This window comes from Sabethes cyaneus, chromosome 1 (assembly GCF_943734655.1).
Source record: "Sabethes cyaneus chromosome 1, idSabCyanKW18_F2, whole genome shotgun sequence".
NCBI lineage: Eukaryota > Metazoa > Arthropoda > Insecta > Diptera > Culicidae > Sabethes > Sabethes cyaneus.
In genome coordinates, this window is record NC_071353.1 from 110461910 (window position 1) to 110750267 (window position 288358).

At 42.5% G+C, this 288358-nt stretch overlaps 1 protein-coding gene across 1 annotated transcript; it reads right to left on the reverse strand.

Annotated features, from left to right (window-relative positions):
• Nucleotides 1–68654: 68654 nt before the first annotated feature.
• On the reverse strand, nt 68655–193858 carry LOC128746098 (serine/threonine-protein kinase 32B). Its single transcript, XM_053843147.1, has 8 exons — nt 193832–193858; nt 193623–193788; nt 169485–169555; nt 169249–169337; nt 110056–110093; nt 79991–80116; nt 79058–79239; nt 68655–69245 (listed from the first exon to the last, which is right to left on the reverse strand). Exons 1-8 carry the CDS (start codon nt 193856–193858, stop codon nt 68655–68657), a joined length of 1290 nt encoding a protein of 429 aa, XP_053699122.1.
• Nucleotides 193859–288358: the final 94500 nt, after the last annotated feature.

Here is a 288358-nt window from a genome sequence, read left to right on the forward strand (position 1 = left end):
GCAACCGTCATTGGCGCGATTTCAGGCATTTCTGAAATATTGAATAGTATAGGCCAAAATTGCAATTTGCTACTCTTGAAGAGTGGAATTCCATCAATGTTTATGTTTATCGAGATGCTTAGGGATTGTTCTGTTTGTCTGAGGATGAAAAATTAAGCAAAGGATTTAAGTAAAAGTTATTTTATTTATTACCTTTTTAATGGGGCTTTCAACCGGTGGTGGGTTCACCCCAAAAAAGGAAAAGTTATAAATGTTTTCTTACCGAAAAAAGTCACTCAAGCATTGCTTGATATCTTTGTACCAGTATTGTCCACCAGCGATTTCGACAATTTCGGTAGTTGCCTGCCGGGATGTCTTTAGCAAAGTTCTTGCAGACCGTGGTAGTTTGGTCCCGTTAGTTTTTCTTCTAATTATTTCCATAATTAGATTTATGGATGCGTATGATTGATTCGTTTTGAGAGCCCAATACGTAATGCATTCGCTCAAATCCATTCGATCCAATACATCATTATGCTGATCGTTTTCAAATGATGAATATACATCTTCGAATGAATCTACGTTGCTCTGGTAAAATCCTTCTTTGTCGCTATCGTCATATTCGGGACTACTTTCTTCAGATAAAGGTGTATCTTCTGCAAAACTTGCTTCAAATTTCCTTTTGATCGGCATGCTTTTAGACGTAGAAAGTTGATCTTCTTAAATGCAACAAATAGGGGTAATGACAAAAGAAAAAAATTACTAATAAATTTATGCTACCTGTGTTCACAGCTCGGTTCGCAGCTATGTTTTCCGTCTCCCATTTAGCCAACAATTTGTTTCTGTGGTAATAAAATAAACCATTCTTTTTTATAATTTTAGAGAAATTCATTTTTTCGTCTTCTACTTTTCTACACACTTCTATTTTGAAACCTGCAAGATGAAAATTTCTATAAATAACCTAGTTTGACGTTTCTATATGATTTACAAGCTACAACGCTGACTAGTAGTCGAATTGAAAATTTGCCGTGAACTTTCACGCTGATGAAAAGGACGGTCGCTGCTTTCATTGAACTTCGTCAAGCAGAGTTCAAAACAAGTTTCTACGCCCTCAATGTGAACTTAAAAGTTGTATTAAAGGGAATTAAAAAATTGTTTTGAACTTTTCAGTTTCTAACAAATATTTAGCGGTACTTAAGTTCGGTTTATACGTATGGTGCCATATTAAGCAGCCATAAAGTTCTACGGAACTAATAGTGAACCAAATGTAAACTTCTGAATTCGTTTTTTAAGTAAAAATCGAACTTTTGGTTGCTTGGGAAGTTCAGGAATTCTCAGAGGTGGCCAACATGTTGTTTCCCGTTTGTTCAGGATGATCAGTGATTCCTCTGTTTAACGTGAATGGCAGATGGCTGGCTGGCTTTGTATTCGATGTCAGCATGTTGGTGTTTGGGTGGACGAGATGTCACATCATCGAGATGTTTCGCATAGGTTGGTTTTTTGGCAGTCAGCGGAGCCCACGATCGTGTGCCCGTAGTGAAGTTAGCTCTTGACAACGTAAAGCAAATAAGCTAAAGGCGCTAGCTAGTGAGACCCGCGGATTGAGCGATTGGGACAGAGAGCATTCGACCGTTTTTTACAAGCGAATTTTATATGCTGTTATATGTTGCAAAATATGAAATTATGAAATGGTATTTTGGGAAAGTAGTCGTTCTATAGTACGAATCGGTTGTAACATAACTAGGGAAGCTCGCACGGACTCCGCGGTAGCTGCTACTGAACTTTTTGCTAAGTTCTTCAAGAGTGTGTTCTCGAACATTCATCCTTCTCATACGCCGAATGAACATCGGGATTGGCTGACCGGCATAGCGCATTACAACATCTATCTGCCACACTTGATCGTGTCCATCGAGGATGTGAAACAAGCACTTTCGTCCGTAGATTCCTCTAAAGGTCCTGGTCCAGACAGTCTGCCACCATCGTTCATTAAACAATTTGCCACATCCCTCGCTACACCCGTGTCAATCATCTTCAATCGTTCACTAGATTGTGGTATTTTTCCAACGATGTGGAAAGTCGCGTCCATCACTCCTATACACAAGACTGGAAATGTCCACGACATTGAGAACTATCGCGGAATTTCAATTCTGAGCTGTCTCCCCAAGGTTCTTGAAAAGATGGTCTACGATGTTGTGTATCATACAGTACACCCAATTATTTCGGAACACCAACACGGTTTTATGAGAAAACGGTCTACAGCCACGAATTTGATGGTATTCGTCAACTCACTGATCACGAGCATTGAAAAAAGAAGACAGGTCGATGCGATATACATCGACTTCAGCAAGGCATTCGACAAAGTTCCACACGCACTGGCAGTAGTAAAAATGCGGTGTATGGGGTTACCAACCTGGGTAACACAGTGAATCCAATCATAACTTACCGAACGCTCTGCTTTTGTCAGCATCAATGGTACTAATTCGGCTTGTTTCGAGGTGCCATCCGGTGTGCCTCAAGGCAGTCATCTAGAACCCTTGATATTTGTACTTTTTGTTAACGAGCTGTGCAGTCGTTTGAGCTGTTCTAAACGTATGTTCGCAGACGACTTAAAGATATTCCGTGTAATTACGTCCGCACTTGATGGGTGCGCTCTTCAAGGCGATATTAATTCTCTCTCACGATGGTGCACTCTGAACGGCATGGAAGTTAACGTCACGAAATGTTGCGTCACATCTTTTAGCCGCCTTCGTGACCCCCTACAAAACGAGTACACTATCGGGCAAAACCATTTACGTCGAGTACAGGCTATTAAGGATTTGGGCGTTACTATTGATTGTAAAGCCAGGTTCAATGATCACATCCCTACAATAACAGCTAAGGCTTTCGCAATTCTAGGTTTCGTGAAAAGAAACACTAAAGCATTCCAGGATATATACGCACTTAAATCGTTGTACTGTGCACTTGTCCGCAGCATTCTGGAATACGCTGTTGTTGTATGGGCTCCATACCATGCTGTGCATATCAATAGATTAGAGGCTATCCAAAAAAAAAATCCTGAGATACGCTCTGCGTTTTCTGCCCTGGGATGATCCTATAAATCTACCAGCCTATGGAGAACGCTGTAAACTGATCGACCTGCATTCGTTAGCTGCGAGACGGAAATTATTGCAAAGATTTTTTGTTTTCGGACTACTAAACGGAGATGTAGATTGCAGCTCTCTTTTAAACCAAGTGAACATCCGTGTCCCCCGAAGGCAACTCCGGAATCATTCCCTTCTGTGGCAGCCTTCTCATCGTACAAACTACGGGTACAACGAACCTTGGGCCATGTGCTGCCGTGTCTTCAATGATACTAGTGAAGTGTACGATTTCGACATTAGCTAAACTATTTATAAGCGTAGGATACAACTATTAGACTAAAACAAATTGTCTGTACAACTCTAAGTTGAAGATAATAATATAAATAAAATCATCTTACAGATGAGGAAGTAAAGGCGGCGCTTGGATTGAAAGCTCCTTCCGAGTTGGAGTCGTTTCTGTGCCTTGTTGGGTTTGTTGGTCTTGCATCGCTGGAGTTCCTCATGGGAGGGTTGCTTCACTGGGATAGTTGTTTCAAATGTGGAAACTTTATGATGCGGAATTGGAAAGACAAGTATCAAGTCATTGGTACACTACGAGCCATGAGATGAGTCGCTGCTCTAGGCAAATGCAAGCCCGTTTGAGACCCTATAACCTATGTGCTATTTGTAATAGGCAAGCCTAGCGAGCTGAACTGGCCACTCTGTAATTACTTAGATAAAAAGAGATAACAACCCCTTGTACATCACTCGAAGCAGTAGGTATTGGGTTCGGCATCAACAGCGGATTATTCTAGTGTAGACAGTCGGACTGTACGGACGGACTCTCGGGGCGTCTAAAGAGATTTTACATCTTACTTACTTTTCATAAAGAAAGAAATGCGGAAAAGATTATCAGAGAGAAGGAAAACCAGCCACGTTCATTAAAAATGCAACGAAGCCATAAACTTGATATGTAAGATGATGTAAATTCAGAGATACGTATGAAGGTTTGTTGTGGTAAATTTGCAGTTCCCAGTATAGTTTTGCTCCAGTTTCCAGTGAAGCGTTATGATCCGTAATCGCTGCAGAGCAACTTTGCAACCTAATTGAAATTCCAACAGCATAAGTAGGAAGCGATGAATATCATGTTAGCGATGAAGCATAGTCTAGCATAGCATTCATTGGTAGACATTTTAAGTTAGGAAAATCTCCGTACCTTGAAAAACGAACGGCGACGATAGTTTTCTGGCAAAATGTTTACTTTCTTTCGTTCGAAACTTGAATACTTCAGACTTTAGCTTTTTAAATGGTTCGTGTAAAAGGAGGTATTTAACCACTCCAAATGTTAAAATGAATTTTTACAAATACTTATGCTAAATTCCTCTTGAAATAACTATGCTTTAAATAAATATTTGGAGCTGTTTTACCAGAAAACTATATTGAGAAAATCTACTGGAGCCTCAGCACTGGAACAGCAGCCAAGCAAAATATTTGCTCTTACAGCTGAGCGTTAGTTTTTTTTCTACAAATACACTTTTTAGTATATATTTGTTACACGTCATATTTTGCTGATTGCAACCGATGCCATCGAAATGAAAGGAATACCGGTTTGACTTTTAGTCAGAAGCGTTGCATATTTTTCATAGAAACCCCGAAGCATGCAAATCGGATCATCTTTTGTCCGAAAAAACCTTGGTTAGATGGTAAACACAATTTTCACAGAACACGTCAGTATGTATGAAACCGTATGTGCGCACGACGTAAGCAGAAAATCCTCAACCGACACGGGTCCACTCTACCGACACCGCCTGGTTGGAAATGCCTCTCTCGTTCGACTTTGATTTGTTCAAACTGAATATTGTATGCAAAGTATTCACACAGCGATTTGCATATGAGCTTATCTGTAAGCTCACGGAGATTTACCCTTTCATACTCCGGCAATGCATTGCGATATGAATTTCAATGAGTCGGTTTTCAGGCGAAACATGGAAATAGAATTGACTCGAGTGTGCTGGTCCAATTCCAACCATTAGTCGGATATTTATTGCGGCACTCCGTTGTCATAAATTGGGCTTTGAACTGCTGTTTTTGATTGAGGAAATTGTGAGTGTCATCACTCCACTGTGGTCACTCCTCTAGACTATCTGACTTATCTGATCGGATTTATCTCATTCTATGATTTCCGAAACTTATCCTGTTGGGCCTCAAATCTGTGCTATGCTATGGTTATGATACGGTAAAGGTAGGAAAATGAGAAAATATACAATACGAAATATTTCTGCCAGAAAAACTCAACTCACCGTCACTCATACCCAAGCTTGTGCTCATCCTCTGATGTAAATATTCTCCGGTGCTTGATTTAGCGATAAACATCGTACTAAAACCGATGTCATCGCTTTTATCACTTCCTATCGGCATGGTGCTTACTAACTTTTATTATTACCTCTCTCGTCGTTCCTCCTCCAGCCCCCACGACGGCATCCAACACAGCAAACATCTAGCTTTTTCCATGCTAAACCACATCGTCGGCCCTAGTTCGAAGAGATATTGACGACATTAATTATCGATAATGCTGAAGGGCTCCTGCTTCACCATAAGCTAGCTAGGAAGTTTACCGGCAGCGGATAAGCAAGCAAACGGAAAAGTTCGAGAAGTATTAAGCCGGTTCGCGTGTTGTAGCCTAACAATACACAGCAGCGCCAGCGCCCATAGAGATGGCAGCTTTAATTCAATGTGTATTACTTTCTGCTAAATGAACTTCTGGGCAGGATAATTATCTGCCTTTCAAAGGGAGGCTTACACTCAACTCCAAACACTAAGAATACAGTCAAAGGGAGGCTTAAGGTGTAAACACTCAAAATACAACCACCTTCCGGTAAATTGACTTTTTACCATGTCTAATTTTCGGTGTCTTAAACTGTGTTCATTGTATTTGGTTCCTTGAACTTATATTTCACCTGTATCAAGTAAACAAATATGCTGATATAGTAAAGATGGTACAATGTGGAAGGCCGTGGTGGGCTGGGCACATGGCCAGAAAGAGTAGCCAAAACTATTTTCAGCAGAGAACCAGGAAGATCTTACAGCTCTCCAAGCTGGCGTGTGGCTCTTGATATCAATGCGGCGTGATGTAAGTGAAAAGAAGAATATCGAGATCTCTTAGGGTACGGAAGGGTATTTTCAGTCCATTAAGCGATGGCATATATTTGACGACGTTTCAGAACTTAATTTTCTTATTTAATATACTAACTGACCCGACAAACTTCGTATTGCCACAAATTAAACTGTGTTGTACATAAATCGTGAATCTCGGATGACCTTTGTCACAATCTTGAATTTTGCAAGTTTCTGGAGAGTTCAAGGGTGTTTTAATATACAAATTTTTCTCACAGTAAAGTAGAAAACAACTCCCCCATTGCTTAGCCTGATAAAATAAAGCGGATGGCATTTGAATATTCGCCATCATTACAAACCATTTCGCCGAATACCATTTTGCGGAACACCAATTTTCGGTTGACCATAACGCGGAATATAGAATTTCGCAGAATACCATTTCGCAAAAAACCTTACGCAGGATGTACCATTTCACGGAAAATCTTTTCGTAGAAAGTACCATTTCGCAGGGGTGACCCAACTTGAGGAAAGTAATAGAGGTCAGTAGATCTTGGAAAATAAATAATCCTAGATAGAGATGATCTCTACGGGGGGCTGCCCCCGCAGTGACCGACGCTTCCGACGGCAGGTCGCCGACAACACTCACGGCCTATGGCCGTCTCGCGCTGAATTATCTAATGTTACTGTTGATAATTTTTGGTGGTCTTGTTATTGATTAATGTTTTATGAAAGAGTATAAATTTCTCGAATTCGATTAGTTTTTGAGTTACGCAAAAATTTCTGTTTTATTTGTATGATAGTCCTTATTCCCCTACCACAGGGGTGAGGGGTCTCAAACAATCATTAAAAAAATTCCTAGCTCCAAAGCCCCCCCCGTGCCAAATTTGGTTCAATTTGCTTGATTACTTTTCAGGTTATTAGGAAATTTGTATTTCATTTGTATGGGAGCCCCTCCTCCTAAAAAGGTAAGGGGTCCTAATTTATCATAGAAAAAATTCATGCCTCCAAAAACACCCACATGCCAAATATGGTTCCATTTGATTAATTAGTTCTCGAGTTATGAGGATATTTGTCCTTCATTTGTATAGGAGCCCCCCCCCCCCTCCTAAAGTGGGGAGGGGTCTCAATTCACCATAGAAAAAATTCTTGTCTCCAAAAACACCCATATGTAAAATTTCGTTCCATATGCTTGATTAATACTCGAGTTATGCAGAAATTTGTGTTTCATTTGTATGGGAGCCCCTCCTCATAGTGGGAGGAGGGGTCTCTAACCATCATAAGAACCTTCCCTGGCCCCAAAAACCTCTATATGCAAATTTTCATGCCGATCGGTACAATAGTTTTCGATTCTATAAGGAACATTCGGGCAGACAGACAGAAATCCATTTTTATAGGTATAAATTTGTAGGGGAGCCCCCCCTCTTAGTGGGGGGAGAGATCTCTAACCATCATAAGAAGCTTCCCTGGCACCAAAAACCCCTACATGCAAATTTTCACTCCGATCGGTACAATAGTTTTCGATTCTATTAGGAACATAGAGCAGACAGAAATCCATTTTTATAGGTATAGATTTGTATGGGAGCCCCCCTTCTTAATGAGGGGAGGAGTCTTTTGCCATCGAGAGAACCTTCCGTAGCCCCAAAAACCCCTACATGCAAATTTTCGCGCCGATCGGTTCAGTAGTTTTCGATTCTAAAAAGAACATAGGGACAGACAGACAGAAATCCTTTTTTATAGGTATAGATTAGTTCTGTGGATGGCTGAATAAAGTAAGCAGAAACGTTAACATTACTAAGTTAATTTATTAATTCACCGAAAAGAGTCAATTTAAATCTGATAAGATTCAGTGCAATCAGAAATATAAAAAAAAACTAGCTGATTGCCAGATCTTACTCGGGCCCACTATGTCTCTCAATCACTTGTACATCTGTTACTGTAACGAAAATTCTAATAATGCAAGAAACGAAACCCTTTTTCGTCATTTGAATGTGTCTAATTCCGTTGTTAGTTCCCCTCCTGTTGCACCAACTACTTGTAAATCTGTCTTCGACCCGGTAATCCCTACAAGTCGACACAAAGCTTTTTCTACGTTTTTGGACCTCCCCCTTGTTAATGGCCACCCTACACCTCCTTTCAAAAATCCAGCCACTTGTTCAACTGCTATCATTTCAAATGTAACAGAAACGCACCTCTTTATCTTTACGTTTACCTTGCTCCTTCATTGTAAGAGACCGTCTCCCTCTTTTGTCAGCCTCCCTGCGCTGATTCTTTTATGTCGAAAAACATGTGTTTGACGACCCAAGTAACAATTCTAAGGCCACTTGGCTTTAGTTGATTTTATAAAGGTTTTATTGCGGTATCAATCAAACCTATTTGGGGCGAATCAACCAAGGGTTGAAAGCCCCATCAAATAATAAATAAATAAATAAATCATTATTTCTGGTTTTATTGTGGTATTGCCCAATACCAAGTGGATCCGAGTTCAAACACATTTATAGCTTGTCAAACCGCAATAAATCTGTTACTTTTATAGAGCTATTAAAACGGTAACACCCTGACCAAACGGATTTTTTGCTGCTATTATGAAGAATACCGAAGTTCAACACCAAAATCATTTTTTTAAGTGAGGCCATATTGCCATATTCCAGTATTTGTTTGTAGCTCGCAAACAAAAATTCATCAAAGCAAAGTGTTTTGCAGGAAGAAAGTGATTATCAATCAATTTTCCTGTCAGAGGATGTAACTAAAATGATTTTGCAAGAAATTTAGATTGACTAACTGAATATATTTATTTTGTTAGAATAACCAGTTTTCGAAAATTGCAAAATTTCAGTGGTGCGTTGATTGTATCCACCATCAATATGCACGATAAACTTTAACGCGCACATGCTGCAAGCGAACTAAGACTGCTCAAAATTCATTATTTACTCTATGGGATACTATATTATGGTCCCTATCAACCAAATCGTTCCGAATTATCTGACAATAAAACTTTAACTTTTCTGCTCACGGATGTATTTTCAAGTTGACAAGGCTGGCGAACTGATTTAGCTTTCACCAGAACGAAAAGCGAAAAACTTTGTTAAATTATGGCGGTGGCTGTCAAGCAGTGAAAGCTTAATCGGTTTTATTGCTGCTTTCAGCAGAGCGCGATACCACTACTTGAGCATGTAACCTGATTCTTATAGAGGTTAAGAAAAAAATTCTTAGGATAGTTATTGACCATTCCAAGGCCTTGCGGACCATTCTCAAATTTGGCGCAGCGAGCACTGCGCGAAATTTCGTAATAAAATTTCAAGGAATCTATGTCAGCAATGAAATTTGCATTTTGATGCGAAATTTAGATGCATTAGAAACAAAACTCGTTCCCTTCTGGTTCTGTACGTTATACACCTGATAGTTCAACAAAAGTGTGTTTGATGATCTTTATACCTAATACATTGTAACACAATAATTTTGTATTGAACAATCAATAGTAACAGTAAATAAAATATGTAAAAACTGTTCGTTCACATTTTCCTGGCGTGTTCCCAAAAACGAATGGTTCCTGCATAACAAAAGAAGACCTAGACGAAGAAAACAAGAAAATCAGAAAATGAAGAAAAGTGGTAAGGAGAAAGCAAAGTGAATGAGAAACAGAAAAAATAAAGAAAACAGGAAAAAGTGAAATGGAACTACAGAGAAAATAGAAAACTGAGATAACAAAAAATAGAAAATTAAAAAGTCAGAAAGCAGGAAACGGAGAAATCCTCAAACAGGAAATTTGATAAATGCATTTTATAGCATTTTGACGTAGGACTACGTCTTTGTTTACTATACTGGGACTGGGTAGCACTTTGTGAAAACGAAAATAGAAGTGTAACGTTTGAATGAAAGATTTTTAATGCTAATAACTACTAAACTAGTGAACGAAACTGAACAATTTATATGTCGTTGGACAGATAAAATGACCAGCAATTTTTTAGGGGGGCAAAAGAGCAATTTTAAGGGGGGTGTAAGAGGGGGGGGGTCCTATACAAATGAGACTCAAAATTCCTCAAAACTCGAGAACTAATCAAGCAAATGCAACCAAATTTGGCATGTGGGGGTTTCAGAAGGCAGGATTATTTTTTTACAGTGTACTGACTCCTCTTCTCCTTCTAAGAGGGGGGGCTCCCGTAGAAATGAAATACAAATTTCCTCAAAACTCAAGAACTAATCAAGTAAATGGAACCAAATTTGGAATGTAGGGATTTCAGAAGTCAAGATTTTTTTCTATAGTAAATTAAGACCCCTCCCCTCTTTAGGAGGCGGGGTCCCCATATAAATAATACACAAATTTCCTCATAACTCGAGAACTATTCGAGCGAAAGGAACCAAATTTGGCGTGTGGAGTTTTTTGGAGGCATGAATTTATTTTGAATTTATTTATTTTATGATGCTTTGACACCCCTCACCCCTGTGGTAGGAGACTAATTCATTACCATTTCAACCTTCATGATGCACACAAGTGATTTGTAAAAGAAATTTCTATGTCTCTAAGGTTGCAGGCATTGTACTTATGAACCCCCGTCCACGTATTTTCAAAGCCACCATAGCATTAAATGAAGAATTGAATCTGAATATTTCGCTCTTCTCTTTTAAACATTCACTTAAACAATGGCACTCACAGATTCTTATAAACAAACATATGCCAGAAATGCAGTTTACATTAGTCTTCGATCTGATGATCTGATATAGTCCTACATCACCCTTTCGTGCAACCCTTAGGGCTGCATACCTTGTAGTTTTTTCTCAGCTTTCCAATGGTAATCTTGAATTGAAAATCGGTTAGGGGCTTATGGCAAAATCTTCAAATTTTTGATAAAATCCAGTATGGCGACCAAATCCAAGATGACCGCCGAAACCATTTTTCCGCTCGAAAACCCTGCCATTTACTTACTTAATTGGCCTAATGTCTTACGACAAGGCGCGGTATAATTTCTCCATCTATTTCGGTCCATGGCAGCTGGTCCCCAGTTTTGCGGGCACCAAATCTCGCTGCACCTGGTCTTGCCACCTCGCTCGCAGTGCCCCTCTTCGTCTTGTTACTACCGGATTTGATGCAAAAACCATTTTCGCAGGATAGTTGTCGGCATTCTAGCAACATGTCCTGCCCAACATATCCGTCCAGCTTTAACCACTTTCTGAATACTTGGTTCGCCGTAGAGACGCGCGAGCTCGTGGTTCCTTCTTCGCCTCCATACACCGTTCTCTTGCACTCCGCCAAAGATGGTTCTTAGCACCCACCGTTCAAAAACTCCGAGTGTTCGTAGGTCCTCTTCTAGCAGTGTCCACGTTTCGTGTCCATAGAGGACAACCGGTCTAATTAGCGTTTTGTACAGTATGCACTTTGTACGGGGGCTCAAATTGTTCGACCGCAAGTGTTTGTGGAGTCCGTAGTAGGCCCGACTTCCGCTGATAATACGTCTTTTAATCTCACGGCTGGTATTGTTGTCCTCTGTTGCCAGTGAGCCAAGGTATACGAACTCGTCGACTACCTCGAACTCATCCCCGTCGATTACCACGGTACTGCCCAAGCGGGCCCTGTCGCGCTCGGTCCCACCCGCCAGCATATACTTCGTTATAGATGTATTTATCTTCAATTCAATCTTCTCTGCTTCGCGTTTTAGTCTGGTGTACTGATCTTCCACCGCCTCAAATGTTCTGCCGACAGCATCCACGTCGTCAGCAAAGCAGATAAATTGACTGGATTTATTGAAAGTCGTGCCCCGCATTTCGATCGCCGCTCGTCTTATAACACTACAAGCGCAATGTTGAATAGCAAGCAGGAAAGACCATCTTCTTGTCGAAGTCCCCTGCGAGATTCGAATGGGTCCGACAATCCACCCGAGATTCTCACACAGCACTGGATCCCATCCATCGTAGCCATGATAAGTCTAGTAAGCTTACCCGGAAAGCCGTTTTCGTCCAAAATTTTCCATAGCTCTTGTCGGTTTATCATATGCGGCTTTGAAATCGATGAACAGGTGGTGCGTGGGGACTCGGAATTCGCGGCACTTCTGGAGGATCTGCAGCAGGGTGAAGATTTGGTCCGTTGTAGACCGATCCTCCATGAAGCCGGCCTAGTAACTTCCCACAAATCTATTGGCTATTGGCGCTAGTCAATGAAAGAGGACTTGGGACAGCACTTTGTAGGCGGCATTCAGGATAGTGATGGCTCGGTAGTTTTCACAATCCAGCTTAACACCTTTCTTGTAGATAGGGCAGATAGCCCCGTCCTTCCACTCTGGTAGTCGCTCCGTATCCCAAATCTTGACAATCAGTTGATGCAGACTGCCCGCCATCTTGTCCGGGCCCATTTTAATAAGTTCCGCTCCAATGCCATCCTTTCCCGCTGCTTTGTTGTTCTTCAGCCGCTGGATGGCTTCTTTAACTTCCCTTATCGATGGGGGTGGCACATCTTCGTTGCTTGCTACACCAATGTGGTCACTTCCTCCGCTATCATGGTCTTCCGCCTGCACGCCATTCAGGTGTTCATCGTAGTGCTGCTTCCACCTTTCGATCACCGCCCGGTCGTCAGTCAAGATATCTCCATCTTTATCTCTGCACATTTCGGCCCGCGGCACGAAGCCTTTGCGAGATCCGTTGAGTTTCTGATAGAACTTCCGTGTATCGTGAAAGCGGTACACTCCTTCTCCTCTTGGTGGCGCTTCTTCTCCTTGAAGAGTCGGGTTTGCTGCCTCCGCTTCTGTTTGTATCGCTCCATATTCTGACGGGTGGCTCTACGCAGCATTTGTACCCGCGCTGCGTTTTCCTCAGCCAATATCTGCTGGCACTCCTCGTCAAACCATTCGTTCCGACGATTCGATGCCACACGGCCTAGGACGTTCTCCGCTACGCTGTTAATGGCTGTTTTCACGGCATTCCAACAGTCCTCAAGAAGGGCTTCACCCAGCTCACCCTCTTCGGCAGCGCGGTTTCGAGAGATAACGCGTAGTTTTGGGCGACCTCCGCTTGCTTCAGTCGCGCTAGATTATATCGTGCCGGGCGCCGGTATCGTATGTTGTTCACAACAGATAGTTTTTGACGTATCCTAACCATCACTTGGTAGTGATCCGAATCAATGTTAGCGCCTGGATAGGTTCTGACGTCGCTAATGTCTGAAAAGTACCGGCCATATATCAGAACGTGATCGATTTGTGATTCTGTCTGGTTGGGAGATCTCCAAGTGTACCGATGGTAGAGGTTATGCTGGAAGAAGGTACTACGTATGGCCATGGTCTTGGAGGCGGTGAAGTCGACAAGTCTTAGGCCGTTTTCGTTCGTTTGCGGGCGAGCGCTGAACCGTCCAATCACCGGTTTGAATTCCTCCTCCTGACCAATCTGAGCATTACAATCCCCGATGATAATTTTGACATCATGTCTTGGGCAGCGGTCGTATTCACGCTCCAACTGCGTGTAGAATTCGTCTTTGTCATTATCGGTACTTCCGAGGTGAGGGCTGTGCGCGTTAATTATGCCTTATATTAAAGAATCGGCCCTTGATTCTTAATCTGCACATTCGGGGGTTGATAGGCCACCACCCGATCACCCGCTTCTGCATCTCATCCATCACTACAAAAGCTGTGCCCAGCTCGTGTGTATTGCCGCAGCTCTGGTAGATGGTATGACCATCTCTATACGTACGTACCATCGTTCCTTTCCAGCATACCTCCTGCATGGCCGGTTAAGGCCCTAACCCAGCGAGGTTAAGGTGCCGAACAAAGTCGCATTCGACTTTGCGCGACGTCGCATAGCCACTAAGATGGGAGCGGGAACTCTTATCCCTACCTCCACGCGGTACCGGCCGGGACGCAACTGGGTCTAGGGTCGACCAAATACCAGTCTTTGGTTGCACCCTCAGTTGTGTGCTAACAGGGAAAGGGGGGCACGTTGTGCTTGTGGGTAGCGTGGCGCAGTGGTGTAAAGAGGCGAGCAGAGCTCAACTCCTATAAGCCAGCTGCGGGCGCCGTAGTGCTTGCGGGTAGCGTTGCGCAGTGGTGTAAAGAAGCGAGCGGGGCTCAATTCCTATAAGCCAGCTGCGGACGCCGTAACGTCCTGTTAGAGCTCAGGACTTTAAGCAAAAAAGCCGGGTCAGGAGTGCCATGGGCACATTAGGATCGGTTCCAGGAAGATCCTAATTACGGTGTACTGGACGGGCGGGAATAAACGTTTGGATTTGGCGCTACAGGGCTGACGGCTGTGCTATTCTACTACCTTATGTAAGGAAGGGTGGTACCTTCCTGAAACGGCGAGTAGGCTAATGGTACAGCTGCCTTCCGTCCCGTTAAAACCGTGGCTGGTCTCTAGGTACGTTCAAAGCTCGTCACTCACGTCAAAGTGCGGTGGTGTAGGCTCAGATGATACATTCCTGACTAACGCTGATCGGATGCTGACATCCCTGCCCCCATGAAGGGTAGGGGGGAGTGTCCCTAGCCATGGCCTCCCTGCTTGCATAGATCACCATGGGATCGTTAAGGCGACTATACAATTACGAGTGGAGATAGCGGCCTAGAGTTGGGACCCTTTCGAATGGACAAATTTCTAAATTTGAATTTAAAAGAGGGATCGAATACGAGTGCTACTAGTGGCAAAGATGATATCTTTGCAAAAAATAGTAAGTTGGCAAGGTCACCAACAGCAAAGACAGGTAGCCCCCCGTTATCGGGGGCGCGACCCAAGAAGGGAAGCCCACCGAAATCGGGGGCACAGCCCATACAGGGAAGCCCCCGGAAAACGGGGGCGATACCGAAGAGGAAGTTGACACCACCTAGGACTAACACCCCAGTTAGAACGCCGGTGGCCATCCAGTAGCAAGCTGGAGGAAGCCAAAAAGTTGGTGGACGAGTTGTACTCGTTCATCAACTCAAGGTCAAATGTCCACCTCGACATTAAAAAGCTGGCGGTGAGCCTCCGCTCTACCGTCATAGCTGCCGAGGTGGAGAGGCAAGAGCTTCTGCAGCGATGCGAAATCGCCGAAGCTCTGGTCATAGCCGCTAAGGCTGTGGCCATGCCTAGTCAGGCGCGTACGCCGCTTGCCAAGCACAAGGCGGCTACGCCCGACCATGGACCAACGCTGGTAGCCAAGAGGCAGCGGACTTCGGCTCGCGCCTCTACCAGCGAACGTGCGGAGGCGGTCCCGAATGGTGCTTCCGGGACCGGGGAGGAGGAATGGCAGGTGGTTAGGCGTAAACCGCCTAAACCGCCGAGGCCGAAACCGTGCGAGGCTGCGGCTGCAAAGCCAAAGCCAAGGCGCGTCCATAAGGGCGACGCCTTAGTAGTGAAGCTGACAGGTGAGCTGTCGTACGCCGAACTACTGCGTAAGGTTCGAGTGGACCCCAAGTTGCAGGAGCTTGGGGCCAACGTAGTAAAGACCCGCCGAACCCAGGCAGGGGATATGCTTTTCGAACTCAAAAAGGACCCAACGGTCCAGAGTTCGAATTACCAGAAACTGGTAGAGCAGTCCCTGGGCGAAGCGGGCCAGGTAAAGGCGCTGTCGCAGCGTGTTCTGGTCGAGTGCAAAAACCTCGACGAGATTACGTCGACAGTGGACCTGAGTGATGCTCTGCGGGATCAGCTTAAGGTTGATGTGGCACCCGCAGACATCCGGTTGAGGAAGGCATACGGTGATATGCAAACTGCGACCTTAAACGTGCCAGAGGCAATCGCCAACAAGATGTTGGCGTCTGGCAAAATTAAGGTAGGATGGTCAGTGTGTACACTGGTGTCGAAACGGCGTATCGAACGCTGTTTCAGGTGTATGGGCTTTGGCCATCGGGCGGCCAAGTGTAAGGCCCCCGATCGGTCCAAGCTGTGCAGGCGGTGCGGCGAAGATGGCCACTTCGCCAGGGGATGTAGCAAACCCCCCAGGTGCATGCTCTGCACAGTCGATGCGGGAAATAAGCATGCCACAGGTGGCCCACTGTGTGCGGCTTATAGGCGGGCATTGCAACGATAAGGGTGCAGGTTATACAGTCATTGGAGGAGACTTCAATGCTTGGGCTGTCGAATGGGGTAGCAGGTGCACTACTCCGAGGGGACAAAGCTTGCTGGAAGCTCTGTCCAAGCTAGATGTAAGTCTGGCTAACGTGGGATCCGTCAGTACCTTTTGTAGGGGGGTACAACAATCGATCATCGACATCACCTTCTGCAGCCCAACGTTGCTTGCCAACATGGGCTGGAGGGTGTCAGATGAGTACACGCATAGCGACCACCAAGCTATACGGTACACGATTGAACGACGGGCGCTACGGCCACGCGGGGTGAAGTCGACAGGGAGGAGGTGGAAAATGAAGGCCTTCGACAAAGACCTGTTCGTTGAAGCACTCAGTGCAGAGAGCACCCGCTCGAACCTGAGTGCTCGGGAGCTGACCAACGTCCTAATACGGGCATGTGATACCACTATGCCTAGGACGGGGCAGCCAATGAACGGTCGTCGCTCGGTATACTGGTGGAGTGATACCATTGCCCAGCTCCGTTCCAGGTGCCACAGAGCGAGAAGGCTAGCGCAGAGGGCCCGGACCGATGCAGATGCTGAAGCTCGGGGAGTTGATCTTAAAGCGGCAAGGTCGGCGCTTAAGAAGGAGGTTAGGCGTAGCAAGAAATCCTGTTTCCAGGAGCTATGTCGCGATGCGGATTCAAACCCCTGGGGAGGTGCATACCAGGTGGTAATGAAAAAGATGAAGGGTACATCTGCGCCGCAGGAAACCTGCCCCCAAAAGCTGAAAGTCATCGTGGAAGGGCTCTTTCCGCAACACGATCCAGTTTGGTGGCCTCCGACCCCGTACGGTCAATCGAATGATGTCCTCAATCCGGTCACGAATGAGGAACTCATCGTAATTGCCAGGGGTCTAAAAACGAAGAAAGCGCCCGGTCCTGACGGGATTCCGAACGAGGCACTCAAAGCGGCGATCCAAGCATATCCCGATATGTTTAGAGAGACGCTTCAGAGTTGCCTAGAGGTATGCGAATTTCCAGACAAATGGAAAGTCCAAAGATTGGTACTGCTGCCAAAGCCGGGGAAACCACCTGGTGAGCCCTCGTCGTACAGGCCAATTTGCCTACTGGACACGCTAGGCAAATTGCTAGAGCGGGTAATCCTAAACAGGCTAACGCCTGTGACGGAAAGTGATGTCGGACTGGCACACACGCAGTTTGGCTTCCGTAAGGGGAAGTCCACTGTAGATGCCATAAAGTCCGTAGTGGAGAGGGCCGAGAAGCCTATGAAACGGAAAAGGCGAGGCGACAGGTATTGTGCCATAGTCACAATCGATGTCAAAAACGCCTTTAACAGCGCTAACTGGGGTGCAATTGCGTTAGCGCTGCATAGGATGAGGGTACCGGATCATCTATGCAGGTTGCTTAAGAGTTACTTCGAGAACCGGACGCTAGTGTACGACACGGCGGACGGGGCGAAGAGGTACAGAGTGACAGCGGGTGTTCCACAGGGTTCGATTCTCGGCCCCACGCTTTGGAATGCCATGTACGATGGGGTGCTGAGGCTCGAACTACCCACTGGGGTCGATATCACTGGTTTCGCCGATGATATCGTCCTTACAGTGGTAGGCGAGTTTCTGGAGGAGGTGGAAATGCTGGCATCAGACGCCATAAGCATAATAGAGGGTTGGATGGCGGGCGTCAATCTGCGATTGGCCCACCATAAGACGGAAGCTGTGATGGTCAGCAACCGAAAGTCGGCCCTAGAGGCAAAAGTAATAGTGGGGGGACAGGTGATTGTCTCCAAACGAAGTGTGAAGTACCTGGGTGTCATGACAGACAACAGGCTGAACTTCACCAGCCATGTGGATTATGCTTGTGGTAAAGCGTCAACGACGGTCACTGCGCTGTCTAAGATCATGCCGAACGGCTACGGTCCTAGCAGCAGTAAGAGACGCCTGATGGCCAGCGTTGCCATGTCGGTGTTACGATACGGTGCACCGGCGTGGGCCCCGGCTCTGGAGAGTAAGCGCAATCAGGCAAGTCTGAACAAGGTGTTCAGGCTGTTAGCATTGCGCGTTGCGTGCGGCTACCGTACCATATCGTTGGATGCGATTGGGGTTATTGCAGCCATGATTCCAATATGCATACTCCTGAGGATATCGAGTGCCACAGGCAAAGGAACGTCAGGGGCGCTAGGGACAGAGTTAGGCTGGACTCTATTAGGCGTTGGCAGGCGGAATGGGATCGCACCGACCATGGTAGGTGGACCCATAGGCTGATCCAGAACATATCGTCCTGGATTGGCAGAGGGCATGGTGAGGTAAACTTTTTCCTTACCCAGTTTCTGTCGGGTCATGGATGCTTCAAGAAGTATCTACATACGCGCGGGCGGGTAGATTCACCCTTTTGCCCCGTTTGTACGGTAGCCGAGGAAACGGCGGAGCATGTGATTTTTCACTGCCCGCGGTTTACGTCCACTCTGCGGGTGATGCTTGCGGTCGTTGGGGAAGACACCAACGCCGACAACATTGTGCAGAGAATGTGTGCTGAGCAGCGCGCATGGGGTGCCGTCGATAGGGCGGCAACGGCGGTGATAACGGAGTTGCAACGGCTAGAATGGTTGCAACGACAGGGCCTGACATAGCTTGCTAGGGTCAGTAATGGGCTGATTGGGCAGCCCAGGCCCTAGGTGAAGGGTAGTGGCGGTATGCAAGGGCAAGGGTGTTGTGTGAACCCACACACGCAACGGACAAGTCGGAGTGCTTCGGCACGTCCTCCCTCCTGAAGTAAAACCTAACGGTAGTTCCGGGAGGGGTTCAGGAACGGGCAGCAGGATAGTTTTTAGTAGGTAGGCGCATGTTGGCACCATGTGAATCCTATTCGGCACCGCGAAGGTGCTGTCTATGAAGATTTTCTCCCTGCATAAACAATACAAAAAAAAGCATACCTCCTGCAGCGCTACGATGTCGAACTTGCGGCTCTTACAGTTCCATGTTCCCAATTTCCAAACGTTAGTCCATTTTCGTCGCCTGGGTCTTTGCCGATTGTTCCGATTAGAGCTATTATTATTACTTACGGAGTTCATTGCTTTGGTTTTTTAGTGGTTCAGGCTTGCAAAGCCCGCTACCAACCCCACAGTATCGCCGGAGGGCCAACGAAGCTCGAAGGAGCCCTCCTCCCCTGTCAGCATACGACCTTGGTTTCCACCGGGGTTGGTTAGCCGATCTCCACCGAGGTTGCTCGTATCCCGGCTGGTACCACGAAGAAGTAGGGGTAGGAGTTGCTGAGTAAGAGGCTGTGGACCACTGTGGGGTCTATTTTATGCCCAGTGCACAAGACACCGATGGTACGCATTACCCAGCCGTTAACCCTGCCATTTGTCAGTTGTTTTTAGTAGTTGCAAATTCAGAAAAAATCACATGAGATTTCAGGGTTTGCTTCAAATTCAACATTTTTAAACCTATCGAGCTCCTTGACGAACGAAGAGGCCAATGTTTCGAGGTATTAAAAGTGTAATTCTCCTTTTTTAACAATTTCTAAACAATCAAGTACAAAAGTTTCAGTTCTTGGAGAGCTCGTGTCAATAGTGGCCTTATTTCAACGAGAATTTCTGCTGTTTTCAGGTTTCCCTGATTTCACATTTTGTTTAGTTTGCTCTATTTTCTGTTTGACTGTTTGCTAGCGAGTGGCCGAAGACAATGTGAGCGCCAAAATTGCAATGGCCACACTGAACAAAATCGACATGTTGTTTTAGAAAAGCTCACACTCGTAACGGTGCCGTAAGACTTAAGTGGATTTAAGATAAGTCCAATTCATGTGCAGTAGACTTAACCACGTGTTTGTTTTTTTCTTGGTTTGTAACTAAGCCAGGCATTTTTTGAATATTTTTTATAACCAAAGTGTTAACAATATGCGAAAGGAAATGGCATTCATGTATGAAAAATCGTTGTTGGACATAGGAGTATTTGAAAAGATTCGCTTTCATTTATTCAAAATTGATACAAATTTCAAAACCCTTGTTAATCAACATGGTCGAACTTCATTAATGTGGATCTCGACAGGTTATTTTTGAAAATAACCTGACATCGACTGCCTCTGCTATTCGCCAATCAATGCGAACAGCGTGATGAAAATAGAATTCAAGTCCGAAAGAAGTCTGTTTTGGATGTCTTCAATTGGAAACTCGTCATCGGTTACATGTTATCATCATTTCTACAAAGCACCGGCCGGCAGCGGTACTTGATTCGATTTTCGACTACGACGACGACGGCTTGCTGTAGGGTTGGTTCGTCGACCTGACAGGAGTTGGGCTACGATAGCAACCGGTTCCAAAAATAGTGCGCTTTCTCTCTAGTCTTTCTTGATCCAAAACATCTAGGCGGGTGGTAACAAATTGGCACTCGTAAACAGAAACCCAGGAGGCAGGAAATATCGCTGGACTTTCAACTCAATCCATCCATCAATCTTGATATCCCGGCTGGATGGATGGATGGCTGAATGGATGGAACCCGAAAATGGGTTGCTAAATCAGCATCGTAATCTGAGGCTCACCTGAACCCGAAATGATTCGCTTACGCTTGGTGTGGGTTTTGCTGCGAGTTTTATCCTTAGGTACACACCAAAAAGACCGGAGAAGGTGAATCAACAGTTGTGCGAATCATCAGATCGTAGATTGTTTGTTATTTACCTTGTTGGCTAAAGGTCCATTTCGTTTTCTTCAGTAATTGTTTTAATTGGACGAAAGGTTGTTTTCATCCACGGTTTACAGGTTTTAGCTCAGAAAAATGTAAATATTGATCTCGCCGACGTTATCATATAATCGTTACCATAAACAGTACTGCAAGCTTCAATTTGTTTTTTACGTGACGTAATTGAGTATGCAGAAGTATAAAAATTGGTAATTGTAAACGATGAAGAAGACTGCTCGTTTAATTAAATGATTATGGTCACTCACCCTCTGATTATTGGTATTAGTTATTCACGGTTTTTATCAAAATAGAGCATTTGACGTGATAAATACGATGGCGCCCAATGTAATTGCTCTCGAGTATAAATGTGATTGAACAAAAAACAATAAATAATTAATCTGAAAGTCCATTGGCGGCACCAACGTCAATTTCTAGGAGGATTATAGCCCCCGGCATTTTTTCGACTATTTTGCCATGTCAGTATGTATGTCAAAATGAAATGTAATTTAATGCCTGGAATCCTACTCAGTCAAAGCTTTAGACTTAGCCCCTTCCTAATCCACTCTGGCTCTGCCAATGTAAACATTCCAGGATTTAACAGCCGAACAGTGTGCTTGACCCATATTAAATTTGACGAACACAGAAACTAATTGATTGCAAAAACCGCACGCGGCCTCTAATTGGATTACAATCGAATTTCCATTGCCTTGTTATGGCTCATCGAATCCCTTCGTTGCTAGTACTGTGCCATGCTGCCACTCTAGAGAACCATTCAATTACGTTTGTTTCGTTTGGCTAAACGTGAATATCACATCGCCATCGAGGACACATCTGTTCAATAAAATAGGTACGTAATACCAATATGATTGAAAGCCGCTCCTGGCAAAGCGCTCAGATACACCTGCATCAAACTAATGAGAATCCTGCTGGACCAGTCGTCGAATTTATGTGTATTACTCTATTGTGCGCTGTCCTTCGCAATAATCTTTAGGATGATAATTGTGTACTAATGAGTTTTCCGCTTGTCATTTTCAGCTTATTATTGATTATTTCTTATGTAAAATTACTCGGTAAATCCAAAACTAGAGTTTAGTTTTTCTACGTAGGAGTTTGTCTTGCAATATAGTGTCTTTACGTGTGTCTGTATACCTTGAATTTGTTTTTCTTTACCATGCTGTGCACGGTCGGTTTTACAATAGCATCACGTTTTCTGTAATAAATAGCCGAATAAAATTCATTCCATATCATTGCGAGAATAGAGTCTGAACGTTACAGTTTTTTTTTCGTCATGCCTCCCTGGGTGGTGGCATTGATTGCCATTAGATGCGATCATAAGAAAGATTGATGTCAGGGATCTAGATCTAGAGAAAAATGATACTAACCATTCTTTTCGGTTCTGACTCCCTACTTTAGCGAGGCCCGATAGAGTACATAGTTGATTGAGATCAAAATATAAGTGGGTGGAAAACGATGGAAAATAATTGATTCAAAGTACTGTTAGCCCTCTGGTAATGCGAGTGAAACTTTATGCAGTTTGAGCGGGTTCATTTTTTATGTTGCAGCGATCAGTAACTATGGGACGCCATGGCCTAGGAGAGATGAGCGAAAATGGGGAGCTGTTTACAGAATTCTGTGGTAATAACAACATGGTCATTGGTGGATCGCTCTTCCCCCATAGACCAGTACACAAGGTCACGTGGGTTTCCCGCGACGGCCGAACAGAGAACCAAATCGACCACATCTGCATCAGCCGGAAATGGAGAAGGAGCCTTCTTGATGTACGCAACAAACGCTGCGCTGATATTGCATCCGACCATCATCTTGTTATCGCTGAGATACGTCTGCGCGTCGCACTTGTCCAACGACGGGAGGAAAAAGTTGGATGCCGCTACGACGTCCGCCGATTGGAGAATTCTGAGGTGAAAAGGTCGAACAACTTGAATCTAGAGCCCCGGAGTTTCCACCTGGTGGAACCGTCGAAAAGCAATGATGAAACCCTCGTCAAAGCGCGCAGCAGGCGGAGGGAGTGGATTTCGGATGAAACCTGAAGGAAGATCGACGAGCGGAGAGAGGCGAAAGCCGGCATTGAGCGAGCGCGGACCAGATCGGCTAAGACTGGACTAAAGGCCGTATCCCACTGACGGTTGCCGTTCCGCTGCCGTTCCATTCCGCTGTTCGTCAACCAATCAGCGCACAGCGGTTCACCGCTACCGGTCTTGTCAGAGAGATAGGATTGTTTCTATTTTTTCGGCTGCCGTTCTCGGTGCGCTGCAGCGGTAGCAGTGTTGCGGTATTTAATTCGATAACTTTTATATTGATAAAATCAAATGAAATGAACTGTCGCGCACGCGTTTCAAATAAAATATTTATATGCAGTGTCTAGTTGTGTTGTTACATTTTGTACAATTAACTGCAGCTTAGTTAATAAGACTCCTAGCATATAAAAGTTATACGTATTGTGCATAAAATATGAAATGATACGAAAATATTATTTGCAATGCACGACGGATGTTTTGGCATTGAAACAGTAAATGAAAATTGCATTGTTTTGGCTTCTATGAAAGATGGGTTTCATTTAGATTTCGTATTTATGCCATTAAAGCAAAGTTTTTTAACTAGGGTTTGAATTAGAAAAAACCGTTTCAAACAAGTAGCTATATTTTCCCTGCCAGGCGAGCCAAAATTAGCAAGCAAAATGAATTTTTTAGACTTCGTTTACAATAAAAAAATAATCTTTTTGAGCTTTTATCATATTTACACATGCAGGTTTAGTTATTTTTTATAGATACAGATGGAAATAATCAATTTGTCAAACAGTCGCATATAATTTATGTTTAAGCGCATCAAAGTCGGATGTAAAATGTAGATGTCTTCAAGTACTTGGTGAAACTGTTACAAAACGAATTCTCGAGCAATTTTTTAAAGAAAATATAAGTAACAATAAGAAATTCGGTTAGCTTCTTTGTTTTTCCGTTCATCACGGCGACGCAATGACTTGAACGTATATGCTTTGCGTGAACCAGTAGCTGGCATTATAAGTTATCTAATCGGAAAGAAAACTCCAACATAGTTAAAAGAATTGTATCGCTTGATTGAGAAACTCCACAAACGCCATTTGAAATAAGGGGCCGTGCAATAATTACGTAAGAGCTTTTTCCTCATTTTTGAACCCCCCCCTCCCCCCTATATAAGATTTTGTAAGATTTTGGCCAATCCCCCCTCCCCCCATAAAACAATCTTAGAAAGATTTTTTAAAACATCAAAACTCAAGTTTTATTTAAAAAGTTCGACATTGAAAGAATTTTGAAACAGTCAACAAAGTTTAAACAAGTTAAAAGTCTGTTGTAAATCCCTTTATGGCCCATTCATGCTCAGAAACTCACTAACGTTCACTTAATTCGCATTGATCCACTCTAAATCGTCTAAACATGTGTCCTCGTCAAGTAGCGCACAAAGAAATTCTTTGCCTCATCTAGATGACACGCGATATGGTCTTATGTTGGAATTGGCACTCCGTTGCGTCTAATGTACAGATCTGTAATGATCACCCGCAGTTTCCTTTGACACAAAATACTGACCCCACTCTGGTCACATGCGGCATTCAAGATTTTTAGGAACAGAAGAACAATACATCCCAAGAAATATTTTTGTTGTATAGTAGCTTAGCACTAGTTCCAATGGTACAGCTATACATTAGTTGAATAAGCTACTTTAAAAAAAAAGTATCTCGTGATATCATAAGTGATTTTGTGGCTGCCTTGCGGGATTGGGATAAGCTATTGCAACGAAATATGTTGGAATAATCCAGCGATCCAGCTGGATTTCCACGAGCGCAATCCAGCTGGATTCCCACGAGCGCAATCCAGCGATTTCCACGAGCGATAATGGCGGCTGATGGGTACAACTTTCTGAAGGGCGCAGAATCGAATTTTTGTGCTTTCTTAGTTATCATTTTGTGAAATAGTCTTTGCATTGGGTCAATGTGACAATATTTCAGCAAAGAATAGTTACAAAACTGCGCTTCCGTATTACTAAATTCCTTTCCGGCTGGTCTGCGAAAACTAAACAATGCTTACATTTTTCCACTCAACCAGCAAACAACCATAGTGGTTTCCATAGTAACCGCTCCTGCATTGAATGTCAAAATCGAGCAGTGCCCTTCAGAAAGTTGAACCCACCAGCCACCGTCATCGCTCGTGGAAAGCTGGATAGTATAAACCAATGACATTAGATGGCTCAAGAATAAGTAGCTCAACTTTTGTTTCCCTGAATGGGCAAGGCTAAAATACTCAGCAGGTTGCTACGCCTTTCCTTGCAGTATGAAGGATTTCGAGACTTCACAACTTATCAATTTGAAATTTTTTGTAACAAGTAATATGAGTTGCTATTAAAAATGTGAATATTTCATAATTTTTTCGTGTGTGAAAATCTTACGTAAGAAATGATTAAACCCCCCTTCCCCCCAAATAAGATTTTGTAAGATTTCGCGGAACACCCCCTCCCCCCATTATGCCTTACGTAATTAGTGAACGACCCCTAAGTCAATTTTCATAATTCAAATGGACAGTTTTAAATCCTCGAGTATTCCTACAATATGTCTCATAATTCTAGACAAAGTTATTTCCACAAACCCATTTTAATTTGGGATTGGTAATATTTTGAGAAAATCAGTTTTTGTTGTTTTCATACAATTGGGTCAAACGCTCATGTAGGATTTCTTAAACAAATAATTCAACTAGGAAATATATAAAATACCGTATGTATATACATTGATGCGCATATCTGTGAATTCTCGACGGGGGCTTGACTGTCAATCTGCAAATGCTAATTTAACTGCGATGTTCCCGTATCAAAATCATGAATCAGAAAGCACACACACACACACACACAACCATGGCAGTGAATATGAATATCAGTTTCAGCACCTTGCACTGAATATTTATATTCTAGTAGATTGGGACGCAACAGATTGCAGTAGGCTTTGTGATGACAACTTACTTTAAAGTTGAGATAACTTTTTGTGCGGTTTGCGTTGAAATCAAACGTTTATGGCGAAAACAACGCTTAGTGAAAATATCAACACCTCGAGATGTAACTGACATTTTTGATACTGAATATCATTTTTCTTTTCGAATTCGTTGATACTGATATTTGATATTCAGTTTTAGAGATGGAATAATGATTATCTGTTGCAATAATATCGTGGCTGGAAATTGAAATTGATTTTCATGCTGATAAATATCAGCTACATAGGGTGCGAGTTGATATTCAATTTTATGAGTATCAACTGATAATTTTAAGCACCGCTTGCAGCAATTTTACAAGTTCATATTCCTTTCATATTTTAATAATAATTATCCTGTACTTACCAAATACATTGAAAATATGCTTTTTAAACAAGGAGGGGTGCGATGGGGAGGCAATAACGAAAAACTGGTGGTTCAAATTGCTAAATTGCAAACATGTGCAGAAAATAACAACGCGAAACATTTTCGCGTGGGAGTCTAAAACGATGAAATCTCCGCAATAATTTACAGATCTCTTTTTCCTTAGGTAATTTTTTTCCCTGTAAACTACTGAAAATTGTTTTCTGCGAGTATACACGACGATTTATCCCAAAAAATCTGTAAAATATAACATACTAGCTGACCCGACAAACTTCGTATTGCCACAAATTAACCTGTGTTGTACATAAATCATGAATCTCGGATGATCTTTGTCACTTCTCGAGTTTTGCAAGCCCCCCAGTGGGCGGCGCTTCCGACGGCGGGTCACCGGCAACACTCGCGACCGGCTCGTCCTGAATGATCTAGTGTTACTATAGATAGTTTTTGTGGTCTTGTTATTGATTAATGTTTTATGGAAGAGTCTCGAATTTCTCGAGTTGGATTAGTTTTTGAGTTTCGCAAAAATTTCTGTTTTATTTGTATGAAAGTCCATATCCCCCTACCACAGGGGTGAGAGGTCTCTAACTATCAAAAAATAAATTCAAGACTCAAAAATCTCCTACATGCTAAATTTGGTTCCATTTGCTTGATTAGTTCTAAAGTTATGAGCAAATTTGTATTTCGTTTGAATGGAAGCCCCCCCCCTCCTAAAAAGGTAAGAAGACCTAATTCATCATGGGAAAAATGGTTGCCTCCAAAAACACCCACATGCCAAATATGGTTCCATTTGCTTAATTAGTTCTCGAATTATGAGGAAATTTGTATTTCATTTGTGTAGAAGCCCCCCCTCTTGAAGTGTGGAAGGATCCTAATTCACCGTAGAAAATATTTTTGCCTCCAAAAACCTCCACATGCCGAATTTGGTTCTATTTCCTTGATTAGTTCTCGAGTTATGGGGAAATTTGTATTTCATTTGTATTGGAGCCCCCCTCCTAATGTGGGAAGAGGTCCTAATTCATCACAGAAAAAATTCTTGCCTCCAAAAACACCTACACGCCAAATTTGGTTCCATTTGCTGGATTAGTTCTCGAGTTATGAGGAAATTTGTATTTCGTTTGTATAGGACCCCCCCTCCTAAAGTGGGGAGGGGTCCCAATTCATCATTGAAAATAAAATTGTCTCCAAAAACACACATATGCCAAATTTGGTTCAATTCGCTTGATTAGTTCTCGAGTTATGAGGAAATTTGTATTTCATTTGTACAGGAGCCCCTCCTCTTAAAGTGGGAAGGGGTCCTAATTCACCATAGAAAATTTTCTTGCTCTCGAAAACCTTCACATGCCAAATTTGGTTGCATTTGCTTGATTAGTTCTCGAGTTATGAGGAAATTTGTATGGAAGTCCCCCCTCTTAAAGGGGAGAGGAGTTATAATTCCTCTTATAAAGAGGGGAGGGGTCTCAATTCACCATAGAATAAATTCTTGTCACTAAAAAAAACACCCACATCCCAAATGTTGTTCTATTTGCTTGATTAGTTCTCGAGTTAGGAGGAACATTGTATTTCATTTGTACAGGAGCCCCCCCTCTTAGAGTGGGGAGGGGTCCTAATTCACCGTAGAAAATTTTCTTGCCCTCGAAAACCTTCACATGCCAAAGTTGGTTCCATTTGCTTGATTAGTTCTCGAGTTATGAGGAAATTTGTATGGAAGCCCCCCCTCTTAAAGGGGAGAGGAGTTACAATTCCCCTTATAAAGAGGGAGGGGTCTCAATTTACCATAGAATAAATTCTTGTCACCGAAAACACCCACATGCCAAATTTGGTTCTATTTGCTTGATTAGTTCTCGAGTTATGAGGAAATTTGTATTTCATTTGTATAGGAGCCCCCCCTCCTAAAGTGGGGAGAGGTTCTTATGCATCATAGAAAACATTCTTGCCACCAAAAACACCTACATGCCAAATTTGGTTCCATTTGCTGGATTAGCTCTCGAGTTATAAGGAAATTTGTATTTCGTTTGTATAGGAGCCCCCCCCCCCCTCTTAAAGTGGGGAGGGGTCCCAATTCATCATAGAAAAAAATTTTGTCTTCAAAAACACACACATGCCAAATTTGGTTCCATTTGCTTGATTAGTTCTCGAGTTATGAGGAAATTGGTATTTCATTTGTACAGGAGCCCCCCCTCTTAAAGTGAGGAGGGGTCCTAATTCAACATAGAAAATTTTGTTGCCCTCGAAAACCTTCACATGCCAAATTTGGTTCCATTTGCTTGATTAGTTCTCGAGTTATGAGGAAATTTAAAGGGGAGAGGAGTTATAATTCCCCTTATAAAGAGGGGAGGGGTCTCAAATTACCCTAGAATCAATTCTTGTCACCGAAAACACCCACATGCCAAATTTGGTTCTATTTGCTTGATTAGTTCTCGAGTTATGCAGAAATTTGTGTTTCATTTGTATGGGAGCCCCCCCTCTTAGTGGGGGGAGGGGTCTCTAGCCATCACTAAAACCTTTCCTGGCCCCAAAAACCTCTACATGCAAATTTTCACGCCGATTGGTTCAGTAGTTTTTGATTCTATAAGGAACACAGGACAGACAGACAGACAGACAGACAGACAGACAGACAGACAGACAGACAGACAGACAGACAGACAGACAGACAGAAATCCTTCTTTATAGGTATAGATTGTGCATAGATATCAGCCAGAACGATTTGAAATTAAATATTCTTCTACATTGACAGGAAAGAACAGTTCAATTCTGATCTATATTAAGTAAACATATTGCCCGTTTCTTTGGTAACAAAACGTGCTACTCACTTTTTTGACAGTTTGAAATCGTCGCAAAAAGAATCTGCTTGGCTGTATGTAAGTTATAAGTATATATTTTGCTTGTCTAGCACGTAAGCTATTGAATTACTTAACAAAATAAACGATGTTTGCCCTCACGACGATTCTGGCGACGGTTTTGTCCGCGACGATTATAATTCACCGCGTACGAAAGGATGTGAAATAAGCAATACATTCTCATCTATTTGTTGCAAAAGAAGCACGGGAATGACACTAGTTATTATCTACAATGTTGCTGAATAAAATTTGCTGTATCTTTTGTATTTACGATGATACAATGCTAGTACCTCATTAGTAACTAGATGAATGTTCACTTATGTTCTAATGAGCTACTAGCATTGTAGCGCGGTAGCTACAAAACATCTAAATTCTAAAAGCTAGCTACAAAAGATCTAAAATTATCTAAAATTTTGATGAAAAAGTTTAGCTGTAATAATCAGTTCTACAAATGCCCCATATATAACTTTGTCAAATTTTGCTCAGCTGAGACGGTATTATCAACTGAATCAAAATTGAGTCAGTGATTGGACCATACCTGCTCAGGCTAACAACCTCGTCGGATAAGCCGAGGTGTTAAATTTGGTTTGTTTGATTTGGTTTGAGCATCACGTAGCCAATACCAGACAGGCAACCAATGCGAAATACCGAAATATACCGTAAACGTGCGAAAGCAAACTTATAATTTCTTAAAAAATGACTAAACAATTCGTTCACCATGCTGATTTATCTTTGATGTTTCTGGATCTCCTAGTTACATCGAATAAATTAACTACAGTCAGCGGTCTGCTTTTAATTTTGATCGAATTTCGCACCGTATCGTTTTTGTTTATGATGAAATCAAAAGCTTGAAGAAAGATGAATTTCCTTTCATATATTCATGTTTTATTGTGAAATTTCCGATCATTGTCGGTTAATCGCGAAATGCGAATGCAGCATTCAATTCGCTTCTTGCTGCAAAATATAGAATTTTCTGTGCATTTGGCTACTCTGGCCATAAGTTCACACAGACAAATGCGCTCTGTCGTCAGTCGCTCTGATCAAACATGCAGCGAACAAAGAATAATGGGTGACAACGGTTGTGCAAATGTGATTGAAAACGGAAAGGAACCGGACCGCTGCAGCGAAGCGGCAACTGCTAGTGGGATACGGCCTTAACTCCCTAGCCGAACAAGGAGAAACCGCCGCCGCCAATGGTGATATCCGTTTGTTGTACGATATATCTTGCCGCCTTAGTGGTGCTAGGATGAATACAAAGATGCCGCTGAAGAACAGACCTGGTCAGCTATTGACTGACCGTACAGAACAGCTTAAGCGATGGATTTGCCAGTCATTTGGCTGGCAAAGGGTGAACATGTGCATTCCATAACCTCTGTTCATTAACTCCTATTCCTACCTCCACGAGGTGCCGGCTGGGGTACGCAACTTCGGTTGTCGTATGCTAACAGGAAAGGGGGCACAGTGGCTCCCGCCCACATTAAGATGGCAGCCCCATCAGCGGGATAAGGACCTTAGGTTAACAGCCTACTGTACCAGAACACACAAAAAGTTAATGAAAATGAAAGAAGAAATCTCTCCGGATTATTGGCAACGACCTTTAGCATGAAAACACGGACACGAATCGGAACATGGAATATACTGACCCTTGCCCAGCAGGGCAAGCTGGCTCAACTTGCAAGGGAAGCTAGCCGCCTGAAGCTTGAAATCCTGGGGGTGAGCGAGGTCCGCTGGCCGGGTACTGGCGAACACAGGACATCATCCGGGCAAGTCTTGCTCTACTCTGGCATACGAGGTGAAAATGCTACTCGAGAAAGAGGAGTTGGATTCCTACTGAGCCCAGGGGCACATGCGGCCCTGATGAAGTGGGAACCAATAAATGAGCGAATAATCGTTGCCAGATTTAGAACACGGGTTAGGAACCTTACGGCAATCCAGTGCTATGCGCCAACAGATGCTGCCGACCTGCAGGAGAAAGAGAGCTTTTACAGCTAGCTGAACAGCGTGGTTGAGAAAATCCCGAAGGGGGACATCCAAATTCACATGGGCAACTTCAACGCGAAGATTGGCTCAAACAACGCGGACCTTGAACGCGTCATGGGACGCCATGGCCTAGGAGAGATGAGCGAAAACGGGGAGCTGTTTACAGAATTCTGTGGTAATAACGACATGGTCATTGGTGGATCGCTCTTCCCCCATAGACCAGTACATAAAGTCACGTGGGTTTCCCGCGACGGCCGAACAGAAAACCAAATCGACCACATCTGCATCAGCCGGAAATGGAGAAGGAGCCTTCTTGATGTACGCAACAAACGCAGCGCTGACATTGCATCCGACCATCATCTTGTTATCGCTGAGATACGTCTGCGCGTCGCACGTGTCCAACGACGGGAGGAGAAAGTTGGGTGCCGCTACGACGTCCGCCGATTGGAGAATCCTGAGGTGAAAAGGGCCTTTGTTGAACAACTTGAATCTCGAGCCTCGGAGTTGCCATCTGGTGGAACCGTCGAAGAGCAATGGACCGGCATCAAGAACGCCTTCATCACGACCAGTGATGAAACCCTCGGCAAAGCGCGCAGTGGGCGGAGGAAGTGGATTTCGGATGAAACTTGGAGGAAGATCGACGAGCGGAGAGAGGCGAAAGCCGGCATTGAGCGAGCGCGGACCAGATCGGCTAAGACAGCTGCCCGTCAACGATACGCCGAACTGGAGAGGGCTGTTAAACGTGCTTGTAGGCGGGACAAGAGAGCCTGGACTAACTCCCTAGCCGAACAAGGAGAAACCGCCGCCGCCAATGGTGATATCCGTTTGTTGTACGATATTTCTCGCCGCCTTAGTGATGCCAGGATGAATACAAAGATGCCGCTAAAGGACAGAGCTGGTCAGCTATTGACTGACCGTACAGAACAGCTTAAGCGATGGACTGAACATTTTGAACAACTCTTCCGAGTTTCAAATGTCAGAGACCAACAAAACCAGCAGCGTACGACGCCTACAGTTCGTCGAATAAATCGCGTGAACTCGGAGGCGCCATCGTTGGATGAAATTGTAGCAGCCATCAAGAGTATGAAATCCAATAGAGCGCCAGGGATAGATCGTATTTCAGCCGAAATGCTCAAAGCTGACCCATCTTTGTCAGCCCAGATGATGCATCAGCTTTTCAGCAATATTTGGGAAACCGCAACTTTTCCGGTGGACTGGTTGCAGGGCATATTGGTCAAAGTCCCTAAGAAAGGAGACCTAACGGAATGCGGTAACTGGCGTGGCATCACGTTGCTCTGTATTACTCTCAAAGTACTCTGTAAGGTAATCCTCAACCGGATCCAGGAGAAGATCGACGCTACTCTCCGGCGGCAGCAAGCTGGATTCCGTGCTGGCCGATCATGTGTAGACCATATCACAACGCTCCGCATTATATTGGAGCAGATCAACGAATTCCAGGACTCTCTTCTGCTGGTGTTCGTTGACTTCGAAAAGGCGTTCGACCGACTCAATCACGAAAACATCTGGGGCGCACTTAGGCGTAGAGGAGTTCCAGATAAGCTAGTCCATCTCATCGAGGCTCAGTACGAGGCGTTCTCGTGCAAGGTTTTGCACGACGGCGTCTTGTCCGACCCCATAAGGGTTACTGCTGGCGTGAGACAGGGCTGCATTTTATCACCGCTTCTGTTTCTCATCGTTATGGATGAGAAATTAGTTGGAGTAATTGACAGTAGACCAAATCGAGGATTGCCTTGGAATCCTCTAACGATGGAGCAGCTAAATGACCTCGACCTAGCCGACGACATTGTCTTGCTCGCACAACGCCGAAACGATATGCAGAGCAAGTTAGACGACCTCGCCGAGAGCTCCCAGGCAGCAGGTCTCACAGTCAATGTAGCGAAAACTAAATCTATGGTAGTTAACACTGACAATTCCACCAACTTTACAGTAGCGGGACAACAAGTTGAGCAGGTAGCCGTCTTTCAATATCTTGGTAGCCAAACAACGCCCGATGGTGGTACCAAGACTGATATAGCCACACGGATTAGGAAGGCCAGGGGTGCCTTTGCAGGTCTGCGAAACATTTGGCGCTCAAACCAGATCACTCTACGTACGAAAACCCGAATCTTTAATTCAAACCTTAAATCCGTACTGCTGTATGCCTGCGAAACGTGGTGCGTCTCAGCGGAGACAACGCAAAAACTGCAGGTATTCATTAACCGGTGCCTGCGATATATTATTCGTGCCTGGTGGCCTGATAATTGGATATCCAATGAGGAACTCCATCGTCGGTGTCATCAACGGCCGATAGCCACAGAAATTCGTGAGCGTAGGTGGAAGTGGATCGGACACACCTTGAGGAAAGGAGCGAACGAGGTTTGCAGAGCAGCACTCGACTGGAATCCACAAGGACAGCGTAGAAGAGGCAGACCCAGAGGCTCATGGAGACGGAGCTTAGCCAACGACATCCGGGCTGTAGACGAGAACCTGTCCTGGCGACAGGTAAAAGCCATGGCGGGTAACCGTCAGCAGTGGAGATCTCTAATGTCATCCCTTTGTTCTGCCGGACCGGCGGACATGGACACATAAGTAAGTAAGTAAGGTGCTCTGGTACCATGCAGGCTCCGTTCGACCTTGGGAAACTTTATTAGACCCCCCCAAGCATTCATCCCTAGGCACGGGTCGCGTTACACCGAGGATTGGGGTCCTCCTCCGCACTTTGCTCAGAATGTAGCATGCTCCTTGACTACTTGCTACATTGAGAGCAAAAGATTTTTACAAGATTTGCCGCGGAAGAGACTCGATGTGCAGTTCCGGATGGATCCACCATAAACATACCATGGAGCCATCCGGAGCTGCACGCCGAGCGACAAATCTCAACACTCCTCCTTTATCCTGGCTTGTGACAGACAGCTCGGGTCCCGATCCAATTTCCCCATCACTTGTTCACTCTTTTTAGGGAGCCACCCGTGGCGGTTCATCAGCGAAGGTCCGTCACTGGCGGAGTTAAAAAGTGCACCTTAAAATTGAAATTGTTACTTGGGATCAAAGTAAATTGATATATACCAGGTATATGACAATGCGAGCTGTCATATACACTTTGCACTAACACATCTACACTAGTTCTGAGATTTCGAGCATTTTGTATGGAAAATTAGTTAATTTTTTAAAAAAATCGTTGGATACGCAAGATTTGTCTTTTTTTTTCTTACAGCTTTTATGTTTATGCTTAGAACATTATTTCTAGTATGTATTTTCATGAATACAATGAAGTGCAACATTCCAAATTGCAAGCGGAAATTTTTTCGTCAGAGCGGTATCAAGATGTCTCAAAGAAATGTCGTTATATCGCTTTCCTACAAGTAGTAAAACAAAAAAGATTTTTTTTAAAATGCTCGGACATGATTGTTCAATAAGCAGCATGAGCAACATTGTAATCCGCCCGCGATATTTTTCGTCTGATTTCTGGTAAGCTTTTAAAGTGTTAATTATCTTCTAAGACCGTTTTGTAGCAATCTAAGATTACTTTTTATGGTTTTCTACGTAGTGTTGAGACGGGTAAATTTATGATAAAAAGGTATCATCTTGGAACAGTGACTTCAACTTAAGGATTATCAAGCAGTAGCACAAGCATCTATTCGAATAAAACTATTTTTTAAAAGAAGACATCAAAGGCAGATATTCAAGAGCATCATGCAAGCAAAATGTTGGATGGAACGTGTTTTAATTCAAGCAACCGTATACCGTATTGATCGTGAAGTATTACATTAACATTAATTCATTTTTCAATTGCGCATCGAAATAGTTAGTCACCCATGTTCTCAAATTTTTAACGCATAATAAAGAAGGCTACAAGTGCAAATGACTTTAAAATATATTCCTTACATTTCATTGTAAATGTTCAAATATTTGTCTGGAATAATATAGCTGCATTCATTAATTACAATTAATTTAGTTTTAATTTTCATGCAAGTTCCACCATATTTCAGAACTATTTCTTCTTCTTTCTACACACACTAATGCAACCCTCGATGGTCACATACCTGGTATATATCAATTTACTTTGACTTGGGATATCAGTTTCTGGGATGTCGCTTACAAGCTTGGTTCACCTTTTCACAAAATTTGCGCGTATCATCACTGGTATCTCAACTTGCGATTAAAATATTGTTAACGATAATTTGTTTTTCCAGCATTTCTTGACCCTCCTTATTATTTATTTTTATCCAGGCTACAGGTAAAACATATATTTAAACAAATTACCAAAAATATTGACAGTGTAAGTAACATTCACTATAGTTTTTTCATGTCCGATGCTGTCACATTTAAGTGTCGAAATTCTTTTTAACCAAAAGATTCCGATTGCCATCATCCACTTTATAACACAACACATGACCCTTCAGATCTCATAAGAAAGGCTTTAGAACGGTTTCGTAACCTTTCTCCAGCGTTAGAAAATACGTTTTGATTAATGTCATTCTTCTCTAAACCTAGATCCCGACATCAATCTTTCTTATGAGCGAATTCTCTAGCAATCAATGATGTCACCCGGCCGGAAGGTATGCTTTTATCAAACGAAAGATGGGACACGTCTCGACGTCTAAAGTTCTATTTTTCGCAAGGATACGGGACAAATTCCATTCAACTATTTATTTCGGTGAGCGTGATTCCACGGCAAGCCGACCGTGCCTATCACGGCATTGCCGGGCTGGTTAGGAAATTGAAATAAATTCCTATAATAAAAAGCACAAATGTGTCGCACTAAAAGAGGTTGTAAAACGTGCCATATAGAAAGCCACGCCATTGCCGCCACGTCAAACTGATATGGGGCATTGCATTGTAAGCATGTTATAGCCTCGTCACAGAGCCACTTAGGACGATCTGATGCGACACGATCCGTGTTGCGGCTTTATCACCTTGAAAGGTTGCACAGACAGTGTGTAGGAAATGATGTCATATATTTTTTACACCTCGTCGAGTACATCTCGGATGTTGTGTGAGATATCCTACAATAGAATGTTTTCCAGAAATTGGCTCTGTCTCGTTATTGTTGACGGTTTTGCTGGTTTTGTTCGTGGTAAATGAAAGAAATATTTTTGCTATTGTCATCAGTCACTTGTTAACAATTTCTTCTGAGTTTTATAATAAAGTGCGAGCACTTTACTTCTGAACTTATTAAGGATACTGCTAAAAACAGAGGTAAACATATGCTTAACTAGCGATTATTCAAACCAGTTTGCATGATAACATACTAAGATGACTTACTATTAGTCCTATTTTACAAAATTACTCCCTAATCAGTGTGACCGCACACGAGAAACTTAAATTTTATAATTTAAAAAAATGGGATGCATGCCGTTTCTTGCTTTCGACTAGAATGTGTCTACAACAATAAAAGTTAAAACAGTAACTAAATTAAACTCATACACTAAGTTGGAAACATCTCAAACGAACCAATACTGATGGATGATTTTCCATCTGCACTGAAAAGCAGAAAAAGATACGAAACTGTCAATCAGACCGGAGCGGAGCAGAATAATTGAATGTAAATCAATTCCGGAGCTGCTGCGAGGTCGGTAGGGATAATAAATCAATCAAATACAGTTAGCATCGCCATTAAATTATTCGATTTTTTTTTCTATTTTCTGTTGCACCATCATGAGGTAGTAAAGAAAAATCTAAACTTTTCCGAAGTCGTACCTTCCGGTTCAGTTCCGTTCCCCTCTCGGCCCGGGGTGAGTAGGGTTCGGCGAGAGCCGTCAGCTTCTGCAGTGTGGTGAGATTAATGCGAACTGAATGTGTTTGTTTGTGGTTTTTATTTGCCCACGCAGGGGGCACTATTTACATAAACATTGCCACTGAAACACAAGCGAAGCAGGAAAAAAGGTGCCGGAATTGGCTCTGCCTCTCACGGCTACTCCATCCAAAGAGAAATGGATGACTTTTGAGTTTCGGGCTCGATCCTTCAGGCTGCAGTTTGAGTTGGGATAGGGAGAATGTTTCTTCGCATCAGCGCACAAAAAGGAAGTCACTCAGAAGATGTGGCTGACCGAGCGCCTGAAGCAAGCAGTGATTGATGAACTATCTCGGCTGAATATAGCTGGGGTAGGAAATCACTGGTCGACTAAAGGGGCGGACTGGGAACCAAAGGGCCCACCGGGCCTTCGAGATTAGGGGCCCCAGTTTGCAATATTCTCATGATCGTAAATTAACACAAAAGGCACTCACTCAGGCACTGTCGAGTTTTGAGTATCGGGAGAACGGGCAGCATAGCGGCTCGATGCTCGAAACAAAACAAACTTAGTCGTTATTAGGACCGAGTTACCAGCTTTTAGCGTGTGCGTCATATTAGCGGTTCACGGTACTTTAGTTTGGACGCATTTGTCTTCAACCCAATCTTCGCTACTTTGAGTTTTAGTTTGTTCAGCCACCACCACAGATGTTCTATCGACAATATCCATTTCGTTGCAGACTAACTAACTAGATTTGCTGAAGATTGTACCTGTGTGTTGCTCCTTTCATAACATCCTGTAACGGCATATTGAACAGCCCACATGAGGGACCATCACGTTGATAAAGTCCCCTGCGAGGTTAGAATGGCCTTGATTTTACGGTCGATGGTATCATACGCAACTTTGAAATCAATGAAATAATTATGCGTTGAATTCTGTATTCATGGACTTTTTGGAGGATCTGCCGCAGGGTGGATATTTGATTCTTTACTGACCGCCCTTCAGCGAACTCGAAAGAGAACTTTCCACATTCTGATGAGTGCCACTGTGCATCTTTGACAGCAATGCAACGTTTTCCTTCATCACCCATTTATATTTCTGCAGATTTTAAGTTATAGGGTTAATGACATGCAAAATTGCAAGTATCAAATAAGTAAGCTGATTTTATAAATGATAGGATGTCAACAGTTCAATATACATGAGTAGCTTACTGCGTCTACACGTCAGAACAGAACAGTTCATAGTACAGGTGATTCCCGTGCCGAGTTATAGCTCCCTGGAATTAAACTCTTGAATTCTCCTATAAGAATCCTGCTTCTATAAGCAAGGTATTCTGTGCGAATCCTCTGCAGAACTTCTTCACACGATTCCAATGTGAGGAGTGCCCGAGACTCTGCGCGAATCTTTTTGGTTCGTCCTGGTAGAGCTGCGGAAAAAGAACCCACCGTCTAAAAACGCCAGCCCAAAGGAGAGGTTCGCCAGCAACGACACACGGAGTTTCTACAAAACGGTCAGGTGCAAGAATTTTGCCATGCCTGTGATGTGTAATGATAGTGCTGGCAACCTGCTAACTGACAAAACGACGGTTTCCAGACGCTGTTGAATAGAGAAGTAAACACGAAGATCAGCAGGTATAGGATAAGAATTTTGAGTGACGGCCAAACTGTGGAGCCACCAATACAGGAAGAGGTCAAAAGAGCAATCAGTGAGCTGAAAAACGGTAAGGTTGCTGTAAAGGATGGTATCCTGGCTGAACTTCTAAAAGCGGAGAGCGAGCAGCTGTACGAAACAATTGTTGACTTGCCTCATTTCCCATAATTTTAGAAACGGACATCGACTTGAGAGTAACTATCGAGGCATTACGTTGCTCAATATTGCCTATAAGGTGCTCTCCTTATCCTGTGTTTTAGACTGAGTCCGTTAGCTGAGTTCTTCGTCAGCGAGTATCAAGCTGATTTTCATGATGGTCGCTTCTCGATGGATCAGATATTTACCCTGCGTCTAGTAAATGACGAGTTCCGGGAGTACAACTTGCAGACTCATCATATTTTTATGGAGTTCAAGGCGGCATACGATTCAGTCAGACGAAATGAGCATTGACAGTTAACGCGAGGACATGGTTTTCCCACAGAACTAGTTACGTTGATTCGTGTAACGCTGAATGAGTAAAAATTATGATTCAGAATAGCAGATGAGACCTCACGTGCTTTTTTAGCCCAGGATTGAGCACTGGAGGACCATAATTCATTCGGCACAAGATCGTTAACAGACCGTCGCCACTGAAGTAAACTAAGTATAGAGCTTAAGCCGACAGTTCAATATTTATAAGCTGTCAAATAACTTCGGATGAAATACTAATTCTACTTTTAAATACTCAGAATTCAAGCTGGTAATATTTTCGGAGCTTGGACCCCAACAGCTCAACTTATATGATTTCATGAATCATGGCGCCCCAGCAATCGAATATTCGTGAGTCGTAGAAAAAGTTTAATTAAAATAGAAATTTTGGTTTAAAGTTCGGGGCCCCAACAGTCCCATTTGAAGCTTAATTTTCAGTCATCAAATCGGTTGATTTCATAAATCATGGGGCCCCAGCAATTGAACATTCGTCAGTCATAGAAAAACTTTAATTGAAATAGAAATTTTGGGTTCAAGTTCGGGGCCCCAAAAGTCCCTTTTGAAACTGAATTTTCAATCATCAAATCGTATGATTTCATAAATCATGGGACCCCAGCAATCAAACATTCGTGAGTCGTAGAAAGAGTTTAGCTGAAATAAAAATTTTGGAAATCTCATTTTGTGTAACGACGAAATTTTTACTGGGGCCCACCGGGCATTTGTCCGGTTGCCCGGTGGGCCAGTCCGCCGCTGGTCGAGTACAGTACACATACATTTTTTTTTGTATATGGAATATATGCCACAAAATCGTTAGGATATCGTTTTATTTTAGTAATAGAATGTACAAAAATGGAGTAAAGCGCAATATTTAACCAATGCTTACCAGTTTCCAGCAAGATTATTTATATTTGTGAAATCTGTTAAATTAATAGCATTTGCAGCTTGAAAAATTTACATTTCGAAATCTTTTTGAAATTTATTCACACAGATTATCATTGATACGGATGGACATAATTTTCTCGTTTTTCTGTTTTCCCGTGTTTTCTGTTTCATTGTTCTGTTTTTCTTCGTTTCCTGTCTCATTTTTTTATGTTTTCCGTCCTGTTTTATCTCTTCTTTTTAACTATTTTTTTATAATTTTCGTTCCCTTTTTTCGTTTCCAGTTTTCATCTTTTTCTAACTCTTCTCCTCCTCGTTTTTGGCCTTCGACTGCTTCATTTGTCCTCTTTCAGTTGCCCCGTTTTTACTTCTTTTCGGTAATGTTCATTCTGTTTGGGCTCCTTTTTTCTTTGATCTCCGATTTTCCTTTCTAACTCCCGTATTTCGTCTAGTTCTCTCCTTTTTTCTGGTCCGTTTTTCGTTTCTTCTTTTTATGACCAACTTTTGCATCGAATTCTCGTTCCAATTTTGAAAGATGAAAGATACTTTTTACACCACGTTCGGCGACCCGTTCGCTATTCTTCTATTTCCTTTTGATTTCTCTTGTTTTCTGTTCCATTTCCCTTTCTTGTTTTGTTTTCCCTCGTTTTCTTTACCGTTTTCTCACCTTTTCTGTCATCTTTTTATCCTTTTCTGTCTCGTGACTCCTCTACTTGCCTTGTTTTCCCTCCTATTATCTCTTTTTGCTTATTTACTACCGGCTTTCCTCTTTGTTTGCTTTTCCTGCCCCGTTTCTCACTGTTTTCATTACTGATTTCTTCTTGTTATTCTCTTTTCTGTTGCATTTTTCGTCTTTTTCCTCCATTTTCAGATCCGTTTTTCTATCGTTCATTTTTTGCTGTGATTTTCTGTCTCTTGTTTTGCTTTTTCGTCTTATTTTTCTCCTTTTTTTCTGGAATTAAATAAAAAGAAAGCTTATCCAACTTAGTTCTACAATGTATATTTATTCTTGACAGATACGTATTTCGCCTAAGACTTGCAGGCTTCCTCAGTGTCTTCTTTCGAACACAGACACTGAGGAAGTTTGCAAGTCGTAGACGAAATACGTATCTGTCAAGAATAAATATACATAGCAGAATTAATTTTACTGTTTGAGTTAGTCACCGTTCACTTTTATAATTTGAGTTTCTAGATTTTTTCCGTGAACCACTGTTCCACCGAAAAAATTAAGAAACTCAAATTATAGTAGAATTAAATTGGATAATTTTTCTTTTTATTTAACTCCTGGTTTCGTAAGGCGCTCCAAAAATTCAGTCCTTTTTTCTGTCCAGTTTTTATACTCCTCGTTTTCGTTATTCTCTTTCCCTCTTTGCTCGCATTTATCATATTTTCTTATCTGTTCTCTCCATTTCTATTCAGTCTCCTCCTTTTATCTCCTGTTTCCTTCTATCCACTTTTTTCTCTTTTACGTTCCGTTTTGCTTTCAATTGTGTCACGGGTTTTCCTTTGTTTTTTATGCAAGTTTTCTTCTTTTTAACTCCCGTTTGTCCAGTTTTTGTCACGTTTTTCCCCATGCTTTTTTCCTTTTTTTTCTCCAGGAGCAGCAAGAGACTGATCACCTCTAGATCCACCGGTAATCCATCTGTGAATGTGCTAAGAAAATTTACCATATGCTGAGAGAATTTTTAAATTAGTTAAATATTGGGCAAAACCAAGTTTTTCAGTCAGAAAAAGTTTACCATTAAAACATTAGAAATTGACAAAAAAGATAAAAAAATTTCATTTGACACAAAATAATTTTTCTACTTTTCTTTTGAGTTTATTTACAATTCGACATAATTTTACTTCACTTTTCGGCGATTATCCGCTTATCAAATTTGGGCCGAATTTAGAAGTTGTCTCCATACTTCTCGGTCTAGGACTGCACAGTGGTCCAAAAGGGCGAAAAGCGGAACTTTTTTCCTAGTATCTTTTGCTTTTATTTTATCATATATGGTCTTTAGCACTTTTGTTCGTATGAAATTTCTATTCTTTTTTCTTTCAACGATGTATAGCAGTCGGCTTACTTTTTTCTGTTGGAGAAGAATAAATGCTTAATGCGAAATTCTTTGAATATTAGTTTTTCATGCTTAGCTTATGTTGGTTGCATTGTTGTTGAAGGACTCAAAATACACATTTTTGCAGAAGATTGCAAATCTCTAGGACCTTTCCTTACAAAGTTATCGCTTTTGGCTTGTGAAGGTAAGGAAAAATAAAGCTTAAATTGATAGCCGCTATCCGCTAAGTTGGATAAGCTTTCTTTTTATTTAATTCCAGAAAAAAAGGAGCCGCTATCATTGTTATATGTCAAATTCATCGATCACTTCAAAATTATCTCCATTTATCACCGCCGTAGTTCCAACACCCAAACGGTTACCACCCTCTCTATCAGCCACCAAATACTTCGTTTTGGTAGAGTTTATGACAAACCTCCTGAAGATGCATGTACGCCTCTTTCACAACTCTGGGGTTAACGCCGATGATATCGATGTCATCCGCGAACCCTAGGAGCATGTGAGATTTCGTGATGATGGTACCGTTTCGCTGCACGCATATCCTTCGAATAGCGCCTTCCAATGCAATGTTGAATAGCAAACCAGACAGTCCGTCACCTTGCATCAAACCAGCTAACGTCACAAACGAGTTCGATGTCTCTGACGCTTGATTTGAGCCATCAAGGGTAGCTCGTTTCAGTCAGTAATCAGTTTTGTTGGAAAACCATGTTCAAGCATAATCCGTCACAGCTCATTTCGTTTAACTGAATCGAACGCTGCCTTAAAACCCATTAATAAACGGTGGGTCTTCAAGTTGAGTTCTCGGAATTTATCGAGGATTAGTCACAAGGTAAGCATTTGGTCCGACGCGGAGGAGAGTAATGCCTCGGTAATTGCTGCATTCGAGTCGGTGGCCCTTTTTGTAAATAGGGCATCTGCGACCTGTCAACCAGTTTGTAAGTAGTTCCTCCCTATTCCATAGTTTTCGTGTAACCTGATGGATTTCATAATACCGCCGTTCGCTCCCGATTTTCCCGATCGAGTGGAGATGCCGTTTTATTCAGCTCTATAGCTGCTTTTTTAACCTCGTCCAAAATTCGATCCACTGCTTGTCATCATCCACAACGGATAACGGTTTCCGTTGACAGCCCCAACTTGTTCACTATTCAAGAGTACATCGAAATGTGGTTTGAAGTCTCTTTTCCGCAGCTGTAGTATCTCGGTATCTCTTTCTGCTCTGGCGTGTCACAGTTGCAGCCAATGAGTGAGTTCTGACGCGGCTCTTCTCGTCAGTCACTCATTGGCACTCTGCGTCGAACCACTCGATAGGAGTGGCTGCAGCAGTAGTCCCCAACATTTCTCGCTCTGTATTACTAATCACATTTTACATCATCGTCGATGTGCTTCCACTGCTCGTTCAGCATCTCTCCAAGTTGTTCACCGATCCGCTCATCAGTTTTCTGAGAGTACTCTGCAGCAACTCCTTTCGCTGATAACCACCGAATGTTCAGTAGTATCTTTCTCGTTCCAACTAGAATACGTTGCACAACCGGGCGTGAATATTGCTTCCTACGAGGTAGTGGTCCAAGTTGATGTTTGGTCCCCGGAAGGATCGCACGTCAGCGGCATCGGCAAAGTGCCGGTCATCAACCAAAACGTGGTCGATCTGAGAGCAGGCCTCTCCATTAGGATGTTTCCAGGTATGCTTCCGAATGTTCCGTCGTGCTAAAGGTACTACAAATAGCCATTTCTCTGGCTGCAGCGAAGTTAATTTGCCTCAGGCCATTGTCGTTTGCGGTAGGATGAAAGCTTTCTCTATCAGTAACGAGGCGAAACTTCTGTTCGCGTCCGACCTGTGCGACGCGGGACAGTTGGAACCCGCGAACTCCCGAAAGAGACCATCCACTTTGTTGGGTTTGCCCAGCTAATTGAGACTACTCCGACGGGCGGGCTCAGTTTGTTTCTGACTTTTGGTTTGAAGACGGTTTGAATTATCAATCCAATTATCAGTTCCAATTATCCTCACAGGGCCTGGTCCTCATCAAACGCTTCACAGACCGACAATTCAGGCTGAAAAAGATTCATACAGGTTTCGCGTTTCGACGGGTTTCGAACCCAGGCCTATATACTACTAGTGGATTACGCGAATCCACTTTGTACTGGTACCGCGTACCGCGATAACTAAAGCGGCCATCCGCTCATCTACACGAAGCGTTCGTTTAGGGCCTATCTAGAGTTACAGCTCGTTCTAACAGGGGCTTGAGTGCGTGAGGCAACGCTTGCTCAGCGATAGCATCGCTGACCTTGGTTTTTGGCATATAAAGTGCTTTTGTTACTAGAGGTGGTGGTTTCGAACTCACGTCTCTCAATTTATGAGTTTAGCAGGAATTTTCCGAGACGATTAGTGCACTGAACCGGCCGTTCTTAGCGACGCCGGGCGAATATATGCGGAGGTGGAAATTTTGTACATGCGCATGACAAAAGAAAATCAAAGTGCACTCACTACCATGGCTTTACGTGATACCTCCTATTGACTGATGCGATCCGCGTGGTTTGCTCGGCGTCCCGCGAAGGCGGGAACGTGCTGACCCGAGCGCGGCTTCCAAGTAACGCGCGTGGTTTTCGGTGTTCGGCGCTCTTCTGATCGTGGTTGACGGATGACAAGGAACTCTGACACTAGACGGCGTGGTATAACGACGGACATTGGCGTAGCTAGAAGGGGTGCCTGAGGGACCAGGCCCCCTCCAAAATTCTGCAGGCCCCCTCCAGAAATTTTTTCCACTGGAATTTGAATACCGGAAAAAAATTCAGTGTATATGTTCCCAGTGCGTAGATGTATTTTTGCAAACATGCAGCTGTTGTCATCGTCAGTAGCCTAGAACCAGAGAGAGTCAGAGTTGGCTCATGCTGTTTCAAGCAGCCGTCTCCATTCAACTTGATTTTGGGCCAGTCGTCGCGAATTTCCCAGTCGTCCCAGAAGTCGTAAAGCACTTTCGACTTAGTCGAGCCATGCCATATTACACGTTGAGAGTCATTGTCATATTTAGCCCAATTCTCCTAGACTCAGCTTCCTGTCTGGCGAGGATTTCTTCCGCCATTGCAAAGTTCTGGGTTATGATATAAAAGTCATCCGCAAAGCCAAGGAATTAGTGAAAATTGTGCCTCTCGCTTCGATGCCTGCACGTCTGATCACTCTTAAGAGCGATGTTGAACAGCATGCAGGATGCGCCTTATCACAGCCCTCGTCGCGTCTCGAAAGGACTCGAGTATCTCCGAGATGCGCACGAAACACATCACTCGATCCAACATAGCTCTGATCAGTCGGGTCAGTTTATCCGGAAAACCGTGTTCGTGCATTATCTTCCTTAGCTTGTATCGATGGACTGTATAGTATGCTGCTTTGAAATCAATAAAACTGTGATGAGGGGGCATGCTGTTCTCCCGACATTTCTGCAAGATCTGTCTGTCGCTATAGGTGATATCGGTAACCTGAGCCGTTGCTAGCATTTCCCGGGCATGTTTATAAAGATCTGCCGGTAGACGGTTTTTACCAGCGGCTTTGTTGGTCTTCAGCAACCCGAGTCTTCGTTTGACTTTTTGGAGATCAGGTCTGGAACATTACTATCTTTGCTACCTAGGTTAACTTCCATTCTTTCTTTCGTTCGTTCTATCTGCAACTTCGCCATTGAGGTGTTACACATGTCAGGTTTCGGTGTGTAGCCCTTGCGAGTTTAGTTCACCTTTTCGTACAACTGCAAACTGAAAAGTTTTCCACTGGAACATTCTTATTACTCTTTACTTCAACGTGCCGACTCGGCAATAGTCAATAAAATAAATAAAATATTCATGCTGAGAAAATTATAGTTGTGTGGTTACTAGTAGATCGATGTTTTCATACACAATGAAAATTTTTTTTTGGAGGGCACCCCTGGGCCCCCTCAAGAGAAAATTCCTAACTACGGCAATGACGACGGATGAACTGAAACTATCGATGTAGCTTAGATCGATGGCGACTGCAGCACTTTTTACCTGCACAAATGATACGGCCGACATCGTAATGTCGGAATCAACCTCACGCACTTGCCCTCTTCCTATTTGAATACTACCTTTGTCAGTAAATCGGGTTGCCCGATATTCAATCTGGACTGAATCCACTAACTTGCACCAAAATTGAACGAGCTAATCTATCTATAGGGAAAACTATATTAAGTATAACTGATTAAACTATCTTGTCCCTTCACGTGATACCTGTAGATCACTACGCGGCACGAACTAGGAAAACTCTTTATATGACTGCCGAACTCTTCCATGGTCTATAACAAAGTGGCAGAGCAACAGTTTGCTGTCCTTCAGATCAGCCAGGCATCGTAAAAATACATCTTAACCGGTACTATGTAATCATTTACGAAAGTCCATTTTTCCGGAGTTATTTGTTAAGGACGTTTGAAAATAACTGTAGGGGGAAGTCCTGTATGGTCGGACAGGCCTATATGTCCGGACATTGGCAATTTCTCAAAAACAAAAAAATGATAAAAATATTTGGAATGACTAGAACAATAGTACCTACTTATATGGGACTATTACCCTATTCTTTCCAAATTATTTTATCATTCTTTGTTTTTGAGAAATCGCTAGTGTCCGGGCATAGAAGCCTGTGCGGCCATGCAGAACTTCCCCTTATAACTGCCAAAAACACTTGCAAGGAACTGAGAACATGTTATGTCGGCGGTAGAATTTAATATTCTCGTTTTTATTGGCTGTCAGTCTATCAAAAGTAGAACAGGTTTTGTAATCTTTCCACCGTTTCGACTGTGTGAAGAAGGCTAAAATACACAACCGAAGCGTTGGAAAGACTACAAAATCTGTTCTACTTGTTGTTAGGAATCAGGCTAACTTCAGTCAGGAACAGAACACGGAATCACGAAACGGGAAATAAAAACTACGGACAACTTTAAAACCGCGTGTTAATTGCTCTGAATTATGAAAGGAAGTAAGTTTGTTCGTATAAAAATGTTGTACAAGAATGCTCATACTGAGTGGAAATGAGTATTCTCGCGAAACTTTTCAAAGGGACCTAAGTAACAATGAGAGATTCTCTTCGGGTTTCTTCTTTTTCGCTTATTACGGTGATGCAAAGGCACTTTAATACATCAGCTTTGTAGGAATCGGTTGCTGGCGTCACAAGCTAGCTGCTCGTTAAGATAACTTTGGTTAAAATGCATTTATGTCGCCGCCATAATCAGAAGAGAGGGACACCAAAGAGAATCTCTCAATGTTACTTAGGTCCTTTTGAGTTTCGCGAGTATTGTTTTTATTGTTGCGTGTCGGATGACAGCAACGAATCGCAGTGCTGCCAAAACTGCTGCTTGGATATTACACTTTTAATAGACTGACAACAAATAAAAACAAATAAATAAAGAGAGTGTTACTAATCATATAAGCGCCATAATTTTTAACATGGTATTCTACATGGTAGTTTCATCACAATTGTACCTCAAAGTTCAAATCAATCTGTCACAATGAAGGATGATTTCTAAGAAATTCACGAATGCCAAACAATCGATAACCTAATTCATTGTTATTTTCAGTTTGTACAGAAGTTATGCATTCAGTGACACACGTTTTATATTTTGAGCTTGTTCCTCAAGCAAGTTTAGCATTTGGAAAATGTGAAGCATTGCCTAATTGTACCTGCATTCGCATGATGCCAGAACTACGGATTTAGGAATTTTCTACGGACCTACGGATCATGTGCTCAAGTCTACGGATTTTCATAAACTTTGCGGAAAAGATTGAAAGTTTCATTTAGTGATAAAAAGTACGCGTACGCTACATGCAATGAATTATATCCCGAAAAGCACAACTTTACTGTTTCTGAGAGAAAGAAGCGAAGTGTTTTTAAAATGGAAGATTTGCTTTATTACTGTTATGCTGTCATTAAAAACTAGCAATTTTCGCTTTGGCGGCAGACATTTATAATAATACTGATATTTTCGCGGTTGGAGTGCGGCAAAATGGCTAAATATTTTCATTTTTAGTTTTTCTCACATTTTGGAAGTTCCGTAATATGATTTCGGTAGTGCGATAGAACTTCAAAATCAAACGAATATGGTTGTTCTTTTTAATCAAGTAGACGCAATCCTTGTTCCATATGCATTAATGTACAATATGCTCTTTTTACGCGACAAATAAAATCTCCGTCGTTTTCTGTTATTTGCCCAAGAGGGCTCAGAAAGCGGTGAAAAGTTGACTAAAATAAATAGAAAAGACAACGAAGAGCCGGCAAAAGACAGCGGAATGTTGACGAAAATGTGAATAGAAGTCAATGGAACTGTCCTGAAAAGATGGTAAAAATGCGATAAAAAGGCAACAAAAAACTGCAACAAAAACACGACAAAAATGGGAAAGAGACATTTAAATACTCTCAAACAGTCGATAAAGCATGCAAAAAAGACTACGAAAAGATTTCGAATATACGTCATCAAAAAGACGCCAAAAGAATAACGAAAAGACAAGAAAATTACAACAATTTTGATGTCTTGGCAACAAACAGGACGAAAGATGATAGAAGGTGACAATGAAAACGAAGAAAAGGCAGTTAATTGCCATAAAACGAAAATACGATGGAAAGATGGCAAAAAGGCAATAAAAAGACGATAAAAATGTAACAGAGAAATGACAATGAGATGACGAATACGGAGAAAGGGCAGTAAAGAGATTACAAAAATACGACTAAATGGTTCCGAAAAAGCAACGATAATATGACGAACAGACGATGCAAGGTAGCGAAAAGACGATGAAAGAATGATCGACGAACAGGCAGTGAAATACTTGCGAATAGATATGACGAAGAAGGGAAGACAGGAAGGCGAAAAGTTGAAAGACGACTAAAATACGGTTAAAAGACGCCGAAAAAACGTAACAAACAGCGACAAAAATGCCAAAAAAGCCATACAAAACGACGAAAAGACTGTAAATAGATGTAGCCTTTGGCTAAAGGTGTTGGAGAAACAAATAAAAGTCAACAAAACAGTGGCAAGCTATGCCACAAAAGACACTAATGACGATGCCATCAAACCAAAAACGCCACAAAAAGCAATAAAAAATGACGACCGAATCACTTAAAAGAGACAAAACGACGATGATGTTCGAATACCAGATGTTCAAAATAACGGAAAACGACCAGCAAACGTTAAAAGGAAACAAACAAAACGAGGGGTTAACAAGGTGTAGTGGTTAGCGTTCACATCTCTCACGTTGAGGACTTGGGCTCAAATTACAATCCCACAGAAACCACGAATGATCCAAGCTGTCACACAGCTCACATTAAAATAAATAAAAAACGACAAGAAGATGACAATAACGGCGGATAAGTTGACGGAGTACACTTACTTACTTACTTATGTGTCCATGTCCGCCGATCCGGCAGAACAAAGGGATGAAATCAGAGATCTCCACTGCTACCCGCCATGGCTTTTACCTGTCGCCAAGGCAGGTTCTCGTCTACAGCCCGGATGTCGTTGGCTAAGCTCCGTCGCCATGAGCTTCTGGGTCTGCCTCTTCTACGCTGTCCTTGTGGATTCCAGTCGAGTGCTGCTCTGCAAACCTCGTTCGCTCCTTTCCTCAAGGCGTGTCCGATCCACTTCCACCTACGCTCACGAATTTCTGTGGCTATCGGCCGTTGATGACAGCGACGATGGAGTTCCTCATTGGATATCCAATTATCAGGCCACCAGGCACGAATAATATATCGCAGGCACCGGTTAATGAATACCTGCAGTTTTTGCGTTGTCTCCGCTGAGACGCACCACGTTTCGCAGGCATACAGCAGTAAGGATTTAACGTTTGAATTAAAGATTCGGGTTTTCGTACGTAGAGTGATCTGGTTTGAGTGCCAAATGTTTCGCAGACCTGCAAAGGCACCCCTGGCCTTCCTGATCCATGTGGCTATATCAGTCTTGGTACCACCATCGGGCGTTGTTTGGCTACCAAGATATTGAAAGGCGTCCACCTGCTCAACTTGTTGTCCCGCTACTGTAAAGTTGGTGGAATTGTCAGTGTTAACTACCATAGACTTAGTTTTCGCTACATTGACTGTGAGACCTGCTGCCTGGGAGCTCTCGGAGCGGTCGTCTAACTTGCTTTGCATATCGTTTCGGCGTTGTGCGAACAAGACAATGTCGTCGGCTAGGTCGAGGTCATTTAGCTGCTCCATCGTTAGAGGATTCCAAGGCAATCCTCGATTTGGTCTACTGTCAATTGCTCCAACTAATATCTCATCCATAACGATGAGAAACAGAAGCGGTGATAAAATGCAGCCCTGTCTCACGCCAGCAGTAACCCTTATGGGGTCGGACAAGACGCCGTCGTGCAAAACCTTGCACAAGAACGCCTCGTACTGAGCCTCGATGAGATGGACTAGCTTATCTGGAACTCCTCTACACCTAAGTGCGCCCCAGATGTTTTCCTGATTGAATCGGTCGAACGCCTTTTCGAAGTCAACGAACACCAGCAGAAGAGAGCCCTGGAATTCGTTGATCTGCTCCAATATAATGCGGAGCGTTGTGATATGGTCTACACATGATCGGCCAGCACGGAATCCAGCTTGCTGCCGCCGGAGAGTAGCGTCGATCTTCTCCTGGATCCGGTTGAGGATTACCTTACAGAGTACTTTGAAAGTAATACAGAGCAACGTGATGCCACGCCAGTTACCGTATTCCGTTAGGTCTCCTTTCTTAGGGACTTTGACCAATATGCCCTGCATCTAGTCCACCGGAAAAGTTGCGGTTTCCCAAATATTGCTGAAAAGCTGATGCATCATCTGGGCTGACAAAGATGGGTCAGCTTTGAGCATTTCGGCTGAAATACGATCTATCCCTGGCGCTCTATTGGATTTCATACTCTTGATGGCTGCTACAATTTCATCCAGCGATGGCGCCTCCGAGTTGACGCGATTGATTCGACGGACTGTAGGCGTCATACGCTGCTGGTTTTGTTGGTCTCTGACATTTGAAACTCGGAAGAGTTGTTCAAAATGTTCAGTCCATCGCTTAAGCTGTTCTGTACGGTCAGTCAATAGCTGACCAGCTCTGTCCTTTAGCGGCATCCTTGTATTCATCCTGGCACCACTAAGGCGGCGAGAAATATCGTTCAACAAATGGATATCACCATTGGCGGCGGCGGTTTCTCCTTGTTCGGCTAGGGAGTTAGTCCAGGCTCTCTTGTCCCGCCTACAAGCATGTTTAACAGCCCTCTCCAGTTCGGCGTATCGTTGACGGGCAGCTGTCTTAGCCGATCTGGTCCGCGCTCGCTCAATGCCGGCTTTCGCCTCTCTCCGCTCGTCGATCTTCCTCCAAGTTTCATCCGAAATCCACTCCCTCCGCCCACTGCGTGCTTTGCCGAGGGTTTCATCACTGGTCGTGATGAAGGCGTTCTTGATGCCGGTCCATTGCTCTTCGACGGTTCCACCAGGTGGCAACTCCGAGGCTCGAGATTCAAGTTGTTCAACAAAGGCCCTTTTTACCTCAGGATTCTCCAATCGGCGGACGTCGTAGCGGCACCCAACTTTCTCCTCCCGTCGTTGGACACGTGCGACGCGCAGCCGTATGTCAGCGATAACAAGATGATGGTCGGATGCAATGTCAGCGCTGCGTTTGGTGCGTACATCAAGAAGGCTCCTTCTCCATTTCCGGCTGATGCAGATGTGGTCGATTTGGTTTTCTGTTCGGCCGTCGCGGGAAACCCACGTGACTTTATGTACTGGTCTATGGGGGAAGAGCGATCCACCAATGACCATGTCGTTATTACCACAGAATTCTGTAAACAGCTCCCCGTTTTCGCTCATCTCTCCTAGGCCATGGCGTCCCATGACGCGTTCAAGGTCCGCGTTGTTTGAGCCAATCTTCGCGTTAAAGTTGCCCATGTGAATTTGGATGTCCCCTTCGGGATTTTCTCAACCACGCTGTTCAGCTGGCTGTAAAAGCTCTCTTTCTCCTGCAGGTCGGCAGCATCTGTTGGCGCATAGCACTGGATTGCCGTAAGGTTCCTAACCCGTGTTCTAAATCTGGCAACGATTATTCGCTCATTTATTGGTTCCCACTTCATCAGGACCGCATGTGCCCCTGGGCTCAGTAGGAATCCAACTCCTCTTTCTCGAATAGCATTTTCACCTCGTATGCCAGAGTAGAGCAAGACTTGCCCGGATGATGTCCTGTGTTCGCCAGTACCCGGCCAGCGGACCTCGCTCACCCCCAGGATTTCAAGCTTCAGGCGGCTAGCTTCCGTTGCAAGTTGAGCCAGCTTGCCCTGCTGGGCAAGGGTCAGTATATTCCATGTTCCGATTCGTGTCCGTGTTTTCATGCTAAAGGTCGTTGCCAATAATCCGGAGAGATTTCTTCTTTCATTTTCGGTAACTTTTTGTGTGTTCTGGTACAGTAGGCTGTTAACCTAAGGTCCTTGTCCCGCTGATGGGGCTGCCATCTTAATGTGGGCGGGAGCCACTGTGCCCCCTTTCCTGTTAGCATACGACAACCGAAGTTGCGTACCCCAGCCGGCACCTCGTGGAGGTAGGAATAGGAGTTAATGAACAGAGGTTATGGAATGCACATGTTCACCCTTTGCCAGCCGGAGTACACTTAGCAAAACAAAAAAAACGAAAAATTGCAGATAAAATACAAAATAACCAAGCGACGAAAAATTTAAGAATTTGGAAAAATAAAGCCTATAGGCGAATGACGAAAGTCAAGTTTATGCGTTCTTGATTAATATAGAGGAAATTTGAAATGTATCATAAACTGATTCGATTCAAAAAAGCATTAGGTAGTTTGTTTCAAATGCAATCAAGAATACCTATGCGATAAAACATGTTACTTTTTAGCAATACTGAGAAACACTTTATATGAAGAACAAATGTCGGCCAAATTCCCATTTAAATCAAAAGTTTGATTTAAAATTTGATTAAGTTTTATAATTTATAACACTTTCCTCTGTAATTAAACACCATGGTAAAACTACGGATTTTTCTTCAGCAAAACCTGGCATCACTGATTACGCAGTTCTTTATACTTTTCGTGTGCAAACTTTTCAACTTTTAAAACAAACTGTTCAAACTGTTCAACAAATGCCGGACAATCTTTGATTGCAGCTACAGCTGAATGAATCGAATGTTCATAATTGATTCGTTTTGCGCGGTCGTCGGTAGCAGTACACCCTCGAAAATGCTCGTTCGTTTCGTTTTTCTCACTCCCGTGATTGAAATTGATTTGATGCCCCCATAATAAAAACAATTTCCGCCATTGACTGTGCTTCGATGACCAATTCAATCTGCGGAATCTGCGATTCATCGTTGGATTGAACTGTCACGTTTTCAATTTTCATCGAGTACACCTCCCTACCTACCTATCTACTACCTTCGCCCGGCACTGTTTGTTTAGTATTCCGTGCGCACGTTTGAACGGTGATGCTTGGTTTGTTGCAGGAAATCAGTTTTCAAACGATTTCACTTCATTGTTGAACATCGTTCAACAGCTGGCTTCAAGCAGAGTGGAATTTAAAAAAAAATCAGACAAAAATTCTAGTTTCTGCAGGTAGGAAACCTGATCGATTGCGGAAAAATGCTAATAGTTTTCACTTGACATCCGAGTAATTTGATTGGCAGTTCAATGAACTGACTTAGTTCATCGATCATGCAGGGGATCCTCTCGTGTCCACACGGATAGGTATCGAAACTATACGTATGTCATTCAATTTTACCACACTGATAAAGTTTTCGTGGCTTGAAATAGAAGCATAATTCTGTTGGTATTTTTCATCATTTATCGTTTCCCGCGTAACCATGAATACTAATGTTTTTTAGCATCTGGAAGCTCTTCAGATTTCTCAGGAAGAAAACTAAATAGCCACAAATCCTTTTTCCCGCCCAGCGTAAGGTCTAATGGCGACTTCATCCTTTGTAGAACTTACGGGCAAACGATTTCCTTTAGAAGATGATTTGCTCACTATTCATCAAAGCAGTTTCGCTTAGTTCTTATTTAATTGTCTTGAGGACGGCGTTTGCCATAAGGCTGGTTCAGTAATAGGTTTGCTGTAGTGTAACCTTATTCTTGAACATCGAATCATCTAAAAGATTCGCAGTAGGTTATTTTAGGTTAGTGTACGCTGGATAATGCGTAATACAGACCCCACAATAATCATAAGCCTCGTATCTACCTCCTCGTGGTTCCAACCGGAATATGAGCAACCTTAGGTTGAAACTAAGGTCGTATACCGACAGGAGCCACAGTGTTGTCTTGGCACTATAAGATCGCAGCCCCATCCCCAGGCTAGGTAGCGTGGTTCTAGTAAGGCAATATATCTAAATCAAACTACCACGAGCATTCAAGCAAACACAGATCAGAATAATCGGCATCGGCATAGGCAACGAAACAAGGACGACGAATGGATATTCGGTACTTAGAACTACAGATCGCTAAACGTCGCTGGTGGCGATCGAGCGCTGCTCAAACAGCTTGAACCCCGTAAACTCGGCTTCGTAGCTCTGCAGGAAAGGAGAGAGTTTGTGAACTGGGAACGGACTTGTAGTGTTGGACAGAATGCAGGATCGTGTAATAGATTGAAAGACGATCAACGAGAGAATGTGTCTATGCAGGATAAGGGGCTGTTTCTTTAATTATACTAGCATCAACGTGCACTGCCCGCACGAAGGTAGACCCGACGATGAGAAGAAAACGTTCTACGCGGGGTTGGAGGGAACGTACGACAACTGTTCGCTACGGAAAACGGAACATCAAGATTGTCATCTGGGATATAAATACTCATGTCGGTAGGGAAGAAATGTATAGACCAGTGATAGGACCACATAGCCTGCACACCGACAAAAACGATAACGGCCAACGATATATAAACTTCGAAGCTTCTCGAAGCCTGGTGATCTGGAGAGCCGTTTTTCCACGCAAAGAAATCCACAAAGTCACCTGGAGATCACCTAACCAACGTACAATGAACCAGATTGACCACGTTCTCAAAGATGGCTGGTTTTCTCTAACATCACGAATATACGTTCCCAACGGAATTGGATATTGACTCTGACCGTCACCTAGTAGCAGTATATGTGCACTCAAAACTGTCAACCATGCCAGACACATCAAAACCACTCTCTTCAGCTAGATTATCCGCAATCTGCCGAGAACCACGCACGAATACTGGATGAGGCACTGCCCAAGCAGCAATGTGAGTTTTATTGTACTCTTATGGCGGTTTTCATGACCAATTTTGGTCTTAAATGCCATTATAGAATGTAATAAAACCCAAATTGTTACTTGGGTACCTTCTTTCGAGCATATTGTTGTTTTAAACCTTGAAGACGGTTGGAGCAGAACACGATCGGCCGTCGGAGAGTTCACTTCCGCGGCGCTAAATTATCTGGGCATTGCCACTATGGAGAACTTGGCCAAATATCGACAAACAGGGAACCAGTTGACCACGGTCCTGAGATCGCCAAAAGAGAACAGAGATCGTGAAGAATTACAACAACGATTCCAATTTAACGTCACATGCAAATTTTAGCGGAAGGTGAATCAAACTCGTAGGAGCTACACACCGAAATTTGACACGTGTAAGTCGAGAGAGGGAATCTAATCATGAATGAGGTGGTCGACAGATGAAAGCAGTTCTTCAATGAACACCTCAATTGTGAAGTTGCAGTAGGAGGCGGAACGCAAGTTAACCTAGAAGCCCCAGCATCTTATCGCCATGAAGTCAAACGAAACATCGGATTTCTGAAGACCAACAACACCGCTGATCAGGACTGTTTACCGACAGAGCTTTATAAACATGGCCGAGAAATGCTGGCAGCGGCTCAACACTGGGCTTTTTCCAACATTTGGGATGATTAGAAGAATGGATGGAAGTAGTGGTTTGTCCCATCTGTAAAAATCGGGTGTTACCGATAACACAGCTAGTAGCAAACTGCAGGAGGCAAAAGGTTGCTGGATGAGTTGTACTAGTTCATCAACTCGAGGTCTAATGTCCACTTCGACATTAAGAAGCAAGCGGTGTGCGTTCACTCTACTGTTATAGCTGCCGAAGCGGAGAGGCAGGAGCTGCCGAAACGGTGCGAAATTGCCAACGCTCTTGCCACTGCCGCTAAGGTTATGGCCATGCCAAGTCGGGTGCGCATACCGCAGGCCAAGCGCAAAGCGGTGACGCCTGATGAACGGCCGACGCTGGTAGTAAAGGGGCAGCGGACCGAGCGTGCCTCTACCAGCAAGCAGACGGAAGAGGTCACGGATGGTGCCACCGGCAATGAAAATGAATGGCGCGTGATGTGAAAATGAAAACCGCCTACCCATAAATTGAAGTAGGCCGCGGCTATAAGGCCAAAACGGAAAAAGGCCCATAAGGGCCTTGCATTACGGATGAAGCTGACAGGTAAACTATCGTTAAGGTAAGGTCGCCCCACGCTGCAAGAGTTTGAGGCCAATGTGGTAAATACCCATCGTATCCAGGCGGGAAAGATGCTATTCGAGCTCAAAAAGGACCCAACGGTGCAGAGCTCGAAGTCAAGGGGCTGCACAATGGACCAATAATTCGAAGCCGCAAGTTTGGAATCTTACAAGATACATATTTTTTGAAAACACGCGGTTAGCTCGGTCGCGTTTATAACTCCAGGGTTGGCTTTCACATTGCTATTTGGGAGGATTCAAAACCGATAACTTATCTGAATGCTATTGAAAACTCAGAGACTCGATGCACATGCAAGACAAAACAGACAAGCCTTAGTAGAAAGCAAGAAGTATACCATGCAAGAATTCATTTTAATACTAATATTTTAACTATATTTTGATGACAATGTTCCGGGGTTTACTGCCGGAAACGATGACTACACTAGGTAACCGGCACATCGGTCGAACGATGACCATCCAGGATTCTCACTATAGATGAATTTCCGATGGGCGCTGGCATGTGGCACTTCAACCGACCTTACAATGTAGACCGGAATAGACCTTACAATGACTATTCCGGGAACTCCCACCCGGTATTCTAGTTGGTCGAGCACTCGCCGTGGACGAAACTCTACGTTGAACGCGTGGACGAAAATCTTCGTTGGTCGTTGCACGAGGAATACCGGGCTCTCGTGGAGGACGTGACTACTCAATCGAGTAGTGGAATTGTCGGTTTTTTGTCCCGGGTCTAACACGTTCCCGACGGAAAACTACGGCTGGCTCACGACCACTTTCTTCAATCGCGGAAACCGGCTACTGCTGGAGATATTCACCGGCTATCGGCGCATCAGGAAAATCGCTGAACGATGACAACTTTTCCTGACACCACGGGAACTACTTTTTACTTAAAATGGCGTATTCTACGGCTTGTTATTTCAATGTAACGGAGCAGACAGCAACACTTTTGTTTCGACGAAAGTCCTCGTTCGGATCTTTGTCGCTGCCCTTTAGTACCTTCTCACTCGTTTCGGTAAACTCTCTCCGCCCGAAGACACAGGATGCAGTCGTATTTACGGCAGACTGTTCGCCTGCCCATTGAACTTAAAACCGAAGAGAGATGTTAGTAGATATTTCAGGGGTGATTAATTTATTGCGGTTCTTTGCCGTCTTTTTATGGTCTGTGCAATATTTAATATTTAATCGACTACGTGCTTAGTCTCCGACAAAGCTTTTTGTTTTGGTTGGTTGACTATTTCCGGGTTGATAAATTAAGGGTTAGTACCTAATTTCTAACTTAAATCCAATAACAAAATATATGAGCCTTTTTGCAAATTTTAAATAGGGTACTGGATGGGTTCGTCTTCGGAGGGTCATCGTCTATTTTCCTCACGTAGGCACGAAAAACCAGCTTTATAACCATTGAATTACATTCAAACTAATACTTAGCATCGTTATTTAAATATCGTCCCTTCGTAATCGACAAAAGATAATGCAAGAAAACTACTATTTTTCATTATTCTTTCAAAAATAAATGTCCTCAGGGTTTTACTATCTGCTTTGAATATGACGAAGAACATCAGCAGCAGATCAGCAGATTACGCGGAGTAAAAACATCGAAATATGAGCTCTGAATCAAACTACATGCACTGTTTTTGAGCCTGTTGAATAACTCGTGCACACGGCATAACGAATACATGCATAGATTTTTGTGTAAACAATTGTGATTGTCCAGTCCAGTTTCCGTGTGACGAACTGCCGCTGAACAAGATAATTTGTTTCTGTCAGAAATGTGAGTTCCGAAGTATTTTATCTGTCCAAATGGGTGTACATGTATAGGCAAGAAGTAAAAGATTCATCTCATGTCAAAAACATCAGCACTTGTGGATATAATTCCTTTAAAAACTAATGTAAAGTGTGACTACGTATGACGAAGTGCCTCCGCAACCCTAAACAAATAATAAGTAAGACAAAACAAAACAAAACAAACTGTATGGCATGCATGAGCAGCTATGGTATTGCTCCAGATATAATCAGTAACAAGCTATCTGCCTGTTTGACATACTAGGGAAGTTGTCAGAGCGTGTAATCCTAAACAGGCTAGCGCTCATTATGGAGTGCGAAACCGGGCTGGCAAAGACACAGTATAGATTCCGCCATCAAGTCAGTCCTAGAGAGGGCGGAAAAGCTTTGGCCTCAAGCTTTTACTTTGTCACGCAATTTTTGTCAGGGTTTTTCATGAAGTAGCTACAAAGGCGTGGAAGGTTAGGTTAACCCTTTTGCTCCCTGTGTACGGTAGTCGAGGAAAGTCTAGAGAACGTGGTATTCCACAGTCCGTGTTTCGATGCCACTCGGCGTGAGATGCTGGCGGTCGTAGGAGTAGACACCAATGCCGACAACATCATGCAGAGGATGTGCATAGAATAGCGTGCGTGGAGCGCTGTTATGGGGCGGTGAGGGACGTGATGGCTGAGTTGCAACGACAGGACTGACATAGAATAGCTAGGGTCAGCTAAAAGGCGGAGCAGGCAGCTAGGCAGTACAGGGCCTTGATGACGGGTGCGTTGGGCATGACAGGTGGTGTTGCTTGAACCTACGCATACAACGACAAACGACGACGACGGAGTGCTTAGACACGTCTTCCCTCCCGAAAAAATACCTAACGATGGATTCAGGAGAGGTTGAGGAAAAGTAGAGCAGGATAGTTTTTAGTAGGTAGGTGTTTCGGGGGCACTCTCGAGTTCGACATCGCTCTAGAGGAAGTGATCCGAGAAGCGAGCACCGAAACGAGAGGCTTTGCCGATAATTTTGATGTCATAGCCAGACATTTTGCGACTGCGGAGTCTAGGAGGATTGGACTATAACACGAATTTGGTCTATTAACTGATTAATTGCGGCAGCCGGTAACTAATATTAAGGAATTCAGGATTATTCAGGAAGGAATAATTGTTTTTGTAAATATTAATTTTTTTTGTTACATACCGCACCACCCCTCTGGCTCGGGGATTTGATCTCGAGTACTCTCTTTCGGTAACCTACACGGATAGAAATTTGATCTCCAAAACGAGCAAAATGACTCATGATTCCAGGTTTCTAGCTTATGATTTATGAAAATATACCATGAATAATGATCATGATATCACGAGCTTCTTGCAGTACAAAACATGATTTTGTGCTGTCTGATATGGTAGTTCAGTCATGATTTGACAGGAATTCACATTTCATAATTTCATGATTTCATTCGTGGCATCGGAATCAAATTTCTTTCCGTGTAGATGCATACCACTGCACTGCTCCGTTGTTGAAATATGCGATCTGCATCGATTTTACTCGATGTGCTAATTTCTCATTTACAACAGTCCCGAAACGAACTTGCACTCAAGAACAACTCATTGGCAAAATTCACGTCACTTTTGGCGTCAGAGATGGCGCAATGCATCAGAATAGACTTGGAACGCGGAACGCTTGGGTTCAAATGCAGCAGCAGGTATTTATATGGTCTATCTCAATCGCTTGAAACGAATTTACAGAAGTTAGGAGGAGGTAGAAGATAGAAAAGTATAAAAATAGAACTGAAGTGCCAAATATTTACATTTTATTAATATTAAAAGATGTGGCTTTTCGGTCTCGAGTTTCTTACGAAAACTTTATTTTACGTTCAGCTGACGTTTCGAAGAACTATGCCTTCATCATCGGAGCAACTATTGTTATAAAACATTACAATTATTTAAACAATCTTCATCATTACACAGAATTACTTACAACGTTGATAAATGTTTTCTTAGTCAAGTTGGAGTCAAGTTTTCTTAGTCAAATGGACGGAAACGGATTTTTTACAAACTAACTATTGTATTGGCTAACTTAAAATTCCAACTTACACTATAACCGTCTACGCGCATCACAACCAGATCGATTATTCCAATATGAACTTTCTAATATGCTGCTGGCATAGTTTTTCGAAACGTCAGCTGAACGTAAAATAAAGTTTTCGTAAGAAACTCGAGACCGAAAAGCCACATCTTTTAATAAAAATTCAACGGTCTATTATAATTATCATTTTATTAATTTTCGACAAAGTTTGTTTAGAAGCTGATTAGTATTCTATGCAGCGAACTCAAGGTAACTTTAACTGCAACCGAACTTTAAGGTTAATTACTTACAAGTGAAGCTGCATGCCATTATCCGAACTCTTGGTTACTTTCAAAGAGCATGCTGAATTTTCAAGTTGCATGCAGAACTTTCAAGTTGCTACAAATATCAACGGTACTTTATTGAGAATGAAGTTCGGTTTATAAATGAAAGGAAGAGGCTCAAAAGGAAACAAACGCATTTCTCCTACGAACGGTAACCGTTGACGACGACGAATTAGAATTGGTTGATGAGTTCTTGTATTTGGGAGATATTTTCATCGTACATCTGGCGATAGTCGGTAGGTTACGGTGGGTCGGACAGGTCGTAGGGATTCCGGACGATAGTGCGACGAAAACAGGGGTGACATTGGGCATCTCGTTTCGAGTGATTTTCGTTCGTTTCGACCACGTTAACCGTTATGTGTTCGACAGGGTACCCGGGTACCTTTTCAGCTTTCAAAGTACGAAATTCTAAAGTTTTCTTTGATCAATGATACTGAAACTCTGTGACATCTAAGAACTAGTTGAATTGCAACTTTTCATAAAATAAGTTTTCATGTAGCACTTAAGGGGGTGGAATGGGGGGGCTTCGATTTTTTTTACCCCTTAAGTGCTCGACAAGGGTACCCGGGTACCCACAAATTGAAACGCTTGTAACTTTGGCAATTTTTGACCGATTTGGACACTTTTACCACCAAAAGATTCAGGAACTTATCCACTTCCAGTGTGGTTATAACAGAGCCGGAAGTGGTTCATCTGGTTCCCGGAAATCCGGCATTCCGAGGATGTGTTCCGGAATTAAAGCACTTTTTATATTTTTCGATGTAATTATAGTAATATGGGTGTCCAAAGTTCTTCCAATTACTCCGAAAGCTCATTCTTCATTGTTTTAAGACAATACAATGATATATCCTCGGAATGGCCATTCTGCGACAAGTTCCCGTGGGACCTCCTATGGCCATAAAACTGTTTGGTTTGCAACACTGGCAATATGGGTGTCTAAATTCATAAAATTACTCCAGAAGGTCATTTTTCATTATTTTGATTCTATCTGATGATTTTGCCACGGCATGGCCATTCCGGAACATATTCCCGTGGGGCTTCACAGTTGTCCAAAACCAAAAATATGTGCGCATTAGAGTTTTGAGTGGGAAAACTTGATTTAAGGTTTATGGAACCTTTGGGAGAGTTTCTTGAAATTAAAAGTTCTATCGTATGGTGAAATTCAAATTTTGAATAATCCCCCTAAAAGTGAAATAAAAAATTTATTTTTCTGCAGCTTCAATATAACACATTGATGAGTTCTACAAAGTTTTAGAGCAAATTATTACAAGAAATTTTGCTGAAGACCGTAACCTTCTATCTCCTCAGCGAAGATAGAAAAGTCCTATTTCTTATATATGAATCTTCAAAATCAGTTTTTCTTTTAGCTTTTTTTGTAGTTGTTGTATGATTTTTTCATGTTCTATAAAGTGGTAAAAATAGTAAAAATAAACAACTTTGCCGAATGTAGTATACCTCTATCTTTGCTTATTTAGGAGCTGTAGAACTTTTGTTATAATAAATACCCTAAATCTGACCCTGAATTACTCAACTATACGCAAACAGATACAAATTACATTACATGAATCTGAAACTAAATAAAAAACTACAAAAAGTCAGGAAGTTTCATTTGTATCCGTCTGCGCATAGTCGCGTAATTGGGGATCAAAATTAGGGTATTTTTTATATCAAAAGTTTTACAGTTTCTAAACAAGCCAAGATAGAGGTATACTACATTTGGCAAAGTTGTGTATCTTTGCTATTTGTACAACTTTATAGAACATGAAAAAATCATACAACAACTATAAAAAAAGCTAAAATAGAAAAACTGATTTTGAAGATTCACATATAAGAAATAGGACTTTTCTATCTTCGCTGAAGAGATAGAAGGTTACGGTCTTCAGCAAAATTTCTTGTAATAATATGCTCTAAAACTTTGCAGAACTCATCAATGTGTTATATTGAAGCTGCAGAAAAATAAATTTTTTATTTCACTTTTAGGGGGATTATTCAAAATTTGAATTTCACCATACGATAGAACTTTTAATTTCAAGAAGCTCTCCGAAAGATTCCATAAACCTAAAATCAAGTTTTCCCACTCAAAACTCTAATGCGCATATATTTTTGGTTTTGGACAACTGTGAAGCCCCACGGGAATATGTTCCGGAATGGCCATGCCGTGGCAAAATCATCAGATAGAATCAAAATAATGAAAAATGACCTTCTGGAGTAATTTCATGAATTTAGACACCCATATTGCCAGTGTTGCAAACCAAACAGTTTTATGGCCATAGGAGGTCCCACGGGAACTTGTCGCAGAATGGCCATTCCGAGGATATATCATTGTATTGTCTTAAAACAATGAAGAATGAGCTTTCGGAGTAATTGGAAGAACTTTGAACACCCATATTACTATAATTACATCGAAAAATATAAAAAGTGCTTTAATTCCGGAACACATCCTCGGAATGCCGGATTTCCGGGAACCAGATGAACCACTTCCGGCTCTGTTATAACCACACTGGAAGTGGATAAGTTCCTGAATCTTTTGGTGGTAAAAGTGTCCGAATCGGTCAAAAATTGCCAAAGTTACAAGTGTTTCAATTTGTGGGTACCCGGGTACCCTTGTCGAGCACTTAAAGGTGTTTTTTTTGTCGAACACATAACGGTTAAACAAATGGGCATCTCGAACGGAAATCACTCGAAACGAGATGCGCAATGTCACCCCAGTTCTCTTCAACCAAAGTTTATTGAAAGGGATGGTTTGATAATAGGCCAAATTTTTATATATTTGACAGTTTTTTTCGTAACTATTCCGTATACGTATACGCATGTTTCGTAACTATTTTGTTACTGTTAGTAAACGTCAATGCCTACGATCATACCTTCAAATATCTCAATACACTTTGCTCTTCAACAACTCCACCGGCATCAGAAACCGGAGGACTTAATGTGCAAGATGGCGCGGCCAGGTTGAAAGTGATTGGCGACTTCTGAGACGACTAGGAGGCTGGTAAACGGCTGAATAATGCGTACCATCGGTGCCTTGTGCATGTGTAGGCATAAAATAGACCCTACAGTGGTTCATAGCCTCTTATACAGCAACTCCTATTCCTACCTCCTCGTGGTACCAGCCGGGATACGAGCAACTTTGGTGACAGATCGGGTAACCAACCCCGGTGGAAGCCAAGGTCGTATGCCGACAGGAAAGGAGGGCTCTTTTGAGCTTCGTTGGCCCTCCGGCGAAACAGGGGGTGGTGTAGCAGGCTTAAGGCTTAGCAAGCCGTCACCACGAAAAATACTAAAGCACGGAACAAAGAACAAAGAAATTCTTACTGGAACAATCGGAATAGACCCACGCGACGAAAACTATGGATTGGAAACTTGGGACGTGAAACTGCCGATCTCTTCCAACACTCGAGTATTGACGACGTATTGAAGAACCGCAACTTCGACGTCGTAGCGCTGCAGGAGGCGTGCTGGAAGAGCTCAACGGTACGTACGTTCAGAGATGGACATACCATCTACCAGAACTGCGGCAACACACACGAGCTGGGTACAGCTTTCATAGTGATGGGCGAGTTGCGGAAACGGGTGATTGGGTGGTGGCCAATCAATCCTCGAATGTGCAGGTTGAGAATCAAGGGCCGATTCTTCAATATAAGCATCATCAACGTGCACAGCCCTCGCCTCAGGAGTACCGGTGACGACAAGGATGAATTCTACGCGCAGTTGGAGAGTGAATACGACCGCTGCGCTGCCCAAAACATGATATCAATATCGTCATCGCGGATGTCAATGCTCAGTTCGGCCAGGAGGAGGAATACAAACCGGTGATTGGAAGGTTCAGCGCACACCAGCGGACCAATGAAATGGGCCTAAGACTTATCGACTTTGCCGCCTCCAAGAACATGGCCGTACGTACTACCTTTTTTCAGCACAGAATCCGTCACAATTACACCTGGCGGTCACCAAATCATACAGAATCACAGATTTCGGACCACTACCTAGTGATGATTAAGATGCGCCCAAGACTCTCCGTTGTGAGCAACATTCGGTACCGACGCCAGCCTCGGTTAGATCTCGCATTCACTCGAAGTTGCGCTGCCGGAAGAGGACGAGCTGGAAGAAGTCCCTCTCGAGGACTGTTGGAACACTCTCAAAACAGCCATCAGCAGTTAACGAAGAGCTCCATCGGGCATGTGGCCCAGAATCAGCGGAACGATTGGTTTGACGATGAATATAGGAGGGTGATGGATGAGGAGAACGCTGCGCGGGCGGCCAAAATGCGCAGTGCCACACGTTAGAACGTGGTAAGACAAAAACAGAAGAAGATGCAGTGAAACCAAATCTTTCGGGATAAAAAGCGCTACCTGGAAGAGCAGGAATATGCACAGTTGGAGCGGCTGCATCGTTCTCAGGAAACGCGAAAGTTCTACCAGAAACTGAACCGATCCCGCAGAGTGTCGGGGTAAGACTGGTAGTATTCTGATGGACGATCGTGAGGTGACCGATAGGTGGAAGCAGCACTTCGACGAACATTTGAATGGCGCACAGGCGGAGAGCCATGTCGGCGGGGAAAGCGATTTCGACGGTGCTACAAACGGAGGAAGTTAAGGAAGCTACAATGCAGCTAAAGAACAACAAGTCTGCTGGGAAAGATGGCATCGAAGCGGAGCTTATTGAAATGGGACCAGAAAAGCTGGCCGTTTACATACACCGACTAATTGTTAGAATTTAGGATATGGATGGGGTTATCTGCCCGATCTATAAAAGGGCGACAAGTTAGACTGTGAAAACTGTCGAGCGATCACCGTTCTCAATGCCGCCTATAAAGTGCTGTCCCAAATCATTTTCCGCCGACTATCACCAATTGCGAATAGATTTGTGGGAACTTATCAAGCCGGCTTCGTTGATGGTCGGTCTACAATGCATCAAATATTTACACTGCGGCAAAGCCTCCAAAAGGGCCGTGAATACAGAGTTCCCACGCATCTTTTATTCGTTGACTTCAAAGCCGCATATGATACCATCGACCGGAAAGAGCTATGGAAAATCATGGACGAGAACAGCTTCCCCAGGAAGCTCATCAAACTGATTAAATCTACGATGGATGGTACACAGTGCTGTGTTCGGATTTCGGGTGGATTGTCAAATTCATTCGAATCACACAGAGGGCTTCGTCAAGGTGATGGTCTTTCATGCCTGCTACAAGGTGATATGAACCGAGCGGATATCAACCAAAACACGGGGCACGATATTCAACAAATCTAGTCAATTCGTCTGCTTTGCCGATGACATAGATATTATCGCAGAACATCTGCGGCGGTGGCTGAACAGTACACCAGACTAAAGCGCGAAGCAGAAAAGATTGGGTTAAAGGTAAATATGTCTAAAACAAAGTACATGCTGGCCAGCGGAACCGAGGCCGACCGACACCGCTTGGGCAGTAGTATATTGATCGACGGCGATGAGTTTGAGGTAGTCGATGAATTTGTCTACCTTGGCTCACTGGTAACGGCGGACAATGATACCAGCCGTGAGATTCGGAGGCGTATTATCAGCGGAAGTCGTGCTTACTATGGGCTTCATAAGCAATTGCGGTCGAGCAGACTAAGTTCCCGTACAAAGTGCACCCTGTACAAGACGCTTATTAGACGCTTATTGTTCTCGACGGGCATGAAACATGGACAATGCTCGAGGAGGTTCTGCGAGTGCTCGGAGTTTTCGAACGACGAGTGCTAAGAACGATCTTCGGCAGCGTACAGGAGAACGGAGTATGGAGGCGGAGGATGAACCATGAACTCGCACAGCTTTATGACGAATCCAGTATCCAAAAGGTGGCTAAAGCTGGACGAATACGTTGGGCAGGGCATGTTGCAAGAATGCAGGACAAATACCCTGCAAAGATGGTGTGCGCCTCAAATCCGGTAGGAACAAGACGACCAGGAGCGCAGCGAGCAAGATGGTTAGACCAGGTGAAGCAAGATCTGACGGAGAGTACTCGGTGTTCGAGGAATTGGAGAGCAGTAGCCCTCAACCGAGTTACATGGTGAAACTTTGTTCAACAGGCTTTGTCTTAGAACGGCAAGCCACCTAAGTAAGTAAGCAAGCAAGTAAGACGACTAAGAATTTGGCAACGAGTGGCCCAAGATCGAGTTGAACAGAGACGACTGTTTGAAACAAAACGAGTCACTCCGGCTCTAGGCAGCGAACGACGACGATGACCTTGCCGTAAGACGAAGTGCTACGTCGAAAAACTATTCGTGTCCCAAGCCTGACAGTGACGCTACGTGAAAAATGATTGGTTTAACGTAGCAACGAGCACAAGGTGATTACCAACAAGCACGAGGTAAACAACAGGTATGTCTTCGATGAACACTGCAAGTACGACACAACAAAATAAGGCGGAATGGAAGATAACCTGAGAGTGTCATCAAACGATAGTAGCGTCCCTATTCCCAATCTCCCGGAGCTCCGGCGAATTTATAACACTAGTTTATAACACTAACATTTCGCACAGATTTGGTTCCCGTAGTGGCACGAAATTTTTATTTAATTAATAATTCGAAAGAGTAATTATTCTGCTGGTCGACCTCATGCATAATTATGATTTTTCCCAAACGCCAGCCTTTTAATAATTCAACCATCTGCATCTCTCTTGACCCCGTTACTGTCAGCCCCGGATCCATCGACTGATGTTTGAATTCTGCTCCATTTGCTACAGTTTGCTGCAGTGTAATGGGGCATGTACTGTCTGCCAGCCTGCCTTTGGCAGGCACCGTTATTTGTCCATTACGATCGTGCAATTAAATTTCAGCCTCAACCGGATTCGTCGACGATGTCGTCGAGGGCTCTCTGGAAACGAACGTTCATGCAGAGCTTTGTTTATCGTTCTCCACTTTTCAACGCCACACTATGCAAATGTCAATATGCAAATCAACCCGATATCCATCCCCGACGCTCAGCAGCCTGTCTATCGTTCAGCCTATCGGTCCGCCCGCTGGCTGTCGAGAGCAGGATTTTGTGCCGAGAGTGAAATGCCGAGAACGCCTGCCGTCCGCCGCCGGCGAGGAAAAGCTTAGGCACCATCGATTTCTATCGAAATCGTTTTCATGCTCCATTTGCGGGCAAAACCTTTGAAGGAGTTAGTTTCGGATGTAGTTAGGAGCGAATCGGAACAGATTGTTCCGAACTGAAAAAAAAAAGAAACGCAGTTTTTTTCTTTCTTTTGGGAAGCTATCTTTTTTTATTGAACAATACCTCATCTTCTGTTGAACCCGAGGACAATTGACAGTTTGATTCTACCGGTATGTTTTTTTTTTGTATTTCGCTAGTTGATTGTTAATTTGAGTTGCTAATAGTTCACCTACACATTGAGTCTCACTGTTTGAACGGCAGTAGGCCGCGATTATGGTGATGCTTTATAGAAATGGCGAAATAATAAAGTATGCCTGTGCGATCTACTAGTTCTATTATAGTGATTTGTAGGGAAAAAGCAACGGTTGCTGAGTTAGGATTTTTACTATTCGAAAACTTGAAATAGAAAAAATGATCAAGGTTAACGGCTTATTTTGATTGTAATTTAATGGAGGAATAATATTATCATGGAGTGACTATGTTGTGGTAAAAATACGATTTTTACTGCGCTATATTCTGTGCGATGTTTGATTAATGTGCAGCGCCCATTCCTACTTTATGATTATTGTATGAATCTAGTGGTTTATGGTGAATTTCAGGTTGTGCTGAATTTTATTTCATGTATATGATTTCTAATTTATCCTTCGGTTATTATTGTTTTACAAAACTTCTGCACCATTTTCCTTTTATGTACTCAGTCTCAATTCTATGTAAATTGCTTGTGCATTTTCTATGTATGTTTCATTCTTTAGCGATGCACTCACAAGATAGATATTTAATATACCTGACAGCCACATGACAGCTGTTAAATAAGTAGAATCTTTACATGAGACATGAGTTTGGCTTGACCTGCTAAAAATCCGATACGTATGCATAGATCTTTCTAATTCAATCCTGTTTTCGTGCAAGCACTTCCATTGATTCGTTAATCGTTAAAGGGCTAAGTAAAACAACGCGATTTTTTTTGAACGTGATTTAATTTCCCACTTAATTTATCTCTAGTCTAGACCGAGACTCTCCAACTTTTAGAATTTAGTATGAAAACTCAAACAAACCAGAATACTGTACATTGCGAAAAAAGCACTTTCACCCTGAAGTTACCCCTGTGTTGGGCTACGTAAACAACCCACTAACACCACTACTAAATGCTGGGCTTCGGAGAAGGCGTTCGATCGATGTAGTCGAGACTGTCGTTGCCCTGCTCCCCCTGCCTCTGCTGCTGCTGTTGCTGCTGTGTTCTGTCCCCATTACTGTCGATTGTCGTTGGTTTCCCGTTCGGTGGTGCCGGCTCGTTGCCACCTTCGTGGATCGTTTCCAGCCGACCATCCACCTCGGAGCAGGCCATCGCCTGATCCAGTTCCTGCTGCCATTCGGATTCCTTCTGCTCCATCACTTTCCGTTTCTGCTCCTTAAAGCGGTTGTACACCAGAAACTGTTTCAGCAGTGCACTGTCCAGTTCACTCAGCTGATCCTGCCCGTTTTGGTTTTGGTTGTCGCGGTTGATCGAACGCTGCTTGGCTAAACGTTTCTTCTTCTTGTGCAACGGCTTCGCTTCGATGATCATTTCCTCTAGCTCGAGGCTCGGGTCGCAGTTCAGGTGATCCTTGGAAGGCTTGAACGGCGGATTGGTGTTCTTTGCTAGAATCTTATCGAAGCAAGTGCCGCGCAGCAGCTTGGTTTGCTGCAGTTCCCGCTGGCTGCTGATGCGCGGTCCTGGCTGGACGGTGAGTAGCTGGAAGGAGACAGCGAATGAGAGTGTCGGTTACTATTTGCTAAGAATCCAAAAACTCGCTAATTATGTCAGTACCCATGGCTGCCTGGTGACTGTGGTGAGCATGACTGGTACAAGTGACAATTGGATTCTGTTCAGAACTAACGAAAACTGTATAAAGGCCCAAACAGAATGCAGCGTTAACGCATCCGTCAGCGTCAATTTGACAGTAAACCCATGGGAAAACTGTCAGAATAACGCTGACGGACGCGTTGACGCAGCATTCTATTTGGGCCTTAAGTCACGTTTACCGCTTACTTTAGTGAATTACTTGAGCCGTTTTTGAGATATTTATGGTACCGACTGCTAAAATTGGGCTCCGACAGAAACGGCGTTGGAGTTTTTATTCGCTGAAACTGGAACGATTGCGCGGTACAAATATCAGTAACTTCGTCAATTTTTAGAATTCAAAATGTTAATCTTTCGAAATAATCTCAGTAATTTTCGTGGAAACGGAGCCACTATTGACACGAGGTCTTCAAACAGCAAAATTTTTAAGCTTGATTGGTTAAAAATGGTTAAAAAATGGGAATTACTCTTTCAATACGAAACAAAGGACTCTTCGTTCGCCAAGGGGCCCGACAATTTTGAAAAAAAAAAGTTGAAATTTCGTAAATTTGCAATGAAACAACTAACAAATGGCATAGTTCTGCAAAGAAGAAAGACAGGTCTTTCAAATTTTTTTGGTAGCCGTCCTGGATTTGGTCGCCATATTGGATTTTACGGCGTAAAATGGAAAATTAAGCGTCTGCTATAATTTAATCACTGAAAAAACTGATTGCCTGTAGCATGTTTTCAATTCTCACATCCAGCTTTCCACGAGCGATAATGGCGGATATTGAGTACAAGTGGGCACAATCTTTTGACTTGCATTGGAGGAGCGTCGAGTTCGCCCTGACGGAGTTACTATGATTCATGATTGTTTGTTGTTCGAGTGTAAAAATGTAAACATTATTTAATTTTGCAGATCAGCTGAAGTGGAACATAACTAAACAGATTCAAACTTTTATAGTGGTTTGGGGCCATAATTTGCTGAAGGCACTGGCTCAGAATACTTTTTCACAATCGTACGAATTAAACATTCGAAACATTACACATTAACGCAAACATTAACTTCATGTTGGTCGAGCCGTTGTCAAGTTTGCTCTCGAACAGCGTCTCGACTTGATAAGAAACTTTCCGTTGCGTATTTGGACATTCTCCCTGAAATTTGCGAAAACTGCAAAGCCACAATCCATAAAACTTCTTATCCGTTCAATTATGTTCCTCTTTAGCTGATCTGCAAAATTGAACAATGTTTACATTTTTACAATCGAACAACAAACAATCATGAATGTATCCAAAGTAACTCCGTCAGGGCGACGCTCCTCCAATGCAAGCCAAAGATTGTGCCCACTTGTGCTCAATATCCGCCATTATCGCTCGTGGAAAGCTGGATAGTGTTAAATCTTGTTAAATCTAAGCGGCCTAAGACTTGACGAATTCGCCGCCTCCAAGAACATGGCCATACGTAGTACCTTCTTCCAGCATAACCTCTACCATTGGTACTCCTGGAGATCACCCAACCAGACAGAATCACAAATCGACCACGTTCTGATAGATGGTCGGCACTTTTCAGACATTATCGACGTCAGAACCTATCAGGGCGCTAACATTGATTCGAATCACTACCTAGTAATGGTAACGATACGCCAAAGACTATCTGTTGTGAACAACATACGATACCGGCACCCGCCACGATATAATCTAGTGCGACTGAAGCAACCGGCGGTCGCCGAAAACTTCGCGTTATCTCTCGTAACCACGTTGCCGGACAAGAGTGTGCTGGATGAAGCCCCTCTTGAGGACTGTTTGAATGCCGTGTAAACAGTCATTAACAGCGTAGCAGAGAACGTCCTAGGCCGTGTGGCACCGAATCGACGTAACGAATGGTTTAACGAATGGTTTACCTGAGAAGAACGCAGCGCGGGTACAAATGCTGCGTAGAGCCACCCGTCAGAATGTGGAGCGATACAAACAGAAGCGGAGGCTGCAAACCCGACTCTTCAAGGAGAAGAAGCGCCACCAAGAGGAGAAGCAGTGCGAAGAACTCGAACAGCTGTACCGCTATCACGACACACGGAATTTCTATCAGAGACTCAACGGATCTCGCATAGGGTTTGTGCCGCGGGCCGAAATGTGCAGAGATAAAGATGGAGGTATCTTAACTGACGACCGTGCGGTAATCGAAAGGTGGAAGCAACACTATGATGAACACCTGAATGGCGCGCAGGCGGAAGACCATGATAGCGGAGGAAGTGACCACATTGGTGCAGCAAGCGACGAAGATGTGCCACCCCCATCGATAAGGGAAGTTAAAGAAGCCATCCAGCGGCTGAAGAACATCAAAGCAGCGGGAAAGGATGACATTGGAGCGGAACTTATTAAAATAGGCCCGGACAAGTTGGCCGGCTGTCTGCATCAACTGATTGTCAAGATTTGGGATACGGAACGACTACCGGAGGAGTGAAAAATCGGGGTTATCTGCCCTATCTACAAGAAAGGTGTTAAGCTGGATTGTGAGAACTACCGAGCAATCACTATCCTGAATGCTGCCCACAAAGTGCTGTCCCAAGTCCTCTTTCATCGACTATTGTCAATAGCCAATAGATTTGTGGGACCAGGCCGGCATCATGGAGGGTCGGTCTACAACGGACCAAATCTTCACCCAGCGGTAGATCCTCCGGAAGTGCCGCGAATTCCGAGTCCCCACGCACCACCTGTTCATCGATTTCAAAGCCGCATATGATAGCTGGATCCAGTGCTGTGTGAGAATCTCGGGTGGATTGTCGGACCCATTCGAATCTCGCAGGGGACTTCGACAAGGAGATGGCCTTTCCTGCCTGCTATTCAACATTGCGCTTGAAGGTGTTATAAGACGCGCGGCGATCGAAATGCGGGGCACGATTTTCAATAAATCCAGTTGATTTATCTGCTTTGCTGACGCCGTGGATGCTGTCGGCAGAACATTTGAGGCGGTGGAAGATCAGTACACCAGACTAAAACGCGAAGCAGAGAAGATTGGATTGAAGATAAATACATCTATAACGAAGTATATGCTGGCAGGCGGGACCGAGCGCGATAGGGCCCGCTTGGGCAATACCGTGGTAATCTACGGGGATAAGTTCGAGGTAGTTGACGAGTTCGTCGTATACCTTGGCTCACTGGCAACAGAGGACAACAATACCAGCCGTGAGATTAAAAGACGTATTATCAGCGGAAGTCGGGCCTACTACGGACTCCACAAACACTTGCGGTCGAACAATTTGAGCCTCCGTACAAAGTGCACACTGTACAAAACGCTAATTAGACCGGTTGTCCTCTACGGGTATGAAACGTGGACACTGCACTGCAATATGGCGGCCAAAGCCAAAGCCAAAGCCAATGACGCAGTGTCGAGGCCAAGTGTCCAACCAATCAAGTGCACTGAAGTCGCTTTTTACGCGGTTTGCTTTTTACGTGAATTTCGGAATTTACACGGTTTTTGACGTAGGACTACGTCTTTCAGGAAGGTAGCTAGTATAGGGGGTCATAAAAAAAAATGAGGGTTTTGAGCGCTAATAGCTCAGCGGTTTTCCGATCGATTTTCAATATTTTTGCACCAATCGATCGGAAAATCTTCTACGCACCCACATAATGAAGAGAACTATTGATGCGAACTATTGAAAAATTGGATATAATGGAGCATTGTCCACCTAGAAATATTTACACCGTTCAATCGGAAAATCGAATTGGGAAATATAGAAAACTATTGATTTGCAATGCACGTCATTGAAAAATTGAAAATAAATCTAGCTCGGTCTAACTAGAAATTGTCGCTTCGTGATTGGTTGAAATAATTTCCAATTATTTTCATACTGCACGTCTTCTTAAGCATGATTCGTGACATAGTTACGTCAATGGTTTTATAGTATTTATTGTACCGTTTCTAGCATAATCTGTTCTATAGTGGTTTAACATAACGATGTTACGTGTTCTTAACAAACGCACCGGTGCATAGAAGTTAAGGTTTTCTAGTATAATTTCGGAATTTATACGTTGTTAATCTGTATCATTTACAAACAGAAACATAACAATCACTCTTCTTTTTTTAAGTGTTTCGATGTTGATGAACATGCAACGAGATTCATACGGTGGAAGAGGAAATGAATTCCAATCCAGCATTCTGGGTGCACATAATAAAAATTGTTTTTGTACAGATTCGATACGACTGGAATGCACTTCTTGATAAGTAGACCATGCGGAAATGCGGAAGAGGACCCCAATCCTCGGTGTAATGCGACCCGTGCCTAGGGATGAATGCTTGGGGGGGGGTCTAATAAAATTTCCCAAGGTCGAACGGAGCCTGCAGACCACCCTGTGCAGTACATTGCTCCCTCTGTTCCAAGCTGGTAAAGGACAGTTGATTTTCTCCCCAGCAGAGTACAACCATCGCCATGGAAAACCTTTCAAAAACAATTGATGGAGCAACCAGCGACTCCCAAGAGTTGGTGATGAACACCGGAGTAGGTGTAGAGGTGGCGCACGCCGGTAGACCGAAAGTGCGCACTCCGATCGGCACTTTCGATACTGGTGGACTCAGGGATGGAAGAGGACTTTAACCTCGACAGCATGTCGCTGGAAGGAGGACTCTAGGCTTCATCCCTGATCCTAAACTCACCAACAGGGAATGCGGAGAGTGACGCGGATAACCTTCCCGATCCAGCGACGCTGCCTGAAGTCAAGGGGCAACCTGAGACTTTCGGAGATGTGGCCAAGCGTCTCTCCAATGCGCAAAGGCGACGGCAGAAGTGGTATCGTAGCAAGGGCTACTCAAAGGAGGAAGCGGAGGAACTCGCCCTTCTGCCGGCCGGCCAGCCTGCCCAGCGGGACCTGGTCGTTACCAAAAGGCAACGATCTGCTGATACGGCGTCCCCGAATATCAGCAACAAAGGTCCCACTAAAAAGAGACCACGCAGCCGAGCCTTCGCGGATCCTTTGGCACCAAAACCACCCTCGAGGTGCACATACAGGAAAATAGTGGATGCTTTCAGCGTAGCCGTTTCCCTGCTCACTACGGATCAGCTTCAGACTGTCCGCGCCATTCTTCTGGATCATATTGCTGACCAGGAGACTCTAGACATTAGGCCAAAGTTCAGGAGCTGCTAGTTCAAGAACGGCTACTTGACACTGGCTTGCTCTGACCAGAACACGGTCAAATGGCTGGATCAAACGGCATCTACTCTCGTCCCGTGGGAAGGGGCACAACTATGGGCCTACGACACGAAGGACCTGCCGAAGGCACTTACCTTCATAGGGTACTTCCAGGACAGTGTCGGCACCACGGACGAGAGAATTTTGAGATTCCTCCAGAATCAGAACGACGGCTTTTCAACACAAGCGTGGCCGATACGCCGTCGCAATGTGTTTGGAAATACCGTCGAACTGTTGATGGAGGTTGACCAAAAATCGGCAAGCCAGACCGCCGAGCAGCGCTTTATGCTAAACTATATGTTTGGCAAAGCACGCATGCGACAGGTTGGCAGAGGTCTGATCAACACAGTCGAGAAAGGTAAGAGCGGAACTCCCTTCTGGGAGCGCCCCGCCACCACCAAGACAATGCAATCCCGCAACGTTAAGGTTGGAAAGTGCGGAGCTTCCCCCCGGGAGTGCCCCGCCACCACCCAAACAATGCACTCCTGCGAAGACTAGACGGGCGCAGCGAAAACCTCGCAAGAGGCGTACGTAGCAACCACCAGTCGATAGCAAACCTCAGAGGTTCAATCCGCCGTTAAGTGCGGGTCGGACATCTCTGGCCTGTCGCCTGCAGCAACAGAAGTCTGCCGGTGTGGGCAACTCGACTCGGTCGCTCAACTCATCGAAAACGCTGCTTGTATCCGTACGCCAAGGCTCGACCCATCATTGGATCAAGCTGAAAACGGTAATCCTGCCACAATATGAGCAGCTTTCGCTGCGTTCAGGTGAACCTTCACCATGCCAAGGGCGCATCTAGTGTCCTAAGCCGGAGGTTCACCAATGAGCAGCTGAGTGCTGCTCTGATCCAGGAGCCATGGATTAACGATACCACAATCCTCGGTCTATCCGGCGCTAATGGTAAGTTGATCTATTGCAATACACAGTCCAAGCCGAGGACTGCCATTCTGTTAAATAAGAAAATAATATTTTCTCCAATTACAGAATTCATCCAACGCGATGTCGTTGCCATAACGGTGGTAGTCCCGACTACTAGAGGGAAGCAGGAGATAGTCGTTGCGTCCGCCTACTTTCCAGGGGACAAGGACGAAATACCACCGCCCGAGGTTGCTGAACTTGTGTGGTACTGCAGGGCAGTCAACAAGCCGTACGTGATAGGCTGCGACGCAAATGCGCAGCACACGATATGGGGAAACTCGGACACAAATAGCAGGGGTGAGTACCTACTTGAATATCTTACTTCTAACGATGTCAATGTAATCAATGTAGGGAATGACCCCACCTTTATAAACGCTATCAGACGAGGTCCTAGACCTTACTCTATGTAGCGCCTCTATAGCTGAGAAAGTCAAAAATTGACATGTCTCTGATGAACCAAGTTTATTAGACCACAGACATATCATTTTCGACATCGAGGTTCTCTAAAGAGAGAACAATTCAGGAACCCGAGGAAAACCAATTGGAGTTCCTTTAGGGATCATCTGATTGCCTCACGTAATTCCTGTCACAATAATATACGAACTCCAGTTGAGCTGGATATCGCCGCTAGTGACCTGCAATGTAGGATCATAGACGCGTATAACACAAACTGTCCCGTAAACACGCGAACAGTTTGCCGTAATGTGCCCTGGTGGAATGAGACGCTTAGCAATCTCCGACGGAAGGCAAGGCGTCTGTTCAACAGGGCCAAAACCACGTCTAAATGGGAAGACTACAGAGCTTCCCTCACAAAATACAACGCTGAGCTGCTACGAAAAGCCAAGAGGAAATCACGAGTTAGATTTTGTGAAAGCATTCAAACTCTGCCAGAGACTACGCGTCTGGAGAAAGCGATGTCCAAGTACCACTACAATGGTCTAGGGTAATTAAAAAGAGAATGGGAATCTCACTGTTACCACCAAGGAAACTCTGGAAGTTCTAATGAACACGCACTTCCCTGGTTCGACAGTGACCACTGGACAAGACATAGGCGGGCAACATCGGAATGGGTCATTACACAATGTGCCTAACGATTCGGTTCTACTTGCACGCCGATTGATTACGGAGGCTTTGATCAATTGGGCACTCAGCTCTTTTGAACCAATGAAATCTCCAGGTTCGGATGGTATTCTACACATTTTCTTACAAAAAACGGACGGTGGAGGATCAGCTCAGCAATTTATTGGTCCTGAACCGTTTCTGAGCACCTCCACATCCGCCGTAAAAGGCGAACTGATGACATGGGAAAAGCTAGAAATAGCATTCCGTTGGAATCAAGCACAGGGTTGTAGACAAGCCAAACAGCCAAACCCTGCAGTAGCTAAAAGACTACTCCATTTAACTCGTAGTGAACTATGCACAATCACGGGACTCCTAACAGGACACAGCCCCGCTCTTTATCATTTAAAGAATATCGGCAAGGTATCATCCGACACCTGCCGCCTTTGTAACTCTGAACCTGAAAGTTCAGCGCATCTGCTCTGCTATTGCGGAGCTCATGCATTATCAAGGCACAACTTCTTAGGAAGTTTCCCTCTTACTCCATATCAGGTATGGAGCCAAAGTCCCAAAACGGTCATTGGCTTTATAAACCATGTAGTACCGAATTGGGGCACAGGATTACAACTATCCCGCTCAACTCCATCAATGGGTATGAGCGGTCCGTAAACTGTGTACAGCAATCGGGGCCTGCCACAAAAGACGATGATTAAGACTGTCGCAGTATACTTTTACCCCAATGCCCTTCCGGCATACAAAAAAAAAAGTAGACCAAACTACACTACAGTATTCTAAAATGGATCTCACATAGGTAACGTATAAATTTTTTATAGTAAAAGGGTCCTTGAAGTGGTAGCTAAATCTTTTAATAAACTAAGCATTACCCAAGCAGCACTTGCAACATCTTCTATGTTGCTATTAATTCTTGCTTAAATTGCAAAAAACTTCATCGGTTATAGTATTCAACCACGCAACAAATAAGCAACTTCATGTTATTAATACGTTGGATTCAAGTTATCCAATACTTATTGGCTGTCACAAATATATTAGTCTGTATCTAGTAACATGGAAGTTGATCGCAACATCGTGTTAATATAATGTCATTGCTAAACAATAATGTCACATGATGTTGCATCATGTTGATTACGGCATATTTTTAAATAAAATGTAACCAAACAAATACAATCAATATAACATCATATTCCGCCATATTTTTATGAAAAAATATTTTTTAACGAAGAAATGTTTTTATTGTAACAATAATTACACGAACATTCATCAGGAATCCATGGCAACTCCGAGGCTCGAGATTCAAGTTGTTCGACAAAGACCCTTTTCACCTCAGGATTCTCCAATCGGACGGCGGACACGTGCGACGCGCAGACGTATCTCAGCGATAACAAGATGATGGTCGGATGCAATATCAGCGCTGCGTTTGATGCGTACATCAAGAAGGCTCCTTCGCCATTTCCGGCTGTTGCAGATGTGGTCGATTTGGTTCTCTGTTCGGCTTGCCATGGCGTAGTACTGATTGTCAGAGGTAAATTTGTCGTATGCAAGGAGCTCCAAATACCACTATTTCGTAGGGGTTACAATTACTCTAAAATTGGAAAAGTGAATGACGACTCATTTTTGCTTAAATTTAATTAAAGTGTAAACACGCGTCATTACTTTGTTCGATTTCAAAAGCAATTTTTATACCCACAATAAAAGTTATATTCATAAAAATATATTAATTGTGTTTTAACGGGCGAGTTGAATGAAGTAAAAACAATTTCCTGAACATAATTTTTATTTCTTTTACTAGGAAAGACTCCCTAGCGATGATATTAAATACAAACATGCTTCAAAAAGACCGGAGAGATTCTAGCGACTGTAATTGTGTCTCGTGAGATGAAAATAAAAACGAAAAACGCAATACAATAAAACACCTGGATAATATCACAATTCATCATACTGTAGACCACGGCAATGATATCCAATTACGAAAAAGACTCATCAAATTTAAAACCGCCCAGAGATCTGCCGAAGGATACATCGCATAGCACCAAAAAAAACAGTCCAAAATGCATCGCCGTAACTTTGCACGCCATTTTGCGCTACCCAGGGGGAAATAGGAAATGGCGTGCAGCAACCGTGAGTCGGTGGTGTCGTGAAATAAATTGTACGAAACAATTCCATCCAATTCCTCAGCGCGAAAACAGCACTAAAGGTATAGAAGCCAGCAAGCCAGAAATGGTAAAATCATTTATTACGAGTAAAATTAAAGATAATTGATGATAATTGCATTTCTGCTGTAGGTGCTTCGCGCAAAAAAGTGCTATTTCGTTCGCGTGGCTTCGCTTTCGTGTACGTCGAGAAATGCACGCTTTCCGTGCAGGCAACTTCAGCTTCCGGTAAAATAATTGTACGCCAACATTGCAGGTCAGGACCAGTCCTTGTTGCTTGGTATCGTTTCCACTCGATACAGAGTTCGGCTCTGAACGGATTCAATCGGTTTTAAAGGGTGCATTTGGACATGGAAAGTAAGCAAACAAAGGATTGACGTAATTCATGGCGCTTACCTTACTGAGCAGATCGATAAAGTTGTCACTCCAGTGGCGGGGAAAATGTGGCTGAGTGTTTAGAATGTTTTTCACCTCGACTAGCGGTGTCGCGGAATGCACCACGAACGGCCGGATGCCGGAGCGCATCTCGTATGCAACGATCCCCAAGGACCACCAGTCAACCGGGTAGCTGTATCCGGCTGTGGAAGGAAGAAATGAGAAACAAACAAACAGTTATACTAAACTAAACGAGTGTGACGGAGGAATTGCAACTATGAGTTGCACCGGAAACTGCACAATTTCAGTGAAACAATTAAAGTTGGAAGACATAATTTTTATATAGAATTTTACGACGTTCCTTAGAATTTACATCAACAATACAAAAATAATGGAATTACACATTATAGAAACATCTAAATTATATAGTTTTCAAAACAATCTGGGTACGAATAGACGCTCATCTTCTAGGCATCACTATGTCTGGTATCCAAACAAATTCTTTCAGATTGCCATCCCAACGTACAAAAATTTAAAATTAAATTGCTTTCTCATCATACTTTTCTCCGAACTTCATCACACGGGCTCAGCTCACTTCCCGTGTGACAAGTCATCATCTTAGGGACCATTTATTTCCCACAAGCTTCTGAGCTGGGTCAGACCAACACCTTCCGTCGTTCGCTTCGGAATACTTGAGCATTCACACAAACGCATAAACACCATTCATGTGCCTCCCGGTGGGATTTTGTGTCATCGCCTTGATCCAACACTCCCGGGTTCTGTGCTACTTTTACTGTGTACTTCCCGACCGCACCACACCACACCAGACTGTGCTCGTTTAATAAAATATGTATATTAATATTTTCTTGCCCCTTCGCGTTGTCACCAGCCTCCTCTCTTCCCTCCTCCTCCTCATCCTCCTCCTTCTCATCCTTCACCATCACGGACACTTACCGATCTCCTCTAAGGCACACATAAAAACTTCCGGAGCCATGTACGGCTTCGTTCCGGACATGCTGCAGGCTAAACCGTCCGGCGGCAAACGGGTTGCAATGTTAAAGTCGGTCAGATGTGCGTGTCCTGTGGGGGAAGAAAAAGAAAACACAATTAAAACTCGGCTGTCTGTCGTACTTTCTTTCGTATGTAGGAAAATCAACACTAATGGAGACTGGGGGAGCAGAAAACCTATCTAGGCTTAATGGGGTTAACGAACAGGCAGATTGTGCATGTTGTTACATTACTTTAAAAAGTTTAAAGAGTTTAAAGTTTCTACAAGCTATGTAGAGCTTATAGATTTTTAAATGGTTTATTAGTAAACTAGCTGACCCGAAAAACTTCGCGTTGCCACAAATTAATCTGTGTTGTACATAAATTATGAATCTCGGATGACCTTTGTCACAATCTTGAGTTTTGCAAGTTTCTGGGGAGTTCATGGGTGTTTTAATATACAAATTTTCCTCACAGTAAAGTAGAAAACAACTCCCACCATTGCTTAGCCTGATAAAATAAAGCGGATGGCATTTAAATATTCGCCATCATTACAAACCATTCCGCCGAATACCATTTTGCGGAATACCAATTCTTGGTTGACCATAACGCGGAATATAGAATTTCGCAGAATACCATTTCGCGAAAAACCTTACGCGGGATGTACCATTTCACGGAAAATCTTTGCGTAGAAAGTTGTAGCTGGCCGGAAGGCCGCTAAGTGTTTCCGTCTTCTAAATGCCTTCAGGACGTGCTAAACGAGTGACTTTAGCGCCACCTCTAATGAGGGACACTCGTCAGATGGAATTTGCCCAGCTTGAAACCTGATCTCAGGGCAGGTTTTGAATAAAGTCCCGAAACGGCGTATAGTGCGAAGAGCTTTTAAAGGCCGAAAGAATTACTCCGTTCGACGTACGATGGAGCCACTGCTCCGCTTAGTGATTATCACAACCGTCTTACCGACGCACGAGAACTCGCAGCGCCTCAAAAGTGTTTTCTCATCACCGGTCGAACGTACTCAACCAATCTAGCTATCTCGCTTCAGCGCAGCAGAGGGGTCATTTACCGGTAACCCTCCGGAGTACAATAACGACAAAAAAGGAAATCTAAACAACGTACGCGGAATGTGAGAAGTTCTTTCGGACAAGATTATCTGATTGGGAAGCGCTTTATCTTATTTAACGGTTACAGCTGCATTTATTGCTTGGTAGGGTTAGTGGTGTACATTGGTTCAGTCACGTGTTATGTTCCTTACTCTCTCTAGTGGTTTGCTTCCCTACTAACTCCTACTGTGCGGTCAGATCAAGCACGCTCACCATTGGTCGAACGACTGAAGCACACTCGGTAAAAGCTCTCGAGTGGCAATAAAGCAAGAAGGTGTGTGGTGTGTGTGTGTGTGTAGTGAGTGATTACGGCCGGCTCAATGAGCTATTTTTACTCACGCAGGTTAAGTAGATCGTTGCGGGCTATTTTTAGATGCCAGCTGCTGCAAAGCTCCGGTATCGTGGATGTCGTCCAGAATGCGATGATGCGCCAATTATGCGCGATGGCTGAATAGGAGTATTGTCAGCAATGGCGTTGCTCGCGCCGACAAAATGGCACCGGAAGCTGACGAACAATGCTCCGGGGGTTGAACAATGGCCGGACAATTAAACAACGGTGATCTCGGCCGCGCAAAAATGGCGTGGCGCTGATCGGCGTCAAATGTAAATTGCCGCAATTACCGACTTTCGGTGGCACAGTCGATACCTTCGAATCCGTCGTGGGTCAGCAGCGTGGGTGCGGGACGTAAAGCTGTGCTAGTATACGGCTGGCGGAGAAAGAGGCAAAAACAAAGCCAAAAAGAGAAGCCGTCTACCGGCTGAATGGCGTTTTCAGCAATTTGTTACACACACAATCAACTCTCACTCTTACCTTCTCGCTAAACAACTTGCACACAAAAAAGCGTCCGTAGACGTAACAATGACCGCACTCTAACACGACCGCACTAGCTTTCAACCTATGGAACATACAATTTTGAATCAAATCTTCAAGCAAATCTCACATTCTAAGCTTACAACAATTCACGCACGCGAACACTCAAATCACACTGCTGCCTGCTTTCACGATCCAGATCGAAATGGTCGAATGGCAGTTCTGTAATCCTCAGAAAAGATTGCGAAGCATATTCGGTAGTCGTGATCGGAAGTACGTTTCGTGAAACGACTCGTAAACGATTGTTTATGGCTAAGCGTGCATGACTTCATCTCCTTCTTCCTTCCGTCCTTTATCCGCGTTTTCGTGTCTCTACCCGCTTCGGCATTTAGTGAGACGGAAACATCGTCAGGAAATGGCTTTGAAATGTGCTGAATTTTGAAAGTAGCTGAGTATTTGTATACAAGTTTCTTGCTTGCGATTATGGTACAATATCGAATAGTGAACGTAAGTGACTGAAATTTGAATTATTAATTTCCTAAAATAGTAGCCATGCTACAAAGTACCATTTCGCAGGGGTGACCCAACTGAAGGAAAGTAATAGAGGTCTGTAGATCTAGGAAAATAAATAAATCAAGATAGAGGTGATCCTTACGGGGGGCTGCCCCCCGCAGTGGCAGGCGCTTCCGATGGCAGGTCGCTGGCAATACTCGCGGCCTGTGGCCGTCTCGCGCTGAATTATATAATGTTACTATTGATAGTTTTTGGTGGTCTTGTTATTGATTGATGTTTTATGAAAGAGTCTAAAATTTCCCGAGTTCGATTAGTTTTTGAGTTACGCAAAAATTTCTGTTTTATTTGTATGATAGTCCTTATCCCCCTACCACAGGGGTGAGGGGTCTCAAACCATCATTAAAAAAATTCCTGCCTCCAAAACCCCCCACATGCCAAATTTGGTTCCATTTGCTTGATTACTTTTCGAGTTATGAGGAAATTTGTATTTCATTTGTATGGGAGCCCCGCCTCCTAAAAAGGTAAGGGGTCCTAATTCATCATAGAAAAATTTCATGCCTCCAAAAACACCCACATGCCAAATATCGTTCCATTTGATTACTTAGTTCTCGAGTTATGAGGATATTTGTATTTCATTTGTTTAGAAGCCCCCACTCCTAAAGTGGGGAGAGGTTTCAATTCACCATAGAAAAAATTCTTGTCTTCAAAAACACCCACATGTAAAATTTTGTTAAATTTGCTTGATTAATTCTCGAGTTATGCAGAAATTTGTGTTTGATTTGTATGGGAGCCCCCCTCTTAGTGGGGGGAGGGGTCTTTTGCCATCGAGAGAACCTTCCGTAGCCCCAAAAACCCCCACATGCAAATTTTCATGCCGATCGGTTCAGTAGTTTTCGATTCTAAAAGGAACATGGGGACAGACAGACAGACAGACAGACAGACAGACAGACAGACAGACAGACAGACAGACAGACAGACAGACAGACAGACAGACAGACAGACAGACAGACAGACAGACAGACAGACAGACAGACAGACAGACAGACAGACAGACAGACAGACAGACAGACAGACAGACAGACAGACAGACAGACAGACAGACAGACAGACAGACAGACAGACAGACAGACAGACAGACAGACAGACAGACAGACAGACAGACAGACAGACAGACAGACAGACAGACAGACAGACAGACAGACAGACAGACAGACAGACAGACAGACAGACAGACAGACAGACAGACAGACAGACAGACAGACAGACAGACAGACAGACAGACAGACAGACAGACAGACAGACAGACAGACAGACAGACAGACAGACAGACAGACAGACAGACAGACAGACAGACAGACAGACAGACAGACAGACAGACAGACAGACAGACAGACAGACAGACAGACAGACAGACAGACAGACAGACAGACAGACAGACAGACAGACAGACAGACAGACAGACAGACAGACAGACAGACAGACAGACAGACAGACAGACAGACAGACAGACAGACAGACAGACAGACAGACAGACAGACAGACAGACAGACAGACAGACAGACAGACAGACAGACAGACAGACAGACAGACAGACAGACAGACAGACAGACAGACAGACAGACAGACAGACAGACAGACAGACAGACAGACAGACAGACAGACAGACAGACAGACAGACAGACAGACAGACAGACAGACAGACAGACAGACAGACAGACAGACAGACAGACAGACAGACAGACAGACAGACAGACAGACAGACAGACAGACAGACAGACAGACAGACAGACAGACAGACAGACAGACAGACAGACAGACAGACAGACAGACAGACAGACAGACAGACAGACAGACAGACAGACAGACAGACAGACAGACAGACAGACAGACAGACAGACAGACAGACAGACAGACAGACAGACAGACAGACAGACAGACAGACAGACAGACAGACAGACAGACAGACAGACAGACAGACAGACAGACAGACAGACAGACAGACAGACAGACAGACAGACAGACAGACAGACAGACAGACAGACAGACAGACAGACAGACAGACAGACAGACAGACAGACAGACAGACAGACAGACAGACAGACAGACAGACAGACAGACAGACAGACAGACAGACAGACAGACAGACAGACAGACAGACAGACAGACAGACAGACAGACAGACAGACAGACAGACAGACAGACAGACAGACAGACAGACAGACAGACAGACAGACAGACAGACAGACAGACAGACAGACAGACAGACAGACAGACAGACAGACAGACAGACAGACAGACAGACAGACAGACAGACAGACAGACAGACAGACAGACAGACAGACAGACAGACAGACAGACAGACAGACAGACAGACAGACAGACAGACAGACAGACAGACAGACAGACAGACAGACAGACAGACAGACAGACAGACAGACAGACAGACAGACAGACAGACAGACAGACAGACAGACAGACAGACAGACAGACAGACAGACAGACAGACAGACAGACAGACAGACAGACAGACAGACAGACAGACAGACAGACAGACAGACAGACAGACAGACAGACAGACAGACAGACAGACAGACAGACAGACAGACAGACAGACAGACAGACAGACAGACAGACAGACAGACAGACAGACAGACAGACAGACAGACAGACAGACAGACAGACAGACAGACAGACAGACAGACAGACAGACAGACAGACAGACAGACAGACAGACAGACAGACAGACAGACAGACAGACAGACAGACAGACAGACAGACAGACAGACAGACAGACAGACAGACAGACAGACAGACAGACAGACAGACAGACAGACAGACAGACAGACAGACAGACAGACAGACAGACAGACAGACAGACAGACAGACAGACAGACAGACAGACAGACAGACAGACAGACAGACAGACAGACAGACAGACAGACAGACAGACAGACAGACAGACAGACAGACAGACAGACAGACAGACAGACAGACAGACAGACAGACAGACAGACAGACAGACAGACAGACAGACAGACAGACAGACAGACAGACAGACAGACAGACAGACAGACAGACAGACAGACAGACAGACAGACAGACAGACAGACAGACAGACAGACAGACAGACAGACAGACAGACAGACAGACAGACAGACAGACAGACAGACAGACAGACAGACAGACAGACAGACAGACAGACAGACAGACAGACAGACAGACAGACAGACAGACAGACAGACAGACAGACAGACAGACAGACAGACAGACAGACAGACAGACAGACAGACAGACAGACAGACAGACAGACAGACAGACAGACAGACAGACAGACAGACAGACAGACAGACAGACAGACAGACAGACAGACAGACAGACAGACAGACAGACAGACAGACAGACAGACAGACAGACAGACAGACAGACAGACAGACAGACAGACAGACAGACAGACAGACAGACAGACAGACAGACAGACAGACAGACAGACAGACAGACAGACAGACAGACAGACAGACAGACAGACAGACAGACAGACAGACAGACAGACAGACAGACAGACAGACAGACAGACAGACAGACAGACAGACAGACAGACAGACAGACAGACAGACAGACAGACAGACAGACAGACAGACAGACAGACAGACAGACAGACAGACAGACAGACAGACAGACAGACAGACAGACAGACAGACAGACAGACAGACAGACAGACAGACAGACAGACAGACAGACAGACAGACAGACAGACAGACAGACAGACAGACAGACAGACAGACAGACAGACAGACAGACAGACAGACAGACAGACAGACAGACAGACAGACAGACAGACAGACAGACAGACAGACAGACAGACAGACAGACAGACAGACAGACAGACAGACAGACAGACAGACAGACAGACAGACAGACAGACAGACAGACAGACAGACAGACAGACAGACAGACAGACAGACAGACAGACAGACAGACAGACAGACAGACAGACAGACAGACAGACAGACAGACAGACAGACAGACAGACAGACAGACAGACAGACAGACAGACAGACAGACAGACAGACAGACAGACAGACAGACAGACAGACAGACAGACAGACAGACAGACAGACAGACAGACAGACAGACAGACAGACAGACAGACAGACAGACAGACAGACAGACAGACAGACAGACAGACAGACAGACAGACAGACAGACAGACAGACAGACAGACAGACAGACAGACAGACAGACAGACAGACAGACAGACAGACAGACAGACAGACAGACAGACAGACAGACAGACAGACAGACAGACAGACAGACAGACAGACAGACAGACAGACAGACAGACAGACAGACAGACAGACAGACAGACAGACAGACAGACAGACAGACAGACAGACAGACAGACAGACAGACAGACAGACAGACAGACAGACAGACAGACAGACAGACAGACAGACAGACAGACAGACAGACAGACAGACAGACAGACAGACAGACAGACAGACAGACAGACAGACAGACAGACAGACAGACAGACAGACAGACAGACAGACAGACAGACAGACAGACAGACAGACAGACAGACAGACAGACAGACAGACAGACAGACAGACAGACAGACAGACAGACAGACAGACAGACAGACAGACAGACAGACAGACAGACAGACAGACAGACAGACAGACAGACAGACAGACAGACAGACAGACAGACAGACAGACAGACAGACAGACAGACAGACAGACAGACAGACAGACAGACAGACAGACAGACAGACAGACAGACAGACAGACAGACAGACAGACAGACAGACAGACAGACAGACAGACAGACAGACAGACAGACAGACAGACAGACAGACAGACAGACAGACAGACAGACAGACAGACAGACAGACAGACAGACAGACAGACAGACAGACAGACAGACAGACAGACAGACAGACAGACAGACAGACAGACAGACAGACAGACAGACAGACAGACAGACAGACAGACAGACAGACAGACAGACAGACAGACAGACAGACAGACAGACAGACAGACAGACAGACAGACAGACAGACAGACAGACAGACAGACAGACAGACAGACAGACAGACAGACAGACAGACAGACAGACAGACAGACAGACAGACAGACAGACAGACAGACAGACAGACAGACAGACAGACAGACAGACAGACAGACAGACAGACAGACAGACAGACAGACAGACAGACAGACAGACAGACAGACAGACAGACAGACAGACAGACAGACAGACAGACAGACAGACAGACAGACAGACAGACAGACAGACAGACAGACAGACAGACAGACAGACAGACAGACAGACAGACAGACAGACAGACAGACAGACAGACAGACAGACAGACAGACAGACAGACAGACAGACAGACAGACAGACAGACAGACAGACAGACAGACAGACAGACAGACAGACAGACAGACAGACAGACAGACAGACAGACAGACAGACAGACAGACAGACAGACAGACAGACAGACAGACAGACAGACAGACAGACAGACAGACAGACAGACAGACAGACAGACAGACAGACAGACAGACAGACAGACAGACAGACAGACAGACAGACAGACAGACAGACAGACAGACAGACAGACAGACAGACAGACAGACAGACAGACAGACAGACAGACAGACAGACAGACAGACAGACAGACAGACAGACAGACAGACAGACAGACAGACAGACAGACAGACAGACAGACAGACAGACAGACAGACAGACAGACAGACAGACAGACAGACAGACAGACAGACAGACAGACAGACAGACAGACAGACAGACAGACAGACAGACAGACAGACAGACAGACAGACAGACAGACAGACAGACAGACAGACAGACAGACAGACAGACAGACAGACAGACAGACAGACAGACAGACAGACAGACAGACAGACAGACAGACAGACAGACAGACAGACAGACAGACAGACAGACAGACAGACAGACAGACAGACAGACAGACAGACAGACAGACAGACAGACAGACAGACAGACAGACAGACAGACAGACAGACAGACAGACAGACAGACAGACAGACAGACAGACAGACAGACAGACAGACAGACAGACAGACAGACAGACAGACAGACAGACAGACAGACAGACAGACAGACAGACAGACAGACACACTCCATAAAATCAGAAGGGTTGTGTACAAGACACGACTGCATATATAGGTGACGCAGGAATGCGTATATGTATACATGTATACATGTATACATGCTATATGCAAAGAGTCGAGAACCAGGAGAGCAGAGAAACCGCGGAGATGTTCCACATAAAGATACTGGGGGAAGAAAAAACTGTAAACCTACAGCGTGAATGTGGAACATTCAACGCAATGTATAACGGTTTGGTCACTAAGCTACGGCAGTGTGAACAGAGCAAGCAGGCAATGGTTACTCGTCGGCAGCGGACGCAGCATTAGCAATGTGCTAAGAAAATAGACTGACGAAAATGTAAGCTTTTTATTTGTTTTTGTAATGTAAATTTGTGAAAAGAAAAATGTGTTTAGAATTTGTATAAATTAGTTGACCAAAAATAAAAATTTTCCAGGCGTCTGACGATGGGCGAAGCATAGTAGCCAGAAACGTTACGCAGATCGAGAAAAGAAGGGTTTTATTTCACCGAAAAAATATCAATGAAACATAATATCAAAATTGTTACGGTGACGGAAAAAAAAGTATATATATATGCTACATGTGTGAATGTAACATTTATCAAAGTAGTAACATTGCATACGTTGAATCCTCAAAAGATTTCAGAGTTATTTCTATGTGCATTTGGAAACAATTTAACAAAATCAAGAGTAGTGATGTCCGTTAATCGTTCGATTAATTCAACTAATCGAATAACACATGAAATATTCGAATAATTTTTAATCGAATACTGCCAGCACGAGTAGTTGAATTAATCGAATAGGTCAATGAGTACGAATAACGCCCGAATAATGCTCGTTAATCGTTCATAATCGTTCGATTAATCGAATTAACCAAAGAAATATTCGAATATTTTTAATCGAACACAACTAACACGAATAGTTGAATTAATCGATTAGTGCTGACAACGCTCACCAATTAATCGGTAATCGAATAATTGAAAATTTCGGACATCACTAACCAATCACAAACTATTGCTTTTCTGCTAGCTTACAGAAATTAAAGATTGTTTTTATTACCCATGGTTCCCCACGTTGAAGGGATTTTACCAATTCAATCCTATTTTATCAACAGCACATCTTTTCAATACACTTCTAATGAAACGGCAAACATGCGTATTCATACATAATCATATTATAACCGAACACTACTGCTGTAGCACATTTTTACAACACAGACATGAAATTGGACTAGGTTTAATCATCTCGCAGTAAAGAATTTGCGATCTGTTGAGACAATGAACTAGTGTCCTTTTTTCTGACACACTTCGTTAGCACAGACATCAAATTGGACTAGGTTTAATCGCGTTCGTAAGAAATCGGTTGGCCCGAGGGGGCTTTATCACTCTTTCTGGCGTACTTCCCTAGCAAGGACATCAAAATGGTCTAGGTTTGATCGCGGTGTTAAGAATTATTGTTGAAATGAGGAAACTTTGTCACTTGTTTTGGCTTACTTCCCAAGCACAGATATCAAATTGGTATAGGTTTAGATCATCGTAAGGAATCTTTCAACCAATCACGAAGCGAGAATTCTGGTAAAACAAAGGTTCATTATTTTCAGTTTTTCAATAGTTCAACATCAAGAATACGTACTTCTCTTCATTTGGGCCAATTCTTAGAAGATTTTTCAATCGACTGGTGTAAGAATATTGAAAATCGATCGGGAAACCACTAAGCTATTAGCGTTCAAAACCTGACCACTTTGCGAGACAGATTTTTTGGAATGAGCCCCTATACCAGCTACCTTCCTGAAAGACGTAGTTTTACGTCAAAATTTTCATATATATACCTGACCGCATTTCAAGGTCAAAGACAAAACACGAGTTTGGTCTATTTCATAGGAACGGAGCCTTTCTCCGAAAAACCCGCGCTGAGAATCGCGGGACTAACACGCTGACGGACGAACAACGTCACACGCAGTACCTCGCAAACATAAATGCTCGCTGGTACCCGTGTACCTATGAACCACAGAGGCGCTGGACAAAAGGAGACTGCAAAACCTACTTATCAAGGTAGCGACGCGTCTGGTTGGGTTTTAGACACAAATTGTGCCTCTTCCTCCGTCTACTGTAGATAACCACCGACCGAGAAGTTTAAATCTAACTTGTTTTTACTTTCAGGACGACGACACTATGCAGGCCGTTACGACTTGCAAGCATAAATGCCATTTCCACAGATTTTTTCACACGCATAAATTTGGGTCCCACCAATTATGTCAGTTCCTGTGAGTTCTGGTTCTACCTATATGTCTGATAATTAAAATACTTTATTGCTTACTATATACTATATTGCGGAGGAAATGATGATCCGAAATTTATGCGTGTGAAGAAATCTGTGGAAATGGCATCTATGCTTGGCTTGCAAGTCGTAAGGGCCTTCATAGTGTCGTCGTCCTGAAAGTAAAAACAAGTTAGATTTAAACTTCTCGGTAGGTGGTTATCTACAGTAGACGGAGGAAGAGGCACAATTTGTGTCTGAAACCCAACCAGACGCGTCGCTACCTTGATAAGTAGGTTTTGCAGTCTCCTTTTGTCCAGCGCATCTGTGGTTCATAGGTACACGGGTACCAGCGAGCCACATGCCCTGGCGGGTGTTGTGGGTTCGAATCCGGTTATATTCTCAAATTATAGCTTGGTTCGACCCATGCACCTTCCAGCATTGGACAAAAGGTAGGACTCACAACGACTACTTGTTAAGCGTAGCTACTAATAACCCCCCCTCTCACCTTTCCGCTCTTTCTCCTTCTCTAAAATTTCTCCATCCATCAATTGTACCAGAACTACCGCTTCAAAAAAATAGTAAGTAGAAAACTGGCATCTCAGGAGACGTTTGAAATGCGACTCATCCCGCAAAATCAGCAACGATCGGCAAACAGTCGAGCATAATAAAGAAGCACAAATTTTAAATTAAACTAAGTGCAACTTTCATTCAAAAGCTGATGTTGAAATAGTTTAAGTTATATTAGCGGTCGCTTGTTGTGAAAACGAAATTCGAGGAGGTGCTTCCAAGCTCCACTTGTTGTTTGCGTTCTGTTCGCCGCAGATTTGAATCTTTTCAAACTTTCCATTAGATTATTAACATTCTTCATTTGATTTTGAAAAAGTCAACACTTACAATCTGGTTGGCAGCTTTGCCTTCCGATCGAGTAAAAGTTTTCGCTGTTTGAATTATTTATTCGCCGAAATGCTCTAACGCAGCTCGTTCAGCAGTGCCTTTCCCGAAGCAGCCGTCTTTGCTTCAAAATTTGAAGTTCAAATCCAATAGCATTAGCGTTGGCGATGAGAGCAAAAGTATTTCACCAATTTCAACAATTTTGTATTCGAAAACTTTTTGTCTTCGCGTACAGCAGGGCTTTCGGTTAATTTACTTCCAGCAGGACGGACTTCCGGCAGGCGGAAAATTCTTTTTATTCAGCGGAAGGTATGGCCGAAGCAAAAAAAAAACAAATAAATAAATAACTTCTGCACGCTGCCATTGAGGATGGTTAGCTGTCCTCAAATATTTGAATTGCACGATAATGAGATGCCAAAATTGAGCTACTTTCGCTCTTCATCCTCGGCCACGCCACGTGGACCAGTTTTGTCTAAAGAGAACTTTCTTTGTGGTGCTGAGCTGGCCGAAAACTTTTTTTTCGATCGCTGCGAAATTTATTTATATACAAAATCGATATATTTTAATTTAATTTTTAAATTAAAAGACATCAAAGAAGGGGAGCAAATCCATCTGCAAATATTCGATGTCCAACTCTGTGGTTGATGATTAAATCGTCATCACGTTTCACACATTGAATTGGTTGACATGCAAACTGGACCAGAGAGCATTGCTGGCGATTCTCTCAGATTTTTGTGATTTCTTCTAGAAAATTATGGTTATAGAAATCAATTAAAAACCTTCTGTACACTGTGGTGTACACAAAATTAAGTTTCTTCCAAACATAATTTAGCGCTCACTTATGTTGCTCCAGTTAGAAAATATTATAACGCCTGATGTGCCCTCTGACAAGCGCACTGTCAGTTCAATTTGGTCCGTTAGATATTCGGGCTCCATGATTCACTGCCTGTCGCCTCCAGCCAACAGTCACGCTCGCTTACGATTCGTTCCCTGTCAGACCAAACGAACGTGTCACAGACTGAAGAAGCAGTTTGATTAAATTATATTGTTGTGGCTCGTCTCGCACCATTTTTCCACAAAATCGCCAGCAAACAACTCCACTTGTGATGACGACGACCGACGACGGTGTCATCGTAATGCGGCGTGACTTTTGCAAAATGCTAACAATGTTTAGCCGTGACTGGAATACCGCCCTTAGACCGGCGGCGCCTATCAATTCGTCCAACAATTGTGCGGCGTACCATTTTTCGTTGGAAAGTTAGACACTAGAATGTATATAACAATTTTTATTCCATTATTGATTGCCCTTGATGCAAGCAGATGCTAGAAATCACAACTTATTTTTATTGCTTTCTCAAGTTTACTTTCTCTGTTGCAATGTCAGCCATTTCGAGCATTATTTCAATAAATTATGGCTATTGACGCCATAACAACGATCAAAATGGGGACATTCTGAAGTGCAAGCAATAAATTTTCTTTCTTCTATTAGGTACTCGCTTCAAACTAACGAGAACAGATTGATCAGCAGCTATGCAGGAGCTATGCGGAAATCTGAAAAGGATAAAAAATTCTGTCGAACGACTGTAAACCTTTTCAGCGAGAAAAATGCTCTGAAATCTAACGAGTGAAGTTTCTGCTTACCCTTGTGGACGGTTCCACAACGAATCGCTTGCCGGCTCTGGAATTCTGATCTTTTCACAAAAAGTACAAAGGATAAACATTTTCTACCGGCAGCCGAGAATCAACCGGCAGCTGAAGTTCACTTCAGATTAGATTATCAACATCTTACAAAATTTCCTCGCACTCCTTGTCCATACTTCATAATCCCATAAACTCATTGTGGCGTAGCGTGGAGGTGAAGTTCCCCCTCCTCCACCTCCTTGTTTTTTCGCATGTAGACATGACTACGAGCTCGAAACAGCTGCGAACGTTAGTAATAGCATGAAGCTAAGTACATATTACACGTAGAGCAAACCGTGATGTTTGACGACAACCGAGATAACAACAGCTGAAGATATGAAATATATTGTATTTGGCAAACATGTGTTGTGATGCAAATCCACTTACCGAAGAGGCCTACAACGAGTTTATGCTGTACAGATATTTCACACAATTCAGAACCACTTGCCGCAGTTCAACCAAACTGTCGTCTTATTGTCGAGAGGATTAAATACCGTCCATATTCAAAATCAAATGTTCTAGTTTAATTCTAGTTTTGTTTCAAACGAATATCTCAGAACTTAGTGCACAGTACTCAGAACTCAGAGTTCAGCGCTTAGAATTCACAACTCAGAACATAGCACTCCGAACTCATAGCTCATAATTCAGGTCATATAACTCTTAACTCAGAAATAAGAACTGATAACACTTTACTACTTGCTTAGTTGGTTTGCCATCCTAAGGCATAGCTTGATGAACAAAGTTTCTCCAATTTACTCGGCTTTGGGCTAGCGTTTTCCAATTCCTAGGACACCATGTACTTTCCGCCAGATCTCGCTTCATCTGGTCTAACCATCTTGCTAGCTACGCCTCTGGCCTCGTCTTGTTCCAACCGGATTTGAAGCAACCACCATCTTTCCAGAGTAGTTTTCCGGCACTCTTGCAACTGGCCCCATCCATCATATCCGTCTAGCTTTAGCCACCGGCTTCTCGGTTAGATTATGTGACTGGCTGAAATCTTATTTGACAAACCGACAACTATATGTAAAGATAGGATCGACTGAATCGACAACATTCACTCCGAAGTGCGGTGTTCCTCAAGGAAGCAATTTAGGACCCCTTCTATTCGCTCTCTTCTTCAATTATGTCTCCCTGATAATACCAAACGGTAGTGTACTGATCTACGCGGATGACTTGAAGCTTTACCTTGCTACCCGCAAGTGACTGTTCCAACTGCAGGATGTGCTCGACAGGTTTACAAGATGGTGCCGACTAAATCGTCTTCTGATTAGTATAGCGAAGTGCTGAGTGATTTCATATTGGCGTGTGAAGAATCCTATTCTTTTCAATTACTCCACCGACGGGACTGTTTTAAATCGAGTCGACCAAATCAAGGATCATGGCGTTCTGTTAGATTACCAACTGACTTTTAAAATGCACTACTCATCTATTGTAGTGAATGCCAACCGCCAACTAAGTTTCATTGCGAAAGTCGCAGCTGACTTCCCCGATGCACTGCTGTTTACTGTTCATTGGTAAGATCGATGACACCCCGTTAGGCATACGGACGTTAGGCATACGGACGCGAGGCATAGTACGCTAGGCATAATGGATATAAGGCATACGGATACAAGGCATATAGACGCGAGGCCGAATGGACACTAGGCCGAATGGACACGAGGCCGAATAGACGCGAGGCCGAATAGACGCAAGGTCGAATAGACACGAGGCCGAATGGATGCGAGGCCGAATGCATGCTAGGCAGAACAGATACGATGACCTAAAGATGTGCAGAGCTAGAGCAAAGCATATAGCATACGACGTGCCAGGCGGTTAATCCAAAATTGATCCAATTACCGATTGGTTCAATGTAATACGTCAACCGTTTGTTTACAAAAACAAAAAAATAATGACTTCTTTGATAAAACATAGTGTCACTAAAAACACTGAAAACAATCAGTGATGCCATTTTCCATTTTCGATTTTTTTGTGTTTAGCGGTGTTGCATATTAATGTTCTAATATCCAAATTTTATTTTTTTACTAAGTAAGAAGAAACCCTCCGCAAAAATAACATGCCATTAGCCCAAATCCCACTAGCCCGAAAGCAACTAGCCCGAATAACAAGTCAGAATCTAACATAAGGGGCTTTGTAACCGCAAGGTTGCAGAATCTACTTGATGAGCGAATCTTAGAAGAAACAAACCCATTTTACTTAAGGATGGGATTATTCTCGGGGGGCTGCCCCCCGCAATGGCCGGCGCTTCCGACGGCGGGTCACCGGCGAACACTTGCCGTTGCCTGCGGCCGGCTCGCCCTGAATCATCTAGGAAACGTGCGATACTAACATGGTAAAAAAGTGTCATTGGAAAAATTGTCATACATTCGGATTAGTGTTATATTCGGGATACTGTCACATTTAGGCAAGTGCCCTTCGGCCATGTGGTATTCGGGCTAGTGTGATAAAACCCTCCGCAACACCCCCGTTACCAAAAAAATCACAGAAAATGAAATTCGCGTTAGGCCAAGATTTGAATTGGATCTATCACGCTGTATGAAACTTCGAAATGAAATGCAAAGCCAGGTGATGCACCCTGTCCCAGCAGAATACAACTGTGTCTTTAGCTTGAAAAAAATAGAAATCGGCTTTGTCGTCGATGCGTGGACTAGGAAAAACTAACTAGGGTCAGTAGTCCTAGGAAAGCGAACCGATTCGCCCTGAATCATCTTAAAAGCGTTTGCAGCCTCTGGCAAGTAAGCTGACTAGCCACTTCGGTTCTCATTGTTGTGTATGTGGTCTAATATCTATTCGGCCTCACGTCCATTCAGCCTTGCGTCCATTCGGCCTTACGTCAATTCGGCCTTGCGTCCATTCGGCCTCACGTCCATTATGCCTTTTGACAGTATGCCTTCCATCCAGTATGCCTCATATCCATTATGCCTGACGTCTGTATGCCTAGCGTACTATGCCTTGCGTCCGTATGCCTAACGTCTGTATGCCTCGTGTCCCGTCCCCGGTAAGATCCATTCTCGAATTCTCGTCAATTGTATGGTCCCCCTATGAAGAAGTGTGGATTTCTCGAATCGAATCATTGCAAAACAAGTTTGTTCGATACGCGCTACAAAATCTTCTATGGATGCAAGACCGATGTGCATTGATTGACTAGCAGATCGACGGAACTCCAACCAAGCTGTTTTCGGTGCAAAAATTTTATACGATCTGAGCAGGCTCGCCATTTCCTCACTCATTGTGCAAAAAGTGCAACTTTTTTCATTCAACACAATGAGCAGAACTGCTGCCACAAATGAGAAATACATCCACGCAATGAGAAACAGACCAAAAATAAAGAAAAATATGAACCATCTTTAGATTCTCATTGTGCGCTCGTACTGCAGCAAGCAACGGCACGGGAATTACATTGTTGCTATATCTATCATTGTCACATGCAACATTTTTTGCACTGTTGCCGCTGCGAGAAGTCTAAACAGTTTTTTTATGCCATATCATGGGCAGCCAAAAAGTGTATTCACACTTTGTTGCTTAGTTTATTCCTCAATGAGAAGAACAATGAGCAGGTTGCTGAGCAATCGCGATCAGTAAAAAAGAGACAAGCTCAGACAAAACGGAGCAACATAAATCGCGACTGAGTAAAGTGTGAATTTTTCTCTTCTCTTTTTCTATTCTGAGGAGGAATCATCCCTGGATCTGAGAGTGACAGTTCCGTATTGCTTGGTCAACTACACGCACCACAACGTATTCTAAGACCGGGACGATGGCTACGACAACGATTAGTGTGAGCGGACGATTCCAAGAGGCGTATCATTTGTTCGACTTCAACGTGTCTACAAAAAACTTTCGTCAACTTATTCATAGAAGCTTGAGAAGTGCTAAATTTTCGTAATCCCAGTAGGCTTTGCAAGAAAATTTTCGAATATCTAGGTTAGTCTCATATAACTGGTGCTTACATACTTACATTATTCATCTAGCGCCCCCCATCTACGAACAACAATTCCTTTCCCGAAATACTTGTGAAGATGTAGAGGATTCCCTGATCTTTAATAGCAACAAGTATTTTTTATTTATTTATTATTTATTTATTCCATCCGACGAATTGTTTTAATGAATTATCTTATTATCTAAATACAAATCGTAACAGTCTATTTTCCATCTTCCGCTTCCATACTCCGTTCTTCTGTATGTCACCGAGGATCGTTCTCAGCACTAGTCTTTGGAAAACTCCGACCACTCACAGGTCCTCCTCGAGCATTGTCCACGTCTCATGCCTGTAGAGAACAACCGGGCTAATGAGCTTTTTGTTTTGTATGGGGACTTAGTATGTTCGACCACATTTGTTTGTGAACCCCATAGCATGACTTCCGCTGATAATACGCCTCCAAATCTCGCGACTTTTCTGTTTCGCGCTTTTATCTAGTTCAGTCAACGCCATAGATGTTCTGCCGATGATGTCCATGTCATCGGTAAAGCAGTCGAATTCGTTGAAGATCGTGATCTGTGTGATTCTAATGAACTCGATAATCCACCCCAGATCCGAAAAGAACACTGTGTACAATCCATCCTAGATTGAATCAGTTCTGTTCTGGTCTATAATTTTCCATAGCTCTTTTCGTTCGATGGTGATATGCAGCTTTCAAGTCAACGAACAAATGGTGCGTGGGGGGAACTCTGTGTTCACAGTTCTTTTAGAGGATATGCTGCAGTGTAAATATTTGATCCGTTGTTGACTGTCCTCCATCGAAGCCGGCTTAAAAAACTCCCATGCATTTGTTCGCAATTGACGATAGTCGGCGGAAAAAGATTTGGGACAGCACTTTATGCGGGGCATTGAGCATGGTGATCTATAGTTCCCAGAATCCAACTTGTCGCTCTTTTTGTAGCATGAGCAGATAACCTCATCTTTCCACTCCTCCGGAAGTGGCCAGCTTTATTGATCCCATTTCAATGAGCTCCGCTCCGATACCATCTTTCCCAGCCAATTTATTGTTCTTCGCCTTTCATTGCGACTGGCACCTCTTCTCGTACCTCACCGTTTGTCGCACCGTCGAAATTGCTCTCCCTACCGCCATGGTCATCTATCTGAGCGCTAATTCGGGTGCTCATCGAAGTGCTGCTCCCACTTTTGGTTCACCTCACGATTGTCCACACGTCAAAATACTGCCATGCTTACCCCGGCACATTTTGGCTCGCGGTACTAACCCTTTGCGGAATCCGTTCAGCTTCTGGAAGAACTTTCGCGTTTCCTGACGTGTGGTATTGCGCATTTTGGCCGCCTGTGCAGTGTTCTTCAATTTCATCCGGGAAAGTACAATGCCCCCGATCAGTCTTAGTTGTGTAGGTGATGCGGCGAAGAAGGTCACTTTGCGAAGGGGTGTACTAAGCCACTCAGACGATGACTCTCCACAGCAAATGCAGACAACAAGTCCGCAACAAGCGGATCACTTTGAACCAATTTAAAGTGGGCTCTGAAGAAGTAAAGCGCAAGTTACAGGGATTAACCTCAACCTATGCGCAACAGCGTAGTTGCTCTGGCAATCGGTAGCCGAGACGAAGCGCCTTATTGCCATTATTGCCATCGTGGAAGTGCTATTCCCGCAGCACTATCCTGGAACGTGGCCTCTGACCTCGTACGATCAAACCAATGACACCTTCACTCCAATTACGAATGTGAAGCCTATTGCGCTCCCGGTTCTGACGGGATATATTCTAAGAGAGACGCTTGCGAATTTTCAAACAAATGGAGAATACCAAGACTGGTACTGCTACCAAAGTCAGCGAAACCACCAGGAGCTCCCTCATCGTCCAGGCCTGCTCTGGAATGTCATGTACGATGAGGTGTTGAAACTCATGCTTCCCAATCGGGTGGAGATCACCGGCTTCGCCGACGATATCGTCCTAACAGAGTAGTGGTAGATCAGTTCCTCGAAGAAGCTGGTATCAGACGCCATAAGCATAATCGAGAAATGGATGGCTGGCTTCAATCCACGATTGGCACACACCATAAGGGATAAGACTGAAGCTGTAACGATCAGCAACCATAAGGCGGCCCTAGAGACCAAATTTATGGTAGGCGGACAAATGATTGACTCTAAACGTAATGTGAAGTACTTGGGGGTCATTGCAGGGCTGAACTTCACCAGCCATGTCCAAAAGGACGAAAAGTGGAACTTTTTTCCTAGTGTCTTTTGTTTACATTTGATCATTTGTGATCTTCAGCAGTTTTGTTAATATGAATGTCCCCCTTAATCAAAAACTGTCAAAAGTTAGTCATCGCTTACTATAATGAAAATAAAAAAATAACTGTTTTGTGTTAAGTAATATAGACATAGTTTCCTTGGCAAAGTTGTAAACAATATATAAATAAGCAACTTTGCTGAAGGGTAAAATTTCTATCTTTATTGAGTACTGAACTATAGGGCATACCCGAGCAAAGTTTTAGAGCAAATTGAAAACAAAATTTGATATCTTGATGTAACGGATTTTGAATACTCGGTGTGATTTCATTTTGGTCGACTTAGCGGTTAAAATATCAAAATTGAATGCAAAAATTCCACGCCGTGAAATTAAATTGAATACTACTTTTGCTATCAAAAATATCAATCGAAATACTAATCTTGCTGTTACATAATATTAATAGGAAAGCAGAATTAGTTGTCATTTTACTATCACCTTACCTTAATTGGCCTAACGTCTTATGACAAGGCCTGCGCAGTATAATTTCTCCATCTGTTTCGGTCCATGGCAACTGATCTCCAGTTCCGCGGGCACCCAGTGCTCGCCAGATCTCGCTCCACCTGGTCTTGCCACCTCGCTCGCTGTGCCCCTCTTCGTCTTGTTCCTACCGGATTTGATGCGAAAACCATTTTTGCAGGATAGTTGTCCGGCATTCTAGCAACATGTCCTGCCCAACGTATCCGTCCAGCTTTAACCACTTTCTGAATACTTGGTTCGCCGTAGAGACCCGCGAGCTCGTGGTTCATTCTTCGCCTCCATACACCGTTCTCTTGCACTCCGCCAAAGATGGTTCTTAGCACCCGCCGTTCGAAAACTCCGAGTGCTCGTAGGTCCTCTTCTAGCAATGTCCACGTTTCGTGCCCGTAGAGGACAACCGGTCTAATTAGCGTTTTGTACAGTGTGCACTTTGTACGGGGGCTCAGATTGTTCGACCGCAAGTGTTTGTGGAGTCCGTAGTAGGCCCGACTTCCGCTGATAATACGTCTTTTAATCTCACGGCTGGTATTGTTGTCCTCTGTTGCCAGCGAGCCAAGGTATACGAATTCGTCGACTACCTCGAACTCATCCCCGTCGATTACCACGGTGCTGCCCAAGCGAGCCCTGTCGCGCTCGGTCCCGCCCGCCAGCATATACTTCGTTTTAGACGTATTTATCTGCAATCCAATCTTCTCTGCTTCGCGTTTCAGTCTGGTGTACTGATCTTCCACCGCCTCAAATGTTCTGCCGACAGCATCCACGTCGTCAGCAAAGCAGATAAATTGACTGGATTTATTGAAAATCGTGCCCCGCATTTCGATCGCCGCTCGCCTTATAACACCTTCAAGCGCAATGTTGAATAGCAGGCAGGAAAGACCATCTCCTTGTCGAAGTCCCCTGCGAGATTCGAATGGGTCCGACAATCCACCCGAGATTCTCACACAGCACTGGATCCCATCCATCGTAGCCATGATAAGTCTAGTAAGCTTACCCGGAAAGCCGTTTTCGTCCAAAATTTTCCATAGCTCTTGTCGGTTTACGCTATCATATGCGGCTTTGAAATCGATGAACAGGTGGTGCGTGGGGACTCGGAATTCGCGGCACTTCTGGAGGATCTGCCGCAGGGTGAAGATTTGGTCTGTTGTAGACCGACCCTCCATGAAGCCGGCCTGGTAACTTCCCACAAATCTATTGGCTATTGGCGATAGTCGATGAAAGAGGACTTGGGACAGCACTTTGTAGGCGGCATTCAGGATAGTGATGGCTCGGTAGTTCTCACAATCCAGCTTATCACCTTTCTTGTAGATAGGGCAGATAACCCCGTCTTTCCACTCCTCCGGTAGTCGTTCCGTATCCCAAATCTTGACAATCAATTGATGCAGACAGCCGGCCAACTTGTCCGGGCCCATTTTAATAAGTTCCGCTCCAATGCCATCCTTTCCCGCTGCTTTGTTGTTCTTCAGCCGCTGGATGGCTTCTTTAACTTCCCTTATCGATGGGGGTGGCACATCTTCGTCGCTTGCTGCACCAATGTGGTCACTTCCTCCGCTATCATGGTCTTCCGCCTGCACGCCATTCAGGTGTTCATCGTAGTGCTGCTTCCACCTTTCGATCACCGCACGGTCATCAGTCAAGATACCTCCATCTTTATCTCTGCACATTTCGGCCCGCGGCACGAAGCCTTTGCGAGATCCGTTGAGTTTCTGATAGAACTTCCGTGTGTCGTGAAAGCGGTACAGCTGTTCGAGTTCTTCGCACTCCTTCTCCTCTTGGTGGCGCTTCTTTTCCTTGAAGAGTCGGGTTTGCTGCCTCCGCTTCTGTTTGTATCGCTCCACATTCTGACGGGTGGCTCTACGCAGCATTTGTACCCGCGCTGCGTTCTTCTCATCCAATATCTGCTGGCATTCCTCGTCAAACCATTCGTTACGTCGATTCGGTGCCACACTGCCTAGGACGTTCTCCGCTACGCTGTTAATGGCTGTTTTCACGGCATTCCAACAGTCTTCAAGAGGGGCTTCATCCAGCTCTCCCTCTTCCGGCAGCGCGGTTTCGAGAGATAACGCGTAGTTTTCGGCGACCTCTGGTTGCTTCAGTCGCGCTAGATTATACCGTGGCGGGCGGCGGTATCGTATGTTGTTCACAACCGATAGTTTTTGACGTATCCTTACCATCACTAGGTAGTGGTCCGAATCAATGTTAGCGCCCGGATAGGTTCTGACGTCGATAATGTCTGAAAAGTGCCGACCATCTATCAGAACGTGGTCGATTTGTGATTCTGTCTGGTTGGGTGATCTCCAGGTGTACCGATGGTAGAGGTTATGCTGGAAGAAGGTACTACGTATGGCCATGTTCTTGGAGGCGGCGAAGTCGACAAGTCTTAGGCCGTTTTCGTTCGTTTGCGGGTGAGCGCTGAACCGTCCAATCACCGGTTTGAATTCCTCCTCCTGACCAACCTGAGCATTACAGTCCCCGATGATAATTTTGACATCATGTCTTGAGCAGCGGTCGTATTCACGCTCCAACTGCGCGTAGAATTCGTCTTTGTCATCATCGGTACTTCCGAGGTGAGGGCTGTGCACGTTAATTATGCTTATATTGAAGAATCGGCCCTTGATTCTTAATCTGCACATTCATTTTACTATCACATCATCATCATTTTGCTATCATCACATAGTTTGAAACAACCATTTCACTAGAAAAAAATTTATGTGAAAATAGATTAATTTAAATAATGAAGGTTTATTTACATCATAAATAGAATCTGTCATCTGATAGTGTCAACACATTTTCTTTCAATAGAAATGAAAACAAAATGATAGCAGAGTCTGATACATCATAAGTGCCATTTCAAGCTGATAACAAGACATGTTTTCTAGTTGATATCAACAGCAAAATATGTAATAATTTTGATATACTTTTGTTGTCAATCCTTGCTCGGGTATTCTTTGAAACTTCTTCAAAAATTGGTTTTTCATACTTAGCCTATCTTAGTTGCATTTTAAAAGAATACAATGTTCTAGGCAATTATCGAAGTACTCAAAATACACGTTTTTGCAGAACACCACAAATCTCTTGGACATTTGCTTGCAAAGTTATCCTATATTTAAGCTCTAAATTTCCTTAGCTTCACGAGCCCATGGGGTAAAATGGGGTAAGTGGATTTATGAAATCAGCGCTTCATAGTAAAGCTTAGGTGGAGTACTATAAACTTGTATGTGTTCCGCTTGTCCCCAACCACCCCAGTGAGAGTACGGCAAGCATACGTTCCATGTGTTTCGCGTTCGCTAAAGACGCGATACACGTCCATTTTTGATGTAGGACTACGTCTTTGTTTACTATACTGTAGCACTTTGTGAAAACGAAAATAGAAGTGTAACGTTTGAATGAAAGATTTCAAATTCTAATAACTACTAAACTACTGAACGAAACTGAACAATCTATATGTCGTAGGATAGATAAAATGGCCACCAATTTTATAGGGGTGTAAGAGAGCAATTTTGAGGAGGGCGTAAGAGGGGGGGGGGGAGCTCCCATGCAAATGAAACACAAATTTCCTCAAAACTCGAGAACTAATCAAGCAAATGGAACCAAATTGTGCAGGTGGGGGTTTTAGAAGGCAGGAGTTTTTTCTATGGTATAATGAGACCCATCTGTCTTTTAACAGGGAGGGGGGAATTTTTTCTATGGTGAATTAGAACCTTTGCTTTCTTTAAGAAGGGGAGATTCGATCCAAATGAAAGACAAATTTCTTCGTAACTCGAGAACTAATCAAGCAAATGGTACCAAATTTGGCAGCTGGGGGTTTTTGGAGGCATGAATTTATTTTGAATTTATTTATTTTATGATCATTTGAGACCCCTCACCGCTGTGGTAGGAGGATAAGGACTTTCATATAAATAAAACAGAAATTAGTCATTCATTACCATTTCAACCTTTATGAGGCACACAAGTGATTTTTAAAAGAAATCTCTATGTCTCAAAGGTTGCAGGCATTGTACTTATGAACCCTCGTCCACGTATTTTCAAAGCAACCATTGCATTAAATGAAGAATTGAATCTGAATATTTCGCTCTTCTCTTTTAAACATGCACTTAAACAATGGCACTCACAGATTCTTATACATATGCCAGAAATGCAGTTTACATTAGTCTTTGATCTGATTATCTGATATAGTCCTACGTCACCCTTTCGTACAACCCTTAGGGCTATATACCTTGTAGTTTTTTGTGTTAGTGGATAGACACATGGTTCCTTCGGCAAAGTTATAGAAAATATAAAGGCAAACAACTTTACTAAAGAAATGACATTTCTATCTCTATCGAGTGCAGAGCTATAGAGCATTTTCTTTGGTAGTTCTTTAAAAATAAGTTTTTCGTACTTAGCGTATGTTGGTTGCATTTTACAGGAGTATATGGTTCTAGTCGATTGTTGGAGGACTCAACACACGTGTTTTGCAGAAGGTTACAAATCTCTAGGACCTTTCCTTACAAAGTCTACCCTTTTGGCGGCAAAAACAAAGCAATCTTACAAAAATAATCATCATCGCAGAGACGAGAGTGTGATGCGTGGGATGATAGAATTGGGAGAAACAAAACCAGGTATTAGATCATTCGGTAGTTTGGTCAATAAAACATTCGTGTACCAACCGAAAGAGCGTGGGCGTGAGCCCCACCTACCATTGAACGTACCAATATATTTTTAGGCTACATACCGAAATTTTCCAGTTCTAGTAATTTATGATTCTTCGCACCAGATAATTCCTCATTTTCCAAAAAAGACGGTGTCGATGTTGAATAGCATGCAGGATAAACCATCACTTTGAGTCACACGCACCGATGCAATGTAGCTCTGATCAGTCGCGTCAGTTTGATCGGAAACGAATTTACTTACTTACTTGTTCGGCGATAATCCGCTTATCGAATCCATACCGAATTCAGGAGCCGTCTCCACATTACTTGGTCTTGGGCTGCCACTCTCCAGTTGCCCCTAACACCCACTGTTCTAGCATCCTTGTCAACACGCTCAGCCAACAGGTACGGGGTCTGCCTCAAAGTCTTCGGCCTCTGTCGGGTTCTCTGCTAAATATTGTTTTCGCTGGTCTCTCATCCGGTATCCTTGCTACATGGTCAGCCCATTGTAGCCTGCCGTATTTTAGTTGCTTCACAATATCCGCATCTTTGTACACTTGTTATATTTCATGATTCATGCGCCTGCGCCACACTCCTTCGTCTAATATGCCGCCAAGATCGATAAGATCGCAGGATCTCGTCGGTCGCTCTCTTTCAACGTCCACGCTTCGTTGCCGTATAGTGCCACCGGGAGAATTGGCGTCTTACAGAGTGCGAGTTTTGTACGGAGTTGTAGGCTACGGGACCTCAGCTGGCTACGTAATCCGTAGAAGGCCCTGTTGGCAGCCGCTAACCGCCTTTTTACTTCACGGCTCATATCTTTGTCACATGTCACTAACGTAGTAACGTACCAAAGTAAACAAATTCGTCGACCACTTCAAAACTATCTCTATCTATCACCACCGCAGTACTAACACCCGAAGAGCTACCACGCTCTCTACCAGACACCGTATACTTTGTTTTGGTAGAATTTATGATAAGAGAATTTAGAATTTAGAATTTATGATAATTATAATTCTATCCTCGCAGCTTCCTCAAGATGTGTGTACGCTTATTCCACAGCTCTACGGTTAACACCGATGATATCGATGTCGTCCGCGAACCCTAGGAGTATATGAGATTTCGTGATGATGGTACCGCTTCTCTGCACGCCGGCCCTTCGAATAGCACCTTCCAACGCAATGTTGAACAGCAAGTTCGATAGTCAGCACGTATCAGCCTAATCAGTTTTGTTGGAAAACCATATTCAAACATAATCTACCACAGCTTGTTTCGTTTAACTGAATCGTACACCGCCTTGAAGTCTATAAACAAATGATGGTTCTGAACACTTGGTCCATCGTGGAGCGTCCCTCTCGAAAACCGCTCTGGTATTCGCCAACAAAGGTTTCCTGCAACGGCCTCAGTCTGAGAAACAGGGAGAGAGATGCGGGAAAGAATTTTTTATGCAGAATTGAGAGGAGTAATACCTCGATAATTACTGCATTCGAGTCGATGCCCCTTTTTGTGAATTGGGCATATGAGACTTTCCAACCAGTCCGTAGGTAATTCCTTCTCAGTCCATATCTTTAGTACAACCTGATGGATTGCACAATACAGCCGTTCGCTCCCGACTTTCAAAAGTTCGTCGGGGATGCCGTCCTATCCAGCTGCTTTGCCGTTTCTCAGTTCTCTCGCTGCTTTCCTAACCTCGTCCAAAGTTAGTGGATCCACAGTTGACCGTTCCATCTTGTTCACCGTTCAACAATGCATCAAAATATTGTTTCCAACGCCTAGCCACCTCCGAACTTTCGGTAATCAGATTCCTCTCCTTGTCGTTGCACATAACAGGAGTTGGCATGGTCCGATCCCTGATTCCGTTGATAGTATTAAAGAAGCTTCTCGTATCGTGCCTCTCGAAGCAATTCTCCGCCTCCGCAAGAACGCGATCCCAGTGCTGACGTTTCTTACGACGGTGAAGTCTCTTTTCGGCAGCTCTAGCATCACGGTATGTCTCTCTGCTCTGGCGCGTCACAGTTGCAGCCAGAATGTGACTTCTAGCTCGATTATTCTCATCAGTCACTCGCTGGCACTCTGCGTCATACCACTCACTGGAAATGGCTGCAGCAGTAGTGCCCAACACTTCCCGCACTCTAGTACTGATCACGTCGTGAATATGTCTCCACTGTTCGTTCAGGTTCTCTCCGAGATGTTCACCGATCCGCTCATCAGTCTTCCGAGAGTACTCTGCAGCAACTCCCTCCGCTGATAACCACCGAATGTTCAGTCATATCTTCCACGTTGGCTTCGATTTGAATACGATTCGATCGGAAACGAACTACGAACCTAGTAAGTACTGCGTCACTGGCTTTCTCTTACCTAATTTTCTGCTCTTGCCCCTTCACGTTTTGTCCCGCTCTACGGATACCGTAAAACGCTTTTGTTTTCTATACTTTCTTCTACTGTTCGTGTAACTCGAAAGGAACACACGATTCTTATGATAGCGTTAATGTATTTAAACAGCTTCACGTCATGAGCACTCAATTAGATTAATATAAATTGATATAAAGGAAACATCTACATTCCACTGTGCCTGTGTGATTTTATCGCACCCACCGAGACCAGTAGTGATTTAAATATTGCTGAAATAGGTCCCTGGAGTTGTGAGTTAATCTTACAGTATCCGATATGTAGACGTTGATTGTTCGACGCCACTACTGCTACCGAGTAGGAAGAGATTCGGTGTCAACGCTTCCATTTCTTCCAAATCTACAGACCTGAATGACCAGATATGGTTGAAAGGTCTCAAATCTAACCAAACAAACAAACAATCATTTCATCCGAATCTAACAGCAAGTAGGTTAGTGGTCTGCTGTTCCCGATAGATTCGGCTTCCACTATGAGCGTTTAAAGGCCTTCGTCACTTAACTACCTGTTTTGTGAAAACTATCCATCACCGACTGAAGTTTTTGGAGCGGAACCTAAAATTAAAAAAGAAGAAAACTTACCCAATTTTTTTCTACTATGTATATTTTATTCACGACAGATACGTATTTCGCCCACGATTTGCGGGCTTCCTCAGTTCGAAAACAGACACTGAGGAAGCCTGCAAGTCGTAGGCGAAATACGTATCTGTCGTGAATAAACTATACATAGTAGAATTAAATTGGTTAAGTTTTCTTCTTTTTTATCCATCACCACCTTTACTGAACGAACCAAACGTTCCCAGCTGCCACCCGTACTGGGGGCCGATGGCGAGATGAACACTCATTTTGAGTGTGCATTTGTAAAGGTTGATGCCCCTGCCGTTTCAGCACGTTCGATTTTTTCCCCTTAGCACGAAGGGTAGCTAAAGCAAAACCAAAACGAAAAACCAGAACCAGAACCAGAACCAGAACCAGAACCAGAACCAGAACCAGAACCAGAACCACAGAACCAGAACCAGAACCAGAACCAGAACCAGAACCAGAACCAGAACCAGAACCAGAACCAGAACCAGAACCAGAACCAGAACCAGAACCAGAACCAGAACCAGAACCAGAACCAGAACCAGAACCAGAACCAGAACCAGAACCAGAACCAGAACCAGAACCAGAACCAGAACCAGAACCAGAACCAGAACCAGAACCAGAACCAGAACCAGAACCAGAACCAGAACCAGAACCAGAACCAGAACCAGAACCAGAACCAGAACCAGAACCAGAACCAGAACCAGAACCAGAACCAGAACCAGAACCAGAACCAGAACCAGAACCAGAACCAGAACCAGAACCAGAACCAGAACCAGAACCAGAACCAGAACCAGAACCAGAACCAGAACCAGAACCAGAACCAGAACCAGAACCAGAACCAGAACCAGAACCAGAACCAGAACCAGAACCAGAACCAGAACCAGAACCAGAACCAGAACCAGAACCAGAACCAGAACCAGAACCAGAACCAGAACCAGAACCAGAACCAGAACCAGAACCAGAACCAGAACCAGAACCAGAACCAGAAAAGAGAGAAGAATTTTCAATAGAAAAATAACAAACAAAACCTAAAACGTCAATCTGTTAGGTGAAAAACGAGCATGAAACAGTAACTTTTTTATAGGCTATAGCGGCTCACCGAAGCAGCTTTATTCAAGCAAAGGAATAACGAGATGTAAAACTTATATTTAAATTCATATTTTCGAGGATAAATAGACAGACTTGCACCCTTCGCAGTCAAACGGCGCCACTCGGGCGCGATCTTATTCGCTACCTGATTTCAAACGGCGCGGTGTATTTTGAAACGTACCTTCTGGTTGCCTTGGAGCCCAAAGGGTTAATACATCCAAGTCCAATGCAGCCTCAAATAGAATCGAGTGGTGTCTACTACTATGCAAGCTTTTGCTGGATCATGTGTTTTTTGTTCTGCTCGAGTTATCCCGCTGCTGACTGTACCACTCATTTGCATATCCTTTCGAGTATTATCCTTCCTCTGGTAAACCGTCATTGAAGAGGCTTTTTTCACGATGGAGTGCTCCTTTGCGAAATCTACATTCTGCGAATTGCGATAATCCGCAACTCAACTACGGTTCGATGCGGTCTTGTGCTATTTATGCTTTTTTCCTCCCTTGAATGCTGCGTAGCGTATGCCTTTCTTTTGATACCGGATAAGGAAAACCAGGAGCAGCTGGATCCGTTCTAATATCTGTGTTTGTGAGATGCGGTGTGGCAGTGTACTAGAGTGACGGTGCCGGTTGGTGGTTTAAACGTTGAATTGAACTAAGCACAAAATAATAATGTAAGAGTGCTCATACGAACATGATTGAATTATTGGAAAAAGAGGTGCTCAAATTAGTTTTAATGCTTTTGTTATTGTATAGCAAAGATAAACAATGCAGTAATTGACCCGAATACCCCCGATATTCACCAGTCGAACCGTAGTTTACTCGGCTCAACCGACCCTGGTGAAATTTAGGAAAGCAATATCCAATGTGAAAATCAAAATCAGATTAACCTCAACCAACCACGGGTCATAATCTTGTGAGTGTTATAGCAGTGCGGTTTATCGATTTGATCCAGTACAATGTATTGACAGCATACGAGTATGCTATGGGAACCAATAAACTCGATTAATAGGCAGCAGAGATGAAGCAAACATCGCATTGAATCACATTTAAATAGAGCACGGTTGTTTCTGCGTTGAATCATGAAATTTGTAAGTTAAAGTCAAGTGAGGCAGAATCACGATTTCTTAATCTCTTAATGAAACCCATTTCCTCTTAATGAAACCCATTTCCTTTGCCCTAAAAAGTAAAATTTAGTTTTCAAGCACAAACCTTCCTCATCCAGCAGTATGTTGTCCGGTTTAATATCCCTGCGGAAATAAGAGGAAGAAAGTAAAAAGAGCATATTAGAATGAGAACAGACGAGTTGAAATTATTCATGAATAAGTGATGGATGTGATGGATATGATGAATAAGAGTTTTTGTCTGAAAATAAATAAGGTTATAAAATGCGTATAAATTATTCAATATGCCGACGGCAGAATGGCGGAGGAGTTCGTACATAAACGTTTCATTTTGCGGCGCATTTAAGCTTAAACAATGGAGACGCATGGTCGATTGTGCCTTTGCCATACCTACTAAGCGTGGCGTGTCTTTCAACCTTCTATGCCCTATGACCTTCTATGCCTGAAAGGGTTTCGAATGCATACCGGAGCAAATAAATTCCATCTGGAAGCAATAGGAAGCGTAAATATTTAACGAGTACCCGTCCGTACTTGCAACTTCCCGTACCTAAGTAAAATTCCACACTCGTTCGGAAGGACCAATGGATGTGATAGTCGCCGCTTTAGTAAAACGTTCGTTTGCACGAGTGCGTGTTTGTATTTCTGACATAATCAGGATAGGAAACAGCCAAGGATGAAAAAAATCTTCAATTGCGCTGGCCAGACGTCCCGGAAAGTGTCCCGCATTGGTTTTATTATCGTGTCAGTTGAATATTGACACGAATAGACAAATGAGAGAGGTAAGACAAAATTTTCAGGTAATTTCGTAAAACTTTTCAAAAAGAATCCTGTGAACGGAGAATTGTTACATCAAGTGCCTTCATACATCTTGAAAATACAAGTAATTGTGAATTTAGTTGTTTCTGAATAACTTAGACATGTATTCTGCTTATGAAGTATTCCACCACGCACATATATAAAGATTTTTTGACATTAGCTGTGGACCTCGCTGAAGCTGTTTGCAGTAGGAATAATATCAAGAACATCAAAGTCCAAACTCCCGGATCCTCTCCTCCACTCTTTGTTCCCCTCTCACTCCTACATAAACGATCCGCAGCTAACGTCATTCTCGTTAGTGACGGAACCGCAAATTACTTCATTGTTTTCTTCTTCTTCTTCTACTTCTACCAGCAAAGGCCGGAGTCGGGCTTTTGTCGTATCAAGAAATCCTCTTCACTGTACTGTATCTTGAGCTATTCATCACCAATTCGTTGCGCGTCTCTACACACGCAAGTTGGCTTCAACCGGATCGAGCCATCTTGGGCCCCTCTATTCTTGGCGCCGTCGGTCCTATTCTTAAAGAGAACATGCTTAACGGCACAGTCGTGCGGAATTCTTGTGATCTGGCCGTCCCACTGTAATCTCTCAACTTCCGTGAGATATACGATGGGAATCTTTCCAAATAATGCATGCACGTCCGTGGGTCATACGCCAGCGTCGCTCTCCGATTTCGGTTTGTACTCCGTCGAAAATAGTCCGCAATTTAATGTGATGTCCATTCATACCAGGGTAATTGTGCCAGGGTTTCTGGTAATGATGTCGCGATCATCTACGAAGGCTAGCAGTTGGCTACTCTTGCGAAAGATCGTTCCTCTCTGCGTTGCTAAAGATCGATGTTGAATAACACACAGGACGGTCCATCCCATTGCCGCTACTCACTGGATAGCGGGTGTTGGGGGCGACGTGAGAGTGTCAGTTCAAGATCGAGAAGCGTGGGGACGACTCCTAAATTCGGCCCAGATTCAATAAGCGGATTATCAAAGAAAATGTAAAGTAAATGTCAGAAAGGGTATTGCTGATTGCAAGAAAAAGTATGCACTTTTCAAAAGTGCGCAATCGCTCATAAAAGTTCTATTTTAACTTGAATCGTCTTTGGTGCACGTATTGCTTGGAATGTAACGAAAAATTGCGCCAAAAATACCGTAACGATTCAATCTAAAATAGCAATTTTACTAATGGTTGCGCATTTATGAATGAATGTTTTTTTGCAATCAGCAATACATAGTAAATTTTTGTTTTTCGTCGTGTTTAGATAGACATCGCTATCATACCAGGAAGCACAGGAATTATATCATAAGGAAAAACATTTAGTTAGTCTAACGGATAGCTAGTGGAACAATAAAGATGAGATGATAAACCTCCAGTCAAATTACAGTGTACCCCAGCTAATCTGACACCCAATAAACCGATGGCTCGATAATCCGGATCTCGATAATCCGGAAAATTTCAAATTAAAAAGTATTGTACTAAACTTCTTTCTTGAAGTTTCTTTAAAAATAATTAAATATATCACAACTTTGATGACGGGTACAATTAAGTTTAAATTTAAAAAAATATTGAATGTGAGATGAGCGCTCTATTTCTTCCAGTGCTTATTACTTCAACCGGAAGTCAAGCTTGTTTAGAAATTATTTAGAAGAAAATGGCGAATCCTCGTTGAGATGCTTTCACAATTCTTGGAACAAGTACTTGCAAAATTGTACTTGTTGAAGCGAATAAGGCAAAGTTTTTAAAACCTTTTGAGTGATGACGGAACCAACCAAATGTGCTGGAAAGAGAAAATGTCTGTGCTCGGTGCGAGGGAGAAAAGCATTTTGGAGGTACACCAAAATGTTGATCGAGTGCGCATTATGTGGAAATAATAAAATAGATTGCTTTTTGTTGAACCCTCGAACGTAAATCAAAGTTAAATTATAGTGGTTTCATGGATAGAATTCATTAGAAAAAAAAAACTTGAAATTTTAGCAACTTCTTGGCTACCAATTATTCAATCTTTGTGCTCTTCAGAGCTCGCAGCAGAAAATTTACTAAACTATCAACCGCACATCCACTTCCGGAACGAACATTCCAATCCCAATTAGAGCCAAGCATCCATAATTTCTCAAGTTTATCAATTAATTTTACAACTCGCGCTCGCGAATCCGAGCTGCATCGCCGCCTTCGGATACTGGAAATGGTTTCAATTAATATGACCTTCGGCTGTCGGCGAAAGGAATGACTGGCTGTGCTTGCCACTACCACCCAGCAGCAGCGTGGCAGAACCAGTTTGGATCCAGACAAAGTTAAACCGTATAGAGGACGAATAAAATAAGGAACAAACAACCGCGAAGCAGCACCTTATGGTAGCTGTAAGTTTAATTATAAATTTCTTGATCTCCAACCCCACGTAGCTCATTTAGACCGCGCCACAGCGCCGCACAATGTAATGTCTAGCTAGGCTGTAGGTGAGTGGTTGTGGGTGGCTTCAAGCTAAAGTTATTCTACAACGGCAGTCGTCCTCGTTGGGTTTCGTGCGAGTTTCCGGTACTTCTCGCTGGCGAGTGACCACGGTCGGGAACTTTATGGTCCGATAGGAATGGAGAAACAGCGAAAGCACCGTAGAACCTACTACCTTCTACCTACTCCGCAATAGTGGTGGGTGAGCTTCGGCGGCAACTGATGGAACAAAATTTAATAGCAGTACTTTTTCTATTAAGATTGATAGGAATTGTTCCTCCGTGACGCCCGCCCACCGTCCTGTGGCGTAACCTTACTACCGCGGTTAGCGACCAGGAGAGTTAGGTCGTAAGCTTTATTTACAGCCAGTGGCGCCAATTGAACTCTTACGGTATGAGCAATAAAACAGAGAAGAAAAAAGTAATCACTTCAGGAAAGTTTTCTGAATGAATTAAGTTTCCCGGTAAAATTTTATTCTAGAAACAGGTACGCACGTAATCTAGTAAACTTTAAGATTTAACGTAATATTCGTTGGGCAGAAAACTATCAACGGATGAGTTTGCCGATGCGATTTAAATTTCCTCAAATCAATATTTTCTTCGGTTGTTTCTGGGTATGAATCATTACGAATCTTTTGTTGGGTAAAAAAATTTCCTGATTTGAATTAAAATTTGGCTACGTGTTTGATAAGGAGAAACATACACTTCCCACATATACATTTGATCCAAGACCCATTTTCAAATGGACGTATTTATTTTCGTGGGAATTATGTTTGCAAAATCGTATTTCGAAAACTATCGTTTGCTCCAAAATGTCAACGTATGAGTTGTAGGATTTTGTATTCCAAACATGAAAATATTATACACTTGCTTATTCAGCCGAGAGCCGGGGTGGCTCTTGCCGTATCAAGAATTCCTTTCCATTGTACTTGGTCCTGGGCTACTCGTCGCCAATTCGTTGCGCGTCTCGACACACGCAAGTAGGCTTCAATCTGGTCGAGCCATCTAGCACGTTGATCCCCTCTATTCCTGGTGCCGGTGGGGTTCTTGAAGAGAACGGATTTCACTACACAGTCGTCCGGCATCCTTGCGACGTGGCTGGCCCACCGTAGTCTCCCAACTTTCGCCAGGTGTACGATGGGAATCCCTCCAAGCAGTGTCTGTAGCTCGTGATTCATACGTCTCCGCCACTCTCCACTTTCCGTTTGTACTTCGCCAAAAATAGTCCGCAACACCTTTCGTTCAAAAACGGCAAGTGCACGTATGTCTTCCGTAAGCAAAGTTACTGTTTCAAGTCCGTAGAAGACTACCGGTCTTATTAGCGTTTTGTACATCGTCAGCTTTGTGCGGCGGCGTCTGCTCCTAGATCGAAACGTTTTGTGGAGGGAAAAGTAGGCTCGATTTCCAGCTTGAATGCGTCGTTGGATCTCCTCACTCCCCAGCTAGCATTTTCATATGTATAAAAAAGGTAAAAATCAGCATTACGTACAGATATACATGCTAAATAAATCGTATTTCATGCGCAAAATTGGCATATCCGTACTATTTTGGAGGCGATATACGTGATTACGAATAATTTTGAGCGTAACGACTATATAAGTATTTATATACGATAATATCCGATTAAGCGCGAGTCGCTCTGTACTACTCTACGATTTTGTGCTGAAAATCGTATGTTTGTCAGGCATTATCATTATATACGACAGAAAATCAACTTGATCCCACTTTATCCAGCTTTAGTTACGATTTTGAGTTTGTTAGGAGATATTTACGAAAGTTTTCGTACATTGATATACGAGTTGGTGCTAGCTGGGTCGTACTATTGTCGGCGGTGACAAGAGATCCCAAATATACGAGCTCATGAACCACTTCCAGTTCATCGCCGTCAATAGTAACTGTCCGTGGGAGGCAAACGTTACTTTCTCGGGAGCCTCTTCCTACCGTATATTTGGTTTTCAACGCATGAATTGGTAACCCAATTCTCCGAGCCTCCGTTTTTAGTCCGGCGTAGATTACCTCCGGCGTCCCACGGTTTCTAGCAGGTCGTCTGCAAAGGCTAGGAGTTGGCTATTCATGCTGAAGATCGTTCCTCTCGTTTCGATGCCCGGTCGCCGGATCACACCTTCAATAGCGATATTGAAACCCATACAGGACAGTCCATCCCCTTGCCGTAGCCCTCTGCGCGATTCGAAGGGACTTGTGAGTGTCCCCGAAACGCGCACGTAGCACATCACTCGTTCCAGAGTAGCTTTGATCAGCAGCGTCAGTTTGTCCGGAAAACCGTACTCGTGTATTATTTGCCATAGCTGTTCGCGTTTAACGGTATCGTATGCTGCTCTGAAATCCACGAAAATATGATGCGTGGGCACGTTGTACTCTTGACATTTCTGGAGGATTTGTCGAAGAGTAAAAATTTGATCCGTAATAGCACGGGCCCCCACAGCGCCCGCCTGATACTGCCCTACGAATTCTCTTGCTATTGGGGATAGACAACGCAACAAAATCTGGAAGAGCACCTTGTAGGCGGCGTTGACCAGCGTAATGTCGCGGTAGTTACAGCAGTCAAGCCGGTCGCCCTTTTTGTAAATGGGACAGACTACGCCTGCCATCCACCGATAGTTTCTCCCAAATCCTTGAAATCAGCCAGTAAAGTGCCGTTGCTAGCGGTTCTTGGCCATTTTTGTAGAGTTCTACCGGGAGCCGGTCCTTTCCGGCGGCTCTATTCGTTGGATCTCTTCGAGATCGGGTGCCGTTATGCTGCTGTTGTTTGTAGGTACTCCGAGGTTAAATTCCATTGCGTCTCCTGCTGCTATATCGCCGTTGAGGTGCTCATCGAAGAACTGCTTCCACCTGTCGACCACCTCGTGCTCGTTTGTGATTAGTTTGTGATCCCCTCCCTCGTCCTTACACATGTAAGGTTTTGGTGTGTGGGCCTAGCGAGTTTGGTTCACCTTCTCGTAAAACTTGCGGGTGTCATTAGCGCGATACTCACGATCTCTGTCCTCTTTCTGATGCTTTTTCCTCCTCAGGATCGTGGTCAACTCATTCCTCGCTCGTCGATACTTGGTCATATTCTCTCGTGGATATAATTTGACTAGATAGCTTTCCAAGCTCTTTTTTCCTCTCTATCGCTTGTTGGCATTCCCCGTCAAACCAATCATTTCGTGTACTCGAGGTTTCCACACCTAGCACCGCGGTTGCGGCCTCGTTGACGGCCGAGGGTATCCTACTCCACCCGTTTTCGAGGGTCGAAGCATCTAGCTCCACAGAGGAAGTACATGCGCGTAGACTGCGGCAACTCGCCGGTTTCCAGTAGCCGAATGTTTAGCCGAAGAGGGCGACTTTGTCGCGAGGTATAAACCGTCGATAGTTTTGAGCGCACATGTACTGCTACTATGTAGTGGTCCGAGTCAACATCCGCACTCCGTAGGGAGCGTACGGCTGGCAAAGGGTGAACATGTGCATTCCATAACCTCTGTTCATTAACTCCTATTCCTACCTCCACGAGGTGCCGGCTGGGGTACGCAACTTCGGGTGTCGTATGCTAACAGGAAAGAGGGCACAGTGATTCCCGCCCACATTAAGATGGCAGCCCCATCGGCGGGATAAGGACCTTAGGTTAACAGCCTACTGTACCAGAACATACAAAAAGTTACCGAAAATGAAAGAAGAAATCTCTCCGGATAATTGGCAACGACCTTTAGCATGAAAACACGGACACGAATCGGAACATGGAATATACTTACCCTTGCCCAGCAGGGCAAACTGGCTCAACTTCCAAGGGTAGCTAGCCGCCTGAAGCTTGAAATCCTGGGGCTGAGCGAGGTCCGCTGGCCGGGTACTGGCGAACCGGGCAAGTCTTGCTCTACTCTGGCATACGAGGTGAAAATGATACTCGAGAAAGAGGAGTTGGATTCCTACTGAGCCCAGGGGCACATGCGGCCCTGATGAAGTGGGAATCTATAAATGAGCGAATAATCGTTGCCAGATTCAGAACACGGGTTAGGAACTTTACGGCAATCCAGTGCTATGAGCCAACAGATGCTGCCGAACTGCAGGAGAGTTTTTACAGCCAGCTGAACAGCGTGGTTGAGAAAATCCCGAAGGGGGACATCCAAATTCACATGGAGGACTTCAACGCGAAGATTGGCTCAAACAACGCGGACCTTGAACGCGTCATGGGACGCCATGGCCTAGGAGAGATGAGCGAAAACGGGGAGCTGTTTACAGAATTCTGTGGTAATAACGACATGGTCATTGGTGGATCGCTCTTCCCCCATAGACCAGTACATAAAGTCACGTGGGTTTCCCGCGACGGCCTTACAGAAAACCAAATCGACCACATCTGCATCAGCCGGAAATGGAGTAGGAGCCTTCTTGATGTACGCAACAAACGCAGCGCTGATATTGCATCCGGCCATCATCTTGTTATCGCTGAGATACGTCTCCGCGGCGCACGTGTCCAACGACGGGAGGAGAAAGTTGGGTGTCGCTACGACGTCCGCCGATTGGAGAATCCTGAGGTGAAAAGGGCCTTTGTTGAACAACTTGAATCTCGAGCCTCGGAGTTGCCACCTGGTGGAACCGTCGAAGAGCAATGGACCGGCATCAAGAACGCCTTCATCACGACCAGTGATGAAACCCTCGGCAAAGCGCCCAGCAGGCGGAGGGAGTGAATTTCGGATGAAACTTGGGGATCGACGAGCGGAGAGAGGCGAAAGCCGGCATTGAGCGAGCGCGGACCAGATCGTCTAAGACGGCTGCCCGTCAACGATACGCCGAACTGGAGAGGGCTGTTAAACGTGCTTGTAGGCGGGACAAGAGAGCCTGGACTAACTCCCTAGCCGAACAAGGAGAAACCGCCGCCGCCAATGGTGATATCCGTTTGTTGTACGATAGATCTCGCCGCCTTAGTGGGGCCAGGATGAATACAAAGATGCCACTAAAGGACAGAGCTGGTCAGCTATTGACTGACCGTACAGAACAGCTTAAGCGATGGACTGAACATTTTGAACTACTCTTTCGAGTTTAAAATGTCAGAGACCAGCAAAACCAGCAGCGTATGACGCCTACAGTTAGTCGAATCAATCGCGTGAACTCGGAGGCGCCATCGCTGGATGAAATTGTAGCAGCAATCAAAAGTATGAAATCCACTAGAGCGCCGGGGATAAATCGTATTTCAGCCGAAATGCTCAAAGCTGACCCATCTTTGTCAGCCCAGATGATGCATCAGCTTTTCAGCAATATTTGGGAAACCGCAACTTTTCCAGGGTTGCAGGGCATATTGGTCAAAGTCCCTAAGAAAGGAGACCTATCTGAATGCGGTAATTGGCGTGGCATCACGTTGCTCTGTATTACTCCCAAAGTACTCTGTAAGGTAATCCTCAACCGGATCCAGGAGAAGATCGACGCTTCTCTCCGGTGGCAGCAAGCAGGATTCCGTGCTGACCGATCACGTGTAGACCATATCACAACGCTCCGCATTATATTGGAGCAGATCAACGAATTCCAGGACTCTCTTCTGCTGGTGTTCGCTGACTTCGAAAAGGCGTTCGACCGACTCAATCACGAAAACATCTAGGGCGCACTTAGGCGTAGAGGAGTTCCAGGTAAGCTAGTCCATCTCATAGAGGCTCAGTACGAGGCGTTCTCGTGCAAGGTTTTGCACGACGGCGTCTTGTCAGACCCCATAGGGGTTACTGCTGGCGTGAGACAAGGCTGCATTTTATCACCGCTTCTGTTTCTCATCGTTATGGATGAGATATTAGTTGGAGCAATTGGCAGTAGACCAAATCGATGATTGCCTTGGAATCCTCTAACGATGGAACAGCTAAATGACCTCGACCTAGCCGAGCGACATTGTCTTGCTCGCACAACGCCGAAACGATATGCAGAGCAAGTTAGACGATCTCTCCGAGAGCTCCCAGGCAGCAGGTCTCACAGTCAATGTAGTGAAAACTAAGTCAATGATAGTGAACACTGACAATTCCACCAACTTCACAGTAGCGGGACAACAAGTTGAGCAGGTGGACGCCTTTCAATATCTTGGTAGCCAAATAACGCCCGATGGTGGTACCAAGACTGATATAGCCACACGGATCAGGAAGACCAGGGGTGCCTTTGCAGGTCTGCAAAACATTTGGCGCTCAAACCATATCACTCTACGTACGAAAACCCGAATCTTTAATTCAAACGTTAAATCCGTACTGCTGTATGCCTACGAAACGTGGTGCGCCTCAGCGGAGACAACGCAAAAACTGCAGGTATTCATTAACCGGTGCCTGCGATACATCATGCCTAGTGGCCTGATAACTGTATATCCAATGAGGAACTCCATCGTCGGTGTCATCAACGGCCAATAGCCACAGAAATTCGTGAACTTAGGTAGAAGTGGATCGGACATACCTTGAGGAAAGGAGCGAACGAGGTTTGCAGAGAAGCACTCGACTGGAATCCACAAGGACAGCGTAGAAGAGGCAGACCCAGAGGCTCATGGCGACGGAGCTTAGCCAACGACATCCGGGCTGTAGACGAGAACCTGTCCTGGCGACAGGTAAAAGCCATGGCGGGTAACCGTGGCGGCAGTGGAGATCTCTGATTTTATCCCTTTGTTCCGCCGAACCGGCGGACATGGAAACTGGACAATTTATGTGTTGTTGGATAGATAAAACGACCAGCAATTTTATGGGGGGGGGGGGGGGGGTTAGAGACCAATTTTAAGGAGGGCGTAAGAGGGGAGGCTTCCATACAAATAAAATGCAAGTATCCTCATAACTCTAGAACTAATCAAGCAAATGGAACCAAATTTGGCTTATGGGGGTTATTGGAGACATGAATTTATTTTATGATGGCTTGAGGATATGGACTCTCATACAAATAAAGCAGGAATTTTTACGTTTGAACCCTATTTTCTGCTATGTAACAAGCGGTAAGCTATGGAGCAAAAGACAGTGAATCGACGCCGCTAACTTACGTGCCTGTTGCCATTCATGTCTGTGTGGTATGCAGCCACCTGATAAATAAGTGTATAACACGTATCGTGAAATATACGTCAGACTGCGCATCAGCATATCCCTCAGCGCCAGCCCGAAGTCGTGCTGTTTGTTCTTCGGTTTCGTATGCGCTGTGAGTTCGGACATCTTTCGGGCATTGTTCGGGGATGTTGCCATCGTACGATGATCTTGTCCCTTATTGTGTAGTTAACCTCCTTGAAGGTAAGTTGTGTGTTCTAGATACTGCATGTTGGGTGATTCCCAGCGAATGGCCGTTTTACACATTTGGCGACCGCGACAGGTTTTTTGCTGCTCATCTAATTAATAGCGTAATCTTATCAAACAGCGGCAAAAATAAATCATGGCTTCTGGGAATCACTCAATGTGTGGCTGTAATAAACTCTGAAGTATCCGAAAAAAGTGAATGCGCAAATTGAACAGGGAATATGCGCGAGAAAATGGCGGCCGCGTGTGGAAAAGTACTCGGTACGGCCTGCGCCATTTCTTTTCTCTTTCTCTCCCAAGAAATACGATGGTAGTGAGAATCGATAATAGCTCGGGACGAGCAGTGGTAGTTTTGGTGCACGACGGCACAAAGATTGTTGAGAGTTCGGTATGGGAAAGCAGAGAGATCGGACGCTTGTGTGTTTTCGCGAGACATAGGATCGAAAGATCAGTAGTTTTCGCTTTGATTTAATATACGCGAGTGCCACTAGTTGGAATTCCTATAACCAAGAGTGACTAACGATGAGTTTATACCCCGCGGATCGAAATGAGTGATGTTTTGGGCTAATTGTGATGAAAAGTGCGATTCCGAAGCAAGCTATTTCAACTTTTTCCTTAATCGGATATGCATGGCTAAGTTGTGTGCGTCTTCTTTACAGAGCGCAAGAAAATTTCCGTTTCGGCAGTTCCTGTATAATGTGTTTCAAATGCACAATGCATGTGTGTTAGTGAAGCAGCTGGGACTTGTTAATTTTTTTGCCAGCCCATAGTTTCGTGCTTTCCGTGTGTGCATTTCGCTGCTGCGCTACTTGTCGTTGAAGCCGGCGACGAATAAACCGGATTAACGCCGTTTGTCTTTCGTGTTTTGCTTGCTAGTGGTGGGAATAAGAGACTATCAAGCAAACAGTCTGTACGGGTCGACGTGAAGTAGTAGATGTGAAATAATGCTGTACATAGTGTACGGGTACCATGCTTCCCATGTGTAAGAAGTAAGATCTGATCTGTAGAGTGGACAGAGGACGTTCCGACGAGTGCTTAGATAAGTAGTTGTTTGGCTGTTTGTTTTTTAGGCTAAAGACTGATGTGTGGCGATGTCTTTCTTGTGTGCTGTCCGTTTTAAAGACTTTGCTGGCCCATCGGGAGGTTGACTCGGTTAATAATACATTGTACACTGTACACTTTATACAATTGAATGTACTTTTAAAATATAGTTTATTAATTAGTATATGACTGCGATACATAAGCAAGTGCCACTATAATAGATATTCTTTATATATATTGAATATTCATATTACTCATTATTTAATACATTTACATATACATTCTTAAAAGGGAGGGAAGGGAGCATCAGGGTATCGAATGAATCAAAGACTGGATGAGGGATGTGGTAACCAGCCCAAGTCATATAAGGTCGGAGAGGATTTTGACGCGCCCTTCTAGCACACAAATCATCACGCAAGATAAGTTTGCACGGCGAAGTTATGTATCTAGAAACCGAAGGTCTATGCTGGAAGGAGTGTCTTATATTCCCGTGGAATCAAATAAGCGACATTGCTTATAGATCCACCCAACCCCTTTTGATCCTTCACGAACAGCATTGACATGAAAGTTGCTGGATAGATAAATTCGATTCTGCAGTAATTCTACTTGCATCCAATGGGAAACCCTTGAGGTGATGGTGGCTAACCCCATACATACATACATACGACGGCACAAAGATTGTTGATACATGAAGACGCAGGGTGCTGTTTGTTAGCTCGGGACGAGCATTTGTAACAAGTTTTTTTAGCTCGGGACGAGCATTTGCAGTGGCGTTATATAACTCGGGACGAGTATTCGTAATGTGTTTTTTTTTAGCTCGGGACGAGCAATTGCAGTAACCTTATGCTTGTAAAATTGACTTTTTAGCTCGGGACGAGGAATTTTCAAAATTGTTTACCAGCTTGCAGCTTTGCAATATTAGTTGCCAGCTCGTGACGAGCATTTGAAAAATTAGATGCCAGCTCGGGACGAGCATTTTGCAAAATTAGTTGCCAGCTCGGGACGAGCATTAGCAAGGTACTTTGATAGCTCGGGACGAGCATTCGGGGAATTGATCAATGGCTTGGGACGAGCATTGCTAAGAAATTTTACCTCGTTCGTAACGAGTAAATCGTCGCCCATGTTATTTTGGGTAAATGAGCGAGAAGGGCGAATAAAGCAAAAAAGTAAATTGCATGGAAACCATGGCAAGGAAGCAAATTTTGCGAGAGTATCAGGATATTATTTGCACTCAGTTATTTTATCTTGCGCTGATGTTTTTTTTTTGCGCAAATAATGCCTGCATAAAAGAAGTTATCAAGATTTTTCGATAATTCACTATATATGTAGTGAAAGTTTAAATGTTGAAAATTTGGTAACTTTTCAATTTTAAATTAAATTTATCGAAAATTGATTGTTATTAGCTTCAAAGCAAACTTTGAAGCTAATAACAAGCTTATGCTTGTTTGCTTATATTTTCAGACGAAGTTTTTACATCATAACGAGGAATTTACCTATTGCTATTGAGACAATGTCTAGTCCAGGTAGATATGTTCGTGCTCCCATTTACGGAAGCGATAGGGAGCATTCGTGTGAATCGGAAGACAGCCTAGTATTTTCTCCAGGCCGGTTTGTCCGCATCAGTAGTCCTGATGAGAACACCGTGGAGTACACTGGCGATTCGCAGGACGACCCGTACGCCCACTATCGGACGATGGTGGATTCTGACCGGGAAAACCGTGAGCTGAGAGAGCGTGTGCTTGAGTTGGAGAAAACCATTACTCAAATCCTGGATTTCGGTAAGCACCGTCGTAAAGGAAATTGTTCTCCTGAAGAAGTTGGGATACAGAATGGTAGTCGCGAGGCACCTGCGGTGGTAGAACCAGTCTCCACAGCGTCGGTGATGGTATTCGACAATAGCTCTCAAAGTATCAGATGGGACAACATTAAGCTTTTTCCTAAAGGTGTTCCTGCTAACAAAATGTGGGAAGCTTGGACGAAATATTACGAGAATTTTGAAATCGCTGCTTCGTTGTCAAATGCAAATGATCCAGTTAAGCGTTCCCAGCTACTATATTTATCTATGGGAGACGACCTTCAGGGCATTGTTCGGGCAGCTAAGCTGAAACCTGTTCCCGGCGAACCCGACTGCTATGAGACTTTTGTTAGGAATATTGAAGAATATTTGAAGGGATTAACCGATATTTCAGCTGAACATGATACGTTTACGTCAATGTACCAGGAAGAAGCCAGGCTAAGGGAGAAGGTTTGGCTGTGTGGTTATAGCCCATCTGACCAAGACCGTTTTGTTCGTACACAGCGTCCTTAAGGGATTAAAGAATCGAAAGTTAGCAAGGGCAGCGCGAGTATATGGATATGAAACCAACTTTGTTGTTCAGTCAACGACAAGGAACGAAGCCTTGCAGCCCGAACCTCCGAAGTTTGAAGATCCAACCTCTATCATGGCTGTATCACGTAGTTTTTCTCGTGATGGGGGCTTGAAGAGAAGACGCAGAAATGCAGATGAGAAAGCTATTGGAACAAAACGTTTTCGAGGTGAAGTAAAGCCTCTATTGCAGCGTAGCGAACGATGTTCGAGATGCAATCGTGCATCCCATACTGGAGAACGGTGCCCATCATTGGATAAAAATTGCTTTTCTTGTGGACGGCGCGGTCATTTTGTTGCAACATGCCGTAACAAACGGGTCAACGTTGTGCAAGATAGACGAGGTGAATCGGCCCTCCTACCCATTGAAGATAAAACGCAGGTGAAGACCGATTAATATTGTTTGAAATTTGGATGAAATATAATATAATACCTGTTTTTTTGCAAGTTTTTTTTTTAATGTTGATTTCAATCCTTTTTTTTAGTTTTAATAAAATCAGTTGTTTTTTCCCTTGTGGTTTAATTTGCAAGTAACTTTTTTATTGTTTTTTTTCCTGAGAGTAGGGGGAGGATGTGTAGTATGCAGCCACCTGATAAATAAGTGTATAACACGTATCGTGAAATATACGTCAGACTGCGCATCAACATATTCCTCAGCGCCAGCCCGAAGTCGTGCTGTTTGTTCTTCGGTTTCGTATGCGCTGTGAGTTCGGACATCTTTCGGGCATTGTTCGGGGATGTTGCCATCGTACGATGATCTTGTCCCTTATTGTGTAGTTAACCTCCTTGAAGGTAAGTTGTGTGTTCTAGATACTGCATGTTGGGTGATTCCTAGCGAATGGCCGTTTTACACAATGTCAAAAGAGAAGGACGTTCGAATGGCACGTCATATTTGCGATGAACGTGCTTTAGCTTTTAAATTCAGTTAAACAATGGCACTAACAGATTCTTATATGGCAGTTTACATTAGTCCTTGATCAAATGATCTGATATAGTCCTACGTCACCCTTTCGTACAACCCTGAGGGCTAGTTTTATACTAATATATGAAAAAAACAAAAGTTCATAACACCCTAATAGGTGAATTCGTGGTCATCTTAATGGTGCCGAAAGATGCGTTATGTTTTAATAATAAACTTCTCCGAAGACACCACTCTTGAAAAATTACGCAGTTTTTTCCAATTGCTATTATCCGCTCTTTTTCGAAACTGGACCACTGTGCGTTGGCGTGAGTAAATTCTAGCTAAATAGAATCGAGAACGATACCCTTATAATTTATTTCCTCTACTAAAAACCCGATACTAAAAAACCTAGTGGTGAATTTATGCCGCCGGAATAAGCGTAAGAGACGAAACGCAAAGAGAATCTCTCATTTGCACATTGGACCATTTGAAATGTTGCTCGTCAAATGTTTAGGTTTAGAAAGAAACTATTTTCACATTCAAATTCCAATTCCAATCGAAAATAATCGAGTAAAAAATGGCTTTTTTAGCGATTTGAGCTGGAAATGATCATACAGAAATCGACACGTCTTCAGAACTTCTTAATTCAACTGTTTGTTAACGCTGTGCTATAGTTATCATCCATATGCAGCCTAGCGATAAACAATCTTCAGAGTGTATTTTAACCTACTAAATAACTTTATAGAACATAGGAAAGCAATGAAAACATCGTGTACAGAATTTTTGAGCAGAACTGATTTTAAAGTGGCTGTTAGCTTCGGGGTACAATGCTAGCCTAACATGCCAGTTGTCGTATGTTCGAATCTCGACTGAGCGGTGCCGCTACAGAGTCAATGGTGCTTATTACCAATCTCACTTCACGGTGAAATCAACGTGAAGTGAATTCGACCCTATTCCGAAAGTCACGCAAGTGAGATGAAAAGTGAGAAGACACACCTCCCGTGAAAACAGAGTTATTCCCAATGTCATGCGACCTGCGTGGAATCGAAAAAAATGACATTTCGCGTGAAAACATTCCACTTGGTTTTTAGATGGTGAAATGATTCCACGAAAAGAGGTAAGTTTTGTTTATCAATTTTTATCGATTTATTAGTCAGCAGAGGGCTGGTTTTAGTATTTTTAATATGGCAAAAGCTAATTGCAACTAATATTCTATTGCAGGACCGTTTTGGACTAATGAACTATGATCAAAACAGTGAATACGACGGGACGTTTTCAGTCAGCGAAAAATCTGCGCCGATCGCTGCCAGGTGTCCAGTACAGAATCGTCACGGTCCGGGTAATTTTAGTACAAATTAATTCCTACTAGCAGCACCAATCCGTTCAGAGTGATAGGTATGTTAAACGACACGACATGCCAGCAGCGGTATAGCGGCAAGGAAGTTTACACCACGTTGTTCAGCATATCAGGTTTACGTGTCGCTTGTCGAAAATGGACCGGAACTATACACCGTGCAACTCAAGCAGCAGAAGAATCTCTCAATGAGATAATGCATGCATTAGTGCGAATTTCGAAGAAACATTTTTCCCCCAAACCAACTTTGGAAACAGCCTACGCCGCCTGTTTTCAGAAGGCCATACCTCCCTCTAATCCGTCGTTCTTTTGCCGGCTACAGGACACACTGGACTTTAGCACTCATTTCACCGACAATGGTGCTGTCAGTAACGACAGTGACGAGGACGATCAATTCCTGGCCAGCAACGGTGACATCAGTGAAGTAGGAACTGTAAGATCACGATCTACATCGAGGCAGAATAACCATGACGTCGACGTCGATATTCAATTCCTGCCTATGTTGAGCGTGCCGATGGCTGAGAGCAACGATTGTTAGGAAGGACTACCGCAACGAATATGAAAAGAAAGATGCTCATAGTGATCGTCCAAATGCAAGTGACTGTCATTTGTCAGCTGGAAGTTTCTCAAATCAGTTTTTCAGAGTTTTTCTGGAAAAGTAAAGAGCCGGCCACCTAACTGAGGCGAAAGAATCACGCTGCTGTTTGGGATAGAACTCAAACAGAGCTTAATAGTTTGTATTACTTTCCGTAGACGAACAACTATGACTGTCTTTGGAAAGCCTTACTGGAGTAGCAAGCTAAGGTATTCTGAGGTAGCTAAGGTATAAAATAGGTACGTTGTTACATAACCGATTTTGCACACTACACACAAAATTGGTGATCAATGAACAGCGAATTCAGATCGAACTTGACGCTGGAATATGAAAGGCAGAAACACGATTGAAGTTGTAAACAACTATTGAAAAATGTGATCTACTAATAGAATAAATTTCGTGCGTTTCTAATTTCTACGATAACCTCCGTTTTATGATGCGCTAGGTCCAGTTTCCTGGATCGCATCCAATCTTCAACAATGCTTATAGAGTGGGCAGCCGTCAACTCAACCTCTCTGATAGATTCACCGTAGACTTCCAAGGTGATATCGTCCGCAAAGCCGACAATCACCACCCCTACCGGGAACTTTAGCTTCAACACCTCGTCATACATGACGTTCCACAACACCGGGCCCAGTATGGAACCTTGCGGAACCCCTGCGGTGATTGGAACGCATTTCTCCTCCGTGTTGTAGCATAGCACACGATTCTGGAAATAATTTTCCAGGATCCTGTACAGCGACACCGGCACCTGGACGTTCCGAAGCGAGTTTGCTATGGAGTCCCAGCTAGCGCTATTAAACGCATTTCTCACGTCGAGCGTGACAACTGCGCAATAACGGATACCTGTCCTCTTGGGCTGGATTGCCACCTCGGCTGTCTTAGTGAAAGACAAGGTGGCATCCACCGTAGATATGCCTTTCCGGAAGCCGAATTGGTTCCTTGACAGACCGTTTGTACCCTCCGTGTACTGTACGAGTCTGTTAAGGATAACCCTCTCCAGTACCTTGCCGGCAGTATCGAGTAGACAGATCGGCCTATATGACGAGGGGACACCCGGAGGTTTTCCCGGCTTCGGTAATAGGACCAGGTTCTGTTGCTTCCATCTGTCCGGGAAGTGGCCATCTTCCAGGCATCTACTCATTACTGCCCCGAATAATTCGGGAGCCTCTAGAATAGCCGCTTTAAAGGCCATATTCGGGATACCGTCTGGCCCCGGTGCCTTGCTCACCTTTAGGGATTTGGCGATCTCGATGAGCTCCTCGTTCGTAACCGTCACTTCCTCCCCGACCTCCAAACCGCCGTCGCCCACGTTACTTTGGATGTTCGGCTAGGAGGCCGACCATCCTACGCTATGGTCTGAGATACAGGAATGTCGGCCGTGGGACGACTCAGCGGCCTGCAGAGCCTTGGCTCGTGGCGCGGAAAGAGGCCCTCGATGATCCGCTCCAGCATCTCTGGCGATTGCTCTGCGGGCGCCATCACGCCCTTGGTCTTTGTCATTACGACCCTGTAGGCATCACCCCACGGATTTGCATTGGCACTAGCACATAACCTTTGGCTAGCACATAACCTGCTTTGGCTCGTTTACTAGCTTTTATCCCACTCTTAAGCGCTGCGCGTGCAGCAACAAGTGCTACTCGACATTCAACCCTGCCTTCGTCCGAACGAGCTCTTTGCATAATTCTCCTCGCACGAAAGCACGCTCCGCGGAGTTCCGCTATTTCAACTGTCCACCAGTAAGCCGGTGACCAGCCATACCTAGGTCGACCTTTCCTAGACATTGTAACATCACACGATCGCGACAGTACCTCAACCAAATGATCAGCGTTCGGATCGGGCATACCGCGATCACCGCACTCTATTCGGATCGCTTCCACAAATACAGTATGATGTCTTCCATCCACGAGTGGTTGGAGTGTTGGCTCTACTCGCCACCTGCCGCCTCGTTATCTGACCGACACCATAGCGGACCACCTAATGGTCACTGTGAGTGTAGCCATTGTCTACCCCCCAGTCTCCTATCAGACCAGGACTGCCGAATGTCACGTCGATGATAGACTCCGCACCGTTCCTACTGAAGGTACTTGTGGTGCCGAAGTTGGTCAAATCTACGTTGAGCTTTGCCAGAGCCTCAAGCAGAGTCCGACCCCTATGGTTCGTGCGACGGCTTCCCCACTCTACCGCCCAAGCGTTAAAGTCTCCCGCCACAACCACCGGCCTTAGACCAGTCAGCACAACTGATACTCGGTCTACCATTCGCGTAAACTGCTCGATAGACCATCTCGGTGGAGCATAACAGCTGCAGTAAAACACTCCACCCACTTTGGCAACCGCAAATCCCTCGTCTGCGGTTGACACAACCTCTTGAACCTGCTTGTCGTCCATATAGCCGCCGTCCCGGACCCATCCGACACCCAGTTGCGGTTTCCGGCAGGGACGCGATATGGGTCCGAGATGATGGCAATGTCCGTTGCCGACTCGGAAACTGCTTGGTGTAACAGCTGCTGAGCCGTGCTGCAGTGGTTCAGGTTGAGTTGTGTCACTTGCACTATGATCGTGGCTTGGTCGCCGGCACAGCAGCCGGGCACCTTGGACCTCCCGTTACGTGCTTTGCGTCCCTTTTACCGGTACAGATCAAGCACTGGGGAGGCTCCGCGCAGTCCCTTGCTTTATGGCCAGCACTGCCACATCTCCTGCACAATTGGCTCCTATCTGGCCCTTTGCAGTTCCAGGCCTTATGCCCGTGCTCGAAGCATCGGAAGCAAGCCTCCGATTGCTTCAGCACGCTTAGTGGGCATACCGACCACCCCACCCTTACGCAGGCGAACCGCCTCGGTTGCCACCACCGCTCCACTTTGCTCTTTGAAGGCCTGTACGACCTCACACACATCGGTGTTCTCATCCAGGTTTTTAAGCTGGAGAGTCATTTCTGATGTGAGAGCACGTACCTGCACTCCCTCCCCGAGCACTCCTTCCGCTATAGACTTGTATGCGGAACTCTTCTTGGAGGCGTCTTTCTTCAACTCAAGGATCATGTCGCCCGTGCGTGAGCGGCGGATGCTCCACACGTCCGCGCCCAGGTCCTTGAGTAGGGCATCTCCTCTCATGGCCTTCAGAACCTCCGAGTATTTCGACGCGTCGGTTTTCAGGATAAGAGCGTCGCCCTTCCTCGCTCGCTTCCCTGTCGGTTTAGGTGAAGCTTCCTCTTGGCCGTGACCTCGATCCACGGGCCACCCGTCTTGGTGTTTCCCACTGCTTGGTCGGTTGGCTCCACCAACTCGCTAACCTGAGGGCTTTTACCGATCAGGCGTTTTTTTTTGGTCCACCAGGGGTGCCATCCCCCGGGGACTGTCTCAGACGCTTGGCTGATGCCTTACCGCTGTTGGTAGCGCTCTCCGTGGCTTCCAGGGCCACGTTGCGACACGCCGTCAACGAGCAGGCAACCGTTTGTACTGACTAGAACGTAACTAGACGCTAGACTAGACGTAATGGGTAGAACGAAACAAACCCATTGATGTGCCACGGCACCATGAACAGAGGGACCCAACATACAAGATGGCTCGACCATGTCGAAAGCGACTTGCGACTAGGACGCCGGAGAAAACGGCGACGAATGACCCAAAATCGAGTTGAATGGAAACGACTGCTTGATTAGCTACCCTGGTTCTCTGATGCTGATGACGACGACAGCAGGACATATTGAATGGATTGTTTGCTAAATTTGATCAGTAGTATATAATAAATTTATTTAAAGGCAGTTTAATACAAAATTACATAAATTTTTCAGTTGAATGAACTTACTTCAACAATAATTCGTATACCTATGACACATTCCGCCGTGACGTTACAACGTTTTGACTTTTCTTTGCACAGTATTTATGTTTTAGCTGGGAAAATCGTTGAGAAACCCCCAAATATTATTATATATTTGGAAAGAGCATAAAATTTCCTATTAAAAGTGGACAAATTAATAGCATTTGCTTTGCCCAGATTGTTTTGGAAAGCAAACATGTAGCGTGACGTTACAACGCGCCAGAAATAAGTCTTTTGGTTCTTCTGTTAAAAAACATGAAAATTCTGCTCTCTTTCAAATTTTATCTAAAGATTTTCTTCTATGATTTGATAAGAGATGAATACTGAACAACTTGCCGTTTTCAGAATTCCGATAGTTAGTGAAGTTAATTTTTAAACAGCTTTTACTTTTCGTGACGTTACAACGCTCTGCTTTGCACAGAGAGGGTCGTAGCTCCGTTGTAACGTCACGAAAAATCTGTTCATTTAATATTCGTTAATTATCGCTGTTGCTGCCCTCTGTACATGAGGGATAATCCAAAAATGTGTTGTTAATTTGTCTTTCACTATTTCGCCTACGTAATTGTGGGGTTGTTCACAAATTACGTCGCGCTGTGGGAGGGATGCTAAGAAAGTGGGACATAAGTAATAGCATCGAAACCTTAAGACATAGCATAATAGTTGCTTCAGAAAAGTTTCTTCATTTAAAAAGCCCTTTCTAGTGGTGAAGAAATATTCGGACATTAGGGTGTCCTCAAGCAGATACAAAAAATATTTTCTCTATTTTAAGTCAGAAATGGTTGCTGTCTACAGAAAATTTGTAGAAAAACTAATTTTAAGAAACTTTGTTGAATGGTTAAGATTTATATTTCTTACATAAAAAAAGTTATAAGCCAAACTCTTAGGGACACCCTTAAAAAATTTTTTTTCGATCTAGCTCTTAAATAACCCTTTATATGGCTTACAAATGTTTTAGGAAATTGGTAATCTAATTAAATTGCACATTTTTGTCGAAAATAGTAGAGCACTATCTTTTTCCCTTTAGAAACTATCACTGGCTTTTTTATTTTTATATGTACTCTTTAAGAGGGTGTGTCTCGGGGGAGAGCAGCTATGAGCAGCTAATCTCACTTGTTTTTTTTTTTTGAGTTAATTTATGCTGTATTCCACCATGTACAACTTAGGGTAGAAGACTGTGGAAAATCTAAAAAAATATATGAAGGCAACCGTAGGTGAACATGTATAAATAAAAGAAACAAGGGATAGCTCCTTAAGGAAAAAAGATAGATTTCTGCTATCTTCGACGAAAATGTGCAATTTAACTCGATTACCAATTTCTTAGAACATCTAAAAGGCGTACGAAGCGTTATTGAAGAACTAGATCGAAAAAAATTTTTTTTAAGGGTGTCCCTAAGAGTTTTGCTCTATAACTTTTTTCACGTTAGAAATATAAATCTTCAGTATTCAACGAAGTTTCTTGAAATTAGTTTTTTTACAAATTTTCTGTAGACAGCAATCATTTCTGAATTAAAATAGAGAAAATATTTTTTGTATCTGCTTGAGGACACCCTAATGTCCGAATATTTTTTCACCACTAGAAAGTGCTTTTTAAATGAAGAAACTTTCTTGAAGCAACTATAATGCTATGTCTTAAGGTTTCGATGCTATTACTTATGTCTCACTTGTTTTGAATCCGTCCGGCTGCCCGCCGTGACGTTACAACGCGAGCTTCAATCAGTTGTAACTTAGGTTCTACTTAATTTATCATCATTCTTTAGGCACCGTTTTAAAGGTATTTTTGAGTACAAAGAGAATATGGATTATTAGATTGTTCGAATTTGTACTTTTCTGCGAAAGCTAAAAAGTACACCTTTTTCGTGACGTTACAACGCAAAAAAATGACCCTATTTCATCCACTTGAAATACAAAATAACTGCAAAATTACATCCAAACTATTTTTGGAATGGATTCAGCATATATTCCTTTGTAAGTTGGTCGAAAACAAATGATATTATGAAATGTTTTAGCGCACTGTAGCAGTATTTTTAAAAATATCACGAAAAATCATTTATTTCTTGTAAATTTCATTTATTTTCGATACACGTTTTATATAACTTCCGAAAATGCTAGAATATCAGTCATGGCAGTTTTGAAAGGTTCAAACATTGCCCAATCATGAAAAAATATTCAACAATGCTAAAAGCAACTTTTATAAAATGTCTGGTTGGCATACCGGCCCGCGGAATGTGTCCTATAGAGAATTTTTTGAATAGTTCCTATAACTCACAGTAGCGTTTCAATATTCAACTGACACGATAAAGAAATTAATCAATGCGGGACCATTTTTGGGACACATGGTAATCCGGAACAAACCTTCCAAATCCGGTACAGTCCCGCAAAATCCAACACGTCTGGTCAGTATGATTTCAAGTCCAATTTGATGTCTCCGCGTCTCAAGTCCCAGCTGGCCAGGCTAAAATTAAAATACACACCTCTATTCTACATGCCGATAGGAGTCGGATCCGATCAGAAATTGCGCTTCGATCGGAATACATCCTATGCTATAACACACGTCGATCGGGACGTTTCTGATCGGAACGAGCCCGATCGGAATGCAGAATCAAGGATGATGCAGAATCAGATGGAAATATGGCACATGTGCACTACTGTACTAGCACTAGCCTTTGAGCACAGGCCGTCCGTCCGGCAAGGGAAATAAGAAAGGCATCCCTTTTATTCCACGGACCATTGATAAGGGACCGTAGATTTTATTGCACAAATTCACATGAGAAGGCAAATGAAACAATCCGACGCTATTCCGTCAATCTTGTCAATGGGGTTATTATGCAACTCACTTCACTGCCAATCTCACTTCACGAATGAAATTTTTTTCACTTCACTCTACGTGGAATCGGGAATAGGTCAAAAAAAGTGACGTGAGTTTGGAAGTGAAATTTATTTCACCGTGAAGTGAGATTGGTAATAAGCACCAATAGGATCTTTGCTCTAGCCCCGTAATTTTCCTGTATTCTACTAACCGGCTGCGAAGTCTGTCGATAAAGAAGGGTCAAGTACTGAAGGACGTTTACACGCATGGCTTTGCTTTGCTTGATTTTAAAGAGGTTTCTTTACACAAATCATTAAAATTCGCAACCAGTAAGAGATAGATAGTTGTTATATGCAGCAAAGTTGCTTATTTTAGTGTGTTCTACAATTTTTGTGAAGACGCTATTATTTTGGACGCGTTTAAAAACAAAAATTTGTGTCACCCTATTAGGCGGGTTCACGGTCACCCTAAAAGTGTAAGAAAATGTGCTATATTTTATTAATTAACTGCTCCAAAGAAACACCCGTTGAAAAATTATACATTTTTACTATATTATTCTATTTTTGAGGTTTGGTCCCATTAAAGGTTTGGTCATTAAAGTTTTCTTGAATAAATTTCATCAATCATTTTTAAATATCTTTTGACCAGTAGAACCAATTCTAGTGAAATTTGACAGATACATTTGCAGTATTAACCTCTCGTTTAATACTAAAACAATTGAAACTAGATAAATTATCTTGGTTAAAATCGCTATAAATTATTATAAATTTTACCATGTAACTTTAATTGCTCATAACTTTCAAACTAAAGGTCCAATCAAAAAACAATTCAATAGTAATCTATCCGTGTATATTACCTTTCAAATGAAACTAACAGCGCATAAATCGGCTTGGTCATCTCTGAGACACAAACGATAATGATTACCTTGTCAAAACACGGTTTTAAGCATAACTTTTAAACTACTTGTTTGTTTTCAATAAAACTTCCTGAAAATTTTTATGATAGCAAGAGCTTTCATTTGGTACTAAGATCATTGAAATCGGGTGTGTGGTTCCGGAGATAATCGTGTAACGTAGTTTTCACATTTTTGCTTATAACTTTTAAACGAAACATCGGACCACAATACAATTCAATAGTGATATACTAGGGAATAATACCTTTCAAATGAGACTAATGAGACTAAAGAGTACAATAAAACTCACATTGTTGCTTGGGATGTGACTCAGCCCTCCGGACCTCGGATCAACTTCGTGTTTTTCGACCAATTTCTAAACCTTTATTATATACTATAACAAAGGTAAAAAAGTTAAATGTCAACATAATATTTACGACAGACATTTCATGAATGGCAACATATAATTTGTGAAAGCTAGCAGCAAAACAATCTCCTAAAACCCGAATTAATCCACCTAGCGGCGTGACCTAGCCTTTCTACTGCCACAATAATCATTATTTAGTTTCTCAGGAGCATCTATAATTAACTTGACTCTATTTTTAAATATCCGTTCTGTATTCCTCAAAATCCTTATTTGCCAGTAAAATTCACAACGTCCAATACGTAGAATAATTATATTTTCTTTCCTTGGGTGCGTAAATAGTTGCAAGCGTCATTTATGTTACTTGATGAACACCTTATTTAGTTTTATAATTTTTACGTGATTTATAAAAAAAATATAATGTTTGCAGACTTGAATGAACATATATAGAAAATTAGAAATTAACCCTCTAACGGGTCTACAGACGGCCTTAACTTTCGGGCTTCAGAGCCACATACGAAACATGTTTCGAATTGACAATATGAAATATATGTTCTTAGCAGATTTTTTGATATTTTGATATTAATACCATGCGTTCAAAAGTTAGCATCTTTGAAAAACAAAAGTTCAGAAAAATTATCATTATACTTCGCTTTTGAAGAAAAAGGATATCTACAACAAAATGATTCATCTCAAAATTTTACTATTAGTTGGCTTGGCTTCAATTTTGCAATATAGGTATCTGAATTAGAAAAAATAACTGAATAGAGCATTAGATATAAAAGAGAAAGTGAAATTTTTATTAGCTGGCGCTCTTTCAAATATTTATTTTTGCATGAAAATCAAAACTTAAGCTTCTTTTGAATGTACTTTCATGAAAAGATAGTCATTAGCTTGGTCGCATCGTTTTTACAATGTATCCCATAAGAGGGACAGGGAAACAAGATGAGATAAAAAAAATAGTGCAAAAGCTGCGCCATAAACATGCTTGAGAATGGGAAATATGATCGATATGATTTCAAGTGCTTGTCATTTTGACGTAGGACTACGTCTTTGTTTACTATACTGGGACTGGGTAGCACTTTGTAAAAACGAGAAATAGAAGTGTAACGTTTGAATGAAATATTTCAAACGCTAATAGCTACTATACTACTGAACGAAACATAACAGTTAATATGTCGTTGGATAGATAAAATGTCCAGCAATTTTATAGTAACATACTAATAATAATTTTTTATACGCTAAATAGTGAAAATGTGTGTAAAGATTCAAGGTCGAATTTTTCCATACATTTCCCTTGTTATCGCCTAGCTTCACAGGCACGGACGACAATTAGATACACCAAAGGATTTGGATCCAAATGATAACCTTGAGACCACTTTGTAAGCCACACCCCTTTTCCAATCCAATCGGCAACATCGATGGCTATTGACGGCAACACCGGTCCCAAAGACAAGCGGAATCAGAGGGCAATGGCCAACGTGAATCCCACACGATGCACTTAACATTACATTTTGCATTATCCCCATCGCAGACATGCGAAATTGTTCGATAGCTTGCTCAATCAGTGTCGGACAATCATTTAAGCAGCAGCAGCCGATATGGTTTCCCCCACCACCTACACTAGCTTACAAGCAGCAGCGGCAGTGCCAGTGACTATAAAATGGTACTCTTGGTTCGCCGTCTGCTCATTCATCGCACAATCGCACTGACGGACGGTCAGTATTTACCATCGACGGCTATTGGTGGCGAAAGCAACGGCATTTGGCGGCAAACACCAGCGATCGGAGCCAACAACGATAGCAATCGGGAGGTAACGATAGCATTTTTGGCGGCTGTTGTTGCGGTATAAAAGCGAATCGTTAATTTCGTGAATTTATTCCGGCGTCCAGGAGACGTATATGAAGATTACAAAATTTCTAAGAATCAAAGAATTAGATAACTAAAATTACTGACTATTTTACCAACTTACTTTTGGTGATTCGATACCGCAATACAGTGGTAATTCAAAGGAAACTTAGGCGGGGTTTACAGATCGTATTCTTCCAATCAATGGGGATCTCGTAGTTAGATTGTGAGACTTGTTCGCCTATTTTTATATAAGTTTACATTAGGATTCTAGTTTAGATTAAATTATTTGCACGATTTTGTAGTTTTCTCACCTTATTTAAGTTTAGAAAGTAATTAATTGATTAATAATAATAGATTTAGAAAAATCAAGAGTAGCAATTAGCTGCAAACGAAAATAGTGTAAGTTACTTTTAGTTTCACTAGATTTTCGCGTAATAATGTATATATAACTTTGTTTTTAAGTACCTAATATAGCGCGAGTACTACAAGTTACTAATTTTAAGCTATTTCACTACGTAATTTAATTATTTAGAGGAAAGAAAGATTAGATGTAGGAATAAACGTTTATCACTTCCTATCGCTTGTATGGTACTCTTTTGTTCTGCCTTGTTTACGTTGGCCACGTTTTACAACCTTCACACGACCGCTCGTTCTATCGACGATCCCTTCGACAGTCACTGGGTGTAGTCGCGTTGACGCGTGAGCGTTACTAGCAATAGGAGCATTGGGGCTCGGCGGGTCACTAGACGTGGCGGGATCAACATTCCCCCCCGGAATGCGCCGATGATCATCCTGAGGTGTATGGTTATAGACGCCCACGTCTAGAACGGCGAGCTTCACCGCTGGACGCTCGTAGATACCGCTGGCGGTCTGAATCGTTGCCCATCTCACTTGACCGTCTACTCCTGGTTTCGTGGCTATAACCCGTCCTTTCGGCCAGCAGTTTCGCGGGAAGTTCGGATCAGCAATTATTACGATGTCTCCGGTCTTAATGGGTCTTGCTGGTTCGAGCCATTTGGTTCGGCGAGTGATCGATGGTAGATAATCGCGTATCCATTGTTTCCAGAATTGGTTGGCCAAAGCTTGGGAAAGCCGCCAACAGTTTCGAAGCATTGTAGGATTGTCGTCGAGATGTGCCCATGGCTTCAATCCACTAGACGAGCCTAGCAAAAAGTCGTTTGGGGTGAGCACGGGCGAGTCGTCGTCTTCCAAAGGTATACTGGTCAGTGGTCGCGAATTGATTATGCTCTCCACTTCTATCAGCGCGTTTTCCAGGATCTCGTAGGAGATCGGGCGATTCGACAGTAGCTTACAGAGATTCTGTTTGACTGTGCGGATTAGACGTTCCCACGCTCCGCCCATATGCGGGGAGGCTGGTGGGTTGAAACTCCAGCTAGTGTGGGTAGTAGTGAACTCGGTCATCAGGCGTTCCCGATCCAGACTTTCGAGAGCAGCCTTCAGTTCCTTACTAGCACCACGAAAATTGGTTCCTTGGTCACTATAGATGACTGCCGGTGTACCCCTCCTACCTATGACGTTACGCAAAGCCAAAACGCAGGAATCGGTACTGAGTGTGTGTGCAATTTGCAAGTGTATGGCACGGATGGTCAGACAGGTAGCTATCAGCACCCAGCGTTTTTCTGTTTTACGGTTTGCGGAAACCAAAATCGGGCCGAAATAATCCACTCCCATGTGTGTAAACGGACGTGAGTAGGCGGCCAGACGTGCTGGTGGCAAGTCGCTCATGGCTGGTGGTCGTGGAGTTGCCGCTTCGTTCATGCATTTCTGGCATTGTTTCCGGCTTGTATTGTAGACTGACTTGAGGCGAGGGATCCTGTACCGCTGCCTAACCTCGTTGAGGACAGTGTTATGGTTCTGGTGGTGGTACTTGCGATGATAGTAGAGCAGTATCAGACTAGTAATGCGGTGTTTGCCCGGAAGGATGATAGGATTGGCTGCGTCATAATCGATCGACGGGCATGCACCGGTCCGGCCACGGACTCTCAACTGGTCCTTCTCATCAAGGAAAGGACAGAAGTAGGCGATAGAGCTGCTCTTTGGGATGGACTTCACCTCAGTTCCACTCAGGCGATTACCGTAGAGAATAGCAATTTCGTCAGCGTATTCGCTCTGCTGGGCGAGACGATGAAGAAAAGTTTCAGCTCTAATTAATTCTTGCTGCGTCAGCGGCCCACCCTTTCGTTGATTCGTGCTGATCATCTGCTTTGAGTTGCATATGTATCGAAAGACGTACGCCGTGCTTCGGAGCATGGTTATCCACGTTGAGAAATTCTGCGGGTCAATGACAGATTCTGTCGCGGGAGCGTGCGTTAACAGGTGAGCTCGCAGCTCCGTATCTGTCGCTCCACATCGAGGAGTAGTAGGCCAATCTGCTTTACATTTCCGAAGAAACTCTGGTCCTTGAAACCAGCGGCTGGAAGGATCGAGATCGGGATGGCGTGTCCATTTAGTTCCTTCGTCAGCCACGTTCTGTTTTGTTGGAACCCACCTCCACTGCTTCGCATCGGTAGTCTCCAGAATCTCGCTCACTCGAAATGCCACGAATGGGCTGTACCGGCGATGATCAGAGTTTATCCAGCATAGAACATCTCTGGAGTCGGTCCAGAAGTAGCGCTCTGATATCTTCGTAGATAGCGATTGGGCAACGCTGTTTGCTAAGCGAACTCCTAAGATGCTGGCTTGCAGCTCTGAACGTGGAATGGAGAGGAATTTTAATGGGGCAACTCTCGTTTTCGTGCTGACAAGTGCGGTTTCTACCAAGTCCCCTTCTTCGAAACGGAGATACACGATCGCTGCAAAGCCACTCTCACTCGCGTCGACAAACGTGTGCATTTGAACGTTACTCCCTAGGGACGTAGATAATCTGTAACATCGAGGGATCTGGACGTTGGTGACTTCCGGCAGAACCTTCAACCACATCAGCCACTTCTGGAACTGTAGCTCTTCGATCGGCGTATCCCATTCAACCGAGGTTCTCCAGATCTCCTGCAGTAGTACCTTCAAGTACATTAGAAAATGCGAAATAAAGCCAAGCGGGTCGAACATCATCATGAGTGTCCGAAGTACCTCACGTTTAGTGGGTCGCCGGCTTCCCGACAGCAGGTCTTGGTCGTATCGCGGAGATATTTTGAAGGTGAAGCAATCTGTAGTCGTGTTCCACCAAAGCCCCAATATCTTCTCAGTAGTGTTCTCTTCCCCGACTCCTAAGTTCTTCTCATTTGTCGCTTCTTCCTGCAAGGATGCTAGGACAGTCGTTGAGTTTGAGAGCCAGTTTCGCATTTCAAACCCTCCAACTGCGTGGATGCGTTTCACGTCGTGTGCCAGCCTCACAGCTTCTTCCTCTGTTTCTACGCTGGCAAGCATGTCGTCCACGTAGTGTTTATTCACGATGGCGTCGACGGCTTGCGGGCACTCGTGTTCAAACAGCTTTGCGTTGGTGTTTTTGACGTATTGGGCAGTCGCGGGGGAGCAGCAGGCTCCAAATGTCATCACTTGCATGATATATACGTCTGGCATACCTTTCGTCGATGTCTCTTTCCAGTAGAATAGCTGGCAGTACTGATCTTCCAGTCTCATCGATACCTGGTGAAACATCTCTCGTAAGTCTCCACATACTGCAACCCGAAACTCACGGAACTGGATTAGGACTGACAACAGAGACACCAGCTGGTCGGGTCCTTTCAGCAGGACTGAATTCAGGGAGATTCCTTGCACCGTAGCTGCTGCATCCCAAACTAGTCTCAGTTTACCCGGTTTGTTAGGGTTATAGACTGGGAACACTGGCAGATACCACTCACGCGGTCGACGGATCTTCAATTCAGCTTCGGTTAACTTACGGACGTACCCCTTTTGGACATACTCAACCATTTTTGCTCGTAGCGCACTCGTCAACACCTCGTCTTTCTCCATTCGCCGCTCCAAACATTCCCATCTTTTACGAGCCATCGCTTTACTGTCCGGAAGCCGTACAGCTTCATACTTGAACAGAAGACCCGTTTCGAATCGGCCTCCTTTACGTGTTGTTACCGCTTCCAAGATTTCCATAGCACGCTGATCTTCTACGGAAAGAAGCGGCTTGTCGGGCTTCGAGATACCCATGCTATCGAGAGTGAAATAGCTTTTCATCGCTGCGTGTAGACTTTCGTCAGAACCTTCGTTACACTCGCATACTTGTACGGCATGGTAGCTGACGTGGCTGCCGAGGTGCTGATTCGACGAGCAGTTCCCGTACACGATCCATCCTAGACGCGATTTAACAGCTATCGGTTCAGAGGGCTTTCCCTCCCGACTCTTGAAGGCATGCCCCAGTTGCGCGTTGTCTAGTCCAATTAGAATTCGCGGACTGACCTCGGTGTAGGAATCGAAGGGAATCCCGGCCAGATGTTTATATCGATTTTGCAATTCGGATGCCACCAGAGTTTGTGGTCGGAGTCTCAGCTCCTGTATAGTCCGGACGTCTGCTAGTTGATACTTCTGGGATGTGTTTCTTACGGAAGAGATAGCCATGTCTACCTTGAGGGATTCGTTCTCCATTCTGCTGGCTCCACCAGTCCACTTCAAGCAGAGTGTTTTCTGCGACCCTTGCAATCCGAGTTCCTGCGCAAGTGAATGTTCCATAAGTGTGAGCTCGGATCCGTCGTCGATGAACGCGTAAGTTTCAACCATCTTCGAAGGACCGTAAAGAACCACTGGAACAATCCGGAACAGTACATCGTTCGTCTGGGCTTGATGAACGTTACAGCTGGTACCGGTAGCGGCTTCCGCTTGGGAGAACCTTCTGGAGGCATCAGTTTTCTCAGAGTGTAGCAAGGGGTGGTGTAGGTAGATACATCCGTTGATTCCACATTTGTTTTGCTGTCTGCAGGTGCCATTATGCTTGCGGAGGCACTTACGACACAGTTTCGCTTCACGAATTACTGCCCACTTCGAATCATAACTCAGTTCGGTAAAACGTTTGCATTTTGCGAGCGACGGGCATGTACCCTTGCAGGCAAAGCAATCCTTCGGCGCTTCTCGCCCTTGGTCACGCGTATCTTTTATTTGATTCGCGGGAGCACCAGATCGATCGTTAGCTGTTTCAGAGTGAACGTTAATAAATGCGTCCTTTTTGCTGCTTCGGCTTCGCAAGGCATTGGTAGATGCCGACATAACTGCGCTTGCGTCCTCTGCCATGGAGTAAAGCCATTTACTGAAATCCGCGAGATTCGGGGCTAGATTGCCTCGGGTGTATTTCGCCCAGTCTAGCCGCAATGTCGGTGGTAGTCTATCGACTAACTCGAACTTCAGTGAAGCATTGTACATGAAGTCCTGCACTCCGCATGCTTCTATCGTCGCTACCAGATTCTCAACCGTGAGTGCGAAGTTCACCAAACTCTCTAGCCGATCTATGTCCGGGGATGGCAGACAACGGATTTTGCTTATCGTTGCTTGGACAATTGTCTCCGGTCTACCATAAAGCATTTTCAGCGTAGCAAGCACTCCAGTCACGTTGGATGGGTGTAATAACCGGCATCTTACCGCCTCCAACGCCTTTCCTTTCAGGCACTTGCGTAAGCGCAACATGTTTTCCTCGTTGGAAAATCCACACATCTGCGTGGATGACGTGTACATTGAGAAAAACAGTGGCCAATCCTCTGGGTTTCCGGCGAACTCGGGCAGGTCCTTAGGTACCGCTTGTCTTGCGGCCAGCTGGCTACGGTTGAGGACGCATATTGTCTCTTCCGCAGGAATCGGTTGATTTTCCAATACCGGGATCATTGGAGGGGATGGTCGCGGCGGAAGCTGTAGTCTTGACCTGGGCATTGGAGGCATGTTGTTAGTATCAGATGTTTGATGGTTTGGAGCGAGTGTTGGCCGTGCCTGTGGTGTAGAACGCTGTACAGGAGCGAAATCCGCTAACGTATTACGCAATCCTCTTTGCGAGCACTGTCGGTCGACGACAGCTGGCTGCACGTTGCACGCTGGGACCTCGCATTCTTCTTGCAACTCCTCTGCTACGACTCCCGAGTCCTGTCCTGCTCCGACTTGCTCTGTGTCTTTGACCCACTGTGAAACTTTAGACATCTTCTCCAAATCTTCATCGTCCAGGTCCGTCGCACAATCGCTATCGTGTTCTTCCATAATTTTATACTTCTCGTCCAGAAACTTTTGCTCCAACTTTTTCTGCTCTTCGAGTTTCTGCAATCTCAAATCCTTCTTCCGCTGCTCACTTCGTTTGCTACTTTTCTTTCCGCATGACTTCGCATCGCCAGAGTCCTTCGGGAGTGGATTATCGACTTGAACCGTAGCATGAGTGGTTCCAGCTGGAGTTTCCTGTTCCACTGAACTACGCAAAGATGGACACACTGGGCAGAACCAACTGATTTCTGCTATACCTTCTGTCACTTCCACACACTCAAAATGAAACCATCTTCCGCAACCATCACACTGCACCATTCTACTGTTATTTCTATCTGAACACCACTCACAGCTAGTGTACCGATCCGCGCGCGCTTTTCGTACCGGATTGCGCCTAACAACGACTTTTCCGCGTATATTAGTGACCGAGTTGACTATCGATTTAGCAGTCGAAGCTACTTGCTTCGGAATTGTTCCTTTTTTAATGGCATTTACTTTATTGGCAACGTCAACATTTACCTGGAGGGTAGGGAGGGGATTTCCTGATTGTACCGGATCCTTCGAATAATTAGTGACTACTGCTGCAGTGCGCGGGGCGCCGTTTGCCTCATTCGTCATACCCAATGCATCGCTCGTCGCGACCGCTACTGCATTCGTTGCACTTGCAGCGACACTGGGGTTGTTGATAGAAGCAACTACAGCTGTGCTGACTATCGAGATGGTTGTACTAGTCGGAATATTCGCTGATGAACCTGTCGTTGTTGCTCCGGCTTCCCGACGATCAGCGAAAGTTGCGACATCAGATCCTCCTTTGCCCGATTCTGATTTTGACCTTTTGCCGGACATCTCACAGTTCGCCACAAAAAAATTTTGTAAGATGTTGTTGCGGTATAAAAGCGAATCGTTAATTTCGTGAATTTATTCCGGCGTCCAGGAGACGTATATGAAGATTACAAAATTTCTAAGAATCAAAGAATTAGATAACTAAAATTACTGACTATTTTACCAACTTACTTTTGGTGATTCGATACCGCAATACAGTGGTAATTCAAAGGAAACTTAGGCGGGGTTTACAGATCGTATTCTTCCAATCAATGGGGATCTCGTAGTTAGATTGTGAGACTTGTTCGCCTATTTTTATATAAGTTTACATTAGGATTCTAGTTTAGATTAAATTATTTGCACGATTTTGTAGTTTTCTCACCTTATTTAAGTTTAGAAAGTAATTAATTGATTAATAATAATAGATTTAGAAAAATCAAGAGTAGCAATTAGCTGCAAACGAAAATAGTGTAAGTTACTTTTAGTTTCACTAGATTTTCGCGTAATAATGTATATATAACTTTGTTTTTAAGTACCTAATATAGCGCGAGTACTACAAGTTACTAATTTTAAGCTATTTCACTACGTAATTTAATTATTTAGAGGAAAGAAAGATTAGATGTAGGAATAAACGTTTATCACTTCCTATCGCTTGTATGGTACTCTTTTGTTCTGCCTTGTTTACGTTGGCCACGTTTTACAACCTTCACACGACCGCTCGTTCTATCGACGATCCCTTCGACAGTCACTGGGTGTAGTCGCGTTGACGCGTGAGCGTTACTAGCAATAGGAGCATTGGGGCTCGGCGGGTCACTAGACGTGGCGGGATCAACAGCGGCTATTGGAGGCAAATCCAAGGACCTTTGCGGCATCTAATGTCATTTTCGATGACAATTCGAGGCACCCAATGGCATTTTGGCGGTTATTTTCGCAAACCAACAGCAAATGGAAGCAAATCGACTGACGGGCAGCAAATTCAGCAGTAGGCCGTTGTGGTCTTAAACAGTTGTTATAAGAACTATAGTAATTGAAGAATGAAAAGATTTTTCTTCACTTTTCTAAATGGTTAACGTTTCAACGTTCCATGGAAAATGCTTGCTCATTCAGCGTCGGATAATCATTCGAGCAGCAGCAGCAGCCGACATGGTTTCCCCCACCACCTACACTAGCTTACAAGCAGCAGCGGCAGTGCCAGTGACTATAAAATGATACTCTTGGTTCGCCGTCTGCTCATTCATCGCACAATCGCACTGACGGACGGTCAGCATTTACCATCGACAGCTATTGGTGGCGAAACCAACGGCATTTAGCGGCAAGACCGGTTATTGGTAGCAACACCGATTGTTGACTGCACTGAAGAGGTTGATGTTACTTGTAACCAATGGCCCTTTTAAGGGCCGCAAACTAATTAAATGAAGCATAATCAGAATTTATCTCAAATGTGCAAAATGGTTTTGATTATTATTTGTAACCAACGGCCAGAAACTATTTGAAGGAAGTTGGTTCAAATATCAAACTACGCATAACATATTTATTACAATGATCTGTGGGCTGGCCATTCATTGCTATTTCAACCTTTGTGAAATACAGTAGTGATTTGTTAAAGAATTCGCTATGTCTAAATGGTTGCAGGCGTTATATTTACGTAACCACCGTAAACGTATTCGTGAACAAGTGGCTGGTGTAGTAACTGAACCAAGGATATCCTTAACAGGAGCAGAGCGTACTAGATTATCACGCAAACGAAAGCGTGAGAGTGCTTCTAGTTCGGCAGGTGAAGTTGCAAGTTTGTCGCACGAAGAGGCATCGCCCGCAGATATCAATCCATCGCATACCGTTATAATTCCGTCACATGTAATGACAGGTAAGCATATTTATAGAAAATTATCGCATGCTATTTGAGCTGTTTAGAAAGAAGTTCATAATAAATTTCGTAGCGAAATTACAAAACTACACTACAACTCAGTGCATTGATGGCAACAAATGTTTGTTTATTCGTGAATCTAAAATTGAATCTAAAATTTCAACTTAAATTAGTTGTGAAAATCTGGTGAATATTTAAATTACATAGTGGATCGTGAAACAATGTTCAAACTATCTCTGCTCTATTTACTCTATTTACTGCTAAATTGCTAGGGAATAGTAGGGAAGTGAACTGCTTGTATCCTCATGACTCAAGAAATGCACCGATTTTATTGTCCAGTCCCAGATACACCTGGCTGAGCTTCTATCAAGCAGTTATTAATAATTGTGTAAGACAGATTATCTAGTTTGACATATTATTTAATGAGTATTATATGACACAGTCCTACGTCACCCTTTCGTACAACCCTTAGGGCTGTATACCTTGTAGTTTTTTATTTATTTATTAAAACATGATACATGACATAAGACATCTATCCTTGAAAATGTCACTAACGAAAACAAATCTTATAAAATTATTACCGTGCAACGTTTACTTCCTATTTTTCATATAACATGCCTAAACTCTAGTATCTATTGATAGAAAAGAGCTTCTATTGATGCGGAAAATTTGTTTGAAGTTTGTATAATTTTGTTTGGAAAAATCAACTCACTAGTATTTTTAATCCTATACACCACTAGACCTACATGCTTAAATTAACTGCTTTTCTTCGCTTTTTGCTTTTCTTGTACAATTGTGAGTAAAATCAAGTGAAGAAAATGACAATTGAAATCTGAAAGCAAAGAAAAGAAAAAACTTTTCAATTGAATCCCGCTACTTAATATTTATTTGCAACAGATACGTAGTTCGCCTACGATGTGCAGGCTTCATCACTGTCTTATTTCAAAGCGTATACGTATCTGTCGCGAATAAATAATAAATAGTGGAATTTAGTCGGTAAAAGTTTTTTCTTTTCTTTAATTTCAGAGTTCGTATTCCACTAAGAGGCTTCAAAAACTTCAGACAATTGACCTGTTTCTCACTTTTCTTGAATTTCAATGCAAATTTAAAAATTGCAAATAGTAATCACTTGCACACATACATACATACATACATACATACATACATACATACATACATACATACATACATACATACATACATACATACATACATACATACATACATACATACATACACACATACATACATCACACACATTGAATACATCCAACATTTGATTGATATGATTTGATTCCACACGTTTTAACGGTTCAATATACGGTGCTTAAGTGTTAAAGTTTGAATAACTTTTGAATGAACCGTCCGATTTTAAATAACTCGGTTTCGTTTGATAGATCTCAGCAGTAATTTTCAAATAATAATAAAATGTGTGATGTTTTTCATTGAATTAATGTTTATATGTTTCAAAAATATGTTTTAAATACTATTTTTTCACATTTCTTTATGTAACTTTCAAACTACAAGTCCAATCATCATGAAATTTGGAAGTTAAGGGTTTGCAAGGCTCCTCTTTCATATGCAATCAATTTTGTTCAAATCGGTTAAGGAACCTATGAGATAATGGAGTCCCATATTTTTCGTATTTTTATACATAACTTTTAAACTAAAAGTCCGATCAGTATGAAATTCAATAGCGACCAATGGGACATCTAGACCTTTCATTTGACACTAAGAACATTAAAATCGGTCCAGCCATCTCCGAGAAAAGTGAGTGAGATTAAAAGCGTCACATACACACACACACACATACACACACACACACACACACACACACACACACACACACACACACACATACATACACACACACAGAAAATGCTCAGTTTTCGAAACTGAATCGAATGATATATAACATTCGGCCCGCAGGACCTTCTTTCCATTTCCGGTTTTCCAAGTGATTTCTATACCTTTATACTATATATTTATATAGTAGAAAGGCAAAAATATGCACCATCGTTTTCCGCTTAACCAATCGGGCGCGTGGTTTTACTTTCTGCAATTATGTCCGACACGGAAGGAAGTAGGTATTAAAACCCAACCAGAAACCGTAATTAGTTTGTATGCGTTAGTAGCGGCGGCGCGGCGGTTCCAAGCAAAAATATAGATAGACTTCGCAACCGCTCTGAGGTGCCCGCCGTCGACCCATCTTTCTCTGCTTTGCAACATGATGGGCACCAGCCAGCAGCGAAAGGAAGCTGGAATAATATGTCTGCCGTTGCCTTTGCTACGTACCAGCTAAGGACACAGAAATATGAAACAAAACAGCACCATCATTATCGTCATCATTATGCTGACGGTTGCCTCTGTGCTGTTTTAATTACTTCGAATTTTCGCCGTTGCTGTGCGGGCTTCATGCTGAGCGAGTGAGGATAGCGCGAGAGCGGTTTTTAATTAACAAAGAAGCAACCGCATTTCTTCCGGTTGAGTTTGGGATCTCCGTCTAAGCACTAAGCAGGGTCAGGGTAGAGGAAATCCTTTTGAGAATAAAACAAAATAAATAAAAAAACAGCGTACAAAAGAAACACACTGGTTGAAGTTTTTCCGCTTTGTTTTTCACTCCAGAGCGGGTCAAGCTAGCGCTGTGATAATAATAATAATAATAATAAAAGAAGAACCCTTGAGGAATGTGGCAAATTAGAAGAAGGTACAAGAATTAGCATGATGAGATCATTATTTTATAATATTCTATTTTTTTTTTCACTTCGATGCAATGCAATTCTATGGGGTAGCATTATATTTTATGTACAGTTTTGTTTATTACACGTTTTAAGTATTAAGATACTTGTTCACATGCTAGTAGTTTTTATCTGAAACATTTCTAAACAAAGATACAGTGAAGGTACCTTATTTTGCGTATTAACAACGTTGACAGCAGCAACGTGTAGTTCTGCAGTCTATATTACCTATCTGGTAAAATTAAAAGTCGACCAACAATTGAGTATATTTTTCATTTTGTAAACTTATCCACGGTGCCTAATTCTATGCACTTTCTTGCGTATGTTCCTAATTTTGTGCAAGTTTGTTCCTAATTCTGCGCACCTAAAAAGTAACAAAAATGCTTATGTCATGTTATTTATGCCCTCAAACGCTGAAAGCACAACAAAAATCTGGACCACTGTGCGTTGGCGTGAGTAAATTCTAGATAAATAGAATCGAGAACGATACCCTTATAATTTATTCGGGTTTTCTGCATATCGAATAACGCGCTTTCGACTAATATTAAAAACTAATTGAGCCCAATTCTTACGATCCGGAAAATATAAATGTCTGCCAAGAAAACTGCGGATACATTCTGTTTGCCAGTGTTTACGAAGATAAAACTGAAACAAATAGTTTTAATGCTCGTATTGGGTTTTAAAAACTGAACTAGTTAATTGTTCGATCTCGCTCTGGGTCACTTTGTCACTCAGTCAAATCGTTTTTGTAACGAAAACTCTCATAACACAGGAGACAAAACCCTTTTTTCATTTGAATGTAGACATCCCTTTGTCAGTTCCTCTCACGTTGTCCTCCAAGTACTTGTAAATCTGTCTTCTTTTCGGTAATCCCTATAAATAGACACAAAGTTTTTTTCACGTTGTTGAACCTCTCCCTTTTTATTGGCCATTCTATTCCCCCTTTCAAAAATAAAACAACTTGTACAACTGGTATCGTTCCAAATGCAAGAAAAACGCACCCGTACCCCTAACGTACGGTACAAGAATTAGCATGATGAGATCATTATTTTATAATATTCTATTTTTTTTTTCACTTCGATGCAATGCAATTCTATGGGGTAGCATTATATTTTATGTACAGTTTTGTTTATTACACGTTTTAAGTATTAAGATACTTGTTCACATGCTAGTAGTTTTTATCTGAAACATTTCTAAACAAAGATACAGTGAAGGTACCTTATTTTGCGTATTAACAACGTTGACAGCAGCAACGTGTAGTTCTGCAGTCTATATTACCTATCTGGTAAAATTAAAAGTCGACCAACAATTGAGTATATTTTTCATTTTGTAAACTTATCCACGGTGCCTAATTCTATGCACTTTCTTGCGTATGTTCCTAATTTTGTGCAAGTTTGTTCCTAATTCTGCGCACCTAAAAAGTAACAAAAATGCTTATGTCATGTTATTTATGCCCTCAAACGCTGAAAGCACAACAAAAATCTGGACCACTGTGCGTTGGCGTGAGTAAATTCTAGATAAATAGAATCGAGAACGATACCCTTATAATTTATTCGGGTTTTCTGCATATCGAATAACGCGCTTTCGACTAATATTAAAAACTAATTGAGCCCAATTCTTACGATCCGGAAAATATAAATGTCTGCCAAGAAAACTGCGGATACATTCTGTTTGCCAGTGTTTACGAAGATAAAACTGAAACAAATAGTTTTAATGCTCGTATTGGGTTTTAAAAACTGAACTAGTTAATTGTTCGATCTCGCTCTGGGTCACTTTGTCACTCAGTCAAATCGTTTTTGTAACGAAAACTCTCATAACACAGGAGACAAAACGCTTTTTTCATTTGAATGTAGACATCCCTTTGTCAGTTCCTCTCACGTTGTCCTCCAAGTACTTGTAAATCTGTCTTCTTTTCGGTAATCCCTATAAATAGACACAAAGTTTTTTTCACGTTGTTGAACCTCTCCCTTTTTATTGGCCATTCTATTCCCCCTTTCAAAAATAAAACAACTTGTACAACTGGTATCGTTCCAAATGCAAGAAAAACGCACCCGTACCCCTAACGTACGACCACGGAATTTTGCTCGCTAAGCTCAATAAATTGGGTGTCTCCGCTGGTTTAGTTGCTTGGTTTGAATCTTATTTACGAGACCGCAGAATGGCTGTTAAATTGGGTGCATCACTGTCATGCTGGTTCTTAAATAATACTGGAGTACCTCAGGGTAGCACTTCAGGACCGCTATTGTTTTCTTTGTTTGTAAACGACATATCCCGTCTTTTACCACCGGGCACGAGATTACTGTACGCGGATGATGCCAAAATCTACATGATTGTTCGTAACAACGACGATTGCCTGAGACTTCAAGAACTGATCAACCGGTTTGCAGAGTGGTCCGAATGCAATTGTATGACTATAAGCGTTCCAAAATGTGCCGTTATCAGTTTCTCTCGAAAAAAACACACGTTGTTGTATGATTACCGCATTAATGGTCAAGTACTGAAACGTAGTGATAGTGTTACCGATCTTTGAGTTGTTTTGGATAAACAATTAACGTTTACATAGTAGAATTAAATTGGATAGGTTTTCTTCTTTTTTAATTTTAGGTTAAATTAACGTTTAGACTTCACTATGAATTGATCATCAACAAAGCATCGCGACAGCTAGGAACGATACTTAGGATTGGTAACGAATTTTAGGACCCTGGAACATTACGTACTCATAACTGATGATGAAGAACAGTCCAGATGTTCCGGAGCTATGGCAGAACATACGTTCATACTCACGTTCCTCGTCCCCGTACATGTTGGTTCCTTCCCAGTCAGCTCCCCCTTCTGTCATGTAGCTAATTATGCATCGGTTTGCTAAATAAAAATCGTTATAATGCAAACGAAACAAAGGTTTTTTACCACATATTCCTCCTCGGTGGAACCCCCCTCTTTTCTCAAAGTCAGTTGTACAACTGCAATCGGTTTAAATGCAAGAGAAACGCAACCCGTTTTACTTATTTAGATCTCTCTTCCCTTGTTAGGAAATTCCCCCTTTTGTGTCAACTTCCCAGTGCTGATTCCCTAATGTCAAGGAACAAGGTGCCAAGTTTGATGAAGAATTGTCCAGGCTTTTCGGAGTTATGGCATCTCCCTCCCCCCCTTTGTCAACCCTTGAGTTTTGATTCCCTTATGTCAAGGAATATGTGTGCCAAGTTTGATGGAGATCGGTCAAGGCGTTCTGGAGTTATGGTGGAACATACATACAAACATACAAACATACTCACGCTCACTTTTATACATATATAGATTCTATAGGTGAGCAAAATGTCTCTTTTGTGTGAGTGTGAGTGAGACTCTGAGCCATCCATTTTCTGCCGCGAACCGATTCAAATGAGCGGCCCGTTGATATCGCGACGAGCAATCGAGTCGAGCAGGCGAGCAGAGCAGTTGAATCAAGCAGTCGAGTCAAGCAGCTGAATCGAGCAGGCGAGTCGAATAGTCGAGTTGAGCAGTCAAATCGAGCAGTTGTATCAAGCTGTTTAGCTGTCAAGCTGTCTAGTGTAGTAGCCCAAGTAACACAGCGTGTTATAGAATAGTATAACATTACATACATCAGGACTTCTCTATTACCAGAAAAGCGCAAAAAAATTAAGTCTAATGAAACAACAATTGAAAGAAGTATGTATCAGGTTAATTCAAACCATTTAGAAACATTATTAGAGCATAAGCTACAACTTGTTCTTCCAATAGTTTAAATTTAGCAATGGAGACATAATAAAAACTTCGTGTTGACATGTTGACAAAAATAAGCATTAATTATTTGATAGGAGCTGTCAAATAAATTCATGTCATCACAAAACATCTCAAAACCTTAATAATAACGACACACGTTTCCAAAGTACGTTTATAGTACTCTTACCGATAAACCTGTTATGACTTCCTGTCAAAGACCTGGTTTTGACTACAGACAAGCCTCTTATATATGTAGAAGATAGTAAATAGAAGATTGTGTTTTCATATAGAATCAACTTTCCCATTCCCTGATATGAAGTTGGTCATTTAAAAAAAAAATCAGGATATGGTTCCATGAATTGGCGCTAGTAGGTTTGGATCCCGAGCTGGATGCTGCACAGGATTCCAATCAATGGAATGCAAGGTTCTACTTGAATTCTCATGCATCTATGCATCAACCATTTGGGTGAGGTTTCGTGTTCATAGGCATTCGTCTTACGTATTTTTCTTTTCTTCCTAGGATACATTACTGCGCAAAATTTGGAACATGAATAAAATATCAGTGCCTAAATCTGCGCAATACTGCATCGCATTTTCCTAAGGAAAGCACTGCATGCAATTCCTCTTTTTGTCTAAAACATGACTAAACTTAATTATTCTTTCTAATTATGATGGATAATTTGATCATGGCAGTGAATTTCGAGCATAAATTTGTTCGACGTAAACTGGAATGCACATAAATTAATGAATGCGTAACAAAAATCACATTTATATTTCCATTAGATAAAACGTAAACAAACCAAAACCATTTTAAAAGATGCATTTTTATATCAAGCAAAATGTAATAAAGAAACTTACATTTATAGAACACATGGCACGATATTTTTTATTGTGAAATAACATGTAATTTTAGGTGATTTGCAATGTTCCATTTACGTGCAGGTCAAAAGTCGTAAATTTACAGGATTTTTTCGACGCGTGAGGAGAACTTGCTGGCGTTGCTGCTAACGACGATATTTTCTGACATATAAAATACTTTCAGTTTCACTTTATAACATTTGCCATCAAATATTATGAGCCTTTTGTTTGTTTATTAATTAATTAAAGTCAACAGATTTTGTGACCCTTTTGTGAATAATGGCGTAATATTTAATAGACATTTATAAAAAAAATTATATATTAATAATATGCACAATGTTAATAAATATACATATAACGAAAAATGCGCAAAATTAGGAGCGGTCACGGTATTAGAAATTATCACTCATAGGCCTTTGCATAAGTTTTAAAGTTTTCATTCTCGTTAACCCTATTGGTATCAATCGTTGGCAGCCAACGTAAACAAATTGTCGTTGCAATGCAACCATCGCAAACCCGTAGAAATTTTTTTTTTTAATTTTGGTTTCTGCCAGTGATTCAAAGCGTGTGCTGCGTACTTGTGAAAACATGTCGTATAATTCTTTCAACGGAAATACCGTGCCTTCTGATTGGATATTTTCTCAAAAGCGACCGCACTTGGGATCACAACATTGGAATAAACCCAAAAAGCAGATAAACAAAGCATTATTTACGTCGTATTTTACCCAATCATACTGGATGGAAGAACAAAGAAAGCATCGTTCAATTTTGAATTACGGTCCTGATGTTTTGTACCCTTTGTACACTTGCCAAGTATTGCGCAATTTGCTGATGTCTTGAAAATGGTGACACCTAGAGTGACTATATACAGAGTGGCGACATGTCATCCCAAAAGTATGCAAGGCGTATTTATTTTACATTTTCTTTCTCTTTCCTGCATACGCGTTGGATTGGTCGTCTGCTCGATTGGAATGACACTGACAGATAATTATCATTCCAATTTTGACATTGTCGCCACTCTATATATAGTCACTCTAGTAATACCTACTGCTCCGTAACCACCCAGTGGTTTTAGGGGTTTCAATGATTCAACTGTGCACGCCACTTCGCACTATTGTTCCGTGAACAACAAATCAATAAAATAGCAAAAGCTCGCCACGGTTGGCACATTCAAGAATAGAAAAGGTCTGCCTGACTGAAGTGATCCAAATCCTTGTTGGAAACGCGAGCATATTACTCGCGTGTTTTCTGCGTCAATAGAACAATTCACCTAGCGGTTTGGTGATATTTCTCTTTCAAGAACTTTTAGACACAACCAATCTCCACAAATTTACCGACGCGGGTGTTAATGTGAAATTCGTTTGGGGCAATCAGATTACAACTTATACAATGACGTGATAAAACCGCATCCATTAATCGATAGTCATTCCTTTGCTGCTAGCTATAGCAATCATCGCCTTCTTTTTCGAAGCACAAAAGTGACTGCGTCACAGTAGTTATATCCAGCTTCGAATAGGGTTGACAGTAAAATATCTCACACTCCCACAGGTAAGCTCTGTGCCCTTCTGCCATCTTTCGATTCGAAACGAGTTTCATCATTCCAACGCCACCGCCTCACAACTGTAAGGGGTTCGGTAGGTTCACGAAAACGTTGCAGTCAAGCGGCTGGGTGGCCTCCATAAAATATATACATGACACAGTTCGTCACTCATCATAATCGTTGGTAGGTTCACCCCCGACCCAACGGCAAGCACTAACTTCCCGGCCAGCCCTCCGAATATGCTATCGGCTAGGAGCGCCACCCATCGCGGCTTGCGATGGCGGAATACGGCCATCTTTATAGCTATATTGCGTGACTTTCACCGGCGGTGACAACGACGATGCCGATGCCGATGCCGGTGCCGATACCGGTGCCAATAACGGGCCCCCAGAGTGGTTCGTAAAAGTGACAAAATAAGCTCCAATAAATATGTATTTTGATCATCGTTCTGCGGAATTCCGATGTTGTGGCCTACACCGGGTACCGGCAGGAGGTTTAACAACTGAGCTGTTTTTCGAAGGAGAATTGCATTTTTGCTACATCAAGCTGAAACATTCTTTGAACCAATTTCCACGTGATAATACGGTGAACTCGTTCTACTTCTCCATTGCCGCGCGAAACGCCAGTTGAAATCTTGCGTAAGTCAATATTTTCGTCCTCGCAAAATTTGGTGAACAGTTCTGAGGCGAAAGCAGCCCTTCTATCACAAATGGTTCTCATCTGGTTACCAAACGTATCAGTGATGATGGTCGACTTTTAGTACGAATTTAGTTAAAACATCAATCAAAGGGATGGTCAATGGTTGAATAATGCGCTCCATAAACACCACGAAGTTCCACAGCCAATTATTCAGCAACTCTACCTCCTCGTGGTACCATCCGGGTTACGTTCCTTAGTGGAAATCGGACAACCGATGCAAACTAGGGTCGTATGCGGACAGAGAAGGATGCACTCATGCGAATGCTGAGTGTAAACTCTCCACCTGCAAGACGGTTCTTGTAGAAGGTATGACTTCTAAGAACCAAAGCAGAGGGTCCAAAGCCCCTAAAAGGAAGGTGGTTTTAATAGCTGTTGGCCATGGCTATTATGTAAAGACTTGAATGAATAAACCCCTAATCCAAGGTGTGACGCGACCCGCGCCGAGAGATGAATGGTGGAGGGTGTTCTATAAATTCTCTCACCGCAACGGAGCCTGTGGAGTACCAGGGCGCTCCCCACAGTAATTTGCCCTTGCTGCATCAAGCCGGTCACTGGTGCAGCGGACGATTTCTTACCGTGCATGCTCTCTCTGCCGAAAAACAAAGAAACGAAGGAGGTGGAGAGGAGAATAGGAGAATAGAGAAGAAACACCTAGCCCTGTTTCTCGTCTATCCTCAATACGCCGACTCGTAGTGAGCCGGCAGATGAGGTGGCTCCAACTCTGAAGGGTGAGCTGAAACTATGGGAGAGCCAAACAGTCTTGGCCAATCGCATGGCCATGTACAATCGCTCTAACAATCTAAAAATCTATGACGTCGAGTATTAAGGTACTCAAAAGCTGCTGAGTCTCAATAAGAGAGATCTCAGCACGATTAGCGGTCTTGTGACAGGACATTGTCCGAGTAAATATCATGTTCGGAATCTCGGTTTCGTACAAGACGATAATTAACCTCGGAATACTTGCTCTGCATTTGCGGAGCACAAATAGCACGCATACATCAAAATCGTCATCGAGGATATGAACGCCCAGGTCGGTGGGGAAGAAATGTATAGACCGATGGTAGGCCCATATCCTGCACACCGACACGAACGATAACGCCCAACGAAGTATAAACTTCGCAGCTTCCCGAGGTCAGGTGACCCGAAGCACCTTTTCCTCTCGCAAGGATATTCACAAAGCCACCAGGACCAACGTACAATGTAGGGGAACTGTGGGTAAGACGAACAGGGTGGGTAAGACGGACAGGTGGTTGATTCTACCAGTTAAGCATTAAAATTCGTAAATGTTTTGATGGGAATCCAACCAGCTTGCTATCTCATGATGTCTGAACGTTTCAATCATCATTTAAAACTTTCCAATTTTGATAAAGTACAAAAAAACTAAAAATTGGACATGATTCTGCGTTTGGATGTAACTTTTTTTCCGTCGGAATTAAGCTTTTTGAGTGGTTTAATTCCAAAATGTTGCCCATAGCATGAAGTATTTCGATTTAATACCTTTTCAAGTAACGTCTGCATTGAAATAGTACGTAATTTCATTTGCGTATGAAAAATTGTGAACGCTTTAAAAAAATGTATAATGATGGGGTGAAATGGACAACTGCTAGTGTGGGTAAGATGGTCAGTGAACATATTATAATAAAATTGTTGATTTTGCTTCTTAGTGATATCTCAAGCATATAAATGAAAATTTAACCGGAAAACATGATCTTCAAACAAATCAGCAGCGGCCAGGCATGAAACAGTTTTTGGAATGCTTGTTCATATTGCCGCTGCCAAACAACTTTCTATTGGCTGCCTCTAGTGGGAGGGGGTGGACTGCCCCCTTCATTTTTTGCACGCTACACCACCATATTTTACGTATTTAATTTGTTAAGGGTCAAAAATAATAATATGCGCTCAGTTGGGGCGATTCACAATACCTGTCCATCTTACCCCCACACATTGTCCGTTTCACCCGCAGCACTAAAAAAGTTCACTTTTTCGGACCATTTTTAAAACTCAAAATACACATTGAAAAACATTTTTTGTTAAATATTTCACTAGCTCCTTTTGAAAACAATATGTTGAACTGAAGTAAACTGTATTTAGGTTTTATAAATCATAAGTTCTCTGTATTATATTAGCTGTTCTTCTTAACCTGTTCGTCTTACCCACAGTTCCCCTACCAAATTGACCACGTTCTCATAGAGGGCCGGGTTTTCTCTAACATCACGAACGTACGCTCCCGACGGGGTACGAATATTGATTTTGACCATTACCTAGTAGCAGTTTTATGAGAAGGTGAACCAAACTCGGGAGGGCTACACACCGAAACCTGGCATGTGTAGGGACGAGGGAGGGAATCTAATCACAAACGAGCGCGAGGTGATCGAATGATGGCAGCATTTCTGCGATGAACACCTAAATAAGATAGTAATGTCCTAGCACCTGATCTCCAAGATGTCGAATGAGAAATCGGGCTGCTGAACACCAATAAAGCTGCTGGGAAGGACCGCCCACCGGTAGAGCTTTATAAACATGGCGGAGAAACGCTAGCAAAGACTCTACACTGAGTTATTTCGAGGATTTGGGAGGAGGAAAAGCTACCGGAAAAGCAGGATGGAAGGAGTGGTTTGTCCCATCTACAAAAAGGGTGATCGACTAGACTGCTGCAACTATCGCGGAATTACGCAGGTAAACGCCACTTACAAGGTACTCTCGAAGATACTGTTACGCCGGTTGTCACCGATAGCACAAGATTTCGTAGGGAATTATCAGGCGGATTTCATGGGGGCTCGCGCAACTACGGACCAAATTTTTACTATCCGACAGATCTTGTAGAAATGTCGGGAGTACAACGTGCCCACGCATCACATCTTTAATGATTTCAAAGCAGAATACGACACGGTCGATCGAGACAAGCTATGGCAGATAATGCTCGAACACGGTTTTCCGGACAAACTGACGCGACTGATCCGGGGCAAGTGCCCATTTACCGGGGCAAGTGGGACCTATATTCAAATTTGATTAAAAAGCATAAAATAATAGTAAATTGTGTAAGTTAATATACAGCAATATTAAAGCGTTGCAAGAAGCAACCAAAAACAATATTTGTACGAAGGGTTCATTCAACAATAGCGTAACAAAATCAGATCACAACGGGCAACTTTATAATTTATATATAACACAGATCGTGAGCAATTACGCTGTAAAGCATAATTGTAATGAAATGTAGTTGAATATGTCGTTGTATCCAATTCTTACGAGATGTAATTTAGGATTAATCACTGTTTAATAGCTCGAAAATACGATTGTGATCTGTTTGTTCTACCATGCCCAATTCGGTAGAGCTACTCATAAGAGATAGTTACGTTTTAATAACCACAACACTTTATTGTTTCTATTCCAGTTGCAGATTTGCTTAATTATATTAAATTTGACTTTCCAAATTCAATTAACATCGTTTAGGTGTAACCAAAGTGTGACCAAACTGTTTGTTCCTTCACAAGCTGTGCATGTGGGCTTTTTTTGGGCCCCTTGGTTTAGTCTTTTTCGGTTATATTTTATAGCTTTACTGGTATAAATATTATGTAATTGAACTGAAAATGTTCGATAGTTCATCTAAAAAATGTATTAAGACAGGAAGTTTTGTGCTGAAACACTTTATTTTTAATAGGTCCCACTTGTCCCGGGTGCTTTGAGGCGCCGACCTTATTTCGACCCATTTTTTTTAATGCCTTTTGTCAAATTAAACAACTAGTTTTCGGGTGTAATTTGTTCATACACTCATTATGTTTACCTACTGTCAGTAAAACATGTACTTTTACGTAAAGCCTGTGGCCAAAATATCATTTATAAAAAGGTACGTCAAACTTACAACGCAAATTGAAAATAACGCTCAAATTGAAAGTCCAATTTTGATGTTTGGAATGCCTGTTATAAATAATCTATAATTTTAATACATGCGTTTGAGTTGTATCTTTCATTTATAGAAAGGTTCGGTTGGAGAAAATGAGGTTGAGGAGAGTTATGAGCTCCGTTCCCACTTACCCCGTATTCCCACTTGCCCCGGGGTACCTAACAGACTTAAAAGCTGCCTTCGATCGAGTTGACCACGCAATGCTGTTGAATCGGATGGAAAACCTTGGAATTTCTGTCACTTTCATCAGGTGGATGAGGTTTTACCTCACTGACCGTAGTTTATGCGTCAAAATCGGTCCGGTAGAATCGGAACTGTTTTGTAATCTAACAGGGGTTCCACAAGGAATCAACTTGGGCCCTTTGCTTTTCACACTATTCATTAACGAGCTCTCTATACTGCTGCCTGCTGGAAGTCGTCTGTTTTACGCGGATGATGTTAAGATATACCTGCTAATAAAAACCACACCTGACTGTTTGAGATTGCAGCAGCAGGGGTGGTGTACGAATAACTTATTAACAATCATTTTCTCCAAATGCAGTGTTATTTCGTTTTACCGCAAACTGAACCCGATTACCTTTAATTACTCTATCCTGGGCCATGAGCTGCAACGTGTTAATCATATTCGTGACCTGGGAGTGAATCTTGACTGTGCTCTCATCTTTCGTTTGCACTTTGAGGAGATCATCTCAAAAGCTATCAGGCAACTCGGATGCATCTTTAAAATAACTAACGAGTTACGTGATCCATTTTGTCTTCGTTCGTTATACTAGTACGATCATTACTCGAAACGTGCTTTATAATCTGGTGTCCGTTTCAAGCTAGCTGGATTACGAGGATTGAATAAGTACAAAAAAGTTCGTTCGTTATGCTTTTCGGATGCTACCTTGGAGCAATCTGCTGGACTTGCCTGCATATGAATCACGGTGCAAATTGCTAGGACTCGAAACCCTCGAAAAGCGATGTACGACAGCTCTTGTCCGCCCATACTGGAATTTATACGCTCCGGAAAGGGCTATGCGTACTAGGAATTTCCATCATCTTGACGCTCGGAGAGTTAACTACGGTCAGTTTAGACGGATAAGATACAAGGCAGCTCAGTTCAACACCGTGTACAAGCTGTTCGATTTTGACATCACTATAGACACTTTCAAATGACGACTCCTGCAGAGTCGATAGCTGTGTGCTGTATAAGTGTAGTTTTGTGTACAAGTATCTGTAATAGTCTGTAATAGTATGTAACTTTTGAATTGTTTACAACTATTATATATTAGTGTTCATCAAGACAATATTGTGTAAAATGAATTTTTATAAATAAACTGGCTGCCCCGACAAACTTCGTATTGCCACAAATTAACCTGTGTTGTACATAATTCATGAATCTCGGATGATCTTTGTCACAATCTCGAGTTTTGCAAGTTTCTGAGGAGTTCAACCTTAGATGATTCATTTTGGCAGTTACGTAACTATGAAAGCATCCCAGGTAACCAATAAGCATCACCAATGCTATTCAAATATAGGCCAATAAGCATTTAAGTCGCCTTAAATGCTACTTAAATGCTATTTTGCCAAAATATACAGCTACTTTACTGATAACCTTCTTATAGTGCTGACAATGCTAATTTACAGCTAATTACCGACACGAAGAATTTGAATACAATTTTAGATGCCAATTTACAACACCTATGCGGTCAAAAAGCTAACATACAATAACGTGCAGTATAAAATGCCAAATACGCTGATTTGCTACTTACGTTAAGGCTTATTAGTTAGCTGGAATGGGTAGTTTAATATACAAATATACACTACACTAATATACAATTTTTCCACACAGTAAAGAAGAAAAACTCCCCTGTCCCGGATAAAGCGGATAGTAATATTCGCCATGATTGTACAACATTTCGCCGAATATCATTTTGTGAAAACCTACCACAGGGGTGAGAGGTCTCTATAATAAAATAAATTCAAGACTCCAAAATCTCCTACATGCTAAATTTGGTTCCACTGGCTTGATTACTACTCAAATTATGAGGAAATTTGAATTTCATTTGTATGGGAGCCCCCCTTCTTAAAGAAGAGATGGGTCATAACTCGCTTTCTAAAGAGGAGAGGGGTGTCAATTCACCATAGAAAAAAATTTGCCTCCAAAACCACTTACATGTCAAATTTGGTTCCATTTGCTTGTTTAGTTCTCGAGTTATGAGGAAATTTGTTTTTCATTTGTATAGGAGCCCCCCCTCCTAAAGTGGGGAGGGGTTCTAATTCACCATAAAAAATATTCTTGCCTACAAAAACACGCACATGCCAAATTTGGTTCCATTTGCTTGATTAGTTTTCGAGTTATAAGGAAATTTGTATTTCGTTTGTATAGGAGCCCCCCATCCTAAAGTGAGGAGAGGTCCCAATTCATCATAGAAAAAAATTTTGTCTCCAAAAACACACACATGCCAAATTTGGTTCCATTTGCTTGATTAGTTCTCGAGTTATGAGGAAATTTGTATTTCATTTGTACAGGAGCCCCCCCTCTTAAAGTGGGGAGCGGTCCTAATTCACCATAGAAAATTTTCTTGCCCTCGAAAACCTTCACATGCCAAATTTGGTTCCATTTGCTTGATTAGTTCTCGAGTTATGAGGAAATTTGTATGGAAGCCCCACCCTCTTAAAGCGGAGAGGAGTTATAATTCCCCTTATAAAGAGGGGAGGGGTCTCAATTTACCATAGAATACATTCATGTCACCGAAAACAGCCACATGCCAAATTTTGTTCTATTTGCTTGATTAGTTTTCGAGTTATGAGGAAGTTTGTATTCCATTTGTACAGGAGCCCCCCCCCCCCTCTTAGTGGGGAGAGGGGTCTCTAACCATCACCAAAACCTTTCCTGGCCCCAAAAACCTCTACATTCAAATTCGCGCCGATTGGTTCAGTAGTTTTCGATTCTATAAGGAACATACGGACAGACAGACAGACAGACAGACAGACAGACAGACAGACAGACAGACAGACAGACAGACAGACAGACAGACAGACAGACAGACAGACAGACAGACAGACAGACAGACAGACAGACAGACAGACAGACAGACAGACAGACAGACAGACAGACAGACAGACAGACAGACAGACAGACAGACAGACAGACAGACAGACAGACAGACAGACAGACAGACAGACAGACAGACAGACAGACAGACAGACAGACAGACAGACAGACAGACAGACAGACAGACAGACAGACAGACAGACAGACAGACAGACAGACAGACAGACAGACAGACAGACAGACAGACAGACAGACAGACAGACAGACAGACAGACAGACAGACAGACAGACAGACAGACAGACAGACAGACAGACAGACAGACAGACAGACAGACAGACAGACAGACAGACAGACAGACAGACAGACAGACAGACAGACAGACAGACAGACAGACAGACAGACAGACAGACAGACAGACAGACAGACAGACAGACAGACAGACAGACAGACAGACAGACAGACAGACAGACAGACAGACAGACAGACAGACAGACAGACAGACAGACAGACAGACAGACAGACAGACAGACAGACAGACAGACAGACAGACAGACAGACAGACAGACAGACAGACAGACAGACAGACAGACAGACAGACAGACAGACAGACAGACAGACAGACAGACAGACAGACAGACAGACAGACAGACAGACAGACAGACAGACAGACAGACAGACAGACAGACAGACAGACAGACAGACAGACAGACAGACAGACAGACAGACAGACAGACAGACAGACAGACAGACAGACAGACAGACAGACAGACAGACAGACAGACAGACAGACAGACAGACAGACAGACAGACAGACAGACAGACAGACAGACAGACAGACAGACAGACAGACAGACAGACAGACAGACAGACAGACAGACAGACAGACAGACAGACAGACAGACAGACAGACAGACAGACAGACAGACAGACAGACAGACAGACAGACAGACAGACAGACAGACAGACAGACAGACAGACAGACAGACAGACAGACAGACAGACAGACAGACAGACAGACAGACAGACAGACAGACAGACAGACAGACAGACAGACAGACAGACAGACAGACAGACAGACAGACAGACAGACAGACAGACAGACAGACAGACAGACAGACAGACAGACAGACAGACAGACAGACAGACAGACAGACAGACAGACAGACAGACAGACAGACAGACAGACAGACAGACAGACAGACAGACAGACAGACAGACAGACAGACAGACAGACAGACAGACAGACAGACAGACAGACAGACAGACAGACAGACAGACAGACAGACAGACAGACAGACAGACAGACAGACAGACAGACAGACAGACAGACAGACAGACAGACAGACAGACAGACAGACAGACAGACAGACAGACAGACAGACAGACAGACAGACAGACAGACAGACAGACAGACAGACAGACAGACAGACAGACAGACAGACAGACAGACAGACAGACAGACAGACAGACAGACAGACAGACAGACAGACAGACAGACAGACAGACAGACAGACAGACAGACAGACAGACAGACAGACAGACAGACAGACAGACAGACAGACAGACAGACAGACAGACAGACAGACAGACAGACAGACAGACAGACAGACAGACAGACAGACAGACAGACAGACAGACAGACAGACAGACAGACAGACAGACAGACAGACAGACAGACAGACAGACAGACAGACAGACAGACAGACAGACAGACAGACAGACAGACAGACAGACAGACAGACAGACAGACAGACAGACAGACAGACAGACAGACAGACAGACAGACAGACAGACAGACAGACAGACAGACAGACAGACAGACAGACAGACAGACAGACAGACAGACAGACAGACAGACAGACAGACAGACAGACAGACAGACAGACAGACAGACAGACAGACAGACAGACAGACAGACAGACAGACAGACAGACAGACAGACAGACAGACAGACAGACAGACAGACAGACAGACAGACAGACAGACAGACAGACAGACAGACAGACAGACAGACAGACAGACAGACAGACAGACAGACAGACAGACAGACAGACAGACAGACAGACAGACAGACAGACAGACAGACAGACAGACAGACAGACAGACAGACAGACAGACAGACAGACAGACAGACAGACAGACAGACAGACAGACAGACAGACAGACAGACAGACAGACAGACAGACAGACAGACAGACAGACAGACAGACAGACAGACAGACAGACAGACAGACAGACAGACAGACAGACAGACAGACAGACAGACAGACAGACAGACAGACAGACAGACAGACAGACAGACAGACAGACAGACAGACAGACAGACAGACAGACAGACAGACAGACAGACAGACAGACAGACAGACAGACAGACAGACAGACAGACAGACAGACAGACAGACAGACAGACAGACAGACAGACAGACAGACAGACAGACAGACAGACAGACAGACAGACAGACAGACAGACAGACAGACAGACAGACAGACAGACAGACAGACAGACAGACAGACAGACAGACAGACAGACAGACAGACAGACAGACAGACAGACAGACAGACAGACAGACAGACAGACAGACAGACAGACAGACAGACAGACAGACAGACAGACAGACAGACAGACAGACAGACAGACAGACAGACAGACAGACAGACAGACAGACAGACAGACAGACAGACAGACAGACAGACAGACAGACAGACAGACAGACAGACAGACAGACAGACAGACAGACAGACAGACAGACAGACAGACAGACAGACAGACAGACAGACAGACAGACAGACAGACAGACAGACAGACAGACAGACAGACAGACAGACAGACAGACAGACAGACAGACAGACAGACAGACAGACAGACAGACAGACAGACAGACAGACAGACAGACAGACAGACAGACAGACAGACAGACAGACAGACAGACAGACAGACAGACAGACAGACAGACAGACAGACAGACAGACAGACAGACAGACAGACAGACAGACAGACAGACAGACAGACAGACAGACAGACAGACAGACAGACAGACAGACAGACAGACAGACAGACAGACAGACAGACAGACAGACAGACAGACAGACAGACAGACAGACAGACAGACAGACAGACAGACAGACAGACAGACAGACAGACAGACAGACAGACAGACAGACAGACAGACAGACAGACAGACAGACAGACAGACAGACAGACAGACAGACAGACAGACAGACAGACAGACAGACAGACAGACAGACAGACAGACAGACAGACAGACAGACAGACAGACAGACAGACAGACAGACAGACAGACAGACAGACAGACAGACAGACAGACAGACAGACAGACAGACAGACAGACAGACAGACAGACAGACAGACAGACAGACAGACAGACAGACAGACAGACAGACAGACAGACAGACAGACAGACAGACAGACAGACAGACAGACAGACAGACAGACAGACAGACAGACAGACAGACAGACAGACAGACAGACAGACAGACAGACAGACAGACAGACAGACAGACAGACAGACAGACAGACAGACAGACAGACAGACAGACAGACAGACAGACAGACAGACAGACAGACAGACAGACAGACAGACAGACAGACAGACAGACAGACAGAAATCCTTTTTTATAGGTGTAGATAACAAATACCGTCATCCGGGGATACTTGCAACACTTTTGAACTTTGACTTAGTATAACTTTCGAAGTATACCGTTTAGGTCCAAGTGTAAGTAGCCAAAACTTGTATAGTGGTGAGTACTTTTGATTTATGATTATGAGAAAAAATATAAACTAAATGAATCTGCAGAATGAACCGAAAATAGGGGTGTTGCAAGTTACCCAGTAAACGGGGTTACTTGCAACACTTTTCTGATTTTGCGTTTCCTATGATTTTATATCTGATTTCAAACCACGAATGACTATTTTGAGATATTTTGAATGTATTTGTAGTGAAACAAGAGATACTGGAAGCGTTTTTTGTTTCCCAATTTCGTCTATCGCTTTTTTTTAAGATATTTGGAGAAAATGCAGCATGTCGGCGAACTCCAAATTGTCGTTTCAAGGCACGTGGAATTTTTCACAATTTTAATTTTTCTGGAGATGGTGGTAGACAAAATAACATCGTACAGGTGCAAACTTGTTTTGTACATACTGTCTATTATGATAATTTTCATTTTTACAAGTGCTGCAAGCCGCGCCATATTGGAAGTAACAACACGAATTCATCGTTTCTTCTCCAAGTTCAAAATATAAACAAAGCTCAAAGTTGCTATTTGTTAGCTTATATGATGCACTTATTGTGTACAGGAACCAAATAATAAATAATAATTCCATGTCAATGAACTGACGCAACTTTGCACATCCATTTTTCCTACTCTGAAAGTGACATTACTTTCCAATCGTATAAAAACAAGCAAAACAATGATGTAATGGATTACACTTAACTAAACAATAGGTAAACATCCCTTCTTCAAAATGGCATTGGGTACAAATGGTTATGTTAACAAACAAATGCGTTGGAGCTGTCAAAAGCGCGATGCGCCAAAGTGTTGCAAGTAACCCCGGTGTTGCAAGTATCCCCGGATGACGGTAACAAATAATGGTTGGTAGGCATAATGGACGATAGGCATAATTTACAAAATTTTACTTTTCTACGCATTAGAGTCAATTATCACTGCATCACAATAGCATAGCATAGCATAGCATAGCATAGTTAGACCGCCCGTGAGTTGTCCGCGATCGTGTACAAGATGCTCGGTTGTAAGATTAAGTGGGTGATATATGAGAAGCAACAAATTCTAAAACTCTTAAAAATGGTCTCAAACTTGCAAATGTTGACCGGTTTGGCTGAAATTTTGACCAAAGTTGTTGAATATAAAACGAGTGATGTTGAGCTGAGGAATGTTGATCATTTTTAAGGTCACTTTAAGGACCCCTAAAGAAAGAAAAATTTCATTTTTGTGGTTAAATTTAATATTTAATTGAAAAAATCTCGTCTAACTTTGTAGAACCATAGTGAATGTGTATATATCCTAAAAGCTTGTCCTATAAGCTTTCCAAAAATGCATAAAACACTTAAAATTGCCTGAAAAATTATTGAGCTATTCATGATAGTATGTGTACACCTAGCCAAAGAACGTTTTTTTTTTGCAATAACTTGAAATTTTGGGGGTGTTAGGATGATGTCATATGTGTTTTAATGATGTACTAGGTACGAATAACAACGTACACTAGGTCACTTGCAAAGTATATTAAAAAAAATTCACACCGTGTTATGCCTATTATCCAATATGCCTAACGTATTTATGCCTAACATCCATTATGCCTAATGTCCGTGAGCCTATCGTCCGTATGCCTAATGGGGTACACTCGTTCCCAAGCTGCGGCCGGTGATAGCATAGGTAGTGAAGTCTTATACGTGATGGCGGGGTAACCGTTGCCAGCTACTAGCATTTATGATGGCGCCTTCACCTATATCCTTAATTACTCCACGACTTCTCCCGTTCAGTTCGGTAGGTGTGGACTTTTTGGGACCCGTGAAAGTATCTGTAGGTTGGTGGAGTGAAAAAAGATGGCTGACCCTTTTCACATGTTTAGTTATTCGCGTAGTGCATGCACCTAGATGTAGTGCACACTGCACAGTTTGACAATTCAATCGTGCCAAATGGCGATCTGGCGGTTCATAAATGACAGGGGAATATCGGATGAAATTTTCACCAATAATGGCACAAATTTCAAAGGAGCACAAAGTCAATGAGAAAAAAATGCATCGATTTGAACAAATACGCAGAAATGGGTAAACGTCCAACGATCAAGCGGTACTTTACTCCTCCAGGTACCCCAAACATGGGCGGAATTTGGGAACGCAAGGTGCGATCAGTGAAGAAGATATCGCGGACGCTAGAAGACGGTCGAAAGATGATGGATGAGATTCTACCGACATTGTTTTTCGAAGAATAGGACATGATTAATTATCGTCCTAATGGTCTATTTATCTGTTACAAAAGTTGGAAGGGCCGGTGGCAATTCATTTCCTCCGTTGTGCTATAAAAGCGGCGAACCAGGCCGTGGTCGATTAACATAATGCACCAACATATTGTCGTATATACAGATTGAAAATTGATAAATTGAAAATTCAAATTTCTCTTTCCGTTCCAGCATAATTCTATCATAACTTCAGCACTTGCCCTACCTTTCTTCCTACCCCCTCACCCAGCAAAAAGACGATTTTATTTAAACTATCAGAACAAAATGAACAGTGCTGCAAAAAACGTGCATAAAGTATTAATATTACTATAAAGTGTTTTTCAGGAATATTATTTATTGGGAGATGAGAACAACGAAGTGTCGAAACGTTATGAGAATACTAGTTCTTTTGTTTGAATGTTTTCCAAAGATTGCTTAACCAAAGCCATCCACAATTAATAGCACTTGATTGGTTAGTTTAATTATGCAATTTATGAATAACGTTGTTTAAAAATAATCAAGTGGACATAAGTCAGGTAATTTGCTTTAAAACAGACCCGCTCGAAACCGCTGAAATCTTCAGTGAAATAATACCAAATAGTAAAGAAAATCATCGGTCTTCGCATTCATCTACAAACTGACACACTTTACTATGATGCATTAAATGTTTTTGTGTAGTACGCTGAAATGAATTTATTTTCCCCCATTGACTATGCATCATTATATATTCAAAAGGTCTTCTCTCTTGCATGTTTCCACCACAGAAATTAAGCAGTGTATCCTCTGGTAACAATACCGCGAGAAAAAAAGTTAAAAAAATAATAATACATCAGAAATGGCAACCCCACAGAGCTGCATGGTGAACTGCCCCGGTGTTAGCTCTCTCTCATGGTAGGAGTGAGTAATGATGAGGGTTATAATATACACAATAAAAATAGCAATAAAAACAGCAATAATAATAATGGTGCCAACTGCGAAGTGAGCGCATAACAAACAATTATCTGCACTCGTCCCGTCTCCTCGTCTAGCACCGGAAGTGTGCGAAAGAAAAGGAAACTGTGTTGCACGCACTCTAAGCAGACCTTTAATGGACTCTCGTAATATGTACCTCCCAACAACGGGTGGCCGGTGGGCAGCCAACGGGCAGCAATGCATGGAGCCGGAACCGATCCGACCGACGACGACGCACGCTGACGTTTGCTGCCTGCCTGGCTGCCTGGCTGCCTGCTGACGAAGCGGTTCCGGAATAAGAATAATGCTGAACAGTGCCACATTATTACCGTCGAGACATTGTTTACGAGAACAATCCACAATGATGATGATAATTCTGATGAGCGAATTCATGACTTTCAATGGAGTTGCGGCTGCTTCGAATGGAGGTACATGGTTGCCAGTGACGTGGTTGCCTCGAACATGATACATCCATTCGATTATGGTGGAGACGGGTGGTTTATAGTGTGAGAAATGGCCCGTCCAGATGAGGTTTATGATTATGCTGAATTTATTTGACAGTTGATTAAGAGCACTCACCTGTGTACGACTCGCTGCTTCTGCAAGTAGTCCAAGGCGGAACCGATTTCACATACCAATAAGGCAACACTGGCTTCCGTAAACTCCACCTGCAGTCAGCCAGAGCCCCAGAGTGGAGTGGGTTTCGATTTCCGGTGAACCGCAAGGTATGCATGCATGTGAATGAAGGTTACGATGTTAGTTAGAGCATTCTCTAATGCATGATTGAAATTTTTAAGAGTGTTTGCAAATCCTACCTGGTGGTTAAGATGATACCGCAAATCGCCTCCAGCCAGCAGATCGCACACCATAAACAGATCCTCTTCATCTGGAAACGAGAACAAATAAAACATTCGTGAATCGATATTGTTCGGTTGAATGGCCAGTGTTATGTTCTGCACATCATCATTCTATTGGATGATATTTTACGAGCCTCCATCTATAAATGTGTGAAAGCTTTCCGATGACCATGGCTTTTGATCATAATTCAGATTCGATTCTAATTTATCTGCTACTATAATTACAAACTCAATCAATATTTACTTACGAACAATGGTGTGCCTAGTTATAAACAGAAGGTTTGTTGGTCTAGAAATATTAACTAATCATAGGACGGATCTATTTTCACAAAATTAATTCACTTATCGCAAAAATACCGGCCGATTAGATTAAAAACACCGGACTTCCGGTAACACCATGAGGATTTTAATATTTTATTGAGAGGACGAGACATGTGTCCCAGACATGTCTGGGCAGCTCAGTGGACAAGAAACTATATTTAAAATTTGACATGAAATTCGACTTGGCATCAGGTTAAAATTAGCATTTAAATTTGAATTTTAAATGCGCACCTGAAATTGGAAATTAAATTGGATTTGAATTTGGGCCAATTTAGACTTGAAGCCTGATCTCAAATTAAGCTGGAAATTGGACATTGAATTGAATTAGAAATTAGACATGAATTGGAACTTTTGACTCGAATTGAAATCTGACATAAAACGGGACATGAAACTGGATATGAATTAGGATTTAAATACGATTTGAAATCGCACTTGAAATTGATATTAAAATCGAAGCAATAATTGGACTTGAAATTTGATACAAAATTTTGTTTAAAATCAGTTATAAAATCGAACTAAAAATTGAACTTGAAATTATACTTGAAATTGAAATTTTATTAGACTTGGAATTGGACTTGAACTTAGATTTAAAATTAAAATTGAAATTGACTATTAAAATGGATATTGAATAATGCTCGAAATTGAACTTAAAAGTGGAATTGAAATTGGACATAAATTGGGTTTGAATTAAACTTGAGATCAGACTTGAAATTGGTATTCAAATTATACTAGAAATTAGACTTGAAATCCGAATTTGAATATGACATAAAATTGGAATTAACTTAGGTTTAAAATTGGACTTAAAATCGGACATTGCAATTGTTCAAGTGAACTTGACATTGGACATTGCAATATACTTGAATTTGGACATGAACACAGAATTAGACACAAAGTTTTACTTGTTGACACGGATTGGCATTGATATGGATTGACATTGATACGGATTGACGTATGTCCCACGTTTTTCATTGTTTTGTCCCATGGTTTCGGTTTCATTGTTCTGTTCTTCGTTTCCAGTACCATTTTTTCTTATCTTCAGTCCTGTTTTTCCACTTGTTTTACACTAATTTTTTATTTTATTTTCATTCCTGTTTTTCATCTTTTCGTCTCTAGTTCCCTCTATTTGTCTCTAGTTTTGGTCTTTTTCTAGCTCTCGTCCTCCTCGTTTTTCGTCTTTGTCTGCTCCGTCTTTCCTTTTACTTTTTTTTACTTTTTACTTGTTTTGAGAATTTTTACTTCTTTTTGTTACGTTTATATCGTTGATTTGGTTTCCGATCTTCCTTTTTATTTCCCGTTTTTCGTCTATTTCTCTCCAGTTTAACTTTTTTGGTTCGTTTTACCTATTTTCTTTTTCTCTTTTTCTGTCCAATTTTTACATCCCGTTCTCATTCCCATTTCTTCCCAACTTTCTACTTTTATATCCCGTTCGCTATTCTCCCAGTTTCTTTTGGTTTCTCTTGTTTGCTGTTCCGTGACCCTCTCTTGTTCTGTTTTCCTTCTTCTTCTTTGTCGTTTTCCCACCTTTTATGCCACGTTTTTTTCGTTTTTTGTCTAGTCTCTCCTCTATTTGTCTTGTTAGCATTCTCGTTAGCATTCTCGTCTCTCACGCCGAGGACCCGGGTTAAAATTCCAACCCCGCAGAAATCACGAATGACCCAAAACTATAGTCTAAACGAAAAAAAAATGACATACAATTCGAATCGAATTAGGCTTGAAGTTGGGCTTAGAATTAGACATCTAAGTGGACTTGAAATTGAACTTGACTTCGAACATTAAGTTAGACTTGAATTTGGACATGGCACGAGATTAGACACGTAGTTTTACTTGAAATTACCATATATCTCAGGCTTACTTCCTCGCCTGTTTTACATCTTGTCTGCTTTTCTTCTTTTTTCCTTTTTGTTTTTTCTTCTTTTCTGCATCGTTTTCTTGGTTTCCGCTCACACTTTCTTTCTTTTTTTATTTTTTCTGTTTTGCGTTTTCTGTTTTATTGTTCCGTTTTTCTTCGTTTACCTTATTTTCAGTCCTATTTTTTCTCTTGCTCTTTACTATCATTTCCTTATTTTCATTCCCGTTTTGCATCTTTTTTCTTCCATTTCATTCATTTTTCGTTTCTAGTTTTCGTCTTTTTGTGACTGCTTTTATATTCTTTCCTTCTTATTTGTGACCATCGTTTGTTTCGTTTTTCTTCGTTTAGATGCCTATTTCCGCCTATTTCTATTTGTTGGTCCGTTTTTGATGTGTTTCTTTTTTCCATCCCATTTCCATGTTCCATTCACATTTGGTTCAAATATTCTCCTTTCACATCTGGTTTGACCACTTTTTTCTCATTACCTTTTTCGGCTTTTTTTAAATTTTTGCTATGCTTTTTTTCATTTCTGGTTTCTCCTGCTTTCAGTTCCGTTTTACTTTTCTTGTCTTGTTTTTTTCTTCTCTTCTCCAGCTTTCCCATTTATTCTGTCACGTAGTTTTCTTTTTCTGTCCTGTCTTTTCCGTCGTGTTTTCTCTCCTTTTTTCAATCGTTTTTCATTTATTCTACCCGCTGTTTCCCTTTTGTCTTCTTTTTCTCTCAAGTTTTTCGCTCTTTTTAGTCTAGGCTTTAATTTTCCTTTTGTTTTTCACTATTCAGTTCTGTTTCTCCGTTTTTCCTCCATTCCAGTTAACGCCTTTTCCAATTTTTATTTTTCGTCTGTTTCGTCGTTTTTCTTACTATGTCCTACTTTTCTTCCTTTTCAGCTACGTTCTGTTTATCGTTTTATCCCATTTGTCTTCTGTTTGAATTTTTCTCTTTTTTGTTCTCGTTAATTTGACTTGAGCCTTTGAACGGTACTTTGAACTTTAGAGCGCGTATCAACGGTAGCCGTGCTGCCAGAAAACCTAGTTACTTCTGAGGAACTTGACCCTTCTTTATCGACAGACTTCGCAGCCGGTTATTAGAGGGTACATGAAAATTACGGCACGGTGTTCAAAATACCGTCATTAAAAAATAAAATAGGCCATTTAAACGGAAAATGCCAGTTGGTTTGTATTGCCATCCTATACCTCTGAGCCAATTTTTAAAAAAATCGATCGACGAGCTTTTGAGTTACGCCCTTTTGAAGTTTTAAAGGGCAGATTGCTCTTATAAAGTAAATAAAAATCTTCAATTATACTTCCAAAATGAACGTAAAACACAGCTGGTATTGATTTTTTATGCAACATATGCCCATTGCCGACCGTTTTAGGAGTTTTACGCTATATTGGGACTAACCGGAAATGTTCCGGATTAAGTTATTGGTCAAATCATTCCCAAAAAATCCTTCTTCATTACTTTCCCTTACCGTCCCTTCATCAATTGTAGAACCATCGTTTCAATAAAATATTAATATATGCCTGACCGCATTTCAAGGTCATGACTAAAATCACGAGGTTTGGTCAATTTTCATTAATATGGCAAATGGGGTATCAAATCAAAGGATTTTTCATCGCGAGTTCTTGGGTTCTGGCTCAACTTGCAAGGGAAGCTAGCCGCCTGAAGCTTGAAATCCTGGGGCTGAGCGAGGTCCGCTGGCCGGGTACTGGCGAACACAGGACATCATCCGGGCAAGTCTTGCTCTACTCTGGCATACGAGGTGAAAATGCTACTCGAGAAAGAGGAGTTGGATTCCTACTGAGCCCAGGGGCACGTGCGGCCCTGATGAAGTGGGAACCAATAAATGAGCGAATAATCGTTGCCAGATTTAGAACACGGGTTAGGAACCTTACGGCAATCCAGTGCTATGCGCCAACAGATGCTGCCGACCTGCAGGAGAAAGAGAGCTTTTACAGCCAGCTGAACAGCGTGGTTGAGAAAATCCCGAAGGGGGACATCCAAATTCACATGGGCGACTTCAACGCGAAGATTGGCTCAAACAACGCGGACCTTGAACGCGTCATGGGACGCCATGGCCTAGGAGAGATGAGCGAAAACGGGGAGCTGTTTACAGAATTCTGTGGTAATAACGACATGGTCATTGGTGGATCGCTCTTCCCCCATAGACCAGTACATAAAGTCACGTGGGTTTCCCGCGACGGCCGAACAGAAAACCAAATCGACCACATCTGCATCAGCCGGAAATGGAGAAGGAGCCTTCTTGATGTACGCAACAAACGCAGCGCTGACATTGCATCCGACCATCATCTTGTTATCGCTGAGATACGTCTGCGCGTCGCACGTGTCCAACGACGGGAGGAGAAAGTTGGGTGCCGCTACGACGTCCGCCGATTGGAGAATCCTGAGGTGAAAAGGGCTTTTGTTGAACAACTTGAATCTCGAGCCTCGGAGTTGCCATCTGGTGGAACCGTCGAAGAGCAATGGACCGGCATCAAGAACGCCTTCATCACGACCAGTGATGAAACCCTCGGCAAAGCGCGTAGTGGGCGAAGGGAGTGGATTTCGGATGAAACTTGGAGGAAGATCGACGAGCGGAGAGAGGCGAAAGCCGGCATTGAGCGAGCGCGGACCAGATCGGCTAAGACAGCTGCCCGTCAACGATACGCCGAACTGGAGAGGGCTGTTAAACGTGCTTGTAGGCGGGACAAGAGAGCCTGGACTAACTCCCTAGCCGAACAAGGAGAAACCGCCGCCGCTAATGGTGATATCCGTTTGTTGTACGATATTTCTCGCCGCCTTAGTGGTGCCAGGATGAATACAAAGATGCCGCTAAAGGACAGAGCTGGTCAGCTATTGACTGACCGTACAGAACAGCTTAAGCGATGGACTGAACATTTTGAACAACTCTTCCGAGTTTCAAATGTCAGAGACCAACAAAACCAGCAGCGCACGACGCCTACAGTTCGTCGAATAAATCGCGTGAACTCGGAGGCGCCATCGCTGGATGAAATTGTAGCAGCCATCAAGAGTATGAAATCCAATAGAGCGCCAGGGATAGATCGTATTTCAGCCGAAATGCTCAAAGCTGACCCATGTTTGTCAGCCCAGATGATGCATCAGCTTTTCCGCAATATTTGGGAAACCGCAACTTTTCCGGTGGACTGGATGCAGGGCATATTGGTCAAAGTCCCTAAGAAAGGAGACCTAACGGAATGCGGTAACTGGCGTGGCATCACGTTGCTCTGTATTACTCTCAAAGTACTCTGTAAGGTAATCCTCAACCGGATCCAGGAGAAGATCGACGCTACTCTCCGGCGGCAGCAAGCTGGATTCCGTGCTGGCCGATCATGTGTAGACCATATCACAACGCTCCGCATTATATTGGAGCAGATCAACGAATTCCAGGACTCTCTTCTGCTGGTGTTCGTTGACTTCGAAAAGGCGTTCGACCGACTCAATCACGAAAACATCTGGGGCGCACTTAGGCGTAGAGGAGTTCCAGATAAGCTAGTCCATCTCATCGAGGCTCAGTACGAGGCGTTCTCGTGCAAGGTTTTGCACGACGGCGTCTTGTCCGACCCCATAAGGGTTACTGCTGGCGTGAGACAGGGCTGCATTTTATCACCGCTTCTGTTTCTCATCGTTATGGATGAGATATTAGTTGGAGCAATTGACAGTAGACCAAATCGAGGATTGCCTTGGAATCCTCTAACGATGGAGCAGCTAAATGACCTCGACCTAGCCGACGACATTGTCTTGCTCGCACAACGCCGAAACGATATGCAGAGCAAGTTAGACGACCTCTCCGAGAGCTCCCAGGCAGTAGGTCTCACAGTCAATGTAGCGAAAACTAAGTCTATGGTAGTGAACACTGACAATTCCACCAACTTTACAGTAGCGGGACAACAAGTTGAGCAGGTAGCCGTCTTTCAATATCTTGGTAGCCAAACAACGCCCGATGGTGGTACCAAGACTGATATAGCCACACGGATCAGGAAGGCCAGGGGTGCCTTTGCAGGTCTGCGAAACATTTGGCGCTCAAACCAGATCACTCTACGTACGAAAACCCGAATCTTTAATTCAAACGTTAAATCCGTACTGCTGTATGCCTGCGAAACGTGGTGCGTCTCAGCGGAGACAACGCAAAAACTGCAGGTATTCATTAACCGGTGCCTGCGATATATTATTCGTGCCTGGTGGCCTGATAATTGGATATCCAATGAGGAACTCCATCGTCGGTGTCATCAACGGCCGATAGCCACAGAAATTCGTGAGCGTAGGTGGAAGTGGATCGGACACACCTTGAGGAAAGGAGCGAACGAGGTTTGCAGAGCAGCACTCGACTGGAATCCACAAGGACAGCGTAGAAGAGGCAGACCCAGAGGCTCATGGAGACGGAGCTTAGCCAACGACATCCGGGCTGTAGACGAGAACCTGTCCTGGCGACAGGTAAAAGCCATGGCGGGTAACCGTCAGCAATGGAGATCTCTAATTTCATCCCTTTGTTCTGCCGGACCGGCGGACATGGACACATAAGTAAAAAAGTAAGTTCTTGGGTTCTACCGGAACTCAAAATTGGCCATTTCGATTTTTTCCCGGAAGTGTGGAAGACCGATTTCATGTCCCATTTTAGGTCCAATTTCGAATCTGATTTAGTTTCAATTTCTACGATTTCAGGTCAAATTTCAAATGCAATTTGATGTCCATCCTTAAGGCCAATTATAACTCTTATTCCAATTGTAATTTAAACTCCAAATGAGGTTCAATTTCAATGTCCAATGGCTTAAAATAGCCAATTTTTAATCTAATTAAATTACAATTTCACCGCAGATTTCAAGGCCCTTCGATGTCCGATTTAAAGGCCAATTTAAAGTCCAATTTTAGGTACAACTTGAAGTTCAAGTAAGATCCATTTTGAATGTTCCATTTTACGTCCGATTTCTTGTCTAATATCACCTCCCGTTTTAAATCCAATTTCAAGTGCAATTTAATATCCGATTTCAGAACCAAACACAAATCTAAAGGGTGTCCCACATCAAATTGCACCACGGAAAAAACGAAGTAGTTTAGAGTGTATTGTTTAGACTCTATTTTTATCGCGGTTGAGTTTTTCGGAAATTGAAAAAAATGGCGACACTCGAAAAGCAACGACGCGAATTCATTTTGCGCAAGCACCTGGAAAATCCTCAACTCTCTCATCACGAATGATGAAACCAACGGCAAAGAGGACTTCCGGCAGCTTCCGGGGCTACTGTACTTCACCGTCTAGCATAAGTTTGATGTTCCGGAGGAAGCAAGCATGCAGAAACATTCAATGTTTGCGATCTGCTCATGTGGCAAACGGAGTGCGCCGTTCGGGACTACCGGAACTGTACACGGGCAGATCTACCTCAAGGAGTGTCTACAGAAGCATCTGCTTGCTCTGTTGATGCAACACGAGGGCCCTATGATCTTCTGGCCGGATCTAGCTTTGTGCCACTGTTCAAAAGATGTCGTGAAGTGGTACGAAGCCAACGGGGTCACTTTTGTACCCAAGGACATGAACCCCCCAATGCACCGGAACTAAGACGCATCGAAAAATACTAGGCTATTATCAACCAGACATTACGGAAACATCCCAAGTAGGTTAAATCTAAGGAAGACATGAAGAAAAGTGGGTTTCCGTACATATGAAGCTGCAGCCTGGTTGTACAAAACTTTTTGGAGTTAAGCGTAAGGTGCGAGCATATGGTTATGGTGTTGAAGTTAAATGAAATAAATAAGCCAAAAGCTTACTAATGGGTTATATTTTGTTTTCTGAAAGTTTGGAAAAGATCGGTCAATTAGGTAATTTTCTACAGCGTTTCTTCTGTGGTGCAATTTGATGTGGGACACCCTTTAATATCAAGTGCAATTCGGAGTCCAATGGAAGTTTACCCAGCTGGCATTTTTGTATGTATATACAAGTGAAAAATCAGTATTACGTACATATATGCATGGTAATAGGCCGTATGAATAAAACAGTTTACTTTGCTTTTCCCGTGTAAATCTTATGGGAGAATTTGCTCTAACTCTTTTATTCATACGGCTTAATAAGTCGCATTTGATGCACAAAATTGGCATATCCGTACTATTTTGGAGGCGATATACGGGATAAGGAATAATTATACGCATTTCATCTATATAGGTATGTATAAACAATAAATTCCGATTAAGCGCGACTCATTCCATACTGCTATACAATTATGTGCTGAAAACGTATGTGTGTTAGTTATTATCGTTATATACGACTGAAAATCAACTGAGGCACACTTTATTAAGCATTATTTACGATTTTGATATTGTTAAGAGATATTTACGATAATTTTCAGACATTAATGTAATTAACGTAATGTATTAATGTAATTTGGTGTTACCTGGGCACTTTCATGTCCCGTTTTAGGTCTATTCTCAATCTCACCCCCGATTGCAGGTCAAAATTTCAAACTCAATTTATTGTCCGATTTTGAGCCCAATTACCATTCTTATTCCAAGTGGAATTTAAAATCCAAATGTGGTTCAATTTCAATGTCCCATTTTAAATCAATATGAAGTCTAATTAAGGCCAGTGACTACTAAAATACCTGCTGAACAATGTACTGTAACAAATATGGTGCTGTGAATAGAAAATCTACGAGCTAGTTCATTCAAGTCTGATTAATTACGATCAGTGAAACAATTTATCACAAAACTGGCGGGCAATTTATACCACCCCCACCACAATCAACTTAATCAATATACGATCAAAGCATTAATACTTTGTGAATACTTACGAGCGAATGAAACAACGGGCAGTACAAAATTTTACTGTCTTCGGCTTAAAATTTGTAAAATTATTCGAAAATATCAAATTGATTCATTTCGCTTTGATAGTCGCGATTTATTAATTGTTTTTGTTCTTCATGATTGTAGTTACACTTCAACAAAAGCACTCGCTTTTTTTCTGAAAACTTGTTCACAAACCGAATTGATTGAACGAGATTTTCAACTCGTTACCCTTTCACCGGGCTACGCGCGGTGTGAATGGCGTAGATACGTGCGTACGAACGTACGTAAATGGCAGTGACATCCGTGCTGGCACGATTGTGGCTGCAACCGTGATTACTGCTCTTTGTGTGAAATGCTTGCGGTCGCAAACAGTGGGTGTCAATAGTCCATTTGAATGCAACCAATTGAATATGTAAGTGCAGGCTTTCTGGGTGTCACCCAGTCGGCACGCGACGGAAGCGTGAGCGGTGAGTCGAGCCAAGGACGACCGGATACGCAAATTAATTATTTCTATACGCATTTCTGACCGAGCCGGTTTCGAATTAATGAGGTTGTTGTGATGTATGCATATAAATGAAATGAAATAAAATGTGTGTTTGTAAAGTTATGAAAGAGTTCATTCTATTCACGTATCAGGGATCCACACTGCAGCAAGTGAGAGGAGTGAGGAGGATTGCGAGAAGCAACCCCTCGCTAGCATCTCACTCTGTAACAAGTGCGAAGGGCAGGGCAGTCTTCAGAGAAATTTATCAAGACATAGGTTTGATGTTTTCCCGACGTTTCGACACTTTGTTGGTGTCTTTTTCAAGGGGTTATTACCCCGTCTGTTGTTCTATTTTGTGGAGTGTACATATTACGGTCATGGAGGATAGTATTTGGTACATAAGTTTGAATTATCAAAAAACTTTAATATTTGTTTGACTTTTTCCTGCTTTGTAGCTGTACTGCGAACACTAACACACTTTTCACTTCTCAGCAGTAAAGCTGGAAACTTTCACCTAACCCGGGCTATCCGTTTTGCCAAAGGGGTTCGGCTTTGAAGTCTCATTCATCAGTTATTAGTGACTGATTGTTTACTTCGGTTGGTTCAGTTATGGTGGTTCAGGAACCTCCGCACAATGTTGCAGGTACCAAGAACCACCACTTTTTGGATTACTTGTAGTTCGGCGCGCAGCTGCAACTCTTCTAAGAATCGCAGTACAGTACAGGGAACTAATCCAGTAGCAGAGATTACTACTGGAACTATACGTACTTCCTCAAGGTGCCACATTTGCCGTAACACTTAGACCAAATCATGATATTGTGTGATTTTGGCCGAGAAACTTGACTGCACATTGTGGTCTAGCGGTACAGTGATAGCGATGAGGGTTGTCCGCTTCATCCTTTTGTCGTAGACCAAAATGTCAGAGCGATTGGCATGTGTGAGGATATCTGTGATAATCTCGCGATCCCAGTACTGTTTTACACAGCTATTTTTCGGGACTGGGTGGAATAGGTATATGTAGTAGGGTATGTAGCAGTTTACCAAGTTGTTGGTGCACAATCTTGGCAAACGTATTGTGGCGATTGAGGTAGGTGCTTTTGCTAATGCTTAGCAGCCTGCAATAACTTGCTCAATCAACTCCCCTGCTACATTGCACTTTCGGCAACGATCTTCCATGTTTTCGTGCAATAGTTCCTGCAGTAGTTCTTCGTTACAATAACCCGGTCCTGGATGGCTACCATGAGTCCTTCTGTCTCCGAAAAAACATCACCTCGCACCAACCACGTATTTGATGCTGCTTTGTTTATGCGTGATTGTTCTAACTGATGGGGGTACGTCCCATGCAGCTCTTTTTGCTTCCAAGTTGCGATCTTTTCTTCGTCTGTTTAAAGAACGCAATTCAGACTATTAGTCCCGCTGCACCAGATGCAGGGCGCTGAACCCGTGGTCTGCCTCGCAAACAGTGCAGTAGATTGCATGACGGTTCTGGCTTTCTGCGAAACAACTCCGCAACTGTCGCACCTCCAGCCTCAATCCCCCAGGCGCCACCTTATCGGTATTACTTCAGGGAGAGGCAATTGTGCTTAACGCACCCTCTTAGATAACTACTGGACTACGGTAGTTAGGCTGTTTATTCGCCGTTGATCGGCTCTCCAGCGGTTTGTAGTTCAAGTACAATCTCCGTAGCAGCCGCATTGACCACTCCCCAGACATCCGAACTGGAAGACATCCTTTGGATTAAGTTATCCGGAGTAGTGTCCTGTCCGCTCACTGCCATCATGTTGTTGCTTCTCGTGCCCGCGATACGAAGGTATATGAAGGAAGCATGTTCTGCAGTTTCCTCAACATCCACGCATTCGGGACACGCGGGGGACTTCGCATGCCCAAACTTGTGCAGACACTGTCTAAAGCAACCATGCCCTGACAGGATCTGTTAGGGATGGGAACTATCATTAAAACTCGTTACTGATAACTATCAGTAGTTTCCAGTACGTTACTGATAACTATCAGTAAATATCAGTAATTTTACCCATCATGGCATTGAAGCAAAACAATAGGAAATTGTAATACATCAGGTGGGCTCTATGGGGGTTTACGCAACTACAGACCAGAGTTTTACCGTCCGACAGATCTTGCAGAAATATCGAGAGTACAGCGTACGCACGCATCACATCTTTATAGGTTTTAAAGCAGCATACGATACAGTCGTCTGTTCTCCAGGTGAGGGGCGGCTCACATAGCGTCTGTCTCGTAACGGACGGCTGAATATGAAATGCTGTATCCCGCAAGCTATACCTAAGATGGCAGACTCATCAGCGGGATGTAGATATCGCGACCCCGGTGAGGTAGTATACCGAAAACTCAATTACCACGAACAACGAACAAAGAAATTTAGGACGGAACAATCGGTATAGGACACGGCAAGGGACAAGGAAACGATTAAGGGATAACGATTGGAAACTTGGTACCTGGAATGTCCGAACTCTCCATGAACCGGCACGGGCTGGCTTGCTTGCTCGAGAGCTGCATCAACTTGGAGTGGAGATCGCTGCTATTCAGGAAGTTCGGTGGCCAAATTCCGGAGAAAGGGAGTTCCGTGCTGTAGACCCTATTGCAGGCACTTCTTTCAAGTACCACATCTACTACAGTGACGGTAAGAAAGCAGAACATGGAGTCGGTTTCGTAGTGTTGGGAAAACAAAAGCAACGAGTTATCTGGTGGAGGCCCGTAGATAACCGTATATGCGTGTTGAGGATTAAGGCAAATTCTTCAACTATAGCCTAATCAATTTATACGCACCGACAAATGATAAATCCGATGATGTTAAAGACGAGTTTTACGACAGGCTTGAGAGGACCTATGGAGAGTGCCCAAAACACGACGTGAAAATCATCATCGGAGATGCAAACGCGCAGATCGGGAGGGAGGAATTTTTCCATCCAGCTATTGAAAGACATAGCCTGCATCTGTCGACCAATGATAACGGTCTGAGGCTCGTAAATTTTGCCGCGGCCAGAGGGATGGCCATCTGTAGCACCTACTTTCCACGTTTGAATATTCGGAAACACACCTGGAGGTATCCGAATGGAGACTCTAGCTCTCAGATCGATCATGTCTTGATTGACGGTCGACACTTTTCGGATGTTATCGATGTACGGTCTTCTCGTGGACCAAATATCGACTCTGACCACTATCTCGTAGTGCGTAAGATTCGCGCAAGGCTGTCGAACACGGCGAAAGGTCGCACTGAGAGGACGCTGCGTTTCAACATCCAGTGGGTAACGGCAGACGGCGTAGCAGTGGAGTACGCCAGGAAGCTTGACCAGCGAATCGCAGAACAGCAAGTAGAAGAAGAAGATATAAATGGGCTGTGGCGGAACATCCATGGTGCCATCCAAACAGCAGCGAGAGAGGTGGTAGGCACGACGCGTGGAAGACAGCGTAACAGCTGGTTTGATGCTGAATGCCAGAGAGTGACAGATGAAAAGAACCAGGCCAGGAGTCGCATGCTCACTGCGGCAACGCACCAAAACAGAGAGAGATACAGAGAGACTAAAGCTGCGGAAAAAAGAATCCATCGTCTAAAGAAACGCGAGTACGAGGAGCACGTGCTCGCCGGCGCAGAGGAGCGATTCGCCAGCAACGACACACGGAGTTTCCATAAAACGGTGAGATGCAGGAATTTTGCCTTGCCTGTGATGTGCAATGATAGTACTGGCAACCTGATTACCGACAAAACGGTGGTAGCAGTCAGGTGGAAGGAGCACTTTAAGACACTATTGAATGGAGAGGTAAATGCGGAGATCAGCAGGGACAGGATAGACATTGTAAGCGATGGTCAAGTTGTGGAGCCACCAACACAGGAGGAGGTTAAGAAGGCAATCAGTGAGCTGAAAAACGGTAAGGCTGCTGGGAAGGACGGTATCCCGGCTGAACTTCTAAAAGCGGGGAGCGAGCGGCTGTACGAAGCAATTCACCGGATCATTGTCAGGATCTGGGAGGAAGAATAAATGCCGGAGGAGTGGTTGGATGGCCTCATTTGACCAATTTTCAAAAAGGGACATCGAATGGAGTGTAAAAACTATCGAGGAATTACATTGTTCAATTCTGCCTACAAGGTACTTTCCCGTATCCTGTTCTGCAGACTGAGACCGTTAGCGGAGTCCTTCGTCGGCGAGTACCAAGCTGGTTTTCGTGAGGGTCGCTCCACGACGGGTCAGATGTTTACCCTGCGTCAGTTGCTAGACAAGTTCCGGGAGTACAACTTGCAGACACACCATCTGTTTGTGGACTTTAAAGCGGCGCTTTAAGTAGAGCAGTGGAAGAGGCCTTCAGGCCCTTTAAAAGGGAAGCTGCGAGATTGGGACTTACCATTAATATCGCAAAAACGAAGTACATGGTTGCTGGTAGGGAACGTGGGAGCCCAAGTGGTGTTGGTGCCGAGGTGGAGTTAGATGGGGAACGATATGAAGTAGTGGAGGAATTTATATACCTTGGTACACTCGTAACATGTGACAACGATGTAAGCCGCGGAAGTGAAACGACGAACTCTAAGCAACTGCAGCCGCGAATCGGGCTTTCTACGGATTACGTAGCCAGCTGAAGTCCCGTACTTTGCAAATTCGCACAAAACTGGCGCTCTACAGAACATTAATCCTCTCGGTGGCCCTTTACGGACACGAATCATGGACGCTGAAGGAAGCTGATCGGCCAGTGCTTGGGGTTTTTGAGCGTAATATTCTACGTTCTATATTTGGTGGCAAAATGGAAAATGGAGTGTGGCACAGACGCATGAATCACGAGCTGTACCAAGTATACAAATATGCTGATATAGTGAAGGTAGTGCAATGGGACAGGCTGCAGTGGGCTGCCCAAGTAGCACACGTTGTCACAAATGAGTCGCAGCGGCTGATATGCGACAAATTTAAATGTAAAACTTCGGTTACAGTAACCTAAAATATAACAGTTGTGTAACCGAAATAGCGCAACTTATGTAACTAAATATGGTTACATTAACAGTTACTCAATAACCAATATGTAACATGTATAGTTACAAAATGGTTACTATTGAAGTTACACATAAACTGTAAATTGACTTTCAATTGGTGGCAAATTAGTTATCTTGAAACTTTTATTGCATAGCCAAAACAATGCAGCAGGTTTTTTATTCCAATCTATGGCTGTCAACGTCAAGCAGTAAATTTAACTGTTGAATATAGAAGACTGTATAAATTTCGCTTGTTATTTCAACACAAATTTTAATGCAGTTGCAAATTTATGGTGAAATGCATGATTCTAGCTTTGAAAAATTCACGCGCTCTTATTTAATCTAGCTTTTCGTTACTTACTACTTTGAAAAATTGATTTTATGTAAAACAAATATGTACAAATATAAAAATTTTAATTTTAATTTACTGATTTTTTAAATTTATTCTTAGCAATAATGAATTAGTGGAGCATTCACCTAGAAATCATTAAAAAACAAATTGCGTTCGCTATCACTTAGTAAAATTCATAGCCATTTTGCCTTTGGTTTTAACTACTACACCATCTTCCTTAAAGTTTTGTATCGTTTTCGGCATATTGCATGAAATGATATGAAGCAGACATTGCTCATAGACATCGGGAAAAGGTGTTTTTAGTGATTGTTGTGAAAAGAAAGTGTTAATTTAATATCAAAGAATAGTTTCAGTTTGAAGAAAACAGTTTACCAGCAGTGTTAATCATAGAAGGTTACATTTCAGTTACATTCTAGTTGCACGTAACCTTAGCCTTCGTCCTGGTTACGCTATCGGTTACGGTATTAAATATTAATATACAATATTAAATCTATTGCGGTCATTTATTTCTTATGTCGTTATTTCTAAGTTACACTGTAACCTATTTTCATTGCCGGTTTCGTTTCAATGTAACTTGATCGTTTTGACGTTTGAGAATAATCAAAATTTGTTTACTTAATACCAATGTCTGTGCGGAGAAGATTCCAAGTACCATCAATTAAGTAAATAAACGCATTTACAAGAGCATTTTACAACCCGTGTACCAATTGTTTATCTTTACCATTAGTAAAATTCTTGAGATCTAGTTTTTGCTTAATCCGTTCCGTTGTGTTTACAAGGAACCGTGAACAAGTTGTGGCGAAAATGTTACTAGCCGACTTTTTTTTGACTTCGTAACTGCTCGTAACGAAAAATTAACTGTTTTGCGACCAGTAAGTTGATGACAGTTTGGAAAAAGGTTTCATTTGTGTCACTTGATAACTATTTGGTAACTCGTAACTGAAAGGTGACTGTATTGCGACGACCAAGTTGTTGACAGTTCGAAAAAAAGGTTTGAATTTGGTCATTTGGTTACTAGGGGAATTGTGTATAACGTGCCCCCCGTGGCCAATATGCCCCCCCTTCGTTTTTCGCTAAACAAGCGAAATTAAAATGCAAAACCACCCAGAAACCATAGTATTTGATGGAACTAGCCTACTATGCAAGTATGACAGTTGTCACATGCTGTAAAAACAAAACAAAAATAAATTTGTTTTTGAGCAGCTTCCGATGTAACTTTTGGCGTCATTTCCATAAGCTATTTTCTTGTCAAAATCTGTAAATAACCGGTTGTTGCGATTCGATTGCGTAAAGTGAACTTCAAAATGACATCCCTGCTAAAAATAACATTATGAAACGCTTGATTTGCTTTAGCATTTAATATTGTTTCAAATAAGTAAAAGCAGGCCAATATGCCCCACTTGCGGTGGTGCAATTTGCCCTCCCTTGCAAATGTGGCTATAAACATAGGTAAACAGATCTAACTTGAAGCCAATTGCCATTATTTAATTCAATTAGTATTGTAGAGCAACCGTGGTGGGAATAATTTATTACCAACGTCCAAATTCTAGGTAATTCAACTACCCGGTACAAAACGCCACAGCTGCGGTATAATGTGCCCCATGCAGAAAAGAAAAAGTGCACCAGAAGGCCGAAACTAGGTTTATTTTACATAAAATAACGATATTTTGCAAAACAAAGGAAATAGTTTTACTTTCTACAAAATAGAGTTGGTCTGTCACTGGTAGAAATACTCAAATTACCGCATTGGGCATATTATACCGCAGGTGGGGCATTTTACCCCGCGCAGACGAGAAACACAACATTTAGGTGCTTTTATTAAATAATTCCTAGCATGTTTATTCCACAATACTAAATGAAATAAACAATTGCAATTGGTTGTCAGCTTAAGTACCAACATATACACGTAGTTGTAACGTTAATTTGGGGAAGTATAACGGAGATATATCCATTTATTCTTAGGGGGGGCACATTATACACTTTTCCCCTACCTGGTAACTTTTTGAGATTTCTGTAACTAGAAAACTAAAAAGTAACTATTTTTAATTTTATGTAACCTAACTCGTTACAAGTATCCTAAATGTAACTACTGTGCAACCTTTTTGTATTTTTTTATTTTTATGATTAGTTACAAGTGCTATTTGGGTGGGCACGTGGCCAGAATGCCCGACAAAACAGTAGCCTACACTATTTTCAGCAGAGAACCAAGAAGAGGCCGTAGACTCCGAGGCAGACCCCGCTCCCGGTGGGTGTGTGCTGTTGAAGACGATGCACGTTCAGCTAGTGTTCGTGGCCATGGGGATTGGAACAGCAGCCCAGGACCGACGGTACTGGAGGACCATAATTCGTTCGGCGCAGGATCGGTAACGGACCGTTGCCACTAAAGTAAGTAAGTACGATACAGTCGTTCGAGACCAGTACAAAACCGGGTTTTCGGATAAACTGACGTGACTGATCAGAGCGACATTGGAACGAGTGATGTATTTCGCGCGTCTCGGGGACACGTTCGATAAGCGGCGAGGGTTGAGACAAAGTGACGGGTTTTCCAACATGCTGTTTAACGTCGCTTTTGAGGAGGTGATCTGACGAGTAGGCAACGAAATGAGAGGCATGATTTTCTTCAAGGGTAGCCAACCTCTAAGCTTTGCAGATGACTTTGATTTCATAGCCAGGAACCTTGCTGACTGAAAAAAATGGCTACGAGAATTGGGCTACAACTAAATGCGTCGAAGATTACATACATAAAAGGAAGAGGCTCAAAAGAAACAAACGCGCGCCTCCCACAGACGGTAACCGTTGACAGCGACGAACTACAAGTGATAGATGAGTTCGTGTACTCGGGATTGCAGGTGACCGCGGACAATTAGGAGATTCAAGCGGAAAAAGCGGGCCTATTTTGCCATTCGCAAAGTGCTACGATCAGGAAGCATACGATGCCGTACAAAGCTGACAATATACAAAACCCTTATTAGACTAGTAGTTCTTTATAGACTTGAAACCGTGTTCGAGCGGAAGGTACTGTGGATGAATTTTGGCAGAGTACAAACTGAAAGTGGGGAGTGGCGCTGACGTATTAATCACGAGCTACTTGCACTGCATGGAGAGATTATTTTTCTAACGGGACGACGTAACTATATCAGTTAACATCAAAAACCGCGAAACCTTACTGATACTTAGTGATATTATTGCTTACTGATAACTATCAGTAGTTAGTGATAGTTTTTCCATCCCTACAAGGCAAGACCATTGAGGAATTAGAGGTGTCACCTTGGAAGATCCTCCTTCTTATGCTGTGAGTTCTGGACCGTAACACTGTTGCTCCGTCGGTAATGTGTAACAATCACCCTTATTCTGCGAGGCGAGTGACGTGACTATTTGGAGTCACCGCGAATCAGGTGACATTTGTCACCCAGGTGACTCGCTTTGTCACCTAGGTGACACGGTCTGTCACTTAGGTGACAGGGGTTTCTTACCTAGGTGACTCGGTTGTCACCTAGGTGACTCGACTCGCCGTGGCGAGTCACGGCGAGTGACAATTGTCGTATTGAGTCACGTGACTCGCAGAATAAGGGCAAATGTGTTCCACATTCTCTTTGCGTGCTTCATTAACCTGATGACGCCACCATCTATTTTATACAATTCTTCAGTATCTTAATGAGATACAAGTGTGGTACGGAATCGTATCCTTCTTTACAGTCGATGTACGCCATGTCAAGGTTTCGTTTGTTTTAACTTGCCTGGCCAACAATATCTGCATCGGTAATGACAAGGTCTTTGCAGCCTTGTGTGTTTCATCGGCAACCTTTCTGTTTTCTGTCATCACTCCGTTGACATCACAATGGTGTTGCACTTTACTACTGAATACCGACGAAAGCACCTTTTACAGACTTGACAAGCATGTTATTGGTCTGTATTTGGCTGGATCAGCCGTGTTTCGGTCCTTCGGTAGAACCCTCTTTGTGATGAATTCTGGGAGTTTCCGGGGGTCTCTTAAGACCATATCGAACCATTTCGCTAACCGTCCGTAAATTGTGGAGAACTTTTTATACCAGAAATTGTGGACAAAGCCTGATCCAAGTGTGGCCCGATTCCTAGTATACAGTGTAGCCTCACGAATATCCTAGGCGGTCAATAACACAGCGGCCATGCTGTCAATTCCATCACTATTTCCCTTCTCTTCTACCAATCACATCCCAACATTGTTGTGTTGAGCGGAATTCTCCCATAAGTTGACCCAGAATTGTGTAACTTGGCCAATCTCCGGAAGTCCTTTCGTTAGTGTTGAATTTTCGGTTTTGTACTTTCCGTTTCGAACATTCAACATAACGTCGCATTCGCTTTGCGAGAGCACTCATCCGCTGTAAATGGGTGTCGATGATCTCCAAGGTATTTAGAAAAAGATGCCACTGTAAAATTTAGCTGTGAAATTCACAGTGAGCAAAAAAACATCGTAGAACTCTGGAAGGTCATCAGCTATCTGCTCCGGATCACATTCCTGTTGTACGCCGCCTTTAACTTGGAGTAAGGAAACGAACATCCACCTGGCAGTGAACTCAAGACCATGTACCGCATACTCTGTATTACTCTATGTCCCTTATTGATCGTGCACCGAACGAATTATGGTTCGCTAGTATTGGCGATCTCCAATCCCCTCGAGCACCGGCTGAACGTGCATCGTCCTCGAAAGCGCACATCCATCGGGTGCGGGTTCTAACCCGGAGTCTACGGCCGCTTCCTGGTTCTCTGCTGAAAATAGTTTTGGCTACTTTTTATCGGGCATTCTGGCCACATGCCCAGCCCATCGCTACCTACCACATTGTACCACCTTCACTATAGAGTAAGGAGGGGTAAAAGTGCGATGCGGGTAAAAGTGCGATACAATGATTTATTGATGCAGATCCCGAGTAAATTGACTGCATTGGCATGGATGGATAGGTGACTACTTTGTGACGGGCGGTTTTGATGTAATTTTTCGTTATACGGCAAATGTGATACCAACAGGAGGATATTACTTGTTGAAAACTTGTAGCAGCGTTTTACATCACTCTCATATCTGTTTTGAATACGTTGAAAAGAATTTACAAAATATATTTCGCTTTTCCGTAATTTCCCGTCAAGCGGCTAGCGGGGTAAAAGTGCGATTCACGGACGGGGCAAAAGTGCGATTCCTGGACGAGGCAAAAATATATAGCTAATTATATCCAGCTTTTTACGCGCTATAATGGTGGCCGCTATAAATTGTGTTCGTAATATGCGAACAACCCAGCTAGCATTTTCATATGTATAAAAAAGGAAAAAATCAGCATTACGTACAGATATACATATAATAAATATAAATCGTATTTCATGCGCAAAGTTGGCATATCCGTACTATTTTGGAGGCGATATACGTGATTACGAATAATTTTGAGCGTTACGACTATACAAGTATTTATATACGATAATATCCGATTAAGCGCGAGTTGCTCCGTACTACTCTACGATTTTGTGCTGAAAATCGTATGTATGTCAGTTATTATCATTATATTCGACAAAAAATCAACTTGATCCCACTTTAACCAGCTTTAGTTACGATTTCGAGTTTGCTAGGAGATATTTACGATAGTTTTCGTACATTGATATACGAGTTGGTGCTAGCTGGGAATCTTTTTGACAACTCTGCATACATCAAATCTGACACTCTTCTCTTGCAACACTGCCGAGCTCTTTTTTTCGTTTACGCCAAAGAAGGAGAGCAAAAATGTGCGAAATGTAAACAAAACTATTGCTCTCCTTCTTTTGCGTAAACGAAAGAAACAGCAACATTGCCGTACAGGCGAAAAGTGCACAGTTTTGATGGATGCAGAGTTGTCAAAAAGATTGTTCGCATATTACGAACACAATTTATAGCGTCCGCCATTATAGCGCGTAAAATGCTAAATACAGCCTAAGGCACTATATTACAGATACTAGAAATGGAAGATTCGCAGAAAACTGTGTGCTCTACAGTTGGCCGAAGAAAAACAATGTTTTTCCGCTGATGAAACAAAAAACAAACGTTTGGAATAGTTTCGATCTAACGGAGGCTGCAGTACACTAGCGCAAAATGGGAAAGGTGCAAATTTAGAATATTCCTTACCGAAACATATCGCAGATTGAAGATAATATGGTTTTGTTGCTACTGTTGTGCTAATTTCATGGATTCCAGCTTCGCACTTTTGCCCCGCGGTATTCGTGTGGGGTAAAAGTGCGAATCGGCACTGGATCAGAAGAAAGAAGAATTTATTTTGCAAAACACTATTACCGGAGATGATTTATAGTTAAATGTGAAAACATTGAGTTACTGGATCATTATAAAATATGTTATGTTGTTGTCCTTCTTTATATCTCACGAAAATTGATGACAACTTCAAACATCGCACTTATGCCGCGCCCTACTCTATGAGTATATTTTTATACCCGACAAAGCTCGTGGCACAGCTTCACCATTTAGCACCGTTTGGACAACGTTTTCTGCCAGCAACCATGGCTTTGTTTTGCAAGTTCCAATCTCGCTGTTTCCCATTTAAAAAGCCACTTCCACTGCTCTACTGTTGATTCCAATGATATCTACGTCATCCGCAAAGCAAGAAGCGTGTGGGATTACGTGATAGTCTCGTTCCTTACCACGTTTGCTCTTCGAATCGCATCTTCCAAGGTTATGTGGAAAAACGAAATGTCGTTTATAAACAGCATGAAGAGCAATGGTCCAAGATTAATGCCTTGCGGAATACCGGAGAGATTCGAGAAATGTTTAGACTGCTAATTTCCAATCTTCACGTAGAGCATTGGATTTAAAAGATTGGATTGAAACCAGATTGGATTGAATTGTATTTGTGTAGCACTAACTTGAAACTTTTCCAGTTTAGCTGGTAATATGTTGTGACCAAACCGGTCAAATGCAACTTTTAAATCAGTATAAAGTGCATCAATTGGGGCACCGATCTCCAATCCCCTCGAGCACCGGCTGAACGTGTATCGTCCTCGAAAGCGCACATCCATCGGGTGCGGGTTCTAACCCGGAGTCTACGGCCGCTTCCTGGTTCTCTGCTGAAAATAGTTTTGGCTACTTTTTTTCTGCAGCCCCATTTTTCTGCACACGTCCCATAGCGGAAAGCTTCCAAATTGTTTGGGCCCTGCTGAAGCGGTTAGTGTGCAATAAGTAGTAAATAGTGAGTAGTGAGTAGTGAGTAGTGAGTAGTGAGTAGTGAGTAGTGAGTAGTGAGTAGTGAGTAGTGAGTAGTGAGTAGTGAGTAGTGAGTAGTGAGTAGTGAGTAGTGAGTAGTGAGTAGTGAGTAGTGAGTAGTGAGTAGTGAGTAGTGAGTAGTGAGTAGTGAGTAGTGAGTAGTGAGTAGTGAGTAGTGAGTAGTGAGTAGTGAGTAGTGAGTAGTGAGTAGTGAGTAGTGAGTAGTGAGTAGTGAGTAGTGAGTAGTGAGTAGTGAGTAGTGAGTAGTGAGTAGTGAGTAGTGAGTAGTGAGTAGTGAGTAGTGAGTAGTGAGTAGTGAGTAGTGAGTAGTGAGTAGTGAGTAGTGAGTAGTGAGTAGTGAGTAGTGAGTAGTGAGTAGTGAGTAGTGAGTAGTGAGTAGTGAGTAGTGAGTAGTGAGTAGTGAGTAGTGAGTAGTGAGTAGTGAGTAGTGAGTAGTGAGTAGTGAGTAGTGAGTAGTGAGTAGTGAGTAGTGAGTAGTGAGTAGTGAGTAGTGAGTAGTGAGTAGTGAGTAGTGAGTAGTGAGTAGTGAGTAGTGAGTAGTGAGTAGTGAGTAGTGAGTAGTGAGTAGTGAGTAGTGAGTAGTGAGTAGTGAGTAGTGAGTAGTGAGTAGTGAGTAGTGAGTAGTGAGTAGTGAGTAGTGAGTAGTGAGTAGTGAGTAGTGAGCAGTGAGCAGTGAGCAGTGAGCAGTGAGCAGTGAGCAGTGAGCAGTGAGTAGTGAGTAGTGAGTAGGGAGTAGTGGGTAGTGAGTAGTAAGTAGTAAGTAGTAAGCAGTGAGTAGTGTGTAAGTAAGTAGTGAGTTAAGGAAGTAATAATCAAACAGCAAAAGGTACACGAGGTTTTCTTTTAAATTAAAGAACAAATCATAGTATTCTCACGGTAAACAATATGAATTATTTGTAAAGCATTAGCTCCTCAGATTTAAAATTTTAGTGGCCAGTTCTCCGGGCTCTCCGGGTTGATGAGACAAAAACGCAGGCTACATCTAATGAATTTTGCATTACCGCAAGTCTCAAATTATAATAATAACTTCATAACCAGCCACGTGCGGAAAGCTTCTGAAATAAAGATTCTAACTTCTAAAAATAACTTCATAAGTTCGACTCAAACTCAATTTAGTAGCTCAACATGTCGTGATGATATGTCCCAATGCTTCACTGTTATCGAGTCAATTAATTTAGATCACACTTCACGAGGCAAAGTATATCAGAATCCAATTTAGTTTTCTTTGATGTTATAAGTGCTTCCCAAGACGTCGAAAAGTGTTTTTCAATAGAACGAAAATCTCCTGTTCATAGCGACAGGACCAATTTCTGCTTAACTGAACAAACACAGTTTGAATCATTCTCTTCTTTCAATTCTAATGGTAGCTCCCATCCAGTTGGCAGCAACATGCAGGCAGCAATGCACCGGGGGAGCAAATTCAGTTTTCTCTATCGAAACTGGTAATAATTTTCACTTTCTATTTATTTTCCCTATTCGAGCAAGATGGATGCGTCTTTTGTCTTTGTTTCTCTATCACTTTCCTGCACTGCCTCAGGTTCACCAGAACAAGGAACTCTCTGGCGAATGTAAGTGACTCCACCCACTGATCCGTACCATCATCGGTCTTCCGGAGCAATTTTCTTTTCGACAATGTCACCTAAACGAACAATAATAATACAGCCAGCTTCCGTGAGCGAAAAGTTTACCACAGGTTCTGTGGTAGTGCATAGTTCCGAGCGAGCTGTGTCATCCGAAGAATACGAAAGGATCGGTAATGCAATTTGAAACTAGATGAAATTCAATTTATGAACCTTAGTGCGTTGCTTTCCGCCCGTCGTTTCTCGGACGGACGGAACATTTATCAAACTCAGTAGGATACCAGTCTTTGTCCTCCGCTTTGATGTGTAAAGTGATGCTGGTGGCCTCCGTAAAAGTTGTGCTTGCGATGGAAATGACGACTATAAATGTTTATTTGGAAAACCCTTTAAATGTAAAACAGATGAAAACTAAAGAGACACGGGCAACAAGTGTAAAATTCGTTTCGAGATATGGAATGGAAATTACCCCCTGTAACTGTGGTTGAGATGTTCTAGGTAAAATCACTTACCTTGAAAGGAATACCATAGATTAACCAGGAAGGGGTGCTCCAGCGTTGCCAGCAGTTCCACTTCTTTCAGGACGCCTCCGAGCGCCCCGCGCCCGATGCAGGCATTACGGCTAACATATTTCATAGCGAACAGACTTCCGCTGTCACGTTTCTGTACGATGCAGACCTGCAATCAGTGGAAAAAGGATGAAGTGTTAGTATATATTTACATATTTCAAGATAAATGGATGGACCATTCAACTGAATGCTTCATGATCTTTATGTAATCCATTTCCTGTCATAATGCATTAGGGTATTCTAACATTATTTCAAATAATTTTTTCTTGCTAGTGTCCTAACCGTGAACCATTTTTCTCACTTATTTTTCTCCATACCTAAATGTGTGTGAGGACTTGCTGCATGATTTTACTATTATGATAAAAAAAACTTCGACTTAACTAGGCTGACCAGATTTCCCGGATTATGCGGGACTGTCCCGGATTTGGATGGATTGTCCCGGATTACTTAGCGTCCCGGAAAGTGCCCCGCATTGATTGATATTTTAATCGGAACAGTTTCTAAGGATGAAACATAGACGGATTCGCCGTTCAGTACAGCGGTCAGTATTTAGTTTTTTCGCCAAAGCACAATCCGTGATGGGTGAGATCAGCCTTGACCTTCAACCGCAGTTGACGATTAAGAGTTCACCTCCAACGTCTGGCCTGCACCTTGCGGAGAGCCCTGATAGTTTCCGTGCACCCCTCGATAACTCACACCACAGCTATTTTAGGATAATCCGTCAGTCCCGCTAGCTCCCGAACCGACGCTGATGGATTCTGACCGCACACAATTATTTCATTTCTTGTCCTGCATGATGAATATCTCGAAACCACGTCACCTTTAAACTGAGAAAAAAATATATCGAACAGAACTGTTTTCAAATAACACAACGTTACCAAGCTAGCATCCACGGCCGCTATCGCCAAAATGAAGTACCCAATTTCCGATTTAGCAAACACACACACACACACACACACACACACACACACACACACACACACACACACACACACACACACACACACACACACACACACACACACACACACACACACACACACACACACACACACACACACACACACACACACACACACACACACACACACACACACACACACACACACACACACACACACACACACACACACACACACACACACACACACACACACACACACACACACACACACACACACACACACACACACACACACACACACACACACACACACACACACACACACACACAGCCGGGCCTAGGGTCGATCAAATACCAGTATTTGGTTGCACCCTCGGTTGTGTGCTAACAGAGAAAGGGGGGCACGTAGTGCCTTCGGGCGGCGTAGTGCAGTGGTGTAAAGACGCGGGTTTAGCTCGAGTCCCATGAGCCAGCTGCAGACGTCGTAGTGTCCCGTTATAGCTCAGGACTATAAACCTAAAAGCCACGTCAGGAGTGTCGTGGGCACATTAGGATCGGTTTCAGGAAAATCCTAATTATGGTATACTGGAATGACGCGAAAACGATCGGATTAGACGCTATAGGGCTGACGGCTATGCTATTCTGCTACCTTAGGCAAGGAAGGGTGATCTTCCCGAAACGGCGAGTAGGCTAATGGTACAGCTGCCATTCGTCCCACTAAAACCGTGGCTGGTCTCTAGGTATGTTCAAAACTCGTCACTCACGTCAAAGTGCGGTGGTGTAGGTTTAGATGATACATTTCTGACTAACGCTGATCGGATGCTGACATCCCTATTCCCATGAAGGATAGGAGGGAGTGTCCCTAGTCATGGCCTCTCTGTTTGCATAGATACCCATGGCCCATGGGATGGGCCATGGGATCGTAAAGGCGACTACACAAATACGAGCGGAGATAGCGGCCTAGAGTTGGAACCCAACAGAAGAGATGAGTTCAACCAACCAACAGAATGAAGAAGGAGACAATGGTACGACAGTAATGGCGGAAATGGCAGAAGGTCAAACCAATGCGTTTGCAAGGAGCGGAAAGCTGCTGAGATCACCGCTTTTCAACCTGTCGATAAAACAAAGACCTAGGAGCAACAATACTAGCGAAGACCAGCAAATCTCTCAGACAGAGCAAAACCTGGGATTAAACCCTCTATTTACGCCGAGAAGTATTCAAACCAGGGAGGGGCGGTTACCTGGAAACACAATATTGAAGACAATTATCGCGAAGGTCAACGAGCTCTACGACTTAACGCAGGAAAAGTCCAACCTGCACAAAGAAGTTAAGAGCAGAGTAGTAGGTATAAGGACCCTCAGGAAAAGCGCTTTGGAAAAGTGCTTTTCAATGCACTTGTGAAAAGAGCGAAGGTCGCCGAAAGCGCTCTCGCTGAAACGTTAGAGAACGTTGCGGCAGAAGCACGAGCCAAGGTGAAGGAAACACAAAACCGGTCGGAGAAGAGGAAAAAAGAATCGCCAGTGGAATCCGAGCTGCCCAAAAAGCGCAAGGGCGACCAGAGCGATAGCGATCAAGAGGGAGCGGATTGGAGCATAGCCACAAACAAAAAGGAGAGGAAAAAGAAAGAAAAGGAAACAAAATGCAACAAAATGCAACGAGGAAAAAACGGAAGCTAGGAAGCAGGAGAAAGGAAAACCCAATTCTCGCCAAGGAAAGAACTTAAGGTGACGCGCTCATTGTTGAAGCAAAGGGAGAAACGTCATACGCTGCTCTCTTTCAAAGGATGAGAGAGGACCTGAAACTGAAAGGTCTAGAAGAGAATGTGATAAAATCTAGGCGCACCCAAAATGGTGAATTGCTGTTTGAGCTGAAAAAAGTCCCGGTAATTAAAAGCTTAGCATTTAAGGAGATGGTTGAAAAGGTCTTAGGCGACAAGGCGAACGTGAGAGCCTTATCTCAGGAGACCACGATCGAATGTAGGGAACTGAGCATGTTTACGAAGAAGAACGATCTGAGACAGAAGCTGGAAACCGAAAACATCTTGGGTAAGGTGCCGATGAAAATCCGGCTAAGAAAGGCTTATCGCGAAACACAAACCGCGATGATCCGTCTCTCAACAGACGCAGCGAACTAGTTGTTGAAGTAAGAGAGAATAAACGTCTGCTGGGCAGGACGGGTCGCTTCAGGACTATTCCGCGCGTTCCCAACCGATTGGAGAGGTGCTTCAAATGCATGGACTTTGGTCACCAAGCCAGAAGCTGCTCTGGTCCTGACAGATCCAAATTGTGTAAGAACTGTGGACAGGAGGGACATTTTGTCGGTGACTGCAAAAGGCAATCGAGGTGCATGCTCTGCAAAAGAGAGGACGGCAACAACCACATGACGGGGGGATTTCATTGCCCTGTGTACCGAAGGGCGAAGGCAAGCGAACAGTAACGGAGGTAATTCAAATAAACGTCAACCACTGCGACACGGCACAACAAATGTTGTGGCAGTCGACAACAGAAGCGAAGTGTGATGTCGCAATTATCACGGAGCCGTATCGTGTTCCTCACGGTAACGGCAGATGGGTGGCAGATAGAGCAGGAGAGGCGGCGATACAAGTAATGGGACGCTATCCTATTCAGGAAGTGATTTCGAACCTGCACGAAGGTTTTGTGATCGTTAAAGTGTATGGATTTTTTATATGCAGTTGCTATGCACCCCCAAGTCGGACAATAGAACAGTTCCACCATATGCTGGACACCTGTACACAGAACCTTGTTGGTAGAACACCGATCGTTATAGGTGGTGATTTCAACGCCTGGGCGGTAGAGTGGGGAAGCAGATGCACCAACGCGAGAGGAAATAGTCTGCTGGAAGCTCTGGCTAAGTTAGAGGTACGGCTCTGCAACGAGGGCACCACAAGCACTTTCCGCAGGGATAAATAGAGTCGATAAACATAGGTGGAAAACGAAGGCCTTCGACAAGGACCTTTTTATTGAAGTACTACGCGCGGACAGCGATTCCCTGGACCTAAACGCAGACGAACTGACGGATACGCTAGTGAAAGCATGCGATGCAACTATGCCAAGAAAACAAGAACCGAAGAACTGCCGACCCCCAGCGCTTATTGTTGGAACGAGGAGCTCTGCGTACTTCGCACTAACTACCTCAGGGCAAGAAGAAGCCTTCAAAGAGAAAGAATTGTCGCAGTGAGGGAAGAGCGAAGAGAGGGGTTTAGAGTGGCCAGGGCTGCACTAAAAAAGGCGATAAAGAAGAGTAAATCGAACTGGCTGAAGGAGCTATGCAGAGACTCGGATATAAACCCATGGGGTAACGCATGTAGGGTAGTGATAGCGAAGCTCAGTGGTCCAAGGATACCAACTGAAAGGTGTCCGACAAGTTAAAAGCCATTGTTGAGGATATATTCCCGAAGCATGATCTAACCCTCTGGCCACCTACGCTGTATGACCAACGACGAACTACTAGCAGCTGTAAAAAAACTGAGAGCGAAGAAAGCACCGGGGCCGGATGGAATTCCCAACGTGGCCCAGAAAGCGGCAGTGCAGATGTATCCAAACATGTTCAGGACGGTAATGCAGAAATGTTTAGACGAAAGCCACTTCCCAGAGAGGGTGAGACACAGAAACTTGTGTTGCTGCCTAAACCAGGGAAACTTCTGGGAGATCCAGCATCGTATAGACCCATATGCTTGCTGGATACACTTGAAAAACTACTGGAGAGGATCATTTTGAACAGTTTGACGGTATGCTTGGAGAGTGATCACGGACTCTCAGAGAGACAGTTCGGGTTTCGTCAAGGGAGATCTACGGTGGACGCCATTTGCACAGTGATCGAAAGAGCTGAGAAGGCGTCCAAACAGAAGCAAAGGGGTAACCGATACTGTGCAGTGGTAACGATTGACGTTAAGAACGCGTTTAACAGTGCCAGCTGGGAGGCCATTGCACTAGCGCTCCATAGAATGAGCGTCCCTGACTATTTGTGCAGGATCTTGAAAAGCTACTTCGTACTCAAATTATAAGAAACTACTTAGTACTCAAATTATAAGAAAATTTGTATTTCATTTGTATGGGAGCCCCCCCCCCCCCCTCTTAAAAGGAGAAGGGGTCGTAATACACCACAGAAAAAAATTCTTCCATCTAAAACTCCCACATACCAAATTTGGTTCCATTGGCTTGATTAGTACTCAAATTATAAGGAAATTTGTACTTCATTTGTATGGGAGCCCCCCCCCCTCTTAAAAGGGGAAGGGGTCGTAATTCACCATAGAAAAAATTTCTGCCATCTAAAACTTCCACTTGCCAAGTTTGGTTCCATTTGCTTGATTAGTTCTCGATATAAAAGGAAATTTGCATTTCATTTGTATGGAAGCCCACCCTCTTAAAGGGGAGATGGGTCATAACTCGCTTTCTAAAGAGGAGAGGGGTCTTAATTCACCATAGAAAAAAATTTGCCTCCAAAACCACTTACATGTCAAATTTGGTTCCATTTGCTTGTTTAGTTCTCGAGTTATGAGGAAATTGGTTTTTCATTTGCATAGGAGCCCCCCCTCCTAAAGTGGGGAGGGGTCCTAATTCACCATAGAAAATATTCTTGCCGACAAAAACACCCATATGCTAAATTTGGTTCCATTTGCTTCATTAGTTCTCGAATTACGAGGAAATTTGTATTTCATTTGTGTAGAAGCCCCCCCTCTTAAAGTGGGGAGGGGTCCTAATTCACTATAGAAAATATTTTTGCCTCCAAAAAACACCACATGCCAAATTTGGTTCTATTTGCTTAATTAGTTCTCGAGTTATGAGGAACTTTGTATTTCGTTTGTATAGGAGCCCTCCCTCCTAAAGTGGGGAGGGGTCCCAATTCATCATTGAAAAAAATTTTGTCTCCAAAAACACACACATGCCAAATTTGGTTCCATTTGCTTGATTAGTTCTCGAGTTATGAGGAAATTTGTATGGAAGCCCCCCCTCTTAAAGGGGAGAGGAGTTATAATTCCCCTTATAAAGAGGGGAGGGGTCTCAATTTACCATAGAATAAATTCTTGTCACCGAAAACACCCACATGCCAAATTTTGTTCTATTTGCCTGATTAGTTCTCGAGGTATGCAGAAATTTGTGTTTCATTTGTATGGGATCCCCCCCTCTTAGTGGGGGGAGTGGTCTCTAGCCATCACTAAAACCTTTCCTGGCCCCAAAAACCTCTACATGCAAATTTTCACGCTGATTGGTTCAGTAGTTTTCGATTCTATAAGGAACATACGGACAGACAGACAGACAGACAGACAGACAGAAATCCTTTTTTATAGGTATAGATTTCACTTCACTGATTTTCCTTAACCTGCAAGTAAAAAACAACACAAAGGTAACGAAATGCATGTTTATCCCTAACACGAAAACATGCACCATAAGCATTAATAATAACACTAATGTCATAATGGTTCTACAGCAAAGTTTCGTTAATTGGGTGTTCGTTAATTGGGCTATGTGACAACTTGAATGTCAAAATTGTATGGAATTTTCGAGTTTAGAAATTTCTAACAACTGTCAGTCGGCCCAATTAGCGAATCAGCTAGAGTGCAGTCGTGGCCCAATTAACGAATTCAGGCTGTAGTCATTCCTTATTGCCCGAGAGTAATAAAATAAATTAGATTAAGTAAATGTTTTTTCCAACGCTTTTCATTTGTACGTACGTCAGTACGTCAACTCAATAAAGCTGCAAACAGATACGAAGCGCATCATAACGGTATTACCCACACAAACAAAAATTAAGCTTCCCTTCGAGAGCAAAAACTTGCAATTGATTTCTGCCAAAGTCAAGCCTCAATTTACTCACGGTTAGCATTCAGTAAGTAGTGCTCTGCCCTTGCCTTCATCGGCCATCTTTTTTCTGCAATGCTGAATTTTTATCAATGCGCACTCATGCATAATTTGCTATATTGCATACCTCTCATACGACCCAATTATGCCTTACTGGACACTATCTTTTTACAATGAAGCACTATTCGAGTGATTTCGACTTTTTTCCACGCAACTTACTCATTTTCATCCTCGTCGCCATTTGTACTGACGTGACGTGCACCTCCCGTGTCTATCCGTAAACTGCCGATTCTGTAGCTTGGCTATCATGTGCTTTCTCCCGATCACCACTACATAAGGGATTCCCAAGCTACGCAAGCTACCAATCCAGATTACATCGTACGGTACAAGGTGTGTTATATCTCTTGTAGGTGATTCCAGTACACTAAGCCTAAGCAAGACAGTGACCCGTCTTAAGAATCAGCGTTGAAATGGATTATTTTATTTACCAAAACGTTTCCTTTTATACTGATTTTGACTCTCGAAATAATCGTTACTATGAATCGATATTTTACTAATCCCAATAAAGGGCGTTCCACGTCAATTTGCACCACTGTAGAAATGCTGTAGAAAATTACCTATTTGACCGATCCTTTTCAAACTTTCAGACAACAGAATATAACCCATTAGTAAGCTTATTCAACTTCAATACCATAACCGTATGCTCGCACCTTACGCTTAGGTTCACTCAAAAAGTTTTGTACAACCTAGCTGCAGTTTCATCTGTACGGAAATCTACTTTTTTTTCATGTCTTCCTCAGACCTGACCTCCTTGGGAAGCTTCCGTAGTGTCTGCTTCATGCCAAAAAGCTTGGATTTCCTCCAAGCACTGTTCACAGTGTGTTAAAATCGTTCGATACTCGTTTGACAACAGCTAGGAAGAAGGGAAGTGGAACAATAACGGATCTGAGGAACCACCGCAAGGATGCGAAGGTAAAACAAATATTACGGAGAACCATTGCTCGTAAAATAAAAATGTCGCCAACATTCGTGCACACTTCTAAGCCACGACAAGGCATGAAGTCTTTCAAGGTGAGGACTGTGCCAAACCGTAATGATAAGCAAAATACGACGGCCAAAACACGCGCTCGTAAGCTTTATCGCGAATATTTAACGAAGATTCCATGCGTTATAATGGACGATGAAACATATGTCCTAGAAGACTTTAACCAGCTGCTTGGTATGTCTTTTTACACTGCCATAAAACAGAATGGCGATGCAGAGCATTTTAGGACAAAGAAGAAAGTCAAGTTCCCCAAAAAATATTTAGTATGGCAGGCCATATGCAGCTATGGTCGAGCAAGCAAAACATCACTACGGGAACGGTTAACAAGGAAATATACCGTGAAAAATGCATGCAGAAGCGATTGTTACCGTTCCTACACAGCCATGATGTACCGTCGCTGTTTTGGCCTGATTTGGCATCCTGTCACTACGCCAAAGATGTTTTGGAATGGAATGATGCTAATGGAGTCCATATTGTACCGATGCAGGCGAATCCACCTAACTGTCCAGAGTTACGCCCCATCGAGCGGTATTGGGCTTTGGTGAAGAGAGAGCTGTCCCAGCACAAACAACAAGCAACAACTATAGATAAATTTCGTAAATCTTGGACAAACGCAGCTAAATTGGTTGCCAACAAGTCTGCACTGACCCTCATGGCAAGGGTAAACTCCAAAGTTCGCCAATTTTTCAAACAGACCAAATAAGTAATGTTAATTTATTTATTTATGTTATTTATTTATTATCATTATGCTAGTAACATAAGACATTTTGTTTGATAATTATTAACGATACACACGTAAATGATATAATATTGTTTCATGGATTAAACTTCTAGCAAATTTGTTTTATTGCAAAATTGAGGTGTCCAGATTTTGCCGCGAACAAGCCTTAAATGATGAGACAGGCGAGATGGGCAAGGCACAAATCTTCTACATGATTGTGAGGAGCGTGATACTCGAGCCACAGATCCTAAAACCTGATAACCACTGTAACATCCTACTTTGCTGTAAGACGTTCCCATTCTACGTCAAACCTGACAAAATCATAATCAATGGCTACGTCACATTTCGCGTTATTCTCAAATTACACAGTAAAATCGCTGAAATCACTTTTCTCCCCCAACCGGCAGAAGAAATTAGCAATAAATCACAACAGGTATTTCCACAGATTCACCTCAACATCAGACACGCTTTCTGTGGGAAAATAAACAAACAAACAAATAAAATCCCAGGAAGCATCCGAAATCTGATCATCCGATTTTCAGTTCATCGAAGGGAATCCCTCAGATTTACCCTTCTTTGAAAATCCATCCACAACCGAAGCGAATATTTAATTGGTTCTGTATTATCATCGGTGATGTTTTGCCCACCGACAGCAGATGAGCCATCGTTTTGTGTTTCACCATTAACCCTTCCCAATGCGATGGATGGATATCTGACAAGGATTGTGAAAGCTCTGACAAAAGAATCGAACATTATAAATCACCATAACCGATCCTCTTAGGTCGCTCTCGTTGGAACGGGTCAATACGTTCTCGTTCTGTTCTATGATTTATTGCTGCCTCCTGCCCGGGGCGCATCAACCGGCGGCGGCGGAGTCACGGATCATTGGTTTCGAATAATCCGTGTCGAGCTCGTTTCCTTGCGTTGCGTGCCAGATCTAAAGTACAGTGAAAATGTGTTGCTCTACTAGGAAATGTCTTTTTAAAAGCAACTGAGATAACAGCTGCGCTTGTCTGTCGATTGAAGGAAATTTATTTCACAGATTCCAGTTTCCGGTTTTTGGCACATTCGCATCGAAAGTGGAAATTCATGGGTAGCCAATCAGAAAACGATGGCGCCGCAATTTTCAACGTGAAACGTATTTTCATGAAAAAGTAAAAAACAAAAAAAAAACAGCTGAAAAGCTTTTGATCTCTATACACTCTCGCTTGAGTCGCGTTTATCGTTATCCGTGGCTGAGTTTTTTTTTTCCGGTAATAGAACACGAAATTTATATTGTGTTTGTACTAACCCACATAAATGATTTCCACCGCTTGTGAGCAAACTCTGGCTTGCTCTGTGGGTTCATCGCACATGAAGCGTGGCTGTCGCCGTAAAAGAGGACCATGTTTTCCCTCGTGAGCTAATCCCACGGAAGGCGCGTGGCACATCGCAATCATCGCAACATCTGGCACTGAAAGCAGGTGTTCCCATAACTTCAATCACCTCTTTATTTATATGTCGTAATTAAATTCGTTGGCGTAACCAGCTTCCAACGCCTAGGGGGTGCTGTAACATACCGGTACAAATATGCTGGGGAAAAGAAATTCTCGTGCTGAGTGAACCCGATGATTGAAGCCCATTAAACGTACACTTTCTTCAAAATTGGTTTACTTGACTTAAAGTGAATTGTTACGCCCATTCGGAAAACTCCACGGGAAGCAACGCCGTCACAGTCGAGAGCTTTCCAACGACGTTAAGCATAAGAGTTTATGTTTGCCCAGCAGTTGCTTCATTTTGAGTCCTATCTTGTGTTCGCCGTTGCGGCAGCGATGTTGATGTTGCTTTCGAACATAATCCTTTTAACGATAATGCTCCTTAGGCCACCATCACCATATCAGCTAGGAAGCCGTTTTGCGAAGTCACGGTGTACGCAATTTTAGCGACCCTCCGCATAATCGCCTAGCTTCCGGCTGAATGCTAGCTAGCGTGTTGGGAGGCTGCCATGATGACGGCCCGATTTCCGCGTTCCAAGTGCGTCTTAAAAGCCGTTTGCCGTTCAGCGAGATACAGCGCTACGTTGAAGTTTGAAGCTGGAATGGTTATCATTTTCCTGTTGATGTTGGATTAGGGAAATCTTGCTAATGTACACAGCGAATGGCATAATAGTGCTTAATTATACGTTGGCTTTCATAACTGATTGCAAGATATTTGTGAATTCAATATTAACCAAATCGTCCAATGTTGACCTTCATTCACTTCAACCATTCAAATGTCAGGTGTACGTTCATGCATAATACATCCGTGTCTTTCGTCAATGGTTTGTTCCGCTTCGACTGACTCAATTGAGCTGTTTGCCCGACGATGACAGCAAAGTAACAAACCATTTGAGAGAAAGCTAATGATCCGCGATACGAAATCATCAATCAGGCGCTGAATTCCGACGAAGCCGGCCGATTTGCTGGGAAACGGAATTTGCTTTAAGCATGAATTAGCAAAATTTAATCACTCGAAAGTAGAGCTGGTAGCTGAAATGTAAATATAATATGGTTGACATAAGTTAAATTTTCGTTCACTCATAGCAAACTCACAGCAAACAGTAGAGAAACTAAGGATATCGGATTCCATTGAGAAGTGCAGCCTTGCCAACTGTTTACTTTTGTCTGAAAATAATAAAAGTGATCAAAAATTTTGGATTCGTGATCCGTTTCTAATTACAGCTCAATTCAGATCCAAAAACATGGTCATGAATGAATAATGTGGCTTCGGCTTTGCAGTCAAATTGCTGATAATAACGAATGTTTTACTTCTGCCTCCGACGTTTCGATATATATTGAATCTTTTTCAAGGATTAGAAAATTGTCGTTTTTCGTCTAATGGCTTTTTATCAGCAATTTGACTGCAAAGCCTACAAATATAGCTCTGTAAAGATACTCAGTCGAAAGCTGCAATAACTATAACTAAAGTAAGACATTTATTTACTTACCGGCTATCGCTTATTGATGGCAAGTTTCTAGGGCAACTCCACAGTCTGTCACAGACTGGTACCCCAAGCAACCAAAAGTTCGGATTTCACTTAAGGAACGAACTCGGAAGTTCATATTTGGTTCAAATTTAGTTCCGCAGGACTTTCTTGTTGAACAACATGATACTACATTTCCAACCCGAACTTGATTCCTAATAAAGAACCGTAAATATTTGTAGCAACTTGAAAGTTCATCATGCGACCTGAGAGTTCAACGTGCGACTTGAAAGTTCAACATGCGTTTTGATTGAATAGTGAAATTTATACTCCGGTATTAAGGGCTTACTCTGGAAGACCGAAAAATAATAGATTTTCGTAAAAAAAAATTCAGACGCTAGAATCGCCAATTAAAAGCTAATAAAAAATTGAAAAATTGAGATACCAAAAAACGGGTACGTTACAATTCAGATAATTCATTTTTACATGCTAAAAAACAATTTCAGTCAAATCGATTCACTAGATTCTGAGATACACGTACCGCCAGCTAGAGAAACATGGTTTCGGGGAAAACGCGCTCAAAGTTTCATACAGCAAAAAGACAAGAGCGAAATATTCAGATTCAATTCTTCATTAAATATAATGGTGGCTTTGAAAATACGTGGACGGGGGTTCATAAGTACAACGCCTGCAACCAATGTATTGAGACACAGAGATTTCTTTTAAAAATCATTTGTGTGCATCATAAAGATTGAAATAGTAATGAGTGGCCAGTCAACAGATCATTGTATTAAATATGATTCTGCATAGCGTGACATGTATCAATAAACTTACTTTAACTCGCTTGTGGCCTTTAAAAAGTCCATTGGTTACAAAGAACTTTAGAGCCAAAGCACGTTCATTGCAAATATGACGTACCATTCGAATGTCCTTCTCTTTTGACGTAAATGGCAACAGGCACGTAAGTTGACGGCGTCAATTCACACGAGTCTCTTGCTCCCAGAAGGTCCCCCCCTAAAGTGAGGAGGGGTCTCAATTCATTATAGAAAAGATTCTTGCCTTCCGAAAAGCCAACATGCCAAATTTGGTTCCATTTGTTTGATTAGTTCTAGAGTTATGAGGAAATTGGTATTTTATTTGTATGGGAGCCCCCCCGCCCCCTCTTAGAAGGAGAAGGAGTCTCAGTACACCATAGAAAAAATTCTTACGTTCATAAACTCCCGCATGCCTAATTTTGTTCCTTTTGCCTGTTCTCGAGTTATGAGAAAATTTGATTCATTTGACAGTACCGTCTCAGCCGAGCCAAATATGACAATGTTACATATGGGACATTTGTAAAACTTGTTCTAATCTAAAATTTTTAAGAACAAAGTTTTGCAGTATCTTTTATAGTTACGATGCTGCAACGTTAGTAACCGATCAGTGGCTAAATGAACGTTCATTTAGTCACTAATAAAATACTAGCATTGTAGCCCCGTAACCACAAAAGATACAGCAATACTTTATTCAGCAAAATTATAGATAATATCCTGTTGTATAAATGTCCCATACATAGCTTTGTCATATTTGGCACCGTTCAGACGCAACTGCCAAATGAATCAAAATTGAGTGAAAGTAATCGAACCATCTCTGGTTATAAGAAAATGTGTATTTCATTTGCATGGGAACCCCCTCCCCTCTCTTAGAAGGGCAAGAGGTCCCAGTACACCATAGAAAAAAAATTCTGCCTTCTAAAACTCCCACATGCCAAATTTGATTCCATTTGCTTGATTAGTTCTCGAGTTTTGAGGAAATTTGCGTTTTATTTGTATAGGAGCCCCCCCCCCCCCTTACGCCCTCCATAAAATTGCTCTCACCCCCTTCATAAAATTGCTGGTCATTTTATCTATCCAACGACATATAAATTTTTCAGTTCCGTTCAGTAGTTTAGTAGTTATCAGCATTTGAAATCTTTCATTCAAACGTTACACTTCTATTTTCGTTTTCACAAAGCGCTACTCAGTCCCAGTATAGTAAACAAAGACGTATTCCTACGTCAAAAATCTTTTTGGCATGACATTTCTGAAGGTATAAGCATCTCGAAAATGCAAAAAAATAGAATTCGATTTTTCCTATTTTCCAGAGTAGCGTCCCCCCTTAAAACAAAAAATGAATTTTTCTAAAACAATAAAAAGAAATGGTTTATTCTATGCCTGCGGCAAAACGAGTAATGGTTGCAATGGTATGAGTTGTGGCTGCAACAGTGCGGCGGTTGATCGTAGTGGAGCAACTGGTGGTTCCAGCTTTGCAATTACTGGAGATAAAGGCAGACCTGCACTATCCAGAATCAGGATGTTTTGAAAGCTCACAGGATTCTGGTTAACCTTTTTCTTGCGTTGGCTGGCCGCGCATCTGATGAGGACTCACCGGGGAGTTCCTCACATGAGCCCATCGCCTCACCGTAGGACCGGATGGCATTCCGCTTGATCGTACATTTATATTTTAGCCATGCTTTTTTGGGGGTGATGATGGCATCCCGAAACATTTTTTTTCACATCATGAACTCGCTGTGAATTGGGCCACAGCATAATGTTTCCGGATTTGGGGTTTCGGATCCATTTTTCTGGCACCGCCGAAAGCTCATTGTGGCCCCTTGCGTTCATAGTCTCGACTACGGCAAACGGCATATCTGTAATCAATGAAGCTGTTATTAATTTTGCGTCAGTCAATATTGTTGGCATTGTATATAATTACTAACCTGGATTTTGCGAAAAATGTTGCTGCAGAAAAAATTACCGCTTGCTGCTGGTGAAACATTCAAAACAAACTGATGAACTGTCAAACGCAAGTTCATAAAAAGCTTCGCGCGTATTTTTTTTCGAAGCATCCAGTTCGAATAATGTTTTGCGCGTACTTTTTCTGAACTGTCACGTTCGGATGAAGTTTCGCGCGTACTATTTAAAAACTTTCACGTTCGGATGAAGTTTTGTGCGTACTATTTCTGAACTTCAAGTTCAGATCATGACATTCAAGTTCAAAAAGAAACCAGGGGCTGTCCTTGATGTTATTGTCAATTGCAAGGAAAATTGTACCATCTAAAGTGTGATATCGCTCGAAAAAGTGCTATTTTAGCTTAAATCCTTTCGGTTTCTTCGGTGCACTTTTTCGTTATCCTCCAAGCAATAAGTGCGCCGAAGAGACCGACGCGATTTAAGCTAAAATAGCACTTTTATGAGCGATATCGCACTTTGGATGGTACAATTTCCTTGCAATTGACAATACAGTAAATGAGAAATCAGTACATCGAGTGAAATTTATGCAGATCTCATATTTCAGCAATGGAGCAATGGTATGTGTCTAGGTTACCAAGAGGAGTACTCGACTTCGAAACTCGAGGCAAGTTATGAAAATAAATTAATATTAATAAACAATCATTATTCTTCTGATCTAGGTTTTCGGTCTAAGCTTATCATTAATAACCAAAACAAATGGTTTATTTAAGAGAGAAACAGGGAAAAGTGGATAATTACTTTTTAATTTTGAGATTAACTAAGTTTTTTTTCGAGCTGAACAGCGTTCTATACAGCGACCTAAGCAAACTTTTTGCGAACTTTCTAGTTCTGTTGGAAAGTTGCTTAGCATTCCTGCTTGAAACTTGAAAGTACGGTTAGTAGCTTAAAAATTAAGCTGAATAGAATTCTGTTCATGATAATTTGGGCAGTTGATTAAGCTAAAAAATCCACTTCTATCGGAACTTTTGATTGCTGGGGAATGTACGGAACTCTCACTAGAGTGTTAGTTTCTTATGGACTTGAAACTGTGACGTTGCTTACAGAGGACAAACGCTCTCTTGCCGTGTTCGAGCGGAAGGGGCTGCGTGCGCTATTTGGCGAAGTTCAAACTGAAAATCGAGAGTGGCAGAGGCGTATGAATCACGAGCTACTGGCACTGCTTACAGAGATGCTCAACATTCATCGAGCGAAAGCCGGTAGGTTACGGTAGACCGGACACGTCGTAAGAATACTGGATGACAGTGCGACGAAAATGTTTCTCTAAACAACCATACTGGCAGCACAAACAAAGGGATCAAAAGCGACTTACGACTTCTGAGACGCCTGGAAAATTAGTAACAAGTGACCCAAAATTTAGACGACTGCCTGAAATAGTACGAACCACCCCGGCTCTATGCTGACAAGGCCGACAATAACCATTCGTTAGAACAACAGACCTCATAGCCTCTAGACAAGTATTGGCGCTGGCTTACTTACTTACTTAATCAGCTCCAGGCCGTGGTTTCCTCTGTTGTACGAAGAAGTCGTCTCCATTCCACTCGGTCCATGGCCGCAATTCGCCAGCCACGTAGTCTACGTAGGGTCCGCAGGTCGCCTTCCACTTGATCGATCCATCTTGCTCGCTGCGCGCCCCTCCGTCTCGTTCCAGTCGGATCGTTATTGAGAACTTTTTTAACCGGGCAGTCGTCCGACATCCTCACGACATGCCCAGCCCATCGCAGGCGACCGATTTTTGCGGTGTGAGCGATGGGTGGTTCCCTAAGCAGCTGATACAATTCATGGTTCATACGCCTCTTCCACGTTCCGTCTTCCATCTGCACTCCACGGTAGATGGTGCGCAACACCTTCCGTTCGAAAACACTAAGGGCGCGTTGGTCCTCCACGAGCATAGTCCATGTCTCATGGCCGTAAAGGACTACCGGTCTAATCAGCGTCTTGTAGATTGTTAACTTGGTGCGGTGGAGGATTTGGTTCGATCGCAGCGCCCTACGGAGTCCAAAGTAGGCACGATTTCCTGCCATAATGCGTCTTTGTATTTCTCTGCTGGTGTCGTTGTCTGCGGTAACCAGTGAGCCCAGATACACGAACTCTTCTACCACCTCGATTTCATCACCGTCTAAATGAATCCGTGGAGGGAAGTCAGCATTCACTTCTCTAGAACCTCTTCCTTTCATGTATTTTGTTTTCGATACATTAATGACAAGTCCAATCCGTTTGGCTTCAGCTTTCAGTCCGATGTACGTTTCCGCCATCCTCTCAAAGGTACGTGTAATGATGTCAACGTCGTCAGCGAAACCAAGAAGCTGGACGGACTTCGTGAATATCGTGCCACTCGTGTCTATACCCGCTCTTCTTATCACACCCTCCAAAGCGATGTTAAACAGCAAACATGAAAGCCCATCACCTTGCCGTAACCCTCTTCGAGAACCAAAGGGACTCGAGACTGCCCCTGATACTCGAACAACACACATTACTCGATCCATCGTCGCCTTGACCAATCGCGTTAGTTTATCCGGAAATCCGTAGTAGTGCATAATCTGCCATAGCTGATCTCGATCGATCGTGTCGTACGCCGATTTGAAGTCGATTAATAAATGATGCGTGGGCACGTTGTATTCGCGACATTTCTGCAACACTTGCCGAAGCGCGAAAATCTGGTCCGTGGTGGCACGGGCACCCATGAATCCCGCTTGATATTGCCCCACGAACTCCTTTGCAAATGGTGATAGTCGATGACATAAAAGTTGGGAGAGTACCTTGTAGGCGCCGTTCGACAGTGTGATTGCGCGGTAATTGCAACAATCCAACTTGTCACCCTTTTTGTAGATCGGACACACGATGCCTTCCGTCCACTCCTCCGGTAGTAGCTCATCCTCCCAAATCTTGACAATGACCCAGTGCAGCGCTCTAGCCAGTGCGTCACCACCGTATTTCAGCAGCTCGCCGGGTAGCTGATCAGCCCCAGCCGCTTTATTGTTCTTCAGCCGACTGATCTCTTCTGCTACCTCCTGGAGGTCAGAGGCTGTTATTCTGTCGTCTTATGCACGTGCTCCAAGATCTATTGCCATATCGTCACCTCCATGTTCAGCTACATCGCTGTTAAGGTGCTCGTCATAATACTGCTTCCACCTCTCGATCACCTCACGTTCGTTCGTGAGAAGATTACCGTCTGAGTCTCGACATATATCGGCCTGCGGCACATAACCTTTGCGCGAACGGTTTAACTTCTCGTAGAACCTCCGTTTATCGTTAGCACGGTACAGTTCTTCCATCGCCTCGCGATTTCAATCTTCCTGTTGGCGCTTTTTTCTCCGGAAGACCGAGTTTGGCCTGTTCCGTGCTTGTTTATATCGATCCACATTCGCCCTCGTACGGTGTTGCAGCATTCTCGCAAGTGCTGCTTTCTTCTCTTGCACTAATTGCTCGCATTCGCCGTCGAACCAATCGTTTCTTCGGTTCGGATTCATTGTACCTAGTGCCTTAATGACTTAATGACTTTCCAACCATCTTCAAGAGTTGCTGCGCCAAGTTGCTCTTCCGTTGGTAGCGCTGCTTCCAGCTGCCGCGCGTATTCCTGGGCAACTCCGATGACTCGTAACTGCTCGATGTTGGGTCGCGGCGTACGACTTCGACGCGTGTTATGCACCGTCGAGAGTTTTGAGCGCATGCAGACTGCAACTAAGAAATGATCCGAATCTATATTCGCACTGCGGTAGGTGCGAACGTTTATAACATCAGAGAAGAATTTACCGTCGATTAGAATATGGTCAATTTGGTTTTCTATTCGTTGATCTGGTGATCTCCAGGTGGCCTTGTGGATGTCTTTGCGGGGGAAGAAGGTACTTCGGACTACCATACCGCGCGAAGCTGCAAAATTTACGCATCGTTGGCCGCTGGCATCACTGGATATTTGCAGGTTATGTTCTGTTTTGCTATGTTCTGTACCACAAATGTCAAATTTGTTTACATTTAACTTGTGCAGATCAATATTAATCACTTGAAGATTTTTCTTACAAAAAATGGTGCAGAAATACTGAGTAGTCAGCTGCAGACGTGGGTGCTGATTATCTAAACGGTAAGTGACTCCAGTGGTATCGTTTTACTAGTCCTTTCGAAATGGATTGAGTCCCGAATCGATGCGAACAAACTGCAAGTATGCTTGCGTATGCTTTCAATTGTCGAGTCGATAACGACCTGCACCATAATTTGCAGCTGATACATAATTTCGAACCCGACACACCACACACTGACTGGGGCAGATTCGGCAACTAATCTAACACAAAAATAAGTATCCAAAATGATAATAACTTCGCTGCTCTAACCACATATTTCGCCGTGACGGCCGGCAACTCTGCAGGCTGCAGACTGTAGGTACTTATTCCAACACCTGTAGCTGCTCCCGGCAACCTTCAGCGATTTCAAAATGAATATGAAATATATTTAACACGGTAGAGTGTTTGATAAAAGGTTACGGTTAGGGTCCGTTACACTTGAAGCTCAAAAGTGCTGGCTTCTTGCTGGAAGATGATTTTCCAGGAATACAATGGGCACACTAGCGCCAATACTTGTCCAGAGGTATGAGGTCTGTTGTTACTCGTATATCTTCTGTAAACATAGTTTCCATCTTAAGTTTATACAGAACCCGTTTGATTGATATTTTTTGCATCATCAGCTTCGTGTGCCGGCTCAAGCAAACGGTTTGCTAGTATCCTAAGCCATAATTCGTCGCCTAGGTCGTTGCGGTGTGGATACCAAGAGACGCATTCCACTTTTCCACTTCTCCTCTAGAATACAAATGCTATTTGGGTGTAACCTGCTGGCGAGCAGAGGCATAAAGTTTTTACGCAAAGATACCTACGATGGCGGTGTTTGTTGATCTCCCGGCACCAAGCATGGCGTATCTCCAAAAATTGAACACGAAATTATATTTTCCGGGAAGCTAACCTACACCATACGAGATCTATTCATTGTTTCGCGGTCCAGGTTAATGATGAGAAAATAAGCAACTAGTATTTTTCAATTTTCCCATCACCGTCTGACGGGTATTGGATGGTATTTTCGGCATGCTTCTAATTATTATTGGGCCTACTCTGTCTTCGCCTTGACTCGTCTTCGTACTCTGTCTTGACCTGTACCCGAAGAACCAATTTATCACCACGAAACGAATGTGCAACCATAGTAGAATATATTGGTAAGAATTGGAGATGATTTTCCCCCTAGGATGCAAAGAACATAGGGTAGGCCCAAAACAGAAGCAGGCTGAAAAACTGATGCCGCAACCCTAATAGCTGACGTAATTCGTTTTAATAGTAAAACGTTGAATAAGACCACCAATGGTTTCTGCTACAGAATTCCATGAAATCCGCTGATGGGTGACTATCCCATATAATGGTAGCCAGCGGGAAAACATTACTCCCCAACTAATGGCTATATTGCGGTTTTAGATTTCGAAATAACTACAGCTTTGATTGACATCACCGGTTTACCACAATTATTACCCATTTGAGCAGCTAGTTCTTTCGCGATGCGATAGGACAATCGGTTTCCGAACGCTTAAAATTAGACAAAACATTGATGTTATACAACAGAGAACAGACATCCATTCATGAGCAAATTTTACGAGAATTCTTGGATAAAATTTCAACTCAGGATCACCTACAAGCGTCACCATCGTAACAGTTTCCTAACTAAATGAAATTTGCACACTGACAGCAGGTTGCTAGGGATGGGAACTATCATTAAAAATCGCTACTGATAACTATCAGTAATTTCATTACGTTACTGATAACTATCAGTAAATATCACTAATTTTACACATCAGGGCATTGAAGCAAAAAATGGAAAATTGTAATATTATAACTGCGTTCTTCATTGTAAGTTTACTTTGTAATTTACCAAGCGGGTTTCACGGAGGCTCGCGCATCTACGCAACTACCCAGCAAATATGTTGGGAACACATCATGCCTATGCATGACATGAATCAGTCGATCAAGACCAGCAATTGCACTTACTGGATGAACACGGTTTCCCAGATAAACTGACGCTACTGATCAGAGCTATTGGATCGAGTGATGTGTTTCGTGCACATCTCGGGGGCACACCCGTCGAGATGCGGCGAGGGTTGAGACAAGGTGACAAGATGACTGATATCATAGCTAGGAACCTTGCGATGGTGGAGGCAACCTACGCCAGGTTGAAAGCAGTAGGCTAGGAAGATCAGATTAATAATAAATACGTCAAAGATCACATACATGAAAGGAAGAGGCTCCAAGGAACCAAACGCGTGCCTCTCACGGATAGTAACCCTTGCCGGCGATGAACTAGAAGTGGTAGATGAACTCGTTTATTTTGGATTGCTGGTGACCGTGGACAACATTAGTAAGGCAATCCAGCGGTGCAGTCAAGCGGGAAATCGAGCTTACTTTGCTCTTCGCTATACGCTACGATCAAGAAGCATATGCTATCGTACGAAGCTGATAATGCACACATCTTTTATTAGGTCAGTAGTTCTTTATGGACTCGTAAGGTCGCTCACGAGGACATATGCGCCCTTGCCGTGTCCGAACGAAAGGGTACTGCGGATATTTGGCGAAGTACAAACTGAAAGCGAAGATTGGTGGAGACGTATGAATCACGAGCTACAGGCATTTACCCTTATTCTGCGAGGCGAGTGACGTGACTATGTTGCAGTCACCGCGAATCAGATGACAATTGTCACCTAGGTGACTCGCCTTGTCACTTAGGTGACAAGGGTTTCTTACCTAGGTGACACGATTGTCACTTAGGTGACTCGACTCGCCGTGGCGAGTCACGGCGAGTGACAATTGTCGTATTGAGTCATGACTCGCAGAATAAGGGTAATTGTGTCATCCACGTTTATCGTACGCAACTACCGACCAATAAGTTTAATCCAATTAATTTTTCTAGCGGGACAACGTGTAACTATATCAGTAAATATAGTATAATCAATATATATAGAATGCCAGTGTCGCTGGTGTTTCATGGATATTTTGGTGGCAAACATGTTGCTGGTTCGTGTCTTGGATACGGGAACTACATTGTCAAATTGCCCAATAGAAAATTTTCCTACCGACGAAATACCCCAAAACGACCAAATCGGGTGATTCATCCTACGTGATTTACGGAGAAGCAGAAGGATTTTTTATTGGGTTGCCTTTTTAGTTTGACAATCAGATTCCCGTTTCGAATCGATCACTCACACATATGCGCATACAGTGTAAATACGTAATTTTCAAATGTGTGATGTTTACCACGAGCACTGCAGCGACACTGGCATTCTATATATGTTGATTCAACTGTAAATATCAATAATAGCGAAACCTTACTGATACTTAGTGATATTATTGCTTACTGATAACTATCAGTAGTTAATGATAGTTTTCCCATCTCTACAGGTTGCCTCTGAGGAGTCAGTCCCGGCGGTGAGTGGTTAGCATTCACGCCTCTCACGCCGAGGACCCGGGTTCAAATCCCAACCCCGCAGAAGTCACGAATGACATAAGCTGTTAAAGTGACTATAATCTAACAAAAAATCATAGGGGTTATGTACAAGACACGACCGCATATATAGGTGACGCAGGACTACGTGTCTCTTTGTAGTGATAGTAGCATGTATTCATGCTTGTAATCATTCGATTCTTCATGTATACATGCTATATGCAACATATATACATGCTATAGCAACATATATACATGTTACATGCGTTGTATGTAACATTTATCAAAGTAGTAACATTGCATACGTTCAATTCTCAAAAGATTGTGCATTTGAAAACAATTTAACAAAATCAAAAACACAAACTATTGCTTTCCTGCTACCTTACTGAAATTAAAGTTTGTTTTTATTATCCATATTTCCCACGTTGAAGGGATTTTACCAATTCAATCCTATTTTATCAACAGCACATCTTTTCACTACACTTCTAATGAAACGGCAAGCATGCGTATTCATACAGAGTCGTATTATTGTCAGTTCAGAGAAAAATTCTTATCGAGCGATTTTGAACGAAAAAGAATAAGCAACCCCGCAGTTGTCAAACTTCTCAAACACTGAAACAAAAACGCCGTTATGAATAACACGTGATACACCCATAATTGGAAATGCACAAAAATAAAATTTTCCCAAATCGTCACAAAAAAATTTTATTCCGAAGAACTAACGTCTGTTTTTTTTTTGACGTAGGACTACGTCTTACGGCAAGTTTTGAGATAGGGTGTCATTCCAAAAAATCGAACAATGCGGGCGTCACGAAAAATGAAAGGTTTTGAGCGCTTATAGCTCAGCGGTTTTCCGATCGATTTTCAATATTCTTACACCAATCGATCGGAAAATCTTCTAAGAATTGACCCAAATGAAGAAAAGTATGGATTCTTGATGTTGAACTATTGAAAAATTGAAAATAACGAACCTATGATTTACCAGAATTCTCGCTTCGTGATTGGTTGGAAGATTCTTTACGATGATCTAAACCTATACCAATTTGATATCTGTGCTTGGGAAGTAAGCCAAAACAAGTGACGACGTTGCCTTATTTCAACAATATTTCTTAACACCGCGGTTAAACCTAGACCATTTTGATGTCCTTGCTTGGGAAGTACGCCAGAAAGAGTGACAAAGCCTCCTCGTGCCAACAGATTTCTTACGAACGTGATTAAACCTAGTCCAATTTGATGTCTGTGTTAGGGAAGTGTGCCAGAAAAAATGACACAAGTTCATTCTCCCAACAGATCGCAAATTCTTTACTGCGAGACGATTAAACTTCGGCGAATTTGATATCTGTGTTGGAAAAATGTGCTACATCTGTTGTGTACAGTTATAATAAGACTCTGTATGAATATGCATGCTTGCCGTTTCATTAGAAGTGTAGTGAAAAAATGTGCTGTTGATAAAATAGGATTGAATTGGTAAAATCCCTTCAACGTGGGGAATCATGGGTAATAAAAACCATCTTTAATTTCTGTAAGGTAGCAGGCAAGCAATAGTTTGTGTTCTTGATTTTGTTAAATTGTTTTCAAATGCACAATGTTTTGAACATTGAACGTGTGCAATGTTACTACTTTGATGTATATATGTTGCATATAGCATGTATACATGAAGAATCGAATGATTACAAGCATGAATACATGCTACTATCACTACAAAGAGACTTACGCAGTCCTGCGTCACCTATATATGCGGTCGTGTCTTGTACACAAGCCCTCTGATTTTTCATTTAAATATAGAAAAACGTTTATCTAGTCACATATTGCCATATTTTATTTACTCACATATTGAAACAAACGTCACGTCGAAATTTATTTGTTTATAACATTCAAGCGACCGAACCGATTTTAATGATTTTAGTTCCAAATGAAGTTTTCCTATGAAGTTTTTAGGGAAAGTATTAAGCTGAAGCATTAAAACGAAATACGCTTCTAATTAAAAATACGCGTGAATAATAATCTTTTAATTATGTTGGATTTGGTGTAGGCCAAAAATAAATTATCCATAATCCGTACCTATTCAGCTTTTTACGAGCCATACTGGTAGACGTGTTCGTAATATTTGAACAACATTTTTGACATTTCCCTAATACATCGCACGTTTTCTTACCTAGGTCTATAGACTATAATTTTGATATTTTACTTTTGTCATACAAATAAGATATTAAGTTGAATTTATATTTTATTAACATTATGTACTTCTTTAGATTTGGATTTAAGAAAGAATTATCCGATAAACAGTGTAGAAGCCAGGCAGGATATAATTTATTAGGTAGAAATATCTACGCTTTCTGGAAAAGAATATGAAGGAATGGGAAAACCCGGTTTTAGTTTAGGAAATCAGGATTCATGGGAAGTCCAGGCGTAGAAATTGTATGTCTCGAAGCGCAAGTGACGTGGCATTGAAATTGATTTGAGCGAGGATGTTTGGAGAGTCCAGTTCGCCCGCTAAAACTTTCCTGATTAACAGAACTCTTTCAGTTTTTATCCTATTGTCGAGAGTTTCAATGTTGAGTAGGTTGCAGTGGTCTTGATACGGCGGAAGCACTAAAGGGTTTCACCAGGGTAGAAATCTCAAAGCATACCGTAAGAATTTTGTTTGTACTGCTTCCAACCTGGAGGACCAAATTCCAGTGAGGGGCTCCAAACTTCAGCAGCATACTCTAGGATAGAACACACAATAGAGAAGTACAGCGAACGTAAGCAAGGTGGATATCTAAATTCTTTGGATACCATAAATATGAAGCCCAAATTTTGATTGCCTTTAGATATTACATATGCGTAGTGTTTCCGAAAACAGAGAATCGTATCAAGAAGACTTGGGAGTTCTTTGATTACATTTACCCTTTCCAGTATTTCGTTGCTGATGCGGTAGTTTCATATAATAGGTTCTTTCATGCGACTAAAAGAGATGATCGAACACTTGCGCACGCTAGTGGAAAGCTCATTCTTTAGACACCAGTCTGCAAAAATGTCGATTAGTTTTTGTAGTTCACAGCAGTCTTCAATTGATTTGACCGGCACAAACATTTTAAGATCATCAGCGTACAGCAATCTGGATCCTCGTGGAAGTACAGCACAAACGTCGTTAAAGAATAAGGAAAACAATAGCGGTATAAGGTTACTTCTTTGTGGAACGATATTGAAAAACATACAGGACAGTCCATCCGCTTGCCACAACCATCTGCGTGATTCAAAAGGACACGAGGGTGTCCCCGAAACGCGCACGTAGCACATCACTTACTCCAGAGAAGCGTTGATCAGCCGCGTCAGTTTATCCGGAAAACCGTACTCAATGTATAAAACGCTTACTAAATAATAGTCCGCCATCTTGGATTTCAAAATGGTGTCAAACATCTATTTTCGACTAGCAGTCGCAGTTAGCTCCGATCTAAAAAAGTCTGTATTGCAAGGTTTTTCATGAAAACTGCTAAATAATAGTCCGCCATCTTGGATTTCAAAATAATGTCAAACATCTATTTTCGACTACTGGCAGTTAGACCCGTTCTAAAAAAGTCTAATTACAAGGGTTTTCATCTATAATGCTTAACAATAGTCCATCATCTGGAATTTCAAAATGACGAGACTTACAAAAAAAGCATGAGACTATTTTGCAAGATGACATTTAGTATCAGTGACGAAACTGACTGTCATCAGCCCCGATAGGGGCAGCAAGTACATGTAGTTCACTACGAGTTGAGTAGGTTTTTAAACTACTGCACGATTTAGTTAGATGCTCTGTCTAGCTCACAGCAGCTCTATGTTTGATTCTAATGGGATGGTTTTTATAACCTTTTCCATGTCAATAATTCGTATTTACATTGCTAACTCTAAAAAATATGTTTCTGCGTCGTTGAAATGTATATTTTAAACGCGCTTTTTAAATTTTTGAATTTTTGTGCGATTAAATGTATATTTTTGCAGGTTATGACTAAAAATAATTCAGCGTGTACACATAATGTTTACGTGTTTCTAAAGATGAATTTGTATCAGTGTTTTATCAGAACTGTCAGTTTCGGTTGTCAGTTGCGGTTGTCAGAATGAGCGCAAAACGCTAATTTTTCTCTGAACGGACAATATAACCGAACACTACAGCTGTAGCACATTTTTTCAAAACAGGTATCAAATTCGCCGAGGTTTAATCGTCTCGCAGTAAAGAATTTGCGATCTGTTGGGATAACGAACTTGTGTCATTTTTTCTGGTACACTTCCCTAACACAGACATCAAATTGGACTAGGTTTAATCGCGTTCGTAAGAAATTTCCCAGTACTTCCCAAGCACAGATATCAAATTGGTATAGGTTTAGATCATCGTAAAGAATCTTCCAACCAATCACGAAGCGAGAATTCCTGTAAAACATAGGTTGTAGGTTCATTATTTTCAATTTTTCAATAGTCCAACATCAAGAATCCATATTTTTTTCATTTGGGTCAATTCTTAGAAGATTTTCCGATCGATTGGTGTAAGAATATTGAAAATCGATCGGAAAACCGCTGAGCTATTAGCGTTCAAAACCTTTCATTTCTCGTGACGCTCGCATTTTTCGATTTTTTGGAATGACACCCTATCTCAAAACTTGCCGTAAGACGTAGTCCTACGTCAAAAAAAAGCTTGCCTCTGGTGCTAGTGAATATGGGCTATAAACATTACACTAGCATCAGAAGCTAGTTGTTGTGAGTTTATTCTAGAATTTTATGCGCCTTTAGCGAGATCATCACTATAGTTTTTCAACTAATTTGACATACGTTATATCTAAGCGGGGACCTTTTGCTTAGATACCTATTCTCTGTGGTTATCACACACAATTATTTCACTGATCTGTGTATTTTGATTATACCTAACTTACAATCTCCTTCGAGTATTTAATTTTGGGAAAACCAAAACCACACTACTAATTCAATCATATTAGAACCACAATGTAATACAATGCTACCGCGCACTTCCCAAGTAACAATGGTAGCTGAATTGCAAGAGTAATGACTGTTTACGGGTTGGTTTAGGGCGATCAAAGCTGCATAAAGTAAGCACTTAAATGGTGTTTAAATAAGCGATGTTCAAGTTACTTTAAGTTTTTCAAACCAGTTCTCTCCCAAAAGCTGATAAACAAGCTTAATAGCGGATTTTTCTGCTAAACAATCTGCTTCTAAACAGTAATAAACATCAAACCGTTTTACGGCTGCTTAAAGTGTAGAGTGGAAGCCTTCCTTAGGCTCACAGCTTTCAAACCACTTTAAGGCTGCTTAAGGGTGTTTAAGTGGCTTTACAAACTTCTACCAAGTTTTCTTCCGGCTCACAGCACACATACTGTCAGATCATAGAATGTCGCAATTCGGCTGACAGCAAAAGTTTGTCAGTTATCGACATTATCGACTGCTTCAGGCTAGGCGGGCTAGGATTCAGGTGTAAAGATATTCTCACTGTCTGTTCTGCAGATGCAAATGGGGCGGATCATACGGTGAGTGCTATGGATCAAAAGATGGCGGGTTCAATTCCTGGAAAAAAGACATGCATTTTTAGTTAGCTAGCTTACTTAGACGAATTAAAGTTACTCGAAATTAAAAATATCGCGTTCACGGCAAAATAAAAATGATGCGTTCCATTTTTTTAATTTAAAAAAAAAATTTTTTTGGCTGCATAAAGGTTGATGGAGCGTTTATTAAGCGAATGGAAAAGCAGATTGCAAAACTATTTCTCGTTCTAAAAATAGAATTGACAGCATTGCTCAAATTGGCTATTTAAAAGCTCAAAAAAGTTTCTATTAAGCTTCATTGCAGCTTCGAAAGCAGCTATTAATTAGCCTGAAGCTTGATAAAATCACCAGATTTAGATGTTTAAGAGCTGAAAAAAGGTTTTTATTTCTAAACCTAAACCATAGATCAGCCACAGGTTGAATAAAATCAGCTATAAAAGCGTTTGATCAGCCTGAAATTGTTACTTGGGTTTCGTGCCATCCCCATTGTTGGCTTGCGATACTCACTGAACGCTCTTTAGCACGCTTTGCACGTGAACTTTTGTTGCAAGACTTCGCCTCGAATGAATATCACACTTTTTTTTGTTTCGCCCACAATCCACCAGTGGCACCGGCTAATTGAACAACTTTCCCGTTTTATTCCAGCTCAGTGCGAAAAACATCACGTTACGAACAAAGTAAATTTCTGCCACCCAACCGCTGGATCATGTGCACAAACCGAGCTCATAATGTCGGAGCGACGTGCCGGAAGCAGTTCCTGGTGCTGCGAACAACTTCGTAACGTGAGTCGCTTTTTGTAATGCGCTATAGCCCGGCAGCACTTTCCTTTTCCTAAATGGAGATGCGGTTCTCGGCGTAAGCCAACCAACCAACCAGCTTTGTCAATTGGGCACGTGTGTTTCGCCAACTGGCTCGGCTGCTGGTGCGGGTTTGACGAACCATGCAATATATCCTCCCGGTTCGGAGAAACATCTTTGATGTCTCTGCAGTACAGTGACTAAAGGCACTCTACGTAGGAGGGTATGGAATGGTATTTCCGGTAGGCTTATAATTATTTGGCGCTCTCTAGTTTTGTGTCTCACGAAGCTGAAGAGCCAATTTATTACCACGAAACCACGGCGTGCAAGGAGGCCATGTGAATACAGCCTGTGTTAGCAAAAAAAAAAGGGTGATAGGCTCTCGCCCAGAATATGGATAACATAAAGGGCCAATAATGAAAGTAGGCCTAAGAAGTTAAACATAGACTTTGCTTTTATTCTATATTTAAAAATGTAAAAGTTACTAGTCATTGGTATACAGAGAAACTTTACAATAATTCCCAGAGGTTGATAGCAAACAGCGCATACTCGCAGGCGGAGCGGTGGGATCAAATAAATTACAATGAAATTTTGCTATTCCGCCCGCGAATTCACGAATTCGCTCCCACGAACCGTCCCTTTTTCTAACATCGATGATGATGACCAGCTCACCGGTTTCAACCGATTTGGTTCCTCCGAATCACTTAGTTCGTATTGTAAGAGTTACTCTCGCATGCAACGAGACCACAACTGATTAGAATTTTTCTGAATTAAATCCCAAGAATTGTGAGCGGTTCTTAAAGCATCCAACATGTAGACGGTTAGTTGTTTGACGCTACTACCACTGCACTGCCAGGTAGGAAATGGTCCATCATCAATTTTCCCTGTTCTTCTAAATTTAGCGAAAAGTATGTCAGTGGTTTACTTTTCACAACGAAGTCAGTTTCGATTACGAGCTTTTGAAGGGTTTAGTCTCCTAGCTTCCTGTTTTGTGAGAAACCAACCATCGCTACCTTCTACGATCGAATCAACCGTTCCCAGCTCCCTCCAAAAAGTGGGAGGCAGGCCGACGGTGCGATGATTACCCATTTCGTGTGGACTTTGGTAATGCCAGTAACTGACCCGGCGGTGGAAATTTGCTCTTCACTAAGAACGCCACTTTATACAGATAAGCTTCAACTGGAACTTGCCTCAAGATCACTATCTCTACAGCCCCTGGAGTACCAGGGCACCCCCACAGTATTTTTGCCCTTACTGCATTAAGCCGGTCACTGATGCAGCGGACCATCTTTTACCGAGCTACTCGTGGGATTCATATGGAGAGTCTTAATATAAATAAAACACAGGGCTCCAGCAGCCTCTCTCTGCCGGAAACGAAGGATGAGGAGATGAGCAGAGGGGAGGATCAGGAATTGAACGATGCGTTAGCAGAGGCTCCGTCTTGTTCCTCGTCTATTCTCAACACGCCGACTCGTTGTGAGTCGACGGATGATGAAAGCGACGGAATGACCGTCATAATCAGATCTGGACCTAAAGTGGAAGGTCCAGCTGAGAATGACATTCTGTGGAAACAGAACCTGACTAAAGCTCAGAAAAAGAAGTTAAAGAGTTTGCTTGCCTCTGGGCTTCCTGCAAAGGAGGCACGGGAGCAAGTGTTAACATAATCTGATTCTGTGTCAGGTAAAAGGGCACCAGGATCGGAGCTGCATAGCAGCGGAGAAAAGCCGATCCCCGAAAAACAGAAGCGAATTCTATGCCCTAGAGAGCGAGTGGGACAGGTCGTGCGAAAGTAAACCACCCATCCCGCTCGAAGGGGAGGAACAAGAGTGAGGTCTACGGGAGAAGCCCCCAAGCTTCTCTCGGACTCCACTACTGGTGTCTCCTACAGGGAGGCCGCAGGTCAAATCAGAGTTGGGATCCTCTCTGAGGATTATCCCAGCACTGAACTGAGTACGGCACAACTAGATTCGATACAAGATGCTCTACTAATAGCCATAGAGCAACAACGTAACGAGCAGGTTAAACCTAAGTTCTTTAACTGCTCGTATAAGTCCGGGTACCTGGTTCTTTTCGTAAAGACCAGGAAACTTCGGAGTGGTTAAAGGAAGTGGTTCCTGGCTTATCACTATGGGAAGGATCAAGACTCGTTGCTCTGGATGCAAAGAACATTCCGCGTCCAGAAATCTATCATGCTTTCTTCCCACAAAGCGCGTCATTCGGTAACGAGAGAATCAGAAGACTCATAGAGTCAGAATGAGAATCTAGTTACTGATAAATGGCGAATTCTGCAGCGAACTAATCCGAATGGGAAACATGCGGATTGGTCGCTAACAATTGATGATGCTTCTATGCGTCAACTCGCGAATAGGAACTTCATCATACATTTTCGGTTTGGCGAAACCCAGCTGAGGAAAACAACTCCGAGGCAACGTCAAATCACAAGTCAATCTATGGAGGTAAAAATCTCTGAGGCCAGTACTAGCGAAGTCAAAGTGAATCAAGGGTCCGCTGGCGCTGAGTCTCAAAACTCCAAGAATCCTGACAACCAGTGGATCCATGGAGCTAATGGAACCAAACAGGAGGTTCCACAGAACGCTCAAATGGCTCCCAACAGTGATTCTGGTAAACAGAAGACTCATCGAGGTGAGTCTCCCATGCCCATGGATCTTGACAGTACGGCGGTGTCAGGGTCGAGTGAAACCAAAACAGTGGTCTCTACAAGTGGCCCAGGAAACTCCTGTAATATCCGTGGGAAAGGCGAAACCACTCGCAGGCAGCCCCCCCCCCCTCGATTCAAACCGAGTTCGGGTACTGGCAGTAAGACAACTGCCACCATGAGGTCTAAACCTCCAGGGAATCCGTCTCTCCCAAATGCTAGTGTGCGGAAAATTCACAAAACTGCAGAACACTAGGGTTCTGCAGATAAATCTCCATCATGCGAAAGCTGCATCGGGCATACTTTCCAGGAGGTTTATCAAAGATGCTGTGGACCTGGCTTTGATTCAAGAGCCCTGGGTCTACAAAGGAAGAATACAAGGTATTCAAACAAGAACATATAAGTTATACTATGATGACAAGCATGACTCTCCGAGAGCTGCTGTCTTGGTTAATGCAAATATTAATTGTTTTCCCATTACAGAGTTCATTAAACGAGACATGGTCGCGGTCAGAGTTGAGGTACCAACCGCCAGGGGAAAATCCGATATTATCATAGCATCGGCCTCCCACTCAAGAGGTTGCGGCATTTGTAAAATACTGCAGAGAAGTCAACAAAGGCTTTATCATCGGCTGTGATGCCAACGCTCATCACACTCTGTGGGGAAGTACTGACATCAACAATCGAGGTGAGTGCCTTTTAGAATTTCTCTCGTCAAACAATATCGATATTGCTAATAGAGGCAATGAACCAACATTCATAAATGCTATCAGGGAGGAAGTTTTGGACCTGACCCTGTGCAGTCCAGTAATTTCGGAGAAAATAAAGAACTGGCACGAGTCGGACGAAGCATCGCTGTCTGATCACAGGCACATTATTTTCGAATGAATGGGTGGCCTAGTGTCACAGGTCGCATATCGAGATCCTAGGAAAACCAACTGGGATCAGTATGCGCTTGAGCTCGAATCGAAATGCCTCACTACAAGAATTAGGTCGGCTGAACAGCTTGAGTCGGCCTCAAAGGTCTTAAACCAAACGATAGTCTCTGCTTACAGTAACTGTCCACTTAAAAGGGTTACTTCAACTAGGAATGTTCCCTGGTGGAACCGAAGGCTCTAACGGCTTCGCAAAATGGCGCGAAAACTGTTCAATAGAACAAAGATTACTTCGGACTGTTTATAGGAGAGCTCTATATAGGAGAGCTCTAACCGAATATAGTAAAGAACTAAGACGATCAAAAAGGAAATCTTGGGTACACAATTGTGAAAGCATTGAAAGTACTTTTAACGGGTCAATCCCGGCGTAGTGGTTAGCATTCATGCATCTCACGCCGAGGACCCGGGTTCAAATCCCAACCCCGCAGAAGTCACGAATGACCTAAAAGTGTTAAAGTGACTATAATCTAACTAACAAATTGAAAGTACTCCAATTGTGGCAAGACTTAACAAGACTCTTGCTAAGGATCATTCGAACGGACTCGGTACTCTCAAGAAAGATGACGGTTCGTTCACAAAATCTCCGGCTAAAGTACTAGACTTGATGATGGGGACTCACCTTCCGGGATCTTCCTCAGTTCATGCTGCTGCCAGTCAATTTTAGATTGTAGACGAAAAATGAATAAAATGTGATAGAGAAAGGTACCGAGAAGAATCGAAGTAAACGTGGTCCAATATAGTAATGAGTGAAATGTTATCGCTAATGAGCAACTAAGTAGAACAATATTCAATATTCATATTCAGAACAATAGAACAACTAAGTTATCGGCTGTGCGTTCATTTCATCGAATATTCGTGCGCTAGCTGGCAAGAAATAAGAGTCTCTCAGTGCAACAAGTGGCGCATCACCCGATGATATCGGTTATGAAGCAGCCATAACATATTATTCTAACTACCGTGTACCCCCGCTGGAATGACCTTCCATAATCTGAACATTTTTAATCTGAACCTCGTTGGTATGAATGCATTCACATTAAAAACTGATCAAGCGTCATGCACAATTTAAACCGTCAACGTTAACCGGGAAAATTGGAAAAAAGCAAAAAAAAAAACTTAATACGTAAGAGGAAACGTATCAGCAGCTTTGGTCTAATATGCAACTTATTTCTCTCCAGCACTCATTTTAGATCAGATCATTTTAGTTGATACTGTCGAGCCAATTTCCTTTTCTGCAATCTGGATGTTCAGAATTCGCGCATATTCAAAATGTTTTCAAAACGTTTGTTTTCGTCCAATCAAAACAACAAGGCCATAAGGTGCGCGACTTGCGCGCATGTGAAAGTGAATAGAGTTACCAAATATTCAGATTAAAAATTAATTTGCCTGATCTGAACGAGGTGTTTTTCATATTAGCGGGGGTTGAGTGTATATTATTATTATTATTACTGAAGAAAAAAAAAAGATAAGCAGTAATACAGGTTGGTAAACGGCTGGATAATGCGGAATATAGACCCCATAGTGGTCGTTAGCCTCTTATCCAGCAACTCCGATCCCGACCTCCTCGTGGTACCAGCCGGAATACGAGCAACCTTAGCGGAGATCGGGTAACCAACCCCGGTGGAAACTAAGGTCGTATACTAACCGGGAAGGAGGTATAGTGCGTCTCGGCACTATGAGATGGCAGCCCCATCGCGAGACTCGGTAGTGTTGCCCCAGTACGGCTACACACCTAAACTAAACTTAAACTAACAACATTCAAGCATATTCGGAGCAGAATATTCGGCATCGACCTAGGCGACGAAATAAGGACGACGAATGGAGACTCGGGACTTGGAACTGCAGATCGCTAAATTTCGCAGGTTGCGAGCGGGTGCTGATTAAACAGCTGGAACCCCGCAAACTCGGCATCGTAGCTCTGCAGGAAATCTGTCGCAAAGGAGAGAAGGTATGGAAGATCCGTGGCGGAAAGGCCCAGTTTTACCAGAGCGGTGGCGCTACCAACGAACTGGGAACGGGCTTTGTAGTGCTGGGCGGAATGCAGGATCGCGTGATAGATTGGAAGGCGATCAACGAGAGAATGTGTGTATTGAGGATAAAGGGCCGTTTCTTCAATTATAGCATCATTAACGTGCACTGCCCGCACGAAGGTAGACCCGACGATGAGAAAGAAGCGTTCTACGCGAGGCTGGAGGCAACGTAGGACAGCTGCTCGTCACGGGACATCAAGATCGTCATCGGGGATATGAACGCCCAGGTCGGTAGGGAAGAAATGTATAGACCGGTGGTAGGACCCCATAGCCTGCACACCGACACAAACGATAACGGCCAACGATGTATAAACTTCGCAGCTTCCCGAGGCCTGGTGATCCGAAGTACCTTTTTCCCGCGCAAGGATATCCACAAAGCCACCTGGAGATCACCTGACCAACGTACAATAAACCAAATTGACCACGTTCTCATAGAGGGCCGGTTCTTCTCTAACATCACGAACGTACGCTCCCGTCGGGGTGCGGATATTGATTCTGACCATTACCTAGTAGCAGTACATGTGCGCTCAAAGCTGTCCACCGTATACCGGACACGTCAAAGCCGCCCTCCTCGGCTGAACATCAGGCAGCTAGATAACCCACAAGCTGCCGAGAACTACGCGCGAGTACTGAATGAGGCACTGCCTTCTTCCGAGGAGTTAGGTGCTTCAAACCTCGAAGACGGTTGGGGCAGAATACGCTCGGCTATCGGCACTAGGTATTGAGCCTCGGAGTACACAAAATGATTGGTTTGATGGGGAATGCCAACAAGCGGTAGAGGAGAAAAAAAATGCTTGGAAAAATTATCTAAGTATTGCCACTAGAGAGAACCTGGCCAAGTACCGACGAGCTAGGAACCAGTTGGCCACGATCCTGAGGAGAAAAAAGCGCCAAAAGGAGGACAGAGATCGTGAAGAATTAGAGCAACTATTCCGAGCTAATGACAAGCGCAAGTTTTATGAGAAGGTGAACCAAACTCGGAAGGGCTACACACCGAAACCTGACATGTGTAGGGACGAGGGGGGGGGGAATCTAATTACAAACGAGCGCGAGGTGGTCGACAGGTGGAAACAGTTCTTCGATGAACACCTCAATGGCGAAGTCGCAGAAGGAGGCGGAACGGAAATTAACCTAGGAGCGCCCATGGAAGATAGTGATGTCCTAGCACCTGATTTCCAAGAAGTCAAACGAGAAATCAGGCTGCTGAAGACCAATAAAGCCGCTGGGAAGGACCGCCTACCGGCAGAGCTTTATAAACATGGCGGAGAAACGCTAGCAAAGGCTCTACACTGGGTTATTTCGAGGATTTGGGAGGAGGAAAAGCTACCGGAGGAATGGATGGAAGGAGTGGTTTGTCTCATCTACAAAAAGGGTGATCGGCTAGACTGCTGCAACTATCGTGGTATTACGCTGGTAAACGCCGCCTACAAGGTACTCTCCCAGATCCTGTTACGCCGGTTGTCACCGATAGCACAAGGTTTCGTAGGGAATTATCAGGCGGGTTTCATGGGTGCTCGCGCAACTACGGACCAAATGTTTACTATCCGACAGATCTTGCAGAAATGTCGGGAGTACAACGTGCCCACGCATCACATCTTTATCGATTTCAAAGCAGCATACGATACAGTCGATCGAGACAAGCTATGGCAGATAATGCACGAATACGGTTTTCCGGACAAACTGACGCGACTGATCAGAGCTACATTGGATCGAGTGATGTGTTTCGTACGCATCTCTGGGACACTCTCGAGTCCCTTCGAGACGCGACGAGGGTTGAGACAAGGTGACGGTCTATCCTGCATGCTGTTCAACATCGCTCTTGAGGGGGTGATCCGACGAGCGGGCATTGAAACGAGAGGCACGATTTTTACCAAGAGTAGCCAACTTCTAGGCTTCGCAGATGACTTCGATATCATTGCCAGGAACTTTGCGACGGCGGATGCAATCTACGCCAGACTGAAAGCGGAGTCTAGGAGAATTGGGCTAAAAATTAATGCGTCGAAGACCAAATACATGAAAGGAAGAGGCTCAAAGGAAACAAATGCGCGCCTCCCACGGACGGTAACCGTTGACGGCGACGAACTAGAAGTGGTAGAAGAGTTCGTGTATTTGGGATCGCTGGTGACCGCGGACAACAACACTAGTAAGGAGATCCAGCGGCGCACCCAAGCGGGAAATCGGGCCTACTTTGCCCTTCGTAAAACGCTGCGATCAGGAAGCATACGCCGCCGCACGAAGCTAACAATGTACAAAACCATTATTAGACCGGTAGTTCTTTATGGACTTGAAGCCGTGACGCTGCTTACGGAGGACATACGCGCCCTTGCCGTGTTTGAGCGGAAAGTGCTGCGGACGATATTTGGCGGAGTACAAACTGAAAGCGGAGAGTGGCGGAGGCGTATGAATCACGAGCTACAGGGACTGCTTGGGGAGACTCCCATCGTACATCTAGCGAAAGTTAGCAGGCTACGGTGGGCCGGACACGTCGTAAGGATGCCGGACGACAGTGCGACGAAAACGGTCCTCTTCAACAACCCCACCGGCACCAGGAACAGGGGGGCCCAACGTGCACGATGGCTCGACCAGGTCGAAAACGATTTGCGACTTCTGAGACGACTAGGAAATTGGCGACGAGTGGCCCAAGACCGAGTTGAATGGAGACGAGTGCTTGAAACAGCACGAGCCACCCCGGCTCTATGCTGCTGAAGAAGAAGAAGTAATACAGGTTGAAAAGCGTCGAAACGCTCAACGAATTGGCGACGGGTAGCCCAAGACCAACTACAGTGGAGAGGAATTGTTGAAGTAGAGCTAAGAGCTTGCCATCACGGCCACACAGTTATACAGTCAACAATGCAATGGTTGTCTGCGAGCGACTCTCGAAATGGGAGCGGATGCTCAGGGCTACAGCCTGAGCTCACAAAATTGTAAATAATGTCAAGCGAAAGCCTCACGGCGCACAGTGGCGCCAGTCAGAACAAAACTGAGACAAACTAATAAAATTGGTAAAGTAGCATGGAACTTACATATTTTGAATAGAACAAAAAAAATTTTTTGAATATAATAAAAAAAACCCGATTTAATCCACCTAGTGGTGAAAGGAACCTTTGTTATACGGTCTTACTTGCTATTTGAGATAGAAATCGACACGTCTTCGGAACATAATTCATCTATTGGTTAACGTTACGTAGTTCGTTGGTTTTCATAAAATTGTTGGAAATTGAATAAGTGTTCACAATTTGAACAAAATAGCAGCACTTATAAATTTTGATAGATCCTTTTTTCAAGAAATTACTGAGTAAGGGTAAGTTGGTTGTTACTAATTTGAGTAAGTGCAAGTAAAAGCAAGTTGTAAGAGGAAATATTATTATTTAACATATACATTGCCTAGTATAGGTCTAGTTTGTAGGTTTTAGAACTATGCATAAATTCCTGTAATGCCATTCTTTTTGATTGACATTAATAAAGTTTTCTTAAATAAATTTTATCAATTTTTATTAACCTTCGGTTACTCACGCTGTTGCGTTTTGTACAACACGTGTAGGTTTTTGAATGCCATATTGTTATAAAGTTACAAATCGCTGTTTAACTAACGTATATTCTTCAATTAACTTGTTATGAGGAAAATGTCATAATTATTCAATGCATTAATGCTTTAAATTGTTGGGAAAATAGATCAGCATAAACTGACATCACAGAAACGAAGCAATCAGCATGTGAAGTGTACCGCAATTGATCCCAACTGGAATTTTCTCTCGTTTTTTCTTATGGAAAAATGGTGTCTGTATGCAGCAAAACTATCAGCAAATGTAAAATGTTTAAAATTTATCTGTTGGTAGTCGAGTAATTTGGAGTCAAAATTAAGGTATTTTTTATAATAAAAGTTCTACAGTACCTAAACAAACAAACATAGAGGTACACTATATTCAGCAAAGTTGTGTATTTTTACTATTTGTACAATTTTATAATACATGAAGTCATGAAGTCATACAACAATTACAAAAAGAGCTAAAATATAAAATACTGATTTTACAAATTCATAAACAATAAATAAGATTTTCTATCTTCGCTGAATAGATAGAAGGTTACTGTGTTCAACAAAATTTCTTGTAATAATATGTTCTAAAACTTTGCAGAACACATCAATGTGTTATATTGAAACTGTAGAAAAATATTTTTTTTATTTCACTTTTAGGGGGATTAATCAAAATTTAAATTGCACCAGATGATAGAACTTTGAATTTCAAGAAATTCTTCCGAAGGTTTCATAAACCTAAAACCAAGTTTTCTCAGTCAAAACTCTAGTGCGCATGTCTTTTTGGCTTTGGGCCATTGCACTGTGGTCCAGAAAGCCAAATTAGGTGGAAAAAATTGTTTACTCAGTAGTCGTTGATTTTAGACTATTTACGTCTTAGCAACAAAATCTTGATTTAGGATGGTGCTTTTTTTGGCATGAGCTATTTTAGGGTGACCCTTAAATTAACCAAGATCCAGAAATTATCTTCAAAACGAAACAAGATAGAGCGATATTCACTGCAGCAATTTCATAGCTTGAAATATTTTGAGTAATATTGTAGAAGACAAAATCCTTCTATCTCGAACCGTTTCCATATTAGGGCGATTTTCCTGAGTCAAGTTAGGGTGACCCTGCTATTTTGCGATTTTTCTCCATAACTTTTTTATTTTGCATTTCTCGCAAAACACTTCTTCAGATAACTTTTGAAGCTCAATAAGACGCAACTTTTGGCGAAAAAAGAAATTGGCTATCTATTTTACTTCTACACTTATATTAAATTTTATGATAAAAATAGGCCGTTTTCAAATGTTAGTATCTCAGAAAGGTGCAAGCAGAATTAAAATCGGTTGATTGCGTTTGAAAGATCGTGATTTTTTGTGCATAATATCAAAAAATTGGAGAGTGGATTTTTTTCTATCTCAAATAAATCAACTTTGAATATGTGTGGTTTTAACATAATTGAGTATATAAAAGTAAACGAGTTGCGCCATAACTCCGGAAGGCCTTGACTGTTCTTCATTAAACTTAGCGTACATGTTTCTTGACATAAGTAAATCAGTACAGGGGGTTGACAAAAGCGGGGTGGTCGCTGAAAATGGGAGCGGGAGGTACAAATAAGTAAAAGTGGCTGCGATCATCTTGCATTAAGGGGCGAACCAGCCACAGGCTGAAAACCTCTCAAATATAGAATAATAATAATAATAATATCTTGCATTTGGTCTGTTAGAAGTTGTACAAGTGGCTGGGAGATAAGATGAAGAGCGTGTGAAAAGATGGGAGGGTCACAACTACGGAAGTAGAACAATATAAGGAAGACTTTATGTCTCTTTCATTATCTTCGGAGAGACGTACGCGTTGCTGTAGACAAAAGGGCCGCTGACCGAGAAGAGCTAATCAAGGAAAGCGGTAGATATGTCTAAATGAGGAAAAAAGCTTTGTTTTTTGTATTATGAGAATTTGCAAACTGAAACGTAGTGTTGTGAAGACCGCATTCGCGTCATGACTTCTAACGAACACATATGCATGATCGTTTCTTTCGGATTTCTTTGCTAATATTCTCATGCACTGCGACAAGTTTTTGCCATAGTGTATTTAGTTATCACCTCCCAGTTGGCCTCGAGGTATGATGCTGGTGTAATAAGCCAGCCGTCATATGTTCGAATTCCGACTGGGAGAGGCTGTTAGAGTCAACAGGATCGTAGCAACTGGCCCTGCAATTGTCCTGCACTCTAACAGCTGGCTGCAAAGTCTGTCGTATAAAAAACAGAAGGTCAAGTTTCGATAACGGAATGTAGCACCTAGGCTTTGCAATGCTTTGCTATTTAGTTATCAGCTACGGTCGTTGCTTACGCTCGTCATTGCAACCCAGTAGTTGATACCTATCATCGCTCGCATTGGCCCGCACACTTACCCGCCTGTGTAAGCGAGGGTGTAAAATGAAGAAGAAAAGTAAAATCCGTATCCATACATCCTAGTGTGCCGCTCGTGATCACGACCTATGTACAGCTTGTGAGCTTTGGATTCGCGGGCGGGATGTGTAGAAAGTTAATATGAGGCTGTACACTCGCGAGTGTGCAGGTAGCAGAATGTGTGGAGTACGCTTTGGATGCTATGCTTTTCACACACGCTCGCCTGTGATTTTTAACCTTAACGAAAACAAATGTACAAGTGGCTGAAAGACAAAAGAATGATGGCCTCTGATGAAAGGGGAGGTGGGAATCACGGAAATCCCCGTCGCGGGTAGAAAACTATTTAAACTTCTCATAAGGTAGTTCCACTCCATGATACTATGATACACATATGATTTCATTACTTTGTCTACCATTCCCTCTGTTTATTGGAAAGTCTACCGTTTTTAATGTCTAACCTCATTATAAAGTTCAAGTCAACAAACATTAGGTTAAGTTTATACATTCTCTTTTAGATTTGGACCACTCACACAACTTATAACGGTTTAAATGCAATATAATTACAGCCACTTTTACTTATTTGTACCTCCCGCTCCCATTTTCAGCGACCACCCCGCTTTTGTCAACCCCCTGTACTGATTTACTTATGTCAAGAAACATGTACGCTAAGTTTAATGAAGAACAGTCAAGGCCTTCCGGAGTTATGGCGCAACTCGTTTACTTTTATATACTCAATTATGTTAAAACCACACATATTCAAAGTTGATTTATTTGAGATAGAAAAAAATCCACTCTCCAATTTTTTGATATTATGCACAAAAAATCACAATCTTTCAAACGCAATCAACCGATTTTAATTCTACTTGCACCTTTCTGAGATACTAACATTTGAAAACGGCCTATTTTTATCATAAAATTTAATATAAGTGTAGAAGTAAAATAGATAGCCAATTTCTTTTTTCACCAAAAGTTGCGTCTTATTGAGCTTCAAAAGTCATCTGAAGAAGTGTTTTGCGAGAAATGCAAAATAAAAAAGTTATGGAGAAAAATCGCAAAATAGCAGGGTCACCCTAACTTGACTCAGGAAAATCGCCCTAATATGGAAACGGTTCGAGATAGAAGGATTTTGTCTTCTACAATATTACTCAAAATATTTCAAGCTATGAAATTGCTGCAGTGAATATCGCTCTATCTTGTTTCGTTTTGAAGATAATTTCTGGATCTTGGTTAATTTAAGGGTCACCCTAAAATAGCTCATGCCAAAAAAAGCGCCATCCTAAATGAAGATTTTGTTGCTAAGACGTAAATAGTCTAAAATCAACGACTACTGAGTAAACAATTTTTTCCACCTAATTTGGCTTTCTGGACCATAGTGCATTGTGCGCGCGAGTAACCGTATTACAAAAGTTGGCGCGAGTGTTGGAGGGTTAATATCTTTTGATCGGCAAAACCGATTCTTCTGAAATTTTGCAGATATATTTGCAGCATTAAAATCTCTAATTTGATGCCAAAATAATTCAAACTAGATAAACTATCTTAGCTGAAATCGTTATTGTAAATTTTAATGTGTTGTTTTCAATTGCTCATAACTTTCAAATTAAACGTCCAATCAAAAAACAAATCAATAGTGATCTATTAGGCTATGTTACCTTTCAAATGAGACTAAAAGCGCCTGAATCGGCTTAGCCATCTCTAAGAAACAGGCGATAATTATTACCTTGTCAAAACAGGTTTTTTAAGCATAACTTTTAAACTACTCGTTTGTTTTCAATAAAATTTATCCGAAAAATTTAGCCTTAACAAGAGCTTTAATTCGATACTAAGATCGTTGAAATCGGTCGATTGGTTCCGGAGAAAATCGTGTCACGTAATTTTCACATTTTTGCTTATAACTTTCAAACGAAAAGTCGGACCATGAAACAATTCAATAGTGATGTACTAGGCAATAATACCTTTCAAACAAAAGTAATAGCGAACAAATCCGTCCAGCCATCTTCGAGAAACAGGCGATAGAAAAGTTGCGCCCCGCACATACATACACACATACACACACACACACACACACAGACATTGCTCAGTTCGTCGAACCCTGTTGATTGGTATATGTTGCTCGGCCCTCCGGGCCTCGGATCAATTTCGTGTTTTTCGACCAATTCCTAAACCTTTGTTATAGTATAACAAAGGTAAAAATCAGTAAATAGGGTGTCTCCAAAATAATTTTCTAAGAAAAGTTTTATAACTACTTGAACTATTATTTTTATTTTGTGTTTTTTAAAAAAACATTTTTTTGCATTGGGATAATTAGGAGAAGTAGTAATGACCTTGTAACACTCAGTAATCCATACCGTTGAGCCACATTTAAAAATCAATTTTGAATTTTAAAAATAGCACTTTCTCCAGTCAATAACCATGTTTATACAATAAAGTTCGAATATCAAAGCTACTTTTCTGCTCTGCTGACCTGGTACTAACCTTTAACTGCTAAATGCTCAAAGATTTACTTTAAAAATATCTGTATTAGTATTGCTAGAAGTAATTACAAAGCGGAATTGCCTTCAGACACATGGTTCTATAAAATTCAATATTTTTGGTCTTTGCGCAAAATGGGGATATAATTTTTGGAAAGTAGACTAAATTCTACATAAAATATGGAAAAATGATGGTTACCTTTCGTTCCCAAAAAAGATGCTCAACTTTGAAAATGCGACGTCACATGTGTGTTACTATTTTGAGATTTAAAGCAAATATATTTTAGAGTGTATTTGATTTTCGTCAATCTACAAAATAAGGTGCTAATTTATAACCATTTCAATACCAAATCACGTTTTACCTTTGTTATACTATAACAAAGGTTTAAAAATTGGTCGAAAAACACGAAATTGATCCAAGGTCCGGAGGGCCAAGTCATATATACCAATCGATAAGGTTCGACGATTTGAGCAATGTCTGTGTGTGTGTGTGTGTATGTATGTAATGATTTTTTCTATCGCCTGTTTCTCAGAGATGGCTGAACCGAATCGTTCGCTATTACTTATGTTTGAAAGGTATTATTGTCTAGTAGATCACTATTGAGTTGCTTCATGATACGACTTTTCGTTTAAAAGTTATAAGCCAAAAAGGTGAAAAATACGTGACACGGGTTTCTCCGGAACTACATAACCGATTTCAACGATCTTAATACCAAATGAAAGCCCTTATTAATGCTAAATTGTACAGGAATTTTTAATTGAAAACAAACATGTAGTTTAAAAGTTTTGCTTAAAAAACCTGTTTTGACAAGGTAATAATTATCGCCTGTTTCTTAGAGATGGCCAAACCGATTTATGCGCTATCAGTCTTATTTGAAAGATAATATATCCTAATAGATCACTATTGAATGATTTTTTGATTGGACGTTTAATTTGAAAGTTATGAGCAACCGTATATGCTACACCAAAATTAACAATAATTTATAATGATTTTAACCAAGATAATTTATCTAATTTCAATTATTTTAATATCAAACGAAAGGTTTTGACACTACGAATGTATATGCAAAATTTCATAAGAATTGATTTTACCGGTCAAAAGATATTAACCCTCGAACACTCGCACCAACTATTGTAACACAGTTACTCGCGTGAAAAATAGCCCCAAGCCAAAGAAAACGTGTGCACTAGAGTTTTGACTGAGAAAACTTGGTTTTAGGTTTATTTAACCTTTGAAAGAGTTTCTTGAAATTGAAAACTCTATCGTCTGGTGGAATTTAAATTTTGATTAATCCCCCTAAAAGTGAAATAAAAGAATATTTTTCTTCAGTGTCAATAAAACACATTGATGTGTTCTGCAAAGTTATAGAGCATATTATTACAAGAAATTTTGCTAAAGACAGTAACCTTCTATCTCTGCAGCGAAGATAGAAAAATCTTATTTATTGTATATGAATTTGTAAAATCAGTTTTTCAATTTTTGCTCTTTTTGTAATTGTTCTATGACTTTTCATGTACCAAAAAAATTGTACAAATAATAAAAATACACAACTTTGCTGAAAATAGTAAACCTGTATGTTTGCTTGTTTAGGAACTATAGAACTTTGATTATAAAGAATACCCTAATTTTGACTCCGAATTATTCGACTACCGGCAGACGGATACATTTTAAACATTTTACATTTGCTGATAGTTTTGCTGCAAACATTTTCCCAACAATTTAAATTACTAATGCATTGAATGACATTTTGCTCACAATAAGTTTGTTGAAGAATATACGTTAGTTAAACAACGATTTGTAACTTTATAACAATATGGCGTTGAAAAACCTACACGAGTTGTATAAAATACAACAGCATGAGTAACCGAAGGTTAATAAAAATTGATGAAAATTATTCAAGAAAACTCTATTGATGTGATTCAAATAGAATGGCATTACAGAAAACTATGCATAGCTCAAAAACCTATAAACTAGACATTTAATAGGCAATGTATATGTTAAAGAAAAAGATTTCCTCTTATAACTTACTTTTATTTGCACTTACTCAGATTAATAACAACTTACTTATCCTTACTCAGCAATTTCATGAAAAAGTATCTATCAAAATTTAAAAGTGTTCCTATTTTGTTCAAATTTTGTAAACTTATTCATTTTTCAAAAATTTTATGTAAACCAACGCACTACGCAACGATAACCAATAGATGAATTATATTCCGAAGACGTGTCGATTTCTATCTCAAATAGCTAGTAAGGCCGTATAACAAAGGTTCCTTTCACCACTAGGTGGATTAAATCGGGTTTTCTTTGTTTGCAAATACCACACAGGATACGATTAAAAACAGTCTTTCGAAACTTGCGTTGAATGAAAAATATGGGAAGTTGTCACACAAACCTCAGATTTAAAAGATTCTCCAAAAAGCTGTAGCATTCCCAGTGCTCTGAAATTTTGGAATATAGTTATTTAGTCTGTCTACTTTCATAGAAAAATAATACTTCATGAAAAACTTCAACTCCATTTTGGGTGTTTTGTCCCAGTATTTTCCACTGTGCGGCGAGGTGAGGAGTTTTGGACACGTCACACAAGCAGAACTTTGGAAGACGGAATCAATCCTAGTTGGGATGGTGCAACGACAGACTTATCGACAGGAAATAGAAGTTCGCATACGTAACCGAGACCAGTCAATTGCTGAGCAGCAGTCTCTGGATTACGCGTCGCGCGTTATATGGTTTAAAGCCATTCGTTGATGAAGCAGGCCTTTGGTTGAATAGACGGACAGATTGGCGCAGCGAAATATGTTGCACCAAGATTTCCGACCATTCTATTCAGAAATCACTGAGCCACGATTTTTCTCGTGACGCATTCACGAGATCATTCGCATCATCAAAAATTGCTACACGCAAATTCGGAGACTGTAGTGAATGAGATACGGTAAGCATGTCAAGTTCCTCGTTGTGCGGAATATTGTGAATGAATGCATAGTTTGTTAACTGCGAAAAGTTCCACGTATGGCTCACCTCTTCCCGCGCGCCTGGCCGCATTTGTGCACTTACGTTGGATTAAATTTCTTTGGGCCATTGCTGGTAATGATCGGACGCAGCAGTACCAAGCGATGGAACGTCCTCTTCACCTCCCTTACCGTTCCTGGGGTGCATTTTGAGGTAGTCTGCAATCTTTCTACGGATGCCTGCATAAAAGCCATTGACCATTTTGAGTGCCACCGGGAAGCTACGGCAAAAGTGACAATAGAATTAATTTTCATGGTGTTTAGAGGATGGTATTATTAGAGATTCAGCAAGGCGCTGTCGCAATACTCACTGCGTGGTTTTGCATTTCGCCATCATCGCTGCATTTTGGAGGAGCATGGGAACGTATGGTGCGTTCAGTGAAACAGGCCATGCTAGGTGCGTACGACGAATCGTTACGTACGTTCGTCACGGAAGCGAAGAGCATCGCGAATAGCCGGCCACTTACATATCTGCCCCAAGATGTGAAAGAGAGCGTAGCAATAACTCCCAACCACTTCCTCCTGAGGAGCTCGAATGATGTTCGACAAGCTTTCAATATGGTCAAAAAAGAACTAGACTTGTTAAGAGAAATGTTGCCGACGTTAACGAGCAGAACCAAGTGGTTTGGTAAGGTAAAGATGGTGGCAGTTGGCGATTTAATGCTGATCGTAAACGATGCTGCCTGGAGCCAACGATAGAATTCGCCAAGTCATTGTGAAAACTCTGAGGGGTCTATTGCGGAGGTCTGATGCTAAACTTGCTGTCTTGGATGTTATGGGTGATGATAAAACTGAGGCCAGTGGCCAGTGTTACGAGGGAGGATGTTGACGCACTTTGGTTTTGTGCTACTGAGAATCCAGCGTCCGGATTGAATAATCTCTCTACTCCCCCGCCAATACTCATGCTCGTTGTCTTACCAGTATAATGAGGTCAGACAATAAATAATTTTTTATAACGGTATACGGTTAACATAACGGTTATTTTCTAAAAATTTTCCTTCGTCAGTTTAGTTATGCACCCAACAGTTGCGCGCAGCTCTGTTCTAGTGCTCACAGTCAAAGTATAGGCCCGCGCAAAAATAGTACTTTGTGGTAGCGTTTGCGTATATCGGACAGATAATCTGTCAAATTGTATAGTAAAACTGTCAGGTTAACGCTAACGCAACCGTAAAGTACCAATTCTGCGCGGGCCTTATCTCTTTCTTTTACACTCACACGAAATCTGTCAACGTAAGAGTTATGAGAAAAGCAACTATATTTCTCTCTCGCTCATCAGCTGAAAGCTAGGGTAGCTTGCTTCGTGTTTGCCCGCTCAAATATGGAAAAAATTTTACAAACGCAATTAGCATTAAATTTTTTTCATTTTTGGTTAACGTAAGACAATGTAACTGTGTTGTTTGTAAGTCTGCATGTAATAGAACAAAATAAATGTTATCTAAACAAAGAATAAGAGCATAAATATAGAAAACTTACACCGTCCATAATACATGATTTACCTTTGCGCACAACTATGTATGTAAAGCTGAAAAACGAAATATTTTCTCGGGAACCACAATAGTCTTTCAAAAAAGGTACCCCGGGGCAAGTGGGAATACGGGGTAAGTGGGAACGGAGCTCATAACTCTTTAACATCATTTTCTCCAACCGAACCTTTCTAGAAATGAAAGATACAACTCAAACGCATGTATTAAAATTATAGATTATTTATAACAGGCATTCCAAACATCAAAATTGGACTTTAAATTTGAGCGTTATTTTCAATTTGCGTTGTAAGTTTGACGTACCTTTCTATAAATGATATTTTGGCCACAGGCTTTACGTAAAAGTACATGTTTTTCTGACAGTAGGTAAACATAATAAGTGTATTAACAAATTACACCCGAAAACTAGTGGTTTTATTTTGACAAACGGCATTAAAAAAATGGGTCGAAATAAGGTCGACACTTCAAAATACTCGGGGCAAGTGGGACCTATTAAAAATAAAGTGTTTCAGCACAAAACTTCCTATCTTAATACATTTTTTAGATGAACTACCGAACATTTTCAGTTTATTTACATAATATTTATACCAGTAAAGTTTTAAAATAAAACCGTAAGGCACTAAACCAAGGGGCCCAAAAAAGAAGCCCAGGTTCACAGCTTGTGAGGGAACAAACAGTTTGGTCACATTTTGGTTACACCTAAACGATGTTAATTGAATTTGGAAAGGCAAATTTAATATAATTAAGCAAATCTGCAACTGGAATTGAAACAATAAAGTGTTGTGGTTATTATAGCGTAACTATCACTTATGAGTAGCTCTACCGAATTGGGCATGGTAGAACAAACAGATCATAATCGTATTTTCGAGCTATTAAACAATGGTTAATCCTAAATTACGTCTCGCAAGAATTGGATACAACGACATATTCAACTACATTTCATTGCAATAATGCTTTACAGCGTAATTGCTCACGATCTGTGTTTTATATAAATTATAAAGTCGCCCGTTGTGATCTGATTTTGTTACGCTATGTTTGAATGAACCCTTCGTACAAATATTGTTTTTGATTGCTTCTTGCAGTGCTCTAACATTGCTGTATATTAACTTACACAATTTACTATTATTTTATGCTTTTTAATCAAATTTGAATATAGGTCCCACTTGCCTCGGTAAATGGGGCAAGTGGGACCTATCGCCATAATTTTGAAAATTCTCCTCCAGATTCATTTCATGTAAATTGATAGGCCTTTTTCGTAATTAATCCTTCGAAGTGATACCACTGAAGAGTTTCTGTGCTGAAAGAATTTTGAAATAATCATAGGTATAGAAAACACAGTGGAATAAACCCAATTTTTGTCTGCACTAATTGACTAATTTTGTCTGCAGAGAATTTATCAATCAAATAAAGACTCACGTTCACCTTATTCTGCTACTCACTCTAACGCACATAGATCTGCTTTCTAGCACTTTTCACTTAAACAGAACCAGCTCAACGATACGTTAGCATTTAATCTTCAAATATTGCACTCTTCTCACTCAATTGGACTGCACAGTAACCGTGGAACCCCGTTCGTTTGACCGTTTTCAATCTGAACACTTTTTAATTTGAACCCCGTTGGTTTGCACGACGTGCAAATTAAAAATGGTTCAAACGTCATACTCAATATGACATCATTTCCTTATGCAGACAGTGCACATAAACACGATTTATTTGTGCTGATATAGCGTGTTTAATCTGTTTCACATTGCGTTTTCCCAACGATTATGGTAGAAATCTGATCGGAGAATGAATGTTCGCTGCTTGCAACTGCCAACTGAATCAAACCACCAAAACAATAACATAGAGCAGGGCAGCCAGTTCACACAAGTTCCAGCATATTTAGGGTTACCAGTTGTTCAAATTAAAAACTAACCCCGTTAGTTTGCATGAGGAATCGTTCAAACGAACGGGGGTCCACTGTATAAAGTGCAACCTTCAAAACTGTGATGAAAAGTGTGCTGCTGATAATATCGCTAGTAATCTTATATCGATAATGGCTGGTAAATGGCTAGGTAATGCGTACCATCGGTGCCTTGTGCACTGGGCATAAAATAGACCCCACAGTGGTTCACAGCCTCTTACCTAGCAACTCCTACCCCAACCTCCTCGTGGTACCAGCCGGGATACGAGCAACCTCGGGTGGAGATCGGGTAACCAACCCCGGTGGAAACCAAGGTCGTATGCTGACAGGGGGGGAGGGCTCCTTCGAGCTACGTTGGCCCTCCGGCGATACTGTGGGGTTGGTTGCGGGCTTTGCAAGCCTGAACCACTAAAAAAACCAAAGCAATGGACTCCGTAAGTAATAATAATAACTCTAATCGGAACAATCGGCAAAGACCCAGGCGACGAAAACGGACTAACGATTGGAAATTAGGAACATGGAACTGTCGGTCTCTAAATTTCCTCGGAAGTACCCACGTGCTTTCTAAAGAAGTGAAGAGCCGCAAGTTCGACATCGTAGCGCTGCAGGAGGTATGCTGGAAAGGAACGATGGTACGTACGTATAGAGATGGTCATACCATATACCAGAGCTGCGGCAATACACACGAGCTGGGCACAGCTTTTATAGTGATGGGCGAGATGCAGAAGCGGGTGATCGGGTGGTGGCCGATCAACCCCCGAATGTGCAGATTAAGAATCAAGGGCCGATTCTTCAATATAAGCATAATTAACGTGCACAGCCCTCACCTCGGAAGTACCGATGATGACAAAGACGAATTCTACGCGCAGTTGGAGCGTGAATACGACCGCTGCCCAAGACATGATGTCAAAATTATCATCGGGGACTGTAATGCTCAGGTTGGTCAGGAGGAGGAATTCAAACCGGTGATTGGACGGTTCAGCGCTCACCCGCAAACGAACGAAAACGGCCTAAGACTTGTCGACTTCGCCGCCTCCAAGAACATGGCCATACGTAGTACCTTCTTCCAGCATAACCTCTACCATCGGTACACCTGGAGATCACCCAACCAGACAGAATCACAAATCGACCACGTTCTGATAGATGGTCGGCACTTTTCAGACATTATCGACGTCAGAACCTATCCGGGCGCTAACATTGATTCGGATCACTACCTAGTGATGGTAAGGATACGTCAAAAACTATCTGTTGTGAACAACATACGATACCGTCGCCCGCCACGGTATAATCTAGCGCGACTGAAGCAACCGGAGGTCGCCGAAAACTACGCGTTATCTCTCGAAACCGCGCTGCCGGAAGAGGGTGAGCTGGATGAAGCCCCTCTTGAAGACTGTTGGAATGCCGTGAAAACAGCCATTAACAGCGTAGCGGAGAACGTCCTAGGTAGTGTGGCACCGAATCGACGTAACGAATGGTTTGACGAGGAATGCCAGCAGATATTGGATGAGAAGAACGCAGCGCGGGTACAAATGCTGCGTAGAGCCACCCGTCAGAATGTGGAGCGATACAAACAGAAGCGGAGGCAGCAAACCCGACTCTTCAAGGAAAAGAAGCGCCACCAAGAGGAGAAGGAGTGCGAAGAACTCGAACAGCTGTACCGCTTTCACGACACACGGAAGTTCTATCAGAAACTCAACGGATCTCGCAAAGGCTTCGTGCCGCGGGCCGAAATGTGCAGAGATAAAGATGGAGGTATCCTGACTGATGACCGTGCGGTGATCGAAAGGTGGAAGCAGCACTACGATGAACACCTGAATGGCGTGCAGGCGGAAGACCATGATAGCGAAGGAAGTGACCACATTGGTGCAGCAAGCAACGAAGATGTGCCACCCCCATCGATAAGGGAAGTTAAAGAAGCCATCCAGCGGCTGAAGAACAACAAAGCAGCGGGAAAGGATGGCATTGGAGCGGAACTTATTAAAATGGGCCCGGACAAGTTGGCCGGCTGTCTGCATCAATTGATTGTCAAGATTTGGGATACGGAACGACTACCGGAGGAGTGGAAAGACGGAGTTATCTGCCTTATCTACAAGAAAGGTGATAAGCTGGATTGTGAGAACTACCGAGCCATCACTATCCTGAATGCCGCCTACAAAGTGCTGTCCCAAGTCCTCTTTCATCGACTATCGCCAATAGCCAATAGATTTGTGGGAAGTTACCAGGCCGGCTTCATGGAGGGTCGGTCTACAACAGACCAAATCTTCACCCTGCGGCAGATCCTCCAGAAGTGCCGCGAATTCCGAGTCCCCACGCACCACCTGTTCATCGATTTCAAAGCCGCATATGATAGCGTAAACCGACAAGAGCTATGGAAAATTTTGGACGAAAACGGCTTTCCGGGTAAGCTTACTAGACTTATCATGGCTACGATGGATGGGATCCAGTGCTGTGTGAGAATCTCGGGTGGATTGTCGGACCCATTCGAATCTCGCAGGGGACTTCGACAAGGAGATGGTCTTTCCTGCCTGCTATTCAACATTGCGCTTGAAGGTGTTATAAGGCGAGCGGCGATCGAAATGCGGGGCACGATTTTCAATAAATCCAGTCAATTTATCTGCTTTGCTGACGACGTGGATGCTGTCGGCAGAACATTTGAGGCGGTGGAAGATCAGTACACCAGACTGAAACGCGAAGCAGAGAAGATTGGATTGCAGATAAATACGTCTAAAACGAAGTATATGCTGGCGGGCGGGACCGAGCGTGACAGGGCTCGCTTGGGCAGCACCGTGGTAATCGACGGGGATGAGTTCGAGGTAGTCGACGAGTTCGTATACCTTGGCTCGCTGGCAACAGAGGACAACAATACCAGCCGTGAGATTAAAAGACGTATTATCAGCGGAAGTCGGGCCTACTACGGACTCCACAAACACTTGCGGTCGAACAATCTGAGCCCCCGTACAAAGTGCACACTGTACAAAACGCTAATTAGACCGGTTGTCCTCTACGGGCACGAAACGTGGACATTGCTAGAAGAGGACCTACGAGCACTCGGAGTTTTCGAACGGCGGGTGCTAAGAACCATCTTTGGCGGAGTGCAAGAGAACGGTGTATGGAGGCGAAGAATGAACCACGAGCTTGCGCGTCTCTACGGCGAACCAAGTATTCAGAAAGTGGTTAAAGCTGGACGGATACGTTGGGCAGGACATGTTGCTAGAATGCCGGACAACTATCCTGCAAAAATGGTTTTCGCATCAAATCCGGTAGGAACAAGACGAAGAGGGGCACAGCGAGCGAGGTGGCAAGACCAGGTGGAGCGAGATCTGGCGAGCACTGGGTGCCCGCGGAACTGGAGATCAGTTGCCATGGACCGAAACAGATGGAGAAATTATACTGCGCAGGCCTTGTCATAAGACGTTAGGCCAATTAAGTAAGTAAGTAACTTATATCGATAATACCATCAAACTTTATCGTCACGGAAGAATATCGAAAATTGGAGGGTTTAAAGTGAAATCTTCTTCTTGGCTTGTTTTAATTTTGACATTTTTGTTCTATTTCTTACGTATTTTTGCTTATACTGTCATGTTATCGTTATTAATTATTAACGATACGAAAACTTTATCAATAATCGTTATAGATTTTGATCGGCATTTCCTATCATTACAACTCTCCCATCTGAGCTGACATTTGATTTAGCATCACTCAAAAAATCGACACGTCCAGTTTACGTGAAAACACAGGTAATTCTCATCCATCGCACTTTTCATGTAACATTCACGTGAATTGTTGGTAACTCGCACTCATACTAACTAGTTTACGTGCGATCCCGATAAATTTTATTAGTTTTCCCATTAACTAGTACATGATGTTCATGTAAGTTGCTGTACCGAAGTTTACATGATTTTTCACGTGGATGCGACGTGTCAATTTTTGTTGAGTGCAGTGGCGCCAGTACCAGTTGTAGGAAAAGCAAATAGTATTTAATTTTTCATTTTTTTCATATATGCTGCATATTTGTTCAAGTTATGTCAAGTTATGAATTATGCGTGGAATTATGTATTTACAAACTATTTTTATATTATTCTTAGCGTCGATAACAACTCTACGTAAGCATTAGAATTCAAATAGGAATCAACCAAAATTCATGGGCTTTTCCCCACGAAATTTTGGCAACTTTTCTCATCTACAAAATGTGTGACTGAACAAGTGTGTTCAAAATCCAACTTTCAATTTTTGCATTGAAATTAATTGCAATAATTAATTTAGTTTATTTTGTTGCAATTTTAACTTTGTTTTGGTTTTTCTTCACTATAGCACCAAGGTGTTTTTGTTGCCTAGGTAACAGCCATTCCCCTACACGTCTGTATTGACGTCGATTTACCAATGAGATAGTGGCAGGTGCATCGGTGCCACAACAATCCTAGAGCGGGAAAAGACGTGAAGGTTAAAGATCGGAAAATTAGGCAGAGAGTTGATACTATCAAATGTAGAATTCTTTCTGAATAATTTCATTAAAAACGTGAATCACATAGATCTTTATCTAGCATAGTAATAAAGATCTCTTTCATTGTTAGGTGTAAAAAATAATATGTTTCTTTCAAAGCATCTTCCAACTTCAGCACCCGACACATTCCTGAGTTTTCTGTCTCGCAATAGCTTCCAGCATTTGATAACTGTCGCCGGCACTGCGACAAACAGTATGCCCCCGGTAAACGTTTTTAATGAAGCAGTTTTTAATTACACAAATCCGGCTCTTTTTCATATCAATCTGCACCAGCACAGAATCATGAGCGGAGTAGCCGGCCCTTTTCGCCATTCAACGTATCTACCGTACAGCCTTGGTGCGGACTTGACGAAAAAAAAACGGCCATAACTCTGCTCCTCGTTAGCAGGAAAGCGCGATTTTCATATCTGCTTGAGAGCGCTTATCCTATGTTTGCGGAAGCAACTGTTCGGCTCGGTGGGTGAAACACGTACCCCGGCGAGGGCAAGCTCGAGGTGCTTTGTACGCCAGTTACATTCACATTTCATCAACCGGATCCATTTGTCCGACCAACCAAATCGTGACGACAACGGAAGACTTGAAAATATACATTTCATCCGTTCTCGTTCTGCTCGCTCCTGCAGCGGATATGTAATTCCGGAATAGAATCTGCTGTGCTGCGGAACTGTTTCACTTCGTTTCGGCGTCCGTATAGATCATTGTACGATGACGTCATTTGGTCGTCAAATGACAGCTCTCGGTGGTTTGTTTCCATGAATGTTGTCACTTCCAGGCGGTTACTATTCGTGTGTTCGTGAAAATACATGAAAAGCTCTTTTTCCTGGAATAAAAACTAAATAAATTATCGAAAAGGCTGCAACAAAAAATCTTATTATAAATTCCAGAATCATGAGAACAAACCATCCATGATTGTCAAAAAAGTGAGGTTAGCTTGTCCCGTGCTGATGATATTCGAGCAGCCGTTCAATTTATGCATGGATTCTAGTGCCAACTGCACGTGACTGAGCCGTTTCGATGGATTCGATGATGGATAGGTCTGCTTTTTTCCTTCACTTTCACGTTGCACCGGAGGGCGTAAAAGAACATTCAGCAATCAGTGTGACAGTGTCATCAAAAGTTTCCACTCACGTCACGATGAGGGCGAAGGATTTTGCCTACACGTAGGTACAAGTAGGTACCCCACCGTAATTGATTGGGCGGCCTGAATTGATTATGTGAATGTCGAATGACGAGCTCTTATCGTTTGAGTAATATTCTTACAGATGTGTCAGTTTGAGTTGACAACTGAAGCATTCCATATCAAATTGCCGAATCGAACTTTTCATTTCGGCAGCAAAATTCTCATGATGATGTTTTTCCAGGGCTCCAGATGCGGCGGGGGCTCCAGGGCTCATCAAGCGATGAGAGAGTAGTTATGGGTTTTGGCTGCAAAAAAATCGATTTCGACCCACCCGAATTGGCACAAACACAAATACATGCATCATTGGCATCTTTAATGTTAGTGACTGACTGTTTCTACAAGTTCGGCGACAATGGATCATTCCCACTTCAAAAATAGCCACCCAAAGTAAAAATACATTCGGGTCTTACTCTATGAGTAACGGGCGCTATAACAGTATCGATGTCTTGTACGTTGAAACGTCGTTAATATCCACAAAATCCGCTGTAAAGCGATGTCTTCTGGGTGTACCACCACCTGCAGGTACATCTTCTCGATGTCAATGTCAGTGAATCAGAAAGTGCTCCTTATCGTGACACAAAATACAGTGCTCTTCACAATCTTGTTCTTCCTGGCTTAGCCTCGAGAGCAAAGCCTTGGGCTGAAATGTCTTTCTAAGACTTGACCCATCTTTATCGATAGACTTCACGGCCGACTGTTAGAGTACAGAACAGTTACGGGGCTAGTGGTTAGCTTCGGTGCCTGTTGAAACTCTTCAACGGTACAGTAACACTGTGGTAACACTCAATCTTTTCCTCCGGAGTAGCTACATCGACCGTCACGAAAACGCTACGAACAGGGTTCACGCTCACCAAATCTGCTTTTCCAGCCGCCATCTACCCTCTACCCGAAGACAATCTAGATGAAAAGTGCAAGCCCTTCATCTGTGCGCTGTATTTGCATCTGACCATTCTACAGCAGCAGAAGGAATAACGTTTAATCCGCCAATATGCCCTACTAGCACGGTTGTTACAAACCAGTTATTGCCACCGATAAGAAACTAACTTCAGTCATACCTGAGTTGCTATAACCAAAAAGGAACAAATGTGGGCTGCTTGGGATCATGCCTGAAGGAAGATTCTAACATGCCGTTCGTAATTATTGCGGTTATTTACATAAATTTTCATCCTGTTGCGGCGGTAACCCGCATCGTCAATCACCGCAACGAGAACAAGGAAAGGTGGCCAAATATTTTTTGGTTTATATGTGCAATTGTTACTGATGCTTTAGCAACTAAAACTACATAAAAAAAATGTCTTTTAGCATCTTACATTCAAAAATATGTATTATATAAATTCATTGAATATCATAAGTATAAAAATATGTGTAAATATAGTAACAAAATTTAAGAAGTACGGAATGGGGTTGCAAATATCTAAACAATAGAAATTAATCTATTTGTATGGCAGCTCTGGACAAAAGCACATCCTTCAATATTTGGCGAGGTCAGCATTGGGCGATAATGTATCGATATAACTGGTACCGATATTCGTGGACGAAATCTCGATAGTTTTTTTTCGAAATAGTTAATTGCGGCATGCATATAACAGCTTTGTAAATGTTAACACGTTATAAAACAAGTCAAACAGAGTGTTATAAAACAAATGTAAAATGCAGATCGTCACGTGATGCGAGCATTTTTGCTGATTATGCTCTCAGCTGAGTATACGTATCGATATGTGAAAAATATCGATATTCAATTAACGAAAATTCGTCAGCTTCGCTCAATACAGAATTATTTTGACAGCTTGCTATGAACTTTCCGAGAATGAAAAGATTTCTTGCAAAGCACAATATATTCCTGCAGGTTGGTTTTCCGTGGCTCTTTCAATAACCAAAAAACCTAGCAAAGCAAAGCAAAGCAAAGCAAAGCCTAGGTGCTACATTCCGTTATCGAAACTTGACTGGCCGGTAGAAGGAACGAACACTTAACGGTGATTCCGAGAAGCTTAGGGAAATAAGTAAAGGAGGTGGTAGCAGCCGTAGTAGGTAGAAGCAAGGTAGCACTGTATGAATCTTACGAAATTTCGTACTAGTAGAGTAGGGCGGGGCATAAGTGCGATGTTTGAAGTTGTCATCAATTTTCGCGAGATATAAAGAAGAACAACAACAAAATATATTGAAAATAAATTCTTCATTCTTCTGATCAAGTGCCGATTCGCACTTGTACCCCACTAGCGGGGCAAAAGTTCGATTACCACGGGGCAAAAGTGCGAAGCTCGAATCCATGAAATTAGCACAGCAGTAGCTAACAAAACCATATTATCGTCAATCTGCGGTATGTTTCGGTGAGAAATATTCTCAATTTACACCTTTCCTATTTTGCGCTGGTGTATTGCAGCCTCCGACAGATCGAAACTTTCCCAAACGTTTGTTTTTTGTTTCATCAGCGGAAAAATATTGTTATCCTTCGACCAACATCTGTAGAGCATAGTTTTCTGCAGATCTTCCATTTCTAGTATCTGTAATATAGTGCCAAAAGCTGTATATAATTAGCTATAGAGTAGGGCGGGGCATAAGTGCGATGTTTGAAGGTGGCATCAATTTTCGTGAGATGTAAAGAAGCACTGCAACATAATATATTTTATAGTGATGCAGTAACTCAATGTCTTCACATTCAACTATAAAGCATCTGCGGTAATAGCGTTTTGCAAAATAAATTCTTCTTTCATCTGATCAAGTGCAGATTCGCACATTTACCCCACTAGCGGGGCAACAGTGCGAATACCGCGGGGCAAAAGTTCGAAGCTAGAATCCTTGAAATTAGCCCAGCAGTAGCTAATAAAACCATATTATCTTCAATCTGCGTTATGTTTCGGTAAGAAATATTCTCAATATTCTATTTTGCGCTAGTGTATTGCAGCCTACGGTAGATCGAAACTTTTCCAAACGTTTGTTTTTTGTTTCATCAGCGGAAACACATTGTTTTCTTCGACCAACATCTGTAGAGTACACAGTTTTCTGCAGATCTTTCATTTCTAGTACTTGTAATATAATGCCTAAAGCTTTATATAATTAGCTATACATTTTTGCCTCGTCCATGAATCGCACTTTTGCCCCGTCCGTGAATCGAACTTTTACATGTCCCTAAAGCTGGCAGTACAAAGTTAGCAGAACATTAGTAGCAACATTCAGTTAATTGATGCTCAATTAATGCTAATTAATGCTCCTAATGACGAATTTAATGCTCCATTGTTTCATAGGAAAAAACAATGCACTGCTAGCTTTAGATAAAGTTAGCAGGACAAAGTTCGGAAATGGCACTTCCGGTGCAGATAGAGCTACCCAAGTACGACCATCATTTAATGCTCATTTAATGCTCCAGGAAAAACATAACTTCGATAACTTTGGACGTCATTTTCCATGAAAAATTGAGCAAACAAGAAAATGTACTGCTAGCTTTAGATAAAGTTAGCAGGACAAAGTTCGGAAATGGCACTTCCGGTGCAGATAGAGCTACCCAAGTACGACCATCAATTAATGCTCATTTAATGCTCCAGGAAAAACATAACTTCGATAACTTTGGACGTCATTTTCCATGAAAAATTGAGCAAAAAAGAAAATGTACTGCTAGCTTTAGATAAAGTTAGCAGGACAAAGTTCGGAAATGGCACTTCCGGTGCAGATAGAGCTACCCAAGTACGACCATCAATTAATGCTCATTTAATGCTCCAGGAAAAACATAACTTCGATAACTTTGGACGTCATTTTCCATGAAAAATTGAGCAAAAAAGAAAATGTACTGCTAGCTTTAGATAAAGTTAGCAGGACAAAGTTCGGAAATGGCACTTCCGGTGCAGATAGAGCTACCCAAGTACGACCATCAATTAATGCTCATTTAATGCTCCAGGAAAAACATAACTTTGGTAACTTTGGACGTCATTTTCCATGAAAAATTGAGCAAAATAGAAAATGTACTGCTAGCTTTAGATAAAGTTAGCAGGACAAAGTTCGGAAATGGCACTTCCGGTGCAGATAGAGCTACCCAAGTACGACCATCAATTAATGCTCATTTAATGCTCCAGGAAAAACATAACTTTGGTAACTTTGGACGTCATTTTCCATGAAAAATTGAGCAAAAAAGAAAATGCACTGCTAGCTTTAGATAAAGTTAGCAGGACAAAGTTCGGAAATGGCACTTCCAGTGCAGATAGAGCTACCCAAGTACAACCATCAATTAATGCTCATTTAATGCTCCAGGAAAAACATAACTTTGGTAACTTTGGACGTCATTTTCCATGAAAAATTGAGCAAAATAGAAAATGTACTGCTAGCTTTAGATAAAGTTAGCAGGACAAAGTTCGGAAATGGCACTTCCAGTGCAGATAGAGCTACCCAAGTACAACCATCAATTAATGCTCATTTAATGCTCCAGGAAAAACATAACTTTGGTAACTTTGGACGTCATTTTCCATGAAAAATTGAGCAAAAAAGAAAATGTACTGCTAGCTTTAGATAAAGTTAGCAGGACAAAGTTCGGAAATGGCACTTCCGGTGCAGATAGAGCTACCCAAGTACAACCATCAATTAATGCTCATTTAATGCTCCAGGAAAAACATAACTTTGGTAACTTTGGACGTCATTTTCCATGAAAAATTGAGCATAAAAGAAAATGCACTGCTAGCTTTAGATAAAGTTAGCAGGACAAAGTTCGGAAATGGCACTTCCGGTGCAGATAGAGCTGCCCAAGTACGACCATCATTTAATGCTCATTTAATGCTCCAGGAAAAACATAACTTCGATAACTTTGGACGTCATTTTCCATGAAAAATTGAGCAAAAAAGAAAATGTAGTGCTAGCTTTAGATAAAGTTAGCAGGACAAAGTTCGGAAATGGCACTTCCGGTGCAGATAGAGCTACCCAAGTACGACCATCAATTAATGCTCATTTAATGCTCCAGGAAAAACATAACTTTGGTAACTTTGGACGTCATTTTCCATGAAAAATTGAGCATAAAAGAAAATGCACTGCTAGCTTTAGATAAAGTTAGCAGGACAAAGTTCGGAAATGGCACTTCCGGTGCAGATAGAGCTACCTAAGTACGACCATCAATTAATGCTCATTTAATGCTCCAGGAAAAACATAACTTTGGTAACTTTGGACGTCATTTTCCATGAAAAATTGAGCAAAAAAGAAAATGTACTGCTAGCTTTAGATAAAGTTAGCAGGACAAAGTTCGGAAATGGCACTTCCGGTGCAGATAGAGCTACCTAAGTACGACCATCAATTAATGCTCATTTAATGCTCCAGGAAAAACATAACTTTGGTAACTTTGGACGTCATTTTCCATGAAAAATTGAGCAAAAAAGAAAATGTACTGCTAGCTTTAGATAAAGTTAGCAGGACAAAGTTCGGAAATGGCACTTCCGGTGCAGATAGAGCTACCTAAGTACGACCATCAATTAATGCTCATTTAATGCTCCAGGAAAAACATAACTTTGGTAACTTTGGACGTCATTTTCCATGAAAAATTGAGCAAAAAAGAAAATGTACTGCTAGCTTTAGATAAAGTTAGCAGGACAAAGTTCGGAAATGGCACTTCCGGTGCAGATAGAGCTACCTAAGTACGACCATCAATTAATGCTCATTTAATGCTCCAGGAAAAACATAACTTTGGTAACTTTGGACGTCATTTTCCATGAAAAATTGAGCAAAAAAGAAAATGTACTGCTAGCTTTAGATAAAGTTAGCAGGACAAAGTTCGGAAATGGCACTTCCGGTGCAGATAGAGCTACCCAAGTACGACCATCAATTAATGCTCATTTAATGCTCCAGGAAAAACATAACTTTGGTAACTTTGGACGTCATTTTCCATGAAAAATTGAGCAAAAAAGAAAATGTACTGCTAGCTTTAGATAAAGTTAGCAGGACAAAGTTCGGAAATGGCACTTCCGGTGCAGATAGAGCTACCCAAGTACGACCATCAATTAATGCTCATTTAATGCTCCAGGAAAAACATAACTTTGGTAACTTTGGACGTCATTTTCCATGAAAAATTGAGCAAAAAAGAAAATGTACTGCTAGCTTTAGATAAAGTTAGCAGGACAAAGTTCGGAAATGGCACTTCCGGTGCAGATAGAGCTACCCAAGTACGACCATCAATTAATGCTCATTTAATGCTCCAGGAAAAACATAACTTTGGTAACTTTGGACGTCATTTTCCATGAAAAATTGAGCAAAAAAGAAAATGTACTGCTAGCTTTAGATAAAGTTAGCAGGACAAAGTTCGGAAATGGCACTTCCGGTGCAGATAGAGCTACCCAAGTACGACCATCAATTAATGCTCATTTAATGCTCCAGGAAAAACATAACTTTGGTAACTTTGGACGTCATTTTCCATGAAAAATTGAGCAAAAAAGAAAATGTACTGCTAGCTTTAGATAAAGTTAGCAGGACAAAGTTCGGAAATGGCACTTCCGGTGCAGATAGAGCTACCCAAGTACGACCATCAATTAATGCTCATTTAATGCTCCAGGAAAAACATAACTTTGGTAACTTTGGACGTCATTTTCCATGAAAAATTGAGCAAAAAAGAAAATGTACTGCTAGCTTTAGATAAAGTTAGCAGGACAAAGTTCGGAAATGGCACTTCCGGTGCAGATAGAGCTACCCAAGTACGACCATCAATTAATGCTCATTTAATGCTCCAGGAAAAACATAACTTTGGTAACTTTGGACGTCATTTTCCATGAAAAATTGAGCAAAAAAGAAAATGTACTGCTAGCTTTAGATAAAGTTAGCAGGACAAAGTTCGGAAATGGCACTTCCGGTGCAGATAGAGCTACCCAAGTACGACCATCATTTAATGCTCATTTAATGCTCCAGGAAAAACATAACTTCGATAACTTTGGACTTCATTTTCCATGAAAAATTGAGCAAAAAAGAAAATGTAGTGCTAGCTTTAGATAAAGTTAGCAGGACAAAGTTCGGAAATGGTACTTCCGGTGCAGATAGAGCTACCCAAGTACGACCATCATTTAATGCTCATTTAATGCTCCAGGAAAAACATAACTTCGATAACTTTGGACGTCATTTTCCATGAAAAATTGAGCAAAAAAGAAAATGTACTGCTAGGTTTAGATAAAGTTAGCAGGACAAAGTTCGGAAATGGCACTTCCGGTGCAGATAGAGCTACCCAAGTACGGCCATCATTTAATGCTCATTAGATGCTCCAGGAAAAACATAACTTTGGTAACTTTGGACGTCATTTTCCATGAAAAATTGAGCAAAAAAGAAAATGCACTGCTAGCTTTAGATAAAGTTAGCAGGACAAAGTTGGACAGAACTGCCGGGTTCTGGGAAAATTCAGAAAAACAAAGCAAAAATCGCATGTATAGCAAATTTAAAAAATAAAAAAAAAATGCTTCCCCGCGTCTGGGCAGGGATTCGAAACTATGTCATGTCGCATGCTCTGCAGCTAGTGTAGCCAGTGAACCGTTGACGCACTTATGTAACTGCGTGCAGAATGCGTATTTAATTTAGGTCTGTCAGTTCGAGAAGTGAATTTGTGCGTACCATCGGCAACAGTGAGTTTAGATTTCGCGCTTATTTTTCGCTGCCTCTATGCAACATGTAGGGGAACAGGTGCTAAAATGCCATGTCGGAACAAAACGCGCCACTGTAATAAATTTTTAATTTTTTGTATGATTTATGTAATACAGGAAACTTTTATGATACACACGAGTTAATAATGAGAAATAGAAGCGAATAGCACCATAATTACTGTTGAAAAGGGTATAGATATGCGTATAATATTGCAGTGGCGCATTTTTCCCCAACTGGGAATTTTATCCAGAATTCCCCTACTAATTTTTGTATGCTTGGCGACACTCTTGGTTGTAGGGTAGGTGGGGGTGATTCTGACTATGATGTGATTTTAATTTTTTTTCTCGAAAAGTCTAGCAGTTTGTCTGATTTCTCACCAAACTCCACTCGTTCGTTGTCTAGTTGTACCATAACTAACGTTAACTAACATATTGTGCTTTGCTTCGACAGTGTCGTAAACAAATCACCTACCTAAGTGTATTGCTGATGTTAGTTTGCCCTCTGATGTTTTAATATTTTTACAGTTTTGCCCCAGTCTCGAGAAACAAAAAGTGGAAAGTTGTTTTCAAGACACCGCATGTTTTACGTAGGACTACGGTAATAGGTAATTCTCATCCATCACATTTTTCATGTAACATATACGTAAATTATTGGTAACTCGCACTCATACTAACCAGTTTACGTGCGATCCCGGTAGATTTTATCAACGTTCCCATTAACTAGTACATGAAGTTCATGTAAGTTGCTGTACAGAAGTTTACATAATTTTTCACGTGGATGCGATGTGTCGATTTTTTTGAGTGCAGACGATCACGAGGTGGTCGATAGGTGGAAGCAGTTCTTCGATAAACATCTCAAAGGCGATATAATAGAAGGAGACGGAACGAAAGTTCACCTGTAGGTATTTCTACAAACGATAACACAGTACAGGCTCCTCATCTCGAAGAGGCTCGGTGAGAAATTGGTCAGCTGAAGAACAACAGAACCACCGGAAAGGCCCGACTTGCTTCATAATTCTGCAATAATAGCCAAGAATCGCTAACTTCACGTCACTGGATAATTTCAAGGATTTGTGAGGAGGAAAAAATCAGAGAGGTTGAGTACAAGACATGACCGCATATAGGTGACGTAGGACTACGTAAGTCTATTTGATTTGATGAAATCGAAAAATTGTTATGTTAAAATGGTTTGGTTGTGCTGCAGGTTGGAAAATCTAAATTTTTGCAAGTCGATAATTGTTTACAGCGTTTTATTCATTCTCATGATATAAACTACTAAATACTAAATAAGTTAAAATTGTTTGCAAAATGTTTTGTACCTTACTGCCTTATACTGAGTTGACAGTCAAATAAACATTTGCATCACTACGGGTCCCTCTTGCCTTGTCTTGTGCATCATTTTCGAAAGAAAATAATCTAAATGTAATGCTTGACTATGGAAACTATGTAAAGAATTGCCAGCAACTAACTGATGCAAAGCAGCAAATGAAACGTTTAAAACTATTTTCGGATAAGAGAGTTACCGATTTTCCTCACTTTGAGAATTCTGTGTCATGTCATATGCACAAATACCAGACAACAGTTTGGAACAAATTTTTGCAGTGCCTACACAGAGAACAGACTACCAGGTAATTGTCAAAAAGTGTGTAAAAGGTTTTTAAGTAATCTACGAGTAATTCTTCAATAGAGCACCCCTTGAGCAGTAAGTGGCAAACTAAATCTTGATGTCGCTGCGATCGCTGCTATGTAACTCCAGCACAAAGAAATACTGATAAAGGCACATGGATATTTTTTATGCGTTTGGCAAACTATTTCTGGAGGGCGCTACCGACAGATTTTACACACAAAAAACCGATTACTTCCTTCGAGCTTGTTAATCTGTTCTCTGTGGTGCCTATATGGATACAATCTGGCAAAAGGAAAGTATGACCGTTCACTTTTCGAGGACGTTTTACCTTCAGGACATCAATTTGGACTAATTTCAAACTTAAATGTTAAAGGCGGTTGAAGAAAAGGGGTCGTTTTATACTTTAAGAAAATTATTTACCTTCAGCACATCACATTGGACTAAGTTTAATGCTGAAACGATGAAATCGATTGAAGAAGAGGGGTGGTTTTGCACTCTGAGGTACTTCCCAAGCACAGATATCAAATTGGTATAGGTTTAAGCGACGTAAAGAATCTTCAACCTATTGGAACGAGGAGTTTCTGTCACTTTGTTGCAAAAAACACGTGCAAACCATGATGAGGTTTTTTCTCCGACCAATCAGGTAGGGAGGATTCTAGTTGGACAATGCTTCATTATTTTCAGTTTTTCAATAGTGTACACTTACGAAATAATAGTGTTCTTCATTTGAGCCAATTCTTAGAAGATGTTCCGATCAATTGGTACAAAAATATTGAAAATCGATTGGGAAACCGCTATACTATTAGCACAGACAAACAGACGAGACATTCGCGAAAATTCCATCGTCCAATCAAAAACCACTCATTTTTCAAAAAAGCATGTTTCGCAACATGACCACACCGCGGCGCGCGAGTTTTGCTTCGAGATTTCAGTGTAAAACCATACAAATGTAAAAACCCTACAGCAGAAAACCGTGCAAATGCAAGCTACTCCGCGACATGCATAACAGAGGGTGCTAGTGGCCAAGCAAAATGTGTAGGACGATGGTTTTAAAAGGATTTTCTTTTATGTGTCATGTCAGTTCGTCAGTGCTATTAGCGTTCAAAACCTGACCACTTTTCGAGAATGATTTTTTGGAATGACACCCTTCCCAGCCAAAGCTTGCCGTAAGACGTAGTCCTACGTCAAAACTACTGGAGGAGTAGAAGAAAGGTGTAGTTTGTCCCATTGACAAAAAGAGCGATCGGCTAGATTGCTGTAACTGCGGCATTACGCTGGTCAACGTCGCCTACAGGATCTTGCTCAAAACATTAAATTGTTTGATTTTGTTACGTCGTCTATCCTCAATAGGAAAAGAGTCCGTAGAGTAGTATCAGGCGCGCTTTATGGAGGCCCGTACTCTTTCGGATCAAATGTTTCACTCGCTGCCAAACCCCCAGAAATGTTGGAAGCGTAACGTGCCCACGTATCATATTTTCGTGGATTTCAGGGCAGCATACGATACAGTCGAGCGCGAAAAACTCTGGCAGATAATGTACGAGAACGGTTTTCCGGACAAACTGACGCAGTTGATCAAAGCTACCCTGGAGCAAGTGACGTGCTACGTGTCAAAATCCCAGCAAATGCCATAGGAAATAGTTGCCGCTTAGTTTACACCGATGACTTACAGATTTATTAGATTCAGATTCGTTTAACCATTTTAAAAAGACAAATAAAATCACCGAATGCAGCGATTAAATTGTTTAAATAGCTAGAATTAAGCATTGTTTTGAAACTGGTGCTGGCTAGGTATAAAATAGAAACAGACTCAAGAACTAGTGTTCCAACCCTACTAGGTCGCTACTATCGCTATTCATTTACGGAATAGATCCAATCAATTCATAGAAATGACTGAAATTTTTTGAGGATTGAACGAATACAATGTTACTGCATTGATAATTGTAACATACAACACATGAGCATGATTTCATGAAGAATAGTATTATTACATGTATGGATTACTTGCAATTATTGCTTCAAAGAGACTTACGTAGTCTTACGTTAACGATGTGTAATGGGTTGTACACAACCTCTCAGATTTTTGGTATGATGTTAGTTCTCATCTAGTCAATTACCACAAATCAACTTAATTGGCTTACCAAACCGGTGATTAGAGGGTTCAACGCACACCAGCTTACCAATGAAATAGGCCTAAAACTTATCGACTTTGCCACTTCCAAGAATATGGCCGTATGAAGTATTTTTTCTAGCAGACAATCCTACACAAGTACTCCTGGAGGTAACCAAATCAGATAGAATCACAGATCGACCACGTTTTGATCGACGGCCGGTACTTCTCAGACTCTTTCGACGTCAGATGGTATCGAAGCACCCTACGCTGATTCGGACCACCGATGGTTAAGTGATGGTTAAGATGCGCCCTAAAATCTCCGGTACAGCTTTCGGTACCGACGCCAGTCTCGGTTAGATCTCGCGCGACTGAACCAGCCAGACGTCGCCGTAAACTACGCGCATTCACTCGAAGCTGCGCTGCCGGAGGAGGACGAGTTGGACGGAGCCCCTCTCGAGGACTGTTGGAACACCATCAAAACAGCCATCAGCAGTGTAGCGGCGTACACTATTAGGCATCTGGCTCGGAATCAGCGGAACGATTGATTTGACGATGAATGGAGGACGGTGATGGATGAGGATAACGCTGCGTGGGCAGCCAAGATGCGCAGTGCCACACGTCAGAACATGGTAAGACACAAACAGAAGATGTAGCGAAACCAAATCTTCTGGGAGAAAAAGCGCTACCCGGAAGAGGAGGAATATGTAGAGATGGAGCTGCTACATTGTTCTCAAGAAACGCGAACGCAAAGTGACCGATAAGTGGAAGCAGCACCTGAATGGCGTCCAGGCGGAGAACCATGGCGGTGGGAAAAGCGATTTTGACGATGCAACAAACGGGAAAGAGGTGTCAGCCCAACGATAAGCGAAGATAAGGAGGCCATCATGCAGCTAAAGAACAAGTCAGCTGGGAAAGATGGCATCGGAGCGGAGTGTATTAAAATGGAACCAGAAAAGCTGGTCGTTTGTATGCACCGGCTTATTGTTAGAATTTGGAATACGGAATAGTTACCGGAGAAGTGGAAAGATGGGGTTATCTGCCCGATCTAGAAAAAGGGAGGCAAGTTGGACTGTGACAACTGATTAAATCGGATCCGATTAGAAATTGCGCTTCGATCAGAACACAACGTATGCTATAACACAGGTCGATCGGGACGTTTCGGAACGGGCCCGATCGAAATGTAGAATCGAGGCGATTATCGGCAGAACATCTGTGGCGGTGGGTGAACAGTACACCAGACTAAAGCGCGGAGCTAGTGATGTCCGTTAATCGTTCGATTAATTCAACTAATCGAATAACACATGGAATATTCGAATAACTTTTAATCGAATACTGCCAGCACGAGTAGTTAATTAATCGAATAGTTCAATGAGTACGAATAATGCCCGAACAATGCTGTTTAATAGTTCATAATCGTTCGATTAATCCAATCAAAGAAATATTCGAATATTTTTAATCGAACACCACTGACACGAATAATTGAATTAATCGATTAGTGCAGACAACGCGGCACCGCGCCGTACTGACGCCGCTTGGACAGTAGTATAATAATCGATGGCGATGAGTTTGAGGTAGTCGACGAATTTGTCTACCTTGGTTTACTGGTAATGGAGGACAATGATACCAGCCGTGAGATTCGGAGGCGTATAATCAGCGGAAGTCTTATTTTGAAGCAATTGCGGTCGAGCAGACTAAGTCCCCGTACAAAGTACACCCTCTACAAGACGCTCATTAGACCGGTTGTTCTCTAAGGGCATGAAATATGTACAATGCTCGAGGAGAATCTGCAAGTGCTCGGAGTTTTCGAACGACGAGTGGTAAGATCGATCTTTGGCGGCGTACAGGAGAACGGAGTATGGAGGCGGCGGATGAACCATGAACTCGCACAAGTCTATGGCGAACCCAGTATCCAAAAGGTGGCTAAAGCTGGAGGGATACGATGGGCAGGGCATGTAGCAAGAATGCTGGACATCTGCCCTGCAAAGATGATTTTCGCCTCAAAGTCGGTAGAAACATGGCGACCGGCAGCGCAGCGAGCAAGATGTTTAGATGGTGTCCGAGAAATTGGGGAACGGTAGCCCACAACCGAGTTATATGGAAAAACCTTGTTCAACAGGCTTTGTCTAAAGACAGCAAACCACTTAAGTTAGTAAGTAAACATGGTGAGGAATCGCAACAGGTTTTGACGGAGGACTACGTCTTTGATTTCTATATTGGGGTGCACTTTAGAAAAACGAAAAGGGAACATGTAACGAAAGGTGGTTATAGTTTGACGCTTATAACCAGGGAAGGCACAATCACTTTGACACAATTGTCAATGAGACTGTAGCATCTCAGTCACGCAGAATTTGAAAAAGTTATGTATCGGACGATTGAATAACTAGTTATTACCTACAACTTTTCTGAATAAAGTATTGCTGTATCTTTTCTATTTGTGGTGCTACAATGCTAGTACCTCTTTAGTGACTAAGTAAACGTTCATTTAGTCACTAATGAGTTACTAGCATTGTAGCACCGTAACTACAAAAGATACAGGAAAACTTTATTCAGCAAAATTGTAGATAATAACTAATTCTATAAATAATAAAATTTAGTCAAATTTTGCTTGGCTGAGACGGTACTGTCAAATGAATGTGAATTGAGTCAAAGTGATCGTGCAATCCCTGCTTCCCTACAGTCCCCTCTCGACCTAACAAAATTTCAAAGGATAGCTATAAACTTAGACCAATTCGATGTCGGTGTTAGGAAAGTGTCCCAGAAAAAGTGACAAGTCTCTTCTTTCCAGCAAGACTTCGTAGGACCACGACAAACCTAGTCCAACTTGATGTCCTGAAAGTGAACGGTTATAAAATAGTCTGCGACCAACCTTATTCGCCCGATTGTATTCATATACTGAAAGTATTTAACTGATTACTGATGTCTTAGGTATATGAAAAAGGGATTGTGGGAATATTCATGCATGTGACGTGATGCAGCAATTTTTAAAGTCTGTCTGATCCGAAAACAGAGTTTACTCAAAGAGGCACAAAGCCCAGTATCTTTTACATCGACATACAATAAAAATATATAGTACAAAATAAGTAAAAAACTAAACTTGAATCAGTAAATTTAAAATTGCACAAAAAAGTAGCTAAAAGTCCATGCTATTTCCGCGACGATTGTTCTCCAAGGCCATACGTCGAACTGGCTCGTGAAGTCCATAGTTAGTGCGGTGCGAATCGACGCATAGGAACTGTCGGTTCCGTTGAGGCCGAAGAGGACAGTATAACTGAAGCTGCGACAGAACAGCGGACAGTCAAGAACACCCAACAGTATCTTATGAGCGTCTTAGCAGACAAAGTTCTTCATAAGGCGGAAGAGCATCAGGGGTTCTCCAGGTTATATATCAACTATCTGTAAGGAAATTGACGAAAGTGAACCAGTGGTAAATGATAACCCAGATTATTTATTTATTTTTTTCGTTCAACCACAAGTTGTGCGTTTGTTTGAAGCTAGTTACCTAAAGTTAACTAGTGCTACAAGTCACACAAAAATTTTCATAATGCGACATCGTCGCTAATCACCATAAAAACTACAAGGTATACAGCCCTAAGGATTGTACGAAAGGGTGACGTAGGACTATATCAGATCATTAGATCAAAGACTAATGTAATCTGCATTTCAGGCATATGCATGTTTATAAGAATCTGTGAGTGCCATTAAGAGAAAAAGTGAAATATTCAGATTCAATTCTTCATTGAAAGCAATGGTGGCTTTGACAATACGTGGACGGGGGTTCATAAGTACAACGCCTGCAACCATTGAGATATAGAAATTTCCTTTAAAAATCACTTGTGTGCATAAAGGTTGAAAGAGTAATGAATGACCAGCTCACAGATTATTGTATTAAATATGATTATGCGTAGCTTGACATGTTCCAATAATCTTACTTTAACTCCCTTGTGGCCTTTAAAAGGGCCATTGGTTACAAGTAACATTAACCTTTACGTCCCCGACATCAAAAATGATGGTACTTGCAGTTACACTTTTGGCTCTATCTATTGGGCTGGCAAATGAGTGAACATGTGCAAATATATCACCTCTGTTTTCTAACTCCTATCTCTACCTCCACGAGGTGCCGGCTGGGGTACGGTAGCCAAAGTTGCGCACCTGGTGGTACGCAACTTTGGTTGTCGTATGCAGACAGAGAAGGTGGAACACTCGCCGTGTGGTTTCCGGCTACCTAATCGTGCAGTTCGGCGCAGGATTTTCGGAGGGCGCGGCTGCGGGGTGTGAGCACACCGGGAGAGAGTTATTTTCTCAGCTGGCTTAGCACAGAGAGAGAGAGAGAGAGAGACTCTTAATCGGTCTGTTTTACACAATCTGCACTTACGCCCTTTGGCGGTTGGTGCCGAATTGTACGTTTGGGCAAAAATTGAGCCACGGGACCTGATCCTGCCGGGAGTCGGCAAATCAGGTGCCCCTAAGTCAAGGTCTATCTCCGTGCCGATGACTGAATGGCTGGAGGGGTGAAAACATGCCAGTCGCGAACGGAGTGCTTTGGGCATCTTGCCCCTACTGTGCCATGCGGGGCTCTGGTACGGTCGATCTTTGTTGTCCCTTGCGTTTCGTGGGAACAGCATAGTAGTCCTGCCCAATTTCCCTTATGGGTTTTACGCCAAGTGCGTTCTGGCCAACTTAATTGGCTTCGCTTACAATTTGCTGTCTGATCTGTGTTGGAGATTGTTTGTGCATATACTCCGCTAGTCAAATAGTTAGAGTCGCACAAATAAATCTTCAACACAAACGGGCAGCAAATTTGTATTTATGCGAAAAACTTTTTAATGGCTCTGTCACCATCGCATTGGTCCAGGAGCCATATTTTCGCAAGGGGTACTTTCATTCGACAGATATTGGAAACCAGAACTTTGCTGTTTTCAGCAAAACTGGTATGACAAATCCTCGTTTGATGCCCAGGGCATGCATATTGTTGCATAGGTCAATTAGTGCATGCCTTATCTCTGAGTTGACTACTCGAGATATTTGTGCAGTCACAGTAGAACTCGTCGTGGATGATGTCCATAGGCGCTATGTCTACTGTTCTGCATACTTACCACACGATGAACCGTCTCCCAGCGACGATTTCAGAAATGTGGTGAGATACTGCCAATCTAGTGGGCTTCCGCTCATTGTAGGCAGTGATGCCAATGCCCATCACATCATTTGGGGCAGCTCGGATATCAATCTGAGAGGCTCTGATTTGATGGAATATTTGAGTGGTACCAACCTTGGAATACTCAACATTGGCAATTGTCCAACTTTCATACGAGCTGGTAGAGAGGAAGTGTTAGATATAACACTCTGCTCTAACAGGATCAGTCATGAGTTGGCACAATGGCATGTTTCAAATGAGACACCAATATCTGATCATTGCTTTATATATTTTGATCATTTGGGTGTCTCCTTGAACGCTGCAACATTTCGCAATCCGAGATTTTCTGACTGGGAACTCTTTGAGGAGGAACTGGCGACGAAATTTCAAGGATTCGAACCAACGATTGAGTCATCGATCGACTTGGATGTGGCTGTAGATGTCACAACATCTTTTATTGCGGAAGCTTTTGAAGTAGATTGCCCACTAAAAACTATTAAAACGACTAGAGGAACACCATGGTGGAACTCTCATCTCGCGGAACTAAAGAAACGATGCAGGAGAGCCTGGAATAGACGTCGGAGGGATGGCGTGGAGCCTTTCAAGCAGGCCCGGAAAGCCTATGCAAAGGCTTTACGATCTTCAGCACGCACGAGCTGGCACAGGTTCTGTAGCAACGTTTCCAGTTTCGGCGAGGCAAGTCGACTTAATAAAATACTGTCAAAATCGAAAGATTATCAGGTTAATAACATTCGAAGTTCGAACGGTGAATACTGTTCGAATGACAATGAAATCCTGGAATGTCTCTTTTATAGTTACTTTCCGGGCTGTGTGGAACCTGAAGTTCGAAACGATCCAGAAATCGTTTTAGGTGGCTTAGACTCATGGGCTTTTGCTCGGAGACTTGTCACAACTGAAGCGATTGAGTGGGCCGTGAACAGCTTCTCTCCATACAAATCTCCTGGAACAGATGGAATATACCCTATTCTACTGCAAAAAGGATTCAAGTACTTCAAACACATTCTGAGAAGGATGTTTGTGTGTAGTATTGCTATTGGGTACATCCCAACTCAATGGCGTGAAATAACCATTAAGTTTATTCCTAAAGGTGGACGCGCGACATACGAGCAAGCCAAAAGTTTTAGACCAATCAGTCTAACGTCTTTCTTGCTTAAATCACTTGAGCGGATTGTTGATCACCACATCCGCGAAACAAGCTTAGTAGAAGTTCCTCTTCATTCAGCACAACATGCTTATCAAAGTGGCAAATCTACAACCACTTTATTACATGATGTGGTGGATAAAATTGAGGTTGCTTTTTCACAAAAGGAATCTTGCTTAGGAACTTTTTTGGATATTGAAGGCGCGTTTGATAACGTATCTTTCGCTTCCATTTTGGAGGCTGCTCGTTATCATAATGTGCCTTCAATAATCATAAAGTGGATAGAACAAATGCTTAGTAACCGATTGCTTTTTTCGTCCTTACGGCAAGCAAGCATTTGGAAGCAAAGTGTTTGTGGATGTCCACAAGGTGGCGTTCTCTCGCCTCTTTTATGGAACCTTGTGGCGGACGGCCTATTGAGGAAACTCAATGGTCTAGGCTATCCGTCATATGGTTTTGCGGATGACTATCTCATCGTAGTAGTTGGAAAGTGCATAAGCACATTATTTGACTTAATGCAGCAGGCACTACGTGTCGTAGAAACGTGGTGCCGAGAAACTGCACTTTCGGTAAATCCGAGCAAAACATCTATCGTCTTATTTTCAAGACGTAGAAATACCAATGGAGCTCGCGCTCTGCGCTTTTACGATTCGGATGTTGATGTTGTGAACGAAGTGAAGTACGTGGGGTTGATTCTCAACTCCAAGCTTGACTGGTCTACAAATATTGACTTCCGAATTAAAAAAGCGTGCATGGCCTTTGGGCAATGTAGACGAGCAATTGGCAACTCTTGGGGGCTTAAACCCAAATACATACACTGGTTATACACGGTCGTTGTCAGACCAATACTGGCGTATGGTTGTCTTGTATGGTGGCAGAGAGGGGAAGTTGTGACTGTCCAGACAAAGCTAAACCATCTTCAAAGGATGTGTTTAATGGCAATGTCTGGTGCATTTACTACAACTCCTACTGCCGCCCTAGAAGCTATTTTCAATATTAAACCTCTACACTTCCACCTGAAGCAAGAGGCACTAATATGTGCTTATCGACTACACGCGATTGGCCTTTGGCAGTCTGTGGACGGTTCCACTGGTCATACTCGACTGTGGTCGCAAATTGTTGCTGAGGACAAGTTTGCCCTTGCTCCTAGCGATGTAACGCTCATGCGTACTTTCCCGTATAGGACTTTCTCAAGTGACTTTCCTCCTAGAGAGGATTGGATGTCAGGCTACATGGAAAGGAAAGTTTCCGACTATGTGGTCTGTTATACCGATGGTTCCTTGTACGAAGGTCGCGCGGGTGCTGGTGTTTACTGCCGTGAGCTGGAATTGGAGGAATCCTATTCGTTGGGTAGTTACTGCACCGTTTTTCAAGCTGAAATCTTTGCAATTATGTGCGGAGCTCAGTTTGCACTTCAGAAAGAACTGATAGGCAAGATTATCTACTTCTGTTCTGACAGTCAAGCCGCTATAAAAGCCCTTTGTGCGGCTAATTCTAAATCTAAAACAGTCATCGCCTGCCACACCCAATTAGAAGAACTAAGCATTCTAAATGCCGTTCATCTGGTTTGGGTTCCTGGCCATTCTGGTATAACCGGAAATGAATGGGCTGATGAACTAGCAAGATCTGGAGCAGAAAAGTCGGTTTTCGGACCGGAACCTGCTTTACCAATTGCGGCATGTTGGATAAAACAAAAGATTCGATCTTGGTTTTCATCTGAACATGTACGTTATTGGGAAAATCTTGAAACTTGTCGTCAAACGAAAAGTTTCATTGTTAAGCCTTGTGAGAAGGTTGCGAAATTTCTTTTGCAACACTCAAAGGTAAATTGCAGTATTCTTGTCAGATCACTGACTGGTCACTGCAGACTAAATTATCATATGGCTACGATTCAGCGAGCTGAATCGTTTCATTGTAATTTATGTGAATCCGACTACGGTACACCATATCACGTAATTTGCAACTGTCCTGCAGTAGCACAATTGCGTCATAGGATCTTTGGATCCTACGTCTTAAATGAATCGGATTTTAGGAAACTAAAATTACGAGACATTTTGATGTTCCTTACCGAAAGCGGTATTGAGCTATAAGCTCTTATTTATCATGAGTATACCCCCCAGGGGGTGTACTTTTGATAAGTTAACTACCAAGGATTGCAGTATCCCCTCGGGGGTACAAAAATCTCTCGGTATATATATGTTTGTGTTTGTCCAAATTCCTCATCCACCCCTTCCTATTCCTCCTGTTTTCCTTCCCGTCCTCATCAGGTAAATGATGACACGGGCAAGATGGGCAAGGCACAAATCTTCCACATGATTGTGAGGAACGTGCTGCTCGAGCCAAAGATGCTGATACCTGATACCTGATACACTTTTGGCTCTATCTGCACTTATTTTCATTCGATTTTTGTTCAATTAGTCTTAAAAGAACCTCATTAGATTGGCTTTAGTAAAAAAATAAGGTAATAAATTATGGTTCCCTTTTCCCGGAGATATTCTAGATCGCAGTGGGATTTTTTTGACGTCATACGTAGCATGAGATATAAAACTCTGAAATCTGCTTAACCGAGTACGCAAAAGTTATACATTTCATGTGTAGTCAATAAGAATGAATCTTACACTATCCTGTTGAGCGCAAGTTCATGTCCCACACTCCGGAACATCCGGTATGGGTTCTACCGGAACTGAAAATTGACCGTTTTAAATTCTCTTCAGTAATATGACAAATGGGGTATCAAACCAAAGGATTTTTCAACGCAAGTTCTTGGGTGGACTTTAGGATGCATTTTGAGCCGATCTGGACATTCCGGAACATCCGGTACCGGTTCTACCGGAGCTCAAAATTGGCCGTTTTGAGAGAATTCAAAACGGCCAATTTTCAGTTCCGGTAGAACCCATACCGGATGTTCCGGAGTGTGGAACATTAACTTGCGCTCTACAGGATAATGTAACATTCATTCTTATTGACCACAAATGAAATGGATAACTTTTGGGCACTCTGTTAAGCAGATTTATAGTATTATTTCACATGCTACTTATGACGTCAAGAAAATCCCACTGGGATCTGGAATATCTCCGGGAAAATGGAACCAAAATTTATTACCTTATTTTTTCATTAAAGGCCAATCTATTGTGATTCTTTTAAGACTAATAGCATAAAAACCAAATGAAAATAAGTGGAGATAGAGCCAAAAGTGTAACTGCAAGTACCATCATTTTTGATGTCGGGAACGTAAAGGTTAAAGCCAAAACACGTTCATCGTAAATATGACGTGCCATTCGAATGTCCTTCTCTTTTAACATGAATGGCAACAGGCACGTAAGTTAGCGGCGTCGATTCACTATCTTTTGCTTCGAGAATATTTAACTATTTACTTTCACACCTTACCGCTTGTTACACAGCAGAAAATATGGCACATACGCAAAAATTACTGTTTTATTTGTATGAGAGTCCTTATCCTCCTAGCACAGGGGTGAGGGGTCTCAAACCATCATAAAATAAATTGATGCCTCCAAACACCCCCACATGCCAAATTTGGTTCCATTTGCTCGATTAGTTCTCGAGTTATGAGGGAATTAGTATGTTATTTGCAATGGAGCCCCCCTCCTATAGAGGGAAGGGGTCATAATCCACCATAGAAAAAATTCTTGTCTTCTGAAACCTCCACATGCTAAATTTGGTTCTATTTGCTTAATAAGTTTTCGAGTTATGAGTTTGTATGGGAGCCCCCCCCCCTCTCAGAAGGGGAAGGGGTCTCAGTACACCATAGAAAAAATCCTGCCTTCTGAAACCTCCACATGCCAAATTTGGTTCCATTTGCTTGATTAGTTAGTTGAATAAGAACCCCCCTCTTACGCCCTCCTTAAAATTGCTTTCTTGAAATTGCTTCCCCATAAAATTGCTGGTCACTTTATCTATCCAACGACATATAAATTGTTCAGTTTCATGCAGTAGTTCAGAAGTTATTACAATTTGAAATCTTTCATTCAAACGTTACACTTCTATTTTCGTTTTTACAAAATGCTACCCAGTCCTAGTATAGTAAACAAAGACGTAGTCCTACGTCAAAAGTGTGATTGTGGCCTGATGAAACTCTTGGTGAACCTACGAACTCTAAGAAATGGATATAACAGATATACAAAGCACGAGCATTTAGGAAATTTGAACTTGTCTTCTGATATCAAATTTATTGGAATGTTTGAGTGCATTTATTACAATACAGTAAATTAAAAATTTACGTGACAAACTTTTGCAAAATGTCAAGCTTTGTCGAATTGAGTTTTTTTCGGTGAAAATAAAAGCTATGATGCTTTCAGCGGACGTTTCGACTTACTATCCTTTAGTCATTGACTACGCATTAAACATCTATTCTCACTTCTCACATTGTTCTATAACTATAACAGTTAGTAATAGTTATAGTGGACGACGCAGTGAGAATAGATGTTTAATGCGTAGTCAATGACTGAAGGAGAGTAAGTCGAAATGTCCGCTGAAAGCATCATAGCTTTTATTTTCACCGAAAAAATCAACTAAAGTTATACATAAAATTCACGGTGACGAACTCTAACAATATTTGTTGAATTGAACCGGCATTCGTGGTCCAACGTGAGGCCCTAGTTAGTGAATCTAGGCACAGACCTTCATACTTTTCGTGATTTCTACCAGCACTTATTACTTCAACGTTGCGTAGTCCTACGTAAAACATGCGGTGTCTTGAAAACAACTTTCCACTTTTTGTTTCTCGAGACTGGGGCAAAACTGTAAAAATATTAAAACATCAGAGGGCAAACTAACATCAACAATACACTTAGGTAGGTGATTTGTTTACGACACTATCGAAGCAAAGCACAATATGTTAGTTAACGTTAGTTATGGTACAACTAGACAACGAACGAGTGGAGTTTGGTGAGAAATCAGACAAACTGCTAAACTTTTCGAGAAAAAAAAATTAAAATCACATCATAGTCAGAATCACCCCCACCTACCCTACAACCAAGAGTGTCGCCAAGCATACAAAAATTAGTAGGGGAATTCTGGATAAAATTCCCAGTTGGGGAAAAACGCGCCACTGCAATATTATACGCATATCTATACACTTTTCAACAGTAATTATGGTGCTATTCGCTTCTATTTCTCATTATTAACTCGTGTGTATCATAAAAGTTTCCTGTATTACATAAATCATACAAAAAATTAAAAATTTATTACAGTGGCGCGTTTTGTTCCGACATGGCATTTTAGCACCTGTTCCCCTACATGTTGCATAGACGCAGCGAAAAATAAGCGCGAAATCTAAACTCACTGTTGCCGATGGTACGCACAAATTCACTTCTCGAACTGACAGACCTAAATTAAATACGCATTCTGCACGCAGTTACATAAGTGCGTCAACGGTTCACTGGCTACACTAGCTGCAGAGCATGCGACATGACATAGTTTCGAATCCCTGCCCAGACGCGGGGAAGCATTTTTTTTTTATTTTTTAAATTTGCTATACATGCGATTTTTGCTTTGTTTTTCTGAATTTTCCCAGAACCCGGCAGTTCTGTCCAACTTTGTCCTGCTAACTTTATCTAAAGCTAGCAGTGCATTTTCTTTTTTGCTCAATTTTTCATGGAAAATGACGTCCAAAGTTACCAAAGTTATGTTTTTCCTGGAGCATCTAATGAGCATTAAATGATGGCCGTACTTGGGTAGCTCTATCTGCACCGGAAGTGCCATTTCCGAACTTTGTCCTGCTAACTTTATCTAAACCTAGCAGTACATTTTCTTTTTTGCTCAATTTTTCATGGAAAATGACGTCCAAAGTTATCGAAGTTATGTTTTTCCTGGAGCATTAAATGAGCATTAAATGATGGTCGTACTTGGGTAGCTCTATCTGCACCGGAAGTACCATTTCCGAACTTTGTCCTGCTAACTTTATCTAAAGCTAGCAGTACATTTTCTTTTTTGCTCAATTTTTCATGGAAAATGACGTCCAAAGTTATCGAAGTTATGTTTTTCCTGGAGCATTAAATGAGCATTAAATGATGGTCGTACTTGGGTAGCTCTATCTGCACCGGAAGTGCCATTTCCGAACTTTGTCCTGCTAACTTTATCTAAAGCTAGCAGTACATTTTCTTTTTTGCTCAATTTTTTATGGAAAATGACGTCCAAAGTTATCGAAGTTATGTTTTTCCTGGAGCATTAAATGAGCATTAATTGATGGTCGTACTTGGGTAGCTCTATCTGCACCGGAAGTGCCATTTCCGAACTTTGTCCTGCTAACTTTATCTAAAGCTAGCAGTACATTTTCTTTTTTGCTCAATTTTTCATGGAAAATGACGTCCAAAGTTATCGAAGTTATGTTTTTCCTGGAGCATTAAATGAGCATTAAATGATGGTCGTACTTGGGTAGCTCTATCTGCACCGGAAGTGCCATTTCCGAACTTTGTCCTGCTAACTTTATCTAAAGCTAGCAGTACATTTTCTTTTTTGCTCAATTTTTCATGGAAAATGACGTCCAAAGTTATCGAAGTTATGTTTTTCCTGGAGCATTAAATGAGCATTAAATGATGGTCGTACTTGGGTAGCTCTATCTGCACCGGAAGTACCATTTCCGAACTTTGTCCTGCTAACTTTATCTAAAGCTAGCAGTACATTTTCTTTTTTGCTCAATTTTTCATGGAAAATGACGTCCAAAGTTATCGAAGTTATGTTTTTCCTGGAGCATTAAATGAGCATTAAATGATGGTCGTACTTGGGTAGCTCTATCTGCACCGGAAGTACCATTTCCGAACTTTGTCCTGCTAACTTTATCTAAAGCTAGCAGTACATTTTCTTTTTTGCTCAATTTTTCATGGAAAATGACGTCCAAAGTTATCGAAGTTATGTTTTTCCTGGAGCATTAAATGAGCATTAATTGATGGTCGTACTTGGGTAGCTCTATCTGCACCGGAAGTGCCATTTCCGAACTTTGTCCTGCTAACTTTATCTAAAGCTAGCAGTACATTTTCTTTTTTGCTCAATTTTTTATGGAAAATGACGTCCAAAGTTATCGAAGTTATGTTTTTCCTGGAGCATTAAATGAGCATTAATTGATGGTCGTACTTGGGTAGCTCTATCTGCACCGGAAGTGCCATTTCCGAACTTTGTCCTGCTAACTTTATCTAAAGCTAGCAGTACATTTTCTTTTTTGCTCAATTTTTCATGGAAAATGACGTCCAAAGTTATCAAAGTTATGTTTTTCCTGGAGCATTAAATGAGCATTAAATGATGGTCGTACTTGGGTAGCTCTATCTGCACCGGAAGTGCCATTTCCGAACTTTGTCCTGCTAACTTTATCTAAAGCTAGCAGTACATTTTCTTTTTTGCTCAATTTTTCATGGAAAATGACGTCCAAAGTTATCGAAGTTATGTTTTTCCTGGAGCATTAAATGAGCATTAAATGATGGTCGTACTTGGGTAGCTCTATCTGCACCGGAAGTGCCATTTCCGAACTTTGTCCTGCTAACTTTATCTTAAGCTAGCAGTACATTTTCTTTTTTGCTCAATTTTTCATGGAAAATGACGTCCAAAGTTATCGAAGTTATGTTTTTCCTGGAGCATTAAATGAGCATTAAATGATGATCGTACTTGGGTAGCTCTATCTGCACCGGAAGTGCCATTTCCGAAATTTGTCCTGCTAACTTTATCTAAAGCTAGCAGTACATTTTCTTTTTTGCTCAATTTTTCATGGAAAATGACGTCCAAAGTTATCGAAGTTATGTTTTTCCTGGAGCATTAAATGAGCATTAAATGATGGTCGTACTTGGGTAGCTCTATCTGCACCGGAAGTACCATTTCCGAACTTTGTCCTGCTAACTTTATCTAAAGCTAGCAGTACATTTTCTTTTTTGCTCAATTTTTCATGGAAAATGACGTCCAAAGTTATCGAAGTTATGTTTTTCCTGGAGCATTAAATGAGCATTAATTGATGGTCGTACTTGGGTAGCTCTATCTGCACCGGAAGTGCCATTTCCGAACTTTGTCCTGCTAACTTTATCTAAAGCTAGCAGTACATTTTCTTTTTTGCTCAATTTTTTATGGAAAATGACGTCCAAAGTTATCGAAGTTATGTTTTTCCTGGAGCATTAAATGAGCATTAATTGATGGTCGTACTTGGGTAGCTCTATCTGCACCGGAAGTGCCATTTCCGAACTTTGTCCTGCTAACTTTATCTAAAGCTAGCAGTACATTTTCTTTTTTGCTCAATTTTTCATGGAAAATGACGTCCAAAGTTATCGAAGTTATGTTTTTCCTGGAGCATTAAATGAGCATTAATTGATGGTCGTACTTGGGTAGCTCTATCTGCACCGGAAGTGCCATTTCCGAACTTTGTCCTGCTAACTTTATCTAAAGCTAGCAGTGCATTGTTTTTTCCTATGAAACAATGGAGCATTAAATTCGTCGTTAGGAGCATTAATTAGCATTAATTGAGCATCAATTAACTGAATGTTGCTACTAATGTTCTGCTAACTTTGTACTGCCAGCTTTAGGGACATAACTTTTACCCCGCTAGGCGTTTGACGGGGGTAGATTAGATTACGAAAAAGTGAAATATATTTTGTAAATTATTTTCACTGTATTTTCAAAACAGATATATGAGTGATGTAAAACGCTGCTACAAATTTTCAACAAGTAATATGCTCCTGTTGATATCGTATTTGCCGTACAACGAAAAATTACATCAAAACCGCCCTAAAATAACATTTGCACATAACTCAGCAACTATGCTTCGTAAGCAACCAAAGTTTACGTTAGATTCAAGCAGTCAAAGTAGTCACCCATTAATGCCAATCTAGTCAATTTACTTGGAATCTGCACCGATAAATCATTAAATCGCATCCTTACTCTATAACAAAGGTAAAAATGTAGTTTCAATCACATTTATGGTTGTTTTACGCACTAACCGAAATTTCATTTCGTTTCAAACTGATATATATGATTGAAATGAAAATACAGTGGTAACCCGATTTTGTCACGTTTTTGACCCGATTTTGTCACCCCCGATTTTGTCACGTTTTCTATCCGATTTTGTCACGCTTTTGATTTATCAAAACCCTAGTTTGAAAATCATTTTCAAACATGTCAAATGTGTTAAAACACTGTGAAAATAACTGTGTTGATTTTCGTGGAGTTTCCACAAAAGTTGTTTCTTATCTCCACAACTATAATAGCTAGAAGGTCACTTTCTTTGGCAAAGTTCTTTATAATAATCTTCTCAAAAATTTTGTAGAACATTGTTTTGCTCTATCTCTTACTGCTTGAAAAATAAATTTTCTGTCTTACTTTTAGGGCGGTTAATCAAAGAATCGTTCATACCATAAGAAAGAACTTTTTACGCTGTGAAATTTCTCTGAACATAGTCAACCAGTATAATCAACCATTTCGGCGCAATTAAAAAACGCGTGTTTTCATAGCTGTGGGACCTCACAGCACAGGTAACAAATGTGCACAGAGAGGCAGAAGGAAGTGCGAAAGGTCCTAAAAGTGATCAGAATGAAATATATGTAGTTCGTTCTAAGTTATCTGTAAAAAAATAAACATTGGAAAAATAGCCGATTTTGTCACTGTCCCGTTTTTGTCACCCCTAAATTCATCATGGGGGTGACAAAATCGGGTCATTACTGTATTTACATCGAAAACTCAATTTGACTACTTTACATTTAATTGAAAACTGTTATTTTCTTGATTCAAATAGAATTTCGTTTTGAAACAAAAATATTTTTAGGTTGTTATAAAAAGTTCGTTTGGAACAAACGAATTTTTTCGCTCCGTGATAGAAACGAAACCTTTCCCCAAACAACCCCGTTGAGAATCGCGGCTATAACGCTGACGGACGAACAGCGTTGCGCGCAGTAGCTTACAAGTCGTAAGGACTTGCATAGTGTCGTCGTCCCGTCAGTAAAATGAGTTAGATTCTCGATCCATGAATCGAACTTTTACCCCGTCAATAAATCGAACTTTTGCCACGCTAGGCGCTTGACGGGGTTTGATTAAATTATGGAAAAGCAAAATCTATTTTGTAAATTATTCTCACCGCAATTTCAAGAGAGATATCTGAGTGATGTAAAACGCTGCTACAATTTGTCAATAAGTAATATCCTCCTGTTGATATCGTATTTGCCGTACAACGAAATATTACATCAAAACCGTTCTAAAATAACTTTTACCCATAACTCAGCAACTATGATTCGTAAACAACAAATGTTTATGATAGATTTAAGCTGTCAAAGTACTCACCCATCCATGCCAATGTAGTCAATTTACTCGGAATCCGCACTGATAAATCATTGAATCGCACTTTTACCCGCATCGCACTTTTACCCCTCCTTACTCTATAGTCCTTTGAAGATTTTCTTATCCTCGTGTTCTCCCATTTGCACTATCTGAGTTTTAGCATCCTCAAATTTATCATACTTTCTGTGGGACTTGTTGGTCTGTGCTTACATCTGAAGAGTGGGGTTGGCCGGGATAAAATGCTTCAAAAAGCGGTTCAAGAAGAACAAGAAAACCGATAATGCTTTCAATATAAAATGCAATTTTATATATAGTCCACATAATAAAGATTATAACAGAAAATGAAAAAGTGAAAACATATCTTGTAACCGACGAATAAACCCTACATATTGACATATTAGTATATTCTTCGAGCAACACGTAGGCCTATGTCAACAATTGCCCCCATTTGTGGTACAGTCTTCTGCTTTTTTCGTACAGTTTCTGCTAGATGCCTGGGCAACATTCGTTCACCATATACCTATCTACCAAACAAGCAAGCAACCTAAAATAAACACCGCCGGCCGGTGGTTGTGGGGAGCATCCCAACTGGTACAGCTGAGACAAAACCTTCTTAGGTAGTGCCTTACCAAATGCCGGTGACAGCCACCACAATAAATGGTAGACATACATATGTCGGTGGGCAATAAGCAAGAATAAAATAACTATAAATAAATACGCAGTAGGGCGTAAAGCGATAAGATTGTGAGTTAATTGGGAGGCTAAATTGACCACAAAAACTAATTAACAAGCCAAGGTTAGTTGGGCGGACAACTTATCAACACGTTGCTGGGAGTGACATAAGATATGTCACTGTTCAAGATACGTCATTTCGAATTCCATTTCAATTGAAAACTCGAGAAAAAAAATCCGCTGACGCGATAGTTAGATGGAACCAAATTCAAGGAAACTCAACCAACATAATACAGCCACAATTCGATACGAGTGTGGAAAAGTAAATTCGTGCTCGATTTCACTCCGTAAGTTTTAAATTGACTCCAGATCGAATCAATTGAAGCTGTAATCCCACACGCAAAGCACACACACAACCCGGAACAGTCCCTATACCCTATAGCCATCCGGATGGACGGTCATCGGATACCGACTTTTCCGGTGGCAGTCTTTCTGAAATCAATCTCCTAGCACTCGGATAGAACTTTTTGTATCTAATTTCGATACGACGTTCGAGTGGGGACGAGCACGAGAACGGAATGGACCTCTGGAGCAGGTGAAGTTGTGTGGTAGAGTGTGGGTGGGAAGTTCCGATATTGAATTAGAAAAGTTATTCACACCTGTGCTTCCGTTTTTTCGTTTGTCTGTCTCATTTTAAGCCAACTTTTCTGTTTCAAGTAAAATGTTGTCCTTTGCTAATGTATTTTGAGTTTCATTGCAAAACAAACATTCCTGAACTTTTAAATGTGTTGATATCATTGAATAATTTAAAAATCCTTCGACATGTTTTTCAAATCATACCGAAAACCGGTCGAACACAGTACGTACGACTACGACCAATTGACTGTTTACTCACTGTCATACCAAATAAATTATTTTAGAAATAATAAAAATTGTTTTCGAAATAGATTTTATCACTGCTAACATTTTTATTCACACCCTCTTTCGGGTGCTTTATCTGTGAACGTGGTGAAGTTAACAACAAAGTTCTCTGCCTAATTTCCGCTGATGCTGTCTCTAAACGGTTCACTGCGGAGGATGTGATTCACTCATTAAACATTCATTCCACGCAATCAGTTCAATTAATGCTCTCAGCAGCATGCTAATGTGAATGAAAAAGAAAACTTTCAGGAGGTGCGGATCATCAAACGCGTTCGCTGCTGCCTGTACAGTGGCAGCCACACGAGTTGTTGCCGAACTTTTGAACAAAGCCAGCTGATGTTACTAGTCACATGGGCGGTGGCAACATAGAGTGGAGGTAATTACAAATCACCGACGACAGTTATGGGGTGCTTGTACTGTATGTTGCATGACAAACTTTTGAAAGCAAATTTATTTTCCATGTGCGTGTAGCAGTAGATTCAAAAGTTTCTAACTTAAGTATTCGAAACACCGCCGGCTAAGTTCCAAGGACACGTAGAAAGGTTAAGGTTTTTGAAGAATGTTAAAGCTTTCCTAAAGTAATGAAATTACATATGAAATGAAATTACACATTGTTAATGAATACATTCATAGGAAACGGAAAAGTAAACACAACAGCGAACAAAAAACAGAAAACAGAAAACAGAAAACAGAAAACAGAAAACAGAAAACAGAAAACAGAAAACAGAAAACAGAAAACAGAAAACAGAAAACAGAAAACAGAAAACAGAAAACAGAAAACAGAAAACAGAAAACAGAAAACAGAAAACAGAAAACAGAAAACAGAAAACAGAAAACAGAAAACAGAAAACAGAAAACAGAAAACAGAAAACAGAAAACAGAAAACAGAAAACAGAAAACAGAAAACAGAAAACAGAAAACAGAAAACAGAAAACAGAAAACAGAAAACAGAAAACAGAAAACAGAAAACAGAAAACAGAAAACAGAAAACAGAAAACAGAAAACAGAAAGCAGAAAACAGAAAACAGAAAACAGAAAACAGAAAACAGAAAACAGAAAACAGAAAACAGAAAACAGAAAACAGAAAACAGAAAACAGAAAACAGAAAACAGAAAACAGAAAACAGAAAACAGAAAACAGAAAACAGAAAACAGAAAACAGAAAACAGAAAACAGAAAACAGAAAACAGAAAACAGAAAACAGAAAACAGCAAACAGAAAACAGAAAACAGAAAACAGAAAACAGAAAACAGAAAACAGAAAACAGAAAACAGAAAACAGAAAACAGAAAACAGAAAACAGCAAACAGAAAACAGAAAACAGAAAACAGAAAACAGAATGTATTAAGGCCTTTGCGAATTATTTTTAAAGTTTTTGTCACCCCACCCCCTAGGAAATTGGCTTGAAAAATCGGGGGGGGGCAGGATTTGTAGGATATAAGTTTTTTTTAAATCAATTGTCTGTGGGCTCTACAGTCTGAAAAACTCTAAAAATTGATGTACGAGTTGAGTTATCGCTTCTAGCACGAAACAGAAAATTCAAATTCATACAATGGAATTTTCGAAAATCGTCTAAAAAAAATTTCTTTCGTTTTTGTGTTTTTCGTAGGAATTTGCATGGAAAATAATAACGTATAATTATATTAAAAGCAAGAATAGATTTGGTTTTTAACTTCACTTTACATACACATTAATAGAATAGATTTGGTTTTCACGTTTAACCTTAAAGTAAAAATGCTTATTTATATGCTTACTAGCTGACCCGACAAACTTCGTATTGCCACAAATTAACCTGTGTTGTACATAAATCATGAATCTCGGATGATCTTTGTCACTATCTCGAGTTTTGCAAGCCCCCCAGTGGGCGGCGCTTCCGACGGCGGGTCACCGGCAACACTCGCGACCGGCTCGTCCTGAATGATCTAGTGTTACTATAGATAGTTTTTGTGGTCTTGTTATTGATTAATGTTTTATGGAAGAGTCTCGAATTTCTCGAGTTGGATTAGTTTTTGAGTTTCGCAAAAATTTCTGTTTTATTTGTATGAGAGTCCATATCTCCCTACCACAGGGGTGAGAGGTCGGTCTCTAACTATCATAAAATAAATTCAAGACTGAAAAATCTCCTACATGCTAAATTTGGTTCCATTTGCTTGATTAGTACTCAAATTATAAGGAAATTTGTATTTCATTTGTATGGGAGCCCACCCTCTTAAAAGGGAAAGGGGTCGTAATACACCACAGAAAAAAAATTCTGCCATCTAAAACTCTCACATGCCAAATTTGGTTCCATTTGCTTGATTAGTTCTAAAGTTATGAGCAAATTTGTATTTCGTTTGAATGGGAGCCCCCCCCCTCCTAAAAAGGTAAGAAGTCCTAATTCATAATGGGAAAAATGGTTGCCTCCAAAAACACCCACATGCCAAATATGGTTCCATTTGCTTGATTAGTTCTCGAATTATGAGGAAATTTGTATGGAAGCCCCCCCCTCTTAAAGGGGAGAGGAGTTACAATTCCCCTTATAAAGAGGGAGGGGTCTCAATTTACCATAGAATAAATTCTTGTCACCGAAAACACCCACATGCCAAATTTGGTTCTATTTGCTTGATTAGTTCTCGAGTTATGAGGAAATTTGTATTTCATTTGTATAGGAGCCCCCCCTCCTAAAGTGGGGAGAGGTTCTTATTCATCATAGAAAAAATTCTTGCCTCCAAAAACACCTACATGCCAAATTTGGTTCCATTTGCTGGATTAGCTCTCGAGTTATAAGGAAATTTGTATTTCGTTTGTATAGGAGCCCCCCCACTTAAAGTGGGGAGGGGTCCCAATTCATCATAGAAAAAAATTTTGTCTCCAAAAACACACACATGCCAAATTTGGTTCCATTTGCTTGATTAGTTCTCGAGTTATGAGGAAATTGGTATTTCATTTGTACAGGAGCCCCCCTCTTAAAGTGAGGAGGGGTCCTAATTCAACATAGAAAATTTTCTTGCCCTCGAAAACTTTCACATGCCAAATTTGGTTCCATTTGCTTGATTAGTTCTCGAGTTATGAGGAAATTTGTATGGAAACCCCCCCTCTTAAAGGGGAGAGGAGTTATAATTCCCCTTATAAAGAGGGGAGGGGTCTCAAATTACCCTAGAATAAATTCTTGTCACCGAAAACACCCACATGCCAAATTTGGTTCTAATCAAGCAATAGTTCTCGAGTTATGCAGAAATTTGTGTTTCATTTGTATGGGAGCCCCCCCTCTTAGTGGGGGGAGGGGTCTCTAACCATCACTAAAACCTTTCCTGGCCCCAAAAACCTCTACATGCAAATTTTCACGCCGATTGGTTCAGTAGTTTTTGATTCTATAAGGAACACAGGACAGACAGACAGACAGACAGACAGACAGACAGACAGACAGACAGACAGAAATCCTTCTTTATAGGTATAGATTTGTATTTCATTGGTGTAGAAGCCCCCTCTGTTAAAGTGTGGAAGGGTCCTAATTCACCATAGAAAATGTTTTTGTCTCCAAAAACCTCCACATGCCAAATTTGGTTCTATTTGCTTGATTAGTTCTCGAGTTATGAGGAAATTTGTATTTCATTTGTATAGGAGCCCCCCCTACTAAAGTGAGGAGAGGTCCTAATTCATCATAGAAAAAAATCTTGCCTCCAAAAACACCTACATGCCAAAGTTTGTTCCATTTGCTTGATTAGTTCTCGAGTTATGAGGAAATTTATATTTAGCTTATATAGGAGCTTTCCCCTCCTAAAGTGGGGAGGTGTCCCAATTCATCATAAAAAATATTCTTGTCTTCGAAAACCTTCACATGCCAAATTTGGTTCCATTTGCTTGATTAGTTCTCGAGTTATGAGGAAATTTGTATTTCGCTTGTATAGGAGCCCCCCCTCCTAAAGTAGGGAGGGGTCCCAATTCGTCATAGAAAAAATTTTGGTCTCCAAAAACACACACATGCCAAATTTGGTTCTCTTTGCTTGATTAGTTCTCGAGTTATGAGGAAATTTGTATTTCGTTTGTATAGGAGCCCCCCCTCCTAAAGTGGGGAGGGGTCCCAATTCGTCATAGAAAAAATTTTGGTCTCCAAAAACACACACATGCCAAATTTGGTTCCATTTGCTTGATTAGTTCTCGAGTTATGAGGAAATTTGTATTTCATTTGTACAGGAGCCCCCCCTCTTAAAGTGGGGAGGGGCCTAATTCATCATAGAAAATATTCTTGCCTTCGAAAACCTTCACATGCCAAATTTGGTTCCATTTGCTTGATTAGTTCTCGAGTTATGAGGAAATTTGTATTTCGCTTGTATATGAGCCCCCCCTCCTAAAGTAGGGAGGGGTCCCAATTCATCATAGAAAATATTCTTGCCTTCGAAAACCTTCACATGCCAAATTTGGTTCCATTTGCTTGATTAGTTCTCGAGTTATGAGAAAATTTGTATTTCGCTTGTATAGGAGCCCCCCTCCTAAAGTGGGGAGGGGTCCCAATTCATCATAGAAAAAATTTTGGTCTCCAAAAACACACACATGCCAAATTTGGTTCCATTTGCTTGATTAGTTCTCGAGTTATGAGGAAATTTGTATGGAAGCCCCCCCTCTTAAAGGGGAGAGGAGTTATAATTCCCCTTATAAAGAGGGGAGGGGTCTCAAATTACCCTAGAATAAATTCTTGTCACCGAAAACACCTACATGCCAAATTTGGTTCTATTTGCTTGATTAGTTCTCGAGTTATGCAGAAATTTGTGTTTCATTTGTATGGGAGCCCCCCCTCTTAGTGGGGGGAGGGGTCTCTAACCATCACTAAAACCTTCCCTGGCCCCAAAAACCTCTACATGCAAATTTTCACGCCGATTGGTTCAGTAGTTTTCGATTCTATAAGGAACAAAATACAGACAGACAGACAGACAGACAGACAGACAGACAGACAGACAGACAGACAGAAATCCTTCTTTATAGGTATAGATTTAAATATGCATCTTAGTGAAGGCTCCCAGAAAATGTGCATTTTAGCATACTGAACAGCTTTGTAGAACATTTGATAGCAGTGAAAAAATCGTGTGCAAAGTAATTGAGCATAATTGATTTTCAAGTGCTCTTTTCAAACACATCATTATATTTCGCAACCAATAAGAGATCGGTTAGTTATTATAATCAGCAAAGTTGCTCATTTTAGCATGTTCTGCAATTTTTCGAAAGGAAAATTTTTTTTAAATTATTTAAAAAAAAAACAAAAGTTTGTATCAACCTAATAGGTGAATTCTCGGTCTCCCTAATAGCGCAGAAATATGGCCTATATTTTAATAATAAACTTTGCCAAATACACTACACTAGAAAAATTACGGATTTAGTTGCTAATGTCCGCCTTTTTGTGATTCTAGACCACTGTGCAGCGCGAACAGGAGTAAACGAAAATGTAGAAAAATTAGCAAGCTAAGACAACACAAATAAAATAAAATAGCAAACACAAAAAACTAATCGGAAAATACAATGCTGAAAAAAAAACAAAAAAGCAAAACAAATAGAAAACAAAAAAATAGAGCAAACAAAAACTTTTAACAACAGAGGCAACAAAATAGATAATAAACACAGTAAAAAAAAGTAAACAACGGAAATTGAAAACATGGTTTACGGCTCCTGATTTTGCAATGGATGGATGGATGGATGGATGGATGGATGGATGGATGGATGGATGGATGGATGGATGGATGGATGGATGGATGGATGGATGGATGGATGGATGGATGGATGGATGGATGGATGGATGGATGGATGGATGGATGGATGGATGGATGGATGGATGGATGGATGGATGGATGGATGGATGGATGGATGGATGGATGGATGGATGGATGGATGGATGGATGGATGGATGGATGGATGGATGGATGGATGGATGGATGGATGGATGGATGGATGGATGGATGGATGGATGGATGGATGGATGGATGGATGGATGGATGGATGGATGGATGGATGGATGGATGGATGGATGGATGGATGGATGGATGGATGGATGGATGGATGGATGGATGGATGGATGGATGGATGGATGGATGGATGGATGGATGGATGGATGGATGGATGGATGGATGGATGGATGGATGGATGGATGGATGGATGGATGGATGGATGGATGGATGGATGGATGGATGGATGGATGGATGGATGGATGGATGGATGGATGGATGGATGGATGGATGGATGGATGGATGGATGGATGGATGGATGGATGGATGGATGGATGGATGGATGGATGGATGGATGGATGGATGGATGGATGGATGGATGGATGGATGGATGGATGGATGGATGGATGGATGGATGGATGGATGGATGGATGGATGGATGGATGGATGGATGGATGGATGGATGGATGGATGGATGGATGGATGGATGGATGGATGGATGGATGGATGGATGGATGGATGGATGGATGGATGGATGGATGGATGGATGGATGGATGGATGGATGGATGGATGGATGGATGGATGGATGGATGGATGGATGGATGGATGGATGGATGGATGGATGGATGGATGGATGGATGGATGGATGGATGGATGGATGGATGGATGGATGGATGGATGGATGGATGGATGGATGGATGGATGGATGGATGGATGGATGGATGGATGGATGGATGGATGGATGGATGGATGGATGGATGGATGGATGGATGGATGGATGGATGGATGGATGGATGGATGGATGGATGGATGGATGGATGGATGGATGGATGGATGGATGGATGGATGGATGGATGGATGGATGGATGGATGGATGGATGGATGGATGGATGGATGGATGGATGGATGGATGGATGGATGGATGGATGGATGGATGGATGGATGGATGGATGGATGGATGGATGGATGGATGGATGGATGGATGGATGGATGGATGGATGGATGGATGGATGGATGGATGGATGGATGGATGGATGGATGGATGGATGGATGGATGGATGGATGGATGGATGGATGGATGGATGGATGGATGGATGGATGGATGGATGGATGGATGGATGGATGGATGGATGGATGGATGGATGGATGGATGGATGGATGGATGGATGGATGGATGGATGGATGGATGGATGGATGGATGGATGGATGGATGGATGGATGGATGGATGGATGGATGGATGGATGGATGGATGGATGGATGGATGGATGGATGGATGGATGGATGGATGGATGGATGGATGGATGGATGGATGGATGGATGGATGGATGGATGGATGGATGGATGGATGGATGGATGGATGGATGGATGGATGGATGGATGGATGGATGGATGGATGGATGGATGGATGGATGGATGGATGGATGGATGGATGGATGGATGGATGGATGGATGGATGGATGGATGGATGGATGGATGGATGGATGGATGGATGGATGGATGGATGGATGGATGGATGGATGGATGGATGGATGGATGGATGGATGGATGGATGGATGGATGGATGGATGGATGGATGGATGGATGGATGGATGGATGGATGGATGGATGGATGGATGGATGGATGGATGGATGGATGGATGGATGGATGGATGGATGGATGGATGGATGGATGGATGGATGGATGGATGGATGGATGGATGGATGGATGGATGGATGGATGGATGGATGGATGGATGGATGGATGGATGGATGGATGGATGGATGGATGGATGGATGGATGGATGGATGGATGGATGGATGGATGGATGGATGGATGGATGGATGGATGGATGGATGGATGGATGGATGGATGGATGGATGGATGGATGGATGGATGGATGGATGGATGGATGGATGGATGGATGGATGGATGGATGGATGGATGGATGGATGGATGGATGGATGGATGGATGGATGGATGGATGGATGGATGGATGGATGGATGGATGGATGGATGGATGGATGGATGGATGGATGGATGGATGGATGGATGGATGGATGGATGGATGGATGGATGGATGGATGGATGGATGGATGGATGGATGGATGGATGGATGGATGGATGGATGGATGGATGGATGGATGGATGGATGGATGGATGGATGGATGGATGGATGGATGGATGGATGGATGGATGGATGGATGGATGGATGGATGGATGGATGGATGGATGGATGGATGGATGGATGGATGGATGGATGGATGGATGGATGGATGGATGGATGGATGGATGGATGGATGGATGGATGGATGGATGGATGGATGGATGGATGGATGGATGGATGGATGGATGGATGGATGGATGGATGGATGGATGGATGGATGGATGGATGGATGGATGGATGGATGGATGGATGGATGGATGGATGGATGGATGGATGGATGGATGGATGGATGGATGGATGGATGGATGGATGGATGGATGGATGGATGGATGGATGGATGGATGGATGGATGGATGGATGGATGGATGGATGGATGGATGGATGGATGGATGGATGGATGGATGGATGGATGGATGGATGGATGGATGGATGGATGGATGGATGGATGGATGGATGGATGGATGGATGGATGGATGGATGGATGGATGGATGGATGGATGGATGGATGGATGGATGGATGGATGGATGGATGGATGGATGGATGGATGGATGGATGGATGGATGGATGGATGGATGGATGGATGGATGGATGGATGGATGGATGGATGGATGGATGGATGGATGGATGGATGGATGGATGGATGGATGGATGGATGGATGGATGGATGGATGGATGGATGGATGGATGGATGGATGGATGGATGGATGGATGGATGGATGGATGGATGGATGGATGGATGGATGGATGGATGGATGGATGGATGGATGGATGGATGGATGGATGGATGGATGGATGGATGGATGGATGGATGGATGGATGGATGGATGGATGGATGGATGGATGGATGGATGGATGGATGGATGGATGGATGGATGGATGGATGGATGGATGGATGGATGGATGGATGGATGGATGGATGGATGGATGGATGGATGGATGGATGGATGGATGGATGGATGGATGGATGGATGGATGGATGGATGGATGGATGGATGGATGGATGGATGGATGGATGGATGGATGGATGGATGGATGGATGGATGGATGGATGGATGGATGGATGGATGGATGGATGGATGGATGGATGGATGGATGGATGGATGGATGGATGGATGGATGGATGGATGGATGGATGGATGGATGGATGGATGGATGGATGGATGGATGGATGGATGGATGGATGGATGGATGGATGGATGGATGGATGGATGGATGGATGGATGGATGGATGGATGGATGGATGGATGGATGGATGGATGGATGGATGGATGGATGGATGGATGGATGGATGGATGGATGGATGGATGGATGGATGGATGGATGGATGGATGGATGGATGGATGGATGGATGGATGGATGGATGGATGGATGGATGGATGGATGGATGGATGGATGGATGGATGGATGGATGGATGGATGGATGGATGGATGGATGGATGGATGGATGGATGGATGGATGGATGGATGGATGGATGGATGGATGGATGGATGGATGGATGGATGGATGGATGGATGGATGGATGGATGGATGGATGGATGGATGGATGGATGGATGGATGGATGGATGGATGGATGGATGGATGGATGGATGGATGGATGGATGGATGGATGGATGGATGGATGGATGGATGGATGGATGGATGGATGGATGGATGGATGGATGGATGGATGGATGGATGGATGGATGGATGGATGGATGGATGGATGGATGGATGGATGGATGGATGGATGGATGGATGGATGGATGGATGGATGGATGGATGGATGGATGGATGGATGGATGGATGGATGGATGGATGGATGGATGGATGGATGGATGGATGGATGGATGGATGGATGGATGGATGGATGGATGGATGGATGGATGGATGGATGGATGGATGGATGGATGGATGGATGGATGGATGGATGGATGGATGGATGGATGGATGGATGGATGGATGGATGGATGGATGGATGGATGGATGGATGGATGGATGGATGGATGGATGGATGGATGGATGGATGGATGGATGGATGGATGGATGGAAAATTATGCACCGAAGCTTAAACTTCTAATAACGTTAAAAATGTTTGTTCTCTCGTGTTTTAAATTGCAGTTCGCAGTAGTTTTATTTTTTGAAGACCGATATTGCTACAATGCAATGGAGTCGCGTGGTGTTTTGTCTTTTGCTTCAATGAAATGAATATTTTTTACAAAGACGACACAGAAACATTCATAAAAAAAGCATAAAGTAAGAGCAGATTTCTCTTCACGTTGTCAATTTTCTGTCTGTGTGTAAATTTTACAATTGATCAAAACGGAACGAAAGTGGGTTTAACGAGTCCGCTTGTTGGAAGAATCAATTAACCCTTCATCGTTGGCTGAATTCGAAACCTGTTTCAGTCGAGAAGAACGGATCAAAGGGGGCTTTCAAATTATCCATGACTAGCCAGCCCCGTCAAAGGCCACCAGGCTCAGGTAGAGAACAATAAAATCGCACACTCCACACAATTCCTAGAGCCAAGATATGGTGAAAAAATCGATTGTACTCTGGATTTGCCATTCACAGCCCACGATAGCAGCAACGCGCCAATACTGCTTGAGATTACGCTTCCTAGCCGTTTTTCGACGAGGCGTTGTTGTTGCGAATTCCAGCACTAATGGCCTTTCAACCAGACGAAGCTTCGGACATTCTGACTTTGAAGTTGATTCAATTACCTTGCTGAAAGAGCTTTCATGCTGCTGCAGTTTGCTTCTGTATGCTCCACCTGTGGTGCATTACAAAATCAAAACCGAACCAATTCGGCTGAAAGGGAAGGTGGTCTGGAATGCACAGAGATTCCAGAACGAGAGATTCATTGAACGTGAATCGTAACCGATTGAAATGGCTGGCTTAGCTTGGAGTTTTTGTTTTTTTTTTCCTTCTGACCGCACATTATTTCGAGCTTTGCTAATGACAGCTTACAATTCCATTAATTACAGAACGAAACCCGTAAATGCCTTTATTCATTTGTCCGTGCCATATACCGAGTTGTTGCAATGAAATTATCAGTTTTACCTGGAATGGGAAGAAAAAAAATTGATTTTTATATTAGTCGAACATTCGATTGAAATATTAATTGCA

Excerpts from the sequence above, each read along its gene's own strand:
- LOC128746098 (XM_053843147.1), bottom strand. The coding sequence starts at position 193,858 with ATGGTCCATCCATTTATCTTGAAATAT. Across the intron at positions 193,789-193,831 it reads ATCCATTTATCTTGAAATAT|GTCTGCATCGTACAGAAACG; the intron begins GTAAATATATAC and ends CACTGATTGCAG. Across the intron at positions 169,556-193,622 it reads TCTATGGTATTCCTTTCAAG|ATGAAGAGGATCTGTTTATG; the intron begins GTAAGTGATTTT and ends TCTCGTTTCCAG.